The sequence below is a fragment of the Aphelocoma coerulescens genome, chromosome 1 (assembly GCF_041296385.1).
Source record: "Aphelocoma coerulescens isolate FSJ_1873_10779 chromosome 1, UR_Acoe_1.0, whole genome shotgun sequence".
In the NCBI taxonomy this organism is placed as follows: Eukaryota; Metazoa; Chordata; class Aves; order Passeriformes; family Corvidae; genus Aphelocoma; species Aphelocoma coerulescens.
Window position 1 is genome coordinate 85,258,860 of NC_091013.1, and position 288,358 is coordinate 85,547,217.

The window sequence follows — 288,358 nt, forward strand, 5'->3', positions numbered from 1 at the left end:
GTGATGAAAGAGAGTTCAGCGTCTTTGGCTGATAGACATTCCCTTTGTCAACACTAAATGCAAGTGAGAAACAATAATTCAGAGTTTTCTTAATTCATTTCTTTTAGACCTCTTGTGCTGTATTGGAATTTCCATTTTGATTCAGGATTACTCCTTGCTTTTTTATCTTTTTTGTTTATTATTATTTTAACTTTCTCTAAATAGCAAGTTCTCAAAAATGACAAATCTTATTTTCCTAACTTCCTTCTGGGGAAAAAAAAAAGAAAGTTCTGCTGATAACCCATCAAAAACTCGAATGAGATTTCTGTTAAACTTGAAGGCCTTGAGGAAGGGAACTATCTGTTATCTACTTTCTACCTGCTGTTGTCCTCACTTCTTAGTGATCCATAATCATTACTGATTTGTGTTTTCCCATCTTCTTATGTAGAAGGAAAAAAAATAATGATTCTGTCCTACTGAGAAGAAATTGTAAGTAGGGGACACGTGGTCTGTGACCTATGAATGTTTCAAACTGACGTGACTTACCAGTGCACTCCAAAGTGGTGTTTGCTTCTGCTTTTGGTCCACAGCTGTGCACCTCTATTGTTTCCCATGTACTAGAGCTGCAACTGAAGTTGGTCCAGCTTATCTGTGGAAAATTAACCTACTAACATGCAAATGAGCAAAAAAGATTTCTATGAAATCTCCTTGTTTATCTAAATCCTGAAAGGGATTATTTGATCTCACATGTGAAAGGAGACATAATACCCCAGTTGATGGCGTGGAGTGAGGAGAAAGGAGAGGAGAGGGTGACTGTCTCTTTGGCAATGACCTGAAGAGCCACTGGATTAGGTGCAATGTAAAATACCACAGATATCGGCTGGCTGAATCAAAACTCAATCACACTTCCTACAAATTCTATATCCACACTGTTAGGCTATTCCTGTGATTTGTTTTCATATGAGTTTTGGCTGGAGATGAAGGGTCTTTCAGCAATCAGAGTGTTTTCGGAAGACAGTATTGTTTGATTTCCCTGCACTACAATGACCTCTCCCTGAGTTCACCTGTCTCTCCATGCTCCTGCTGCTACAAGATGATGCTTTCCTGCCTTGTGGAGCAGTTGTAAAGACATTTTCAGTAAAGACTGGTGCTCTGACAGTTGGACATGGGTATGTGGGTCAGACACCCACATTTAACCTTCATTGTGACTTATTTGGCAGTATCAATGATCAGATTCAAATTTTAGGGCATTGCTTGCAAATCCCTAGCCCAAGATGCTACCTAATCTCAGGCTGATAATTTCCTTCCCACATACTTTTCTTCTGCACTTGGAGGTTGTTAAGCCTTTCCAGGGAGCAAGGCCACAACTAGCAGCCTCCTCTCCCTTGGCCTCATACAGTTGCCTGCTCATTTAAGCTGTCCTCTTTGTTGCAAGGTCTGTCTTGCACCATTCCTTGCCTTGCTTTTGTAGCTGCTCTGACTCACTCTAGCAGATCCTGAAGTAGTTTTTTGCTTCCTAAAAAAATACAATTGTGAATTAAGACAGTCTCTCACATCACAGATTCCAAGTGGGGTTTTTCTTTGTCTTCTGTATTCTCAAGGAGGACTCTTCTTCATCTGAGGATCACATATAATTTTCATACAAGTACTGGAGGTTGTGGTTCTCATCCCTGGGTCACCACTCAAAACCTGCACATCTGGACAGGGCCATCTGACCTGGGCTGTTACTGCCATCTTATTTTCTCCAATTTATAACTCTGTTCTTGACAGAAAAGAACCTTACCCACACTGACCCACTAGATGTTCAGGCCTTTTTTATTTCTCTCCCTATAGCTTCACCAGAGGCTGACTGAGTGTCTTTTAGTATTTAGACTTGCCCTTCCTTTTCTTGTGATGACGGGATGGTCCAAAGGTGTCCCTTTTACCTTCTGCCCTTGGCTGGCTGACTGTGCATGGGTCAACCACTATGATTACTCACAGTTTTCCTTATCTTCTTTCTCTGCTCTTATCCCTTCCTGGTGCTCTACTTCTACATCTGATGCAGTACATTTTGACCAAGGGGACCTGTGGCTGGGCAGTCAGCACGTCTTTTATACCTCAAAGATGAGACATAAAAAATATGGTCTTTCTGCGAGCAAGAAGGTGAAGAAAGTGCCAAGATTTCTTGGTTGTCATTCATACACTAACCATCAGTCTTTTTTGCTCTAAAATAATTCACAGCACATACATGATAAACATTTGTTAAACAAAATCTGGTTTGTCACATGGGCCATACATTGTCTAGCTTGTAGATAATAAATGTCAAAAATTGCAAAAAGCCAGATTGGAAAAATGCAGGTACAGTAGGTATTTATTTGTGTAACTTTCAGTGTATAATGAAATTAAATAATTTTGAATATGTAATTTTTCTAATCACCAAATATATTTACATAATCCCTTTTTCTCACAGTGATTATAGGATTTTTGTGGCAAGACTTACTTTGAAGCTGCATATTATTTATCTTCCCATTTGGTATCCCATTTTTCAACATAGATGGGTTTTATTTCTGATTTTCTCTTGCATGTGCAATCAATTCTTTTCCTAAGCAGCCCTGTTCGAAGCTGAGAGGTAGTCTGGGGATTTAGCCTTACTGTATGTACTAGAATTTTAAGCTTTATGCAAAATTATTTGCTATCAGGGCTGAATATCCCTGCATACCCCTAAAATAAATTGACAGTTTCTAAAACCTTCTGCAGTCAGGAGGATCTGACAGAGCAAAGAAACACAGTATAAATGGTTGGGTTATGTTCTCCTTCACTCCTGTGTTTGTAGTGTCAACACATTGTCTTTGAGCTCTTGAAGAGACTTGGGCAAATAATTTTTAGTGATTCAACCCATAAATTTTGCCTAATGTTATTGTTTGGAGGTAGATTGCAGAGCTCAGGTCTCTTCAATAAAGTGTTTATATACTCTGTAAAACTCTGCTTTCTGCCTTTGATAAAACTAATCCCAAATTTGGCACTGAGCATGAATTTAATGCACCAAACTATTTTTGTGGTAGGTCACCAGTCCCTGTCTGCAGAGTAGGCAGAAGCCCCTTATGGTGACTCTGACTAAATGAAGGCATAGCAGCATGTTAATGAGCATCCTGTATTTTGTCTGTGCAAAGATCCTGGAATGGCAGGGTGAGCACTGCATATTTCAACCTATGAGTCAAGAATGCAGCTTTAAAGGTATCTGCCAACTGGGAAAGCTTTTCTGGCTTTCTGCTAGCCTGTGCCTTTGCAGCATAAAGTGTTGTCTCTCTTAAAAATCTTAGTCTTCAGTATTGTAATAACTAGTAGCTGGGGGTACCCAGTAAGTTTTTGGTGAGTCTTTCCTTGACTTTTGGGCTCAATGTCATTATGAAGCGAGGAGTTTCACTGATGCACTTCAGCACCAAAGATGTCTAGAGGTCATGTTAACCAACTCCCCTGCTCAAACAGGGTCACCGAGAGTCAGCTGCCAACAACAGAAATGGTCATATAGCCCCAATAGCTCAGCTGTTGCCCCACACCACAGCATTAATGGGGCTCTAGTGTGAGCCACAGTTCCTTAAACACTTCCTACCTGATGATTTTCCCAGAAGTCACAAGAATGTATATTTACTTAGAAGAAAAAACACTTCTTGTTGCAGTATAATTTTTACTTTTAGGCTGGTTTTTTCTAACAACATCTGTAAATACATTGGAAGACAAACTAACCATGGCTCCTTCTCTATGTGAGTCTGGGCTTTTTCCTGCTCAAGTGTTAGATTTGTACTAATGACTTCCAATGGGATAGAAATAAACCATCTCTAGGCAATTGATATCACAAAACTCTGATTCTGATTTCATTTACATAGGTTTGCCCACATCATGGGAAGAATTCCAGTTTATCCCATGGTAACTTTAATCAGAATCTATCCTTCAGTATTTAATAAATTTTCATTTTGCAAAACTATTTCAACAATTAGTGTGAATGAAGAAGTCCTGAACTGGGATTTTTGATTGTCTGTCTATCTTGACCTTCATTTTTAAATTTATTTTTATTTTATTTCCCAGATAAAAGCAATGCTGAACTTCCAAGGGCATAAGTCTCCTTGTGTGTTTAGATGTCTGAAAAGCAAATGTAAGGGACTAGAGATCTCACAAGTTAGAATTTCTGCTTAAAATATATATAGTTTTAACTGGTTTTCAGCCTACATATAGGACAAATCTCAGTCTGAAGTCTCCTCCATCAGACCTGCTCCTGCTGTTACACTCTATTCTATTATGATTAATAATGTCTGAAATCTGAAACCAAGTCAGCTGCACTATAATAAACTTGGTATCAATTTTACAGGTCACAAATAACCATGTAATTCAATAACCCTCTATGTGTTCCAGACCAACGTGGGACCACATGCTTGTGGGGAGCAATGAATGGGTAATTTGATGAAGAATGAAGACCATATTCAGGGAAAAGACTCTGAAAGCTGAAAGCATTTTCTGCAGGAGAGCAGGAGTCAGAGTCAGGAAAGGAAGGCATGTTTCCCTGAGATGGTTACTTTTAATGCTATGAACTATCTCTGGACTTTTAAAAGTGTCTATGCATTTTGGAGTGTGTCCAAATGATGAATAATTCATCCTGAAGAGAAAGAATGTGAACAGTTAAAGAACATGACATCAGACTAGAAATGGTCAGTCAGAGAACTGGTGAGTCAGATTAAACAAAAAGTTTGCTTTGAAGGTGAGATTTGGGATCAATATAAGGTGATCTCACTCAATTGCAGTCAATACTGAAGTCAAAAACTACAGGAGATTGCGTTAAGAACTGGGACCATTCCCTGAAAGCCTCTGAAAATACTTAGAAGGAAAGGATTATGTGTTCCATATCTAGCTTGCAAAATGATATGGTTAAGTATGATTCTCAGCTTTCTTTTTTATTTAAGAAAATTAAATTTCTTTGGTCACAGGTGTACAGAAAACCTTGACAATGTGAACCAAGTGGACCCTACAAGTTTAGAATTCAGAAGACAAATTGTGCCCTTATTCTCATTTAAGCTTAATCTTATGGCTGCATAGCCTCCTGCATAGCTTTGCTACGTCTGCCTTCCATTTGTTCTGCTCTGTATACTAGCAAAAATTTGCATGAGAAAGATGTTCTTTTTTCACCTCTTAAGGATAAATTGTACCTGAAGGATACTCATGACCACAGCTGACATCTGTTAGTATGCACAGACCTTTCCTGTGTCCACCTTGTACTCGCAGTATCTAAATCCTGTCAGGACATAAGTTTCTGACACTGATAAAATGCACAATTATATAGCATCTGAGAAGATCAGTCACTAAAACCCAAAGCGGCAACTGATTCTCAGACATATTCTTGCCTGTCATATTTGTATGGCCTAACCAAGCAGCTTTTTAGATATATACAGTAGTTCACCTTTGTTAACAGAAAACCAAAACACAGTGAGGAGAAATGCAGGATTTTTTTTTTTTTTTGGTAGTTTAGGCAGCTTCTAAGCACAAGTATTTTGTTGTGTTTTTAGTAGCTTTGTTCCATTATGATCATTTTGGGCTTCTCAAACATTATGACATATATGCATATATTAAAAATATATTACACATATTTAAAAATATATATGCAGACCACATGAGGGTTGCTGCAATGTTACAAAAACACTAGTCAATCAGGTGATGAACCTCTCCAGATGGAACATTGGATCAGAACACTGCCATGTGAAAATTTTCTTTAAGGATTTGTGTGTCTAAGCTGCAGATGCAGAAAGAATTGCATTATAATTCCTCTTCTCTGAAACTTCAATATATGAAGATATTCACATTAATTTTTCTTTTTTTTTTTACCCGGATTAGTATTATTAAAAACATAAGTGTGTTAATATTAAATTTCAAGAGTTTAAAAATATGTTACTTCAGATTAAATATTTACTTTAAAAAATATTTAGTTTCTTTGGTTGTTTTTTTTATTTTAATATCTCAAAAATGCAATATAAATTTAGGAACAGAAAACTTCTTCTCTAAAACCTTAAATTAAAGCAGAACTTCTTCTTTGGTTAAGAATTTGTGTTTGGTTTAATTCCCTTTAGCTGAACTGTTTGATAAACTTAAAAATTTTTACATATTTCCTTTTTTTCCTGTTCCAGTTTTCGGTCACGAAAAAGTAAGCTAAAGTATCTCATTTAGCTGTAGGAAAACCTCCTTAAAATTGTAAAAAGGTTTGAGTTAAAAGGGACCTTAATTATCTTATAAATTCAATCCCTAATAGAATATAGAATATACTATATTATCCATGCCTTTCCCAAAGTCCTCGTTGACCGAGTCTCTAGTGAAAAAAATAAGGAACTTATTTAAGGAATCATATTTAAGTCCTTGTAATAATAGATGAAGGATGAGATTGTATTTTGCATACTGTGTACAGAGGAATTCAGACTAGCTCTTCCTGACCTGGAATCCAGCACTCTAGAAAGCATGCTGCTGAGCTATCAAAACAGTATTTTCCTGCCCATATTGTTCCTTGGCTCTGGCAGCATGATCATACCACTTCTGAAGAGGAGGTGTTAAGCAAGAAGCTTTGCTGTGGGAACATGTTCACACACATGGGCTGCTGCTGATAGCTTGAGGATCTCTGGATCACACTCCATAGCTCGGTGAAAAGGGAACCACAGAGCCTTTACAAGAAGCAAAGAAACTCAGCCAGCATCTTCCATCCCAAATATCTTTGACTTCAGTTCCAAACCTTAACGTCAAAATTTAATGCCCAATGTGAGCATTTCCTACTGGTGGCCGTGGTGTGCGTGTGTGTGATCTGAGTAATGAGGCATTTGTACAGCCAGCTGTAGCTCAGATTGTTTTACTGCCAATCCACTTCATGGTCGAAGGAGAGAAATGAGCATTCGTAGGTACAATTGAACTCATTCTGATGTAGACAGCTAGAACAGGTCAGAGAAACACATCCTAGGAATGTCTTCTGTAAAAACAAGAGAAACCCTGAATGTTAGGAATGGACCCTTACACTGGAGATGCCTAAATAGCTTGTCTTATGCCTGTGCAAATGCTGACTTCCTGAGCTGATGAACGACCTCATTCACTTCCTCTACTATTTCAGCAATATTTTCCAAAATGTCCCTCAGTTTTTTGTTCACTGCCATATGATTATATCTTTTTGTTTATAATTAATTCTGCATGAAGAGCTATTAGAACACTGTGCCTGCTTACTGAAGGTGAGTTTCCATAACACCCTAGTTGCTTGCCACCTGAGAGTTAGTCTGTGTTTTCCACAGAGGCTCTTTAAAAAAGATGATGAAAACCTGATTTATGCTTTGCATTCATAGCACTGGGCAGAGATGATTGTAACTGGCTCCCATCTTCCTTCCATTAATCATCAACAGATTGTCCAGAATATGCAGCTGCTCAGGTGCTGATCTGGATTCCTCCCAAGCAGCATAGCATGTTCAATAATATTTTCCTACACTGTGGCCCTTTGTTCTATCAATTTCTTGTATCTTCTTCACTTGTCTTTTGAATGCAGCTCAAATACTAATTTTCTGCCTTCTACTAGTGTTTTAATGTGTTGAGCACTTGTATCTTCAGTTTGTTTCAAAAGGTTCTTGCAGTGAAGCCTCTGCTACAAAAGCTTGGATGTTTGTTTGCAAACCTAGCTGAAAAGGTCACTTATCTGTGGAATGACACTTTCTTCTGACTGTTCTTTTTGGACTGAGGGCTGGTTCATTTGTACAGCTCCTTCCTATTCTGAAGTTGGAATTTCTCTTTTGACTCAAGAAAGCCTTAAGTATAGTCTCAAATATAGGATACTTATTTAAATAAATACACCAGAAGGTCTAATCAATATAAATGACCACTTGGGAAGGTTAAAGGCCTTCAAGATACATGTGGGAATGTGATTCAAGGCAGTCTGGAGTCTGCTTCTTGTTTCCTGATTTGCTGCTTAATCTTTCTCATCTGGTGTGAATCAGTCTAATTTCAGTACAGCCAATGTGAATCCACCATCTGGGATTCACACCTCTGAAAATATCCACAGAAACCCCATTGGTTAAATTCTTAGATGGATCAGAGAACACTTTTTAATCCTCATAAGACAGAAGACAACTATTCCTCTGGATTCAGTAGAAATTGGAAGTTAGTATACTCAAGGAAGTGTTATTCCTGCTGCTTTCCATGTCCCATTTCCATGTACGTTTTCATTTCCACATATATGTTCTCCTTCCAGCAAGATATGAGACACCATTTATACTTAAGATAAAACCAAGCAAAAACTGTATCCTGTGCCTCTGCCACTTATGCCTGGCGTCTTATCGAGGGAACTAAGAGAGAGAAGAGTACTGTGTGACTAAGTGATTTACTAGCATTTAAAGACTCTCAAAAGAGCCCATCTCTGGGGCCCCTAAAAAGGAAAACATGGGCCTGTTGGAGTGATTCCAGAGGAGGGCCACCAAGATGATCAGAAGTCTGAAGCATCTCTCCTGCAAAGACAGGCTGAGAGAGTTGGGGTTGTTCAGCCTGTAAGAGACAAGGCTCTGGAGACAGCTTATAGCAGCCTTCCATTCCCTAAAGGGGGCTATGAGAGAGCTGGAGAGGGACTTTTCACATGGGCATGTGGAAAGGAACATGCAAAAGGATAAGTGGGAATAGCTTTAAACTGAAAGAGGGTTAGTTTAGATTAGACATTAGGAAAAAAATCTTCATTGTGAGGGTGGTGAGGCACTGGAACAGGTTGTTCAGAGAAGTTGTGGCTGCCCCATCCCTGGAGGTATTCAAGTCCAAGCTGGATGGGGTTTTGAGCAACCTGGTCTAGTGGGTGGCATCCCTGTCCATGGCAGGGGACTTGGAACAAGATGATATTTAAGGTCCTTTCCAATCCAAATCATTCTATGATCCTATGAAAATGGGTTTTAAAAGCTTTTAACTATTAAAAAAAAAAAAGAAAAAGTAACCTTTAGATGCCTGTGTCAGTGTTCTGGGCTGAGGAAAGTTCCTTTTTTGCTGAGGCAGGTTGGCAACTCTACATGCATGTAGAAGTCAAGAAAAACATCTGAATCAATTCCAGAACAACTCGGAGCAGGAGCCAGCTGTAGTTTTGTTAGAAGAGGCCCTGCTGCTGGTGAACCTTTTTAAAAGGGGTAAAAGAACTTTCCTGTAGCTTTAGAACCAGGGACCTCAGATGAAGTGCCAAATAGGTAACTCCTCAAGGCTGATTCTTCTAAGACTACTATGTTGATGAGTCTCAGATATCCTCACCCAGCACTGCTTGAAAACACAGTGTTGCAATTTCCCCTGAGGATATGGCAGCATGTCATTACACTTGTTTGGCAGTAGAGCAGGAATTTAGAGAGCAGCTTGGGGACAGAAGTAGCACTTTTCTTTCCTGTTGACCTACACTTTGGTACACAAGCAAACATGAGTAACTGGAAAAGCACAGGAGCCTAGAGGCAACTGCCCTTCTGCCCCGTAGTTTTATAAAGGGTTAGCAGCCAAAGCAGAGAAATACAGAGGTACACAGCTGCAATTTCTTCCTCTGTATGTCCCAAGAAGAAGCTTTCTGGGCAGTCTTCATATGCCTAACATCCAGAAGTTGTCACCAACTGATCTCAAACCCTTCAGCACCAATTGCATGTCCCATTTTTCACCTGGAAAGTCTGAGACAAGAAGTGATGAATGTGAATGAACTGGTGGTGGAGACACTGTCAGCATACAGGGCTGTGAAGGCCCATACCACTTCTCCAGTACAGGCATGCAAATTGTTCTGTTTGCCAGGGCATGACTCAGTGCCAGTGAAATCAGCACTACATGCTTCCATTGGCTTCAGTGGTAGCAGATGATGTCCTTAATGGGTATGTGGATTATAAAAGAGTGAAAGGTACAGGCTTTGAGGGATGGTTTTATTCTGTTCTTTTCCAAAGACATTTATTTTATCAGAAAAGGGAAGAATTGGTGAGCTGGGTATTTTAAATACAGCTTTTAGCTTGTCATCAATATGTTTTAAAAGAGAGCTGTGAGTTGAAATTTTTATTCTTCTCTCCTCTAACCTCTTTTTCCTTTTTTTTTTTCTTTCCTTATAAAGAAAGTTGTAAAGCAGGCTTGAGTAGAGGTAGTTTGAGGGGGTTTTTTTCCTATATATATATTCTTGGTGTATATGGTTTTGACCATTATTTTTGATTACCTGTTCTGGCATAACCGAGATTTCCTGTATTATTTCTAATACTTCTTTTTCCTCCCTGGGGAAATTTCATGTCTGCTTTTAACATTTGTCCTTTATTTTTACTTTGTGAAAACTGAGGCAGGGAATTAACTTTGTGTCACTGCCATACCTATTTTTTAGTTAATAATATCTTACATTTACAATATCCTCCTCTGTAATCTCCTTGGATGACCTTCCTGCCCTAACACATTTCTATTGCTTCTATTGTCTCCTCACATTTTACTCTTTTCTCTACACTTTCTCATCTCTCCCTTCCATAATCCCCATTTTATCTCTCACATTTTTTTCCCTTTGTAACCTTGATTACTTTGTACAGAGCATTTTTCTTTCACATTGGCACACCTTTTCCTTTACAGTATATTTACTGGGTAGGTAGCATGCACATACACAACATTCCCTGAGGCAAACATGAATTTTACTTTAAATGCCTTCCAATTTCGCTCACTTGCCCCTTCCTTTCATGATTCTCTTTCACTTTTATCCAACAGTGTCAGTTCTAACAAAGCTTGCTCCACTGAAATTGAACACCCATACTTTTTCTTCTGTATGGAAGAATACTCCCTTGTTTACTCCCTTGTTATAAATGTAATTAGATTATTCCTCTATTTTCCCTGCTCCATGCCTTTGCCTGCTGTCTGGATCAACTAACGAAAAATACATTAATGAAAGTTTCTTTTTTTGACTCCATGCTTCTACATTACATATATTAAAAGAACCCACCTTACATTTTTGCTTTTTGTTCTCTCAAGAGTCTTTCTCTTTCCTTACCACCACGTTTTTCTCCTGCTTTGTCTGCTCTCTCCATGTGCCTTTTTTCCATTCTCCATTTCTACTCTGTTGTTCTGTTTGAGAGTTTTGCCACTGACTACAAAATAACTTGTGTTTGAACTCATATGCCTTTTCCCCTGTGTTCCTTAGATTGCTGCTAATGCTGAGAACCAAAGGTTGTAAGCCTGTGCCCTGTTGCTTGCAGTAAACCTGTTAGGGTCACAAGAAGAACAAAAAATCTCCTGTCTGCTCAGGAGAACCCTGGCTTACTTCTGCATGCTCCTCTCCATCCCACTCCTCACAATGAATCTAGGTGACCCCTGTGCATGACTGGTGTGAAGGGCTGTTAACTGTCTGGTGTATCCATAGGCAGTTTAAAACAGGTTTCTGTGTTGTGTTCCTATACTTAGAGTTGGCCACCTGGAGATATTTTTGACAAATTAAAAATAGACTGGGTAGAGCAAAAATTCTCTGATAGGTGTCTCATGGCTTTCTGCACCCACACCCCACCAATCTTAAAAATATATCTGGCTGGGTGTATTGCTTCTTTGGAGATTTCAGCAGGGTTCCTTTAGGGTGTTTCCAAAGGACATACTTACAGGACATGGTTTAGGTCATAAATAGCTGTACCAGGATGGATACCAGCATGTCCTACTTCAGTGCCTCTGTGCTAGAGAGGAGCAGAAAAAAGGACTGAGCCTTGCACTCATGGTCAAAGTAGGTTAGTCAGTGAGTAGCAAGGATCCGTCCTCCATGTAGGTGCCTCAGGAGAGAGTAGGCAGTTTATTCCACTGCTAGAGGAAAGCTGGTTAATTCAGATCTTTTCTGGACAGGGAATGTAGGGGCAGATTTTTATCTGAAACTGAATTAGAACACCTGGCATTAATTGCAGCTTAAGAGTGGTCATGAGAGAACACTCAAGCAGACTGCCTGGTAACTTTATATTTGTGATCAAAAAGGCAACATGGGAGCTTTGCTGACTGGATAGGCTGTCTTGACTTCACCTCTGGGTTGTCTGCACCTTCTCTTACATTACTGCAGGCTATTTATAAGCCTTTCTTACCACCCTGCCCAAATGAGAAAAGCCCTTTGTATCCCTAGTTTTCGGAAGGCTAAAACATTTGGCTGGCCTGCTTGTTCTAGTGCCAGCTCCCAGCCAGTGCTCCACCCTGCCCAGACAAAGGCACTTACCTGCTGTAGGGCTCTTCCTGGACTGGAAGAAGCTTATTGCCTCAAGCTAGTAAATATTGTATAGCACTACAGTAAATTGGCTCTCAAAGACAGCAGTTTGGCTCTCCCAGCACTCAACAAGTCAGCACCCTCTATGTATATAATTCTCTCCCTAGATATTTTCATTTACAAAATATTACATCTTGTCTTGCTTGCAAATCACGGATTTATTCTCACAGAGGTATCTAATCCTCAGTCTCCTGAAAGTTAATCCTGTAGTCTACCTTTTCCCCAAAAATACTCAAAAAAGAACATAAAACAAAATATAAAGACAGCCAGGATCACGTACCTTTTGAAACTTCAAATTAGTCCCATCTGTGGCATGGCTGAACACAGAAATGTAATATAAAACATTATACCCATACTTATCACTTGAAAGATTCGGGGGCTTAACAGAATCCTTTCTTTTCTTTATGTGAAGATTTAAAACTGTATTTATCTCAAATTAAAAAAAACCAAGCATACTAGTTTTTTTCAATTGGTTAGTAATACAGATGAAATATTAATAATAATAGAGTAAATGTATTGAAATTTTATTCAGATTTTCTAAACTATTTAATATTTCTGAGATGCAATTCAAAAGGAAGGGAACATAATAGCCTAGCAGGGTAAAAGTCTCCTCTTTTAGTTTTGATACCTCAATCAACAGTTCAGACCTAAGTCTGTTGTCAAGCCCATATTCACCAGATGCAGCTCTACTGCAATCAACTGAGTTTCATGATGTCATGCCAGAATGATATCAGCTTCTCACCGAGGTTCTGCTCTTCTTCAAGTCAGAGTAAAACTCAAGGAAAAACAAGGAAGCCAAAGGACTTACTTTAACTTTATACAAGCATTGGTAAGGAAAGAATCAGTCTGTATAATCAGTCAAAGTCATACAGTTCAAACCTTACCATTTGTTTTAAAGCGTTACATTTTTTCTGAGGTGAAGGAAGCTAGATTTGTGCTTCCTTGAAGGAAGAAGTCAAGACATTTTGCAATTAATTTTCATAGACCAACAAATCATACAAAACTGGGGGGGATGGGGGTGCTTGATGTTTGCTACAGACATTATTCAATTTTTCATGGGGTCTAAGTGTAGAAATGAGAGAATAAAATGTATAGGACTCTCACATTTCTTTGCTAATACTTAATGGCAAAAACAGATGGGAATTACTAGCTTTTTAGCTAGAAGGAATAATTTTTCTGAGTGCTGTGACTGTCTGCAGTAAGAGACATTTTGTAGGTTTTGTTCATTATCTGGTGTCAAGTGATTATTATTCTGGTACTAGGAGGTGAAGGGATAGGGTCCTTTGTTTCTAGGTTAGCGGATGTAAGGATCATTTATCTTTGGCTCCTGAAAGAAAAGTCTCTTTTAGTGAGTGTATGTTGTCTGGCACATATGACAGCCAGCTACTCAGATCAGCTCAGGGACAGAATTTCATCACAGTATTGGAAAGGTGTTTTCAGAAAAGTTTAGCTCACATTCCGGAACATGACTGCAAAATATTCTCAGGAAAGTGAAGAACATGGCATTGTCACAGCAAGGGCAGGGAGATTGCCCCTTGCATTTCCCTCTTTCTGGTTTGAGAAGCAGATTGTTTTAGATTTAATGCTTTCTCAATTTTCCAAACTACCTGCTTTGCCTGAAAGTATCCAAGCCTATGCTTGCACATACATATGTGTAGCTTTGCATTGAATCCCAAAAGGTCGAACTGTCTTATGTTTCCAGCACTGGCATCCTTGATGAGCTAATAGCAACTGAGATCTTGCCTGATTCATCACTTTTAGTCTGGGAAAGCTACTAAATACAGTGGAAAAATAAATGAATGAGGACATAGTTGTCCCAAGCGTTGCTTCCCTGCAGAGCACAAGCAGATTCCTGTCTTCTCTTTCCATCAAACACATATAATTTACACTGGAGTTTAGTGACACCTGAAATTATAAAGCAAATAAAAACAAGATTAAAAAGAAAAAAAGACAACAAGGGTTAAAAGGGATAGAAAGAGAAAAAAACCCCTTTTTCTATACCTAAGAAGCTAACTAGACAAAGGTAATTAAAAAAGAGCAGAAAAAGAGACAAAGAGCTAGACCATGACATCATTATTTATGTTGGTATAGCAGCTTGTTCAACAAATATTCTTTTCTTTTTGATGCAGAGCAATCTTCTTTTTATTTTCATTTTTACTGCTGTAGCACAAAAGAGGCCCCTTTATGGGCCAAGATTCACAAGTTCCTTTCACTGTGAATAATAAAAGATGATTGTTATTTTCTGAGGAGTCCCTTGTGATACAGGTATTTTCCTCACTATGTTGTGAGGCAAGGATAGAGAGCCAGAGCTTGCCCTGGGGGATGACTCACCATCACCATGTCCGAAAAATTCCTTCGCCCCACAATTCTGTGGAGAGGCACCCTGCTACTCCTTGGGCCTCCTGATCACCATGTGGGAAGAGTAGGTGTGTTTAATATCACCAGTCCTGGAGTACTGAGATGCCACTGTGATCAACATGAATTCACTCCCTTATTATGAGATAGAGAAGGTAAAAGCAAATTAAATTTTTTCATGCTAAACTACCAGGTGTAAGTAACTAGTTATTGTATTTGACAAATCAAACAGTACAAAGCTATAATTAGCTTTGGTTTTGATTTTCTATCTGAATGCTTTCCAGCTTCCCCAGCTGAGCTCTGGAAATCCTCAAATGGAGATCCCACAGCCTCTCTGGACAACCTGTTCCAATATTTGACAAATTTCACTGTGACTTGTATTGTCTTTATTCTTAGCTGATATTTCCCTTGCTGCAGCTTTGGATTCCTGCTTCTTCTTTTTTCACTGAGCATCTCTTGGCAGAGTCTGGCTATCTTATAACTCCTCCATGAGGTAGTTGAAGAGAGCAGTTAGGTATCTACCCAGCTTTCTCCTTTTCAGGCTGAACGAGGCCAGGTCCCTCAGCTGCTCCCTGAGCATCTCATGCTCTACCCATGAGATTTGTCCTACACTGGGAAAATTAATGAAATTTATAATTTGTAATTTATACTTTTTTTTCCCAGAATACTGGGGACTTAAAAATTGGGCACAGTACTCCAAACGAATTCAGAAATGCTAAAGAGATGAGAATATTCACTTCCCTTGACCTGGTGGCTATGATAATGTTAATGGCCAGGAGGTTGAGGGAGATGAATCTTCCCATCTACTCTGCTCCCATCACAAGACCCCGCCCAGAGTGCTGCATCCAGCTCTGGGGCCCCCAACATAAGAAGGATATGGGCCTGTTTGAATGAGTCCTGAAGAGGTCAAAAAGATGATCAAAGGGCTGGAGAACCCTTTCTGTGTAGACTGGCTGAGAGAGTTGGGGTTGTTTAGCATGGAGAAAAGACTCCAATGAGACCTCATTGAAGCTTTCTAGACTTAAAGGGTGATTATGAAAAAGAGTGAGAGTGACTTTTTATATATACAGACACAAAATGATAGGACAAGGGGGAATGGTTTTAAACTGAAAGAGGAGAGATTCAGATCAGGTGTTACTAAGAAATTCTGTACCCAAAAAATTGAGTAGTGAGTTACCAGTACAGGTTGCCCAGAGAAGTTGTGGATGACCCATCCCTGGAAGTGTTCAAGGACAGGTTGGATAGGATACTGTGCAACCTAGTCTAGAGGGTGGCATCCCTTCCCACAGCTGGAAGATTTGAAATTGATAATCTTTAAGGTCCCTTGCAACCCAAACCAATCTATAATTCTGTGATGATGAAGCCCATGGTGCTGTTGGGCTCCTTGGCTGCAAGAGCACAATGCTGACTCCTCCAATCACGTTTCAGTTCAGTGTAAATTCTTCTACCTCATATTCCTGATAACCAATTTTATTAGGAAAATGGCTCACCTCTTAATTCCTGTCATCTAAACCAGTAATTTTCTGACACAGCTTTCATAAAAAGAATATCATATCCATCTGAATTAATTCTCTTTCTACTAGTGTTCTGCAGGTTATGAACCAATACATGCTACATACAAGTTCATGAGCACATCTCTTCCTGGCAGACCAATCCACATGATATTTTACATAATTTCTGAGTATACATGAGATAATATACATATTTTTTCATATAATGCAATTTACATAAACACTTAAGTAAAAGCAAGAACTGTGTTTCATTAAGTAATTTATTACTTATGGAGTGGAGATTCAACAAGAGGAAAGATAAACATCACTGAGATACCATTTGTCCTATTTTAGATAACCCCTAAAGGGGCTTTTTGGGACTGGGAACTCTATGACAACACTCTAAAGAGATGCCATCTATCTGTAGGTAACTGCATGCAGAGGGAAAGGGAATAAGTTATTGTGGGACACATAGAAGCCTGGCATCCACGTCCTAGAGGCATAACTACTGTCAAATTTGGTATGGTAAGAGACTCTTAAGGAGAGTGGGAAGGAAGACAAAGAAGACATATGAAAACTGTTCCCAAGTATGATAGCACTTGAGGAACAGAATGAAGAAAGCAAAAATTGCTCGGTTATGGACATAGAAAGTTAGCAAAATGGAGGCAGAGGTTTAAATATGAAACAGAATGGTTTGTTTTCACAGTTTTGTCAAACCAATGTAACTTTGGTTTGATGTGACAGAGAAGAGGCAGGCAGGAAAGGGATTTAATAAGAGGTGTGTCCATGGCCAAAGTAGAAATTGCTTTGGTGGCAAGCCCAAGGTGGAAAGATCAAGGCAAGGTAATATGATTGGATGAAAGTTTGTATCAAAAGCTGATGGATAAAAGCTTGTGTTAGAGCATATATTAGTTATCTGCAGAGGTTGTGAAGGATTAGCCAGGGAGCAGCTGTCTGCATGTGGTGCCACAGCAGAGTCCCTCAGGCTCAGCCTCAGACCATTCCAAAGGTGCACCAGTCCACTCAAGAGCAGGGGAGGTTGCTCTAGATGGTACTCCACTGAGAAATATTTCTATAAATATTGATATAAGGAGGACAATCAAACCCATGGGGTGCTTTAAGATGACAGCATAAAATATTGAGAACATTAAAAAAAGAAAAGGCCAATTTAAGCTGACCATTTTCTTTAAGAAACTAGTTAGAACAGAGGTCTAACATGTCTTTGCATTAAAAAAAGAAGAAGGAAAGAGGAAAGAGCTTAACCCTCCAAAAAGATAATTGAAGGAGATTCCCTTTAAGTATTTTGATTCTGTGGAATCAAGAGTCAGGGGAGGAGTTGAACAGAGAGTAAACCACTTAGCTACTGGAAAGAACAGTGAGTTCTGATAAAGTTGTTGCAACAAATAAAGGAACTTGAAACAGCAATAATTTTAAAATTCATTAAGGAAGAAGAAAAGGAGAAATCGTAAGATTTAATAACCCTTTAAAAGAATAGCATAAAGCCTCCTTGGAATGCAAAAGATCTGAATGACCTTATTAAGGACAGACAAAAATAGGAATACCTGAACCCACAGAGAGTGGATGGAGTTGTATTACAAGATATACACCAAGAAACCAGAGGTTGTTAAATTAAAATAGGATGGAAAAATCACTTACTGCACAGTTTTTCAAATAAAGCACAAAATTTAAAACAGACAGCAACTTTAGAGGGGAAAGTATTTATTTTATGTTATAAGATATGCCAGAGATCCCAAAATATGCAAGGTCAGAAAGTAGTAACTGGAATGGTACATATTAAAAGCAGTATTTCTGGAACAAATCTCTTGAGAAGTGACTTGCATGGGTTTTGTCCAGCTGCTGGAAAAAGCTTATGAAGTAGTTGTTTCAAAAACATTACTATGCAGATGTTGGTGGTTTAGACCCATTGTGTGCTTCTCCTTCTGTCCTGATTTAGCCACAACTCCCACTAAAATTGATCAGTGAATGGATTACTTTCAGAATAACCCACTTACTTTAGTCCCTGGCTGAGCAGTTTTTTCATGCTTGCTTTCTCCCTTGTATGTGTTTTACAGGATAACATTATTCCCCAATGAGTTTTAAATTGGATTTCTCAGCTGAAGAAACTAAGTGCTCATTCACTTAAACAGTGATAGAACAGAAGATTTTTGGTGTCTCTGGGAGCTGAAGCTGAGAAAAATTACTGAGGTTAGAGAGTTTGTTGGGTTGTGTGATGTTTTGAGGTCTCCATGCAGTAGGTCACTAAAACTGCTTGCTGGTGTGATGAATTTGCTATCTGAGCCCTTCCAAGTACCAGGATCAATGTGCAATGGCTAGGCTGGATCAACCCATTCTACCCAGTGCAATCAGGAAGCATTTGAGGAACAGAAAATTTAACAGTAAGAAGGTTTTGGAGTGAGAATAGGTGGAAATGAATGTAATCATAACAATTCCAACTTAGAAATAAAGAGGGAGGGAAATGAAAATGCTGAATAATTTCATTTTGACATTTTTAAGTATCTAATATTAAGTGATATATTTTATCATGGAAACATGAGAATTTTACTTTCAACACACTTTTGAGAAAATCTGCCAATTCTTTGGTATCAAACCAATATTTTTGGCTTAAAAAGACTGAAATTCCTTTTAAAAGATAAGGAAAACAGAATAAAATGATTGACATTAAATCCCACGTGTAATTTAATTTTTTAAAAAAATAAAATTTATATTGAATTTCTCTTTTAATTGAAAAAAAGGAAAATTTTCGCAGCCCTACCCAAACTAGGGATTTTTATTCTCTTTGTATTTTCTTCCCTGTTGCTATGCTGGCCCCACTATCCAATTTTTACTGTGAAGTAGAAGAGGAAAAAGTTAAATATTCGAGTTAATTGTCAGTCAGTGTGTCAGGTTTGCCAATCCACTTGTAGGGACCCATCACCTCTGCAAACTTTAAAAACTACTGAAGCAAAGTATAAGAAATGCATGAAGAAAAGGACTGTATTTTGGAGAGGGCATGCCACATTGCAGACAGGAAAATGAGACACAGGGTAGCCCAAAGCTGACTCTTCTGTCAACAATTAGCACAATCCAGTTCTTTGTCTAGCAGAGTTGTTCACTGGATTATATTGTCCAGAGTATGAAAAAACAAACCCATTTTTTCTTTCCTTATTGGTTGGAAGGTTCTCTGCATATTTACAGAATGGCAATGGCATTTGTTGAGCTTCCCTAAGCACCTCCGTTTATTGGAGGCATTTTGGGGTTTAAAAAATACCCAGAGAAATAGAATTTTCTTTTCTCTTTCTCTAGAAAAAAAAGTCATCAGAAATAATGACATCGAAGCTGATTGTAGGTCTTGTCCTTTTTTCAGAGAAGTTGCTCTTGGTTTATGCCTCCAGGGGAAGATACTTCATTTAGCTTTGAAAGCAGGGCACAGTGCTCTGGAGAAGTAAATATATCCTGAGCCTTGGCACAGTCAACTGGCACAAAGAAGGCACACATTAATATATCTGGTCTTCTTCTGATTTTCAGGTGGCCGTGTACCATCCTGGGTGGGAGTTTGAATGGTCCAGGAGTTTGTGTTTAGCTGGCTGGGCATGATAGCTTCTTCCTTACAGGTCAGCACCAGCCTTTAACTGGCACCAAGGGAGAGATGCCAGAAGACTATAAAATGATGAGAGTCAAGGAATAGGCCAAAAGGGAATCATTATTTACTGTCTTTTCCAATGCAAGAACTAAGGAGATTTAAATGGAACTAGCAGATGTCATGTCTGGAAAATCAAAACAGTGTTACTTCACATAACTTGTGAAACTCAGAATATTGTATATGAAAAAGTATGTATGAGTTAAAAATGAAAAAGCCAAACACATGGGAGAAAATCCTCTGGGGAAAAAAAAATGAAAACAAGAAACCAAACCAAACCAAAACCCAAGACAAAACAGAAAAGAAGCTGCCATGAGAAGAAGATTTCTACAGGCTTGTAAATGCTGCAGGAATTTCTCATATCCTTCTGTGCTGTCCATTACTAGAGACAGCTACTGGGCTAATCCACTCTGTCTTGGTTTACAGATGTTCCTATAGCTTCATGGTCTTTGCTGATGGAAAGAATCCGACACTGAAAACTGTAGGAATACAGGCATGATAAAGAAATAAATACCATCCAAGGCAAACTCAAAATTAATATAAGAATGTTTTTCTCATGAGTGCATACTATGCATTCACTGTCAAAATAAGATATTGAGACAAAGAATTTCACAAGTTTCAGAAATAGTTTGGAGATTTACTTGGAGGACAAGAATAACCAGAACAAAATTTATGTTAAGTCTTGTTAGTCAGTGTCTAAAACAACCAAGTATAATTAGAGTGTGATATAAATGTGAACCAGATTATCCCATTTCATAAAATGTAAGTTGTTTAAAACCTTCTCTGAATATTCTGGTACTGGCCAGCACTGGTTAGAAGCTGGGAATGGGACTGGTGGGTTCAGTATTGTCAGTTCTTTGATCCTCTACGTATTTTTGTCACACAGTGTTGCACCCGAAAATATTGAATGGAAAGGAATTGAAATTAAAAGGAGCAGAGTGCGTTGAACTATAAACAACACAAAAAAATATGAACCCCTCCCCCCCAATAGTATCTGGTGGAGTTTTCAGTCATGTCTGTAGTCTCCCTCTGGTCTCTGTAGACCTACCTTAGTGGTTACACAAGTACCAGGCTGTACAGAAACCCTTCATCATCATCGACTCTCCAGGTTGGTTAAATCACACCAGCTGGGTGGGGCTCACCAGTGGTGCAGGATGAGGTGCAAGGACACCTTGGGAGATCCTTCACCAAACAGTTGCAGACTCTTTTTACATGTATGCTAGGAAAATGCTGGATTTCATTAAAAAAAAAAAAAAGTAAAAACAAACCAAACCCCAACTTTCAAAATGGCTTAAACAGGAAAATAAGGTTAAAGAACTGGCTTCTTAATGAAATATGTCAGATCTCTCCTCCATGACTTATTCAATAAGATATGAAACTGGCCATATTAAGTTTGTTTAAAGGTCCATCTAACCCACTCTCCTATCAGTTTAAGTGACCAGAATTGGATTCTCAGAGAAGGGTGTTTGAATATAGCCAGCATGTAGTAACACTGTCATAATGTCTTACTTGATAGATTCATGTTCCTTTTTTAAAAAAATAAATATTATCTTCCTTTTGTATAAGCAAAGGCTTAAAAAAAAAACAACAAAACCCAAAAAAATCCAACTATGGTTAAGCTGATCATAAGAATTTGCCTAGAAAATGCCTGTTGTGAAACATGACCTACTCTTTTTTAAACATTATTCTCTTTTTCTTTTTAATCTTTTCTTTTCTCTCTCTCTTTTTTTTTGGAACTGACCCAGTTTTTAAATCCTTGACAGATATCTGATGGTTTGTAAAAGAATCCATGCAGTGTATTGTAAATCAATTCAGGCCTTCTGTAACTGATGAGGATAGACAGCTCTACGTCAGTATCATCTCACCATTGAAGCAGTTAACCTGATACAGATCTTCCTAACGTGTGTTTTCTCATGTGTTAGCAATGAAATGAGAAATCCAAGCCTTTGATGATGGTTGACACTCTTTCGTTTCATATCTGTGCATCCCTTATTAAAAGCTTGAGGCCTCAGCCCTGCAACATGCTAGTGAGGAATTAAAGTGTATCCCTACTCAGCAAAGCACTGAAGTATGTATTTATGTATTCCTGAGGTCAGAGAAGGGTAAGTACGTGCTTAAATATTTGCCTCGTAGTGAATTACACATGATTTTAAAGTTAAATCTGTTCTTAGAACATATCCTGCTGGATGTGAATGAAGCTGTAGGTGAAATAGAATGAAAAAGATCGTTGCACACACTGCTCCCTCCTGTGGGCACCATTGTGCACCGATTCAGCAGGGCTTCTGTCTGTGGGTTGGGGAAATTATTTTGAGAATCAAACCCAGAAATGACAGGCTTCTGAAGTGCTGAAAAGTCCTATTTTGGTGTTTCTAGAGAAATGTTTTGATTTTTCACTTCAAAATGTCTTAGAAGAACAAAATCAAAACAGGAATGTTTTGATTAGCCCCCAAAGATTTTCTGAAATATTTTGTCACATGAAATTAGGTTTTTTTTTTCAATCCGCTTCTAATGAAAAGAAAAAAATATATAATTTTTTAATCTAAAGAAAAAAATTCCCTGATATCTCTGTTAAAGATGGCAGAGCATGGACTGAAGGAAAAAGATTATTTTCTTAGAAATATATTAATGTTTGAGGAGGACTATATTTTTCCAGTTACTTTTTCTGTGTGTGTTGTACTAGAGGAATTCCAGTATCTTAATTTTAATCTTCTATTTATTTTATTTGGTTAAATGAAATAAATATCTCCTTTCTGTCCTTACAACTAGTAATGGAAACAAAAAAAATTAGAAAATATTTTTCTTTAATTCAAATAAAATGTAGAAAAAAAGGAACCGTGTTAAAAGTGTAGCTGTGACATTTATAGACTACTAAAAGAAAACTACATAAAAATCTTAACTTTCTAAAAAGACTATAATGGCAAAAAAAAAAAAAAAAATCAATACAAATATTTCTAACCAACACACAAACATCCCAAAGGGAACTGAAGTTGTGCTTGGCTGTACTATTATTTTATAGTTGCAGGGGAAAAAATCTCTCCCTTGGAGGCCTTTAAACCTAAAGGAAACAGAAAAGGGGAAGATAAGAAACCTCTACAGAAGGAGGGAAACATTGATTGCTAAGTTTTTATTTTATTAATATGGTTATTAGGTACACATTATTGTATAATTGCCTCAGATTAGCTATCAAGTCCTGTCTGTGTTACAGTTTGTACAGTCTGATCTTGATTAAAGACAAAATGCTGTACAAGAGTATAAAAACTGATGTGTTTGCAGTACAATGGTTAAAATTTTTGTTCTAATAAATCCCTCTGAGCTTCCTCCGTGTTTTGGGGTTTTATTCAGACAGTCAGTTCTACCAAGTGGAACACTTATTTAAATACTTCCCATAAAAATTCACAGCTAAGTGAGCTAGAGAAAAATAATAAATGGTTATCACACACTGTCTATATAAACCTTCATTTCTGACAGGGCTTATTGGGAGGGCTAATCATAATTATATGATTCACATGGCTTAGTGGGTGCAGCATGTTCAGAAAGGTACAACAGAAAAATAAAGAACAGAAAGACAAATCCTATTTCACATAACAGTTTTTCTTATAACCACCTCTGAATTTAAAAATTTGCCAGATTAATATTTTCACGTTTTACAGACCTCAGAGAAGACTTTGATAGGTGTCTGGAGAAGATGCTGTGGGTCTTGTCCAGGGAGAAGATGTCCTGCCAAACTGTATAAAGATGAACCAGAGTGATTTCTTTGGGCCAAGTTCTTTATTCCACTGAGTTCAGTGGATTAAGGACACATTCTACTCGCTTATCTTCTGAGTTCTCTTCATAGCTATATGTGAGTTCTAATGATGAAAAATTCAGATTTGAGTAAAGACAGTATCATATTCACTAATAAACAAATCCAAAGAAAAGGGAAGAACCAACTCATTCTCATTTCTGTGAGAAATGTTCTGAGTCAGCTCAGACTGTATCTGTGTGTTGTAAAGCATGCAAGCTGAACATAACCACACTTGGAAGCAGATTTTTAGACCAAGTTCATGAGCCTGCCTTGCTTAGCATCACTCATATATCTGCATGTTTGCTACTCACACCAATGCAAGACAATACTGTTGAAACATTTTTTTATTATTTTCTTACTGTCAGAGCACATTATGGCTAATGTGCTGGAGATCATTTCCCATTGGTTCTTGAAAGCATTGTGAATCAGGGCTATAAAAAGCACTGATTAATAATCCTTAATCTTGTCTTATTCTTGGCATCATTCTTCTCTAATTCCCATCTTAAGCAGCTGACTTTGTTTTCACTGTGACACATTGGAGGGAAATGAAGTCCTCTTGTTGTATCTAAGGGCTAATATAGCAATGGAGTGTATGACAAAACATGGCATTTGGAATTGATTAAACACTGGAGAGAAGTCCACCTTGAACCAACGTCCAAAAATTCCATTCTTCCTAGAGATTAGACTGAACAAGAACTTGAAATCTCTAAAGATGTATGTGTTAGAGGGTTTATAATTGAAATTGATATAATTCAGACTAAACTCAGAAATGGTGAAAAAAGCTAATCTCAGCCATTATTTGGGGGCACAAAAAAATTGGATCAGCAGGCTGTTAGTTTTAGACATAGTAATCTCTTTGTTTCTTCTATAACACAAGCTAAAAACAAAATAAGAAGACTAAACTGGCCATAATGAAATGGGAGAATAATTTGGTTTATAGGATTTTTTCTTGTTTTCCTGAGGAGCTGTGAGAGGGGGAATCTAACATCTGAAAACTTGTTACAGATGCATAATTTTAGGAATCTCTTTCTGATGCACAACTCATAAACTACAAAAGAGAGAAGGATAAAAGGTTAAAGAGGTGCCCAAAGTCACAAAATTATAATAATTCCATGCAGAAGTCTATGTCTGGAAGTTATTTGCAGGTTTTTTCTTCACAAATCTAGCAAGAACTGGGTTGGGTCTTGTGTCCCACAAGCTAAATAATTTAAATAAGTAAATAATGATTGTCAGTTGTGGGAAGGAGGGATTAATACATCTTTCTAGATAGTGGAAGTCACAGTATTTGTGAAAAAAAGAAAAAAAGTTAACTTTTCTTAAGTTCTCTTCTCTATGAAGGGGTTAGATAAAACTATTTAAATCATTCCTAGAAAGCCATATCTGGACTTGATTCTCAAATTTCATGGACAATATAAAAAGAAATTTGGAAATCGCTCATGAAAGAGCAGAAAGAATCATTTGATATTTGGGAAGCTGCCTTCTAACATGCTTGAACTGTTGCTTACCCATGGGGGAATAAAAATTTTTTTCTTTTTGAATTCCATAGCTGCCTATATTAATTTGTAAGACTGAAGGTTCTTATATCAACAGAATGAGAAGATAATACAAAGCTGTAACAATGGAAAGTGAAGATAAATTCACACTAAAAATTCCAATAAATTTTTGTCACTAAGGATGATTAAGATGTGGTTAAATATCAATATGTTCAATTTCAGCATTTCAATTCTTTAACAATGATTTGTACACTTACTCAAAATCCACTGTACAGTAATTTCAGAGGAAAACTCTATGTCTTGAGATATGTGCAATCATCTTCTTTTGAGATTCTTACAGATTTTATAATCACCAAGTCTTAATTCTTAAGAACTGCATTTTCTGGTTATAAATATCACGACTAGAATGTGGTCTAAGAAATTATTATTTTATTGTGCCACTGGGATGGATCATAGGCACCAAAAGACTTTTCATTTGCATGCTGCATTTAGTACACTGTTCTGTTTTGCCAGACATTCAAAGAATTGCACTTTGACTTTGAACTTTATTAGCTCTATTACTGTATTTTCTGAGTCAGTCTTCTTGCTTTGTTTCAGCAATTTCCATTCCTTTCATCCATCTGAGAGATTTGTGGTGCAAACAAATCAATTTTCTGGGCTGTTGCTCAAGTTTTTACAGGGGGAGTTATCTGCACTTGAGGATTCTGAGAGTTGAGGAACACGAGGCACTAGTTTCTTCCATTTTTGGTGAAAAAAATTACTTTGTAGTGGTTTACTTTCCTGGTTATTTGAGGCTCTGCACTCAGTATAACTTTTGTCAATTAAGTGTTCATCAGTAGATTGACAAATACTGAACATAAATGGGGAAACAAACATTAAAGTTGCTACGGGAAAGAAGCTTTGGCTCAGTTCTCAATTCTGCTACGGTCTCCAGTGGTGAGTTTGTATTAAAACACTCTATTCAATTTGATTCACTTTACTCCTCCATAAAATGGGATTAGAAATATTTTCTGTAAATATTTTCCATGATTAACTTACAGTTAACGATGTCTGCTATAACTCCTGTTACTGCATAATTTGCTGAAAAATTCATAACAATGAATAAAAAAGCAGGAGAACAACACAGGGTTTGGATTCATCCAGGCACCCAAGCCTCTTTCCTAGTGATTATTTTCAGTTGACTGAAGGGCACTACTTTGTTGCACTTTGTAACAGCCGAGGAAAGTAGAGAATATTATTGTATTATTATCACACTTAGGAACCCTAGCCAAGGACTTCGTGCCAGTACTGTTAACTTACAAAATAAAGTGGTTCCTAGCTGACAGAAGTTAAAATCTCAGTGTAAGATGAGACATGAGAAAGAAAGAAATCTGATGAAACAATAAAGCAATTTAATTGATTTTATTGCCCACCCTTGTGAGGCGATTGATGCCCCATAGCACCATAAGAAGCAATCAGTGAAAGCAGCTTCGGTTTGAGATAGCTAAATGTAGGCATCTGCATGAAGGTGTCACCATAGCTGGGCATAGGGAGCATGTCCCAAATGGCCTCCAGCTGCCTCTTGTGGGTGTAGATGACCCTTAGAATGGGTACACCCATGGGACACAGCCCACCATTCTCTGTAGCTTGCAGAGGTTGGAAGCAACACATCGGTGTGAAAGAGATAATGAGGAGACAAAAGTCAGATCTAAAAGATCCAGTGCAGATTTCTGATGTGTTATTATAAATAGCATCTCTACTAATTCACAATACGTTTATGACCACTCAGAAATGCTTTTTTAGAATGTCAAACATGGAGCAAATGGAGAAATGATATCTTGTACAGAATACATGACTCACTTTGGAACTGCCAAAGAGGATTTCTTCCAGACTTTCTGCAAAGCATCAATTACCTCAGACAATTTGCTGCCAGGGGCAGTAACAACTATACCTCTGGATTTGTTAAGATAAAGGAAATATCTCATGCTGTCCACTGTTGTAATGTAATGGTCCTGTTAAATGTTGCAAAGTTTTCCTAGGAAAAAAACCAAAAAAGGCACAAAATGAAAAGAGAAATTGAGGGCCTTCTTTCTGTCGACCATTTTAGGATATATGTTTCAAAGAACCAGAAACAGCCTATTATTGAACTAAGATCCCAATAAAAAGAATTGAAGATATTTTTCATGAACTTCACTGAAGTGTCTCCCAGTTTTTAGCATCAAACTAGCAACAGAAGTGTTAAGAGTGGAGGTAGAAATTATTTTGCAATTGCTGGTATATAAAGTGTCTGTGAATCATCAAATGGGAATTATTTTTCTGCACTAGGATTCTGCTAGTTAGAGGTGGAAACAACTAGTGAAAATATATAAAGATGGTAAAGAATCATTAAAAAACTTTAATTTTCAATATTAAGATGTACTTTCAGTTCTTCAATACTTATATTTCTAAAAGATTTTTAGCTCAGTGAAAAAATAATAAAACTCTCAAGTACTGGGATCAGAACCTGCCTATCCTGATTTCTAACCTCTTCATTCATCATCCGAAAAAAAAAAAAAAATAAAAAAGTATGATGGAAATGAAGTCTAGCTTCATAGATTTCCCAAACAACAAGTTTGATCCTGTGGTGATCTGTGGTAAAGACAGTGTGGGGAAAGGAAGTTGCAACAAGAATGTGAGAGAAGCTAAAGGATCTGCATTTAGAAATTTGGTCATGCTATTTCTTGGCATAATGATTAAGTAGTAAAAAATCTGAAATAAAGACCTTAGTAACAATGTACTTAGTCCACACCACAGATGGAACAGGATTGTATAGATACTTTATTAGAGAGTGAAATGCAGCCAAAGCTGCACAAAAATCAGAAAAATGTGTTGAAAGCATCATTACTTCATGATGCTGCTTCCCATGCTTCTACCTTAAAATAGTTGCAAATTTTCTGAGCTCAATGAAACCTGAGTTACAGAAACTTTAAAATACATTTTTAAATAGTTCGTTTTGATCAGGGTTTACATGAAATACCAAGTGCCAAAGGCTGCATAATAAAAGATTTTGTATCCTTGAAAATCTAATAATTTCAGGTTAATCATAAAGGTTAATAATTTCAGTTATTTTTAAAAGCATCTAGGGAATATTTTGAATTAACAAAAGAGATATAGCTGGAAGTATGGTAAATAAAAATGACATTGCTGAGGTATTTTAATAAAAACCTTTCAAAATGCAGCTTATAAATTATCAAGTATGGCACTTTACCTGTATATCTTAATACATTAAGTGAATTTGGTGGTCACAGGACGGCTTTGATTTACAGAGTGGAAATCAGCATGGTCTGTGGCATAGTAAAATCTTCCATATTCTCATTCCAACACTTTAGGTCATGGTGTCCTGTGACTTGTAGACTCTCAGCTGATCCACACTGGTATCATGTTCCCATGCCCATGATTAATTGCATGGATGTTTGTTGCACACAGGAAGGTGAGATGGGCCCACATGCATGAACGTGTGTGAGCAGGGTCCTCACCACATGACACACATCGATTCCAATGTTGGAAGTTACATTTGGGGAAAAGGACGGAGAGAGAGAGAGAAGGGAACATGAAAGGCTTTGAGAAAAGGAAGAGGAAAGGGAACAGAAAAGGGGAAACTCTCCAGTAGCCAGGGAGGAGGAACAATGATAGATGCCCAAAATGAGTATTCTCAAGTAGGGGCTCTCTTCAGTGCAGGAAGAAAGAACAGCAATGACTGATGAGGATAAGAATGATGACACTTTCACCATGCTTTTTCCCTAGTATCATAAGACTTTTAATCAGGGATGGCTCAAGCTTCCTATTCCATGTTTCTGCCTGTGAAACTATTAGCCCTGGCTGGAGCAGGGTAACTGGGTACAGATGTTGCACATCCATTGGCTGCTAAGCCTCTAGCCAGGTAGCCATGGATATTACTTGTCAAATATATAACTGGCTATTATCTACTGTGCTGCTTTTCTTGTTTCTCTTTTGTGTAAACTGAAATCTGCCAAGCAAGAAGCAAAGGTAGATGTTTCTTATGCTAGCAGCTGTCGCTTCCCATGAGAACTTGTGAGAACACCAACATCAGGGTTTGGCAGGCACAGGGTTGTGAGGGCAATAGCACCTGACCTTAAGCAAGGGAAAAGCAAGGGGAAAGTGCCACAGAGAATTTGGATAACCACTGTTATGGCACCTTAGGTGAAAGGGTACAAAACTGCAAACTCTAGGCCCTGAGCACTGCTGATATTAAAGCACAAAGACATCTCTGCCACTGGGCTTCACTGCTGACCCAAGAATCCTACTTTTTCACCACCTTGTGTAACTCAAATAGTCAGCCAGATACTCCTCCAGGCCCTGGTTCATAAAGGTGCTTATACCTCAATTCAGTGTCAACACTGGAGAGCTCTCAGTCATTGCTCCTTATCCTGCAGGTGGAGGTGACAGGCCCAGTAGCTGAGATGTGATAGATGTTTGTAGGAACATGTTTGGTCTACTTCAGTACAAACATAAACTAGGTCAGCAAACCATCTTTGCCTGAGGAGGTGTGATTAGCAGCCCAGGGCAATGTTTTCCATCTGTCCCACCACAGTCCTCATGAGCTGGTCTGTCAGTCTCAGAGATGTAGCAGGAGAGAAGTAGAAGAAAGGGGAACTGAGCCGTTTTCAGAGTGCCTGCTGCAGGCAACTGTCCCTCTAGGGAATCCAAGGGAGATCTGACACTTTTCTATCAAACTCTCTCTCCCTGCCGTTACAGAGTTTAGAAAGAAGTAAGAACTACTGAATTTGGGAACGGGGAAGGGCCCTATGCTTAGATAGCTAGTGATCTTGTTAGCCCAAAATGATCAGATGATATTTGTTGCTTTTAGAGGTTAAACATTGTTGTAAAATTTGTGGTTAGATTTTTTGTTTATTTAGCTGGAATGCAGAACAGCTTTAATTAATCTAATGTTGTTCTAATATATTTTAACAACATGCATCTTAAGAAATGTATAAATAAACTTCCTGAAGAAACTAAGACTGGGGAATACTACCCCCTCCTAGTTTTAGGGAACTGATTCCTGAAAAGCTGCCTCAGCTGAAGAAATTTCTTCTAAACCCAGATTTTTTTCTTTACAGTTCATTATCCAACTTCATTCTTATGTGGCATCTAAAGAAAATAGAGAATGCCACTTAGACTGCATCTTCCTCCTGGAAGGTGTTCTGTTGAGGGATGACAGTGGGGAGAGCTGTCCACACAGGACCACGTGACACACTGAAGTCAGCTTTAATCTCCATGGGAAATCCAGTTTTACTGCTAGCTCATAAAAGGGGAGTGAAAGGCAAAAACCTGGCATTGTGTTGGGGGTCTAGGTGTAGAATACTTCAGGTACACTTCAGACATCTATAATGTTGGAGGGAAAACCAGGCTTCTGTAGGATCCAGAGGACGCTTTGTTTCAAGATTCCAGCAGAGACTGTAGGAAAATGTGCATCTCATTGCAAACTATAAAGAGAAGCTGGATGCCTTAAACACAGCATTAGAATTTGATCCGATGGCAAAGACACACTTTGAATAAACATCATTACATATTGGCCTTACTAGGTAAACTGTCAGCATATTTGTAGTGGTTTGGTCCAAAATACTCATTACTGTTTATCTTCTGTGAGATAAGAATTAGGAGAAATGCAAAGCAGGCACCAAACTTGAAAGAATATAAAGAAGTTTATTAACAGACCTAAAAGAAGGGAAAAAAATTATACCACCTTCAGAACTCTCCTCCTCCCCCCACCTTCCTCCCTTCTCCCACTGACAATGTAAAAAGACAACCCTTGAGATGTTCAGTCTGTTTACCACTTCCATAATAACCTTGTTCAGTCCATTTAGAAAGAGAAGTCTCTTCTTGCTCGTGCTATGAAAACATTATCACAATGAGACAGCTGCCCACTTCCAAATATTGTTCAGTCCATTTAGGAAGAGGAGTCTCTCTGCTAGTGATATGAGTCCCTTCCCCCGACTTGCAGCTTTTCCCACAACTGCTTTCGAGGCTCCATTCTTGAAGTTTTTTGGGGTACAATTTTAAGGTTGAGCCATTCAGAAACAAAAGCAGAGGCCCTTCTCCTTCCCTGGGAGCAAAGGGCCTCCCTCATCTTCATTGTTAGGACTATCTCTGAGAGCATCTCTACGTACTGAGGTTTTCTCCTTTCCCATTTGGAGCAAAAGTCCTCATCGCTTCCATCTCTCCCTGTCCAAACTTCTCATGAAATTACAGCTGCTTCAGCATCTGCCTATCTCAGTGCAGGTGCTTTTGGTTATGAGTTGAACACTCCACCCCCCATATCTTTATGAAATTACAACGGGATACTCTGATATATCATAGCTTCATAACAGAATTTCAGCTTTAAGCATCTCCTCTTTCTCTTCCCTCAGGTTTTCGGCTCTTCACAGCAATAAAAGGGTTAATCTCACCTGGGCCTTGCAGCTTTGCAGCTGGAATGTTGAATTTTTCTCATCGCAGTGGAGAGGGGGAGAGCTAAGCCTCTCCGGCTGTCCACGGCAAGGCAGTGGGGGGGGTTCCATGGCTGGAATGGGCCCATGGCTCCAGGATGGCCGTGGCCCGGCCCAGCCTGGCCCAAGCAGGGCCTGGCCGGGCCTGCTAGCCCCTGCATGGGGCCCGCAGCCACCTGTGCCAGCGCCGGAAACGAGAGAGGGCTTGGGGGGGGAGTTTGTCTATTCTTAAGTATGGATCACAGAGGCGGTCACAACTTTAAGTGGCTTAAAGAATTGTCCATATTCAAACTGGCCAGCTGATAGGTTCTATCTGGTCCCAGAGGAAGCTGTAAGCACCCCTTAGCAAGGATATCCCTTCCGGGACTATGCTTGCTAACCTATGACAACATTAGAAACTGAGATATGAAACATTAAGAAACTAAAGCACAGTAGGACCTGGGTGGCATTTTTAGTACATCAAGAATAGCATTTTTGCGTACAAACTATTTGAAAATTTCAGTTATTGAGATGTCCTCTGTGTGTTTGTTCATATGAGTTCTTCCCCAAATAAGCATAAGTGGGAAGATAGATTTTTTTCAGCACACAAAAAGAAAGCAAAAGCTGTGAAAAGAGTGTAATCCTAGCAGATTAGGCTCTGCATCCAGTCTGTATCATTGATTGCATTTTTTTTAAAATAATAGCTAAAATACTCATTTTACCTCATCTTTTGAAATTTTGTTTCTATTATTACACAGTAAATCACATACTTGAGAAAAAAAGTCATCTGAAACACAAAATAAAAATATTGAATAAAAAAATTACTAATAAACCAGATTGTTCTCAAAAGAAGATATTAATCAAAAAACAACCTCTCAACTGAATTTTTTCCATTTGACGAACAAGATTTCTTAGTGGAATAATAGAAACCACTCTGAAGTAGATTCTTCTATGAATGTCAAGTTCTGAGTCAAAGGGTAGTTGAAATATGCAAGAATACCATTATTTCTTTAAATTCCTGATAAAGATACAGCCATTTAGGAAACTTCCCTTTGCAACTTGCTGTGAAGTGGTGTATCATTTAAAACGTGTATGAAGGGCTAAGCAGAGAAAACTGATCATTTAAGGATTATTTTAATTTCTAGGTTGGCAATAGTCTCTTGTTACTTAAAGTGACAGGGTGAAGAAGATTAATTTCTTTATGCACTCCTTTGCTTGGATGACTCTTTAGGTATGAGCCAATGTCTATCATTATACCCTGTACCATCCTTTGGTAAGCGAAATTTGTGGCTCCAGCACTCAAACAGGCAAAAGGACTGCTTGCAAATGGGGAGATTCAGCTGCTTTAGGGTTCTGAATGTGCTTTAGAAATTAATGCTTTCAGGACTGAGCATAATCCAGACATTTCTGGGGCTAAACTAACCATAATTACCAGCTTTTACTGGGCTGCCATATTCACATCCACATATGGCATTGCACTGCGCAAAAGTGGGATACTCTGCTAAGTGTTTTGGGTTGTACTTTTCAGGTATTACCTGAAAAGAGACTCTTTTTCTTGCAGCTGTACATGACCAGGAAGCCTCATCTATTAGCCTGTTTCAGCCACAGAAACTAATGCTGAGAAAGTTCTTGCCTCATCCTAACATGCTGAGATGGTTGGATTAGGGTTTAAAACCTCAGCAGAACATTTCCTAGACATGAAACATGACATGTCCTCCTCAGAAATAGAAAGGACAGTAATAAAGCTGGAAGGGCTTAAATCTGTGATGCCAACAAATTTAAATGGTTCAGACATCATGCTTACCGGGTTTTTCCAGGTCCGAACAACCAAAAGCTTATGGGTCAGGATTGAAAGGGGGGCAGGGACAGGTGACATTATAGTGTGGGCCTGATAGAAGCTGCCGAACCAGGAAGACTGAGAGGATGAGGCCCTCTATGGACACATAGGAGCAGCCTCATAGTCACAAACCCTGCTTCCTCATGGGGGCCTTCCACCACCTCAATATTTGCTGGAGGGAAAACACAGCAGAGCACAGGTAATCCAGGAGGTTCCTGGAATGCATTGATGATCAAGTGGTGGTGGGGCCAACAAGAGAGGTGCTGTGATAGATCTTGTTCCATCATGCTATGCTGGACTTTATTCTCACCAACAAGGGTGGGGAATGTGAAGCTAAAGGGCAGTCTGGGCTACAGTGACTACAAAATCATGGAGATCCTTAGGACAGTGAGGAGAGTACACAGCAAACTGGCTGCCCTGGACTTCAGGAGAGTAGACTTTGACCTCTTCAGGGATTTGATTTGTAGAGTACTGGGGAACAAAGTCCTTAAATGACCTGATATGCAGTACCAGAATGACAAAAACTGAAAGTTGTTACTTTTCTTTAACAAGATGTTTCTTTTTTGTTTGCTTCACTGAATATTTGAAAGTGCCCAGGACTCATTTTCCACTGACTTGGCCAGAGGAAGACATCGATGTATTTTATCATGAAAGGTATCTTGGCACTCTATATACTCTGGGAGAGAGGAAACTCTGTGTATTGCATTACAATACAATAGATTGTCTCGTTTCTACAATGCTTACAGCACAGCACACACACCAAAATGTTTTGCTCAAAGAAAAGCTGGATCTAGGGTTGGGAGATCAGCCTCTGAAAATGGAGGTCATCCTGAACAGGAAGAATCATCTCAGCCCTGCTCAGCACTATTTTTCACCAAGGCACAAAACAGCGACAGCTTATCCTGGTCCTGCTGGCCACACTATTGCTGATCCAGGCCAGGATGCCATTGGCCTTCTTGGCAGCCATGGCACACGCTGGATCATGTTCAGCCACTGTTGACCAGCACCCCCAGGGCCTTTTCCACTGGGCAGCTTTCCAGACATTCTTCCCCCAGCCTGCAGCACTGCCTGGGGTTGTTGTGACCCAAGTCCAGGACCTGGCACTGGGCCTTTTTGAACCTCACTACTTGTTGATAATGAGTTGATCAACACAGGTGGTTTAAAAGTGTTCTAGGAGAAGGACAGAGAATTCCACATCAATTTGGCAGACATTCCCCAGAATTTAATGAAATTTTACTTATTAATACTGTACTTCTACAATTGCCTTAAATAGTTCAGCAGACTTCTGCTGCTGCTTCAGCTACTTCAGAGAAATCTTAGAGAAAAGTTAAATACCTGAGGGAATAGAAAGTTTTTGTTACATCCCATCATGAATTTCTTTGTTGTCATGGTAGCCAATAAAAGGAATATGCATCCATCAAAGAGAATGGGGAGGCTAAATAATTAAGCCTCTTTGGAAGGAAAAATTACTCATCAGCAAGTTTGCTATTTCACATTAAAAATGAGTGTTTGAAGTCACATTGAAGTGTTACTGTATTCCAGTAACTGATCTTACTGACAAACTCTCCAGAAAACAGGGAACAATTCGTAGCCCTCAATGGCAATTTGAGGCAAATATGGCAAATACTCGAGAAATTCTGCAGGGGAATAAGCTGAGATGCATGTGATGCTGCCTTGCAACCCAGGGAGACTGGTCTCTGTAGGTACAAAATTTTCTCACACTTAAGAAATAAAGATAATTCTATTTTTAACTCAGGGATTTTTCATCTGTGTTACACAAAGTATTAAGACTAATTTGCTATCACTGAACACTTGAACAATGCTTTTCTTACAGCTTTGGCTTCTTTTTGAAGTGCTCTGAGTGGCTCACTGGTGTCCAAAGAGCCCCTTTTGTTGGCTTTCCCTCTGTATCATCCTCCTCTAATGATAGAATGCATTAGATGAGCAACTCTTCTGCATTCTGATGGGAGGTATAATCCTTCAATCCACAATGTAGTAGTACTTCAAGCATCCATTTGAGAGTGATTGTGAATCATTTGCACAGAAATACTGGTAGGAATGACTACTGACAAGAAAGTGTTCATTCATGGATAGTAAATACTGTCCAAAAATGTGTTGCCTTGGCACAATTTTTCTCCCCACCTACCTGTTCACCTACCTCTGATTATAATGTATACTGTAAAGATTGTGAAATCCACTGTGGAAAAGAGAATGATGAAAAAATTTTTCTAAACTAAGCCAAATGCAGGAAGATGGCCATACCATGTATTAAAAATAGTCTGGTTTAAAGTGCAGAGTCATCCATGATCCATACTGAGATTCACATGGCAGTGATACAGAGATTTTCAATTTTCTCACAATGCTGAACTCCTCCAGTTGCTCTCAGTAACTTTGATTAAAGAGCTCACATGTGGTCTCCCTTATGTGATTCATTAATCAGTATTTAGGGTTATAGTTTTTGTGCAAAAATAAAGGGTTTATATGTTGTTCCACTGGAATTAAAGCATGCTCTTACCAAGCCATGATCAAATCTCTCTTGGGAGAGTCAGTAGCCCATTCTGGAGCTTTAACATCTGTTTTTTATCTTAGTGGCTTGTGGTGACACATCAACCAGGCAAGCTTTCCCCACATTTGCTGTGGACATCCACTCTTCCATGGATTCCTTGGAAAAGAATGTTACTCTGAGTACCCACATAACTGTTTATAAATACTTTACCAACCATTTAAATATGGGCAATTACAGTAGACAGAAAATTACTAACATGAAATTACCCCTTCTGCCTTCTGAAATAATTCCGGTTCTGGGTAAACCATTTTCTACGTTTTCATTTTTACTCTACTGATTTGATAATCCTTTGAAATGAAAGATTAACATCCTTGGAGGCTCAGCCATTGTTAAACACACTGTGTAAGGCTTCAGAGAAATGTGACCTTTATTGTTTTTCCCTCAACATCATTCTCTTCTCAAACATGCTTTTGTAACTGAGAGCACAGCCTGAAAGCTTTTAAAGTGATTTTTGAAATTTCAGTCGTCAGGCATTGTACAGTGTTCCCAGACTGCTCCAAGATCAAGTGCTAATTTCATCTGGATCCTTACATTTTAGCTATATTTCTAAGTTAATCATATTTTACAATTTTTAAACAGTATCTTTCGTACTCATTAGAATTTGTGGCGAACTGGCCCTCCTGTCTCATTCTCATGAGAACATGGTAGGGTGAATAATGATTTTTTTGTTTCTGATCCATGACCAAAAAAAAAATGTTTTGGATCAAACTCAAAATTTTCAATTGTCTAAAAAATAAAAGACTATTTAGAGTCTCAACAATTTGAGGTATTTCTAATTGTTATGACCTTATATGGAATCACTAAAAGAATAATCATCTTACAGAAACAAAGTGGGAGGATGGGGTTTTTCATCATTTTTTCCCCACTTTCTGAACAATTTAGTGCCTACAGGAAACATTCTCAATATTGTTTGTTGTTTGACTTCACTAAATTTTCAGTTGAAATGTCATCTGCATATTCTTCACAATTGTACTTGCCATTAAATTCCAGTGGCAGTGGAATTAGGGTGGTACTGGAGAGAGAAATTTTTTTAAATGTTCAAAACTACAATACATTGGACAAGCTGAAACTGAGCATTCAGTAGATTCCCAGAGCCAAGACATCTTGCTGTTGTGTACATTGTAAATGGCTATTAATTATTTGTTGTTGATCAGGGTTTTTCAGCAGTCTGGTTTTAAATTCATAAAAATTACCTTGTAACTTCTATTACACATTGAAATGTTATTAGAAGTTATATAAAACACAATTTAGCCCTTTCTTTTCTGTTACTTGAAGGCATATTTTCAAAACAGACTCAAATATATCATATGGCTTTGTCATTATTATAACTGGCGTTGCCTTTTTTAATAAATTAAAAGGAATGAAAATATTTTTTCGTTTCCCTTAGAAAAAAACGTGAGAAAAACTATTCTACAGTCCAAGCAGATGTATTTTTAAAGTTATCTTAATATCAAGGAAAAACAAATCTATGAAAATCATACTTCATCGAACTTTCCCCCAGCCTGAATTCCACTTAAATCTCTGAGCCTGGTATTTTCCCATTGGCTGCCTGCCTCTAAAAGCCCAGAGCCAACAAAGAGGTACCAAGACTTATGTGGAATTTAGGCTGAATGAAAGACTCCAGGGCTATGTGTTGGTCATAAATTAGAGTAAAAACAAAATTCAGTTGCTTTCTTCTGTTCATTTTGCATGGTAACACCTCAAGACTGTTGTGCTCCCTCAGCCACGCCTGGGGATTGAATCAAGGCTTTCAGTGTTCTGACTGCTATCCCCTACAAAACGAATGTCTCTGTTTTAAATGTCTTGTGGTTGTTTTTTTGTTGTTGTTGGGTTTTTGTTTAGTTTAGGCTGCACATTAGGTTTTCAAAATATCTCTATTTCAGGAATAGTAGACATTTGACAAATTTCAAAACTTCCTTCTGATTTGTGAAATTAACTATCCTCGTCCCCTACACAAGGCATATGATGCTTCATATCCTGAAAACTGTGTGAATTCCTAAATGTGCGGCAGGGGGTGGGAATTAGGAATCATTAACACAGGCTCTGGCAGACTGATTATCCTTATCCTGCTGAGAAGTGGGTGGAAGGGAGTCACAGCTGATGTTACTTGAGTCCTCAGAAGTTATATCATCTGTGCTTTGCTGTATATCATCCCATACCTTCCCATTAGCTCCCTTTTCTTGCCACCTAGACTTTCACGAGTTTTGTGGTTGAGGGAAGTGTGTTGACATACCATTGGAATGATATGTAGCAGGACAGTGGTGGAGTATGACAAGGTGTGCTGGCTTGTCCCTGACTGGAGACTAGGTGTCCACCAAAGCTGTTCTATCACTCTCTTCCTCAGCTGGACAGGGGACAAAAAATATAATGAAAGGCTTGTTGGTTGAGATAAGGACAGGGAGAGATCCCTCACCAGTTATTGCCATGGGCAAAGTAGATTTGACATGATAAAATTAGTTTATTACCAACTAAAACTAGAGTAGGATAATTAGAAAATAAAAACCAGACCTTAAAACACCTTCCCTCCACCCAGGCTCAACAGCATGTCCATCTTGGAGCCAACAGGCCTTGGCTCTGTTGGACATGGGGGAAACTTCCAGCAGCTTCTCACAGAAGCCACTGCAGGCCCTTTGCTAACAAAACTTTGCCATGCAAAACCAATAAACCAGGTAACTGAGAGGATGAAAATAAATGAGATAGAACTGGGATCCTATTTGGTATGAGAGGTGAAGGGCACATGTTAGGGTAGGAAAGGGGGGGAAATAGTGACTCCCTAATTGTATGTGAAGCCTGTCACAGAGGTGGGAAATGCTGCCATTTCCATCAAGACCAAGGACCACATCTTCCTTGCAGAGTGTTAGTGGTTGAATTTCTCAGAGCTAGCCTAGAAATTTTGAACAGTGGTTATTGTGAAAACAAACATTCAGGTATTGCATACCCCTGTGCATGTGGGTTGATGCAGGCATTTTATAAGTTTCAAAATAACACACAGATCACATATTTAGATTACTTCATATACCACTTTAGTAACTCCTCTGACTCTGTCAGTGATCTCTTAGCTTCCTACATTTTTTTTTCATTCTTTGGTTTCCTTTGTTCATTTTGGAGAAAATAAGAGCAACCATTCTTTTAGAAACAGGACTATGTCTTAAACAAAAATCCCTTCAAACTTTTTCCTACCAGAAAATACTCGGGGCAAAGAGTAACTGTTTCTTTCATATTTGGGAGCACTTTTTTTTATAATTACAGTTTAAGCAAATTATTAACTAGATGAAATCTTTATGATTCTGTATTTTTAATTTCAACTGCAATTTCCAGCCATTGCACCCACCATACACAGAACCTTGTCTAGGATTTTAAGAAGTACGGTAAAGGAGATATATTCCCTCAGGCCAGAGAATGATGAAATGTGGTAGCAAGCTTCACAGCTCCTATTATTAACAGTTCAAGGTCAGACAGAGCACCACCTTCCAAGCCTCTGTTATTTCATAGAAATATACAATTATTATGAAGAGAAGAATAATTTTCAGCTCAATTTCTTAATTTTTGCTGCCTGTGTAACCAGTTTACCATACAAATGTTAACAGGCAGATTCATTGGAAGATCTGACTGAACTGGAGATGGAGACTCCTTCAATTGAAGGGAGTATTGCTGTTCAATACAGGAAACGTGCTGCCAATTTCATTGTATGTAGCAGACAAATAGAGTACTTAAATGCCTGTTATTTTTCCCTGGAAAAACTATTTTAAAAGATCAGAGTCAAGCTTCATCTCTGACAAAATAAATCAGTCATCACCATTACTTCACACCGACCATCACTTCCTTTCTTCCTTCACTGTAATTTAAATGATGTTAGATATAGCAGAAATGAGCTCCCAGTCCTAGGCATCAGCATTCTGCAAATGATACAAAGCAATCTTTCACAGCACATCAGTTGGGAGTTCTCAGTCATACTCAGTCTCATTCCTGGTATCTGGTAAGCTCCCTAAAATGCATATTACTTAGTATAACTGACTTTCCCTAACACTAAGAGCATAAATTACATTTTCATAAACATTATTTTCATCATATCACAGTTTCTTACTAGTGAACCTAGAGGAGAATTATATGTATATTCTAGAAGACAAAACAGGCTCACCAATAAATATGAAAGGATGAAAATATGATTATTATTGCAAATGACACACAGAATCTCTATTAGCATTTGAGTTGATGAGATGGCACAGTACATGCAAATAAATTCAAAGACAATAAATAAACCAGTGAATTTTTTTAAATATATGAATAAGTGAACAGGAGCTGCAATTATTTACAGGGGGGAAGCATGAGGATGACAAGAAATATGCATTATAATTCCATACTTTTTACCTCTGACAGTAAAAGAGAGATTCTCTCCTACCATATTGGGCTTTGATCACAAATCACATTCATTGTCACATCTTGGTGCTAATAGAGACCCTCAGACTAAAAAAATGGTTGAACCATCATACCTTGGGGCAGATCACTATCAAGTTACAAGGCAGTATGTCTGAATATTGATCTTTAAGCATAAAGGAAAGAAAGGGGGAAAAAAGAAATGAAAACAGTGATGAAGTTGAGGCTTTTGAGCAACACAAAACCCCACGATTAGGCCTCTTTAAACTGTTCAACATGTGCTGGCCAGGCAGTAGCTGCAGGGGGTGCCTGGCTGTGAGAAGGGAGCAAGTAGAGGTTGTTTGTTTGGGATGGCATGGTTGGCTGGCTCCATCAGGCTTGCCTACACTGTCCTTGTCCTATAATTTGAATGCCAGGATCCCTGCAGATGGGCAGTCATTTCCAGTTTGTGAAGCATTCCCAGACCACACCATATTTCACCTTGGTGGTTATGTGGCATCTATGGCTTTGTGGCACAAGACCAGGTGAATTGTTCAACATGCAACTCCTGGAGGCAGCAGAGCTGCCCATCTCTGAAACACAAATCTGTTCAGGATAGAAGAAATACAACTGGAGAAGGACTGTAGCTGGTTTAATTTTAGACAAGGTCGTCAATCAGTGCGACATTAATTAATGTTGTATATATAATCACCTAGATGTATGCATGAATTTGCTGTCATTGGCTTCTCATTTGAGAGAGCATATTAGCTTAGAACATGGTTCTCCAACTGAAGTTTGTGAAAAATCACTTTAAGCATGTTAGTTGAATGCATGTATTATTTTAAGTGTTTTCAATTAGAAGTTTGATGCTAAAGTTGCACAGCCAACTGTGAGAAATGCATTTCACCATTGATATAAGGAGTCTGATAACTCTTGGCTTAAGTCCTTCCTCTATGTTTTTGAGTATCTTTTATCCTAATGTATAAGATTGGGCTGTACATGGTATGAGTTTCTCTTGGGTCAAGCTACTACTGCATCAGTGACAGGATAATAGTAGATGAAAACAGTCTATCAGTGAAGGATGGATTTAGACCTACACCCTGAATTATGATGCTACTGTAATTAATTTTAACTGCTGCTCTTATTTTCATAACCTTAACTTCCATTAGATTTTAGTTCAGGTTTTTAAAATGGTATGCATACACTTAGGGCATAAAGACATACACAAACCATAGTGGGGAGTCACACATTTTATCTAACCTTGTGGTCAGCGAGCTGCTGCCAGTGCAAACTCCTCTTTTTCTACCAGTTGACAGAAAAATTGAGTTAATCCTACAGCAGCTGCGTAACTTTGTCATACCTCACTGAAATGTAAGTGCTTGAACCTTAGAGATAGGGATGCTGCCCATTGGTATCTGTGCTTTACGTGCTGACTGAATAGATGCCTCCAATGAGCTCCAGAAAGATGATAAATTTTCCTAATCTACAAGACCAGTACCTCCCTCTGGAAACTGTAGAAAGAATACAGCCTATTAGTTGATCTTTCACCTGTGAGAGGAAATTCTAGATACCCAAGTGTCATATACTTTTTATTATTACTATTCATGGATGCTTTTATATTTCACAGACTTGGATTTGTACCTCAATTTCTAATCTGTTTCTCAACAGAACACCCTAGGTGCTGAGTTGTAGACAGCCCCTTTTCTAAGAAAAGATATCTGTATTAGACCTGTTAAAGTTTTGATTAAGAAATAAGGCAGAATCTTCTTTACTGGTACCCTGTTTACCCTAGTGCAATCCATGCTTAGAAAGGAAGGTGTTTCATTGCAGGAAATTTTTATGACGCAGTACAGAATGTGTGGCTTCCTATAAATGATACTTTATATGAAAACAAATAGGCAAACAAAACAAATTCAGGAACTTTAATGTTCACTGGCATAGTTTACAATATCCTGCATCCCGTAGAACAGATGGAGCCATTATTGCCTTTTTCCATGATGGAAGCTCTTTGCTGTCTTATTAATTACTCCATACTTCCTTTAATGGTTGGAATATCAATTATTGTACCACATATTTTGGGTTTTTTTTGTTTCTAAATGTATTCTACCATCAACAGTAGTCAAATTCTCATCTTGTGTTTATTTTCTCTGTTTCTTTCAAGAATTACAGAATAATGTTTGTAAGAGGAGAGTGTGGGAATATGACAAGATGCTCTGCTATTATATTTGTAAGGAAATCTTAAAAGACTATATAATTTTCAAGTGCTTGTGAAGCCAGTTTGATAGTAAGTGTCAGTTGTTTCACATGGGCTTTACGGTGTTCAGCAGACTATAAAGACTGGCTGCCTATAAAGACGGCATTAAATATATTGGCTAAATTCACCACCTTTCTCTCCTAATCAGACTGTGAACAAAGGTTTGTTTTGAATCCTGTTTATAAGCATGCATGAGTTTTATATAAGTATTATGTTAAGAACACTGAATACCTGGTGTTCGAATGGTAATTCTGGGATACTGTGGGCTTTGAAGATAAGGTTGGAGACCATGAATCTAATCTGATAGCTTTAGGCAAGCAATATACTGTTTCAAGAACAGGGAGTCATGCTTCAGTGCTCTGGGCCAGATGGCAATTGCCACGTTTGGAAGATTTCCTTCCTGCTTATTCTTCTATATTCCAAAGTAGATGGTATAAATGTATGAAATACTAAGGGTTTGCTTGTCAAGATAAACCAGTTTCTTCTAACCAGCTCATAATGGTAAAAAGTCATGTTCATGAAATGCTAGTCATTGAGTTAACCTTGAGATTGTTTCACAGTACTTTCTTGCTGGGGAGCACACCATATTTTACTCTGGATCTGCATCAACTCTTCCCATGAGTTGAATAGGGTCAAGCTTTGAGCTACATAGGAGTTGATGATTTGGTCAGATATAGTGAGGGACAGTAGCACTGAATAGTTAACTCTTAAATCTATGATCCCTGGACTTTTTCCCTTGTAGCTGCTTATGGATTCTGACTAAGGCTGGAAAGATAGCAGGTTGTTGCATGATTACAGGCAGGCAGTCATAGAATTGAGGTTTCTTACTGCTCTTATTAAATGTGTGTATTTTAGGAAAGGCTACTTTGGCACACTCCTTTGGAACCTGTGTACAGTGCTTTGTAACACCACTTATAGGTGAGACTGTAATATGCTGTGGCTCTCATGATTTGAAATGAAAGAGAAGTACAGAAAAAAAACAGAACATCTGTCTTCTATGTCTTCATAGAAGGACATAAAATAGTTTGAGTTGGAAGGGACCTTCAAACCCTATCAAGTCCAACCCCCTGCAATGACCAGGGATGTCTTCAACTAGATCAGGTTGCTCAGAGCCCCATCCAACGTGACCTTGAATGTTTCCAGGGATGCAGTATCTCCTGCCTCTCTGGGCAACCTGTTCTGTTCATATACATATGAGTGCCCATGACATTGCAGTTTCTGGGATTTGTTTTAAACTATTGATTATATCAAGGATATTAATTTGACTTGTATGTATTACTATCTGATCTTTGCCTAACTCCATACTATTTTGCTCATCAATGTAGCTACAGATTATGACTGCAGAACAGCTATAATCAGCTAGGTCAGGGTAAGTTTTCTTATATTTGGCAACAGTATTAAAGGGGAAAGTAAGCAGTATTTTCCCATGAAGCACCCCAGATTGTTATAATCAAAGCCCATTGTTTATGATGCTGGAATATATGGGCAATTTTCAAATCTATGGATTTTTTCATTGATATAACAAATTCGAGTTTTGCTTTCTACCAAAATTAATATCATCTCATATTCCCTTAAGGCATGAATTCATGGGTTTTTTTCTTGTCCTATTCCTTAAGCCAATGTTATTAACAAAATGCTAATCTGGGAATAGTGTTTGGTGGCTTTGGAACAGCTGTTTACTTGTCATTATGTTGCTAAGCATTTTTGTTAAGACCAAGTGCCTCACGGAGTAAATAATTACCTGAAGTGTTTTGAGCTTTTCTAAAAGAGTCATAAAATAGTACTATATAGTATAGTATACTATACCATTGCATGAACTAAACCCTCTTTCAAAGATCTGTCTCTTCCTCCTTTTTCTCTATAAACATCTGTGTCCTATATTTGCTGTAACTGATACTTTCTTGCCTGGTTATAGTTCCCTGATACAGTCAATTTGATTTAAACATTTACCACCACTGTTAGATCGTTAAAGTTAGAATTGCCTGTTATAAAATTTATAAAACTTAAACTGAAAACATAAAAATGAACAAAAATAAAACATGCGGTTTTAATAGTGTACATGGTGGAATAATTGCAAGTTGTGGGGCTAGATCAGGCTAGGGAAAAAAAAGATACATTCTGGTTGTACCTGCCTTCTATCTGTACATGTCAAATTTCTTTTTAATTGTTCATTAACTTGACTTCCTAATATCAGGAAAATAATATCATTACCTTAGCTTTACATTTAGATGAGACCCTTTTTAAATCTGAAGACCTGTCTGAAAACAGACTTCACAAACACTTATAACCCACTTCTAATAAGAACAACAGCAGTGGAGATTGTAGTGAAATTGCCAGGTTATCAATGTCATGTCCAGTCTGGCAGTAACAACAACAACAACAACAACAACAACAAAAACAACAACAATAATTAAAGACTTTAACTGCTTATGAAAACTGAAAATCTGTAGTTGAAGTCATCAGCTAGTGAAAATCAATGCTGCATTACTGGAGTTATTGTATGAGACTCTCAGCTACCAGAAAGTGATGCACCTCTGCTGACAGCAGTGCTTGATTAAGACCAGCTGGAAGTGCCAGCCATGGCAGGCCAGCTGGATATCTCACTTAAAACCTTTCTGCTTGGCTTGCACATACTGATAATATGCTGCAAATTGCTATTTTTCAGTTACTTTGTTTTACAACAACTGAAGTTCTTTGCTAGTGTCCTGAGCACTTGAGCTAAAGGAGATTATTCTCCCTTATCTCTGCTATTATGGAGGGCACAAACTGCAGAATAGCTCTGAATCAAGGGATACAAAACCCTTTTGCATGGTCATTTAGAACCCTAAGATTTCTTCATGACAATCTGGGTATTTTCACATCACTATCTGGGAACTGAACCTACTACTTACCCTTGTCTCTTGGTTGGCCTCTTTAGGACTGCTTCAGCAGCAAAGCATTATCTGGGTGCAGGAAAGATATCAAACTATTCCTTGTTCATGTCTAACCTGCTTGCAAGATGTTAATTAACAAAATAAATCCTAGCAGCCATTGACACCTCCCTTGGGTGACAGATGGCCAACCATTCCTACTCTGTTCTGGAGGTGATTCTTTCTGCTGCAGTAGTATTTGAATCAGGCAGCTTGCTAATTGGAGGGTCTGGGTGGGAATCATGGTCGGTGCAATGGACTCATGTGGTTTTCCCCAAGGATATTTGTAGCTGATGCAGCTGTGTCATCAGCCTCCACCATCTCACATTCCCGGTGTTTTAAGTCTCATTGTGGTGTTCACTGTATCTTTCCTCTCATCAGGGATCTTCTCCATTAGTGGAAAATGAAGGAGCAAAAATGTGAGACTAGTCAGAAGAGCATGTTTGAGAAATTTGAAGTGCACTGGCGCTGTTGTATGAAATTGAAATGTCCCTGGATAATGAAACCAAAGGCACTGCTCATTAACAAGTGAAGCCAATGAGTTCTTTTCTGTCTCAGATCTGGAGTTTGTCTCTCCTCCTCAGTTTACCTTTGTGCAATATCCAGCTTCTTGTGACGTAATCCAAAATGGTAGCTGTCAAAACTGTGTTTCCCACCAAATCTTATTTTATAGAACTGAGGAGACACCTCTATCATGAGAGGGCGGAAGAAGGCTGTGACAAGTATAAGGGATTGAACTTCAAAAGACACTTTTGGATTTAAGAGTATCTGCTCTCTGAACCAAAGTTGTATATTGTTATCATCTGCATTCAGACTGGTTTGTGAGCTTGCCTTATTTTATAGAGAGATGACATAAAATGTCAGCTTTACATATTTTATTTAAATGCATGATACAGGAAAAGCCTAAAAGAAGTACTTAATGCTTGGAAAAGTGAATATTTTACAGCTTTTAGAGAATATTATCCTTTTAAAAATAATATTTTCAGTATGTAACCAGAAATATATTCACTACTTTTTAAATAGTGTCTTTTTCCATAGTGATGTGTTTTGATCTTCAATTCAAGATTTAAAGTATTAGAAAAAGTCTAATGCTAAACAATAAGCGAAACCACATGACCACTTTAAAGGGCAGGCCATCTTTAAAACTTGCACCAATCTACAGAGCCAAGTTTGTCCGTATGTTCTTCCAGAATAATCTTTGCTGGGATTACTGGGAAATGCATTTTACGCAGAGAGCACAAAAGTCCATAGATTAATTAAAATGCTGGATTGTTGTTGTGCACCATCATCAACATTTCAGAACTGCTTGAAAAAATTAAAAATGCAGGACAAACCAATGGCACTTGTAAAAACTTACTGAAAAGTGGGGAATCTGTGAGGCAGGGTTGATATCCCAACTCACCTACAGAAGCTTCTAGATCAGTGATGAGGTTTAAAAGAGCATAACTCAAGTTAGCCGTTGGGATTTAGGTCGAATTAGCGGAGCTGTCAGTTAAGAATACAGAATATTTCTTGTCCTCTCTCCTCTGTAGGTTTCAGTCATGCTTTGGCTTTTAAATGTTCAAGTAAAAACAAGTTCCCTTGAGACAGGACCTTGGGCCAGGTGAGCCCATTGTGGTCCCTTCCAACATTGCTTTTCTGACCAGATTTTAATTTTATTTCGGGAAGTTTCCTAGGCTTTTTTTTTTGTTGTTGTTCTTAGTTTGTTTCAGTATCATGGATAAAGCACAGTACAGACCTTGCTGAAGAGAGAATGGTGTTCAAGATGTCTTATTGCCATAGCTCCAAGATGTGCTGATACAGAAAACTATAACAGCTGCAAGACCATGCTTCCTGTGCTAGATGGAAAGGGAAGTGTTGGGCAGAAGTACTTTAATATTTGCATGTTAATTTTACCTTAATTAATTACCTCAATTACCTGTTTCCTTATTCTCATAGGGAAAGATGGTGTTTGCATATGTAACTTAATTGGAAACTCATAAAAATGTGTAATTTCAGAAAAAAAAAACAGACATAAAATTTGACTTTCACATTTTATTGCCTGTTCTCCAAATGTGATTTACATAAGGACAAATTATAAAGAGTTGCAAAATAAATGCACAGTTTAACTTCCAGTTTTGTAAAGCTAACTACAGACATAAACAATGGCATAAGCAAATATGCAAAATCTTTGCTCTCCATTCCTAGATTTTTAAATCTAAGATAATCTGACAACAGCCTAGAGGTATATAATAACACTGAATACTGTGAAAATGTGATAATTAATGCCTCAGAATTCAGATTTACCTTTAAGTGTAAAACATAATTTGAATTCTCGAGCAAGCCAATGAAGAAAGGTGCTTGGAAAATGTTTATCTATGTGACTGTTTTAAGATACTGATATTATTAAAAATGTTAAACACAATGTTTTAGATATTTAAAGATAAAACATACCATGGAGACAAATTCCACATGAGATCAAATCGGAGCAGGTGGCAAAGCAGTATCTGGCCAGGCAAAGACTTCATGCTAAGAAAACTCTGAACCAGGTGGATTCCCAGAGGCTTTGTCCTGTCTGAGAAACGTGAAGCAACCAGTAGAAGGTGAAGATAATTTAGTCTTCTGTATTGAAAAATATCAATTTGGACAACAAAGAGAAAACCGCACAGAAGCTGACTAATCTCAGTGTGAATCCAGTTTCAAAATGTGCTTTCAAGTGAGTCAGCACATTTGAATAATGCTCCTATTCATGTGTCTCTTTGAAAAGGGATTTGAATTCAGTTCACATGCATATGTGACAAGTAAACAATTCAAAATCTCTGAAAAATAATATCCTGAGTTTCTTGATACAGATCTGTGAATCTATTACACAACAATAGATTATGTATGTCAAAACTGCATCATTCCTGGAATTTCAAATAAGGGCTGCTGAATTACGGTCAGTCTCTTCCAAATTTTGTTTTCAGTATTTCTTCCTCCTTATGTAGTGTAATGCACAGTCAGTGCCTGGATAAAAGACAATTTAAAAGTTTCAGTAAAAACCTGAAAGATTTAATTATGGAGTGAATTTTTTTAAAAAAAGGAAAAAAGCCACAGATGTTCCTCTAAAAATTCATAACTTTAAATTAGCATTTTCCACAAATAAAAGTGATTCATCTTCGGCTCCAGGTCTTCGACAAATTGTGTCATTTCTTACATGGTAATCAGTCACAACTTTAATTAGAAGTTGTCATTCACCCCTACATACCACATCTCTGGCAGAGATCAAGTACGATTTTGTACAGCTGCTATCCTGATTCTCCTGTCATCTTTGGCCTGACTTTGAATTGCTTCCTCTTTTTTCTCTCTTTTTTAGATAATCCTGCTTCTTCTTCTCACCCCCACTGAGCTGTCAAGAGTTTCAATGCTGTGATATGAAATCATTGCCTCTGTAAGACTGAAAAAAAAGCCCTGCTTGCACTGGATTCTGATCAAAGAGAATCATTTATAGGAGAGATGCAGCAGGAACTTCAGGGAAATTTTTTTTAGCAGCAGGACCATGTGAAATGGGAAAGACAAAGCGACAGACTCTCAAACCTTTTTGAAACCTATAACTACATGATTAAGGTTTCTATTGTATAATGTTTTTTTTTTGTTTTTTTTTTTTTTTTTTTTTTTTGTCTTTTGTTTTGTTTTGTTTTTTATTTCTTCTAACCTTGATGCCATGCTATTCAGTGCCACAGTGAAATGGGGTCAGACACGTTCATGTAGCTCCTGTGGAAACAGAACAGCCTGGAAAACTCAGGAATTACAGAACTGCCTTTTGTGAGAAAGGGAAGGGAAGGGAAGGGAAGGGAAGGGAAGGGAAGGGAAGGGAAGGGAAGGGAAGGGAAGGGAAGGGAAGGGAAGGGAAGGGAAGGGAAGGGAAGGGAAGGGAAGGGAAGGGAAGGGAAGGGAAGGGAAGGGAAGGGAAGGGAAGGGAAGGGAAGGGAAGGGAAGGGAAGGGAAGGGAAGGGAAGGGAAGGGAAGGGAAAGGAAGGGAAAGGAAGGGAAAGGAAGGGAAAGGAAGGGAAAGGAAGGGAAAGGAAGGGAAAGGAAGGGAAAGGAAGGGAAGGGAAGAAACTGGGAATATTTCACAGAAAGCAGGAAGTCCATGAGGAGAGAACACAGATTACCCTTTTGAGGATGTAATGGGAATAGGTGAGGACTTTTTGCACCACTTCCTATGTCTTTCACTCATACCACATCTGTGTTGTGAACCTTCCTGTTGCCATCCTTGTCATGACTATGGAACAAGGGAATGTTAATGCTGAGCTTGCAAAAAGCACCCTCCTGTTCTTCTGCCTCAGATTTTCTGTAGGTTATTTTGCTCAAGGGTGTTGGTGTCGCTGCTCCCTACAAATTGGTTGCAATTAACAGGACCACCCAGCCATTAAAATGAATAAATACTGTCAAAAATGGAAAAAAAAAAAATGCATTATTATATTTTTTGCACTCTCAACTCAATGTGCATTTTTAATAGATCTGTCTTGTGCTAAGGCTTGTAATAAATACAGAAAGTGGTTTACTGTGAACCTCTTCTTTAGCCAGGAATAAAAGAGGATGAAAAATAGAAATTCTAGGCAACTTCCTTCCAAATTTTACAAAACTGTTCTGACATTTTTGAGGATGCTGCAATATCCAAAATTCAAATGTGTTAACTCTGCTAAAAACAAAGAGATACTGAGCTCTATTTTTTTCCTCTTTTATTTAATCTTTTCTTGATGACTATACAATATCAGCTTGGCACATGCTGATACTCTGTCCTAATTTTTTAACTGGTTCTGATGGAATGGACACAGAAACATCAGAACTGAGGTCCTCATTGTTGCTTGTGGCTACTTTACCTTTCATTTACAAATCAAAACACAACTTAAGGCAGATACATGTTGCCCATCAAGCCCAAAGAACTGATCTCTTTCCAAGGCTTGAAGCACAGTATCCATCCACTTCTTCATTAAAGAAGAAATGTCTTCCACTTTCACAAAACATCTGTGAAGCCCTTTTTGGTTCATTTGGGCTGCTGTCTTCCTTGGGGCTGAACTGCCTCATGTTTGGCTGCAGTAAAGTTACTTTACATGCTTCTTGTCTGAGGCTGACGTAGGGAATGGTGCGTGGCTTTGATTTCCTATGGGGAAACAAAAACAAACAATCAACAAATATTTTTGTAAGCCTATTTTTGTAAGCTATGAAAACTGCTATCCGTGGGCCTGAGTTTCAGGAAGAAACCACTGAAATTCTTAGATCTTAACTCACTTCAACAATAATTCATGCAGTAAACATAGTGCTAGTAGATCTTTTCTTCCAGTACTTAGAGAAGTCATCTACTGCAGACTAACAGCAGGTGAGCCCACAGCTCTGATCTCTCACCTAAGTATCCAGGACAAGAGACTACAGAGAACTTTACGCCTGCACAATTTGAATGAGTGCATAGCCAGGATGGGAAGAAGCTGTAGCCTGCTGGTTGGATATGTAAAGAGGGGAAGTTTGTTATGTTTATGCATTTTTCTTTAGAAAGACCATTCCTGACTTAGAAATGACACAAGGAGCCAATGACCCAAGGAGGTGGTTACCTCAATTCTACCCATCTCCTATAATGTGTTGCTTGTGCTCTAAGTCACAAAACAACAGACTTTGATTTGCAGACCCCACAGGTGGCTGAGCTCCATGGGGAATGCCTCCGCAGCCACAACGTGGTGTCTCTCAGCTATTTTCCATGTCCCAACACTCATGACTTTACATCATGACTTCTGTAAATCCCAGGCTTGGAGGCAAACCTCCTTCCCCTCCCCATGCTTACAAAATAAATAGCTCAGCAAAGTGAGCTGCCTGTACTGGAGGTGGATGTTTATGCTGTGAGTCATTCCTAAGTTGGATATCACATCAAATGCAATGTGTAGGATCTGCCTCATCGATGTAGCACTTTATCTATCCCTAAAGGCATTCAAAGCCAGGTTGGACAGGGCTTTGAGCAACCTGGTCTAGTGGAATGTGTCCCTGCTCATGACAGAGAGAATGGAACTAGATGATATTTCAGGTCCTTTCTAACCCAAACCATTCTGTGAGTCTATGAGGATGTGAGCCTAGTTTATCATTAACATCTTTATTCCATTGATGTTACTGAATTATGTGTTTTGGGGGTCCTTTTTTATGCTGTCACCTGTCCTTTGGGAACATGGCTGAATTCAGCCTTTTAATTTCGCTTTGACCAAAGAACACACAAAATGCAGCAGTATCTTTCACTTTTCCTTAATCAATGTCCCTCTAAATATGTATGAACCTTCCAGTCCTATCAAAACAGATATAATATGCATGTTTTTTATCAGCAATAAATTATATTTTTTTTTGACTTTGATAGTAAAACAGAAGTCTTTACTAACACTTTGTAAAATTTACTATATGGCTTAACTTAGCATAAGAACCTGCTTCTATTTTCAAGTATTTTAATATATCAATGTTTGTATTTTCTAATGTTCAGATAGCTAAAATCTTTACAGAGATCAAACAAGAATTAGAGGCAAAACCAACATTTTCATGATGAATACCTGACCCAAAACAAGCTACTTGAAATGCAAGTAAAAAAAGTGAATATACTAATGAAAGCAAGATAAACAAAATCCTGTGGTAATATTTAATAAAACTAGTGCGTATAGGAAACTTTGAATATGATATGCAAACCAGGACTTTGGACTCTAGCCCTTGAAGATACATTTCAGCTCATTAGCTGAGTACATGTTTAATTTTAGGTATATGTAAACACGAATCTGAAATTAAATGTAAGTATGTGCATATTTTCCTTCATTGGGAACTAATTTCTGAACCAAGACCCAAGAAGATGACAAACTGCTACTATGTCTGCTCTCAACCTGGCAATTAAGTTTTTTTTGTGGGGGGTTGAATTCAGAGCTTTTTACAGGTGGTCAAAAATGGCTATCTCTTTGACTGTCATCTATATTTAATTCATCAAAATTGTGACTAGGAGCTTTTACAAGGTACTTCTTTTATTTTGCATGGTTACCTTTTTGTGTTTAATTAAACTGTTATGGACTCTCAGGTAAATATTTGTCTTGTGAGTATTATAATAAATTGGATTATTCACACAATCACAAGATTAGATATTCAGAGCCTTGTCTAAATATCTTCAAATGTCTGTCAATTTAAAAATTCAAGTTATTTTAATAAAATATGAGAAGATTGTCATAGAGCTTCTATACTTCATTTTTATTTTCAAAGTGTGTTTTATCTATATTGAGAATGCTAAAAATTCCTTACCTGTACTGCTGAGGCCCTGAACTGGACACCATAATAAAATTTTATCTGATTTAATTGTAGCCTCTCTGCCTTGTTATGCCTTGGCTGGAATACAAATTTTCCAGGGAAGAAACAGATGCATAATTTCGCAAAATGTCTCACACTTTAAGATACTATTCATTTCAAACTACTTTCATCATTTTGTAGTGCCATAAACAACCTGAATGCTAATGACTTGGATTTCAGTCGTTCCAAATCTCACAAGAAAAAAGAAGAAAAAGCCTGCTTTGAGTGTCCCTTTTAGAGAAGAATATCTGACAGTCATTGTACTTGGGTCTGACATCATATATTGCGCTATTTGATAAAATACATTAACAACAAGATTTCAGCATTATGAAAATATTCACAGAGTATATTGAATAGGTCCTAAAAGAGCTAAATAATCATGGCCTGAAATATCATTCTAGTAAAATATTGTACCTCCTGTTTTTCTCGAAATCCCTTAGAGTCTGAATCCGAGTTCCAGAGATGGAGAAGCAATCCATATATTACTCCATTCAGATTTCTGTTTTTCCCCAGTGAACTGCTTTTCAGGAATATGTTAAGTAACATGACAAAAACAAATACAAAAATGCATCAACGGTCCTCAGAGTAAAATGTCTACTATGGTTAAGATATTTCTAAAGGAAATTATGAGTCTTCATTACATTTTTCTTGTCTGTAAGAAAATAGCTATAATTTTAGAAACTTGTAGGGATGGTGATCAAACTCATAACTCTCATGTATTTGGGACACCCCCTTACACCCCCTCTTACCTGAAGGAGACATTTCCCACACTGACATTTTCTCCACATGGTTCTGTTCAATGGAGAGAGCTGGAATAGCAGCAGCACTGTATTCTCAAGAACAGACTTGCATTTGATGGCCACTTCAGAGCATTACATAATCATTCTGTCTCTTATGAGATCTTTTTGTGAGACTCTTTCACAGATCCTTTCCAGACACAGCCAGCTCCTGAGCAACTTTGAGCACGCTTGAAGATGTTGGACACAGTTACTTTCTGCTTCACAAAGAGAACTGTAGCTTTACACAATTTCTCATAATTTCCAACCCCCAGTGCTTCATCACTACTTGGCATGCCTACTAATTAACATGATTAATTAGTTTTGCTACACTTGTGACTAAAAATATTTTTTGCCTTGTCTTCTACTGGGTCTTACATATCTGCCTTTTAAAATATTCTCCATTTTTCCTATTAATATTTTTTCCCCTGAGAAAACAACAGGAAGAAAATGGGCTGTGGTGTGCCCCTGTGGGAGCTCTGAAAGCACGGGGCCTCAAATCCCCACCATCTTGTATCTGGCTTAGTACATTTTTCTTGAACCACTTTTTCCTTCCTGTTTTGGTAGGTGTGGCCGATGTCTACTACACTGGTGAAGCTAGAAACATGAAAATTAGTTGAATTCTGTGTAAAATTGACCTCTAATGTAGTTAAGAAGACTTTAAACAGTGTGTTCAGTCACAGGTAAATATTTTATGTGGAAAACATAGGGTGATGTATTTTGAAAATTATCATGCCTTCTGTGCTCTTAAAAAGATTTGTGAAGCTTCTTACCATGCAGCTAATATATTCCAACTTTTATTTTTCATCAAAGAAACTTGGTGAACCCAAAAATAGTCTCAAAGAAGAAAAAAAATATATACAGGAATCATAAGAAGATTAATCCAAGTACATAACTGAAGAACCACCCACTGACAACCGGCACAGAAATATAATATACTGCAAATGTTTTCACCAAGTTTTAATGTCTTTCATTACAGCATTATTGACTTTTATCAGTTTTACAACTTCACTCTAACTTTCAAATTCCCTCCTATTTTTTATATTTGTTTAGCCATGCTCTTATTCTCCAGATGAACTAGAAGAGTCTAACTAGTTGTCTTGTACATAGTTTTCACTTCTGCTTTTATTTCTTCTCTTTGAGAAGGTAATTTCTCCTCTGATTTATCCACTAAGCATCTACCCTATGCAATTAGCCTCAAGTTAATAATCTGTAGTAGCCAACTTATCATTTGTTCTGCAAGACAAAGAAATCAGGCTCTCTTCTAAGAATAATAATCTCCCTCAAATTCATGCAAGGGGATCACATTTAGTGCCAGTCCTTTTTGTATACAGAAAACTCAGTTTCTTTGCAGAGTAAAAATAAGAGGGCAGCCTGCATAATGCCTTTATTTCATCCCCCAAAGCTCATATTTGTGCTGTTATGGACTGCTAATATTCCTTAGCAGAAGAAATGAGAGGAAGTTCATCCAGGCCAAACCTGTGCTCTAAATTATGTTTTACATTTTAACATTGCACTGACACCTGTGCAAATAACTGTAGAAACAAATTATCACTTCCCACTTTGTTTCTGCTTTTTGCTTCACGGGAGTGGGGAGCATAGGGAGGGAGATGGCATTTCACACCTTTGGCACATGGAGGAAGATTCCTTCATTTAAATTTACATGCTTCCTCTGTAAATCCCTTCACCCTAGTGGGTCACCCCAGATTCCCTTTGCAATTCCAGAGAGACTGAGTCATTGCCAGGGAAATTCAGTTTAGCCTAAGGCAGATGTCTACAACAGATAAGATGAATCATGCTCTAAAAAAGCTTGGTTTTCCTTGTTGACAGAATGGGCAGCTGAGATTACAGGTTCAGATGTAGATATTTACAGTGTGAAGTCAGGCAGAATGAATCTAAGGCTAGAAACCTCCTCAAGGTGCTGTTGATGTCCAGCAGAGAAACTAATGTGAAATATGTTTTCATCTTATTAATTTAGTGTTTGAACTAAAGATCGTATGTTTTGGGAGGGTTTTTACTCTCGGTGCAGGGAAATTACTTCACTTCCACCTCAAGATCTTGCTGTTGGAAACTTCTATTATTTGTTTTGTGTATTTAAGCTGAAACCTGGTTTGGTCAAGATGTTTCTCACTGTATTTGCTCAGTAGCCATCTCCTGGCAGCAGCCTGTGAGTTCTGCTTTGCACCAGATAGGGACAAAGAAACATGTAATGGTTTACATGATTAAACCAAGGGTACAAAATCTGGAACTTTGTGGTGTATTCAGCACTTCATACATTATTGACATAATTTGTAAACCCACAAATACTTGCTGCATTCTTGCTTTTCATAGTTTTGCTTTGAAGGCTTGCACGACACAAGATGAGGGGATACTGTTCTTCTATCACTCGTTTTTAATTTTAGTTACATTGAAATACCAGGCAGCCATACTTGAAAATCCCTTTTTTTGCTATGTAGCCCTTAATTTAGATCCTTGTGGGTTTTTTGTTTTCTTTTAATATGTATAAATGAATCCTAGTGAAGACAGAGAGCCTTGCTAAATATTCTGCGTTTATGACAAAATTCTAATTTATACATCTCAAGCAAAATCCCATCGTGCAATCATTCCTGATGTGAGTAGGTGCAAAATTATTGTGTCAGTGAAGATATTTGCTCATAAATTACTGCAGTATAAAATACTGCTGCTTTTTGTTTATACTTGATAAAACGAAAATAGTTTCTGTACCCAGAAGTGTGTACATATACATTTTTTCTCTTTCTGTCAGGCTGGTAATCCCCGAGACACCAAGTCAGCAAGAAAATCATTCCAGTGACATTCATTAATTTTCAGGAAGTTGTCTGAACTAAATTGATAAAAACAGATTGTTATAGGTGAAATAAATTTTCCTTAAAGTTATTCCCCCTTTATTCTGAGATTCAGAATGGAAATAGTTGTTTGGGTTTATTATTACTATTATCAGATTTCACATTATCATGCAATTGTAAAAGACTTGTAATTATGATTGTTTTTCTATAGAGCAAATGAAATATAAGATTTGACAAGTATGTCCTGTCCTGTGATTATGAGTTCATTTCTGGATCTCAGAAAATGTCTCTGTGTGTTAGATAGACTTTCCATCGAAGCTGTCTACCAACCATCACTGACTCTTTGCTGCCAGATCTAAGAGAATCTCTGTTTTGTGCTGGGAGGTAATCCTTCATGTTAAATCAACTCATGCTGATTTGAAAAATTGCTGGGAAAAAAGCAGACAACTTCTAGGCAAGAAACTGTTCTTCGAGGTTCCATGTGACTCAAAACCTTTCTATTTCATTGCTTTTCCAACTGTATTAGTTGGTCTCATAAAAGCCTTGCTTCTTTTTTACAGATTTTGCTTTGCTCATGTATTTTGAATGTCAGTGCTGTGACAGCATGTGTGCTTCCCTCTCGGGGATATCTACGTGAGCTGGGGGCACAGGGCACAGAAAGGTAGCCAGACTCTGCAGGGGAATTTGTGTAGATTCAAAAATGCTGCTAGCGAGGATTTTCTTGCTATTTTCTAAGTCCGCGAGAGACTTTTCTCTCTCACAGAAGAGGTAGCAGGGAATGTAAACAACCCAGACACCTGCAACCTTGAAAAGTCTTGTTTATGGTATAGTAGAAAAATATTTTGGCAGTGGATGTTTTAGGATTTTGGCCAATCACCCCCAAGGGGTGGCTGATCCTTTGTCCAATTAGACTATGAAGAAAAAAGTCTATAAAAGAGTTTGTAAAATAATTAAATCAATCAATCTTGCTGCACAATTCCTGCCTGCTGGATCTTCTCTCCTCCTCCTCCCTATGGCTGCGGGACACAGTGATGTACCCTAGGGCCCAGGCCTGCAGTAATAAATTTATATCCTAAAGTGTCTTTCTGCAGTGGAGATGTTCCTGCTGGTGAAACCCCTGGTAGCTGGTTGGACCCATGCTACCCTGGGTAGCCAGATACATCCCTATTTTCCATCCCCCCATACTCCATCTCTTTCTCTCTGGCTTTTCTCTCCCCTCTTTAACACAATAACTGTATTACTAATTGCATGTCCCTATTTTAAAAGGGTGAGGGTGCATGTGTGTGCCATATTTCCAGCTGGGCCCACACATCTTTCTGGGAAGGATCTGAGTGCACTCAGAATCCTTTAGAGCTGAAGAGCCCAGTGACTTAGCTGAGAGCCTTGTTCTGCTACACTGTGTGAACAATAAATCTCTGACTCAGTGGGTTTCAACCTTTCTTTTTTTAGTGGTCCAAGTATTCTCAGAACAATAGCAAATGAAAAGAAAAAAACAAAGCAAAGAAAAAAAAGAGAGAGAGGTCTGGCCATTTAACTGGTAAAGTCTACTGTCAAAATTAGTGTGGTATTATATTGCCCTATTAATTTTGTTGAATTTTGATACCAAAATGCTTTTCTGAAGTGTGACTCTCCTTGGCATGAAAGGTTTTAATGATGGAGGAAACAAAGTTGTAAATGGAAAAACAGCAAAGATGCAGCTGGTCTTCAGATTAGAGGTACCTCGGGCAAACTCATCACCAGGTTCTGAAGGGAGGGACAGAATAGTGTCAGTTCTGTATCTTCAGCTTCATGGATCTCTAATTACACAGAACTTTAATTACCACAGAGGCCCTCTGTCTTCTGTTATGCCATTATTTTTTCAAAATACCCTTTTTACTTATATCAGTAATGGAGAGTGTAAACATGGCCCTGAGCCCAAAACCAACATGCAAACATATGATCAACAGGAACCTGCCCATGATGCTTCTGGCTTAATTAGCAGTGTTACCTGTGTGCTTCAGTTGTTATTATAAGGCTTTAGCTACTTTTGATTGCTGTATTAAATGCCTTGCCTGCCCCTCTCCCTAAGAAATATAAAAAAGAAAAGGAGGAGAAGGGAGGTATTTTTTAAAAATTACATTGTGTGAATTACTTATTTTTGATGCATGAAAGGCTGTCTCATGATGCTTCAGTGGAAATTACCTGTGCTGAAAATTTTCTGCCTGCATTCTGGCCTTTGCACTGGGCAAAAGATGTAATTTTTATGTATCTGGCTAAATTTAGATCAGGAAATGCACTCTTGAATTCCAGGCAAGGTGATAATATTTATTGGAGGATTTTTTTCAATTTCCTTCTTATATGTAAAGAGAATATTTGTTTTGTGTCTCTCAGCTCTGTGATCTCACTTCCCCACAAAGGAAAAAAAAAATCAAGATATATAAAACTCCTAACTCTTGTTCCATACCCACAGGACAATTTTAAAGATGTCAATGTACAATTTCTGATGTCTAGACATTACTTAGTTGTGTCAAGCTTAATTCTTTATAAAGTGTCAGTGAGACCTGCCAGACTGATCGTCTTAGAAGACAGAATCTTTCTCTTAGCTCCAGAGCACTAAATACTGGAAAAAGGAACATAATTTTCTCCACGCTTTTTCAAGACTTGATCTTGGTATGAACAATCTAGGATACAAAGAAAGGACTCCCACCTCAGCTTGAGCAGATCTCAGTAGGACCATGTCTTCTCCTGTTCCAGTTGGATATGTTTCCTATTTGAGTGTGCAAACAATACGCTGCAAGAATTATACATATGTAGGTGTGACATTAATTGCTAGTTCTCAATAACATGAGAGCTGTTCCTACTGTTTGTTCCTACTGCCTGATGATTTGGGGATGCATAGCAACATTTAGCATGAAATAGTCAGCAGAATTCAAAGTTTTTCTATGCAGACAGGACCAACTAGAGCCTGTGGACTCAAAAAAAAAAATTGTTTTGCAGCTTGGTACACTCCCCTGGGCCATCCAAACATAGCAAATGAAAACCTAGTGCCTGTTCCTTACCCTACTTCTCTGATGAGCTCATCTGTTCTGGGTCATCACATGGTTTCATTTCTGTGCCTTAGGCACCTGGGATCTCTGATTAATCTTTGGCAGAAACTGGAAGAAACTGGGTACACACTTCAATGCTTAATGGGTCTGCAAAACCTAACATCCCAGAGCTTGGCAGCTGCAAAAGAGAGCCATTGTTTCACAACCCTTTGAGATAAATATAAATGTTGACCTCTTAAACCTTAGCTCGGTTGTTAGATACCTGTTGGAATGAAACAAACTATAATAAAATATGGTTTTGTGTGTCTACAAAAATCATGAGGAGACAGAGACCATTTTATTTTTTATAAACTTCTTGAGGCTTTGTGCATCTTATTTTGAGACCATGTTTAAATCTATTCCTTTACTATTTGCAAGGTTTCCTATGTCTCCTCTGCTCTTCATCTAATGGAATCAAAGTCTCTTGCCAGATTTCTGACTCACTGAAAAGCCTTTCACACAGGCTGCCATGTAGTTAAGAACCTGCTTTGTGTAACTTTGAGAAGCTGCATTGTGTTTAGAACACTCTGTTTATTAGACAGTCTTGTACAAGTTAGGATCTAATCATCTGGATGACTTGTTGACACTAAGTTTGTGATGAAATTTGAGGTTTACTGTAGCCAAGTACTTTGCCATGCCAACAGTACAGGCTCCCACTCTTTATCTAATTTTTTTAAATCTGGGTTTCGCTGTCCAACAAAACAAACAGAGCTGATCTATGTATGTTATTTGAAATGGAAATTAACACTGTTCCTGGTTTCACAGCATGATCAAGACATAATTTAGTCATACTAACATTTTTATACTGCTTATCTAATCGGCTGTGCTTTCACTCTGGATTCTGGGCTGCAAATTTCAAGCATAATTCTCTAGGAATTTGCCTAGCAGCCAGAGCGAAATAAAGAGGTTTAACTCTGAAGTTTCCCTTCAGTCCTTTGTCACTAGTTGTTTGAGTTTGGATGAATTGCACAGTCCTCAGTCTTAATAAATGTCTAACTATCTTTGGAAGTGCTTCTTTTAGTTCCCACCATAAAGCAAGTTTCTTTTGAGTCATAGAAGCATTAATGCTCACTAGACTACTCAGTATTGTTTGCATTTCTTTCCTATTGTGTCCTTGTTTTAGTTCCAGTACTCAGAAAAAGGCTTTTCATTAAGTTTTCATGGCTCATGATGTGATGAACTTCAAATAATAAGAAGCATGAATTCAAAGAATCTTTATTTTATGTATATATAAATATAAACATTTTTTAAAAAACATTAACTACTTTTCTAGACCTTTCTAGCCTTATATACAATGCATCACAATTCAAACAATTCCTTTTTCTCACTACCTTAAGACTATCATGAACAATATGTGGGTCAATAAAAATGAAGCAAAAAACTTTTCTCAGAAAAAAACCCCTTATCTTTACATGTATTTCACCCTCAAGATGACAAAGACAGGTACTAATTTGATTCCGTCAAGACATTTTAATGCCATGGGACAATTCAACATATTTTTCTTTCCTAACAGAAAAATGAGGCAATAATAAGAAGTGAAGGTCATTGAATGTAAATCAGTTAATGAAAAAGCTTAAACAGATACTAATTTCAAAAAATGTTGCATATCTTGCAGGTAAGGGGGAACTCCACACATTTTCTTTCATTGAGAGCACAACATCAGGTACAGCAAACAGTCTGCTGATCTTCTCCTTAGGGTGGGATTTTAACTAGTGGAAACTGTATTTCTTAAAGAAGTTGTTCAGAAAGAGCAACTTCTGGCTGGTCACAGAAGACAGGATAAACCTGATGAGGGAAAAAAACACAGATTTTTAAATAAACATCAGATTTTTATGGAAAAAGAGAGTAATTCTAACACAGATTGCATTAATGAACAACTTTAACCTGATGGTTCTGAACAAAAGATGTTACTGTCATTCCCCCAAGGATTGTGCCTACCATGCATAAGGGGTGGTGCTTTTGACCTCATGGGAAAAAAAAACATCTAACAAACAAACAAACAAACTGATGCCCACAAAAGAGAATAGGAATGCAAGCAATGTTTTAGGTAGAATTTTACCTAAACATTGCCATCTTTTAAAGTAGCAATATCCAGACAAAGGGTCTCAAGGATTCAGAAAGATCTGTGCAGTGTGTTGCTACCAGGTAATTTTTTTTTTGTGGAAAGAGTTTATTCAGGTAACTTTATACACTTCAGCATGAAGAGCTTTGCTGTTATAATCATGCCCTCATTCTCCACATCTGTCTCATCACATCTAGATTATACTGACTGACTGCAACCGTATGGTTGCATCTCTTCCCGAAATAAAAATGGTTCCTTATATCAAAATCAAGGTAACATTATTTAGTTTTAGCAACTGTTGTTTCTGTCAGGATGGTGGTAATTGCATATGTACTGTGTTGAAACTGTGTATCTGGGTTTTTTTTGCCTTGAAACAGAGCTATGCTCTTATTGTCTGTGTGGTAAACAAAATGTAACAAGTCCAAAATAGTCACCTCATAACCTGAAATCCCTTATCATAAGTACAGTGTAAGGATAAGGCACAAGAAAAAAGTTATTTTCCAGGATCCTTATTTGTGACAAACTTTTTAAGTGTTTTTTTTTTTTTTTCCCTGCATATGAGTTATGAAGATCTCTGTTCACATTTCCATAAGAATGAGTTTCACAGAAGTGTGCTGGAATGTGTTCTGCTTTATCATGCACCTGAATTTTATTATTTTATTGGATCTCTCCAAATGATGTCATCCATGCTGCATATAATGTCGTGCACCCCTAAGACTTGTCAGATTAGATTTTATAGGAATTGGCCACTTCAGAAATAATCAGAGAAAAGTTACTAGGGCTAGATTCAGTTCTACTAAGTCAGATGGCCAAAGGGGAATAAATCAGCTCCTGATGGGCAGCTGACTGGCTTTTGTTTCTCTGCCACATCCCCAGGCCAAGCAGTCAATTCCCCTCTTTAGCCACTGCAATACTTTGGATCAAAAGGTTTTCATCCTGAATGAGGAATCTGACTTTTTGTCTGACCTGTGCAGATGACAGCTGAAGGCCAGTAAAAGGATTTTTGTGAATGCCAGTGCTCCTCTCTCCTCCTTTAGCAAAGGCTATTGCAAGCAAAGACCCATCTCTCACCCAGAATCTTCCTTGTTTTAGACTGGGCATCAAAAAAGGCAGGTCACTTACTACCTGCCATACTCTATCACTAGATGAATGGATAGTACTGAAGTTAAATGAGTACTGGCATTTGACACTACCAGTGTTAAAATGCAGTAATCTCAAGGGCTTGTTACAATCTGGTTTAGACCCAGGAATGCAAAGCAAGCTAAGACTCTGCATAAACTGGAAAGAACTTAGAAGGTTCAAAATATTCCCAGAAACGAGTTTAAAACCAAACGAGGTTAGATGTTGTTGCCAAAAATGGATGTATTTTATTTAATAGTAAAAGAGGCAAAGAGAAGGAAAGAGAAAAGAAAGAGAGAAAGAAAAAGAAGTGTGTGTGGGGGGTGAGGGAACAGGGAAAGGTGACAGGGGTTAGATAGAAGCACATCACCCATCCGAGGGCCACACGACGTCTCGTTGCTCCCCTCCATCTGGTCTGAGGGTCCCCTGTCACCACCGTGGCCACGCCACTACATGCTGCCACACGCCATGTCACGCCACCACACCACACGCCACCACACACTGAAGAGTGCAGAATCCCATGGATTAATGTACACTTCGGGCCAGGTGGGAATGCCCACGTGCCTCTCTTGCAGGGGCCAGCTTGACACTGTCCCTTGCAACACTGAGGGTCTTTTGCATCATCTCTGGGGCTCTGGTGCAGGGTCTGGGGACCCCTTTGAGGGGGGCCCCTGTGATGGGCCATGTCACCCCCTTCTGCTGTGGATAAGCTTCTGCACCCCCCTGGTGAGGATCCCTCAGCTGGGCTCCTCTGCACAGTGGAGGATGGGCAGTCACTGTGCCTCTGACCAGAGGTTTTTCCAAGATACCCAGAGCCTCTCCTCCCTCCACCCCTTGGTGCAAGAGTCTGTTCGAGCCTGGCAGCTGATAGCCCTGGGGCTATCTCCACTTCGGAGATGTTAAGCCCATGCTCAGTGAATGTCCCCAGCCCTGAGCTGTTACTTTATCTTATCTTCATCAGCGAGTGGTGTAAGGCCTCAGTCAGGGCCCCCTTCAGGGTGCGGTAGTCTTCTCTGCAGCTTTTGTAATACAGTTTAAAAGTCCTTTGAGAAAATGTTTAAGTCATAAAATATAATATTTCAGTCTCTGACAGGGCTATAGAAGGATTGGGAAATTATGAGATGATTTGGGTTGGAAGGGACCTTAAAGATCATCTAGTTTCAATCCCTTTGCCATGGGCAACCCACAGCTTCTCTGGGCAACTTATGCCAATGTCTCATCATGTTAAAAGAAACCATGGAGCTAATTAAAATACAAAGGTCATCCAAATCCACTACAAGGACAGTTGGCCAGAGAATGTTTAAAAGGTCCTAGGGAAAAAAATCCCTCTATTGTCTCACTACCTCTTTTGCCTCTCTGATTTCATGGCCTATTAACTCCAAGGTCAAGATGGTAGGAGGAGGTCAGGGTTGAGTACAACTCAGTGAGTGTTTCTGTCTGAGATCCTCCCTTTCCAGGTATTTATGTAGGTCTGAGACTCAACAAGAATTATGAGTTATCTCGCATTTAGGGAGTTTTAGGATTTTGACAGCTGCCTTTAAGGGGATTAATTGTAATTGGACTTTAATAAGGGCTGGGTGTCTAATTTGGGTAGAGGTGGAAAGGTTCTGCAGATTAACAAAATAGGCAGCTTAAGCATCTATGATATGAACATTCACTTGCCTGAATCTGGATGAATAGCACATGCTGATGTTGACTGAGGGCTGAGGATAGGCAGTATGAATCATGAATTGGTACTTAATCATTTAAAACCTCCAGGTGGCTAATTTATGGTAGATGAATTCAGGTTTCAGAGGGTAATCACATCACTTTATTTTAGGTATAAAAATTAGATGCTAAAGATAGAAAGCTGGTCTTTCTGTGTTCCTTCTATAGCCAACACGGAGACACTGGTCTTCTAGAAAATGAATCAAAGTTAGATTTTTACTCTGAACTCTAGAGAAGTCTGCTGGTCCTTGCTAATTTTAAATGACATGTGGATAATTTTTCCTCTATATACAGTGATTTTATGTCTATAGACTGTATAAAATCACTGTTTCCCCAGATTGAAAGACTTGAATATATATGAGTGCAACCTCAGGACTGAGATTCCAGAAGGCTGAAAATGAATCAATTCATTCAGAGGCTGGTCTGAATACGCATGATTACAATGTATAAATAAATAAATATTCTTTAAATTTTGGGATGCACTAGACACAGGGAAACTTTTGCTTAGTAAGCTCTTGAGAGATGAACAGAAGAGGAAATAGTTAGTAAAAGTCAAGAAAAATACATCAATTCATGGCTACAATGCAAACAAATTTGCTTTTCTGTCAGGTGCACAGACTAAAGCTGCCTACAGGCAGTTTTAATTGACAAGCACAGCATTCATGAAATAGATAAGCCATACAAATTCCGACCTTGCCTGTGTCAAACAGGGCAATATTAACATAAGGATTTCCTTCATCCATTTTATTATGATTTATACTGGAGGAAATGATGATGAAAAAATATTATGTGCCCATGTACTTGTTCAACATTCTGCATGTCCTTTACTGAGGGAAATATATGGCTGTTATAGCTCATGAAAGGAAAATAAAAATCCTTAGTTTTAGAGTTTGAGTAGCAGGGGAGTATAGGATTGCCTGACATAAAGAACAAATCTTTCACTAGGATTTTCACTTACACTGTCAAAAATCCAAATGGTAATGATAATTTATTCACACCTGTTGTTTGAGATTTTTGGGATGGAAACTGATTTCCTTCCCTCTGTCCTGGAGTCCAGTGTGTGACCCTTCTCTCCTAAGTGTCTCTGGTGGCATAAAGACCTAAAGCAGATTCTAAAACAATGTTTAGATCCTTTCTGAAATCAGCATCAGCATTCATGCTGGGCCACTGCCTAGACACAGAGCTAGGTATTTTATCCTGCCAGTGTGGCAGACACTTTTTGATAATTAGTATGTGCAAATTCCAATGACATTTGAAGACAGAAGAAGTAGGACTCAATTCTCTGACCACACATTAACCTGAAGTGGGGCTTTCATGATCAGTTGATTGGTTTATTTTTTATTTATTCGTTTAATCTGGATTCAGTTTCTTTTTGAAGACATGGCACAATGTGTAATGTATGAGATCAATTAATGAAAGGGTGACTGAGGTCTCACTATTTCTTTGATGAACTAAATTTAATATTTATATAAAGACATACAAAGAGACAGTGTGAAGCTAATATGAAATTTCTACTTCACATTATGACCATAATCTTGAGGTGATGATTCAACATGTGTGAAACTGATCTGAAGACTGCACACAATAAATCTATCAATATTGTGAAGACTCACTATTTTCTGGTTATGCCAGCGATTTTATGTGAATAATTACGATCTTGTGCATAGTTTATAGTTAAAGAAAAATAGCAACAACAGTTGTGACAGATGATGCAACTAAGGGCTGTGTATTTCCAGTTTTGTTCTTAGCTGTAGCTGCCTGATAAATCAGTCACAATACCAAAAGAACTACAGTAGTTTTTCATGTGACTTGCACCCCAAAGCAAGGGCACACATCTACAAAATTTAGACAACAACGATTTGATGATATTACTCATAAATATATATATATATAAACCAAAATAATTCATTTGGGAATCATGGCTACATCTTAGGCACTGATCTTCAAACTTAGACCTTCAAGCTATCAAAACTCCAGATGACTGAAGTCACTTAATTTTTTCAACCTTCCAAGGTGCAGTCATTAGCAGTCTCACAATATCTGTAATTGTCTTTTTATAGTTATAAAGCTTCAGCAATGGAAGGCGACAGCTTGTGCCACTTAAATGGAACCCTGCAGTGCTGTTTCCTGATAACGCAGAAGATTATGTATGGCACCTGCACAGCCCTGGGATTATGAAAGGCTGGATAAGAAAATGCAAGGAAAAGCTTGGGGAAAAGAGGATAATCTTTAGTCAGTTTGTGTCAGGAGTAACAGAAACCCTGCTGGAAAGAGCAGGATAGGACCTCAGGCAAGCTTACTCTTTACAGCTAATTTTATGTAGCACATCACAGTGTGATAACCTTGGTATGAGAACAAGCCCAGGGGTGAAGTGTTTCCTTCAGATTTGTTGAAGTCCTTGTGCTAATTAAGCTGTATGTAAACAACTCCACTGTGTGATAGCTCAGGTTTTCTTCCTCATCATTGTGCCTTCCTCTGACATGAAACATTTTTAATACCCCTTGCATCTTGGCTGCCCTGTCTTGAATATTGGGTCAGATCTTAGCTCTCCTGTTCTCTTTGAGCATCCCACTAGATTTCACTTCTGTTTTCCTATATGATATCACTCATTCCATCCCAACCACCCTGCAAGAGGCATAAACATGCATTTCTTCTTTGGCTCTGCTCAATGCTTTCCCCAGACACTTGTCTAGACCAGTACCTGAACATCATCTTCTAAGCCAAATATTCCAACAGCTTCTAAAATTTCTTCCTCTGCCTCTCTATCTTCTGTTCTGCCAATTACAAACTTAATTCTCTCCTTAAGGCAATTTATCATTTCTTGCTGCGGATTCTGTTGGTTTTTTTTTTTTTAATTTCTACTTCAGTTATATTTTCTATAAACCCAGAACTACATTATTTTCTTAACCTTAGCTTTGAAAGAACTTCTACCATGCAGCAACATATGTGTATTTATGTTCATATGTGAGGTCAGTCATTGTCATTGTTAAGACTTTGATTACAATTTAATTTTCAATGTTTAAATAAAAATTATCATAAACAGAAATGGAAAGGACTTAGGAACAAAATGTATGCATTATTTTCATTTAGCTGTTTTGTATTAAATAATTTATACTATATCATCTCATCTTTTCTGTTAAAATACTGAAAAATATGCCTTCTGCCTACTTTCTAAGTTCTTCAGTATCAACAATCTCTTGAATTCTGAAACATCGTAAAAAACAAAGAAAGAGATCTTTCTAACATCCAGAAGTAGTCCATGACTTCTTGTCTTGGATCTGGAATGCTACTCAGCTTTTCCAATTCAGTCTAACAGGGAATTTCTTTGGCCATGGTTTAAAAGCTAGGGATACTCAGATGCCTTCACACGCCTATTTCTAGAGTTTACTATTAACCATCTGTCTTTTTAGGCAGTTTTTTAGATGTGTCTTCTGAAATATCAAGGCCTGGATTTATCATATTTCATTTATATGGCTGATGAAGATGATGAACCTGTGAGAGCCATTGTTCTGTTTTCACTGTACAGTAATTTGAACAAGATGTTTGCATATTAAATAAACCAAATTCCATATATATGCTCAGAAAACAACTGAGGTCTTAGGAGGAATGATTCACCCTCTGAAGGTACCAAAGGCTTGTCATTCTCTATAGTGATGCCTATAGTGACTGATATTGGTACCAGTTACGAATGCCTGCGATACCTTAATCTTATGGTTTGCTTAGGTATTTAAAATTTGTGAGATGAATCTAAGCCTGTGCTGTTTCTAAAGAGTCATGTAAACATTGTATGCAGGCTTTTAACATTTGTATGTCCTGTTTTAGGGCTGATCCGTTGCTAATTATAGAAATCATAATCTCATGAAAAGTCTTGTTCAGGAGGGCCATTAGTAGCCAAAGAGGGAGTAAATTGAGAGCAGAGCAGAAATGAATGCAAGTGACAGTGTGATAGGAAAAAAACCCCAACTCTTGGAAGTCTCTGAGTAGGAATTCCAGAATAAGACAGAGAGAGACAAGCTTTCCAAAACAGGCAAGTCTTTAAATAGTCTTTTCATGCCTGACAATACAAATCTAAGTGGAAACTCTTAAACCTTTTTAATAACATCGATCAGATTATATTAGTCCAATATCATGTATTGATGACAGTTCTGCTCTACAAATTATCTTATAACTCAACCTCTCTTATTAATTTTCCTCACAACATGGCACTTTTATGAACAATTGCGTCTTTTTTTAGATCCATATATAAATTTGTCTAAGAGAAGGAAGCTAAGTTACTGACCGTTTCTTAATGTTTTTCCCAGCTGGAAATTGCTAGTGTATTTTCATGTCATGCAAATTTTTGATGAGAAAATATTATATTCTCATCTTCTGTTATACATTACATATTTCTTTTTATTTTTGGGGTTTTTTAAAGCAGGGAATATATTGCAATCAAAAGCACTAAATTCCTTTGCTAGGTAAGAGGTATATGCTAGAGAAAGCTATCAAAAAATCAAATCAAGTTTATAAAGTACTACAGAGATTATGTCCTTGTACTCTTGTAGGAGAAGAAATAAGAAATCAATTTTCTTTGCAATATTTATTTTTCAAATAACAATTCTAAAGCAGACTGGTAGTTTATGTGCAGAACCAGATCATTCTTTTCATATCAAGTAGAACAATTTTGTCAGACTCACTTTGCTGCTAACATGGATGTCATGCAGTTAAATACAAGCCGACAGAATGTACGACATAACTAGAGTAGATCTTATTCATAACGATCAATTTTTTTCCTCAAAAAAATAAAAGTTCTGTCTTTGGAGTGGTTTTGAACTGCCAAGGAAAGACAGTACCCTGAGAGAAGATATATTCCCTTAGACAGTTGGAGAGTTCTCAGTGGAAGTCATCAGTTAAATGGATACTACTCTCCACGTACATGTTTGTAGAGTCCTAATACTTCCCCAGCAGGCTTGGGGTTTAATGCCAACTCAGACCCACATGAGAGAGAAAGTGAGGAAACTCATGAGTTCAGACAAAGACAGTACATGATACCCCAAGGTATGAAATATCCTTTGGTCAGTTGGGGTCAGCTGTCCCAGTTGTGACTCCTCCCAACTCCTCATGCTCCCCCAGACCCCTCACCAGTCTGTCAGCATGAGAGGGCTTTGACACTCTGCAAAAGCCACTCAGCAAGGACAAAACCTTCTCTGTATTATCAACATCATTTTCATGATGTTGAAATCCAAAACACAGTCCCATCCTTGCTGCTGTGGAGAAAACTAAATCTGCCCCAACCAAAATCAGGACAGACATCTATGTTAAGTGCCACTAAAATGTATTAGAGAGAGAAAGTATAATTTTCTACATGGACAAAATACTTTTAATTCACAAAGTTTAATTTCTGAAATTATTTATTCTTTGTGTGTGTCACTTAAGCAACTGTAGAACATGGAGTGCAAAGGCCTTTTTGTGCCAAGAACTCTACCCATGCAGGCAGCTGAAACGGGTGTGCACACATGCACACTCAGGTGTACTGTTGCTAAATGATGGTGTCTGCAATGTTAACAAATGGAAGCAGCTGAAAACACCTTTTTCTTTTTTAAAATCACCAAGGTAACACCTCCCTTGAGAATAGGGAAGAACAGCGAAGAACTATAGTCACCCTAAGTGGCATAGTTAAGTAGCACAGAGACAAGGAGGTCAACACAGAATGGTCTCAATTCAGAGCCAACAAAAATTGCTATAATTCCTCAGCAAGGCACCTAATTGGAATCATGCACATTGACAGTTTTAACAATTTTACTTCATGCTCTGGAGCAATATAAAAACCACCTTGATTTTTTATCTGTCCCAAGTGCCCATGACAGCAAACACTAAATCCCAGAAATGGTCATTGATGCACATGAAGTCCCTATCACAAGTGACAGAGCCACCTCTTTCTGTGGGAACTATAGTTAGGGGTCTTGCCAAAGACATCTGGATCCAGACAGATTTACTGTGGGTACTTCCTAGTACCACCCACAAGTCTTTGTATCTGACATGGGAACAAACATGCAGCTGCTCAGTCTATCCTTTTATTAGATGGAGACGGACCCTACCCTTGCAACTACAAATGCAGGATTTGGGCACCCGAGCAAGTTAATTTGGCATTGGTAAATGTTCTGAAGGGAAAGCCAGTGGGAGCTGCTTAGGTTTCAGCAACTTTAAGGTCTGTCGTAGAATTTGTCAGAAGGTTAAAAGACTTTTCACATGAGTTGGAGCTAGTCTCAGCATTAAAAAAATAGTACCAGTCAGACTAAGTAAGATGATTCTTTTAAATGTTGTAATACCCGAGGTGAAAGGTTTGAAGCAGCTCTGTTCTTCCTCCTTTCCTTTTCCATCTGACAAGGAATATCTTCTGACTTGAGGGCCAGTGCATAAGGAGCACAAAACTAGCATGTGCCTGAAGATGTGAGGTGTGTTAACCACAAAGCTTGTACCATCCCTTGTTTACACAGTTATGCAAGGCTACAGACCACCTCTAGTCTGCTCAAATGCACATAGCTACAGAGACAGGGAAGCCTAGCTGAGAAGCCTTCAAGTTAGCTAAAACTAACTGCAGTTTACAAGTCAACATAGTCACAGGATAGAGAACTATAGCATATTACCAGTGAGTGCAGGAAAGAAGATGTGTAATTAGATATAATTGGTCTTTCCATATCTAATTGCTATTGACTGTGTTGCTAAAGCTTTAATCTTCTATCTTTATTTTCCTACCACCATCTCTTCTTTTTAATCTCATTTCCTTTATGGATGAAGAACCATTTAAACAGCATTTAAAGACTACAGACATCATTCTATTGATTGACTGACTGAATGAATACTTCTGCAGAAGCAGAGCAGGACGCCTGTGATTCTTTTCTAAGGAAAGCTCACCATTTCTTTCTGGTTAGTCAAAGCCTTGCAGCCTTCTCCTCCTCTCTAGAGACCCACAGCAGTAGGTTATATGGGACTGATGAGTGGGCAAAAACATATCAAAGAGTGCAGCTGTGGCTTGAGACTGAGAGCATTTAAGTTGGGGCAGAAATATATGCAGGGGAGGAGCTCATTTGGCTGTAAGCCTCTATAGTCTCTGGAAACAAACATGTAAATACCTGTTTCAAACTCTATTTATGGAAATACTTGTTTAAAAAGGGTAAATCAATCTAGTTCTATGAGAAGACCATCATTATGCAAATTGTCTCTCAGGGAGCTTAAAATAAGCAAGTTCCTTCTTTCAGGAGAAACATGACTGAACTGTCAAATATTACTTAGTAAGAGGATTATATTGGATTTCATTTTACTTAAGACTTTCATGGAGAACAATTTTTCTCTCTTCATTTTTAGCAAGCCACTTGCTTTTGTGATATTGGTTTGGATTCAACATTAGTCTTAATTGACATAGGTTTAGTTATTTCACTTGAGTCCTTTACCATAAACCTCCATATATTATATAATTATGTGTAAATAGAAGGATCCAGGCATGCTATAATCCATGTGCTGAGATGGAAGGCAGAAAAATAAATAGAGAAGCCTGTTTTGTGACTTTATGCCCATGAAATACATAGGTTGAAACAAAAGATTATGCAGCAGCAGACTTAACCTGATTGAAGTGTGTGATTAGTTTTCTGTTTCATTCTCTTTCTAATAATTTCCAAAATGTATCAGTATGCGATCCACAAAACAGACACTTGGAAAATCAATCAGTTGCAAGAAGCTGGGTGAATTTAATACTAAGAAAAAAGAAATATAAATAAGATCATGAGCACAAAAAGAAGAGAAATCAGGGGGAAGACGAACAGCTTCAGTCACATAATGCAATCTCATGAGGTGAGCTTTGTGCTATGGTCATTAACAGAGATCCTCAATTCTGATAAGATGTTACATCAGACCGTTGCAGAACCTAACCTTGGAAAAACTGTGCACATTGGACTTTTCTCAGGGTGTTTTAGAGCAAGACACCCACAAATATGTAATTCATTAATTTGCTTCTGCCATTTGGATCAATTACATTTAGAGCTGGCTGATGGATAAGGGGCAGGTACAGAAGGAGATGCAGTTAGATGGTCTGGAACACACCCAGGAGGGAAGCAGAATGGGTCTGAGGTAATAATTAATTTTTCCATGGGAAAATGTTTTTTGGCTACAGTGAGAGAGCACCCAGAAATTATAAAATACGTCATTACCTACTCTATTCCTTTATCTCTTCTGTGTTAGTACAAGAGCCTGCTGTATGTTTCACAGGGCTAAAGGGGATGAGAGAAGAAAAAAAGAACACCATCTGCTTGTGAAATCTATTTGCTTACCACAATAATACTGAGGTACCTGCTCAGGACATAATGGAAGTATTTAGTGTATTTCCTAACAGCAGCCACTTAGCTACAACTCAAGAACACAACTAAGTTAAAAAGAAGTTCTAAGAAATCAACTAGAGGAAAGTATTCAAGATTTATTTTGACTAATTCTGTAGCATCATGCTTTGCTTGTCTGACTTTTACTTCCCTGAACTTCAAAGAATTTCAAGCAGCATTAGAACAAATTCATCCCTGTTACTCAGCAATTTCACCCTTCATACATGTCTTTGAAAATCTGTGCTTCAGATCCAAAGAAATAGATGTTATGCAAATTAAAACAGTGTAATTCCTTTGGAATTGTCAGATGCATTCAGTTTAAACCATTGGGAGCTGCACAGAGAGAGAAGGGATAAAATTCCCATCCCTTTGATCCCAGGAGCACTACCCCCCTCTGCCCGAGCTAGAGAAATGCATGTGCAATGCATACCAACCCTGTGGCCCTGTCTACAAAGGCCCTGCTAATAGAGAGCACAGGCTGTGCAACTGGCACAGCCCTGCACTAATCTTCAGGCAGGTGGCTGTGTGAGGGGTGGAAATAAATGGCAAGGATGGACTAGGTGCACTGGAGGATAAGAACAGGGCAGAGGTGAGGCAGGGCAAGAGAATATATTGTTAGACCTTCATGTCATAGAAAAGAACCCAGCTTACATCTCTGCAGTGTCCAAGCAAGTGTTCTGCTTCTCCCTTTCAGTCAACTCCAGTTAACTGTAGCCAACCTGACAGGACAGGAGTGTGCTGGGTTCAGATATGCCTCTACTCTTTTGGGCGACAACTGTCTAACTCCAAGCTTAAGCCACAGTATGAGCTGGCCCAAGTGCATGATAGATGATCAGGGAGTTTGTCATAAAGAATGAGATCTAGCTTTAAGCTGACACAACATCAAAAACACATTACAGCCCTTAGAAGAAACAAATGCTTCTCAGTGCAGAGCAGACTCTATATAACTCATACTAAGAAGAGGTCAATCTTTTTCTCAGTTATATGGTTGTTCTTGATAATGCCTGACTTCAGTATTGAGGGATGCACCAGTGAACAGTTACATCGAGACTGATTTGCTTTTTAAGAGCAGTGTACACCTTGCTGGTACACTGGGCAATAAAGAAATGCAGACTTAGCCCCTGTCTGTAGCAGAGAAAGTCCCACACACCATTGGTTGTAAGAACGCCAATCTGCAAAACATGAATAACTGTTTGCTTGGAAGTCGGTATTTCTCAACTGGATTATGGACACTGGGAAATGTGACATAGAAAAAGACAGGCTAAGGCACTGACCTCCCTAGTGGCAATGCCCTGGTCATGCTCAAATACCTGTTAATAGACTAACAGCCAAGAATTTATTACTAGTATAATCAGAGCCTTAACAGTCTATTATGCAATGTAGCATTGTTAGTTCAGATGTAAATACTACACATAGAGAAAAAAATACAGAAAATGTTACAACTACAATGATAATAAAAACGAACAAACACAGTAATTTGTAATTGCTATACACACCCTTTTTCCTGGTGTTCTTTCTATTGTTCCTCCAAGTCCTAATTCAGTGGTTCCATTTGGGAGTGGGGTGAGGGAGTTGTCAGCACCTGTATTTTTTCACCAGGAGGAAATGTTTCATGTTTGTGCTTTTTCACTCCAATCCATTTTCGATTATTTTTATTTTTGTTAACATACTTTTATACTTGGTTCTTTTTACATTATTCCGTAATTCTGCGTCACATTTGAATTTACTATAGATGTTGCCTTTTACATGCACTAGTGTATTTCTCTATTTACTACCCCTAAGGACTATTTTTGGCCAACCCCAGGACTGTATTTTTTTAACAGATCATTTGTAGGGGTTTTTATAACCCTGGGGTATGCAGTGCCAGGCTGTGCCCCATCTATTATCCCATGTCTGCACTCCTCTGCACCATATCCTACATCTTTACTTCTCAAGATGTCCTCTTTCACACCAAGCCTGTATTTCTCTAAACAACATCTTTGATAATTGCTTCTTTCTGCTATCTGTATAAAACTATTGTCATACTTTATGAAGATAACAAAACAGAAAGAAATTAGCCACGGACACTCATAAATTAAACAAATTGCTGTCACAGCTAAACTAATAGAGTTGCAGGCTGGCCAGGTTCAGGCAGAGCAAGGCTGGTAGGCCTCACTATTGAGGCCTTGCAAACTCAGTAAAAAACCTATAACTCGTTACTAGCAATGGCAGTAGTGTATGATAAGACTACACAAACACACACCACACATGGTTTTCTCCAGAGTGATCTTAATACAGTCTACCAAAACCAGTCTGGAATACACAGACTCAGAGGTGGTAGCCCAAATCATTCCAGTTTCCAGTGATCCCATGATTTCCTTTGAGTGTAATTTCTGATCTCCCTTTCTACAGACCTGTTCCCAGCTCCTTTGAGCACCTGGATTTATGTAAGGAAATGTGTCAATAAGCCCTGCTCAGGATAAGTAGGACAACCTCTTTACAGAAGCCCAATACACACCAAATACCTAGGTGGGAAATCAAGCAACATCAGCCTACAGAGATTACAAATAATTGCTTTCAATACAGGAAATTACATAACAGCAGTATTTAAAGGCAGAACAGTCCAAGACAATGCAATGCAGATGGTTGGTGGCCTGCATTCCTTTCCATTCATGCTGGTAGTTGACAGTGTGCACGACAGTGACTTAATGGTATATTTATCACAAACAGCATTGTATAATGAATGAATACTTAATGAGCCTCCATTAAGCTTAGAAGTGCCCTGTTTTAAACCATTAGCTCATTACAGTAATAAGGTATTTTCTACTGCAGACGAGTTAAAGCAAACGCAGCAGTTCTTTGAAGCCAGATGACTGCTTAAGGCAAAATAAAAGAGAAAGCAGAATTATTAATTCAAAGAAATATAAACCAAATCTACTATACAGGGGGAAAAAAAACAGCTTTGAATTTTGGTGTTTTTTTCTTTTTCTTGGTAGCATTTTCTGGTTTGGAAAAAAGCTATTTATATTGGCAAGGTAAGAGCTTTGACTTTCACTACTGGGGGTGGAATAGACTGTCAGTCATGAATTGTCTGTTCCTGTAGTCACTTTGCCCTGCCTTTGGATTGGATTAGAATTAGCTAAAAATCATAGTATACAAGACTTTTAATAAGAAATTTTCCTTTATTTATCTTAAATTGCTTGGTCTCTTATTGCAGGCCTTTTAATACCTTAGTTTGGGAAGAAAACTTATTCCAGTGCCTAAGGCAATAGAAGCTGAGAGCTTGCAAAACATGTATAGTGTGATAGGGTTTAGAGTTATTTGAAGAATTATGTAAGAGAGATATTTAGATGCCTAAATAGAAAAAAATGGCCCAATGGCATCTTTAAAAGCACTTGAGTCATGTAAAGCTAAATGTGAGGCTGGATGTCCGCAGTATATCTGTTTCCCTAGCTGCATATCCATTTCCCTAGGTGCATATCCAAACAAAGCAATGAAAGATTTCTAGTCAAAAGAATTAGAAAATTATTACTGCAGGTGCTTTTATTGAACTTCTGATTTATCTACAGACTAATAACTGTAGGTCTAATCTAGAGTCCATAGAATTCAATGAAGTACTTTTTACTAATTCAATATACTTTATATCAGGTTTCTGTAATTATAGTAAGTTATCCTGAATGAGGAATTCATCTCAGAGAATTAAAATGTATTTGTAGATAATATGTGAGTAGAAAGTGGGAAAAATTTTAAATTATTTGCTATAAATTATTCACCCAATTATATTACATCTAGATAGATACAGGAATTACTCATTAATAATTATGTATTCCACATAAGCACTGGCAACATGATGAAACAGATTTATCATGAACGATCTGTCCATCAGTAGAAAGATTCATGTAAAGTACTTCAAAGACTCCCATTTGACTCCAAATCACCAGCTATTAAACAAAGAATGGCTGGGAGCTGCCACTGTTCGGAAGTAAGATCGGTGAGGGAAATGCTGTGTGGCAGGAGCAGTATTTTTAGTATATTTCTCTTCTCCTAGCTCCTGTTGTAGAGGCTATGTCAGTGTGGTTACTCTTTTAGGAAGCAGAATGGGAAGAGATGAATGGAGAATATGTAGGCATAGGACACTGCCTTCAGCTATTCTATTCTCATAATTTCCTATAGGGACATTTTAAACTTAATGATGTCACATATTAAATCCTTGTTGAAATTAATGAGTTTAATATTTCATCATTTCATCCATCTCTGTATCTTCAGTGTGAGCTTAGGACACTTGCAATTTCCCTCCATCTGGCTCGACCTCAGTTTGAAAAAAAAAAAGATTAGGAACAGTTATGTCCAACACATAAAATGAATTCCTACTAGATTTAAAAGAGAAAGCAATGAATTTTAAATTTAGGAGTGCCTGCTACCCTTTTTTTAATTTCATGCTTTGCTGTGCCTGCAGCCTGCTGTGTGTGCATGGCTGGGTGCAGAACACACCTCTGTGGCCTGGCTCAGTGTGCGTGCACAGGGCTATCCGTGCACTGATGCGCCACAGGAGATCACAGCGCTGTGCTTTCATGGCTCTGTGAGATGCTGCGGCCCTGTGTGTGCACACTGCTGTGCACATGTGTACACATGTCCCTCTGTGTGTATAGAATCATAGAATATCCTGACAGGGAAGGGTCCCACAGAGACCACTGACAAAGTCCAGCCCCTGACCCTCCCCAGAAGTCACACCTTGTGCCTGAAAGCATTATCCAAACGCTTCTTGATTTCTGTCAGCCTTGGTGCTGTGACCACTTCCCTGGGGAGCCTGTTCCAGTGCCCAGCCACCCTCTGGGTGTATGTGTTTTAAGGTGAAGGAAGAAATGGGCTTCTTGCTGTGGACATATGCCCAAAATACAAACATCCTGTTTGTCCTTTCCAAGCTAAATTGTGGTGCAGCTATTTCATTGTGGCTTAGCCCATTTAAGTGACCTAAAGAGTTATCTTTAAATGGACATGAGATAATTCAATCTTCATGCTGCATTAGTTCTCAGCAGAATTGCAAGAAAATTTCAGTTATAGGATTTAATAGTGTGGTAAGGAGGCAATTAGAGTGCATTGTATGGACTGTTTTATTGTAGTGATTTCACATAATACCATGAAAATAACTCCAAATCATCACCCCCAGGATTGTACAGCTTGTCACTGTCATTTTCAATCTTGGATAATGCCACCCCACAATGTGTGAGTGCATATCTGCAGAGATAAAAATAATTAAAATGGAAATTCAGAACTTTCAGTGTGGATATACAAAATGTGGCAGAGAAAAAAAAAAAAAAAAACAAAACAAAAACAACCAACCAAAAACTAAAAAAACCCATCATTCTGATATGGTTCCATTCTGCTCCATTTTCCTGCCTGTGTCATTTGACACAAGTGCATGTCAGTAGGTATTCACAGCCATGTCAGAAGCAAGGTTAATGAGCCAGGCAGAAAAAGTGTAATTCTCACAGCAGATCTGCAGGACATGAGGAAATTGGCTCTGTTAGCAGTGTTACTGAGCCTGCCATTCACACCAGATCCATGTTTCACTGTGAACAAATTTGGACCCTCAATGAGCTATGAACCAAATCTTTACCTTTATTAACAATCTGGATGAAGGAATCAAGTGTGCCCTCAGTCACTTTGCTGATGACATGAAGTTAGTCGGGAGTGTTGTTCTACTGGAGGGCTGGAAGGCTCTGCAGAGGGATCTGGACAGGCTGGATTGATGGGCCAAGGAAACTTGTGTGAGGTTCAACAAGGCCAAGTTCTGGATCCTGCCCTAGGGTGACAATAAATCCAGGCAGTGCTACAGGCTTGGCAAGAATGGCTAGAAAACTGTCTGGTGGAAAAGGATGTGGGGATGCTGGACAACAGCAGCTGAACATGATCCAGCGTGTGCCCAGGTGGCCAAGAAGGCCAATGCCATCCTGGCAATAGTGTGGCCAGCAGGACCAGGGCAGTGATTGTCCCCCTGTACTCAGAACTGCTGAAGTCACGCCTTGAATCCTGTGTTCAGTTTTGGGCCCCTCACTGCAAGAAGGACACTGAGGGACTGAAGCTTGTCCAGAGAAGGGCAATGGAGCTGGGGAAGGGTCTGGAGCATAAAACTGATGAGGAGTGGCAGAGGGAGCTGGGGTTGTCTAACCTGGAATAAAGGAGCCTAATGGGGACCTTCTCACTCTCCACAGCAACTTGAAAGGAGTTTGTAACAAGGTGGGGGTTCATCTCTTTCCTGAGTAACAAGCAACAGAACAAGAGGAAATGGCCTCAAGTTGTGCCAGGGTAGATTTAGATTGGATATTAGAAAGAATTTCTTCATGGTAAGCGTTGTCAAAATTGGAAGAGGCTGCTCAGGGAAGTGGTTGAGTAGCCCTTCCTGGAGGGATTTAAAAGATGTGTAGATGTGGCATTTAGGAACATGATTTAGTGGTGGACCTGGCTGTGCTGGGTTAACAGTTGGACCTGATGACCTTGAAGGTCTTTTTGAACAGAAGTGATTCTGTGATTCTATGATTCTAAACTTATTTTATGCAGAGAGACACTGCCAATAGATTCACAGACTCATCATATGCTTAAAGCTGGGCAGTGTCCACACCTTTTCAGGATTAATGAGTTAGTTCATTAACATCTCGATGCTACAAGCAGGGAACTGTGCCTTAGTTCAGCTTCATACCAGTTTCAGAATAACAGAGCTGCAATGTTCATTGGAGTTTTTAGCTGCTGCTTGGAATACTGAGGATGAAAATAGGGAAGGACACAGAAGTGGTTCTCAGAAGTGGTGTTAAGTAAATACCATGCTACTGGCATTTACTGCCTCCTCAGACTGCAAAGACTGTCCTGGGAAGAGATGGCATCACTTTTTTCCATTCCTCCATGTTTTCTTGTCCTGCAGTGTCTCACCTGTGTGGAGAAGGAAAACAGCTTTTAGTTAACAGTTGCTTTCTTCCCTCTGAGGGATCTGGCAGTGAGGGCAGTCCACACAGGAGACTAATGAGACTTCTCATGGACCATTACTCCCAGAGCGGGCATGTGGAAGGACTCACAGCTGAGCCTGTAATTAATAAAGTAGAAGGCTGATGCTGACTGGCAAGGTATAAGGAATCGTTTCTGGGAAAGGAGCAGAAGGCCTGTGGTTGGATCCAACACAGTGCTGGAGCAATGCTGCTGCTGCTCACTAATGGGTAACGATTGCAGCTGGAGGAGCTGCTGGGAACAGTGCTCCTCATCTGCTGCTGCACATCTGCTCAGCTGGGTGGCCTCAGACCTTGTTCCCAAGGCTCTCACAACTACCAGGAAGTGAAGCTTTGTCTCCTGAAAACTGTGAGGCAAGACACATGTTTGTTCCTGTTGCTCTGCTTACCAAGGACACTGGAAAGGTAAGAATGATCTGACAGCTGTTACTAACAAAAAAGACATGGAAAGGAGACAAGAAAAAGTAAATGATAGGCACGAGTGATCAATACTCATCACTGAGTGTGTACTATTGGTGAACAGTGGGTCTCAGCTTGTTCTCAGCTGCAAACCTCTGTACTGCCCAGACTGCTGTCTTGTACAGAGATGACCTGGAACAAACTGCAAAGCACCAGCCCTGAAATCACCTGGGAAGATGAGTGTGCTCAGTTTCCTGATACAGTTGACAGCTTTTGTTTGGACCTTGTGTTGTTTGACACAAGACTAGTTGGTAAGAAAGAGGTGGCAGTGACTTTCCCAAACTCAGCATCAGAATGTAATTCCCTGAACTTTAATTCCACCAAAGCAAGAATAACCAACAAGGATAGGCAGAAATCACGGATCTGGAGCATCCTAGAAAGCTTGGGTTCCATGGTGATCACCTCTCATTGAGCAGAGTGCCCCAACACTGGGGCTGTTGGTTGTCCCTTCCAGATATGGAAACCACTGATAAGGAAAGGTCCGATTTCTTCAGATTCACTGAACAGCAGCATTGCAGGAAGATCAGCTCCCACACTACCCCGATGATAGGAATGGTTTTGCATTAAACAAAAACCTTGAAGGCTTGTATGACAAAATCAAACTCTTTATGACTGATTTCTTCTACCTTATTATTTACTGGCTGTACACAGCAATGAAGTTCACATTATGCAGAGGCATATCTGCAAGTGTATGAATTCTGGGAGAACAGCTGAGCTTCATTTCACTGGAAATTAGCTCAGTGACTCACAGAAGTGCTGAAAGAAATGAAAGTCTGTAGCCACCACAGAGCCTTCTCTACTCTTTTGATTAAATCTCTGCTGCCTACAAGAAAAAGAATTTGCAGGTAAACCTAAAAAGTAAGTTTCTGAGAAATGAAACTGTATTTCTTCTCATTCTTACGCTAGGAATAAAGATTTTGTGTTTGGGTTGTTCAATGCTTGAGCAGGAGCATGTATCCGGCAGTGTGTGTACGTTGCCACCAAGACCCTCACAAGGATAGAAGGAGATTAACAATGGAGTTGACAAAAAAGAACAAAAAAGAGTGTGTAGTTCTGAATACAACAGGAAATAAAATGCTGTTTTTACTTTTTCTTTGAGGATAAAACTTCAATTTAAGGAGAATAACACTCTCAGCTTCCCTTCACCTCTGCATGTAATTTATGGAAAGAGCTAGACCTGCAATGGAGGGCAGGGATAAAAGGGAAACCCCAACTTTGCTACAGATGAGAAGATTATTAAAAATGTGTAACTCCCATCTTAATTACAAATGACATAATCTGCATGTTGCTTAATTCTACTGGTGACTTGCTTTAAGCAGTACCTGCACAATGGCTGAATTGTCTTTGGAAGGTCATTCTGTGTTTGCATAAAATCTCAGCTGTGACATAAATTATTAAAGTCAGAAATTTCTGTTTCTGTTACCATCTCTTAGAGGCTTCTTTTTGATTAAAACCCATTATATTGCCCAAGAAAAATTCAGCTGCACCAAAGAAACTGCAATAAATGAGTTTTAAGTTAAACAGGGTTCACTTCCTGAGAGTGCAGAGAAACTGAAAGAATCTTTATAGGGCAGGGAAAGTAATTCTTGGCTTTTAGGACTATCTGGGTGAATCAGCACTGCTGACATCAGACTTGGATCAGAGCAGGGTAGGAATTGCTTCACAGGAGAGTTGTCAGCTAAAAAAAAAAACAAACTGAAAAAAGACAAATATAATGTCAACACAGAAGATCCTTGTTGAGTGTAATTGATCAAACATAGTGGTTACTGTGCCTTCATCTCCTAATTATCAGTTAATTTGTTTTTGTTCTTACTAGGTGCAGATCAGTTGTATGAAGTGTGGCCCCTCTCACGATGACAGCTGGGTTTTCCATTTCCTTACAACACAACAGATTTGAGTAACTTGGTATTACAGAGTGCTTTGCACCCCTCCACAATCATGAAAAATATTTTATTAGATTGTAAATGAAGTTGTCTTGTTCTCTGAGGTTATTTTCTACAGCAGTTTCATTTCTTCTGTCTTTTTTTCTTATTTTGTTTTTATTGGATGCTAAAGGCAAAAATGTAAAACAGCATCAGTAAAAGGAACTAAAAAAACCCAAAAAGCTTTAATGTACTTGGAGAGAGGAATTAAATTGTACTCCCAACCCTTCAGTCTAATAGCTTATACAATATGAAATGGAACAGGGTAAGTTCTTTTACTATTTCAGCTTCCAGCAGTGTAGTTATAGGTAAAGATGTTTCATGCTTCCCATTATAAATACTCATTTACACAGCTTTAAAAAATGTCACAAAAATTCACTCTTGATTGAAACTTACTCAATGAGGTCATAACCTAAGAACAGTTTCAGAGAATTGTTGGGTGAAATTGGGTTGATGGAGAGTCAGGTAGCTCATTTAAGCACACTGAGTTACCTGGGAATATAATACCAAGAATTTTATCGATGTTCAAAATACTGAGGTGTAGAAAGATAACCTGCTGTGGCTGATGGAATCAGCACGATCACAGGGCTCATCTGAGCCAATTAAAGCATCAGTAATGCATTGTCAATAGGTCACATCAAATGCACCAGTAATTTTTAGGACACTGGCTAAGAAATGCCTAAAGTATATATAGAAGGAGGGAGGGATGACAAAGAGGTGGAAATGAGCAGTCAGTGAGTGTGACTGCTTGTCTCAACTAGCTCTTTTTTCCAAGACATCTTTGTCTTTCAGGCTGGAGCCTATCTACACACCTTTTCCTGACACCACTATTTTTCCTAGAGTGTTGTTGTTTTTTTTTTTTTGTTTTTTGGTTTTTTTTTTTTTTTTTTTTGTTTTGTTTTTTTTTTAGTTAGCTGGAGGAGTAGCATCATGGGCAAATCTCATCTAAGGATCTTCACCTGCTTCCACTTCAAGAAAATTGTGCTGCAAAACAGAATCATGGTACTATATAAATACACACACACACATATATATACACAGATGTACACAATATGTACACATACACAAATATATATACTTATATAATGGGAATTTTTCTGTCTCATTAAAATCTTTTTAGAATGGTAGATTTCACCCTCAAAACCAGAATTGCTGAAGCTCCACCTCTCCCACTCATCCCCTTTGTCAAAATCCCTAAAATTGTGATGCAAGACACAAGTGACCCACAACCTATCTCTGCTCTCATTCAGGGACATTTTTGCCTTGTACCTTGGTAAGGTAGGTCTCTATCTAACTATTGGGTTCTGGCATCAGTTCTTTGTCTCAGGAAATACTTATTTGATTGTACATTGTGCAGCAGGTAAAGAGAAGAGACTGAGGATATATATCATGATTAAGTGATTAAGGAACTAAATTAGGGCACAGCAGGATCAAGTAAAATCATGATGAAGTAGAAACTCCTAAGGAACTAGTGCAGTTTCTGTGCTTCCTTGCTTTTGCACTCTGGGTTTACAGGCATGCAGTAGGTCTCTTCCTTGTAGCTTGATGGTTTAGATGCTAAGCCCAGTAGGGCCTTAAGAACTAAAGCACATTTTGTTTTTTCAGTGATTTTCCATAAGTCACTAGTATAGCACATACAGAGGCCAGTGACCATTGGTTACACCTGCCTGGTTCTGTGGTCAAAGCAGATCAGAGATATTTCTTTCAAAATTATCTGACTTAAGAATCTGAGTTCCATTTTCACAAAGGCTTTAGCACACAGTAGCTGAAAGAAGGGATTTTTTAGGGCTTCAGTGACAAATACCTACATCCCCTTGCTTTTATTTGGAATTTGACATCCATATGCACCACTTAGTCATCTGTCTTTACCATGGTGAAATGTCTGATTATGTTTCATCTGAGTTCTGAAAATTACCACTAACAGCTGCATAGTACCTGCAAAGTGGACTGGACTTCAGCTGATTCCCACTCTTTGCAGTTGCTGTGGGAAGAGGTTGCATCCAGACAGCCCCCACTATTTGGATGACTTACAGCAACATGAAGTACAATGCTATTAACACAGATGAAATATTCTGAGAGAATAAACCCGAGAAAAAGATGCAAAATTAAGGTCTTCATTTGCTAGTACGATTTCACATATCCTGAGGAAGAATTAAGTCCTGGCTTAATAAACTCTGCTGGCTTTGCTTCAGGATTTCTTTGCCCATATCAGCTTTTTTATTTTTTCTTTCGTCATTTAGTTGATAAAATTACAAGTGAAAATATCACCATGGGGGTTATGGAAAAGAAAAAGAATACTCAGTGACTGATGTCTTCTTGCATTCAGTAGTTTCAGTGAAGCCCTCCACATCTTATTTATTTTTCCAGGCAAGGTCATTTTCTCTAAATTATAGACACAAATAGCAACTTTAAAATTCCTCCTTTCCAATAATACCCACTCACTTCTTACATGAAAATGAAGTACACCAGCCTGTAAAGAGCACAGACTGTAAAAATAATTGCATTCATTTTCATTAAAATGGCCAGTCATTTGCTGCAAAAGTACAATTTGTGGTGGCAGAAGAAAGTAATTTTTAAAATAAGATATTCATCCAACTATTCATAATATGATTTAATCAGTAGATTGTATGCAGACTTTAAATATAAAATGTCCAAAATCATCATAGTGAATTATTAACACTTGATATCTTTGGGAAGGGAGAATTACACTCCTTATTTGCAATGCTGGGAGAAAGGGAAAGAGGAAAAGACAGGTTATATCAACCAATGTGCCACATTTTTCATTCTTTAAAAAGTTTTTCATCTTCCTGCTGAGCTTGGATGATGACATCCTAAAAACCATAATATTTAATTCTCACAAGTTCCTCTGCAAGCTAGGACCTTAAAACTTATCAGCTTTTAATAAAGCATCATATTTTGGTGCTTTTGAAGATGTCACTTGAACATAGTTGTTATTCTAATCGACAGCACATATGCTTTCCAGAAGCTTGGCCAAGGCCTACCAAATTTCATACATATTGCATTAAAGCATATTTTCTGCCCTGTGGTTCCCTCATTTGTTCTTATAGCCCTTAGTCTGCAAAAACACATGCTTTCCTTCCCTGTATTGGACAAATTTGCTAGAGGCTACTCATTCAATCCCATTGGCTTGTGAGATGAAAAATTCATGTATGATGTATTTACCCCTTTTCAAAATCTGGCGCTTTTTATGTGTGTGAGGGAAGATTACCTGAAGCATATTTGGCAGTTTTGCAGAGTTCTCATACATACTACCTGTATATGTAAGCAATTTTCTAACAACATATGGTGGGCAGAAGGAAACCTTTAGAAGTACTTTGTTTTTCACTCTAGATGATTTTAATAGCCTGTAGAGATCTACAGATTTTTTAGGAAAATATGTAGCAGACTATATATAACCTTATTAAACAAAAAGCAGTGCCAAACAGCCATAACATATTGTTGCTATATTTTTGTATGGTGTCTGGTATTTCCAGTCTGTAATTCTCAGGATTAGAAGTTTATAATATGTCTTGTTCACTGAGATTCTTAGTTCATTGGGAGAAAAAAACATTGCAAGTTTAATTCTGTGCTTGTTTAAAAATAGCACAAATAATCAGAAGCTATTATAATATGTGACAAGAAAGTACATCAATTGTTTTTACTAATCTTTTATACCTCAAAGCGTGTCCCTTACACAAAGAAATCCTTTCATTCCTGTGGATCTGATTCTCCAGGGCATGAAACCCATTTTAACCTGAGGTAATTTTATGTCTTTTAATAGTATTATACTTCAATAACACTGGTGTGGTGAGGTAGAGAATTAGTGTTGTTTCTATAGGGTAGCTTACAACCCTTCCTGCAAAACCGGCAAAGGAGTCCTCTGACTCAACCCTGTTTCTATTGCTTGTGTTCTGCTGTCAGAGTCAGGTGCAGGAAATCATGCAGGAAACCTGCTCCACTCCTACTCTGAGATGGCATCTCTGGCCTCTCATTTGCTCTCTTTGGCCCCTCCTGAGCACAGAGGTCACACAATCACTTAGCTCTTGACTCAGTGGTGGTTGATGGCAGCTGCTTGGGGCACAGACATAGCATGACTGCCAGCACCTGAACACTCCTTCATGCTCTGCATGTCCTTGAGAAACACTCTCCAAGGCAAAGGATTGTCACCAAACCTCCTCGGTTCCCATGGCCTTTTCTGGCAGTAGTCAGCAAAGAAATAATGAGCACAGTCTACAATGCACAGTCCTCCCGCCTTCAGCAGCCTGTGCCGCTCTCCACAGTCTCATTTATTGGTGCCAATGAAATGCATTTAATAAATAATAAGAGAATAGCAGTGTTTTGCCATTATTTTTGCATTACTTAGAAGAGGATTATTTGTGGCAGAGAATAAAAAAGCAAAGGATAGGCAGTGCAGTGAGTTTTTGTGTCAGACCATAGGTTTCCTGAATTAAAAAACATCGCTGAAGGACACCAGAAATGAAGTGATGTCATTGAATATAGCAGTACCTTCCTTCTATGGAAATTCTCCAGAATCAATATTGTATGTAATTCTGCTAAATCAGATATACAAGCAACATCCTAATCTCCTAAATACAGATTATAATTAAGTTTCTTCTGAGCTTTCATGAATTTGCAATCAAAAGACAGCATTGATTTATATGACATAGAAAAATGACAAAGACCCCATATAGACAAAATGGCAAGACACCCTGAGAGTAGCCTAGACAATTGCTCAGTTTCTTAGTGCTGGGAACCTAGTATTTGATTTGAATTAGTAAAATGTTCAAAACAGTTCTGTATGTTATCACAGAGTGGAGCTGTGTGAAATTATTTATGCTGGCACATCTGGTAGTTCCTAACAGCTACAAAAATACAGCTCTTTGGGTTAGATTTACTTACATTTTATATCAGCCTGGAAGCCAAAAATAGCACTATTAACTTAAGTGGTGGTGATTTTACTCATATGAAATGAATGATTTAAGAAGTTAAATCAATTTGGGAATTTTTTGTTTTAAAAAGCGCTCATAATTTAGGCAGGTTTTTTTTTACTATTATTTATGAAAGATTTTTCTTATACTGTGCTTCAAAAAAATCCCTCAGGTGTGTTCAGGTAATGGTTATGTTTGTGAAAGGTGCTTATCCTCATGAAAGAACAGAAAGACTTATGATGAGATCTTAAATTTCCAACTTGCATCCTAAATTTCATTCTCATTTTTGTTACGAGAAGTTTGATTCTGGCATTCAAAGTTATTTCTAAGTAACAGTGAAGACTACAGTTTGCATGGTTTGCAAATCCACTTTTTAAAGTGAACAGAGTTTCTGCTTTCCCTAGGTGCAGAAAGGTACAGTTAAACTATTTAAAACTTTAGGACAACCTCTTCAGCCACATTTGCTTGTATCTGTGTCATACCTATGTATTTGCACACAGGTTTTCTCCTGAAGACTGTGTGACTCTTCCTCCTCCTGCTGTTCATTCTCCAGAAACATTTTCAGAGAAAGATCTTATCATCTTTTGAGGTTTTATTTTATGGATTTGATCAAACAAAACTCTTTCATTCTTCCACTTCTTGACCACTTCAGAAGGTGTTTTCTGCTTCTTTTTCCGTTTGAATTAATTTGATCTGAACATCAGAGACTGGGATGGCACTGGAGGAGGTCTCCATTTCTTGAGGTATTTTAAGAATAAACTCTTTTCTCTACATGGAAAGACCCTTGGTGTTTTATTGTCATCCTACAAACCATTTGTCATAAAATCATTTAACACAACCACCTTCTCCTTTTCCTCAGCTATTTTCAGCTGATAATCACCCCATTGACAGTAATATACAGAAGTTTCCTCCTTATGTTGTTTGTGTTCCTACTTTTTCTAGTCTTGGAGTTTCCCTGCATCTTTTGATGTGACATTCTGACATCTCTATGTATTAGTAATACACTATGAAACTGAGTCATGAGCAAATTTCATTAGCAGCAAACTTTCCATTTAGTTGAATGGCTATTTCTTTTAATATGCCTTGAGAAGATGATCATATCCCGGATTTGGACAATTTTCTCTTCTTCTTGATATCTAGGATATAACCTTTTTTTATGATGACTCCTTTATTTTTCTATCTTTTGTATGTACCTCTCTTACTTTCTAGCATCTTTTTTGACTGAATAGTTGTCCATTTAGGAGTGAAGTCCCTTCCAATGAGATTTCCCCTTGTTAGGGGATTTCCCTGCTAGGGTCAAATTTGTGACAGTACAGTCCTTTGGCCATGAAAAACATTCAGAAGTCATTGCCTTCCAGAAACCTAGTCCTCTTTCTGTTCAATTCTCAGCTAGTTTCAAAAGCAGGGTCCTCCACTGCAGTTGTTATTTGTTCATTTCTTCAGGTAACTTTAAACAACCATGATTCTGGAAAAAAAAAAAAAAACAAACCAAAAACAAAAAGAAAAAAGAGGCTATTATAGTATCCTCGTTTCCATTCAAAACTCTGTCTAAAGCAGTAGTATTCTGTGCATTTCTCTTGTGATTCCCTGGGACACACTTTTGACTGCCATCTCCAGAAATGGTAGCACAGTCATTGCCATAATGTCTGATCTCCTGGCAGACCAAAAAAAAAAAAAAAAAAAGACTTCCTAATGATGTTTTTCTCTACTGTTTGCATTCCAAATAACACAAAGGAGATCTCTGACCTTGTCCAAACCCAAGCCTGTAGGAGCTCAAGTTCTTCCCTTTTGTTTCACAGCAGCAATAGACAAATCACTAAAAATTTCTGTTGAAAAGGGGGATAATCCTTTTTCCTAATCAGTTCAGGAGCCTGACTACAATCTTGCTCTGAAAAGATTAACTACAGAATGTAAGTACTCTGCTACACCTCTGCTTATATTAATATTTGTTTCCTTTCAGGCACCTAGGCTCACAGTTCTCCTCTATCCATTACAGTAGCAGCTACACTTGTCTATTTTCCCTAGTATCAAGTGTGGAAACACCTCATCTCCCAATTTTCGTTTCTTACTCCTACTCTAAAGCTTCTTTGATGGGTCTCAATGGCCTTACCCAGACATTTCTCTACTGTAATATGCAGCTGAAGCATGTTCTTTCTATTAATAGTTCTATAAAGTTGAATATCCCTGAACTGTCATCATTTAATCAACTAATTAGTCATCTTTCCATCTTCATTATCTTTTCCTCTCACTTTGTCAATGACCTGAAAAACATTATGTTGATGATCAACTGTTCCTTATCACTGCCATCATTTTCTGTGGACTGGCACAGTGATCCTTGAGATAGGATGCTTCTCAATACGAGAGATTTATGAGAAATTGAAGAAATCGAACTGCCAAAGTATCTGGAGTGTGTATGGGAAATTTCAGACGAAAATATTGAGAATGGTTGCAGATCATGATAGTAAAACACCCAAAGTGAAATTTACAGTGTATTACAGATATGATAGAGAGATTGCAAAAAGGTTGGCTAGAAAATATTGCTAGAATAAGCAAGACCTTTTCTGAAATGTTCTAAATGTGGTCTGAAAAAAACCCTGTTATGGTTTCCTGCTTTCCAGTCGGAAATAAAGGTCTGCAAAGGTGGCGGTATAAAAGACAAGAAAGGCTTTGAAACTATTGTTACTTCTAACAAAATGCTCATGTTTGTAAGATAACCACTGCATTTTACAATTGAGAAATACACTCAGGCAAACTTGTTTTTCCCATCTCAGCAAACATTTTCTCCATTTTCAGTAGTAATCAACAAAGTCTGAAAAATCAAAATCGAAATCTCCATTTGTGCAATAATAAATGTCTCCTGTCATTTAGAGATACACAGAATGATCATATATATATTTTTTTTAATTCAGTATAAAAAACTTTTTTATTATGTCTTTGATGGTATATAAAATATCACATCATTACATGATCAATTTTGTTAGCATTGTGCTATAAAATTCAATAAACTGCTGCTGAGATTGATTAATAACCAAAACAAAGATGAAATATTGAATTAGTCTCAAAATCCTTTGTTTATACAGAAACAACAGATTAGTCCTACCATGTGCTATAAACTAAGAGGTAATGAAAGAAACAAAGGAAGCTGGGCTGGATTCTACTTTCAGTTCTACAAAGTAGGATGTGAAGACCTCTATTGTCTACACAGAGAGAATGGAAAGAGATAGGCTCTTTGAAAAGGTAATTTATGCACCCTTTCATAAACACCTGCCATTTAGACAAATCATCCTGTGGAGATGCCTATCTCCCTCATTGATTTGAGAATGTAGCTAAGTCAAATGAGACACACACTTCTGGATGAAGATGGTAGGACGCTGAAGTGCCCCCTTCACTTCAAGCCTGTGAGTGAACTACCACCCCACTGAGATCAGGAGACTTCTGTGGCAAATGACCATCACCTAAGTCTTATGAGGAGTGGCTGAGGGTACTAGGGTTGTTCCGTCTGGAGAAGAGAAGGCTCAGGGGAGACCTTATTGTCCTCTACTACTATGTGAAAGGAGTTTGTAGCGAGGCAGGGATCAGCCTCTTCTGCCAGGCAGCTAGTAATAGGACAAGGGGAAAATGGCCTCAAGTTGAGCCAGGGGAGGCTCAGGTTGGGTATCAGAAAATTTCCTCATTGAAAGAATGTTAAAGCACTGGAACAGTCTCCATCCCTGGAAGTGTTCAAAAAACTGCGTGGACAAGGCAATGGACAATGGGGTTTAGTGGGTGTGGTGGTATTCAGTCAAAGGTTAGATTTGACTTGGAGGTCTTTTCCAACCTTAATGATTCTATGATCACTATTCTTGCATCTTCTTCAAGACAGAACTTTATTACTGTATGCAAATGTTACTTAAAATATCAAATAATCTTTCCCCCTCAGTCATCCTGGTGCGTTTTTTATACTGACTTATTTCAGTGAAAATTTCATAAGGTACTGCAGAAGCTGCTGTTCCGCCCCAAGGAGTCTCATGTAGCCTGACAACTATAGCTCCTGTCTCGAATATTCAGAGATCAGTAAATATTCAAGATGCTTGAGAAAGGAGTACAGTGAAAACATGATTATGCCCATTCTTTTTTCCTCTCTGAAACTATTCTTGTGCACAAGTTCTTACGCACAAATTCTTATTCCTCATGACTTTCTAGTCTACTCATTCCCTCTGAACTGGAAGGTGGATCCAAACCAGAGGTCAAAATTGTCTCATGTTTGGTCAATATTATACAGATGCATAAGGATAAAGGCAGTCCCAAGGATTTGTTCTTTTACATGGTTTGCTCATGGTTATCATGGCTGCAGATTTTACAAGGTAGATGCTAAAAGCATGCATGAAAGGAGGCCTGAGGAGGGAATAAGCATGAATTGAGTGTTCCTTTTCCAAACCTTTACTGTGTAATCTCAATCAGTTAAACACAGCAAATTAATTGAACCACTGCACAGAACATGACCAAGCACCCATATTTTTCATTAGAATCCTAGTGGAAGTATGTACTGTGAGGCAGAGAGATTCTTGAAATTAAGCATCCAACACACACTTCAAACACACACCACCCCCCCACTCCCTGCATCATTGTCATGTTATACTCAGCATATTTATTAAAGGTCATGAGAGCCCTTCAAAATGTACAGAATAAAGATCATGGAATTCATATCTTCAAAACCTTCTGAGATTAATAACTGGAAGAAAATAAGTGAAAATATTAACAGCTGATTGAATCAAGTTAATTGGGGGGGGGGGGCAGTTCTGCATTTTACTGTTTTACCTAGTATTGGCCAAAGGCCAATCTCCAGTGCAGATATGCTGGATCTGAATAAAACCAGACCTGAAAAAATATGAAGTCTAGAATAAATCAAATTCTATGGAAGTTTTGACATAGCAGATTCACATCAAAGATTTATTCTGGTATTGCTCCCATGAAATCCATCATTGTACTGCACCTGGAAATATTATATTGTCTAGAAAAGTCACTGGAAAATTCACAGGTTCCCAGTTGTATATTAGTGTATATACTAGGATAACCTTATTTCTGTGAACCTACAGTTCTTTATGAAGATGACTGATCAACAACATGTAAAAGATTTCTGTGGACTTTACTGTAATTCTCTGTTGCAGTGCCGAAACTGCAGGAAAAAAATGACTGCTTGTTAAGGTGTGTAGAAAGCCATGTTTGAAAAGGATGAATGCATATAAGACACTGAAAGAGCAGACTTGGATTTGACAACAGGTGAACATCTTACATTTGGGATACTGCCCCTCATCAGCAGAACTCCTCTGCTTCTGCACTTCTTGAAAGGCAATGAACACAACTTCTGCAAGCAAGAGGGGAGGGTTGAAACAGGAGGTTATTGTATAATGGCAACTTAAATTTGGTCACCAAATCCTCCATCATTTCTACCCTTTATCATTCCTGTGGTGACAAGAGGTCTATCTGCTAAAGCTGTGTGCTGGATTTTGTCCAAGTGACTTCCACTGAACTAAAAAACTTCTGTGTTCTGCTTTGGCAACCCAGTGCCCAAAGAACAGTCTGGTAATGGACAAGCAACCTGGACTTTCTAGGGGTTGTGGAGGTTATTTAATCATATAGCATAAAAATAGATGTACCAATCTGAGTACATAGTTATGTGGGAAGCGGCACAATACTGTTTGAATTGCAATTTTCCTGTGATTGCTTGCTTGGAGCATTAATAAGAAATAGCATCCTACAAAATTATCTCCTAGAAGGGCTGAGTGGTGTAGCAGAGTACTCACATTCTGTAGTTAATCTTCTCAGAGCAAAAACTATCAGTAAATATCACGCTCTTCAGAGATCTTTAGTGGTATTTTTTAACTATTTCACAATTGTCCCATTTTTGGGTTCTCTGTTGCAGGTGCAGCAAAAAGAGAGAATAAAAGCCTCTTTCTGAGTTTGGTTGAACCAGAAGCCAGAATAGATGCTCACCCAAAATCAAGGTAGAAGTTGCTCAAAGAGGGCTAATAAGTGTGTGAATCAGATTTAACTTTTGTTGAGATTAGCATTACTTTTATTCTGCTTTTTCAAGATACCAGATTCTGAAGTACATTTTGTTTCTTGACTCTGCTCTTGGAAATCGCTCCCCCAGCACCTCTTCAGTAGACAGTTCAGGTAAGTGCTACAAAATTTCAGGCACTTTCATCTTGTCCAGGCTGATGTTACCTCTCTGCTTTGCCTTCTTATAAACTGGTATTTCTTATACTTCTTTCTGTTCAAGCCAAAGCTCTGCTGAAACTAGGGGGGGAAACAGTGAGGCATGGTTTTGGAATACCTATTTCTGTTCTCAATAGAGGAGCTCAGAATTCAAGTTACTAATTGTATCTTTAGAGAAGAGTCTAACCAATTATGCATATTTCACTGTGGTGAGGCAATATCCTTTTGTGTGGGAAGCCTCAGAGGCCAAGACTGTAGGGGTTTTATCTTTTCTTTCCAGTAACTCAGAAGAATAAAGAATCAAAACTGAGTGCTTTATCTAATTGTAACTCAGATAGTGAATTCAATTTAATGTCATCTGGTAAAGGCCAACTATTTCCCTAACTAGGGATATGGAGCCTGAGGGAGCAATGGAAGTGAGATGAAAATGTATAGTCAATCAAAATGCATATTAGCAAAGTTTGAATCTATTTTTATAAAAGTATTGTAAATTTTAAATGGCTGGATTATAGTAGTTTTTCTTTTCTTGATCTACTTAATATATATTCAGGTGCCAGAACCTTCAGCTGTTCCATTTCAATAAAGACGTGTCCTGGTTTTCCTGTTCTGTTTGTTCTATCCTTTTTTTTTTGGTGGACAATGAGCTCACTGTTCTTTTCTTCACATATGCATTGGTGCATATGGGTGCAAATGAATGAGGTTGCTCAAAACCATCCCTGTGTGCTTCTGTTTATACAAAGAATGTGTGCCCAACTGCAGAAGCATTCCTTTATCTTCCAGTCTTGGTTCCTCAACCCTTCAGTAGTTTTCAGTTTTAATGCACCATATTTCAAGGAGTCCAAGATGTACATGACCTTTTTCCACAAATCAATGTTTCTATTTTTCCTAGCTATTTGTCATGGGTTAGCAAGCATAGTCCCAGAAGTGATTTTCTTGTGAAGAGGTGTTTACAGCTTTCTCTATGACCTGACAGAACCTATCAACTGGCTAGTTTGAATATTGACAATATTGATATTTTTTTAAGCCACTTATAATTGTGACCGCCTCTGTGGTCCACATTTAAGAATGGACAAACCCCAGGAAAGCTCTCTCTTGCTTCTGGCCTTGGGACAGGTAACTGGGCTGGGCCTGTTCAGCCTAGTGGGGGGGGATGGGACCTGCTTGGTCTGGGCTGGGTCCGGGCCAGGCCCTGCTCAGCCGAGGCTGGGCCGGGACACAGCCATCATGGAGCCGTGCAGCCCTGTTCCACCTGCGGCTCCCCCACATCCCTGTTACGTGCAGACGGTGCAGCCCAGCTCCACCTCCCCCCCGCCCCCCGGGGTGTGGCTGAAGATTCAGCTGAAGCTGCCCTGCTGTCCAGCAAAGATCATGTGACCAACAGCAATGAGTGAATTCCAGCTGCAAGGCCTGGGTGAGATTAACCCTTTTCGTGCTGTGAGTTTCCTCCAGAACAGATGAAGCCTGCAGACATTAAGTAAAGAAAGAAGTGCTGAAACCCTTAGGGAGGAGAAAGAGGAGATGCTTAAAGCTGAAATTCCGTTGTAAAGCTAAGGTGGTGATGGACTATGATGTATCAGAGTACCCGTTGTAATTTCATGAAAGCATGGGGGTGGAGCGTTCAAACTGTACTTGGGAGCAAAAGTACCTGTGCTGGAATAAGCAAATGCTGAAGCAGGTGTATTTTGATGAGAAGTTTGAACAAGGAGAGATGGAAGTGATGAGGACTCTTGCTCCAACTGGAAGGAGAAGACCTCTATTCCTAGAGATGCTCCCAGAGATTGTCCTAGAGATGAAGATGATGAGGACCCTTTTTGCTCCCAGGGAAGGTGGAGGGCCTCTATTCCTAGAGATGAAGATGCTCCCAGAGATGGGTGAAGACAACTTTTGTTTGTGAACAGCTCGACCTTAAAAAGGTACCCCAGTAGCTCAAGACAACCCTCGAAAGCAGTTGTGGGAAAAGCTGCAAGTCGGGGGAAGGGACTCCTACATGATGCAAGCAGAGAACCAACCCAGGCCGCCAGCTCGCTGTGATACCGAAGCCATGAGAGAACTTCTTGTGGGGGATGTCTCCACAGCATGAGCAAGAGAGACTCCTCTCCCCCTAAGTGAACTGAACAAGGTTATTATAAAATGGTAAACAGACTGAACATCTCAAGGATTACCTTTTTACCGTGGGAGAAGGGGGAAAGGTGGGGGGAGGAAAAGTGTTCTGAAGGTGTGGTATGATTTTTTTTTCCCTTCCTTTTAGATCTGTTAATAAACTTCTTTATATTCTTTTAAGTTTTGTGCCTGTTTTGCTTTCTCCTAATTCTTATCTCACAGAAAGTAAATAAGTAAGTGATAATTTGAACAGAACCACTACACTATTGTTTTATTTCAGCTGGATCCACTCCCCCAAATCTCTTCCTACCACTGAAGCTTAATAGCTTCACAAAAAGTTTCTTCCCTGGAAGAAATATGACCCTGGCAAATAATGATGAATTCCCTATAAATTGATGTATCATACCAGCTAGAAGCTGTGCACAGTCAGGATTCTCCTGGATGCACATACTTGGAGGCACAGCTTGGCAAGGAGAATTGAAATATTAAGGTGACTTAAGTGACCAAGTATTCTGGGACTGGTGGCATGGTCAGCCACTGTCTCAAGTCTGTAGTCAAACTAGCCTTGTACCTAAACATTCAGTGTTTAAATCAGTGTTTAAATCCCAGAGACATTTCAGAGAAATAATCATTGAGTTATTGGCAGGGATTGTTAGTCTAAGCCTTTTTAGGATACACTGCTTATTTTCCTTACAGGCCAAACTCACACATTGCTCAAACAGTGTGAAATTCTCTACAAGAGTTGGCACAAGTATGAACCTCCTGTTTTACAAAATAGCTAGCAGTTGAGAGCACTAAATCCCTTATCTGAAGAAATTTGAACCAACATTTCCAGCTTCTGCTCATTTGAGCTTTCTGATTTTTAAAGTGCCGCATAAATATGTGAAGCTCTAGGAAATTAATTAAGTCATGAGCTTCCTGAGCATCCACCTTCTGAACTTAGGCTAGACTTTTCTTAGTCTTATTCAGGATGCAACTCTTTGCCTTCTCTTTGCTTTTGTCAACTACTTTAGCTGCACTGTACAGATAACATTTTCAGTTCTGCAACAAAAAATTGATATGTTCAAAATAAAATAAAGCTAGACCTCTTTTTAAATGTAATAGGGAAAAGACAGATATTTTTCTGGATTTTCAGAAAAATCAGGTTTGATTGTAAACCTGTAGTTTTCAGAAATTCTCAGCCATGAAAGCATTATCTTGCTTCAGGAGAAATACTATTGATGTTCATGCCTCTTTGGTCCAATATTTTCCCTCTCCTGCCCTCACTCAATGTCTTCTTTAACTTAGGTGTCAGAAGTCAGTTAGTCACCCTTTGCTTCTGTAGCAAGCAAGCTCCTCTGGATGGCATTCACCTAATCTTTAAACAGGCATATATAGTAAACCAGAAAACAGCCCTCTCCTGTCTGTGTCTTCAGTGAAGTATGCATCCAGCTCAGCATTTTGCCACTTTGTGATGAATCATATTGTGCCAAACTTTTCAGCGTGTTTGCCACAGTTCATTAGAGTTAGAAGGGGCTGTCTGCTCAGCATCATGGGTATGTCTGGGGAACTGCTGTGCTGTGAGACTTACACAATGCTGAAAAATCCCTGCTCTGAAAAGTATCTGCTCATCAAAGGTGGAAGATATGGGGCATACTATAGGGATATTATGGACATAGAAATTTGCATCCTCTTGCTCCAAAGAACATCACATCAATGCTGCTGTGAGGGTTCTTCGGGGTCTCTTTCCCTGATGGAAAATGCTTCCGAAGCAGACATGTGAATATCATCCTGTCTCATCTCTTCTAAGATGCTCATGCTTAAGGAAGTATTTTTCTTCTGCCTAATTAAACAGCATCATGATTGCTGTGACTATAACTGTCTTTAAAATAACCATGTTTATGTTCTTACCTTTATTTGCACCTTCCAAGTCACATCTATTCACGATATAAATGTCCGAATTTGTATTTCAGTGTTGCCAACTTTTATAGGCTCATGTCTTCCTAAACTAGCAATGTAATTATAACTGTCTAGCTGCTGGTATTTATTATTAATATGAATATAATGAAGTGGGTGATTAAGCAGTCACTGGTTACTCCTGTAATCACCAGACCAGCCCCCTAAGGAAACTGGGTTCAATAACATGTCACTGGAATGATAAAATCTTAATGAGTCATCAACGAGATGCAGAATTGTGAGGCTCAGCAGAGTTCAAGTCCTGTTTATCATAAAAATGAAAGGAGATGAGGCTGGGAGAGGAGGAGAAATAACACAAAATGGAGGGATAGATACTCAATTAGTGTGATTTGCATTACCTCTATTGGATATCTGACAAATAAAACCTGCTGCAGATCTGCCCTTCATCATTAACACAGTAGTTGCAAAACCTTTGTTTTGATATAGAGTTTTATTTCCACACACTCAGCTGCTGCCTGACACCTGCATTAATTCAGAACATGTCAGAGATGGGACCACCTCCTCCCCATCTGCCCCCTATGCTCACCTCCCCATCTTCCTTTCACAAAGAGTATCTGTGATAGGAAATGATTTACAGAAAAGAGTTTCCAAACCCTCTGGCATCTTGGATCTGCTTATAAAAGCTTGCCCTGATTAATTCAAAATTCTTCTTGTTCTAATAATCCTCTCATTTCAAAGCATCTTTGTAGTTCCTTCACTATCTTTTGTTGGCATGCAAACGAGCAACCTCAGGTATGGATGTTTAACTTTTTTTGTTCTCCCTTTTTTCAAATTCTTATAGGTCTGGAGAGATGTGATATAGCCTGATTTTTTCTTCCCTCAATGTATTCTTCATGTTATTAATAATTCATATTCTTGAGAAGGGAGGTAAAAAACCAAATTACTCACAGCCCTGTTAGACATAAAGAAGTGACAATGCTTCCACAAGAAAGACTGCAGGTCAAGTTCAGACTTGGGAAAAGCAGCAGCAACTCTATTGAACTACTTCCAGATTATTCATAACATCATGGCGATATGTCAACTGCTCAATAATGTATCCTACTCCAACCTTCAATTAACCTTTTTATTCTTAAGCATTTAGCTTGGTAAGTCACGCAAATTAATTTACTGAGAAGCTGATAAACACTGAGTCAAAAGAATCAGGAGCTGGATGATTAGGTGTTTAGTTATATGGTTTATTATTTATTTAAACTGAATTCTGATGAATTATTGAAGCTTTAACATTAGTAATTTTTTTTTCTTTTTATCAAAGTATGTTTTTTCTAAGTGCAAAGATGATTTTCTAAGAGCCCCATATGACATGATCTAAGGCACACACATTTGCTTCAGTAATCTGATATTTCAGTACTTTGTGCCCTTGAGGCACAATTATATGCAAGGAATTGATGCAAAAATAAAAATAAACATAAAAATAAAAAGATAAATTCAAATACATAAATCTAGAAGTTTAATACCTTCTCAGACATATTCCTCTGTCCAAAGCATCAACAGACCAGATATCATGACACAGGACCTACATGAGAGACACATTTTTCTGCAAGTAGGTACAGCAGAATCTCTGCACTGGCACTATACACCTGTGTTTAAACATGTTTCTTGCTCCCTCATAGTCAAATGACCATATTTATATCAGCTGACACACAGTGACCGTGCGTGCCTGAGGGCTCTGCCCTTGCAGCAGGGGAAGGTATTTCAGCTTAACTAATGGGAGAAGCCAATCTGCATGAAAACTTCACAGAAATGGGCAGGTAACCAGCTCCCCCTTTGTAGGCAGGGACAGAGAGAAGTTAATAACAGTAGAACTTCAGATTTAACCAAATGGAACTCTTCTCCCTAAAACTGATGTATGTCTCCATACTGCCAAAAAAAGCAAATGGCATCTGATGACAATGGCAAACACTAATTTATGGCAGAGAACAAACATTCCATCATTTAGTTCAGCTCAATTAGAGCTTTCTTTTTATTTTAAGTGACAAAAAGCTTTAGTTTTTGTATTTCAAACCTGGCAGCTGAAAGCAGTAAGAAACCTACTTGATTCATGGTGGTAGACAGTAGATTTTACAGATCCAAAGTGTCAGGGTGAACTGACAGATTCCTCTCTTTGTTTCCCATCTTCCAGTTATTCCCCATATCTCAGGATACACATGATCTTGGAAAATAGTACATGCATAATATACTTTTGCACGTATAGTTTTTCCAATGAGTGTGGGAAACTATCTGCCCTAGGATTTATGAATAAAGATGAGTGCCTGTGCAATTTCCTTTTATAAAATGTAAGTCTACTAAAAAAGTGGGAAAAGTGAGTAGTTACTGTTCGCTATGAATATTGTTGATCAGTGTCATGAATTATGCATGTATCCCTCCTGGGTCCAGTGTCCTCTGGCATTTCTTAAGCAGTAGCTCAATATTTTCTACCACTCTGATAAATCATTCAATAGAGAAAGGGTAAGTCCTGATTCTTGAGCCACTGTTCAGAGGCACTGACTGATGTGGTTTGTCAAACAGCTTAGTTTTACATTCCACAGCTGAAAGTCTGACATCCAAGTCTTTATAGTCCACCAAGGTCACAGGGACACAAGAGTTGTGAAGTGTGCTTTCAGCTTCTTGGATGATGGGAAATGGCTTGAAATCCAGCAGGAAAATTTCTCCTTCTGTAGAGGCACAGGTTTTTCTGATGTTTTTCATCATTTTCTTTACAGAGATATGAGATAAAAATGGTGTCCCAACGAGACAGTATTTCTTTCTTTAAGGAGAATTAGAGGTCAGATATTTCTATAATGTTCACAATATCTACGATAAAAACTGTTCAGTGAAAATAACCCGGGGCTTTCTTTTCAGAACTGAATCTATTCTGTACATCTCTTCCATGTATGTCATGAAAATGACTGTGTAGAAATGATGAAGGAACTCTGTTGTTGACAGATTACAGGTTAACTAAATAATGCTTTAAAGAAAAATAGTGTGGTTTCATTTCAAAATGAGTGGTTGCAACCCAACCCTGAGAACTAATAGTTTATTCCCACTGCTGTACACTACAACTTCCATTAAGTTCCCAAAGCTGTGAAGTAACAAAATAACCATGCTAAATACATCTTTTACTCTTAAATTAATTTTTCTCCTTGGTCAGCAATATCATGGAGCAGATCCTAATGGAAACCATGCTAAGGCACATGGAAAAGAAGGAGGTGATTTGTGACAGCCAATATGGCTTCACGAAGAGCAAATTTGCCTGACAAATTGGTTGCCTTCTACAGTGGGGTTGCAGCATGTTGGATGAGGGAAGAGCAACTGATGTCATCTGCCTGTACTTGTGCAAAGCATTTGATACTGTTCAGTGTGACCTCCTCATCTCTAAGCTGGAAAGACATAGACTTGACAGAAGGACCACTCAGAGGATGAGGAATTGGCTGCAGGTTGCACAGAAAGAGCTGTGGTCAATGACCCAGTGTCTGAGTGGAGAGCAGTGACAAGTGGTGTTTCTCAGGGATTGGTATTTGGACTGGCGCTGCTTCATATCTTTGTTGGTGACATGGACTGAGGGATAGAGTGCACTCTTAGAGAGTTTGTGGATGATACACAGTTCTGTGGTGCATCCAACAGGTTGGAGGGAAGGACCAGAACAGACTTGAGAGGGGAGCCCATGTGAACCTCATGAAGTGCAAAAAGGCCAAGTGCAAGGTCCTGCATCTCGATTGGAGCAATCACAAGCACAAGTACAGAATGGGCAATGAGTGGATTGAAAGCAACCCTGTGGAGAAGGACTTGAGGGTACTGGTGGATTAAATACTGATGCAGTGAGCACTTGTAGTCCATAAAGTCAGCTGTGTCCTGGGCTGCATCCAAAGCAGCTTGGCCAGCAGGGTAAAGGAGGGGATTCTGCCCCCTCTGCTCTGTTCTCATGAGACCACACCTTGCAGTGCTGTGTCCAGCCCTGCTGTCCCCAGCACAGAAAGGACAAGGACCTCCTGGAGAGAATCAAGAGGAGGGACACAAAAATGATCAGAGGACATGAACACCTCTCCTATGAAGACAGGCTGAGAGAGTTCAACCTGGAGAGAAGAAGGCTCCAAGGTGAACTTATAGCAGCCTTTCATTACCTAAAGGGGCTACAAGAGAGCTGGAGAGGGACTTCTGACAAGGGCATGTATTGATAGGACAAGGGGGAGGGGCTTTAAACTGAAAGAAGGCAGCTTCAGATTAGATGCTAGGAGTAAATTCTTTACTGTGGGTGTGGTGAGGCACTGTCACAGGTTGCCCAGAGAGGCTTGTGTGCCCCATCCCTGGAGGTGTTCAAGGCCAGGGGGGATGGGTCTTTGAGCAACCTGGTCCAGTGGAAGGTGTAACCAGATCAACTTTAAAGTCCTTTCCAACCCAAAGCATTCTATGATTGTACAATTTTATGACACTGAAAACCTTTATGCTCTGTATTTTATTTGAGATTAGTTTACTACAGAGAGATAATTGTAGGATAATTTGTAGGATATTCAAAACTCACAATTCAAATGCATAATCATGAGCATTTGTGGTGGATAGAAATGGAAGTTTCACCTTTTTACCCGCAGGGACCAAAGATGAGTCCTGTGTCCTGTATCTCTATCCAACGGAATGCCACAAAGAACATTTGACAGATATGGTTAAGACATTCATGAAAACTCTCTGAAAAATACATCTGACTAATATAAAAGCTTTATTTCAAGGTCTCAAAGAGCATAAAACACATTCTGTACTTCAAAAAATTCATGCAGATGGAGGAAAAAAATTCAAACCCATGACTAAATGTCGGGACTAAAATCTTGCTTCTTGGAGCATTCTGATAAATACAAATAGATCCAAGGATGCTGCAAGAGGACAAAATTAGCAAACAGAAATTATAATTTATGGCTGCAAATCATGTGGAATATGTGTCAACTCTCTCTTGCCTAAAAGAATGGAAATAAGGAATGAGGGAAAAGACTTCCTGGATTTTTTATGTTGGAAGCATAATAGATGAGAAGTTCAATCTCTCCAAAAGGCCATCACTCCATTTCCAACACCTTGCATGAAAGGTACTAGATTTACTTCAAGAAAGCAAGAACTTCCACACTGCCTATCTAAAAGCAGAGCAGTCCTGCAAGAATCATGTATCACATGCATTTGACAAACCATTCTATGTCACTGCTACTGATATCTTTGTTACACCTTTGTCTTGGTGCTTATTTCCTATTTTTATATCCAGCTGGGCAAGGAGCTTGACATGCTCACACCTTCTCAATATATTACATGGCTGCTTGTTAGTACTCAGTAGGGAGCTGATCATAAAGAATCCCAATTCTATTCTTGGCTCTCTGAGAGACGCATGCTGTGTGCTGCCTGGGGAACTGAACAGTCCAAACTGATGTAGTTATCCTAAAAAGCAAGACAGAAAAGGAAATAAATTGGGGTCTGACATACTGGCATGTTGGCTCTGAATCCTTGGTCTGACCCTGCAAACTCTCTTTTATACTATCTTAAATTTGCAAGCTTCCTTCTAAACTGCCATTCATGTTAGGTTTATGACCTTATATAGTAATAACAGCAGAAAAATAGATGGGAATTTTAACAGCAGTTAGGACTGAGATTTGTTTTCTTCTTTTCTATTTCTGGAGGATATAGGAGTATTTGCTGAAAGTCTCTCTTTTCCTCTTGGACTTTTGTCTTTCTTTACTTGTTTGTCTGTCTGACATGAAATTTGTCCTCAGAATTGGATGGTATCATTCACACAGTAACAGAGGTGTCATGAAATTAAAGTCTCATGTATGTGTGTTGTTTTAGAATACATTTTCCTCTGTATCTGAGTGGTGCTGAAAACTCTCGTAACAGTTATTACCAGAATCTGTTACCCTAGGACTGAACAGAAAAAAGGCAATGAGGCCCCAGAACATTTATTTCCCTTCCAAAAGGATACAAAGAGAAACAGTCCAGGGGAAAGCTTGTCAAAAGACCATTATTATCTTCTTTTTCTTCCCTTGTCCATTTCTCAAGTCACTTTAACACATTTTGTTCACGCTCAAAGTTTTTAAACAGGAGACTTGGGCTTTGTTGTCACACGAAGTCTCAAAGACAGAGCTGTAGTTAAACTGAGTTCTGCAGTGCTACCAGACATGACACAGAGCTGTAGCACTGCACCAGTGCACAGATCATTGCTGCTCACACAAAAGGATGGCAGGGCTGGAGATAAGTCTAGTTCACAGGTCAGCAGTGGGTCTTCACAGCATTGAGAAGGTGCCCTACCCACAGAACAAGTAAACCACCAGAGCTGTATTCAAGTCAGTTTTGTGACAGGTTGATGCAGAAGGTAGTTAACATGTGGATGTAATGTCACTAAAACAGTAATATCACTAAAACAAGGGATGAAGTATGTCCAGAAAAAGGCATCAAATTGATGAAGGTTGATTTAATGTCTATATGAACTCCTCTGCTCTTAATATATGAACTGCTTAGCAGAAACACTTGATGGTTTCCTAGTTTATTTCAGTGTATCTAGTAAAGAGATTTTGAAAAGATCCCACAGGAGTGATGGATTAGTTACATTTCTTTTGCCATCTAAGACCACATGTTTGTTTAAGATAATCATCTATCAGCAGGGAAGAGACAGAGGAACAGATAGATACTCCTATCCCATCTAGGATACTTACACTACCCAAGAACTCTTTGCTCGGTTTTGATTTATTTAATCCATTGTATAATATAATTTCATAACTGAAAAAAATAGCCTTGACTTTCCATGGAAGGATATTAGCCAGCACTTTTGTGTTCATCCGTAGCTTTTTGCTGAGGTTGGAGGGAAGAACATCCATTCCTTATTACCATCCACTATTTTAAATCTCCTATGCTACCTCTTCAGAGCAAAAGCAGGTAATAGCCCATGACTTGACTGATAGACAATTAGACCAACAATGAGAGTGAAATTTACCATTGAAAAAAAATTTTCCTCTTGAAAATAGATTTCTCTATTTTCTCTGTCAAAGCACTTATTTGTGTAATAAATAAAAATAAATACCACTTACTTTCAGAGCAAACGTAACCCTATATGATATTTTTACTGATACTCAACTTCAAGTAAAATTTATACTTAGTAAAAAATAATTTGAAACAGGATATTAAGTCAAAAAGTATTTGTAAAAGCACAATCAAAAAAGAGTGTTTAATGATACTATCCCAGGTGTCAGAGCAAGCAACCAGTGAATCATATTCTCAGTTTATTCTTTCTATGTAGTAGACACACAGCAACACTAAGATGGGCACCTTGCAATTCAGGTATGGGGCCAAGGCTTCCCCTGTCACCTTCTGGATCTTTTGTCAATATATGTCTCTACATTGAGAATTCATAAAATTATTTACTGTTTATGAGACATTTTCTAAACAATACACATCACAAAGTCCCACAGAATGAAAGAAAGAAATGGTGATAGATTAAATAGTCAGAGGACTGTTGCATAGTATGAGAAAGCACTGGAAGAGTGAGACGAAGGCATTGATTTAGCTACTTGGAGACATGTAGCAGAGGAAAAAAAGAGGACATTGAGTAGATCAGGTATACTGCTGGGGTTAGGAAACCAGCCTGCAAAGGTAGAGAAGGAACCTCCTGTGATTTGGACTTGCATGAGAAAGGCAGTAAAAACACACCTAGAGAAGCAGTTTTGAGTTCTAATTGTGCTTTGAGCACAAATGCACAGAAAAAAACCACTGCCACTTCCTGAGTAATTGGGCTGTTTGGAGGTTTTCTGAAATAAGAGTTGAGGAGATATCCCAAACCATTTAGAGGGGTAGTATCCATGAAAAAGGGGAACACAGTGTTTTTGAAATGTCCTCTTCAAGTCATCATCTGACAGTCTCTTCAGTCAAACCGGGAGTTTGATATTCATATACAGTAAAATGGCACCACGTGCTTTGCTTGTTTCAGAGCCTTGAAACACGGGGTGAATTGCTGCTGCTGAGAGATGGGCACCTGTGTAGTTACTCCCGAGGAAGAAGAAATGAGGAAAGAGAAGAAGGCATCTTTCATCTAAAATCAGTTGCTCTCTCTTTTCATGACAACTTGTTCAGGTAGCAAAATGAACAGCAAGGCTACCTATCCTCAGAGAGCTGTAACTCTCTCAGTCCCTTTTCTTTTCTTCCTACCTTCTGTGGGACAACCAGTTCTAAGGAGAATTGAACCAGCCCTGCTTAATCTAAAACATCCCTTCCTTAGCTCCCTTATTTAGATGCAATGCTAACACATCTTTCTCTTCCCTCTCCTGCTTTGCAGGAAACCCTGAGCACTCTTGCTAATTAAATACTCTGCAGGAAACATGCAGAGAAGAAACAGACTGGAGCAACAGGCTAGCACAGCTTGAAAGCCACCAGCTTGCTGGATGTGTGCATCAGCAGTTTGAGCAGCCTGCTCCTCGTCTAAGTGAGGGTGACCCATGCAAGAGGCTTGCAGGATGATGCTCCATGTGCTGTGTGGGATGTGGGGGAAACTGCCTGAACTCAATTTGGAAACTTGTATAAACTAAGAATCAATATTATTCTCTTTTCTTCCCTTCCCTTTCTTTTTTCCCAAATGCCACTTTCACCACGGCTTTCTGAAGCGGACAGTAAGTGTCCAGACATTCTAGGAAAGATACATGCGTATTCAGATCTTTTGGGTCATGATCACATGAAGGGTTATAAAAAACCCATTAGCAAAAACTAGTTTGTAGACACAAAAATGCTGCTAGCGAGGATTTTCTTGCTATTTTCTAAGTCCGTGAGAGACTTTTCTCTCTCACAGAAGAGGTAGCAGGGAATGTAAACAACCCAGACACCTGCAACCTTGAAAAGTCTTGTTTATGGTATAGTAGAAAAATATTTTGACAATGGATGTTTTAGGATTTTAGCCAATCACCCCCAAGGGGTGGCTGGTCCTTTGTCCAATTAGACTATGAAGAAAAAAGTCTATAAAAGAGTTTGTAAAATAATTAAATCAATCAATCTTGCTGCACAATTCCTGCCTGCTGGATCTTCTCTCCTCCTCCTCCCTACGGCTGCGGGACACGGTGATGTACCCTAGGGCCCAGGGCTGCGGTAATACTAGTTCACAAAATTCTGGTTTTCATCTGACTAAGGTTTTAGTTTAAAATACCTTAATGCTGTAACTCATCATTTGTTCATTAAACAAGCCCAGATTTGGGAAAAAAATCTTAATTTCACTCCATCTTACACATTTCAGCAAACAGATAAATGGGTTTGATGTCAAACTACACTCAAAGGGGTTTATGTATCTGAAATCCTTGAATCATGACCGAATTGGAAACTTGTTTTCTACCTTACTCTAAAATGAAATAATGTCTTAACTGATTGTGTAGACTCAGATGGAAAGATCATATTTTTAAATTTATGTTACTTTCCTTTTAATCATGTGTCCTTCTCTCTCCCTTTATCAACCTTGATTTGTCTTTTTTTTCTTACTTGGACTGTGAACTTCAGAAATCAGAAATCAGAACTGTTGTTAAAATCAGTATGCCTCCAGACAATATTTTGAATAGTTATAGTATTGCTGAAATACTCATACCTTTCAGTCTCAAAAGGGCACCATGTCTGTTGCTTCTCTGAAAAGGAGCCTGTGCACCTCATTAGGAAATTTGTCATAAAATTACTGATAATTGTTTGGCAGTGCTTCAGAGTGTCACATCACTCACACAACACACATCCTTAGCACATTCTTGCTTAGCACTGAAATGGAACCTCACTATCTTCAATATTTCCCTGCAGGGCTGTGCTACATTAGTGCTACATACAGCAGATGCACTGTTAATATTTGATGCATGGTTGGGTGCAGGCAGGCTTTCACCATGGAATTTCTTCCCTCCAGGAATTTCATTACTCCAGTGGGGAAACACTTCTATCTAAAATTTCTCCTCCTCTGTCACAGAACACACACAGCTACTGTGCAGCCACCTATGCCCCCAAACACCCTGAGCCCAGGGTTTGTCACCCTTACCGCTGTTATGATCCAGTTTTAAGGTTCTTAGAAATGCTTCTGCCCAAATTAAGGTGCAAACCAGACCATATGCCAGTGACAATAGTAAGGGTTTTATTTGATGGTAAATATGAGAGAGAGAGAGAGAGAGAGAGAAAGAAAGAAAGGAAGAAAGAAGTAGAAGATAGGTGGGGGGGCAGAAAGAGTGACAGGGACAGAATAAGGAAAATATCACCACTCCATGGATCCCAATGATGTTGGTTGATCCTCTCCAGCTGGACTCTCAGTGGTGAAGGTCCCCCAGAAGGCACAGAGTCCCATGGGTGTACATGCTCAGGCTGGGTGGGCATATCCAGCCATGTCCCCCTGGGGTGGGGGTCAGTCTCTCACAGCAGACTCTGGGTCTGTTGCACCACGTGCAGCCCTCTGGGGCCAAGCCTCTCACGGGAATGTCCCTTGGATGTGCCCTGTGGGGTTGGGGGTTCCACAGCTGGGCCAGTTTGTGTAATCACAGGATGGGTGCTCACTGCCTCTCACCAGAGGTTGCACCATGCACCCAAAACCTCCTCCTCCCCCTCGGTTGGGGGGAATCTGTGCAAACCTGGCTTCTGTGAGCTGTGCTCTCCCCCCACCCCAAACTCACCCGGGGATAGTTGCAGCTGGTGGCTTTGGCCTTTTGTGGATGCAAACCTTTCCCTCAGTCTGAGATGATTAAACAATGGTTTCCCTTTATCTAATCAATAGTTTAACTTTCAGTTCAAAGTCCCACTCTTCAGGGAAGCTTCTTCAGTTGTAGCTTCTTAATAATGAGCAAAACTTTATATGAATGTTTGAGGCATGAACTATTTTCAGTCTCTGACAACTCCCTTCTGTGCTACTGCTGTTATCAACAGTTCAATACAATAGAGATTATCTATTTCTGCATGAGGAGTTATTTAAGCCTTGAAGAAAATTATTCAGATGGTACTTTTATTAGGAAGTGTTGAAACAGGACTTCTTTACATGTTCAAACAGCTGAAATATTTAACCCAAATCAGTCTTTCCTGTGAGTACATGAAGTTTCAATGATTTATCAAAAAACCCCAAACGAACAAGGAAAGCACTGAAAATTTGCTGAGAAAGTTCCAGCTCTAGACCTAAACACAGATTTTAATGGCAAAATCAGTGAATTAGGCCCCACACTGCAGTTCCCTGAAGGTCTGACAGGCACTTCTAGAGCAAAATAAGGAATGATACAGGAGGAAGTTATTTTCTTCTTATAATTATCTTTCAGGCTGACACATTATATATTTGGGTGTTTTGATATTTGGATGAATATCAATAATTAATACATCTTCTTTTAAATGCATCTTAGGTGAGTGCTCTCATTTTGTTGTTCTGGTACAAAAATTGCATCCTTGGGAGATAAAATTGGGAACCCTTAAGGCAGCAACTCTCATCTGCATGTGACAATTACTTGTGTTATGTCCCTGTGTATGCATTTCAAGCTTAAATTGATTGAAAAAATGGACAATGAGTTGGCTTGACAGGGAAGTACCCTCTTGCAGAGCAATCTGTGGCACAGGACCATGCCATTATCATCCACCTGTCACATGTGGCAGCTTCTCCTTGGAGCACTCACACTGCGGAAAAATTATCAGCTGAGCCAGCTCTGGCAACTTCCACTGGCTGCTCGAGATCAACCAAAACCATGGTTGAAAGAGGTTAATGAGGATTTTTGTGAAGCCTGTCTTTGAGCTATCTGAGCACAACTTTCTGACTGCTCAGACAGAGGAGGGTATCTGTCTGAGAGTTAATGCACATATATTTGTTTGGGGATAAGCTTTGAAATCTCTTTCAATTTCTCTTTTCTCACTGGATTTAGCCTCTGAAGGGCATCTTCTCAGCATGGCACAACCTTGGCAGAGCCCTTTCCTGTAGAAGCTGTGTAATTTAGCCAAATCTTTTTCATCAGTAGCCTCATACCACAGTTGGAAACGTCATGAGCCAGCAAAAGCAGGTGTCTGTCAATATGCATCCAGGGTTTCACCAGGATAACTAAAAGGGTTTTAGGCTGCAGGGCTTCTTCTATGCCTCTCACTGATGTGGCTTCCTGGTTTTGCTCTTAGACCTCTCTGTGGTGACCATGCAGGTGCTGACGGATTGGGCAGCGGATCTTGGCAGGGAAAGACTACAGGATCTTCCTACCACCCCCAAGGCTGCCTGCAGGATCCCTCTTCCAGCTTGTGCCTCAGCTGTTCCTGCAGCAGCTGCTGAGCTGCTATATGGTTTGCAGCACAGCATGCACAGAAAACTCTCAATCAGTTCTGTGAATTATGATGATTTAAGTTACAGCATGAAATGGCTGAACTTATTCTATTGTAAGGATGGATGGGGAGTCAGGCTCCTTCAAGAGAGGGACAAGACCACCAATTTTCAGAGTAAGCATCTGAGATGTAGATGCTTAATTCATATGGGCACATTTGAACCTTTTAACCTGCATACCCACATCTCCTCCCAGTAGAGAGAATGGATTTCAATAGAACTAAAAAACAGCCTGTGTAAGAGAAGCACCCAATTGATTTTTGTGCATTTGCCTGCTTAAATACAAAGGATTTCTGATAAATGTTTGAAATCAATGCACCAGCAAGAACCCAGCAGCCTTTGTATCAATGCAGCTGTGAAGCCCTGAGACAGCATGGAAGCAGGCTGACCTCTCCCTCCTTTTGAGCTGGTCCTTGCATGTGCAATAGCTGCCCTGATGCTATTCAGCTCTGCACTGACATTTTTTTCCCAAGATGTGTCAGTTACATGAACAGAGAAATTCAGCAAAATGAGGGCAAGTGTAACCTGTACTTAGCATTGTCAATGCAGGGGGGGAAAAAAGGATGGTAAAAATCCATATTCCAACACAGAGCAACACAAGTAGACAGCTGATCTATAGCTGCCATGTGGTTATCATACTGATTAGACAAATAGCATGTCCACAGCACTAATACACCCTTAGCTGAAAACATCAGGAGAGATCCAAAGCTTCAGCCTAGAATAAAGTCTTATGTATTGTGATAGACAGAACAAGGACAAGCTGCTACAGACTCGTCTACATCTTAATCAAGCTCTGAATTAAGGCTTCGTCTTATTACTGTAGTCATCTATTTGTAATTTCAGCAGAGAAGGGAAAGCCACAGAGAGATTTGCAATAACCTCTCTCTTGTTCCTCAAGAGCAAAAGTACTTCCAGCAACACCGAGGCTTTTATACAGGTTTGTTTGCTGTGCACATTTGCCAAACAAATGGGTTTGGAAGCTGGTGGAATCTGGGTCAGCTGAGATGCTGTGATCCTTGAAGTGGCTTGTTTGTGCAAATATCTAATATCTGCATTCTCAAAAGTCAGCCACATTTTCTCATTTATATTCTCTTATATTTCCCTTTTTTTTTTTTAACAACATTTATTTCTGCCTTCCTCTGGAGGTTTCTTAAGAGGGAGGCAAAAGTATTTTATTCTCCCAAAAAAAAAAAATACATTGGAAAATTCAATAGTGCTTCATGTCTCTTGCCAAGCACAGTAATTACACAAGCTACAGCAAATATTTAAAGAAAAAGAAATACTTTTTTTCTCATTGCAGTCTTCATTGATGATAATAAAAGAGTGAGACAATATTAAAGAGCTTGAAATGAGAAATGTGTATGGAGAAATTGAAAAATGAATTAGCACACAATTGTCTTCCCACTGGATATCTCCTTTATTTAAAGGAAATCTTCCATTTTGGAGGGAAGGTTTTTAGGAATAATTATGGATTAAAGCTGGTTTATTATTTTTATCTTGTTATCTAAAAAAAAACCCACCCTGAAATAGGCTGGTGGAATTGATGGAATGGCTTGGTTTTCTTTGTTAGGATTAATTCCCAAGGAACAGAAATATGTTTAATGTATTGCTCTTTTAATGACTTCTCTAAAAATGTTTCCCAGACAACAGCAGAAATTTATCCAGCATTTTGGAAAGTGAGAACACAAATTGTTCATACTGAGGATAGTTTTGTATATTTTTTTATTCTTTGGTAAGATATTGTCTTATTTCCCCTCAAAGAATACCCCTTTGCTGGATAACCATGCAATGAAAGTTATATTTATTATTCCCTTAAGGCATTAGGTCAGAAAAAAAGCTTAAACCCAGAGCACTCCCTGACCCATCCCTGCATTTCCAGACCTCTGCCTGTCTCTGAGTTGCCACTGACTGAATTATCCACCCTCCCCTTAGAGGCTGACCTTAAATCCTGTCCTTATCTGCGCAGGAAAAGGCTGGGACCTGCTGCAAGGGTCAGTGGGACACACGGAGGCAGGAAAGGCTGCTGTCATTCCCTGTCCTACAGCTGTCCCCACAGGTGACAGTCATTGTACAGTCATTTCTGCTGGAGTCCTTTCAATCATCCTAAGGCCTTGAAGGTAAATAAGTTTTCATTCAAGTAAAGTCCTCAAGTGAGGGCAATAGATACATAGATGCTGCCATATCCATTTTCCTCTCTACCTCACTGGTAGTGAGTTTTCAAGGTTGGTGAGGCAGAATTCTGCTTATTTGAGCTGGCAGATTAGCTGGAGGGGAAAGGCAGGGGTGTGCTAGTCCTTTTTGCAATGTATAGGGACTGTGTGAGTCCTCTGAACATCCACCTTCTCTTTTAGCATCATCACTGCTTCACTGACCTCAGTTAATGTGCTCCCTAACTGGCATAGATGTTAAAAAATTTTATCTAATTTTTTTTTAATTTCATTCTTTTCCTCATTTTATATCATTACTCATGGTTTAACCACCTTAGTTATTTTCCCCCATTCTTTCATATTACTTCTTCTAAATATATTTTCTTTTTGGAAGTTATCATAACCCTTCACTGTGATTTTCTCTGAGCAGCATTAAAATTCCAATAAAAAAGGATAATCAGAGACTGCCTGTCTCAGTGCAATTTACCTCTACCTAAAAATGGCCTTATTTAATCTCTGGTAATATGCCCTTTATTCTGTTTTGGTATGGAACTTCTAAAATGGAAAATATGAGTTCCACAAATGAAGGTTTTGTGCTTTTTTAAACTTTTTGGTGTGCCAATTTAAAGATATTCAACAAATCCAACCTGGGGCAGTGCAGTGTTAAATCTGAATGAAGAAAACTGTGACAATTAATAAAAAGAGATACATAATAGAGTTCTGCTCCTTGAGGAGCTATCACATGTCAGCTGAGCATCGGTACAGGCAGGAGGCTGCCCAGCTCTATCAACAGGTGGGACCACTTATGCAAACCTCAGTGAAGAGAGATCTTCATTTCAGGACTCTCAGGTACCAGATTATTTCTCTTCAGGACACTGTAAGTCTCTACTAGACATCAGGCTCTGCCTCAGGAGGCAGAGGTGTCTCTGTCGGCCATAGAGTCCCCTCCTGCAGGTAACACAGCCAGCTGAGGATGAATGTAGTTGCCAAACCTATCAGGGACTTTTCTCCCTTCCACTAGATTTCTGTCTGACAGTACCAAACTAGGTAATGTCAATAGTTGCCTTTTTGTTGTATATGTCCCAATATTCAGAAGTTTCATGCATAGTGATAGGACAAGGGGGAACAGTTTTAAACTAAAAAAAGCAGAGATTTAGATTACACGTAGGGAAGAAATTCTTTACTGTGAGGGTGATGAGGCACTGGCACAGGTTGCCCAGAGAAGCTGTGGATGCCCCATCCCTGGAAGTGTTCAGGGCCAGGTTGGATGGGGCCCTAAGCAACCTGGTCTATTGGAAGGTGTCCCTGCCCATGGCAGGGGGATTGGAACTGGATGATCTTTAAGATCCCTTCCAACCCAAACCATTCTATGATTCTGTGCTCACATGGATAAATGAATTAACCTGAGTTTGGCCAAAAAGCTATCATTTATGTCAGTGAAATTTCTATATGTAGCTAAAGATTTTTGTTTGCCATTCCATCAAGGCAGTTTCTGGGGCTAGTGGCATAACATACCACAACACAAATAACCCTGAATGGGGTTTATCTTTCTCTGGAAATAAAATATTTTTTGTCTTCCTGCAAATTGCAAAACTCGAAAACGGTGTCTTCGCTCCCTGTCTGGATATTGCCCATCAAGAACAATTATAGTTTTAAATTTGGACACAGAAATACTCACAAGATTGTAATTATCAGTTTCTTAGTTCATCAATTGCTGCTTTTCCTTTTTTTTTTTTTTTTTTCTTTTTCAAGTCTTCAGAAACTGATAAAGGTGTTTCATTATTGTTTCTTTTCCACCAAAGTTTTGCGGAGGTCATAGCAGATGAAAACATTCTTTAACTAATATTTCTTTTGCAACAGCACAATGCAAAACATGGGAAGCTCTGTCTTTTTTTCTGAGGGTGGAGCTGAGATTTGTAGGATGGAATTTCTTGTCCACTGTCTCCATTGTCCCAATACCCCATCTCACATCATATACAAGTACTATCTTCCATTCAGGGTATTCAAGGGTTGTGTTTCAGTCTCTGTTTTCTTCCTCAGTACAGGATTCAGCACATCAGGAAAAACATCAGTGGGAGCAGGATGCTGCCACTAAAAACCTCTGCTCAATTTGCTTTGCCAGCTCTTTCTTTCCTTCCCTACAAGGCATGAGTGCCACAGGATGAGTGCACACATTGGCTGTTTGCATGGTCCTTGGCCACATCCAGGCTGGGTCAAGGCACCATACCACCGGACCAAAAGCAAGGAGTGCAGGCACTCTGATGGGTATCAGTGGGAATGAGAGGGGAATCAGGACAGACATGCTGGGTGGCTCCCAGGTGCCATTGGATTAATCTCTGTACTATTGATCACTGATCGCCAGGCTGCATCATCCTTCTTCCTCTTCTCACCCTTGAAGGAAAATCATTCAGAGGAGACTTATTAAGGCCAAAGAAAATGTATGTTGACTCAAGGAGAGGCAACACAGAATAATTGCTCATGACTTGCCATTTTAAATGCTTCTTACTCTGTTTTTAATGCTCCTTCATTTGAGGGAAAAGTTGTTATAAAGTGGTTGCATGTGACAGTAATTGGAACTGCGTATAGTGTTCATTAAGGCCTAAACAAGGATGAAGAGGGTGATCATCAGGACATATATAATTGATGGTGGTGTTTTAAGTATTATAAAGCAATTCTAATTAGAAAACATCCCAGGTCTTCTATCAATCATCCTTCTCTCATTCACCTTTTCTGTTTGGATCCCCACACGCATTACTCACACAGCCTGAAGCAGGTCCCTTGCTGCCTCCCCTGCGCAGTCCCAGTGGTAGTTATCGGGAATACGCCTCGTGAGGAAGGAAACTGCAGCACTAAATGCAGCACAGACTGGAAAAATATCTTGGTTCTGCAAGGCTCATGACACACACTCATCATTTGAATAACTAATGCATGTGGTTCTACTACATTTGCCCATTAATGAATGGGAAAAATGCATTTCAAAAACAACGTTTTCCAATTATATCTCAGGTTACTGTTGGGAATGGGGTTTTAGCTAGCTTTTGAGGTATGACCTTAGTGTGTGTTGGTGTGCATAAGAATAAGCAGACTTGCAAGGAATTCAGAAAGTTCTCATTCTCTTTTGCTACAAAATAAAAAAAAAAGAAAATTCAGTTTTAGGAGAGAAAAGTCATAAAAAGGGAATTTTCATGATTTTTGTTTCCACAATGAAAGCAAAATAGTTTATGCTTGAAACATTTTAAAGCTGATGTTTTAATCAAAATACAAAATTCTGTAATAAAAAATGGAAAGAGGACATTCCTTATTTTCATAACAAATGTTTTATTATCACTTTATTAACAACTTTTAGATATTTATAAGAAACAACCCTAAAGCAAGCAGGCATAATAAAAAAAATTATTGAGAGTTTTGATTACATTTTTCTGTCTAGCTGTGCTTCTGTCATCCTCTGCTAACAAGCAACTAGAGCTGCCTGAGAAACAATACAAGCTTTGAGAAAAGGCCTGAGAGCAGCCCGGCATTTCAGCATGGCTGTTAAGCAGTCACTGAGCATCAGGGGATCTCAGCAGATCCAGAGCCTGCTGAAGGATATGAAAAACTTCCCCAATAATTACATCTGGCTTTGATCAAAAGGCAATGCTAGAAAAGTGGTAAAATTGTATAACGATGTTTAAAAAAGATAAGAAAAAGCGTAAAAACCAGATTTGTCAAAGTAGTCACTCTTCAAGAGTTTCCATAATCCATCATTAAATAATTCACATTTTGGCACTGAAGTTTCATTATAAAAGAAGACCTAACAAATAAAAGTTTTCTATGATGATTGTCACAAAAGAAAAGATTGATGTTACTATAATCAAAATAAAAATATTTACCTTACAGTCAGCTTAGCCACAGACCAAACTTGCTGGTGGAGGTCTGATTCCTGATTTCCTTACTCAGCCCTGTGTTTCCAGATGCACCTCTTTCCTAAGAAATTTACATGATACACTGTAATTGTGTTACCGCCCACTGCAAAAGATGAAGGAAACCCACGTTTTTATTAATAAATCCCTTGGGGTGGATTAGAGGGAAACGACATGGAATGATCATCTTTGTACATGTTATACATGTAGGGTTTGTTGTAGAGCAGTTTGGTTGTACAGGCAAACAGGTATGTAACTGTTTTGGTTGTTGTTATCCATAGTAATATAACAATATGAAAGAATAAAAATATCACTTAAGAAAAGAAAGGGAAGGAAAGAATAAGAGCAGAAAGATCTCACCACCCATAGGCCTTGCAATGAGACTTGGTTTTGCAGCAAAGAGTCAGTACCTGCCTCACAGGATTTTCCTCTTCCCCTTATCTTGTTCAAAACCCAGCTGAGGTGGGGTGTGCTCACCCTCTGCACCTAGGCAGTTATTTGCAGCCTGCCCCTTGAATGTTTGAGCCATCCCAGTCTCTCTTCCCGTATGGCTTGTGGATACATTCTTCTCCCTAGACCTGGGACAGCTAGGCAATAATATCCCCTTTATTGTATCTCAAGTTCCTGTCACAGTCCAGATTCCAGTTTGTAGGCATATTTGGGGAGGGGTGGGCTTCGCTGGTCACAGATGAACAGTTGCTTCTTTGCAGTTTGCTGCAGGGGGCCAAAGTCCTCCAATGATTTTAGAAATGTCTAAGTCATTAACCATTTCAGTCTCTCACAGGATGCCACTGGATTTCAGATGTACAATGGGACAACAGCTGAGTCTGCATGTCAGAATGCGACCATGAGGCATCCATACTGAATCACCTATGAAGTACCACTGTGCTAGAGGAGCTAGAATTTTAATTTTTAAATAATTAAGATGAAAACATCACAGTTTCATTCAAATAATGTGAACACACGGCTTTGTCTTTTCAAAAATCAGAAACTCCTGATAGGCAGTCTTTTGTTCAGATGAGAAGTTTTTAAAACAGACAGTCGTGAAAAAGGTTCTGTGTACTTTCTTGTTGAAATGAAAATAAAAATTATTGTGGGTTCAATATTGTATTTTTTATTATTATTAGTTTATTTATGATAATGATCATAGCAACATGGGACTGGAATGAAGTTCCATGGAGTGTGGTGGCTTGCTCTTTTAGTCAGTACATGAGATGATCCCTGTAATTCAAATCCTCAGCCATCCCAGTTATTTTCTCTTACTCCTCTTAGAAGTGCTTTACTGCAGTAAATCCCATCACGTTCCCTCTGAGGGGAGCAGACCCCCTGGGAACCGTATACATAAGTCATGAAAACTCTTGAAGCTAGTGGTACATGGGGCTAAGGTAGATAAAATTTACGCCCAGTGACCTCTAGCTCCAAACTGAAAGAGCAGGATTTCTTCTCTTCACAGCTCAAACCACTGCCTATACAGTGTTTGGTGGAAATTGAGAATGCAACCTAGACTTTGCTGTCTGAGGGTGACACCTTAACCCTTTTGGCATTGCATGTCTTTCACTGAAGGATGACTGCTATTCTATTTCCCTTAAAGAATGAGAAATTGAACCCTTTTTAGTGTTTTGGGAACCTTTACTGAATAGATATGGAGTTCATTACTCTGACTGTGCTATAGTGAGATAGCTGATGATACCTTCCTTCCCCTAACATTCAATGGCATTCCAGTATTATTATGGGAAGCCATAATCCTGGCAGTGTGGAAATGTTTGATGAGACATCAGGGTCCAGTAATGCATTTTCCAGATATCCTTATTGCTCTCTTTCTGTCTTTGTTTCTCCTGTTTTATTTTCAGCATCTAAAGAAAGGGGAATGAGGCTTTAAGAATACTGTGTATGACACGCTTTGCTTAGAGGAGCTTACAGAGAGATATAAAGTCTCTAAACTGAGAGGTGCTGCTATCCTGCCCCAGGCTGCCCTTCAGAAATGGGGGAATGGTATAGCACGAGGACTGCTTTAATCCCAAACTGCAGCTCTGCAGCAGTGCTGTCTCAAAATGAGCTCTCCAGTCTCTAAGACAGGATCTGTTTTCAGTCAAGCTTGATAACAATTGAATAATCAAAACTAATCACTATGGTTACTGTTTGGTTACCAGAGTGTTCTGCACACATCTGCCTCTGTCCCCTCCTATGGGACAGGGTACCATGTTCCATCACCACGGGGTGAAAGTGACTGTGATGTAACTTCCCCATATCTGAAGGCAGAAAACAACCCATGATAAAAGCTGTAGGTAAACTGAAGGCTTGATTAGAGACTTCCTAAGCTGAAATATGTGATCAGACCCTTGGGTGTTTAATAGCTACTGATGGATCTGCTCTTTGAATTAGATTAATTGTCTGATGCTGTGCAGTGGTATCTTGTGGGTATCTTCATTCTGCAGCAGTGAAGTTGGTTATTTCCTGGTTATTACCTTTACATGCCACCTTCTCAATGAGAGGGCAGGAAACTGCTTGTCTTCACTTTCTAAGTTGGAAGAAATTCCAGAATTGGCAACAATGAAGAACAGGGAGTGAGAGACCTCAGAAACTGCTGCTGTATCCATACCAGGTTGAGTGCTCCTCACATAAAATTGCATTTTAAACACTCCTTATTTCTGAATGCTTTGAGGAAAGCTGAACTTAAGCTCAGTAGCATAAGATTGGAGATAAGTTTTGAGTTTCAAGATAATTGTCTATGAAATAATGACTTACAGGACAGTGCTTCATTACTAATGGGCAATAAGATATTCTAGGATATTTGTGAGACCAAATCCATTCATATTCTGTAAATGTCATGTTTCCCTCTGACTGAAAGGGATTTTCTCAAATCCAAATAGCTTCCAGTCTAAACAAAAGCTGGGATGGGGGATCTGGGGGAAGCCACATGTGAACAAGGATTAAACACAAAAGGAATAATTAAACACATACAGCCTCAGTCACCAAGGTGAGTAGCTCTGGTGCCAGCACAAGTGTTCTAGAGTGCTCTACCATGGTGCATGGGGGTGGTTCCTGAACCAGGGAACTCCACCTCATAGGGAGCCAAGGTCTGCCAGGAGCCTGTAGCTCACACAGCAGTGACCCATGGGACCTGGCCGGGGCAAGAATCAGTGGCAGCCAAGGCTCCTGCTCCTATAAAGCAAGCTCATGGGGAGCAGTGGCAACCTGGATCACTGCCAACAGAGTGGGCAAACAGGCCATGGCAGTTCCTGCAGGAAGGGCACTGAAGCCTTCACAGCTCCACCAGGGAGCTATGGGATCCGCTCGGCAGAAATGGTTGCACTTGATAATCTTAGGAGTCTTTTCCACTCTAAAAGATGCTAAGATTCTGTAATTTACTCCTTTCACATTCTTAAAAAAAAAAAAAAAATTTGATTAGTTTCATATTTTGTATGCTCAATTCACTTAGTATCTCTTTTTTTTTTTTAAAGGTAACTTCATGAAGAAATAGGAATTATTGTTATATGCTTTCAATAAGCAGTAATCACTGAGCTTACTGAGCCCCAACACTAGAATTTGCAAATCAGCCTGTATCTTACACAGTGGTGAACTTGGATGTGGGAGGAAAAATGACACCTGATTATTTAACAAATTTTCTGCTTTTTCGTCAATCTACCTAGAATTTTAAAATGCTGGTCCATGGAGACATCATGTGGAAGATGGCAGATGAAGGAGAGGGAAGGAAAAGTAGTTTGGTTGTTAGATGACACAGATGAATCAAATCCTGGCCAAGGTTTAAAATCAATATTATAACTGAATTTATTATAATTACTTAAATTTCTTTTCTGTTGTTTTTTGTTTATTGGATTTTTTTTTAAGCTCTTTCCTTCCATATATTTAAGCACTTCTTTGGTGTGTGGAGACTGACTTCTGATTCAAAGACCAGTGGCAAAGGCAGACTAGTGGCAAAGGTTCTGGGCAAATCAAACAACTTTTTTTTCTTTTTTTTTTTTCCTTTTTAATTTAATTTCATGGACACCCATGAGTAATTTTCTATTTACCTAACTGTCGCAGTCCAGCGCCTTAATTGTGTCTCCCCTGATGGGGGAGGCTTTTTAGAGTCTTTGCCAGGAGTCAGAGACGAACAAGACTTTTAGCCTTCTCTTTCTTCTGTAGTTGTTTATTAAGTCTTATCAGAGAAATATAAGCCACTGTCTTGACCCAGACATAGCATGAAGTAGAGAATGCAAGAAAGCCGAATTATCAAGATTGCACAGTCTTTTAAAGGTAAATCACCCAATGAAAACTTAAAATGAAAGATATTTTCACTTTTCTTCCAATATCTAGTAAATTGGTCACGTAGACAGGAACTGTGGAATTCTTTATCCAATTATCCCAAACTACTTCTACTGCAGAATATGGAGTAGTAGAAGAAGAAGGGGACGGTCTGGAGAACAACAACAATCCTCCATTTTGATGTTTTTTACTTATCTACTTACTATATTAACAAACCCAAATCCTCTAAATTTTTCACCCTGTGACAATCTTACACAGTATTCTTTCACCTAGTTCACACCAGTGTAGATTCTAACTCTTCCCAGAGGGTCGGCAATTTTCTCCAAGAACGAAGGTCAAAAACAGCATTGTCCAGGGGGGTAGAACCCTTCAAAACAGGCAGAGAAATGTTCTCTGCATTCTGGGTTCCCACACCTAACCAGCTCATGTTTCGGGGTGCTAATTAGTGAGTTTAATAAAACACTTAATTCTCCTTTCTGAAAGATAAATTGTATTTCAGAGTCAGGGAAAGTAAAAATATTAGGGCAGTGGAATGAGACCTGCTATTTTTAAAATTCTAGACTTGAATCCACTTGAATATACCTCAAGACCAATTCTTGCATATTCTACTGCGATATCACTTTAGGCAACAGGTGGGTTATATTTACGTATGTGTATAGACATCTTAATTTTCTTGACAGAAAATGATGCTTCCAATATTTATTACCCCATGGCTCATTTTGAAGATAGTAGTTTCTGTGTGAGCACAGTTAACATCACTGCTTTTGAAAAATCCACTGTGAGTGTTAGTTTTGTTATTTCAGGGAATATGAATTTTAAATACGAGTTCTTTAGATTCTCTGACCTTGGTTAAGTTTGGACCTCCAAAGAATGGCAACAAAGCTCGTGAAGGGAAGAACAAATCACATGCTGAGTGTCTGAGGGAGCTGAAGTTGTTTAGTCTTGAGAAACTGGAGCTCAGGGGTGACCTTATCACTCCCTACAGCTGCCTGAAAGGAGGGTGTAGCCAGGTGGGGTTTGGCCTCTTCTCCCGAGTAGCAAGTAGTAGCACAAAAGTAAATTGTCAAAAGTTGCTCCAGGGGACGTTCAGGTTGGAAAAATTTCTTCACTGAAAGATTGGTTAAACATTGGAGTAGTTTGCGTGGGGAAGTGGTTTAATGGCCATCCCTGGAGTATTTAAACAATTGGTAGATGTGGCACTCAAGGACATTGGTTTAGTGGTGGACTTGGTAGTGCTGGGTTAACAGCTGGACTCAATGACCTTAGAGGTTTTGTTCAAATACCCTAAAATATTCTATGATTCTATAATACACATCTGGATATCTTTTAATTCAAATGAGAAATCTAAACTACCTAAACTCAATTTTCTTTGCTTTTCTGCATGCTTTGTCTGCCTCCTGAAGGACAGAGTACAGCATTTCAAGATCCACGTAGTATCAGTTCGTCACTTAAAATTATTTTCATCACATTTGCTGATTGCAAAAATCTGAGTAGCTTAATAGAATGAGTTTTAATGAGCTTACCTCAATTTGGCAAAGACATGTCTGTGGACAACATTTCTGCATCTATATTTTTCATGAAATTGTAAAGAAATGTGGGGGTTTTTTAGCCACCTGTTAAAATTTCTTTAATTAAAATTGTACAAGCTGTTTTGCGTTAAAATCATAAAGGATAGGAAAAAGTAATGAAGACATCCAAAAGCTCTGTTAAAATATGCACACTAAACTTTGCCTGGTGCTAGTGGTCACAACTTTGTTATTATGTATGCAAATAGCATTCAATCAATGCATAATGAGGTATTTTTGTGATCAGTTACTTAGTCATAGTTCATTGTTTTGATCTGTTGCACAGTGCCATGAGCAATGAATTAAACTTCACTGTAAGAAAAGCCAGTGTAGGCCAAATTACAGTGTTGCCTTCTCTCCACAGACACGTTTTTCAGCTAATAAAATACAGTCACATTAAAGGAAGGAAAATTATAGAACAAAAATGATGGAAGAAATTTCCTCTTCCTTCCTACTTATCACAGATTTTTCTTCAATAGATCAAATTGATTAGAGGTTAAGATATATTGCTTTTGCATTGGCATCAAAACAACTGGAAGGTTTACCTTCAGAGCCTGCCAGAGCCCATTTTTATATTCTCCATAATCTCTACTTCAATAGGCCATAAATAAAAAAGTTCATTCATTACAAGCTCTCAGGTTAGAAACTGCCAGCTTTCTCCCATATGATGCTTAACATGTTTGGGAAGAATGTTTGAACCATCCGCACAGGCGCTTTATTACTGAGTTTCAGGTTCTTCCTTATTTTTTTCTTTGTTGTGTAACCTACAAAATACCTCCAAACAGGACAAGAATTGGTCCTCAGGTACCCCAAGCCTTACCATTTGCAACAGTGGTCTTGTTGTAATTTCCTTCTCCTGGGTACCTTCTCTTATCTCCGTTTCTTATCTGGTCCAATCTTTGTTTCCCCATACTTTTGGAAGGGGCTTTTAAGTTTGTAGAGAACTTGAAGAAATAGTTTGCAACTATGACAGTTTGAATGAGATTCATCTAAGCAGGCATGTACTCCTGCTGTGGAAACATCAGTATCCAATGCAGTCACTTGAGCTACACTTGCACTACCTACTAATAAACGCCTTTGGGGTTTATAAGCCAAGAATATATGTTTTGGAATCAATTAAATTTGCAATTAACTATGGTATTTAGTAGTGCAGACATTCACTGGAAAGGAACTATGAGTTTCAGGGTCAACAAGTGCAGTTTCCACTATCACAGGAGATGACTCTTATCCTTGGCTTTCTTATCCTGGATTTCTATAGGTGTTACTACCCTTTAGTATCCATCAGATTTAGCTCTGTGACTGAGTCCTAATGACTGCCTAGGATGCCTTGTTCCATAATGTACAGGCTGAGTCAGAGCACCTTAAGTTAGATGTGGCCCTGGATTTACTCTGCAACATCTCCTTTCCATATTCCACCTACTTAGTCTAAGTAGTAACAATATTTTAGCAGATCCTTGGTTTCAAGCTGTTGTCCAACATGGCAACATTTTACAGTTATCTCAAAAATTCTTTGTGCCAGACTATTTTCTTTTTTAAAGCTACATTTTTCATGTAATTAAAGTAAAAGAATAAAATTACCTAAACCTCTGAGCTTTTCCTGTATAAGACTGGACTTCTCACCATAGGGTCTGAGAACCTCAGTGGGATTGAGTGTAAGACACATTAAGAAAGTTCAGACAAAGTTACTGTCTGGAGGAATCATTTCTGACCATCACTAGTAGGTGAAGCAAGAGAATCCACCACTCCTAACTTTAGAGACTAAAATGATTTAGGATTGTGTGAATTCATCAAGAGATTGTCTATCCAGGAAATAGGAAATTCCCTAGGATAGCTGGATCTTTGTGGCTGACGAGACCTCTAAAAATGCATAACATCTTCCACTGACTAAGAGATGAGGTCCTAAATTAGGCAATTCTGTTCAGCACCTGAACTGAGGCAGCATAAATCTGGTCAAGGATGCAAGCATCATAAATACTTTAAAGTTATTTAATTTTTAATTCAGCAAATTCAGGCCTGACATATGGAGTTACAAGGGAAGTCTTTCTTCCCTTTAGAAGGTACACTTATTTCTGGAATGTTAAGTACCATATTTTTCAGAAGGCTCCCCCTTCATTATTGCTCCCTGATTACGTTAATTTATAATTATAATAATGCAATTTTCCTATTAACAGCTCTTTTGATAATAACATCCGTACCAGATGCTGCTTTATCTTCTTCCTGCTTTGTGGAGCTTTCCACAAAGGTGCTCTAGCACCTTCTATAGATTGCAGATACATTCTTCTGTAACCTGAATGTTAAGCAGGAAACCTTTAAAAACTGTTCTTCTCACTAGAATTAACATCAATTCCACAAACAATTCTTTCCAGTTCAGTCAAACTGATACTTCTTAAATACATTAAGTTTTCCTTTTAAGGCTTTTTGCAAGATTCTCTCCTTGTTATTCAGCATCACAGTAAGGCTGATAGTCTTCACACACAAAATGACTTGTCAGGGTTCCTTTCTCCTGCAAGGTTTATTTTCTCCCGGAATGCTGTTCTTTCAATTTTGTCTAAACCAAACCTAGGCTGCATTAATAATTTCTGCCTCAAAAGGCATCAAGTGAGATCTTCCAGAAGCACTTCTCAAAACAGAAACAACTTAATCTTTGGGGTTTTTTTCCTTTTCTTATCATTCCCACTGGGACAGAGGGAATGATGTATCCAAAAATAGACTATAGTCTGATTTTCAGTGTAAATATTTTACCATGATGGAGAAAGTAGCAGCCTCTACTATTCAGAAAGCCAGGAGTCCTTATTTTACATCCTGGCTTGCCAGTAACTTTCAAGTGATTTGTTTCATCATCAGCTACATGTCCTTCATCCCTTTTCCCACTCTCATGTTATTTTTCTGGGCTTCCTAGCTGCCAGTGTAACACAAATAAAGTTATGTGACCAGACTGTAAGTGCCTTCATTTCAATACAGGTCATTCAGAAATGTTGTACTTTACTCCAATTGCAATTTGGGGATGTAAATTCCTCATGCAGTCAAACATTCAAGAGGTGGCTTCATTCTCTGGAGGAGTTTGAAGCTGTTGTTTTGTTTCTCATTAGCAGCAGACAGATTACATTTATTTTAGAAGCTGAATTTCTGCCATTCCATTACTCTACATCTCTCCCTGGATCTGGCTCCAGAAATCTTAGTAAGATCCAAGTACCTGCTGTTGTGTTTATAGATACTAACAGAATCTGGAGTATACACAGTGATAAACACCAGGTGAAAATTAAACCAAAACACATATCCTTAAGGATTCTTCATTATAAAATGTAATATCTTTTTAGCTAAATTAACCACATAAAGCACACTCCTTCAGCTCAATTTTATTTCAGAGAGGAATTGTGAAAAGATTGGTTTGCTAGCATGTGGATATCAAACCAGCTTCGAATTGTAATGAACAAAAAGTAAAGCAGCCTTGCTGAGAAAAGTCACTGGACTGCAGAGCCAGGGCTTTAGATGAACAGTGCATAATTTTAGAAAGCAGCAGTCTTCCCTCCTTGCTGGAATCAGGCAAGAAAGTTGTTACTGCAACTTGCACTGCCAGCTACTGGCATGTTGCACCCTGGAAAGCACGTTTTCCCATTTCATAGAGCCTGCCGTGAGAATTCCCTGTTCCTTTAGTACTATTAAGCAATGCTCTGTTGCTCTTGGTCATGGCAAAGTGATTTCTAGGAGAAAAGGAAGGAAAATCTGTAATTACATATGTCCACTGTGTAATTTCACAGTATTTTTCCTTACCTAAGTATAACAGCTAGAGACCAAGTGATAAATCACAGTGGACTCAGATGTTAAGAAATGTGTGGTGCCATTGAAACCCTAGAAACATGATGTCAGCTCATTTTGCCCAATCTTTTTTTTTTTAAACCTCTCAGTGGGGATTTTCATGGAGGCAGAACAGTCAGGACATCCAAATAAGGTGTTCATTTGAGTCTTTCATTTTGAAATTACTGCCTCGGCTTGCCTTTGTTTTATTATTTGAGGTTATCATGTATTGCAGTAAAAGGTAATTTTCAGAGTCCCTATCAAAAGAAAAAATCCCTTCAGTTTTGTTGACAGGAAATATTTCAAAACAGAAGGAAAAGAATCCTGGATCTTTTTTTTTTTTTTTTTTCCTTGGAGAACTTTCAAATGTGTTCCAGTTCGGAAGAAAGCCAAGTATCAAAATCCTAAAATTCTTTGGAAAGTCCAAGAGGCATTGTCTGAAATTGCTATGCTGCTACTCAGGTCTGCATTCCCTCAGCCAGCACAGCCTCAGCATCTAGAAATAGTCTCTGGGTCTAAGATATCTGGTATTAGCCATGCCATTGATTTCCTTGGTGAGTGAGACTAGTCATTTGCTCTCACTCTATTTCACTGTCCTTATCTACAGAAGGGGAATAAATGATACTGACCTTCTTTGTTAAGTGTTTTGAAAAGTTTTGAGGAGAAGGGCATGGCATTCATCTGCTCTCAGCCTCTCCAGAGATTTTGCAGCACAAGTGGAATGCATTCAAAGGGCCTCAGTCAGGAGCAAGGTTTGCCAAAGCAGAGCAAGCTGTCTGGAAAACAGAAACTGAAGAGAATAATAAGAGCACATCAAAAAATAGTAGATGATCCTAAGTAGAAAAGACTTCAAGATGTCCACAGAAATTTTAAAAGTTTCAGAGAAGGTTTTCAAAGGCATCCTAGGAAATCTACTTACATTTAGAAAGGTGAATATCATAAGAAAAGTGAAACAGAAAACCCAAGTATCTGAAAGACCTATACCAGGATAAGACTGTTACAGCCTGGAACTCTTTCTCTGGCATTCAGGGTGAAAAGCTTTGACCCAAACAACACCCGGTCCTTTTTGCTGAATAGGAAGCTGCTAGTCTCTTCTAACTCTGCGTTTCATACAGGCTGTGCTAGCTGAGGGGCTGTATATCAATCCTCTTACAAGGACCATCAAATTGTCCTGCATGCTAAAGGTTTCTCCTTGCCCAGGTGAGAATACTAATGAGCATCTGAAAATTCCTAATGATAAAAGCAATAGCAATAATAGCAATAACAGTAGCAGTAGTAACCTTGAGCCCCGTGAGAGGCAAATTAAATATTACAAATGAAGTATTATTTTCATGACATAACAAAAAAAAAAAAAAAAAAGAGTTCTCCACAGCAGATATACTCCCTATACCAAATAACTACCCTGGCACCCTTAAGCAATAAAGAGGATTTACTGCTAGTTCTTGTAATACAGGCACTAGGAAGGTCCCACCAAAATTGTTAGAAAACATGCTAAAACCAAATCAGAACTCACTTCCTCACACCACCAATAACAGAATTAAATGTGAAACTCATTGCCACAGGATGCTATGGAAATAAGAGGTAATAAAGAGGGTTTAAAAAGTACAGGGATCTTCCTGAAGGATGAGTCCAGCAGGGACTAGTAAATAGGATCATCCAAAAATAGCCTTCAGCTCAGAGAGTCAGCAAATCTCCAAAGAATTTCATTCTCCATTTTAACGTAATGTCTTAATAATCCATTATGGTCTGATTCATATCAGGCTATTTGCATGTTGAATCTGATCCAGTACCTGAGCTGTCGCTCAAACTTAACATGAATATAAGTTTGGGCTACTTTTTTTATTTTAGACCTCATGAAGCAGTATGATCAACAACAAAAGAGAAAAGCTGACTGAAAAAGGCCCTGGAGTTGCTCACGGTAGACACTGGCACAGTGTGTTATGTTGTGCAGTACCTATGAATAGCTTCTTATTTTTAGAGTCACAGTAAGGTGCAGTAAAGTGCAGTGCCATCTCTGAAATTTAATGAACCCAGCATTCCAGGAAATGAAAGTAAAAAGGTAGACCTTAAAAATGTACCTTGAAAGACGGCTCAGGCAATTCATCTTTTCTATTAGGGAAATCACCTTTGTTCTTAGGTTACTACAGATATATCCACAATATCATGCTACGTAACATATTCTCTTAAAGAGTGACATATCCTCACATAGCTACAGGGAGTTGATATTTAATCTTTGGGGGAAAAAAAGAGTAACTCTGAGGGAGCACAATTGGTTTTGCCTGGAGGTTAAGGGAACAAGGCAGAGTTCTTCAAGTGTGTGACCTCTGGATGAGGAAGGTTATGGATCTTTTTTTTTTTTTTTTTTTTGGACAGGGGGTGGGTTCTCTACTACTTTACGGTGCTCCTTCTTGGCAGAAACTCTGCTTAAATTTCACAACTGCTCTCTGGCCTTCCTTTTGTCCCTTCCTTGCACATCTTTCTTACCCCGCCCTGGAGGAGGTTGGGTAACAGTAATGTCCCTTCATTTAAAGTTAGGGCTCATGAACCTAGCTTACTCAAGTCTTAGCATCAACTACAAGCTGACCCAGGTGCTAATGTCACCCAGTGCCCAGCCACCAGCTCCTGGGTGTGTGCCAGCCATGGTACACGTGGCTGTACTGTATATTTAAATGGGTTTCCTAGCTTCATTATTCTCTTCAAGTAAATTTGCAGTGCTTCCATGCAACTACAGGCATAGGGATGACAATCTGGTCCCAGTTCTGAAGAATATCTGGGTTTGAATATTTGAACCCCATGGAGGTCTACAAAGAACAGGGAAGAGTTTTTGGTTAGTTGGGTTGGTTTTCTGACTGCTCCTTTAGGAGGAGGTACCTTAGCCTTCCTCAGGCCGAGGGAATTTCACACCAATATATGTCAGGTTTTAGTGTGCTGTAGGATAGACATTAGTCCTTCTGTTATTCGGACTCACTCCCTCAAATGACATAGTTTGCTCATTTTCATCCTCATCCCCACTCACCTGCAGTCCTGAAGGAGACAAGATCAGTAATAAAATAAACCAGCTTTAATAAGCAAGATTCATGGTCAGATTGTTACCTGCAAAACTGCAAACGTTACAATCAATAGAATGTAACCACAATCTTCAAGTAAATTTAACAGTTGAATATTTTTCCACTTGCTTAGTTTTTATTAGATTTTATTACCTTTGAATTCCTAAGTTTTTATTATGAATCCATTATGCAACTGCAGAAGTATTCTGCTTTCAGGCTTCCACAGCCTTCTGAACATTTGTCTTAGCACTGGACTCAGTTACATCAGCTGGGCTTGTTTTATTTTTTTTTTAAGGCAAATGAGGTATTGAATCATGTGAACACCATAAACTGTCTTATGGTGGGGTTTTTTGGTTTGGTTTTTCTTGCTTGTGGTTGTTTTTTGTTTGGTTTTTTTTTACCGATCCCTATAGGTAGAGTTAAAAAAAGTACCATGTTGAGTACATGTAAGAACACATTCCACTCTTTCAATGCTCAGACTATGTTTATAAAGCATTCTATGCCTTTATAATATTTTACATGTTTCTTCAATTAAAATTACTGTTCAGCTATTTTGCTAAGCAAGTGTGGAGTGCATGCATGTTATATCAACAGTGCAGAGACAGATTTAGTAACACAACTTTGTCTATAGACTTCCTCCATCCTACACACTAACTCTTCATTTTAGAGCCTTTAGCATTACAGGTGATTTATGCCAACCTCATGATTGCAGAAACCTAGAGTTAAAAGGATGGACAAGACCATCAGTAATCCATCAATTACTAAGGAATCGATTCACATCATTTGCAATTATCTCACCATGGGCTATTTAACTGTAGCTTTTCATCAGCAAGTCTGCCCTTTTGGTCTGTGTCCTCTCCAGCTCAATTTCTGGCTTGTCATGCAAGCTTCCAAGTCAGATCCCAGCTGCCACACAGGAAGCAACAAGTCACCTGAATTCCAAGGCTGATGCTAAATCAATAAGAGCAGTAAACCAGTACTTGGAAATTATTTTCCTGGAAAGGGACATTTCTCCCCTGTCACCGCCTCTTTCGTATAGTAGCAGTTTCACAGATGAACACCAGAGATGCCCATTGAGGTCAAACATTCTCCTGTGGGAAGATGTCCTAATATAAAAAGAACAATGAATTAACCTACCCTTTTTTTATTCTATAAAGTACAACTGAAAAAAAATAAATTTTCTTCAGCGCTTAAACAAAATGTAACTGCTTTAAAGCTTGTCTAAACTTGCAGCTTGGCTTAAAGATGTCTGTCACCAGAAGGACAGTCTCTGTGCCTTTTTCACGTCTTAAATTCAGCCAAAGAAACACAAAACCACTCAGAATTGTCCATGAATGATAACCAGTTCTGAAAGCCTTGTAGGCCAGAGAGATTCGAGTGAATTTGGAAGCACTTCCCTGAACTGAACTTCCACAGAATTCTCCTTGGAAAGAATGACAGGTTAGTGGGATAATTTCTTTTTTTTAAAAAGTGGAAAGTTGAAATTCTTGTACATGCTTACAAATCAGGTGTGAGAAACTATTATTTGGAGAGATCCTGCATCCAGAAAGCTAAAAGTTACCTGCAAGTATTATTTCCACCAATTGAACAACCCCTGACTATCCACATCATCTTAGAGCAAGTGGAATATGCTATTGCTTTAGTGTAGTCTGACTGCTATCAAGGAGACAAAGTCAATCACACTCACTCTTTACTCAGAGACGTAAGATAGGGGTGATTTCTGCACAGCAATAGGGCTACCTCGAAGCTCCTTTCAAGGTGCTGTATTCCACAGTGGTTTCAACCACTTGTCAGTCACAGTCAGGAATATCGAGTCCTTAAACTTTCAGAGATCAAGGGTATTGCCTGAACCAAAGCCATGTATTCAGTGAACTCTTAAAGAAAGCTTTCTCTGCTCAAAGTTAAAAAGGAGATGAAAAGCATTACTCAAGGTCATTCTGAAGCAAAAGGTTGATGCTAAAGAGAGTGACCATGACTCGTGGCCATAAGACCACACTCTCTTCTTGGGTCACAGGTTTCCCAGTGCTATCAAGTGAGGGACCTCTGCATTACATGCTGCAAAACATTCCTGCTGTGGATACTCCTGTGATTATAAAACTGTTTTGTTATATTCACACAATAAATCTCCCTCCATGTAGGAAAAGATAATATGTTGTTTGGTAAACACAATTCTACGGCTAACATCGAGGTTGTTGGGGTTTTTTGGCTCACCTGTCTCTACCTTCAAACCTCCTCAAGTGACAACAGCAAAGACACTCTTGGAACATAATGCTCTATTCAGGGACTTCAGTCTCTTCAGCTCAGCAAAGAGAAGGTGGTGAGCAGCTAAAGTCTCTTAGACTCTACATGGAGAAGTGTGGCAATAGGGACCTCTTCAGCTTAGCAGGAAGAGATACAATACTCTAGTACTTAAAAGGTGTGAAATAAACAAATTTAGACTTAGAAATAAGGTCCAGAACTTTATTTCCAATGCTATTTAACTGGAGAAAAACTCCTTGTATTCTAGGGACTTTCCTAACCAAAAAATGGATGCTATTTTAAAACGTACAATAGTATTTCAGACAGATAAACTATTTAAAAATAAGTCAAAGATAAACTACATGCATGTCATAAAAAATGCTATGTTTCTACAAAATATAAAATTTATACAAAATATTACATTTGAAGTGTCTCATTTTAAAATCTAGGAACTACTGGAAATAATAAGGATTTACATCAAGAGATAGTGGCCTAAGGAGGAATGGTGATAATGCATCTACTTCAGGGGCCAAACAAATTCAGCAGAACACTTGAATGGTGCCTTATTACAAATCCATGAGGAAGAATTTAAAACTGTCTCTAGGATCTGGCTGAGGTGAGAATCCATTGCACTGTGAAAAAATCTAAGATTGTGTGGGCCTGGTGCTGCCCACACTGTGGCTGTGCCTGCTGTGGTGTTGAAAAGCATCATAACCAGACAAGACCCCTGCAAGGGGCTCTCTGAGGTGAGTGTCTGGCCACGTCATGCTTGTACTTACATGGCATCTTTTACCTGGTATTGGCATGCTGGGCTGAGCAGGCAGCTGTCTTCTCTGATATATCTCCTGCCCTGACCAAAAAAAATTCATATTCCTGGCCAAGCAACAGTGATTTTACTCTTAGTGATGCTCCTGCTTGGATACAAGGAGGTTCTGCACCAGCTTCTCAAATCAGAATTCAGCAGCATCCCTCCTGCTCCTCTGCTCTCACTTTCACTGTATGATGTTTTGGCCAACCCAGTGCAGTTCATCCCTTCTTTGCCCAGAGCTCTTTATACCTCTCACATCTGCACAAGGACAGATAGCTTCAACAGAACCTGAGACAGATCTTAACACTTGTATTATGTTGTTCTTATCCCTGATAAAAGGGTGCACCCAAGGAGTTACACTCCCTTCATCTGCCTGTGTCACTCCTATGGCACCCCAGGGCTTTCAGAAAGAGAATGACATGTAAATCAAACAGTTGCCATTGATAACAAGTAAAATCTAATCTAACCAAATCTGGCCTAATCTAGTGTAACTGCTATTATATATTAATGTGTGGTTTAATAAATGCAGTTATATCTATAACATTATAGTTCTGTAGTACTCTATACTGTGTTGCAATATAATTATAGATCCATTGCACCAGGAAGTCTTTTGATTTGAGAAAGAAAAAAGAGATTAGAGTTGAATAAATTATAGATTAGAAGGGAAATAACAAATGGACTGCAATGGCTCAGAGAGCATGGGAATTTGAATTTTTATAAGGATTTATTATGTTTACTGTATCTGCATTAGTAAAAACTGCAACTGCCTGAGCAAAACTTTTTTCAGCTGACATAGCACACAGCATTTATTTTTCTCTTTTTCCTAAAGAAAAGAGAGGCTTTTTTATGAATTAGTGTACTGAAATACTAAGTTTTATATTATCTATAAACTAAGGTAGTAAAAAAAGTCACATCATTTTAACCTTGGAATCCAAAAAGGAATGTGGTGGATGTGTAAAAATTTAATGCTCTCCCGTGTCTGGTTAAGTGGTCAGTGCTGATGAGTGGGAGTTTTAATTTGTCTCACAGCAGTATATTTTCTTGTCATTTTCTTCCCAAGGGTTCTCTGAAGTTTGGGCTGCATTTCCAAAGCAACTAAGCCAAGAAACCAGTCTGCTGGTGAGGAGATGAGGAGATCCTTACTGAAGCTTTTCTGGTAATTTGAAGGTCAGCAAAATATTAAGCTCTTCTCCCATATCAGAGGTGTTTTCATTGTGCTATGTGTCTTGCAACCAAGTTGTTTCAGTCTAAAGAAGAAAAAAAAAAGGCATTTATGCGTGGTAGTTGGAACGTGCTACATTTCTCCCTCAGATCCCAGACCTGGAGTTGTTCAGGTGCATATGGTACCTGTCTAAATAAAGCTGGTGTCATGAGTTGCAGTTGTATGATAAGCATATAAGACGATAATGACCTTACTCTACAAAGACTTATGGCTTTTACAGTATCTCACTTGGCTGCTGTGTTCTGGAAAAACAAAATATAAATAATTCATCACTAAACTACGCTAAAATACATTTTGATGCAAGCTCCTGCTTCAGCCAGTGACAGTTCTGGATGAAAAGCTGAACTGGTCTGAACAAACCCAAAAATTTCCCTTCTTTTTATCTTCTTGTCTTAGATCAAAGCAAATGAAAAGCAAACACAGGCTCTCTGGTTGAATGGAGTAAACAAGGCAGTTTCATAAGCATGGGTTTTCAAAAAAGTTATGCAGATATTTTACTCTTTTAACTGTTTACTAATATGTAAATCCAAGTCAAATGTAACTGAATGGGTTGGTTTGGATATTGAGGTATTTGCTATTTTTCAAAAATGTTTATTCTCCTCTGAGTTCTTCCCTGTGCTTGTGTAAAATATTGTCTTTTCTTCTCTCTGACAATCCTGACAACAAAAGATGATGCAGTAAAAGTCTATGGACTACGTGTTTGTGTGGTTGTGTGTAGTGCTTGCAAATCCTATGGGATAAGAGCTGCCACATAAACGTAAAGATAAATCACAGTCTTCTTTGAACTGATGACCCTTTGTTGCTGTCTTTTTTGACAGGCTAAGCAGCATGAATAGCAATTCTCAGAATAAAATGCCACAATAAATCCTGTTCCTTGCTAATTTTTCAAAATCTAGGCTATCTTCATGTATTTAAGGACTTAGTGTTGAGTATTTTCTTCAAAGTGAAAAATAAATAAAAGGCAAAGTTTAGGCTAGAATAAAATTTCAAAGCAGCTCTAAACTTGTGGGTTTGATTTGCAGTTTCAGAAATGAAATATGTACCTCTGACTGTAGCTCTTGCTGAAAGTCAAGAAAATTGTGCTACTTTTTATCTTTTTATTTCTTAGACCTACCATTTTTCTCTCTTTTTCTTTTTTTCTTCCCTGCTGGATGTTTTCCATAAGCCAAAAGTCCATTACCCACAGAAAAGGCTCTGCTGATTTCTTTGAAACTTTGTGCACTCTCAAACATTGCCTTAAATATTGTGTATTGTCAGTGTCTGGGCTTAAATTTCTAACCCAATGCTTTACCTGAGATACGTAAGCCAGGTTGTCTTGGGGTGACGTTATGATGTGTATCCCATATCGCTGCCTATGCCCAAAATTAATTTTTGTGCCTTTCTGTGCCTCTAAACTGAGCCTGAGAGGGGGAAGGAAAAAACTGAGCAAAACTTTTTCAGGGCAGTTTGCAGCTTGTTCAAGGTCACACAGAGATAGCAGGTTTTTTTTTCAGCTGCGGGAGGAGAGCGAGGAAGCACCCGGCTTGCTGCTTTCCAGTCAGCTTTTGACCAGTTGTTTCAGCTTCTTGTTCTCCGGAGAGAGAGAGACTGAGAGTTGGACTTTGTTTTTCCTTCTCTGGAATTCCGGATTTTCTCCCTTTTATACTGGACTGTTTTTTTCAACCTCAGAGCACATCGGGAGGACTTTCCACCGGGCACAGAGGGCCTGGCCCTGGCCCAAGCCCCAGCGCCGAGGAGACCAAAGGGAGGACTCTTAACACTTTCCCAGGTTTTTTTTTCCTCCACAGTGAAACATTTTATTATTTAGCCTTATTTTCCTTTTCCCGTGTGTTTGGTAAATAAATAGTTTTATCTTCTTCACTTTCCTTCGAGGAAAATTTATTTTTTCCCGAACCTGGGGGGGAAGGGGTAGCTGTGCCTTCTCTCAGAGGATATATTTCTAAATTTGGCCAAACCGGAACAAATTTAGTGGCGCCCAACTGCGTGGCTCGAAGGAAAGTGAAAAAACGGTGCTAATTACATTTTGGTTTGAATTTGCTTATTCTGTGTTGGGGTAAAGTAATCACCATGGTGGTTGAGTTCATAATGTCTCTCTGGCTTGATGTACTCATGTCTTTTTGGTCCTTAGGCTTCATTGAGGTACTGGTTTTTTTTTTGGTCCCTAGGGTTGTTTGCCTATCCACAACTTGCTCAAATCTTGTCCCTGATATGTAAATTTTACAGAGCAGGGAGACGAATCAGGATTTCTATCTTGCTGTGCTCGGTGATAATGATTTATAAGAAGTTGACAGAGGTACGGGCAGCTGTTCGGAGTGTGTATGATAAGTGGTTTCTCCGTCCTAACCCCAGTCCTAGCTTCAGTAGCCTGTTTTGGGAATTTATTAGTAATTGCACCCAGATTGTTAGAGGAGGAGGAGACGAGGTTTCCCTTCCCTTTAAATTTGATAGGTTATCTTTTGAGAATGTTCAGTTTCCCCTGGATGTTAAAGACATCATCTTCGTGGTATTGTATCTCCTAAGCTTCCTCCATATGTCTCGCAGCTTGTCTAGAATGAGAGCTCAGATTTCCAGGGTGACTGCTGAGACACCTGACCCAGAGGTGGAACATCCTGAGTGGTGTGGGGAATGGGAGGATATGGGCCAAATCTTGAAGAAATTCTCTGACTCAATGGTTTGCAAGTTTCCCCCTGAACAAGTTCAGAAACCAGCTGAGGTGGCGAAATATCTGAAAGAGAAATATAATGACAATTCCAATGAGAACAAGCTCCTTGCAATATGTTGGGCTTTGGCATATGCCTATCGCACACTGCAGCATGTAATGGTAGAGAGACAGGAAGATAAATCAGCAAAGCCTGCAGATACCCCAGTCACTCAGGCTGCAGATAAACCAGACAGCAAGCCCAAACCAGATGGAGAGTCTAAGCCACTGACAGTGGCTCCTGTCACAAGGAAGAAGCACACCACCAAAACTGATCGCCCAGTGAAAGATGATGATGATGCAGGGGAAGGGACCTCAAAAGATGCAGGGGAAGGAGCCTCAAAACCACCATCTGACTCAGGCACAGAAACCATTACTGAGTCCATGTCCATAAAGGACCTTCACAGCCTAAGAAAGGATTACACCCGACGGTCCGACGAATCCATAATAAGTTGGATGGTCCGTATTTGGGATGCGGCAGGTGATGATGTGATGCTGGACGGTGCTGAAGCGAGGCATTTGGGATCCCTGTCACATGATCCAGTGATCGACCAAGCGATGAAAAGGGGGGCTGATTCTACCAGTGTCTGGAGACGAGTTTTAACAGGCGTGGCTGAAAGATATATGTGTGGAGATGATCTCTACATGCAGCAAACCCCATGGAAGACCATAGAGCAAGGGATCCAACGCCTGAGAGAACTAGGGGTGGTAGAGGTTGTCTTTGCAAATGACCCAGGATTGAGGAGTCCAGACCGGGCCAGAGTTATTCCATACATGTGGCGAAAACTCATACACCTTGGGCCACCAGAATACGCTTCTGCTTTAGCAATAATGAAACCGGACTACGGTGCGAATGAGACTGTGAAGGATATGGCAGTGAAGCTCCGAGCATATGCAGACTCTGTGCATGGCCCAACACATGCAAGAATCGCAGCTGTGGAAACACGTATGCAGAAAATGGAAGATAAGATGGAGAAGAATCACCAGGAGATTAAAGAGTGCCTTCTCCGCGGACGTTCCCCAGAGAGAAGGCACATCCCACGAAGTGAGCTGTGGAATTTCCTGTGTGACAGTGGGGAAAACATGAGGAAGTGGGGTGGACAACCCACTTCTGCTCTGGCAGCACGAGTGAGTGAATTGAAGGAGCGCAAGTCTCAGAAAGGAGGATCTACCAAAAAGGAAGTAGCTCCAGTTGCCTGTAGCCAAACTGCTGGAAATGATGGAAAAGATGATGGCATGTCCAATTCCCATGAAGGAACCTCTAAGATACAGGCCCAGGGAAAGAAGGATAACCAGGCATAGAGGGGCCCTGCCTCTAGCCAGGTAGAGGTCAGGGAAAACCGCGTTTTTTGGACTGTGTGGATTCGTTGGCCTGGTACATCAGAACCACAAAAATATGATGCCTTGGTTGACACTGGTGCGCAGTGTACAATAATTCCATCGCAGCATGTGGGGGTAGAATCTGTTTCTATTTCTGGTGTAACAGGTGGATCACAAAATTTGACCTTGGTGGAAGCTGAGGTGAGCCTGACTGGAACTGAGTGGAAGAAGCATCTCATTGTGACTGGCCCAGAGGCCCCGTGCATTTTGGGCATAGACTTCCTCCGGAACGGGTATTTTAGAGACCCAAAGGGACTCAAGTGGGCTTTTGGAATAGCTGCTGTGGAGACAGAGGGCAGTAAGCAATTGAACACTTTGCCTGGGCTATCAGAAAACCCGTCTGCAGTCGGCCTTCTGAAGGTGGAAGAACAAAAAGTACCAATTGCTACCTCGACAGTGCATCGCCGACAGTACCGGACAACTCGAGATGCTGTGATTCCCATCCACAAGATGATCCGTGAGCTGGAGAGCCAAGGGGTGGTCAGCAAGACCCACTCACCCTTCAATAGTCCCATTTGGCCTGTGCGCAAATCTGAAGGAGAATGGAGATTGACTGTGGACTATCGTGCCTTGAATGAAGTGACTCCACCACTGAGCGCTGCTGTGCCGGACATGTTGGAGCTCCAGTATGAGCTAGAGTCCAAAGCAGCAAAGTGGTATGCTACTATTGACATTGCCAATGCATTTTTCTCCATTCCTCTGGCAGCAGAGTGCAGGCCTCAGTTTGCTTTCACCTGGAGGGGTGTGCAGTATACCTGGAACCGACTGCCCCAGGGGTGGAAGCACAGTCCCACCATCTGCCATGGACTAATCCAGATTGCACTAGAAAAGGGTGAGGCTCCAGAACATTTGCAGTACATTGATGACATCATTGTGTGGGGGAACACTGCAGCAGAAGTGTTTGATAAAGGAGAGAAAGTTATCCAGATTCTCCTGGAAGCTGGTTTCGCCATCAAGAAGAGCAAAGTCAAGGGGCCTGCCCGAGAGATCCAGTTCCTGGGAGTGAAGTGGCAAGATGGACGGCGTCAGATTCCCGCTGAGGTCATCAATAAGATCACTGCAATGTCTCCACCAACCAACAAGAAGGAAACACAAGCTTTCCTAGGTGCCATAGGCTTTTGGAGGATGCACATTCCTGAGTACAGCCAGATTGTGAGCCCTCTCTACCTGGTTACCCGCAAGAAGAACGATTTCCATTGGGGCCCCGAACAGCAACAAGCTTTTGCCCAAATCAAGCAGGAAATCGCTCACGCCGTAGCCCTTGGCCCAGTCAGGACAGGACCCGAAGTGAAGAACGTGCTCTACTCTGCAGCCGGGAACAATGGCCTGTCCTGGAGCCTTTGGCAGAAGGTGTCTGGTGAGACTCGAGGTCGACCACTGGGATTTTGGAGCCGAAACTACAGAGGGTCTGAAGCCAATTACACTCCAACAGAGAAGGAAATCTTGGCAGCCTATGAAGGAATCAAAGCCGCCTCAGAGGTAATTGGCACTGAGGCACAACTCCTCCTGGCACCCCGACTACCAGTGCTGGGGTGGATGTTCAAAGCAGAGGTTCCCTCTACCCACCACGCCACCAATGCCACATGGAGCAAATGGATTGCTCTCATCACACAGCGTGCCTGTATCGGAAAATTGAATCGCCCTGGGATTTTGGAAATAATCACAAACTGGCCAGAAGGTGAAAACTTTGGTCTCGCTGATGAAGAAGAACAAGTGACACGTGCTGAAGAAGCTCCACCGTACAACCAACTGCCATCAGAAGACACACGCTACGCTCTTTTCACCGACGGTTCTTGTCGCATCGTAGGGATGAAACGAAAGTGGAAAGCAGCCGTATGGAGTCCCACACGACGGGTTGCTGAAGCTACTGAAGGAGAAGGTGGATCAAGCCAACTCGCTGAACTCAAAGCTGTTCAACTAGCCCTGGACATTGCTGAAAGGGAGAAGTGGCCAAAGCTCTACCTCTACACTGATTCATGGATGGTAGCCAATGCTCTGTGGGGATGGTTAGAAAAGTGGGAAAAAGCTAATTGGCAACGTAGGGGAAAACCAATCTGGGCTGCTGAAGAGTGGAAAAACATTGCTGCCCGAGTAAGAAAGCTGGTTGTGAAAGTCCGCCATGTAGATGCTCATGTCCCCAAGAGTAGGGCTAATGAAGAACACCAAAACAACAGGCAGGTAGATCAGGCTGCAAAGATAGAAGTGTCACAGGTAGACTTGGACTGGAAACGCAAGGGAGAGTTGTTCCTAGCTCGATGGGCCCATGATGCCTCAGGCCATCAGGGCAGAGATGCCACCTATAAGTGGGCACGAGATCGAGGGGTGGATCTGACCATGGACAGTATCTCCCAGGTCATCCATGACTGTGAGACATGCGCTGCGATCAAGCAGGCCAAGCGGGTGAAGCCCCTGTGGTATGGTGGGCGGTGGTCCAAATATAAGTATGGGGAGGCCTGGCAGATTGATTACATCACACTGCCTCAAACCCGCCAAGGCAAGCGCCATGTGCTCACAATGGTAGAAGCCACCACAGGATGGTTGGAGACCTACCCTGTGCCTCACGCTACGGCCCGGAACACCATCCTGGGCCTCGAAAAGCAAGTCCTTTGGAGGCATGGTACCCCTGAGAGAATTGAATCTGACAATGGGACTCATTTTAAGAACAGCCTTATTAACACCTGGGCTAGAGAACATGGCATTGAGTGGGTGTACCACATCCCTTACCATGCACCAGCTGCAGGCAAAGTGGAACGGTGCAATGGATTGTTGAAAACCACTTTGAAGGCACTAGGTGGGGGAACTTTCAAAAATTGGGAACAGCATCTAGCAAAGGCCACCTGGTTAGTTAACACCCGAGGTTCCACCAATAGAGCTGGTCCAGCCCAATCTGAATCCCTGAATACAACAGATGGAGATAAGGTCCCAGTAGTGCATGTCAGAGGTCTGTTAGGAAAGCCTGTGTGGATAAATTCTGCCTCGAGTGCAGACAAACCCACCCGTGGGGTGGTCTTTGCTCAGGGACCTGGTTGCACATGGTGGGTAATGCAGAAAGACGGAACAACACGTTGTGTACCACAGGGAGATCTGATTGTTGTGTGAAATGCTTGTATACCCCTGCTTGCTGATTGTCACTGTCACTGTTCGTATATAGCTGTGTATATATATATATGTATTAATGTGTGTGTAGAATTAGAATATCTTAGTTTGGGCATTGAGCCAACAATATGGGATAAGGGGTGGAATGTCTTGGGGTGACGTTATGATGTGTATCCCATATCGCTGCCTATGCCCAAAATTAATTTTTGTGCCTTTCTGTGCCTCTAAACTGAGCCTGAGAGGGGGAAGGAAAAAACTGAGCAAAACTTTTTCAGGGCAGTTTGCAGCTTGTTCAAGGTCACACAGAGATAGCAGGTTTTTTTTTCAGCTGCGGGAGGAGAGCGAGGAAGCACCCGGCTTGCTGCTTTCCAGTCAGCTTTTGACCAGTTGTTTCAGCTTCTTGTTCTCCGGAGAGAGAGAGACTGAGAGTTGGACTTTGTTTTTCCTTCTCTGGAATTCCGGATTTTCTCCCTTTTATACTGGACTGTTTTTTTCAACCTCAGAGCACATCGGGAGGACTTTCCACCGGGCACAGAGGGCCTGGCCCTGGCCCAAGCCCCAGCGCCGAGGAGACCAAAGGGAGGACTCTTAACACTTTCCCAGGTTTTTTTTTCCTCCACAGTGAAACATTTTATTATTTAGCCTTATTTTCCTTTTCCCGTGTGTTTGGTAAATAAATAGTTTTATCTTCTTCACTTTCCTTCGAGGAAAATTTATTTTTTCCCGAACCTGGGGGGGAAGGGGTAGCTGTGCCTTCTCTCAGAGGATATATTTCTAAATTTGGCCAAACCGGAACACAGGTCTTGCTTGTCTACGAAATGTCATAGCATTTTATCAAAATACTAAATAAATTTTCACATCTAACAGCTACGCATGCAAAGAATCTGTTACCATGCTGCTTTCATTAAGAAAGAGATACAAATTAGTAGTTCCTATAAGTTTACTGATCCTTGCTTTTAAACTTGTCTTTTCACCAACAAAAATAACATTTACATTACAATTGTCTGAATTTGAAACATGCATTATTTGGAATTTTGGACACCATCAAACCTCAGAGATGTCAGTGCAACGTTAAAGCAACTGCAATGAACTGGCTCTGATAATACCTGCAATAGCAATCTTAGGGTTTGCAAATTCAGAAGTCTTGTTAAGGTCATGTTGAAAAGGAAGGTGCCTCTAATCTGCTCAGGAGTTGGTCAAATTGTTGCAAAAAGTGGCACTGTTTTTATTATAGTCTGTGAGCTGATTCACTATATTTCTTTCTGACTTCCTCCTTTTTGGCCCATGGTTTACTGGACCTGAACCAGCGACTCCCACTGGTTGAGAACACAGAGAGCGCCCTAAACTCATTAGAGGCATGGAAATTTGCCATCCTCATTGTGTACCACTAGCTTGGCAAGCTGATATGATGACACATGCTATTCCCAGCATAATCCATCTAGTTGTCTTTCTCCAAAGGGAAACATCACTTTTATTAGAGGCCAAAAGTGATAGATGACACTGGGATTACAGGACCTTCTGTCTTCATTGCCAGAAAAAACCTAAGCAGTGCCATGAGTTGAAGTGTTTCTCAAGTAAGTGACTGTCACCATGGCTATGCATAAATGTCAATATCCACTTTTAGCTTTTGACCTTTTCATTCAAACTTCTAATTCTAATAACAAAAATCCTGAGCATTTAGAAGGGAATATGACTCCTATTGAAGAACAAACATTGTTGCATAGGACAACTAATATCTAAGGACTCATGATTCATCAAAGAACTGGGTTTTGTGTCTTTTGATGCTCTGTTCTGAAGAAGGAAATGCAGTGAATAGAATATGTATTTATTGCAACTTGGTAAAGAGAATGAAAATTCAGGCTGGCCTAAAAGAAAATTTAATAGTGACTCAGAAATGATGTATTTTAGAGGAAACAGTATTGCTTCAGGGGCGTCTTGCATGTTGCACCTCTTCATCCAGTAATGTTAAGGAAAGCTCAGAAAAACTTTGCTAAAAGCAGAGGGATTAACTCAATAGTCATTGCATCATCTGAAAGAGATTGAATTAGCTTGTGAAGCAGATGATATTATTGCCTTTTAAAATGTAAAATTCTGGCATTGACATAAGAGCACACAGAACTGGTCTTGTCTCTCTGTCACCAGGCAGGAGATGGACTGTGCAACTCAAAGGACCAAGTCCATAACAATGTACCATGTCCCAAATTCCATGAATTCTGCAGCTTAGATTTGCAGCTTTTTGCACATTATAACCACTCATCTTTCCATAAGTGGCGTCTATCTTGTTTTTGGTGTCTCAGCTAGATGAGAATTACTTCCTGCTCCTATGAGTTTCCTTAAGAAGAAAGAGAAGACAAAAGGAATATTATTTTTAAAATTCTTTCTGTGAACTTTCTTGCCAGTGTGGCTTTTGAGCATTTATTTCAATTGAATTATTCTTGGAAGCCATGAACAGAAGCCATCTCACCACAATGCTGATGTCTGAATCTGAGCCAGCCTGTGCCCAGGGTGGGCACCTTCAGGGAGCATGTCAACTCATCTGTCAATTTTAGACATTGACTATAGCATAAGACTACTCACGTCCTAATATACTCATTTCCTTCTTTGGGTTCTGAAGAGAATTTTTTGGGTTCTGAAAAGAACCCAAGATATACAGAAAGTGTGTGTGTGTGCATCTGATTTGAAAAAAAGTCCTGTGCTGTGAACACATCAAAGTATAATGGTTCTTGGGTTTAGGATGATATGACAGAATGTGTTGTCTAAACAGTTTATATCCTTTGGTTGCTTTTTTCTTTTTTTTCCCCTTCTTCTCCTTTTTTAAAAAAAATATTTCTGTAATTTAAACAAGAATCTCATTTTCCCACAGAAATTTTCACATTTTTGTGAGACTCAAAATTAAAATATTTTAACCAGTAACTAAAAGAAAGTCAAAATCAGAGGTTTTTTTCTCACCTGTATTTCTGTTTCTTACAGATCCATACTAACTATAGCCTCTACATGACATTACTAGTTCTTTCTTAAGGGCAGAAGAGAAGACAACATCGAAGTCTTCCCTGAAAAGGCAATGGAAACTCATCTCTAAGAATTTGTTCCTTAAGCATTTTGTTCAAGGTAACTCAAACTCCTGAAACAAGTTCTAAGAGTTAATTTTGGATTTTACAGTTGGTGAACATGTAAAGTAGCTGTGAGAATGCAAAGATCTATTGATCTTTGCATTCCTACTGTGCTCAGATATCCTTCAGGCACTCATACAGAAAGATCAGCACTGGTTTTTAATTGTATGTCAGTTTCACATGATGTGTCTGAATCCTGTGTCTTGTATAAACGGAGCTCTTGACTTGATTTCCCCACTGTGCTCCTTACTGTGCACTAAGAGAAGAGCTTCATCTGCCTCAGCAAAACTCCTGTTCTGTTTAACATGGTATGGGGGCACTCAAAACACAACTGGGAGCTTTGAAAGTTTTGTGCTGAGGCTGCCACCACCTGCATGGCACCAAGGTCTCACCTCGAGAATAACTACTGAGTGTCTAGCACTTCTATTTGCAGTAGGAAGGAAATCAATCCTGATGCACCTAGGGCATAAATATTTAACACTTTTTATCTTATCTCTTAAAAGTATTTTTAATTAAAAACTGTGACATTTTTCTTTTTCCTCCTTGTAGAAACCTGGAGAGGGCAGGAGTTACGATAATGCAGTGTAAAAACCTTATCTTTGGCATTTTTAGAACAGCATCATACATTGCTTGCTAATTGCAGCAGAATATTTTTAGAGCATCTTAAATTTGTTCTTCTTTCTTAATATTCCCCAAAGAAATATAACAGATGAAAAGGTAAAAACCAAGTTGTACTTCTAGATGAAGAGTCCTTTAACTCTTCCATAGATCTGTTAGCATTAAAGGTCAAGACCTTTCCTTTTTTTAAAGCAGTATGCAATCTGCTGATCTTGTCTAAGCAGCAGTCAAAATGATTTTGTAAATGGTATCAGATTTTAATTTTTAACGAGGCTTCAAACTGCTGCCATAATTTTTTTTCATATTTATACCAGCAGGCAATTCTATAACTGAGACGGGTTTTATTAAACTTGTTCTGTGTTTAACAAAACAAAAAGCAACTGAAAATAACAGCAAAAACTCCATCTCCTTCAATGCCGGATGCTAACAGATTATTTTTCTTCCAAGAAATGATTGTGTAAAAATGAAAGAGAAATGGGATTATGTGAAAACCCCTGTTTATATGTGTTAGGGGTTTTTGTTGCCGTATGAACACACTTTAAACTGTAAAATCCTAAGGAATAATCAGGGATCTATTTTTGCCTCACTCTGTTCCTATCTCATTGATAGGAAAGCCAATTGTAGATCAAATTGGCTTTGTATAACTTTTTGATAGATAAAGCATGTCTTTGGAGCTATTCTTCCAGGTAATATCTGAATTTTCAAGGATCCATATGCCTTCTGTTGGCAGCAGGTGTTTCAAAAAGAAGTTTATGAACACATTTTTGGGCTGCTTTGCAATGCAGACTCAGGGGACTTCAGGCTACAAACCAGTGTGTGAAATACTCTTCCTTTTTGTTATTTCCTTTTTGCTGTAATGCAGCATGACTTCACCAAATGAGGTCTTTATATCTATATTGATCTTGAAATAGCTCGTATAGGAAGTTGATTATTCAATCACAATAAAAACCTATGTATTTGATTACTTTGCTATGGTTTTTTTCCTTACTTTTCTTTCCATGCAGAAGTAACTTTTTTTTTCCACAAACTTCCTCAATATTTTTATAGATATTCTAAACTCCTTTCCCCTCCCCCTACATCTTCTTGTCTCTGTTATCCTCCCTTTGATTTTAAATTTTTAACTAGAATACAAATGCTTCTTCTACTGCTGAAATGCATTATTAAAAAAAAAAAAAAAGGCATCTGTTCCAATTACCTTCCTATTCACAGGGCTGTGATTGACTTGAAACACTTTCCCCAGAGAAAAAGATGCCTTGATTTCAGGATTGAAACTCCGTTGCTTGTGATAGAAATACTTGCAAAAGAACCTCAGTGTTTAAATCTGACAATTTCTGCGAATGCTTTATTCATAACCTGAGGTTCCTTCCTCATTGTAAGGCAGAAATGTGGTACACAGAGCTTTTTCAAATATAGGCAACAAGAATTAGGGCAAAACACTGCTGCAGAACAACACAGCAGGAACCACAAAACAGTAGCACAGACAGATACAAAATACCCTTGTTTAATTATAAGGCATCCACTGCAGTCTGATAAATTATTACTGCTCGTTATTGTTGCTTTATAACATATCCAAGTGGATTCCAAAATTCCAGGAATAGAACTAGGTCTTCTCATGACAAAGGCTGTAAAGATGTGTAATAAATGTTTATCTAATCTTCAAAACCTCCTAAAGGCAATCAATCCCATGTACTACAAACAGTTATCTATTACAAAACTCCTTTTGTTGAGCTCTGGAGATGCTTGATCTTCTCCATCAACTTTGCAGAGAATCCCTTTGACTAGGTTGCAAACACTTTTATAATTAAAATTAGGTGAGATGAGTCCCACATGAAATAAATGCAGATAAATGGGCCATATTTAAATCAAAATATTATGTGCCTAATTAAGCTATAAAATCTATGATGGAGTTTACTATCAAAACAGTGCTGAATAATTCAAGTCATCTACTCTCCCAGTGGAGGCAAGAGAAGTGCTACAACTGGAAAGTGTGTGGCAGATGCTTATGAATCGGGACCAGTGTTAAATGTGTTCTCTCAGTGTCACACAGAAGGCCAGAAATACTTCATTAGTACAAGAATCTTAGGATGCTGAATGGAGTTTTCAGTCATTCAGCATTTTCAAGCTGAAGAAGGGTGGTCAAAAAGGCTAAATCCAGCCTCACATCTCCTTTAATCTCCCGCTATAGTCAATGGAATGAAACAGGATCCTCCAGAGACTGTTACTAAGGTGTTGATTTAGGTGCCTGCTCTAAATTGGCCTCTCCATCAACTGCAGTAGAGGTTTGCAACAGATTAGTCTCACTCAGCTAAAGTCAACCTTTTGCATACCTGTTGTGCAAAAGGCAGGATAAAGCCTTCATCTCAGACAGGAAGCTGTGTAATAGTGTCATCATTTTGTTTGATATTAAAGGTGCCTACAGTTCTCCTAGATCTCCACTCATTTTTCACGAGGAATATGCATCTTGGTATAGCTGCTATGGTTGTTCAGCACATGTACTTTTACAGGTAAAATGCCCTGAGTCTAGCCCATGTTGGTGACTGTACTTTTTGCAGTCTAATGATAACATTGACCTCCCCCTGTAGAGCATTCTGGACAATATAAATTCTGCCCACCTCCCATAAGCAGAAAAACATTATTTTACTGCCTTGGCTTCAGGAGATGCACAAGGATGTAAACAGCAGTACTTTGGCAATGACAATAATGCAGTTAACACAAGAGAAGAAAAAAATGCCATCCAGGGGGACGTGGAAAAACTCAAGAAATAGGTCCTTGAGAACCTCATAATGTGCAGCAGGTCCAGTTAGAAGGTGCTGCACCTGGGTCAGAGCAATCTGAGACATGAGGGAGTAGAATACATTGAAAGCCCTGTGGGGAAGGACTTGGAGGTTGTCACGGATGACAAGCTGAACATGAACCAAAGGTGTGTGCTCACAGCCTAGAAAGCGAGCCTCATCTTGGGCTGCATCCAAAAGCAGCGTGGCCAGCCGGGCGAGGGAGGTGATTCTGCCCCTCTGCTCTGCTCTCGTGAGACACCACCTGGAGTGTTGCGTCCATCTCCGCGTTTTTCCTCAGCACAAGGAAAATGTGGACCTGTTGAAGTGTGTCCAGAGCATGATCAGAATACAGAACTTGTGCTGCTGTATTCACCCACTGTTTTATTTACCCACTGTTTTTCTTATTCCACATTGTTCCCCCCCCTCCCACCCCCCCTCCTTTTCCTTGCCCTTAGCCCTGGCCACTCCCTCGGGCTCTCCCTATTTGTTCCTGTACCCCAACTCTGCCCGTGTACAGCCCCTGCGATCTGACAAACCTCCCCCCGGCTCCCGGACCACGATGTCTCTGCCTCTGGGAACCGGCTGGTCAACATGTAACAATAAAAGTTCCTCTGAGGTGCACATGGAGGGACCTTTCTCGCCTCCTGTACTGTCACCGTGCTGCGGAGCCGCCAGCTAGCGGGAGCAGGGACGCGGGGCCGTCCGGAAGGGCTGCGGGAGAGCGGAGCTGCCGCTCTATCCTGAGCAGCCTCGCAGCGCTTTCCGAGAAGGCTGCGGCTTGCTCAACCAAACCAAGCAATGCAAGAACTCAATGAGATCTTGCAGTACTTAAAGGATTGTAAAAAAGAGGCAGCGTGATGCTTTAAATGAGCAGATAGATAGTGACAGGTAAAAGGGGGATGGTTTTAAACGAAAAGAGCAGAGATTTAGATTTGATGCTAGGAGTAAATTCTTTACTGTGAGGGTAGTGAGGCACTGGAACAGGTTACCCAGAGAAGTTTTAGATGTTCTGTCCCTGGAAGTGTTCAAGACCATGATGGATGGGGGTCTGAACAACCTGATCGATTGGGTGGCATCCCTGCCCATGGCCGAGGGGTTGGAATGAAATGATAATTAAGGTCACTTCCAACCCAAGCCATTCTTTGACTCCATAAAAAAATGTACTTTTGTTTACAAGGTTAGCTTATATGAGAAGGAGATGCTGCTGAAGATGCAGCTTTCAACATTATTTATAGGCAGTTTGGAGTTCAATGAATGACATCTGAAGGAATGATGAATAATTTTTCTTTTTAAAAATGCTTCTATGAGAAAGCAAAGCTGAACCCTACATATGACCTACATGAACCCCGGATTTTTTTTTTTTTTTTTAATTTTTTTTTTTTCATGCAGGTCAGCTGGAAAGAAATTTCTTCTCTCTGCCACCTCTGATTTCCCTGTCAGCATTCAAGGTCCAGGACCATTGGATGGTATCAAGCTATGTAGTCCAAATGACATATAAATGGCCCTGCTTCAGTCTTTCTCAGTTTAGAATTGCTATTCCAGTTTGGAAATATAACAGCTAAGCATCTCCATATTACAACGTATTGCAAATTTACAGACTACAGTTAGAAATCTTTCTGAAATTGCTTTTCTCAATGAACTCAGGCTGTTCCTTTGAATGACTTACTGGTAGCTCCAACCTTAATGAGGAGGGGAGCTTGATCACTTCTAATCACTTTTGCCCAATGAGGATTTTTCCACTTCAGCCCATACAAGGGCTACCAGCATTGCTAGAGGAAGAAGAGAATCAATTTCTACCCTTCTACACAGGGAAGCTACATAAGATAAAGGAATTGATGGGAATCTGGCTATGGATCTTGTAGCTTGCCAGCATGCATGTTCAGCTGAGGCAGAGGGAAGAAAGATCTACTCTAGAGGACTTACTGGTCAAAATTTTTGCTACTTATCAGCTTGCACCCAACTCTGAGCTTCAGGTAACATTTCTAAATATTGCTCATTAATCCAGCAGGATTGATGCCACAGAGTGCTCACCATCAGTGGTGAGTATAAATTACTGCAGGATCGTTATGCTAAAAGTGCACTAAATAGCAAAATTAAATGGTCAAAGCCAGAAAATGGTGCCAAGGCTGTATTTCTGTATGAAACTTAAACTGAATGCTTACATGAATGTTCATTGTAAAGCCACTGTTAGTGACATATTCATCTACCCTTTAACACAAAGACAATAGCTTATCACTTTGCTTTTTCTACAACTTTCACTTTCTATATATAGCATCTTGAAATTGTGCACACTGTTTCTCTACCTTACTGACAAGCTAATTTGACTGAACCAGAAGCTTCCATAAATAACAACTGTAACTAGGTTACCACACTATGGCCCATTTATCCTCTTTAGCACAGCAGTCCAATAAGCAAGAAGAACTCAAGAATTTCCTTACTCTTTCTAAACATGCACAGTTGCTGATCTTTTTTAAAAGGGCAGGAACTGGAAGAAGGAAATAAAGGAATTGAGCAATGAAAACTATGTCATTTAGAACATTAAAAAACTTCAAGAATCCTAATTTATCTCTGATTCTTCTACAGCTTACTAATCATCCTTTTTTTTCAATAGTTTCAGGAGATGATAACAGAAATTAAAGATCAAATTTTGAAATTTCCCTTTTCCCTTGGGAGTTTTGTACTAGGCCCAGAGCTATTCTAAAATACACATGTAGCTATTCTAAAAAATTCTGTTAGTATCTTCCTTCATGCTCAAATAACCTTTTCTGCAATAGTGTTCTTGCATTTTGCAGCTGGTGATATCAGAAAGTTTAACTAACTTTAGGAGAATTGCATCTTCTCTTCTCTGATTCTCAGTAAGACCAAACCTCTGAAACAGAGAGCAAAAGTGAATTAAATGAAATGAGGAGAGACCTGATCCCTTTTGTGAAAACAAAAATGAATCTAAACTTCAATGCCCATGTATTTTGTACTGTAAGATTGAAACCCGTAATCTGAATTTAGACATCTAAATCTGCTTGTCCTTCTATAATCGTGCAATCACTGGGAATATAGAAGCAAATTTAGCATACAGTCTGTCTGCTTCACACAGAGATGTTAGAAGCAGATTAATCATGCCCTCAAAATAGCTATTTCTTTTCAGTGATTTGTAAAGAAAGCCTAAAGGGGCTATGGAGGATGGAGATACCTACATTCATCCTCTGCGTGTCATTCTTGATTCCATCCAACATAACAAACGATTTTAGAAGAACAGGATCAATCTTTTGAAGGAAATCAAATTAGGGTACTGTACAACATCCGTCTCCTCCCAAGAATGCAATTCTTAGAAGATGTTAAAACTCATATCCAAACTTTCAGATAACATGAATACTTCCTTTTTGCATCAGGTCTTTCTAAATTTCTTCTTCATAGATAGAGAAGGGACCTTAAAGATCCTCCCTTGGAAGGGATGTTAAAGATCCTCTAGTTCTAACCCCACTGCCATGAGCAAAGACATCTTCCACTAGACAAGGTTGCTCAGAGCTCCATCCAGCCTGCCCTTGAACACTTCCAGGGATGGAGCATCCACAATTTCTCTGGGAAACCTGTGCCAGTGCCTCACCACCTTCACAGTAAAGAATTTTATCCTAACATCAAATCTAAATCTCCTTCAGTTTGAAGCCATTCTCCCTTGTCCTATCAGTACATGCTGTTGCAAAAAGTTTATCTTTCTTGTAGGCTTCCTTCAGGTATTGGAAGGCCACACAATTAGGTTACCCCTGAACAATCCCAAATCTCTCAGTGTTTCCTAAGTGGAGAGGTGCTCCATCCATCTAGTCATCTTGGTGGCCTCTCAACTCACTCCAACAGGTCAATGTCCTTCTGTGCTGAGGACCCCAGAGCTGGATGCAGTATCCAGGTGGGGTCTTACAAGGACACAGTAGAAGGGCAGATTCACCTTCCTCATAGCAGAATCACTGCTTTTGAGTTCAATCTAAGTATCTGCGTGAATCTTCTCCCTAACACATGCCATGGAATTATACCCACTAATTCCTGTAATGATCCAGGCAATTTCTGCTTGACCTGAAACATATGTCCTAGAAAAACTCAAATCCTTTACTTGGGTCAGAGGTTTCAAGTGATGGAAAATACATTCTAGGCATGTTGTCCTGACCTCTTGTCACTAAACTTGTACAGTGCATTTCTAGTTTAATTTTGTTGAGCTTCAACTTTCAGTCACCGAATTGTTCCATCTACTTGTCTGGCAGATTAAAGAGCCTTGCACTGTTAGAAGTTGTCTCTCTGTGTAGATATTTATAAATGTGGTCAAGTTACCTCTTAACCTCTTTTTCTCAAATTATTTTTACAACATTAAAGAAGAAAAAAAAAGAAAGGAAAGATGAAAGAAAGTAATATTTAGCAAGTAGGGGCATCTGGACATGTTCTGCTGAAAATCAATGCTACAGTTGAGTGGACCTGAACAAGGAGCATGTCTATTAATGATTTGCAGGGTATGGTTTCCAGGAAATTCTGTGAACATCAAATGATCATCCTACTGGTTTTGTTGATGCTAGTTGAGTGAGTATCACCTGCCCTCTACTGAGGGCAAGGTTACTGCTGGCTGAATCGAATGCAGAGCAGCAGCTGCAGCTTTTCTTGCCAAAGGAAAGGTGCAATCTGCATTGATTTTTAAAGATAAAGGACTAACAGTGGGATTAACACAGTCCACTTTCTCTTTTATTTTAAAACCTAAATTTTAGCACCTCTTCTAAGTAATTTAAGGATTATTGTCTTTCTTGCTTTATGATTACTCTGGGTCAAAAATGTTTCACTTCCTTTTTTAAAATGGCAGCATAGTAAGAAATCAGGCTTTCTCTGACACTGATTAAAAAATATTGCTTGGAGGCAAGCATCCCAGGAAGATGGTAGCACTTTTAACTTATTGCAGTAAACATTCTTCTAATTAATTCAGTTAAAGAAGTTCGTCACTACTGGAACTGCAATACACGTCTGGTTATGCCAGCCTATCTGCTGTTAGGAACGGTCCTAATCGTTTGTGGCAGCCACAATTCGGCTCAGCTTGCCCTGAATAGGAGATCACTCAAAACTCAGGTTAGTTCTGAGCCATTTTCCATCCTGATCAGCATTTCTCATGGACCTGCTGTCAGCACAGCCCTCTGATTCCCAGGAACTTGCTGCTTTTTTGAAGTGGCCTGAACTGATTCAAAACAAATGAGCTTGGGAAGAGTGTAAACGTAGTTATTTATGTATTATCTATTTCACTGCTCATGGTAAAGCTACTACAGGCTCCCATCTCAAACAGAGCACATCCTAGACCATGTTAGTCAGAGATATCTAATTTAAAGTGCCTGTTGTACTGGTCATTCCCTCTGATACAGGTCTTCCTCTAAGTGTCTTGCAGCCATTTGGAAAGAGCTCTACATTTATTTTAAGTGTGTAAACAGCTAAACCAACAAAAAACAAATGGGGCCAAATTATAAATATGGTGAAATTTATGAGCTGGACATAGTGATAAAGGATTTTGGAGCGATACCCAAAAGCAACTAGGATATAGCAGAGAATTTCCACATGGACAGGACGGGCAGATCTTTTCTGTCCACATGGAAACAGCCAGATATGGGCAAGTTCCTATCCAAAGCTATTAGTGTGCTGTCTTGTCTCCCAGATTTCTGCCTCTTCCCAACTCTAATCTGTCCTTTCTATTTCACACAAAAAATTTGTGCATAATTTCTTGCCCAAAGCCCACGTTTGTACATTCATTTTCTCTAAGAAAAGATGTTTTTCTGTGTTATAGACTAAGATCTAAAATCATATTGATACCTGCAGTGCTGTTCTCACCAATTTAAAAAAGTGGTGTGTCATTTTCGTGTTATAGTGAGCAGAATAGCAATGAGCAAGAATTGAAAAATGTTGTTGACGAAATTCCATATGCTTCAAGATCCCCTGAGATTCACAGAGCAGATGTGAGCAGAAATGGGAAGCACTCTGAATTTCTCCCCACCAGACTTTTACCTTAGAACAAGTAGCCAAAACTTTTGAAACTTTCCAGTCTCTTGGGATGCTTTTGTTCTTGATGTCACATAGAAATGCCAGGGAATGGAAAAAGACTAAAGATGACTGGAAAATGAAATTTTCTTCCCTGAAAAATTATTTATTACTTGGGTCACACGGGGAGTTTTCAAGAAATAAAATGAGCTTCTGAAAATCAGGAGCAAATCTTTCCTGAAAGAAAATATTCACAGGATTTCTGCTTTCTGGGAATTAAGAGGTAATTTTCCAGTGTATCCTGTCTGTCTGAATCTGCTAACTCTCTACCTGAAGCTCCAGGGAGCAGATGTCTGAGGAGGCAAGGGAGACAAACTGATGAGAAATATTAGGCTGCATCAGCTCCCAGTTGTTCATCTAATGGAATCCAGCCCTAACCTTTCCAGCATGCGAAAAAGTATGAAGACAGGCTTCTGCTTGCACTATTGTTTTACCACAGAAACATCTTTTTTTCTCATTGGAAGTAAACTTTTAAGTATGTTAGGTCCAAATGCAGGAAGTAGGGATCATTTAAAACTGAGGCTGTTGTGGTCTACACAGAAACCTGTTAGTGCAGGTTTATACAGCTGCACAAGTTACTGCTTATAAAACTAAGCAGCCTTTCAAATGCTCATGGGATAAGCTTGGAGCAAATATGCAGGAGAACAGTCATTTTCACACACAAAACTTTGCTTTTATCCAGAGGTTCTGGATTTGTGCTACCACAAGACAAGAAAAGACCGATAGCACCCTGGACATACAATGGGTTTGAGGCTTGTCTGTGCTAATTCTTTGTTATCTACAAATGAATTAACCAGTTCCCCAGACAGGGCCTGAACACTGAGCAGGGCCTGCTCATATTAGTTTATATCTCTGTCAGTGACTTTTTGTGACTTGGAGTGTGTGATTCAGTGGAAAAAGACAGTCATTTTCCATGTCACTTTTAGGTGGTTTTCTATATGAATGAATACATGGATCTGCACCCATGTATTTAACTGCATTCCCATACATATCTTTGTGCATATTCACATATCTTTGTGCATATGCAAATATTCTTTGTATAAAAGCTTGTGAAAGGTCAAGATGATCAAATATTTCACTCTTCCCATGTTACATTCAGAGTGTGAAAGTAATCACTTTAAAAAAAAGTAGGGGAAACAGACAGAATGAAGTAATTCCTCCTCTCTCTCCTTTGTCTTACATCTGGCCTTCTCAATGTCTGTTACCCAGCTCCTGCAGCTCTCTGTGTGACCAGGGGAGCTGGAAGGAAACACAGGAATAATGCAACATTTGAGCAGCCCATCTGGGTTAGGAAATGTGGGAAATATGCTGTACCCACAAGAATTGCTCATGATGCTAGAGTGAGTTGGACCCATACTCTCACAGGATACATGCTTGTATTAGCAAGGCTTTTGCGGAGTAGTTCATAGATTATGGGTAGAAACTGCAAATTACCTCACTCCCCACTTGCAAGTTAAAAGTAAGATTCATCCTTGCTCTTAACCTGCCTACTGCCTCCATGCAAATCCCTTTTCACTTGGGCTTTGTGAATGAGAGTAGTGTTGGGCACTGTAAGCCTCTACTCTGATGTCTTTCTGCACAAACCCTGTGAGATCAGGAAACCTCAAAAATATTAAGTCTATTATGAAGCTTATATATCAGTTTTTCATAAGCCACTGAACTGGATAAAGACTGTTCTGTGGAAGGCTGAGTTTTACTCTCCAAGTGATAATATAATTTATTTTTTTCTTTCAGATACCAAGCAATTTTCCAATCTGCTGTTTGGACTTCAAGCACAGTTTTTCTAATACACCATCTAGCATGCAGCGAACAAGAGAGATTTCTCTATTTGGTGCCCTTGAGATAATCTCCACTTTTATAATTTATTTCTTTGTCCACAAAATCCAGGCTATCAGTACTATAAATGATGAAAAATGCAATTTTTCACCTCTGCTACCTGTTAAAATGCTGAGTGCACCATTCACCAAGGTGCTTCATTTATGTAACTATGCTAATTTTCTTCTATCATCCTCCTCTTCATCTTGAAATGCAAAAAGCTAAATTCATTAAGGGGCTTTAATTTTGCTGGCTGGCACAAATTATAGAAATGTAGTAAATTTATCTCCAGTAAAACTTGCAAAGGTGGAGTTTGAATGAAAAATGCTCTTCCGAAAAAATATTCATGGGGTTTTAGCACAGGTTGCATAATTCCATTCCTGCTCCCAAAGAATAATGACAAAACTACTGGCACTATCTTACTCCGATTAGTTGTTTCCCTTTGCCTCAGCCTCCCTGGGGCAAATACAGCTCTATCTTTCTAAAGATAAACAGTGTCATTCAGTCGTCAATGTTTTCAGGTGGACTGCAAGCCAATATTCCCTTTGAATCATTGTGTGATGAATAAACAGGGATTTGGAGTTGATAAAAGCTTGAACTCGGGGATTGCAGCTCCATCTATAGTCCCCAGTCCAGGGTGGCTGTGGCTCCCAGGAGCTGGCATCTCTCAGGGGAGGATCATTACATGTTTGCCTAGGTTTTAGGTACTGAAAAGACAGGTATGGAGGGCTGAGGTGTTTGCTGCCCTCCCCTTCTGGAGTTATTGAAAGGTGTTTGCACTGAGCTTCTCTGGAGCACTGCATCTCAGTTAGGGCAAGATGAAATCACTTATTGCTTTATATCAGCGTTCCAAGCTGTACACAGAACAGCTCAGGAGCAGCTCCATAGATTTATTCTATGACACACCGATAAGACAGCTTCAGACATTTCAATTTAATGAATTATTATCCTTATACAGTTCTCCTAAGCATCCATTGCTGACCGCTGTCTGAGACAAGATATAGCTAGAAAATTTGTTTAACCCAGTATGAAAACTCTGAATACTCTGATCTCACAAAAAGTTGATCTGAAATCCTTCAGTAGTTTTGCATGAGAATGGAACAGTAGAATCTGATGCCAGTTTTGTCTATTTAAAATTGTTTAACTTTTAGATGCCCTAACAACCATACTATTGTGCTGGCGTTTAAATGCTGGAAACCTTATTTAATATGTCCTGCCAAGTATGAGGGCTAAAATCAGACAACTGAAGCCTAATTCAGGTAATGAAATTGTGTTCTAAAAATAAAAAATAAATCAATAGAAAGGGAAAGTATTGCATTTCTCTGATTATTTTCTTCCAGACAGTGAAAGAGAAGAGCAATTTCAAAGCCAATGTGGATTTCTCAGGCTCATGTGGCTATTATGTTTTAACCTGCTGCTACTAGAATTTTGGAAGCATGTCAGATTTTTCCTCAGTATTCTTCACTGGCAAAGTTGAAGTCAAATCACTGATTTCAAAAAATCAAACTAAGACTAATGTTACTTTTTTCAAGCAATGACTATCTCATTCTAAATAAGTTATAAAATATACTACAGTAATTGTCCATATCTCTTTGAGTTGTAGAGGTGACAATACAGAGGTTTTAACTATTTGTACAGACAGTAAAATCTTTGCCCCACTCTGGTAAAGGACACAACCCTATCAATTTAATATCACTTACACAGAAGAACTCTCCAAGAGAGGTTTTCAACGAAAGCTAAAGCTGCAAACTCTTTCAAAAGCAAGTATGTCAGGGACTCCTTGTTTCAGTGACTTGCTGCTGAACATAGTTATTTGTTGGGGGGAGAGGGGTAAAGACAAGGAGGCAAAGCCTCCTGGTTCATGAAAGGATTCCTTCTAAAGGAAATACCCACAGAAATGGGAGCAGTAAAGATCTGCCTGTTCAGTGACCACATTAACATTGACTCTCTTAAAATTACAAGAATTTTAATGATCAGGATAGGATCTGTTCAGAGCTTATACATGAACTGAGAATTTGACATTTTGCTAACATAATATCAGGATTTCCAGTATGAATAAATCTGACAAAAACCCCATGGTCTATCCTGTATCAGACTGCCTGCTATGCCTAAGTCCTGCATGTATCACAGGCACAGGGAATATGAACAATCCCAGAAGTATTGGATTTGCCTATGGAACACCTGCATGTGTATGTTTTGTGCAAGGTACTGCTTTTTCCTGACGTTTAATTCTTCAGGCCATGGAATAGAACCAAAACATTAATCTACTGACCTCGGCATTCTTTACATTTAGAAAAAAATGTATCACAGGATTATGTATGTTGGAAAGAACCTTTAAGATTATTAACTCAGCTGTTAACCTAACACAGCCAAATCCACCATTAAACATTTTCCTAAGTGCTTCATCCACACAGGTCTCAAATTCATCCAGGGATGGTGACTCAACTGCTTCCCTGTGCAGTCTGTTCCAGTGCTTGAAAACCTTTTCAGTGAAGAAATGTGAATAATAGTAGCATCGTTTTTCTCTGTTGTACTACCAATTTCCAAGTAGTGGCATGGCTCTATCTGAACCCTAACAAGATCACAGAGGTCAGGGAACCCTTCCAGCATCCATTGCAAGGGAAGGGAAGAGATCCCATTTACCTCCACTGCAGGATCAGGATAGATGACACTTGAGCTGAGGTTAACTAAAACTATAAATCTGGTCAGAGGATGAATCTCAGAGGGAGATACAAAGCAAGGTAGATTAGTCACAGGAGACCAGGACATTTTGTTTAAAGTTATGTTATTGAAGTAGTAAATAAAAGCTGTTATCTGATGGTCCTGGTAGTGTGTGTGAAACCAATCAGTTTCCCCACACTGAACACTCTCATAAACATTTATGGCCAATAAGCCATGGCTTTGGTGAACAAGACAGTGCAGCTCTCATCACATCAGATCATCTTTTCTGGAAAACATCTGGGATGTAGAGAGATCTTTTTTTGTTGATACCATACTGAACCTTCAGACAAAGGCCACTGGCAGTATTTCTGGCCAAATCTCTTTGGTGGAACTTCTTCTTCCCATCTAAGAATTTTTGACAAAAAATGCACCCTTGTATTAGTGGGAAATTTATTTTCATTTATTGAAATATGTCCAAAAATTCTAAGAGAATATGGTATAGTTTACTTGGAGGAACCTAATTTATGTTTTCGCAGTAAGCCAAATTACTGTGACACCCTGCTGCTATTTTTTACAATCAGGGCCTCATTTTTATCAGAGAAAAATGCTCTTTGCCAAAATTAGACTCTGCACTCTCTGCACTGCTCAGTTGCATTGCAAACGAGGAAAGAGGCAGATATATGAGGCTAATGCCTTCTCCACCAGTTACCCACTCTGAAAATTGGTTTGACTACTTGAAACCTGCTCAAGTGCACAGAGAAATGCCAGTGCACTCAGGGTGAGTGAGATGGGCAGCATTGCAGCAGCTATTGAAATGCAGAGCATGAAATGTTCCTGATGTAGGAACAGCATTTGGCTAGGGGTTCTGACATCTCCTGGACTCTCTCCCCCCATCACCTTTGGACTCTGGAGCTCAGCAACAAAATTCTTTGCAGATCACTTAGGATACTGAGCCACTCTCACTTGGTTCTGCTTCCTGGAAGGGTATTCCAGTATTTTTCTCTGTTCTCATTTCTGAAGGGATGTAGAACAAAATTGGACCCCTCATTCATACATACAACTATAAATTACAAGGGCTGTAGCAAAACAAGTGTGAAGATGTCATGACTAGCAAGGGCAGATACACCAGACAGAGGGTCACTAAGGTGATACTGAGCCAGTATTTCTCTCTGCACTGTCAGTTCCCTCACACAACATGAAATTACTTCTTCCAGAGTAGATAGGATCAGCTGTCCTCTCTCTTTGGGCTCTTTAAACATTTCTATTTGCATTCCCTCTGGACACATAAGTCAAAATAGATCATCACAAGTTTGCAAGCTAGATGCTTGGAAGATTGTCACACATCTGTGCTAAATTCCCTAAGAACAGAACTGACAAGATATCTGTTAGAAATCATTATCTGTAAGCCAAGGAAGAGATTTCTGTATAGTTCTGAGTGGAGGCTTAGGGCAGTGTATCAGACTACAGGGAAACTAAGAATTTTGGAGAACTCTGCTTTTAATCTGATTCCGGGGAATTATAGTTTGACATTGCTTTGTCTTTTTATTCTCACAAAGGCCCTTTTTTCCTTTGTCACAGTGAGGTCTTTCTACTGTTCACATTAGAGACTTTACATGAGCCTTCATAATTGTTTCTTATAAAATACATTGATTTCTATCATCTTGTTTAATGACGTGGTACATTGTTTATAAGATAATGCAATGAACCCACATTGAACTCATTCTATTATCCCATAAGTAATGCAATAAACTGCTTAACAGGGCAATTAAATCAAGCGATTTCAGGTTAATGTTATTAGACAGTGTTCAAGAACATGCAACTTTTGTTTTGAGGATTGCCTTTCCTCTTAAATATTGGAAAATGTACTTTGCTAATGTTTTTGTTTGTATTCCCTAAGGTACTAATCATATTATTCATTGCTCAAGACCAGAAATATTATAGCAGCTTTCCAAACAGAGGAGAGAGTTAGTGTAGCCTCTAGTAACTTGCAGCAGAGCAATGGATCTAATAACCTTGGAGAACTCCCCAGGGTGTTATGCAGTAGTGTTCAAAGCTTAGGGGAAAAAAAAGACATTTCATTATACAGACAGTAGAAAATCAAATACATGAACAAAATGTAAAGGTTAAATACATTATGTGTTGAAAAAAAAAATCAGGCCACCCAAACCACCTATCATATTTGATTTTAATTTTTGAAATGGACCCTAATGATTCTTTTTTAGAATCACTTTTTTTACATATACCTTTTTTTGGCCCACCCAAAATTGTAATTCAAATAATCTGCGCCACACAGAATTACATTAAGACCAGTTCCAGTGAAATTAAATCTCTATTGTGTATCTTGAGTCTGCTCTAATGATTACTGCTCCACTGAGTACGTAATTTAAAGTCTCTTGTTAATAGATGAGGTGCTGAACACCAACAGCTAGCTCTTCCAGACTTCACAGCTGAAGAGCTATCTTGCTTACAGCTGTAGAAATCTACTTCCAATTCCACTTTCATGGAACAACACTGACATCTAACAGCAGGAATAATCCTAATTAAATATTATTCTATCATTTCAAAAGGGGTCTCTTAGCTGATATTTTTCTTTCTTAAGGTTTTCAGAAAGAGTTGAGTATTCCAAAATTAAGAGCAACTGTGGACTTCTTCCTAGATTCAGATTTTCAAAATATGGCTAAAAAAGACCTGGATAAGCAAACAGGTAAAAAAAAACCCAAAAAACCAAAAACAACAAAGCAAAACAATTGTTAAATCCATTATGCTCTTAAAAACAATATTTTGAACTCAAATTAATAAATAACAAAATTATGATAAAATAGTAAATATTGGAATTGTCTGCCCTTTAGGCTGAACACTCTCAGCTCACTCAGCCTTTTCTCATAGGAAGGTTGTTCTAGTCCCTCAGTCATCTTGATGGCTCTGCACTGGAATGTCTCTAGAATGTTCAAATCTCTTTTGTACTGGGAAACACCACAGATGTGGTGGCCTCAGCAGTGCTGAATAGAGGGAGGATCCCCTCCTTCAATCAGCTGGCAATACTTCTGGGCCTAAAGCAGCTCAGGATTCTATTCACCTTCTTTCTGGCAAGGACCCACTGCTGGCTCATGTGATGTTTTACTTGGTGTCCACCAGGACAAACTGCTTTTCAGGTGGGTGATCTCTAGCACGCATTGGTGACCAGGGTTGTTCCTCCCCAGGTGCAAGACTTGTTGGTGCTTCTCCTTGTTGCACCTCATGAGGTTCCTGTCAGCCCATACCTCCAGCCTCTGATGGTCCCTCTGGATGGCCACTCCTCCTAGCTTTTTGTCATCAGCAAACTTGCAGAAGTGAGTTTGTGCCATCACCCAGATCATAAACGAAGGTGTTAAAAGGGACTGGACTCAGTACGGACCCCGGTGTATACTGCCAGCTACTAGCCTCCAACTAGACTTTGTGCTATTCATCACCACTCTCTGGGTGGTTTTCAGTCCACCTCAGTGTCTGTTTGACCAGCCCATTCATGAACATCTTGTCTGTGAGGATTGTATGGGAGGCAGGGTCAGAGGCCTTCCTGAAGTCCAGGTAGAGGCCCACTGCCATCCATTCATCTACCAGGCCAGCCATATCACACAAGTTTATCAAGTTGGTCAAGCATGAATTCCCCTTGATGAATGAATGCTGATGGCTCCTGATGATTTTCTTGTTCCCCTTGTGCATGGAAATGGTTTTTCAGCCTTCACCTTCCCAAGGATAGAGGTGATGCTGACTATGCTATGGTTTCCCGGGTCCTTCTTCTTGCCTTTTTTTTAAAGATAAGAGTGATACTTACTTTTGTCTAGACTTCAAGCATTTCTCTCAGTCACCACAACTGATCAAAGGTTGTCAAGAGTGACTTTGCAGTGACATCTGACAGCTCTCTCAACACTCATGGGTACATCCTATCAGAGTCTATGAATTTATGTATGTCCAAGTTGCTTAAGCATTCTGTAACCTATTCTTTTCCACTGATCAATTTCCTCACTCCATCCTTTACCTCTGGTCTTTGGGACCTGAGACTCCTGGGGTGTGCCACTGCTTGTAAAACCCAAGACAAAGAAGGTGCTCAGCCATGTCCTGTCTAACAGGTCCCTCCTCTTGTTGAGCAGTAGGCCCACATTTTTCTTATTCTTCCTTTTGCCAGCTATGTACTCATGGAAGGTCTTCTTGTCTTTGACATCCCTGGCTACACACAGTTCCAAATTGGCTTTAGCTTGCCTAAGTTTGTCCCTGGATGACCAGATAATGTTTCTGTATCCTTCCAGGTTACCTGCCCTTGCTTCCACCCTGTGTATGCCTCTACCCTGTATAGGCTTTCACAACTTCATGTTGAACTCTTTTTGAATTCCATCCCATAATCTTTTACAAAGGTGACCTGATTTTTCAACAGTGCTGAGCACTCAACACCTTCTATCCATAGACTTGAGAAATTAGGGTGATGCAGCACTTATGAGGAAAAACTCTTAAGTCCTAAACCATTGTTCAGCCTCTGTTAAGAAAATTAGGAATTCAAATTTTTTCTTTTCTTTTTTGTTAACGTAATCTTAAACTGAATTTCTTTAAGTGCAAATGACAACTTCTCCCATCCGTATCAGGTGAATGTTTGCTGCTTTTGAGTCCAACTGTGGCTACTTTAATTATTTGTCTCAGGTGCATATTTTGTGGTTTCTATTTCTATATCACTGTGTAAACTGTTTGCAAAAAATTATTCACATCCAAGCATCTAATCAGTTCTTCATAAATCTTTGCTATATGGTTCTCATAAATACCTTTCAACCTGCTGCATGGATATTTTATGAACACCAAGAATTCTTCACATTTATACACATTTTTAACAAGTGCTGAACAGACATTAATTAAACAGGACAGAATTTTCAGAACTGTCTAAAGAAGTTAAATCCTGGGCTCCCCTTGAAATCAGCCAGAGTAAGCATTTAAACTCCTTGTGGGAGTGTAGAAATCTCATTTGCAATCATAATGTTCTCAGTGATGGTAACTAGCATTCATCCTTTAAGACACGAACTGCTTGAAATACACAACTAAGTAAATGCCCCAGGACTGCAGATTCACTAAGGGGCATTGTTAGCTTGGAAGGCTTCCATCTAGCTGCAAGCATGACAGCCAGGTTACATGTGCTGCTTGAACATTCACGTCCGTCAGGAGATGCAGGAAGTTGTTTGACTGGCTGAGATGAACCTCACTGGGATATTGTGATCTGCTTCTCATCTCAGAAAAAGATAAAGAGAAGGCACATCTTGGGGGCCATGTGAATTTTCTAGACCTTAATTCAGAAAAATAGGTCTCCTGCAAACAAGTGACTGAAATCAAAAGAAAATTGAGGTTAGACAAAGAGGTTAGAAATTCCACACAAAGCAAAGCATGTCAGGTTCACCTAACAGCACAATGTATTTTTCATTTGTTTTTGTTTAGCACTGTTCCTGAACATTCTGAAAAATATTTTTTGACTCAGCTGTACATACATAGTATTTCCACGCTTCAATTTTTCCTTTTACCAAACCTGAAAAATGTTATTTCCCTCTGCTTTATTTGGCATAAAACTAATCTACACCAGAAGGGCTGACTTTATTATTAAAGATTGCTTAAAAATTACAGCTTCTTTTTAATATATGGACTACATTCCATTGAATCCAATCTGTTACTTTTCCTCCATATTTTTTTTCTTTTTTGAGATATCTATCTCTAGCATAATTAACTAGCTAGTTCAAAAATGTAATTTATATCAGTTAAATGGGTCTGAATTACATTGTGCTTAGAGAGGAAAAGTGAAATGGGAAATGCAAATTTGAGTTCATGTAAGTTTTTAAAAAGTGAGAACTAATCCTCCAGGGACTCAGTATTTGACAAAAAAATTATATGAATGATGTATGCTCAGAAAAAGCAATGCTGATAAGGAGCCAAATCCTGATAGTTCTCAAGTGTGTGAACAGAGTGAGCCTGATTTTTATTTATTCTCTCACTCCACTTCACACAAGGATGGAGGGAGAACTGGAAAGGTGACTCTAAACCATTTTTTTTGCTCCTTACCTTTCAGGCCTACATATGAGAGATTCACATGGAAGCAGCATCTGCCCAGCTATCATTTCCATAACACATTTTCTGATTCTTCAATGTCTCTTACTGAATCTCTGATTTTGGACACAACTGTGTGTTCCATGCACTAAGGTAATACAGGGCCCCCACATGGCCACGGTCCCGGTCAGATCCCCATGCTGGAATCCCACCCTCCAGACACCTCTCTTGAGCTATGTATGACAGAGATATTCTTCATCCAGAGCCTGACACTCAGGGTTTGTCACTCTGTTTTAAGGCTCCTATGAGTCATAGAAATGAACTTTATGCAGTTAAAGGTGAGGTTCAACCACACTAATGTCATTATAAACAGGTGGCAACGAGTGGAAGCTATATTAGATCACTATTTCAAGAAAATGCTACAGAAAATCAACAAGGCTCTAAAAAAATTCCTGCTGGGATCTGGACAAAGTTTTCATCCCTCCATATTCAATATGGACTGGAAGAGAATTCAAAATATTCAGAAAGAACCTAGCTGCAAGATAAATACAGCTTGCCTTGGTCAGTACAGAAAAATAGAAGCTCAGAGCATTTTGATTGCTTTCCTCCCATAAATAAATCATGGAAGTAAAAGAGGATTTTTTTATGCTAAATGAAAGTTGTCCACATGACTGGAACCAACTTTTGCCAAAAATTGTGAAGATGTGTAGCGTGAATAATTTATAAGAAACTTTTCAGAAGAAGACATGAAAGCAAAAGCTCACTCTCCACCAGTTTGCAGAAAAGGAATATGTGACATAGCAGCAGCCCATTGCCAGGAAATGAGACAAGTTGACCCAAAAGATCTGTTCTCATCTGTCACTAAATTTAAGAAAATTTTAAGGCACCTTTCTTTGCATTTTTGTTTTTTGAGGAAGGCAGCTGAGTGTATCATCTGGAGCTGTTTCCTCCTAGTTCTACAAAGCATGCTGTATTTATGTGCTTTGAAAGTCAAAGGTTCTTTGCTATCACATAAAATAGGAACATCTCACAAATTGTCAGTGCTGGGATTTGCATATATTATTACCATACTTCCTAATTATTTCTGGTTCTATTTGCATAATGAAAAATGGAATAGTTTCTTCTCAATAACAATAAATATAAAAATGTGCCTGTCACTCCTCCATAGGGAAGGAACTTTAATTGTTTTGATCTAAAGCCTAAAAGTTAAAAATTCAGAAAAAGCTAAATAAAAAATAGGATGAAAAACCAAACAAGATCCTCTTCAGAGACATCCAGGATTTATACGGAAATAAATTTATCATTACCAATATTTTTACCTCTACTTTACTGACAGATAAGTCAGTATATCTTCTCAGGTGAAGTGTCTAAATGACCAAAGAAGCATCTTGGTGATCTTGCAGGAAAGTAGATGCTTCAGTGCCATTTGCTTTTGTTTTACTATTAATGGGGCATGTCTTAGCTGAAATGGTTGTGAAGATTTGTGCATTGTGGTGACACTTTATCCTAGCTTCACTTAGAGAGAAGAAACATTTTATTGATCACATATCTGTCTTTTGTTAGAGGCCATCAGCCAGAACATCAGGCACACTCACTTGCTTTAGTGGCGGGAAATTAATTTGTTGGTGTTTGGTAGAGATCAGAATAAAAAATTAACAATTATATAAAATCTCCAGATATATTTGATCGTTTTTCATGCTTAGCACCTAAAAATATGGAATGGATAGATTCGTGCTTGCAGTACCGTGGTGGGAGCCACAGACTGTGAGCTCAGTTCCCATCCCAGGCAGAGGATTTTTACACGATACAGAGTAAATCACTCCAGGAATAGTTAAAGAGTCACAGCACATTGTCATGCTATGTGTAGAAGAGACAGCTCTGAACAATGTGTCTGGACCAATTCCATGCAAAGGCAGTAGGCTGAGTGGAGAAAGAACAGCCAAGACAGTCTACTTCAATCAGTTAATCAGAACTCTCAGGGAATCTGTGCAGCCCAAATGGACTGCTTTACTAATATCACTGTGCACCTTCCAAATATTGGAGCTAGGGACAAAGCATGATAAACTGCAGAGAAGGGGATCCTTATGTTTTTATGGCTTGCCATCTGCAACCTCCTTCACAGGATAGTTTTGCAGGTGTCCACAAGTTGCACAATGATTGAGTAACATGATAGAAAAAGTTAATTTAAATAGACAGAAATGCTGAACCACAGGATTCCAAAACACACAGAAGTCTCTGAACATGAACTACTGTCCATTATCATCTGTCTTTCAGTACCACCTGTACAAAAAATTGCTTCCCCTTCGAAACAAAAAGTTTGACAAGATAGCTGACTTCAGGAGATAGTTCAGCAGGAATATGAAGCCACCCACTGGGGGAAAGAAAATCTTTTGAAACATCTGAAAAAGGTGGTAATAGGAAGGGGAATGACCAAAATCCTGCAATCTCCAGTAAGCAGATGTGAAATCTGCCATTGACACAATCCTGGTATGAGCAGAAGAGTAGTGCTAGGGGTAACAAAGGCAGGAGATCTTCCTGAAGATTATTGGCAAATAGATTTTCTGAGTTACCACTTAAAGAAGGATACAGGTATGTATTGGTGTTGGTTGACACCTTCCGAGGATGGCCTGAATCTTAGCCTTGTCACACTAACACACAAAAGAGGTGGTGAAAGTTTTGCTCAATCACATGATTAAATCATGAGCTGCTTCTCTGTGAAAATCTATAATTTTCTGGAAGTCAGAGGCTCAAAGATTGCCATTACCCCTGTGTGATAGTCCAGATTAAGGACAGGTGTAGAAATTTGACTAAATTTCTCCTCAGTTCTGTAGAGAAAGGTGTATTTAAAAGGGGCTGTAGCCAGACTGTACCATATTGTGATTTCTTTAGGTCTTCTAGCTAAGCAGATGAGAAACAAGAATACAAATAGAGACAGAGAGCAGAAGGAAATTAAACATATAAGAGTAAGATTTATAGTTAAAAAGGAAATTTGAGGAGAGAGAGAGAGAGCATAAAACAGAAACCCTGAACAATCTAGTCTCAAAACCAGAAGTGATAGACAGCAAAATCACTCTACCAATTAAAAAAATTAGAATTTCCATGCAATGTGCTTTTCCTGAAACAAATGTTGCTTGTTTAGTGCAAGGCCTCCCGATAAACAGAAATAACAAATAATAATAATAATAATAATAATAATAATAATAATAATAATAAATAATAGTAGTAATTGTATAAGTAATAGTGCTAACATACTTATCTGTTGAGTATTATTCTACTCATGTATACTAAAGAGTAAACTCAAAGAAAAAAAATGCTAAAATAGGTATTCTACTGAAAAAAACCATAATGTGATAGAATATAAATATTTTCTAATTAATTTATATACCAATAGGACCCGTACATCTATTATGTAAAATTAAGCATCATTTTTCAATCCTAAAGAGGATTTTTAGATTTTTAAAAGAAATTCCTTTAAGAGAAGTTGAGAACACTCAAATATAACTTTTAAAAATGTAATGCCTGTTTTTCATTCATTGTTACTATGGGGGAGCACATTTGTTTGAAATGTCTCTCTTGCACGTACAAATCAATAGAAGAATCCCAGAGTCAAGTATTAACCTGGTATAAGTTGCTATGCACAATAATCATAGTTTGCATCAGCCAAGGAATCATCCCATGGTTTGGTTTTAATTAGCAAAGAAAATGTTGAATTTTTATTTAAAGCATAACTGCTCTCTTTGGATTCTTTTGTCCAGACAAGACAGCTTGGAGCATCATAATATGCTTTCTCATGAAATTTTTAATGCTTCCTTTCACTTTAAGTGTGGTCAGGAACAAATATTGAGAAAAGTGGAGGGATTTTTTTAGATTGACAATTTCAATTGCAACCAAGGCTGCAGAGGAGGAGAAGAAAAACATAACTCTGGAGAAATTGCCTACCTGGCAATCTAACAATCAAGTACAGATGTATTTTAGTTTTCTTCTGTAAAATGAGTGTCCTTTACATAAAAACCAGTAAGACAATAAATTCAAATGCCCTTTTTCCAGTCACACATATACTACTTATAGAAAGCAATACATAGGAAAATACTAGAATCAACCTAGAACAGAACTTCACTGTGAAGTGTTTGGTAAAATATGGTATATATTGTATCTTATATATACAGTGTACATGTATAAAATGTACATGCATATAGTATCTCTGACCCCTTGACAAAGCTCCCCAGTAATTGTCCTCATTGCATTTAGATAGTGCAATAATAGAGCAACATCATTTAACCCATTTTCCAGGTAGCAAAACTGAAGACAGGCTGGGAAAAGCAATTTATCACACTTGTTGAATTGTTAGAATTTAAGTGCTCAGTGTCCTGATGTGTTACAGTGTTCTCCAGAGAGGGTCACACCCTGGTCTGAGGACTGATCAGACAAGCCCAAAAGGGATTGAAGAGGGCAGGGATTTTTTTGTAGCACTTTTCTCTCAGGTAGATAGGACTGTGCTTCTTGCAACAGATGTAGGGGTCACTTCCTAAGAGAGAACTTCTGTTTTGCTGAGAGCGGAGCACAGCTCTACTCTCTTTAAAAACACAGGAGTCAGAGGTGACCATAGCATCCCTCTCTAATGTAGCAGCCAACAGTCAGAGAATGTCTTCTGAAAATAGAAAATTTAGGCTTAAGACTGGTGAAACCATCACCCAGGAGAGCACCAGAAATCTTGATCTATGGGCCAGGTCATTGCTCTGGAGACTCTTTCTGTGATTCAGTCAGTAACACTTAATGTACAGTGACAAACTCGAGACAAAAGCCCAATGTCTATCCCATGAGTGGCTTACCCAAGGGTTAGGGAGTCATGTATCCACCTGAGATCCTTTGGTGTCGCTCAGGGTACACAGAGGGACATTAGAAGTGGAGTCCTACAGAGTTCAGTTGCTAAAATCAGTAGGCAGCTGAATAGGCTTTCCAAGATTGAAATTTGGAACATAAAGAGCTGAAAATTTATTGGAAGCCTTATTTCTGGCACTTAAATTGTGGTTTGAATCTGACCTTTTGTTTAACAGGTGTGACATCGTTCATCTCTGCACTTTGTTCTAACTGTCAGGAGGAGTTAATTGCAATCCATATGCTAAAGTTCACTTCTACAGAACCAAAATCTAATTATAACCCTGAAATTCACGTCATCTCATTTTCAGAGAATAGAGGTCTTATAGATCCAATGAAAGAGGAACATATACTCAGCAAATCCCTTTTCCCATGATGGTTAGGAATGGAAGATAGCTCTGCTGTATGTATTGATTTGAGGATTTCCTGAAGTTTCTCTAACACTGAGTTTCATCTAGTGTGAATGTTATAATAAAATGGGGTCTTTTGGAATGACAGACTTGATATCTGTTAATTTTCATTCCAGGCTCGTGTGAATAAAACCTTTTAGCTGCTGCTGCTCCAAGTGACTCAAATGACAGTAAAACACCTACAGACAGATCTTCACCACAGGGTTTGATGCAGCCTCGTGGTGGCACCTATTAATACCATGCACTTCTCCAGCACCTTTTCTTCAATGACTTCAAAGCACAGCTGGCTCTGACCAGGCCTGTGAGATTAGTGAGGGATTTACATAGGAGACCCTTCTCAAGATGTAAGCACATGCTGGGAACAGCGCTGAACATAAAAGAACAATACAACATCACACAACTGTTTGCAACAAGGTTTAAAAAGAATAGGTTATCCTTTTGAATCCTGCTCGAGTCTACTGGGAGAATGCGTGCAACTCAGCCTTTGAGCCTTCCCATGAAAGGCAAGGGATTTGTACTCCCCAAGGTAAATTAGTATAATGCCCTCAAATTCCAGTTATTTCAGTGAAACAGTAGCAGCAGACCAGCTGTTTTCCTCAGATCTAAATGAAGGCTGGTTTTTTTTTCACAATTAAATGATACAGGTGCAGTTGAGGGAAGAGGATGACCTGTAAATGCTTTATTGTTGTTATTGATTCATGAGCCAGGAAGATGATATTTTGGCTTTTAGCTTCCACAGTGGCAGTGGTTAGAAAAATGATCATTTTGCTTGTCTTTTGACCATATCTGACATAACATCAATAAGACAAAGTAAGCAGGGCACCCTGCAGTGCTGTTCTTTTCTCTGCAGACTCACTTTTCAGAACACACATTTTCAAAAGGCTTTGTTTTCTCATTCATATGGATCAGCCGTAGCATCTCAAACTACAAACAGTGCCTTGTATTTTCCCAGTAAATGTAGGAAAACAGAATCACGATCATGAAAATCTGTATGGACTTGTTTTGGTTTCATTGAATTACATTTAAACACTTATCTTAAAATTTAAAAAGTTGTACTCCTTATGGCTGAATAACTGCCCAACCTCTTGGGACATCAGACCAGAGGAGCTGATTTCAATGGCTAACACTTGACCTGAAAAACTGGAAAAAATTCAAAACTCCTCTGAGGAACACTCAGAAGCAGAAATTAAATGGGACATTCCTTTATCCCAGTGTGATGTCACAGAAAAAATGCTTTCCACCTGCAGACTCACTCCACTGTGTGGTTTCATCCAATATTTGTGACTTCTCAACAGTGGTCTGGTCTGCATACATTTGCAAAAGGCATAAAGTTATTCCAGAAAGTCTATGACCATGATTGCCCCAAAAGAGGACAGATCAACAAGCATATCGGCCTGTGACATCTTATTAATGAAATTTAATGCTTTGAATTCTATCCACCTTTTCCTCCACAATCATCGGAGGACTCAGCAGGACCTATTCCCTATTGAACTTAAGAGTAGAGCAACACTGACCTTGGCGGACTTGCACGGAGTCACATAATCAAAATTTTGGCTCACTGTCTGTGGCAAATTTTATTGCCCAAAGAGAAGGAAAAATTTCTTTCCACTTGTGAACACACTACACATGAAGTAATGATCTTCATTTCATAGCATGGCCTGTATTATTGTCAGCAGCTTTAACCATCACAGAACAATCAAAAGTACCACAAAAGAAAATCAAAAGCATTCATCTTCAAATTAAAAAAAAAAAAAAAAAAAGAATGTGGGATCACTTCATTCTTTTAAGTCATCAGAGAGGAAAAATAGTAGTAGAAATGATTTGAAACAAACCCAACCTCGTGACAGCAAAGTATTACTTTGTGTAATACCAAAAGATTGTGACCCGTAATAACAGACAAAATAGACAAAGTTTTTCATATGTATATTTTATTCTTGTGGGATTTTCTGAAGAAAATTACTGTGAATAACTTGGCAAGTGTGCTGAAACAGAATAAAATCTGTAAAGCCAAAAAAAAGTCATCTACACTAAAGGGCATTAAGGAATAGTATACATCTGTAGTCCTTAATCTGAATGTAGTCACCCAACACTAGGAAAAACATACCTGAAATTACAAAATCACCACAGGGAAAAATAAAGGGCAATAGAGAGAGCATGAATAGAGGTGTCCCAAAGGTTGGAATCGCTTGGCTGCATAAGAAGAAATTAGGAGACTTATTGAGAAAATTATGAAAGATATGGTGCACAGGGAAAATCATGGTTAAATTAAATTGGAAGTGAGTTTAGAATGAAAAAAGAGATATACATCTGTATGCAATCCATATTCAGCAATTTGGGTTTTATCGTTGAAGGGGGTATTTGATTTAAATACTGTGGCAGAAATTCTAAAGGGTTGGATAATTTTATGATCACTAATAACATTTGTCATTATGTATGTTGCCATTATGATAAGGATAATCAACTCTCATGCTATAGGGCATAAAGTTATCACCAGTGGGACATGGGAATTTTTTTTCCTAGCTATTAGGTGTCCATTTAGATTTTTCTTGTTCGCTTTTACTAGTCAGTTTAGTGAAATATCCTCCAACCCACACAGGTCAATTCTTGCTGCTCTGAAGAGACCTTATATAGGCTGTGCAGGGGTGATTTTTATCCTGCTAGGCTGAAAACCCTCCTTTTGGAGGGGAGGGAATTTCTTATACTGCAAAACAAAAATGAATATAGGACTGTCATCAAAATTAATTAATAGCCAATACCTTGTCTGTATGCATTAATTTAGCAGATTAAATGGATCTCGGGGTCTGAATGAGGCTATTTGAATCTGAATGAGGAGGGGGGCTATTCATAGACAATATTGATCAGTTCATGTTCCTCCAGGAGAATCATCTTAATTGGGCAGGAGAAATTTGTCTTGAATCAATATCTTGCTGGCAATAAGAGTTTGATGGTGGAAAGATAATTTGAACTGAAAAAACTTAAGAGATTATATTTGATAGCATGATTGATAGCAGTACCTCAGAGACAGTGAAGAAGCAAAAACATGGAAATCAAGAAGAGGTGCTGTTAAATGCTTTACTACCCTTTCTGAACCTCTCCCACTGTATAATACATTCCGTTTCACTTCAAGACCTTGCTTTATCCCTGATGAATCAGTGTAACCAGTGCTTATGAGAATTCTGACCTCAGCATTCTTTGAAAATTAGGCTAATGTGAAACTTGTCAAAATTTTGAAATTTTCTGTAAGTTTTTTGTACTTGTAGATGAAAGTCTCTTTATTTTTGAAGTTTTTAATTTGAGAAGAAAGTAATTGCTTTCCAAAAATTCAAATTTTTCAAGTGCTTAGATCTAAAGTATAGATTAAGGTGAATTTATAAGAACAAAAGACTACTTTACATTCCCTTTTTAAATGTGTTTATGATAACTGAAACTAATTTAAATTAATTTTTACAAGAACAAGAAAAAAGTCTGACTACAGATACTCAGATTTGCCTTCAACAAAAAATAAACTGTTCTTTTCTCTACTCCACTGAATATTCCATAGCTGAAGCAGTAAAAACTCTCTGCACAGGTCTTGCTTCTGACAGTTCTGTTATGCATCTGTTGAAGGATTAAATTCAACTCCAGGTTCAAGTGATAAGTAAGCAGAACCTGGAATATATATATCTTATCCCTCATTATATTACAGATAGACTTGGTAGCCTGGAGACCAACATTTGATAGGACACATTTGGTTTGTGATTATTTCATCTTTAGATGAATACAGAAATAATAATTTGTGCATTTAACATGCTTCCATTTTGCAGGGGAAATTTGGTTTGTTTGCCTACGTGCAGCATAGCCAGCTCAATCTTCAGTTATCTTATGGCTGTCCCTATAGGTCCTGTGTCATCCCAAGCAACCCCATGGGGCTGCCAAGGGGAGCCCACAGATTCCCAAATCATACCAGAGACCCAATGCAGAGAGAGAGAGTAATGGCTCCATGTCCAGTATATTTTTTATTAATTAAATTGGTTATTAGTCCTAAGACAGCTTCTACATCCACAAAGCCTACAGTACTGGAGTGGAAAAGTAGATGTGCCCCTTGCAAGCAGCCCTGCAAGAGACACTCTTTCAATATGGATGGAGGAAGGACATAAGGGCCTTGAATAAACATTTACTTATGGAAAATAATAAAAGCTAGCACAAATCCAAGGTTAACTGAAACATATAATTAAACTTCACATTTATTTTAATAAAATACAATATTGACTTTGCTCTTTAAAGTAGATTAGGTTGTTGACTTTACAGCAGTACAATAAACAAGCACTAAGCTTTTTACTAGCAGAACAGAAAATTAAAGCTGGTTACGACAAGACAAATGAAATGAGTTTATTCAGGACTGTATAAATCATCAATAAGAATTCTTAATCACTTGCCTCCAAAAAAGCTAGATTATTTGATCTACAACAAAACTGGGGCTGTGTCAGCAAGTTGGATGCAAATCAAACAACATTCAGACATCTCAAAAATTCTGAAAGTATATGTCTGGAATACAGATGAAGACCAGAAATTCAGTGAGGCCTTCTTAGGGTAGTAAAAACATAAAGAAGAGCCCTTTTTTTACACTGAGATGTGGTTATTGAAATTAGTCTCTCAACAGCATGGTGTATCACAGATGAAACACCATCCCTGGTTTTCTAACCTTATTTTCAATGTGTGCTTTTACAAAGACTTCTCTTTGTTTGATGCATGCATTTTATACACACTAAAAGCTATACAAAGATAAGCTGTTCATGTTGATGCTTAATCATATTGTATTACCTTTCACTAAAGAGCCACACAGTTCCCAAAAAAGTTCCATGTAATTTAAGGCTTGCAAGGCACAATAGCACACTTTGATTCATGAGTTTTATATGCAAAGTCTAATTGTAATGTTTGTGATCAATAAAGATGTTCACTCTGGCATGCAGTAAATTTGTCAACTATTAATAGTTTACTATCTGTTTACCTAAATCATAGTCTACTCCTGCCTCAATAAAATGCTTGTTCCTGATCTTTTCATACCATATAAATAAGTATTAAAAGCAAAATAAAAATAACTATAAGTAATAAGAAGTTTATAACTCCAAAATCTATAATGCAGAATTCAGATATGGCAAGAATTACACGTTTACCTGAACATGGATCTGGTGAAAGTTGTTCATAATTCATTATAACAGCTGAGAAGCCCATCTGTTTGGAGAATGGTCAGTCCTATTTTTTTTACAATGTAAGGATTTATTTTGAAAGTACCAAGCTTAAACTCTTGCTTAAAGCTTTTTTATTTCAGAATGCATTTTAACATTTGCTCGTGGCTTACTGATAAAAAAACCAATAAGCTCTAGAAGGAGGAAAAATTTTGAAGATATTGTACTGCCATAGTCTTCCTCTTATGACCACTCCTTTGAATCTGAATAGGTTACAAATGAAGGACACATGGAGGGGATTAAAGCTTCACAGACTTCTCTTGCTTATTCGCCCCTTTCCATGTTACTATGGAAGAGCTGCATATAAAGCAGAAGTTTGGCCAGATGATCTCGTTACTACAATATACAGAAGATTTTGGTCAAGTGTTGGATAAAGAATAAAGCATGGAGGTAACATGGAAGATCAAACATAACTAAAAGAAGATTGTGTAGGGTTAGACTGCTAGACTATTTTGCTTCTAAAAAATAAAATAACAGAGTATCTCTGAAGATTTGTACTTTGGTGAATCCTTTGATTCAATACAGCAGGAAAAATTATATTAGCAGGAGAAGATAGAAATTGTAAAGTTAGAGAAGAGGTGAAAGTGCAAATAACAATTTGTTGTGTAAATTAAAATTGGTTGTCCATGAAAGAGGAACTGTTAATCTAGAAGAAGATTATCAGTAGAGTTCACCACAGTTTAGACTCAAGCCCTCCTTAAAATTATCATCATTGAGCAAAATACAAAAGCGTGGATGTAATAATCGCTCAGAGTTGGAAGACATCTTTTGTTCAGAGAAAAAGCATAATATCTCACAGAAAGAAATCCTGGATGCTTCAAAGAAGTGAACTAATCATAACTTTCCCTGTGAGCTGAAGGGTCATCACATAAGGCAAACAACACAGCGGGGAGAGTGAATTGCTGGCGTGATGTTACCACTCAAACAGAGAGGGCATCCAGGGGTGCATCACCTGGAGAAGTGCCTCTAGAGAAAGAATGTTTATACCATTGTAAAAGTGCTTGCTGAGAGCTCACCCAGCATCCAAGAAAATGCAATTACTTTTGACCATGTGGGATCACGGCTAATAAATTCATTGAAAGTAGTGAGACCTCCTCATGACAGGAGATTAAAGAAGCTCATTTTGTTCACCTTAGAAGACAAAAAGCTGGCCAAGGTGCAAATATCAGTGAAGAGAGAGACTCATCAGTTCATGAGAAAGCAGACATAAACAGGTTATGAATATATTTATGCCTGAAAACAGAATGATGCTAAGCATCATGTTCTGGGACAGTCTACTGGCAGAGCAATGGGGACACAGGACTTCAGAAAGGTAAACAGGGCTCCTGCCCAGAGATCATATTCTGTGTCTGCTTACCACATCATGGAGGTGGTGTTGATTCAGGAGAGCTTTTTGTATGTTCTTGGCTATAAAAAAAAGCTGAGGAAAGCCTTGTCAGGATAAGTGTCAGCCATCAAGGAACTACAGTGGTAGGAGGTAAACTGGGAGGGGCTAATTTATTCCCCCATTAAAACAAAAAAACAATCAAATAAACCTAGGGATTTTCTTAGCTAAGTCTTGGGAATAAAGCAGAAGAATTGAACACACAGAGTGGACAATGGAATCTAGACTTGCTTATCCATGTATTTCATTCTCTTTGCCGAGTACAATTTCAAGACTAAATTTAGGCTTCTCTGGGACCAAGGCTTTTGTGACATTTAAGATTGTAAGGTGTCCCTCTGAAGAGATACCCATTCAGTCTAACTCACTATGCAGTCTTATCGTTTAGCTTCTGGCTTGAAAGGGCTTAGTTTAGAGTTCAGGTACTGATTTAAAAGACAGAAAATCTGTAGAAACATTCCTATTAAAACTAAAAAAAAAAAGAAACAACTTAGCTCAATGACTTTGCTGGAATTAATTGTTCAAAGAAATAAATTCAGAGAAACTGCATGGTTTAGTTCTTGAAATAAACAGTAGTCCAATCCCTTGGAAAATATTTTTAGTGGTGTAGCAGATCCTATACACAAAAGGTTAGAGAATATATTTAAAGGCAAAAAAAGTCCCGGACAACCTACTGTGAGTGAAATATAACTCCATCATTCAGTACTGCTGTTTTCTTAAAATGTTGTTGGTCTGATGTGGAGACTGACATCAAAATGCAAGTCAAAATATGTAGGAGTTTCAAACATGTGTTAGATATTGTTTTAGGCTGATTTCTTTTGACATCCAGCTGTGTTTGTGTTTGGGAGCAGTGCTTGAAATCAAGGGTCATCTCTGCAGGCAACTATGCTGGGAAAAATTAACTGGCGCAGTAAATGGAAAGGGTTTGAGTGAAATACCATTCACAGCTGAATGGGAATACTTCATACTGGTTACAACAGTGGGGAAGGTTTTCATAATATAAAAGTATTTCTTAACAGAATATGTGACAAAGATACTGTTTTCCTTAGGATATTAATGAGTAATAATTTCACATGCTTCCCTCACTCTCCCATTTCAACAAAATCCAGATACACCAGGGTACTGGCTGAGAAGAATTACTCTAAAAATATTAATTTCTTCCCCTTAAGCCCCCAGTGCTCCAATGGCTCATCAGCTTGATTCTTCTCACTGTTTCTAGAATTGATCAGATCCTAGGAATTTAGATAATTACTTGGACCATAAAAGACTAGATTTTGTATAGAGTGCAGATATGAATAAAAAAACTCAATTAGCAGAGTACAATTCAAAACCCTAAACAGATCAAAGAATGTGCAAACTGATGGGAATTGACTGTTTGCAGCTGTCGTGTGTGAAGAAGGGGGTTATGGTGGGTTTGCTTTCTGTGTGTTGCAATGAACAGGAAAATACATTTCTTATGTCATGCTTACATTAGGAAGTCACACCGTACTTTCCTTGTTGGGATTTAGGTAACAACAAACCAGAAGGCATTCGTTTTCACACATCTGGTGTGGCAATAATACAGCAGGTCACACCCACGCCCTGTTTCCTTTCAATGCCTGCTTCCTGAAGAGCCTGCAACTGAAGTTTTTTTAGAAATGCACAAAATCATACTGAGATGATGGGAGGGAGAACCTGGTACATGTAGCAGTCCCTTAGTCATTGAAGACTGATGGGATACTGAGATCTGCACTTATAGTTCTCTTTATTGTTGGATATTAGTAACTACAATTAGAATTATTTATACACCTGCATATAAATTTCCATCCCTTCTCTGCTTTCTGTGCAAGCCACAGTATAGTGAGGGTGAGATGTATTTGAGAGTCATCCTGGAACCCTTTTTAACCCCAAAGTGAGTAATAGGTTCCTTAGTTACAAAGTTAGTAAAGGCGTCTGCTCCTCTTAAGCACATAGACCAGGGTATAGCAAACTGTTCTGCAGAATTGTCTTTTTCCCCATTGATTAACATTAGTTTAGATGATAAGTGAAGGCATAGATCCTTGCACTCTAAATATCTACACTTGCTCAGATGAATCTCATTTTCTTTGACAATTAAGTTTGTCTACTACATAAATGTTTGCATAGCACCAGTATATTAAAAATGGGTGAATGGTAGCTCTGATCCCTCTGCCCAGCCACTTATAGCTGTTTATTGAAACACAGAAATTCTGCTTGAGAATGGGACTCCCTGAGAATTAGGACAGCTCTCTGACTTCAGCAGTAACCAGCTCCAGGTGCTTCTGGGAAACAAGCAAAACAATCAAGAAGCTGACAATGGAAAAAGATGAACAAAGGATTTCGTAATTACAGTTTGACTTAATTTCACCTTGAAATTGTAGCTTCTCCCAGGTTCAAAAGCTTGTTAATTAGTTCTAAAAAAAATCTTATATGTGAATATTCCTTCTTGCCCTATAAATGTGCATTTCATCTTGTACTCTAGGTAAATGCAAAGCTTTTGTAACAGCTTGCTACTACCACTCCTTGGGTATTTCACATGGAAATGAACATATCTAGCCCATGTCTACTATACTGGCCACATGGTAGTATACATATTTTTATAGAAACAATGCAAATAACAGTTGTCACTGTACCAGTTTTTGGCAGATGAAGCTTAATTGAGCAAGATGCTAAGCAAATTGATTTCATCACAGAAATTCATTCACACAAGTTCTTAAATCAGTGATTTCCACCCTTTGTCATTTGCAGTGTTTTCAGAAATGCCACCTCTGGGACAAATACTAAATAGCATTGTCTTGGGGAGACTTTATGATGTTGTATCCCATATCGCTGTTCTATGCCCAGAAATTAATTTTGTGCCTTTCTATGCTTTTAAATTGAGCCTGAGAGGGGGGATAGGAAACCGAGGGAACTTTCAAAGCAGTTTACAGTTTGTTTTCAAGGACACAAATAAAACTCTCTCTGCGTTCAGCAGTGGCAGGAGCGGGAGGAAGCACCCTGCTTGCTTGTTTTCCAGCCAGCTTTCGGCTTTCTTTTTCTCTGGAGAGAGACAGAGTTGAACTTTTGTTTTCCTGGGACTCCAATTTTTCCCTTCTTCTCTGCTGGACTGTTTCAACATCAGAATACATTGGGAGGAATTTCCACCGAGGCCTTGGCCCTGGAGGTGGGCCCACCACCCCGTCCCAGCTCCAAGGAGGGGGAGAGAGAGATCTGTGGAAGAACTCTGAAATTTTCCCAGGTTTCTCTCAGCAGAGTGAGAGGTTTTATTATTTAGTATTATTATTCTTTTTCCTGTCTGTTTGTTAAATAAATAGTTTTTTATCTCTTTCACTTTCCTTCGAGGAAAATTTATTTTTTCCCGAACCTGGTGGGGGAGGGATGGTTGTAATCTGCCTTCTCTCAGAGGATATATTTCCAAATTTGCCCAAACTGGCACACATTTATGGTCTCACATTTCTTTGCTGTTCTCTGAAGTTGCTTTAGAAGTCACCGGTTTCCAAAAGTGTCATGTAGCACAGGCTGAAAGTCATTGTCTTAAATGAGGTAATCCTGTTTACCTAACCACAGAGTTATATGTTTAAGTAGGACAGCTCTTCTAGTGCAAAGCATTCAGACCATTTAGATATGTGTGTACAGTGTCAGATACAATAAACCCCCACTGTGTTTAGCGTGTATAGGAATTTCTACAAATCTGTCATTTCTTCTGTATAATATTTTACAATTAAATAAGTACAATCTCTGGTTCATGTATTTAATCTTTTTCTCCATGTCAGCATTGGAAAAAAGTCTAAACCACCAGTACAACATTTCCAGAGAAGAAATAGGAGTGAGATTTAAATGTATTTTGTCTTTTTTTTTTTAAATCTGAGGTGGCTGATGCCTGTTGTCTGTGGAGTTTTCCTACTCATTCCCATGTCAATTGAATTTCATTTACTGATTGCTAAGGAAGAATCTGGAGGATTTAATTTATTATATCCATTTTAATTAACCCTCCTTATTCAATGCTAAGTTCACACTGCTACAGTGCATAAACAATTTAACATGTCCTCAATCTATCTAGATTTTTATGGCTATGGAATACTGGGAAACTCCATAGCTTGGTGGCTACACTAAAACAGTGTCAGTTTTTATTCTTCATGCTCTCAGCTGAAGGTCTGTGTATGGAGGGAAGGATACAACAGAAACATATCTGAAAAACTGCTCATTTTGTTCAAAACAAACAACAAGTGGGGGATTTTGAAAGTGCTCAGTGTTGGCCTAAAACATTTTCAGTTCTACAGAAATGAGTGGTAAAACTCTTGCTGAGTTCAACAATGCATGGTTTTAAAAACACCACCATTGGCTTTCTTTATAATAAGACAGAGTTACAGCTAATCCACAGCACATGCAGTCTCCCAGGTTCATGGCTTTTTCAAAATCATTTTGCAATACAAAGGCCAAAAGCATGGCTACATCCCAAGGAAACATAATTTTTCTTTCTATATTTAGAGGTAGTCATGCTGTTTTTTTTAACTGCTTCATAATAGGACTGTACAGCTCTAGTTTTGGCCTCCATGTTTCCCAAAAGTCTCTGCATTATAGTCATTATACGTCTCTAGCAGGCAGCCTTATTAAACTTGTTTCTCTCTGTTTCTATCCCACTGCTTCTGCCAAGTGCTTCACACACAGTTTTTCATGCTGTAGAGCACCTGGTTAAAATGATCCTATCTTCACTTTTTCATCTACTTAGCCAAATTTTTTGGATAAAGAAACAAAATTTCATAGCTTTTGCCCCCAGAGACATTAGACATAATGTACCAGAGTATACCATTTTCCATTTAGAGCATTGATGCTAGAATATCAATGGATAGGAGTCAAAAGGTGAAAACCTGTGACTTCATTCATTAGCTTATTTACATCTATAAATGCTTGGCTTCAGCTGCTAATCTTTGGCTGTGTATGTGATATTTGGGAAAGAAAAAGTAACTTCAGCGTCTCACCCTTGATATAATTCACGTCAGTTATACATAGATCCTTTAGAAGTTCAACAACTTTTAGATTTATATAATTTTCAAGTGAAAAAGAAACAATTGTTTACATTTAGTCACATTTAACTATGTTTTCAAAATAGAAATATTAGTAGAAATAAAGAAAAACTGAATTTCTCTCCACTCTGAATTGGTAAACCAGTATCCTGTCCTGACAGAGAAGCACAGCACGCTTAGTGTCAAGGGGCTTGAAATTTCTGATAAACAAACCTAACATGCACTTAAATATAAAGATTAGCTTGAATATAAGGAGAATCATGACTTTGGAATGCCAAATATGAAGTGCTATGCAGGGGACAATTCTCTCAAAAAGTTTCAATGTAGGTGTTTCAAATCATCCTAGAGAAACAGACTTTTGACTCTGAGGAGACCAAACATCCTGAGGTTAGAGGTAGTACTTCAAAGGCATTTTTAGCTTTGTTCTGTGTAGGGAAGCATCCATTACTGTCTGGACTCATCCATAAGACTGCTGGACCCAGTTGCTATAGTCAGCCAACGCAGTTGCTGTGCAAGACCTGCCACCTCACAAAAAGAGCAGCTTTATGTAGAGATGACAACACTCATCTGCCCTGTGCAAAATCGGCTGAGGGAGTTAAACCAACCCTGTCAATGAGTTGACAGTAAGAAATATGCAGAAAAACTGCCTTCTCTCAAGAGTTTTAGTTTGTCTAAGTAGGCACATTTTCACTGGGAAACTTCAGACATTTCTTGGGTCACTCTTTGCTGATGCAGAATCTTTAAAAATCCTTGCAAGCAGAAGAGAGATTTGAGCATCCTTTGACTTATGAAGATGTTGGTAAGGGCCTTTGACAAGTGGGAGGCTCAGCAGAGGGCACATACAAGACACTGCACCTGTAGGCAAGCCATGTAGGCAGACACCTCTCTTGACATTGTCTAGGTTTCAGCACTTTCAAGATGTTTTTTAAAGGTTTTACGTGCTTATCAGAGTCATCAAGCATCAAATTCTTCTTGGATCTTTGCCTTTCAGAGGAGAGTCTCAATGTATTTGCACTAAGGGGAAATTTTTTGATCATTTATATCAGCAGACAAATTAGCATTAATCTGAGATAAAGTTCCAGGGGACACAAAACAGAATGCAGTTTTCACATGTATTAAATAGTCAGAAAATTCCTATGGTGGTTACCTCACCTGATGAACTATTTTAAAACATCACACATCTTGTTCTCATTAAGGCCATATTGTGCATAAATCGACATGGAACTAAGATAAGGCATGACCCCCTTCTCCCCACTTCCACAGAATGGACAGGGTGTGGAGGGTTTTAAGAAGCAGAATAATTTATTTTAATTAATGTATATTAACTAAAATATTATTATTATTAAATTATTTTAAAGCATATTTATTTCATAATTAACCTTTAAGAACATCCAGTGTACTTTCAGTATGCTTCTGTCTGCACAGCTGGGTGCCTCAACAATTTTGAAATGTGGCACTTTTGGAACTTTTACCTCAAGAAGAATCTGAAATACAAGCACTGATTCTATTGGTAATTTAAAACTGATGCTGGCCAATGTTTATTCTCAGCTTATTCCCTTAATATGGCACTTACCTTATCTTTTGTGATAAATTCTCTCTTACAAACTTTACTGCAAATGGATTCACTTAATGATCTCACTTCCATCAATTTTGCTTCCATTAAGGATAATTTGAGAGAAAATGTCCACTACAGAAAACAGCAGCAACAACAACAACAAAAAGGATATTTGTTACTTCTAAATATGGCAGAGTCCCATCTCTTTGACTTCCTTTTCTCTGTGATGATCCTGCAACAACAGTGCTTTAAGACAACACTAGAGTGATGTGACTTTGGTCTCATCAACTCAGATGTCTTTGCAATTACAGCTACAAAAACAGTGATGGGCCGAGGAACATTTCCTTCATCATGTTTGAAACAGTGGGCTGCTGGCTTGCAGCACATAGCCAACGTTGCTATGGTTTTGGATGGCCAAGGCTGTGAATTACCATGAATTCATCCCAGTGGAATAATCAGGGAGACAAAATAATCTGTGTCATCATGGCCAAAAGTTTTGGTCACTTTTGAAATATCCAGAGTTTGATATTGCCCTAAAACAACCCCCAGGAAGCACACTAATGTCCCTGAGGTTGCTAAAGGCCTAGAGTTGGAAACAACAAGTATTTATGGCCCATTGTGATGGCAGATCTGAAAAATATTGGTGTGATAGCATTGTATTAGGCATCCTGCAGAGATTTCTCACATAATTCTCCCAAGTTCTCAGTGTATTTGTCTTTGGCAAACAGTTTTGGTTCAAGAACTTTTTTAATTCTCCAGGCAATAAATTTACCCCTTTTGTGAAATTTTCCTAATATTCTGTGAAGTTAGCACTAGAATGAGCAATGAACTGTGTATTCAGGCTCAATAACTGTGTCATGGAAAATTAAAGTTATGAGTACCTTTACAGAGATTAATTTTATCTCAGTGGCTTCCCATAAAAACCTGAGGGGAGGAGTCAGATTTTCAAGTATTATGGCTCAATTTCTTCCCTCTGCAACACAAAAGGGAGGAAGGAATCATGACTGATCTCAGATGGGACAGGCCATCCTAAGCACTTTTTAAAACCCCAGCTCTTGACCAGTATTCAGTTTCCAACTTTGCCTATTGTCAGAACCCAAGCAGAACTTGCTGTTTATCTGGTCACTCCAAAGAGATTTTGCTATGTTGGCATCACACTATGCAGTTCTGGTTATCTCATTCCAGGACAGAATAAATACACTACAACTTAAAACCGAAAAATTAAAAGAGGAATTATTAAATTATAAACTCTTTAATTAGAATTGTGAAGGTAACTAGGGAGTGGTTGTTTATTTCCTTGAGTACAAGAAGAGAACCATCCAAAGAAGTGGTGAGACAACATATTTAAATAAAATAGGATTTTTTTTCTTCATGAAGTGCAATTAAAATGTCAGTAGCACTGCCACGGGATATTGTGACAGCCAAAACAAAATTAATTGACAATTTCTCATGAAAGAATTCCAAGCATGGTGTTTTTAAAAATTAAATAATGAGTCTTTATGAGGACAGGTAGAATTTACTGGAGCAGGATCATCCCCTGCCTACTATGTTTTTGTATTTTTTCCTATTGTAACCACAGTGAGACAATCTTAATACACCTATTATCAGAAAAAAAAAAAATACAATCCAGATGAGTCTTTGTTCTGACCCAATATGACTCCTTTGTGTGATTATGGCACATGAAGCTTTTCCTATTTCTGCTTACAAAAGCCATCTTTAATATCCCGTGGTTTCTCAGATGCAGATAGAGAAAAGCAACAGAATTGCTTTTAAACTGCTTTGAATACCCTTGTGAGGTAGAAATACAAGTCCTTTTTGAGAAACAAGCTTAACTGTTAGTGACATGTAGATCAATGCCTGCATTATTTATAATGTTCATTTCCTCACTGCAAGTATCAACCTTGAATTTGAACTCATAGGTTCTTCTCTTCTAGAATTCCTATGTATTCTTCTCTTTGAAGTTTTTCAGGCTAACAAAAATCTCTGCAAGTTTGTTTTTATTTTCTCCCAGACTGTCATAAATTGGTGAAAACATGAGAAGATATTTTACAATAAAAACCTAGGGCATAGGTTAGGCAGGGTTTGCTTTTTAGTCACCTTATTTTCCACTTTTCAGAAAGTGTGACTTTGCTGTAAAGGTTGTCGCTCCCCAGTGACACACACACGCCGACAAGTGGGCTACAGGAGCCCGGTTCTGTCCTTTGAGCTGAAGAGAAACATGACCATAATTGAGAGCTCTTCATTTAGCCCCAGAAAAGACAGTGTCAAATAAGCCAAAAATCATTCAGACTCCTGCACTTATGGACAGTATGTTGTGTCCATGCAAGTCTGGGAAAATGCCCCACAATTTCTTTTACTTTTTAAGTATTTGAGCTTGTAATGTTTTTATAATTATGCAGCCTGGAAGTTGATTTCTTCTCCCAGTATTTGTGATCCTAATTAAGCCTCACATTTTTTATTAACTCTGCATCCTATTTTGTATGGGGAAGCAAGCTCTGGAGACACTGTTCTGTTGTGTTGTGACACCCAAGGCTTTGCATCTCTCTAATTACTGAGGCCTGCTTGTGCTCCATTAGGATACTGTCCTGTTTAATCCTCTCTTGCTTTTACAGTCTGGGAATGGTTTCTTTTCCTAGTATTTGAAGTTCAAATTAAGTCTCATGTTTATTAGTAAGCGCATCATTTCATAGGAGAAACACAAGCCCTCTGAGAAAGATCAGAGAGTGCTGTGCCACTTAGGGATTCCCGCAGCACGGAGGGGGTCGGGGCAGGCAGCAACAGCACAGGCAGAACTAGCTTTATAGGGAACAAACAAACAAAACCCCTCACATCTTCAAATGATATTCAAAGGCCACAAAAAAAGCCTGAAGCTTAGGAAGGTGCTATCAGTTACCTTTGATAAGGGTTCAGAAAAACTAGGGAGGTCTGAATGTAAGCTATCCGTAAACCAAATAATCATGGCTTTGTGGCCTGGGCACCAGAAGAAAAGACGACAGGGACAGTAGGGTGAGTGGCAATGACTATGAAACTGAGGAAAAGCTTTTTATCCTGTTTTGTTCTGTCCAGGAAAGTATCACCCCCTCTTGCCACTGTGACCACTGACATGTACTTGTGCAAAGCCCTCAAGACATGTCATTTCAAGGTGTACAAATCAGGACAGCTGCTCTGACAGCCCTGCCTTATAGATACCCTGCTCTCATGCCTCTGTCCATTATAAGTTTTAACCAAGACTGATGTAACAGCCTCAAAAGAAGCAGTACTGTGAAGTGGTGAACATGAGCTTCTATTGGCAGCCCAACCTCTATTGCTGGTTCTGCCATGGGCTTGCTTTATGTCACGTATAGAATTACATGAATGGTTTCTTATCCAAAATTCTCTTGCTGCTTTTCTCTCTAATTCCTTTTCCCTGATGTTTTATCATGTTCTAATCAACATCACTCTGCTGCTGACTCTGTATCTGTCTCTGATATACAGCTGACTCTGTATCTGTTTGCAGCTCAAAGACATCAGCTTAAATGTAATAATGAGATGTGACAGCAAAAGCAGCACAATTTCTGTGAGGAGTCTTCACCCTGCAGTGGTTTCAGTTTTTTTTTAACTCACAAGAATATCATCCTCAGCCCTGTGAACTCCTGCTTGCTTTGCAGATCTGGACTCACTTATCTGTAATGAAACTGGAACAAATGGGGAAAAATTTTCTTCTGCCACATGAATAAAAGGACAGCAGTCCTAAGAGGTTGCAGCCATCTGCAATCTGGATTGGTAGAGATTCAGACAATCTTGTGATGGCTCCAAAACTGAATTGCTTCAATTTTCAATAAAGATAATGGAACAGTAATGGTCTTGAATACAGGGAACAAAGGGAGGATGACCAGTGATGCTATGGAAATAATAAATAACCGTGTAGAAGAAACACTTAAAAAATGCAATGCTATCCCAGTCTTGAAGGACCAGATATCCCACATCTGGCCCAGTGTTACAAGTCTAGCAGCAGGGAGTTTTAACTAGACTTGTGAAGCCTGAGGAACATTTTTATGACTGGAACAAAGCAGGTATAGCTCATGTAGTGTGTGGATGAATGCTGAACTGCTGAGCTAAGGGCTGCAAGGCTCTTAAATACCAGCAAACAAAAAGCAGTTAAATGAAGGAAAGTGATAAATAAGGAAAATGGGACAGTTTAGCAAACATTGTCAGTGCCAGACTAGTATGAGAGCTCTCCTTGATAAGATAACTGATCTTATAAACAAAAGATCTAATCTACCTGGAGTTCAGTAAATCATTTAATGTAGTCCCACATGGGACCTTATTAGTTAGGCTAGATAAAATGGGAATCAGTACCAGAACTAGAAGGTGGAGAATAGCTAGAATAAAGACAAGCGAATTGGTTGTTTCAAGAGGGAATTGCCAGTCTGCAGGAAGGCTCCCAGTGGACTCCCACACACATTGCTTTTGGAATCAACTGCACAGGTGAAATTTGCTGATGCTACAAACCTAATTATCACAGAGTCTGTCTGAATCAGCTTTTTACAGCAAAAAGACAGCTTGCCCTGTCCTCAGTCCAGGCTGATGGGTGTAAGCCACATCTGATTCAAAGCTGTATAACCAAATATCTGCAGGTCTGATATACTAAATGAGGAACCCATGAGCAGAACCCCAAGACATTTGCAAAGGATCTAGTTCTCATTGTTGGGTTAGACTGTGGTTAGATCAAGTCCATAAAGGGTTATTCTTTTTTATACTCCAAAAGAATAACCAAGATGCAGGACATAAAGAGGAAGACGGACTGTAGATTAGAGTAAACGAGGCAGGGCACAAGGAACCTGAGGTCTAGAAAAATAACATTTTTCCAGATGTTCATTGTTATCAGGAGGAAATGTGAAATAGAAAAACCTAGGTACATTAATTCCAGGATGAAAGTGATCCACAAATGTACTACACCAAGGAAAACACCCTCCTAATTTCAAACACAGCTATGTTATTTTGGAATGCTCTAGTAAGACTGCATTTCATACTTTAACAGAATTACAGAATAAATTAGGTTGGAAGGGACCACAGTGGGGTCATCTGGTCAAACTTCCCTTCACAAGCAGGGTCATCCTAGAGAACATGGGACAGGATTGTGTCCAGATGGTTCTTGAGTATCTCCAGTGAGAGAGACTCCAGAACTTCTCTGGGCAATCTATTCCAGTGCTCGGTCACCCACAGTGTAAAGAAGCTCTTCCTTGTGTTCACGTGGAACTTCTTGGGCATCAGTTTCTGCCTGTTGCCTCGTGTCCTATTGCTTGGCACCACTGAGAAGAGCCTGGCTCCATCCTCTTGGCACCCTCCATTCTGATACTGATTGATGAGGTCCTTTCTCAGTCATCTATCCTTGAGGCTGAACAGGTCCAGCTCCCTCAGCCTTTCCTTGTAAGGTAGATGCTCCAGTCCTGTAATAATCTTTGTTGCTCACTGCTGGACCTGCCCAAAGAACTCCATGTCTCTCTTGTGCTGAGGAGTACAGAACTGGACACATCACTGCAAATACAGATAGAGATATCCATCACCTTTACAGGGATTGAGGTGAGTCTGACTGGATGGTAGTTCCCTATGTTCAACCACATTCACAGGGACAAGAAAGGTGAGCAGAGAATGCTGCAGATGACAATATGAGCACCACAGATCCTTCCTTCTGGGACAATTTTTTTTTTTTTTAATTGTTTCACTACATACACGTCTGTGTCTTTATTCCTCATTTGCTTACTGTGAATGCTGTTACAGTGGGATTCTGTATCATGGGTGGAGCTGCACTTTGCTTCCTTCTGGCTAGTACTAACTGATAACGTGAGCTTTTTTTCTTTGTTTCAGGACAAAGTCACAAGAGTCAATTTAGGCCATAACAGTAAGAGAAAAGTGTTCATTGAATTAAATGCTGATCTCAGCAGGGAGGAGGTAAATGGGTTCCATGCGGTAATTTAAAAATCTGTTCCTTATTGTTTCTCAGCTGTTAGCTGTTGCCTTCCAACTGGGCCTGTGCTTGACTGTGTACTAATTGGACCCAACAAGTATTGGTAAGAAGGGTCAAAGAGCCAAAGTCTTGGTTTGGATCTTGGCCTATGATACAGGGAAGTCATGCTCTGCTCAGCACCTGGAAAATGAAATGCTTATATAAAACAGAGGACAAGGTTAACACAAGAACAAATTGTTTTAATCTGCTCATAAATACATTTTGGCTGGAATTATTTCTGAAATACTTCTCCTCATCATAGCAGTGGGATTCTGGAAAATCCAATTTTGGAAAGCATTGCATGATACCCCATCCAGTCAACATCAGAGAACAGGCTCAGCAGTTGTGGGCACCCCTTCAAGTTCTTTGTTCTTACCTTCGAGAGAATTGATAATAAAACTCTGTAGTAATCCATAACTTAGGTCATAATATACGGCCCAGAAAAAAAGGTGCTTGACTTTTGATTCCCAGGTGGAGTTTGCAGAATTGGCATTTACAACAACCATCTGATCTCATTAGATATAGAAGCCATCCAGAGATGATAAATGTGGAATCCCATAGCACCATTTTTGCAGTTACTTTTTAAGAGCTGAACAGTATGTAATGCCAAGGTGAATAAAAAGGTTCTGCTTGAAATATTTCTGTCCTCATGTGTTGACTTAAGGAAAGGTGTGCAGGTGATACAGGCTTCCCCCAGACCATGAGTCAGGCAGACCTAGTGTTATCTTGTTAGTAGGTATAAGGACACAAAGGGTGAATTAGAAGATGGAATTTAGAAGAGGTAATGGGCTTAAGGCTCAGCTGTGTAGCAGCCAGTGGCAGGATGACACCGTGTATACGTACAGATTCCAGAAAGCACTTGGTGCACATTAACTACTCTGCAAACTCATATGATCCAACATGTTTGTTCAGCCAGCTTCTTTCTGTCTGCCAGGTGGGTTTGTCTGTAGTCTCTGATTTCTCTACAACAATCTGGTTTTGTGCATGTGTTTCCTCTTAAAAATATGGCTTCAAGAAAGTTATTTTCTCATTAGATTTTCAGAAGACAAAATGCTGATACAAAACAGCTTTCAACATTTTCACTCATCACTTACAAAAGTAAGCATAGGAAAGGTGAGCAGATAAGATTTACTGTGCCACTTTAATTTGTATTTAATAAATACCACTCATAAAAGATAATGCTCACATTACTATAATATAATAATTGATTGAATGAGATGGTGAAATAAGAAGGGCCATTAATTACGATCACAGTAAAATTTTACATTAGTACTCCTCTTGAATTTATGGAAGAAGGGAATAGCTGCGCTGTGCACTCTTGGAAATCAGAGAGAGGTGCTTGGTTTTGAGCTGTGTTGGGACCAGAGGCTGAACTACACAGTTGATTCCTATTGTGTTTCTTGCTGGCTGAGGCAGGATTTTTCATGAACAATTGCCACTGATTTGTTCTGGTTTTTTAAAGTCATTTACTTCATTTCAGTGAGCAATAGGTAACACTGTTAAAATAAATGGATGCCACCAGACATATAAATGGTGCCTTGGCTAATGAGCCCTCTGTGTCTCACAGAACTAAGATATCTTTTATCATCTCAGTTACTAATGTAGACACAAGTGAAGAGCTGCAATATAAGCTACAGCAACCAGGAGAACAAGTGGGTAGACATATTATTTTCAGCTTGTTCTTTGAGGTGAAACTAGGGGTATATAAAATATGAAATGAAAATAAAATTGGTGGTGTTATATATTCATGCTTATATACAAAAATATATGTGTATATGTATATATATATGTAAAGCATCGTCTGGAAACTACAGACTTTTATCAAGTCAAATATCTTCTTATATATATTTCAAGATCTGACTGAATCATTAGATCATCTGTTTAGCCTTCAGGATATCAAAGGACACATCATTTCAATCTGTTCTCCTTTACTGAATCCAAGAAGTTAATTTTGCATATCAGTCCAAAAGATTTCCAGCCAATATCAATAGCAGGTGAAACTCTTTGCAATGGTTTTAAAATTTGTGTTGATGCATTCTTATTGATCTTCTCTTCTACATTCCCTCTCTCTGTCACAAGATCAGTAATTTTCTCCTATGGAGTCAATTGGTCCCATAAGAGAGATGGGGGATCATCTAAGAGATGCCAGGGATAAATCCCTCTGAACTAAACAAATGAAACAATACCAGAAGGGAAGGTAATCCTGGGGATCAGAGCAACCAAAAAGCATCCTGAAAGGCACTTGCAATGGATCTTCTTGGGATCAGGCACTCAAGAGTGGACTCTAGGAAACAAGAAGAAAAGGGGTATGCTGAAGGCTTCCCTGAACTGAAAGATATGGAAAAAAGATGGGAAATTTCATATAGGGTGACAATTAAGGTATACTGAATCTGGATGACAGCTAATAGGGTGGAGGAGCCCTTAAAAAGCCTGGAAAACCTTTGAGACTGGATGAAAATTTATGTGGACATGCAGTGCCCTTTAGCCAAAAGAGCTGTCTGAAGGTGAAACATAGTCAGAAGATTCTGAGCAACATCTTATCCAGTGAAAGTTAATCATGCTCCAAAGGGAAATGGCATAGAGAAACAATGCTTGTATTCATTGCTTAATGTGAGAGGGAAGGTTGAGTGAAACAACACACATCCTCTTAACAACGCAAGGTAATTCTTCACTGTGTTTCTTAATTATATACCATAAATGTTAGTCACAGTTCAAGTTACCTGCAGTTAACTGTAATCCACCTGCATAAACCCAGCATAAATTAGCCAGTTTGTACAGGTTGATGTTAAATTTTCTTCAGAATAGAGTACATCTGATTGCCAGTGGAGATGCGGGGAAACATCTGTAATCTTATTCCATAAATCTCACTTTCCTATCCTGGAGCACTCTTAACCACACTTCTTAACACAAGATCTGAATCAATACAAATTTTTGTCCTTGTCTGTCTGTTGAATCTTCTAAATCCTCTTTGCTTGTTCTGGGTAAAAAGAATTCCTCTTGAGGCAATGGCAGTTCTCTGCTTGTGAAAATGACAGACTATTAGAAATGCAATCCATTCTGTGGCAAGGGAACAGGACTTTTATTCTAGATTTCCTTACGAATGAATATATTAGAAAATGTCATTATCAGCAGGCTGTTTATGACCAGAAATATTTTCTATACCTTAGTGCTCCTTATATCTTTAGATTAGACACTTGTAAAATAGGCTATTATGTGTAATAAAAAGCATTTAATGAAACTTTCATTTGGAGGACATTGAATTCAACAGACTTAACTTTGACACTGAAAAATTTCTCACAGGAGATGATTTGCATGGAAACCACTGGGGTCTCATTTTAGTTCCTGTAATACACCAGAACAGTGATTTTATCATTTCAAAGTCATTTATAAGAGCCCGGAGCTACATGACACAATGGCAATGCGTAGGATTGCAGCAGTACATCATCTGCATAAGTGGCATAACTTTCACTGCTGTGATAATCATTTACAGAGCCTATATCATACATATAAACATGTTTCAATCAGGAAAAAAAAAAAAAAGAAAAAGGTCTGATTGATCAATTATTTTCCAAAATGTCTTATCATTATGTAGCACATGTTTGTCTACATTAAAAAAAGGACTGAAAGGTATAATCAGTATGGTTAACTGATTAGGTTATCATTTTCCTACCTTTTAGTAGACCAGATTATATACTACAATTTTTCACAGTTATGTACAACAGAGAAGTAAGAAATAAATACAATTTACAAAGAAATTTATGCCAGGTAATCCTCTTCACTGCAAGAAAACACTCTAATTAATACTCTAGAATGAACACATTATGGATCTTGGACAGACTCTGGATTCAAATCTTTATTTGAAAACTGTTAAATGATAGTCAAACAGACCCACCTAGTTAAGAGTCACAAGCGTGCAAACAAAAAGGGCACGAAAGGAAATCAATGCAAATGTAGAGCCTCCAAAGTAGAAGGATCAATGCCCTCTGATGTTAGTACCACAGAGTTAGATTTATTAAGCACCTAGACATCTGAGAAAGAATTTATATAAATACTTATCCCCTCTATAATAAGGATTTATATTTGAAGTTCATCTTTGCAAAAGTCTATTATACTAGGCAGCCTCTTTACTTAAAAATGCTCCCTCCAGCAGTGACATTTCTTGTATAAATCACTCCCTAACTGCTACAGAAACTGAAATGGGATTTTAAGCTCCTGATGGCAATTCTTCAAAAACATCCAAATTATTTTGTTAAGGACAATTTAGGTGAAATTTTTTAAAGTTATTTGAGGACCTAAATGTTACTGATTTCATGGGAGCCAAGAGCCTCCTGTTGGTAGTCCATGGACTTTTCTTTCTGCACTGGGACAATGAGACATCTTCCCAGCAAAACCAGAGCTCTTTTGGTTGGTTGGAGACCACAGCAGTGGGCAACAGAAGCAGGACAGGCCATAAGTCACTTCTCCTGGTGGACCCACTCTTTCAGCATTTTCCTAGCAAAGTGGGCTGCTTCACAGATTCTTATTTCAGGCCCTTCTGCATGCAGCATGTATGCACAATGCCACTGCATGAAGAAACTCAGGGAAGTGGTTTGTTAGGTAGTATTCTCAGTACCCAGGCAAATACAAAAACACCAGTTTTCAAAAGAAATTTGAACAGTTGCAGAATTGCACTGTAGTCCAAAATGATCTGTGGGGACCAGAGAATAACCCAGTTCTCCTAATGGTTTCCCTCAAGCTAAATCCTTCACTGGCAGGGCAACTTCATATCACAGGGTTTAAGTACAGCTTTGATTTGTGCTGACTGAGATAAATAAATAGGAAGACTGAGATAAACAAATAAGAGCCAGCCCACATTCCCAGCCTATGATGAAAACAAGCCCAGTCACACAACATGTATAAAGCCAAGCACCAGGCACCAGAGATGTGGCCTGGGCTGTTTTGAGAAGAGACAGCAGAGGGAAGAAGAGAGATTGTTCCAACTATTTTGATTTCCCATCATTAACTCCACAGTTAAGTTCTCTCTATTGCATTTATATACTTTCAAAGGTACATCACTTTTAATGTATTAATTCTTCCTAGTATCTGAGTCTCCCAAGTACTCATGCGTGTCTCAGTGCTCTTAAATAGTGGCTATAATCAGAACAACTGTGGTTTTAACAGTTCTGGTTTCACTACCTTAAGGTAGTAAAAATCATTGAAAGGATTTTTCAAAATTGTTATGCTGCCTTGGTGCATGAACACACGTGTGAGCAGGTTTGCCACTTACAACAGCCTCTGCTTGAAAGAGGCAACACAGAGAAGGGAATGATTTGTTTGCAGTGCTATCAGGGGAATGTTCCCCCTCTACCCATGTGTGTAATCTGCTTGCTCTAGCTGTCAGTCATTTTTCCTATGCACCACTCCACAGTATTTACACGGAATGAAATCCTGCTTTTTGAACCTGTTATTGTCAGTCACTGCCTGTGCAAACTGACTTCAGGGCTTTTTTTTTTTTGAGATTTCAGGCCTCTGCTGTTTTTTACTAGAAACTAGTGCCTCATTTGATGTAGCACAAACTTATCATCACAGCTTCTCTTAAGTATTTTCATAAGAGATACTTCCTGTTTAGTAGTAGCCCAACAGCCGTTTGGCAACTGTGCAAAGTATGCATGGCATACCGGGGAGTCAGAGTATTTCTAATTGTGTTTTTATCTTGACTAGGACACAGGAAGAACTGGCACCATAGGAACCCCTGACTCTGTGGGGAAAGAACAGCTCGTTCTCAGACCCACATCCGCCTGCAAAGCTTAGCTTGAGACACTAATGCGTGTTTAAGCATTAACACTGCTTATGTTATTATTGTGTTATTCAGCAGCTGTAACAACCTTTGGGGATACCTTGCAGTGCTTGCTGAGACAAAGTTGTTTGTGAAGCCAAATTGCATTGTGCCTGAATAAGACCCAAATTTGGACAGATACTTACATTCTTGTAATTACTTAGTTTTCGCCTTGAGTGCCCATGCCATGAGGTTCCGTACTTATATTAAAGATGCTTCATTTTGTCAAAGTGAAGGGTGTTCAGCCTGCTGAATGTTTTGCTTAAGAAGGGATTTACTTTCTCTCGCCTTTCCTGGTTCCCTGCAGTTTCCCCCTGCTGATGGATGATCTTTCCCTAGCGACCCTAGAGAAGGTATTTTTCCCCAAGTGTGAAATTGATTCCAGCTGACAACAGAGTGTGTCAATCACTTCCCACTTTTGTCATCTTCAAAGACTCCTCTTCCCCTTATTTAAATTGTATTTTCATAATAGAAAATTGCTTTCAGATGACTTAATGAATTCCTCCACTCTATTAAAGGCTGAAAGCAGATGAAATACTGCAGCGTTCAGATCAAGTGCATTTTTATAGGGAAGCTTTAGCAGGAGCTTCAGCAACAACAGCAACAAATTTTCTGCATCAAGACATGCCCACTAAAGGAGTAAATCAGAGTGGTAGAAATGGCATTTTCCACTAGCATCACTGCCAGAAAACAAGTCCTAAATTGTATTTGGACCTTATGGATATACTTGTGAAGCTCCTGAATTGCTGGAGCTGCCATCAATTTCCAAACAACTAATGTGATCCATTGATCAACTGAGATTTGCATTCTTTCTTGTTGATATAGTGCTGTATCTTCCATTGTGATATCTCTTTAGAACAATAAGGATGACTCTGGAAAGCATAAATGTTGATGGCAAAATATACTGAGTAATCTCTATTGGCTATCCACAGTTAATCTTACGATACTAAGTAGAGAGAGACATAAACTGTTTTCTTATAATGATACCCCTGATCACTGGGGCTTAAAATGCAGACTTGCTCAACAAAGTAGTAGTTGATAAATACAGCTGAACTATTAAACCATCTGAAGCTATGCTTTGAGACACTGTAGTGCAAATATATGCTGATATTTATGCATCATTTATTCATGCAGTTTATTTAAAAGCAGCTTAATTTTTAAGGCCTTTTTTGTACAGAAGTGTGAACTAGAGTTTCTTTATATTCTAAATAAATAGTGGTACCTCTATTTGGAAATCAGGCTTTTTAAAATCCTAATACTGTTTCTTTTGATGATTTGGGATTTTTTTTAAACCAGCTGGCTGGTGAGTTGGTATGGTGGGCTTCAACACATGATTAAAAGCCAGTATCTCCTGGATTAGAATGAGTCAGACTGATTTACCAGGCCCACTTATCTATGTACTCATTCAAATGCAAATCTAGAATAACTCCTCTAAGACAATGAAGTTGCCTCAGTTTTGTCCTGGTATGCATGATGTCAGAAACAGGACTACTGTGCTTGCATGCATAAATCCCTTTGCCCTCTTACTCACCTGGACTTTCATCTCAGTTTCACATTTTTTGGTAGTAGTAGCAATAGTATGGACAGACTATTTGCAGTTCAGTCCCTTTGCACAATAGACCTTAACAGTGCAAAAAGCTCCATAAAGGGAGAGGGGAAAATGAAGTGTGTAGGTGAACAGGTAAGGCGTAATATGTAAGGCCTAACGAGGACATAATTTTGTACAGAAGTCTCCACTTGAAGTTATCTTACAATCCCCTGATTCAACAGAATTATATCGTGGTTTGTAACCTACACTTTGGTAAATGTAGCTTTAAACACCATGGCCTTCCCAATACATACCTCTGGTTTAAATTATCTGAGCTGAAATCACAGTCAGGCACAACACACAAGCTCTGAGAAACAGGCAACAGTAGTAGTTATTTATTTCATGAATAATGATGTGATAAAAATAGTCTAGGTGCTGCAATACAAAGAAACTCAGTAGTACATGCAATGGGTTTTGGAAAAAAAAAAGTGATTAATTTTTCATATAATGTAATGCATATCTGAGCCAGGGCACCCCTAGCATATGACATGATATGTGTGAATGATTTGTAGACCGAACTGACGCTGATGAGTGATGACACATTGGCTTTGTATTATTGCCTAGTTTATTGCAGAAAAGGTCTAACAGGGAAAAAAACCTTGTCCTTTTCTATTAGCTTTTTCTTAAATATCACAATTGATATGTCTTAGAGGTATAGCACAAATCTCACAGCTGAGAAACTAGCGGCTCCAGGCCATCTTTCAGAACATGACTTCTAAGTTGCACAGTAGTATAATTCAAGGCTATCCTGCAATACCCTCCACATCAAAACATATTTTTAAGAGAATGTTAGAGCTGACTGCATTGACAGAATCCTTTTCTTTCCTGCTCAGTCTAGAACTTGTAGCATTAGCAACACTTGAGATAAGGGATGATATCTTATCATAGATATGGCTTACACAGCTCCTGATGAGGTTTGTATTGCAAGTGCTTCTGTGAAGGAAAACTGAATTTTGATTTCATGTTTGTGAGCAAAGCCATAGGGTGTTCCGGCTTTCCCATGCAAGATATGCCATAATTGTATGAACAAGAACTTTTCCTGCATGTTAAATCCCTTCCCTGACAAGAGTTTCACAGCTCAAAGGCTAGTCCTGATTATATTTTTCTCATAAATAGCACTGATTGTTTTCGAATGCAGACTTCGGAACCTATTAAGACCCACATGTAGAATCATATACGTTGAAAAAGGCCTCTAAGATCATCATGTCCAACTGTTAAACTGGCTCTGCCAAGGCCATCACTAAACCATGTCTCTAAGAACCACATCTACATCCTTTAAATACCTACATAGATGGCAAATCAATCACTTTCCTGAGCAGCCTGTTCCAGTGCTTGACAGTGGACATAATTGACACTATTTATGTGAACAATTTTTTTCCTGATATCCAATCTAAACCTCCCCAGGCACAATGTGAAGCCATTTCTGCTTATTCTGTCTCTTGTTACTCAGAAAAGAGACCGACCCCCATCTGGCTACAACCTCCTTTCAGGCAGTTGTAGAGAGCGATAAGGTCACCCTAAGCCTCCTTTTCCTCAGGATAAACAACCCCAGCTCCCTCTGCCACTCCTCTTCAGTTTTATGCTCCAGCCCCTTCCCCAGCTCGGTTGCCCTTCTCTGGACATGCTCCGGCACCTCAATGTCTTTCTTGTAGTGAGGGGCCCAAAACTGAACACAGGATTGGAGGTGTGGCCTCACCTACAGGGGGACAGTCACTGCCCTGGTCCTGCTGGCCACACTATTGCTGATCCAGGCCAGGATGCCATTGGCCTTCTTGGCCACTTGGGCACACGCTGGATCATGTTCAGCTGCCCATTGACCAGTACCCCCAGGGCCTTTTCTACCAGGCAGCTTTCCAGACACTCTGTCCAATGCCTGTAGTGATACATGGGGTGTTATGACACAAGTGCAGGATCCAGCACTTGGCCTTGTTGAGCTTCTTACAGTTGGCCTCAGCCCATCAATCCAGCCTGTCCAGATCCCTCTGCAGAGCCTTCCAGCCCTCCAGAAGATCAACACTCCTGCCCAACTCAGTGTTGCCTTTGAACTTAATGAGAGTGACCTTCTGAGAAGCTCCTTTTATTGCTCTGATGAATGGATATTTTACTTGCCTGGCACAATGTTAGCAGAGAGCCCCATTCAGCAGCACACCTGGTGTGTGCTGTACTGCAAAGTAAACACCTGAGGTAGGAATAATTTCTGCTAATTTCAATCCTCCAGATGTGGTGTCCTGAACTACACACCTTCATTTACTGAGAAGTGACAGATACATTTTGATATTTTAGGGCTTTACATTTAAGGGTATGATTGTATGAGATGTGATGAGCAGACCATTTCTGCAGAAAGTACAGAATATCATAGAATAATCATAAAAGGGTTTGGGTTGGAAAGGACTTAAAAGACCAGGTAGTTCCAAACCCCTGCTATGGTCAGAGACACTTTCCATTAGACCAGGTTGCTCAGAGCCCCATCCAGCCTGGGCTTGAACACTTCCACAGATGGGGCATCCACAACTTCTCTTGGCAACCTGTTCCAGTATCTCACCACGCTCACAGTGAAGTTTCTTCCTCATATTCAATCTAAACCTGCCCTCTTTCAGTTTAAAGCCATTCCCTCATCTGTGATCACTACATTTCCTTGTGAAAAGTCCTCTCCAGCTCTCTTGTAATCCTCTTGTAATAACCTAAAGGTATTATAAGGTCTCCTGGAGCCTTCTCTTCTCCAGGGTGAACAGCCCCAATTCTCTCAGCCTTTCCTCATGGGAGGTAATGCTCCCCTTGCTTTCCATTCTCATCCCAGGCACATATTTGTGTCTTTTTCCTTGCAGAGTTTTTGTACTTAAATGGATTTTTATTTTTTCACTAAATCAGAAATGAATGGCGAGTACTGGATCTGCTACTGAGATGTTTGGTTGGGGAGGAAATAAGATTAGCTGTTAAAACAGGTTCAACTCCCTGTGAATTCAGTGTCTTTAAGTACTTATCTTAGCCAGGATGAATTATCCACTGGAAGGACTTGCCACTCTCAACAGGCTCTGAATCCAACTTACGCTGAGTCATTGCTAACACAAAGAAGGCTACATCGGGGTTAGCCAAATCCCCTAGTATTTCACTAGCACATAACAGTACTAGTCATGCACGCTAGTGTGTGCATGGATCTTGTTCCAAAGCAAGAGAATCATGGGGGTTTTCTTCGTTTCATTGTGTTCTTACCAGTTTTTCAGATGCCAATTGTGTTGGGAAACAGAAAAGATGAGAGAAAATGCTAATCAGGCATTTTACAACAGGATCTGGTAGATACTGCTCCTGGCCTTGCATATATTGTCACTGCAGAAATAATTTTCCATATCTTGAGTATTCTGTGCCCAAAACTGTGATACTAAAAAGTTATTTTCAAGAAGGGAAACCCTTGAGTTGCGAAGCAAGGAAATCAAGTGGTATGAAATGACATGTTATTGGGGCTGTGCTGTTAAGATGAAATGGACTGTGCACATTTTGATCTTTTAACTGTAAATTGTTGCTTGAGAAAAGTAGTCTTGTTTGCAAGGCTATTTGGAAAAAATGTCTGTAAGCATTTTTGTAAGTCATGCTCCATGTTGAAGCTTCAACACAACTCTAATAAACCACTGAATTTAACAGCATCCCTGAAAAAAAAAAAAAAGAAATATTGAAGACACTTCCTCTTCAATTCATATATAATTTTCATTATCATCGGAGCTGTGGAATTGATTTGGGGGGTCTCATGTTCTCCTTCACCAAAAGTATTATTTTGAATTAAAGAAAATTCGAAGTTAAATAATACTGTGAAAATGAAAGCTAATTATAATATTTTCTATATTCTTTGTTTCAAAATAGATAATGCTTAACTCACTTCCCAAGTTCTTGGAAGACTTTTATTCCACAGAAGAGCTAAATAGTGCAAAATAGAGCTTCTCTAGAAGTTTCATTTTATTTAAAGACCTCCTTCTGGCACCAGAAAAAGAAATTTATATAGGCATGGATAGTCACTTGCTACAGACATGAATATGAAGCTAGAAAGGGCAAGAAAGATTATGATGAGAAAAAGCTTTTGAAATAAATGAATGTGGAAAACTGGGGCAGTCACAAGTCATGGATTTTCTTTTGGATTAATGTCCATTGCTTTGTATATTATAAAATATTACTTGCACCTTTCGAGAAGAACAATTATAATATGAGTCACAATGGATGTACCTTAATTGGAGAAATATAGATTGGGGTTTTTTTCTAGTCAGAAGCTTAAGGGAGCTTGGGATGCTATAAGGAAATATTTATTAATATCATTAAAGCTTTTCATAATCACTTCTAGATGACTAAAAGCCTCTGGGTGGAATGAAATTTGGGGTCTTCCCACCACATAGGAAATGACATTGTGATTAACATTAACACTTATTACCCATATTTTATCCTGAGCCAATGTCTAGTTCAGGTACCTTGAATATGAAAATAAATCAGTCCCATACAAGGGAAGTTTCTTCCTAACCCCGAAGTAATTACTGGTAGCTATAATTTTAAAATCATATCACTTTACACATTTATCCCACAATTACCAGAGAAACCTTATGGATTTACATGACTTATTAAATTTCATTAGATCTTTTTCACTAATCTTTTCTTGGCTGTTACTTTATTTCACTTATATTCTGTATTGCATGTACTCCTTCGTGGATGTTGAAAGGAAATGGGAGAAGTTTTCAATGTGTCCAACAACTTTCAAACTACAAAGCTTTGAGGCAGCTTTCATCTACTGCCAGAATATAAATGGTGATGTCTATTAATGGCATATTTATGTTGAAATATATATATACACCAACACTATAAAGTACATACTATACTATGTGTATATGTAGCATCATTTTTAAAGAAAATTAACCTGGAAGTGAAAGGTTCATGACTGAAAATTTTGTATTTATTACAATTTATTCCTTATATGTGGAAAATAAAGCCACTGAACTGATAAAGTTATTTGAATCATTGTCTTTTCCTAAATGAAGAAATAATGGTAAAACAATGGAAAATAATTATCCATGATGCAATAAAATCTCATTGACTTTTAATCTGCATCCTTTCTTCCAATAAATGTATTCCACTTTCTAAATCAGCAGAATAAAAGAGGACATATCTTAACTGCTATCTAATTTTAAGGCTATGCTTAGATGAAGATAACATTGTTTTAGTATCCTTGTATGCATCATCAGCAAACTCCCAATAAAGGCCTCTAGGCATCTGGAGACAGATTTTCTTCTCATTTACATTGCAGCAAACACCATTCATGAAAATTAATTGAAAGGAGAATTTAGCCCACTGAGCATAAATCCAGTTTATGAAAGGCTGTTAAACCTGACAATATGAATTTACTTCAGGATGAAATTCATTAGATGTTATTTCAACCTGATATGGACTATATATAAATTAGGTTTTATCTCTTTGTGTTTTATTGCTTATTTTAGAAAATTTACCTTTAATATGAATAGCTACTCTAAAACCTAAGGTCCTGTCTGTATTCTATCTCACTCTGGAAAAGGATATGCTGCAAAGTTTAAGAAAAAGCAAGAAGTGGTATAAATGCTCATTCATTCTCTGAGAATATGGTATTAAATGCAAAACTATTCCAATCTACTCAGCATAAAATCTTGTACTAAATCACTTTATCTTTGAATGCACTTGCTTGCAGGTTGCATGCATTGTATCTAGCTTTAGTCCAGGACTGTAACTTCTATGCAGCTAAGCTTTAGACTCCCTTCCTTTGAAAGAGAGAGAGGGACAGGTATTCCTAGAGGTGCCAGCTGATCTTGCCATAAACATGTTGGGTTTTTTAGCAGGGGCTGCACTGCTTTGTAGAAGTGCCTGTTTCTCTCTACTGCTTGCCTAGACAGCTGATTTAGACCTAACTAAATTCAAGTGAGATTAATCCAACTAACCCTGGCATCTAGGAGCTTCAGGAAGACTATGAATCCTCTGTCTATTAATTTTATCACCGTCTGAAATCACTGACTTAACCCAAAGCTGGTATGTTTGTATGTTTGTTTGTTTTCCTTATATTCAATTAATTTGCCACTGATAATAGGCAGAACACAAGAACTGATAGAAAAGTGTATGAAAGGGGATTTATATGTCTGTAATTCATGCCACTGAAAGCACACTAGAGGCTCAAGAGCTTCTTTTAAGAACAGATGCAATTGTATAAGTGTAATTGACCATGCATTTACCCATGTTTAATAAAATTTGGACATGCACAGAATAGCACATTTGACTGAATGTACGTGGTGGAGTAATTACACTGAAGAGAGTAATTGTAAGTCAGAATTGGAAAGCAATGAATACAGAACATTTAATTATAAGGTAAGCAAACACATAAAAGCCTGCCGAGAATATGAAGGTGAACATTGGGATTCAGCAGGACAATAAAACTGATAATAGAAAATGTAGAGGATGCACAAGTTTTTGACAGTGCAAGAGAAGGACTTTTAGCAACAAAAACTCTTGGGTTCAAAACTGTGCATCAGATGAATGTTGGAAAGTAAAAAAAGAAAGGCCCAGCGGCGCTGGCGGGGGGAGAAAGTTGCAGTCCAAAACCAATGTGGTTGATAAGAGCAAAACTCCGTTTATTAGCAATCCAAAGGCACTTATATAGTATAACAGCTTGTTAACCCCTAAGTGGCTTAAAGCTTATCAAAGCACATTTCTACTTCTACCTAACTGGACTTACATTGGCAAGCTTTTACTAGTTATGTTATGATTAAAAGAATTCAGTGTTCACCCTCCTTCTCTCCCAGTTAGCACAGCTTATCAGGACAGCTGCATCATTTCAAAACTCCCTCTTTGTTCCCAGCCCTGCTTGTTTTCTTCACATAAGTTTTTTCTCACACACAGGCCTTTTGCTTCCAGGCCTATTGCTTGTACAGTTCTTCTATAGATCCCATAATTCTATCAATGATCCATGCCCCAGATCCTTTAATAATTGCAACAGATGAACCCATGGATAAATTATGTATTCGTCATTTATTCACAGTCTTGCTAATTAAAAACCTGGTCTCTGAAATTACTGAAAAATGGAATCATTTTCTGTTTGCCACTTAGTCAAATGATATAGTTTTCAAGATAGCGCTGATCTGGTTTGTCATGTTTGTATTTTTCTTGGTCGATACTCACCCAGTCTTAATTCCAGGAATCCTGAAACTGAGTCACTCCTTCTTCATGCTTAACACTATGGACAACTTTTGTTCCCTCTCATGCACCAGCAGACAAGAAGTCTAGATGCCTGTGTCTGTAGAGAGCATGAATGCCAGGAACTTTTTATTGCCTTAAGTTATGCTCTGCTCTCCCTAACAGTTTTCATTTATGAATCTGAATTATAGCCTTTTCCCATTTTAAGGCCAAGTAAAAAAAGTTAAAGAGATGAAGGAGGAAGGGTAAAGCTACAGCTGCAGGTGATGGGTCTGCTGGGAAATAAGAATAACTTACCCAGAAAGAAAAAGCTGAGAAAGACTGGTAAGACACAAGGAAAGAAAATTTCTGTGGATTAAGTACTAAATGAGATCACGGTTCAGCCACAACCTTACTTTTGGGATAATCTTTAAATTGTCTCTCTCTTCTGCCCTACTAACCCAAGATAAATCTGTCTGCAATTATCTATTTAATACTTCCCAGAAACTTTATTTTTTCTCTGCTGTTCATACCAAAATTCGGCTTATGCAGAACTAAGTTTTAAACCTCAGGTTTGCTGCTATTAGGTCCAAAATATTACTGGTAAGTTAATTTTTTTATTATTATTTTGTTAGTAGTATAAAGGATTGGGGAAAAATAAAAAAAAAGAGGAAGAAAGCTATTCATCAACAAAGTCAGTTTTCCAAGAGGCTCCATGATCTCCTTTAGTTTTCAGAGATCTTGGATCATGAAAATCTATAGGTCCTCTAAATGACAGCAGATGGGCCTGGACAGGGTCACATCCAGGAAAACTATGGGAATTGTGTGGTTATAGGAAAATGGATTTCAGTTGCAAAGTGGCACCTAATCAATCTTCTCAGTTCTTAAATAGCCACGAAATCACTGAAGTCTTTAATCTTTCCTGAATAATCCAAACTCAAAAAAACTCAATAGACATTCCTCACAGATTTAGATTGTTCCCAATGACAATTTTCTCCTGAAATATCTTTCACACAAAATGTAAGGCTAAATCACATATTCTCCTTTTTAAGACATGGGACAACTCATCAGACCTCAGCCCTAGTCCCCAATTCCGCCACTGTCAAACTGTGAATCTTCATCACCTCATGTCTCTGAACCTCTTTTGCATTTTCATTAGTTTGTCTTCTCTATATACTGTGTGAAGGCTGATTGTAACAGTGACCTACTGAAAACGCCGTATGCATGTAGACAATGTTCTCTAGTGGGCACCTCTGTGTAACATAATGAAATAATGAAAAGTGTTCCTCAGCTCTCTTGTTTCTGGGAGCTGTTGAGTACTCATTTTCGGCCCAAATTTCCCTGTGAACCTTGGTTTAAGGGGGATAGAGTAATTAATTCCTTAGTCACATATAAATGTTCTTTATTCAAACAAGGACATCTGGGTGCATTTTTCAGAACTGGCCTCTATCGACGACATTGTAAACAATATTCTGTGCAAGTTAAACCAGTTGTCTTCAGATTAATCCTGTTTGGGTTATGTTTCATTATGAAGTCGTTTCTTGCAGAAATAAAAAGGTATTTCTCCTGTTGCAAATACCAGGCTGGAGAAAACAGGCTCTTTGAATCAAGTCAATGGTGAAATGTCTAATTTTTTCCTAAGGATAAAAACCATCAAATAAGTTTCTTTCTCCTAGTAATTAATTTAATTATTATTGCAAAATGTTTAGTCAGATTTATGAAATTGTATACTTTGCAAGGAGGTTTAATAGTTTAAGAGTTACTTTCTGGAAGTTATTGTAAATACAGAGTCAATAACATTCATGGTCATATAAACAATATTGATTTCAGCCTCTCACTGTGGTAAACTATTCTAAACCTCCTTTTTTTTTTTTTTTTTTTCAATACAGTGACATAATAACTCTTAAGACTTCCATAAAAGCAAATAGAAGTTAAACATAACTCTACTTAAAAAATGAATGCCATTATACATACTTAGCAGTCTGGAGCATAATGTTTGGATATTGTGAGAGGAATAAGCACTGGGAAAGGAACTATGTAATTTAGAGGATAATTATGGAATGAGGACACATATTTTTTTAAACATACCTATTCTGATCCTGGATTGCCTCTGTGATTCCTTCACAGCCAGAGAAGTAGTAGAGGGCAAAAGACACAATACACAATTAATTTTCAGTAATCTCTTTGTAGGATTATCTAGATTGCAGACAGTTACTTACAGATGTTACGGTGCAGACACATCACAACTGGATAATTATAGGTGTTACTGTCTCAAGGACAGTGGTTAACCCTGGCTAAGTTTGTGGATAGTCGGGGGGGATTGGCAAAACTGACCTGTTACATGTTTAGCACAGGTCACAGATCAGATGAAAACCTGATGTGTTTTTCTGAGCACAAGGTGGGAGGGGCAGAAACCTGGATATCCATACTACCCTTGCAAGACCTCAGGGATTTTTTTTTCTTCTGCCCTGTGGTAGTCACATAATCCTGTGAAAGTAATGCAATTTCATCTAACTCCACATCTGATGGAATGGTTTGAATAACAGCTAAGAGTTAGAGCTTGACATGTCAGAACTGACATTGTAGGACCATCACAGACAAAATTGCTGTGAATATGTATGGGCAGTGGGACAGGCAGGAGAGGGGAGGCTGTCAGTTCTTGAAAAATTACAATCCAAGTGTAGGCAAGTTAGTTTATTAAGAAACTCAGTGTATGGTTGTCTCTTGTATAGCTCAGAAGGAGAGGATGGGAGCTGTGTTTTCCAAGAGTCAACAATCCACGTCTGCATAATATTCCTTTGACAACCAATAACTTTGAGATTTAGAATTAGAGATAGGAAAATGAGTACCACTTTCTGGTCACTTCGGAAGTGTCATCATAAGTCCAGCTCATAAAAACTCAAAATATTTGGTATTGATTTTATACTCACCTGTAAGTGGTATTAAACATAAAGAAGAGTTTACTTGCCAACATGCTCCGGGTTTGTTGTTTTTCTTGGCTACTGTGCAGCCCATCAGACTAGACTGCAGATTGATTTCTGCTGAGGTCCATAATTTATATAAGCTTTTTCAATAGGTATTGGACACCTGTCTGTGGCTAATAGTAGAGTTAAATCTTATAAGAAAAGGAACTGGGTTGCCAATTTAGGCCTGAATCCGATATTTCCAGCAAAGAACAGACTGAGCTTTGTTTCGTAAAAGTGCAGGCCTTGCAAAAGTAGCTGGAGTTAGAACTTTTAAGGGTCAGTGTTTGAGTAAGACTTTAAAGAAGAAATAATGAAGGGTTGAATCTATTGCATTTAGAATCTAGGTTAAAAATACCCATACCCAAGCAAAAAATAAACCTGGAATAAGGGCTTTTTTCTTAGGATTTGGGAATAAAGATTGAAGATGAGTGTATTTGCATAGGTGAAACTAATTTCATAGGCCTTGACATTGTCTGATAGATCAGAAATCTAATATGCTGAAGTCCAACAGATTCTAAAACAGTCTAATGCTGGGAGCATTGCTTCACTGAAGTTTTAAGCTACAGCTACATGGTGAATGGGGAAATTGGCATGGTGGTAAAACTTTATCCACACAGGGCAAACAACCCTTTATTTGAAAGTTGTATTTTGAATTGCCACAAGAAGCCTGTTCATATTTTGAGCTAATTGCAGTGTCCTGAATCTCAAAAAGTCCAGCTCAATGAAGCTGAGCAGAATTGACTGCAATAGTTTTTAAGTATTTTTTGAAGAAATCCTCTGAAATCAGGGTGGTTCCTCTCAGTCTGAAACCTGGGTCATGCTTAGTGTATTGTCAAAGACTACGTATATCAGGCCATGCAAAACTATCAGAACATTGTTTACACGACAGTGGCTGCTAGTTCTATTTTTTAAGCCACAGCATGAATTTCTTTTACTTCCAGGGATACTTTAATTCCCCCATCCATTTTCTATATCTCCAAACTGAAGTATGCTGCAAAGAAAAAACACAAAGCATACCAGCACCACTAATCACAGTGGAGACAAGGAGAAAACAAGAAACTGATACGTTCAGAAAGTAAAAGTAATCTGACATTGTCATGTGTTGGTTGTTACAAAAATTCTAACATTTATCACATCTCATGCCACTGTATTTCATCTGGATTCAAAGAAAAGCCTCTGTGCAGGAACTGAAGGTGGCATGTCTCAAGCTCATTTCCACTGAACAACTGAAATGTTGATGTACGCTGCTGCAGCCTGAGCGTATATCCTGAATTTATATTCAGATCTCTGACAGAAGACATTTTGTATATCCAGTCACGTGCCATGGTAAGGCTTCGTACATTCAAAGATTACTCGTGTGGCATCCTTATGGAAAATTCATTTCTGCAAGGGGATAAAGATTAAAAATAAAGACGTGCAAAGATAACTTAAAAAATCACTTGCTAATTTTCAAATTCCTGACTCTGTATTTCTGAACATTATCTCACCTATTGAATATTTTCCAATTTACACTGTAAAGGCAGCTGTACTGGCTCATATCAAAGTTCATCAACAGTGCCAATAAAGGATAACTATCTCCATAAATCAGTGTGTAAAGGAGGGATGGTGGAATGGGCCATGGGATTGCCATGGGATTGCCTTACTTCTCTCTTACACACATGTGCACTGAGTTTGCTAGGCTACAGTCCATTCTAATGCTGCTCCAAAGTCTCTTGACTGATGTTCTCACTGTGCTTTGCCCCAACCTTTTATACAAAGCTCTGTTTAACCTCTGGCACTCCTCAGCCCACCCTTCTTGACCTTACTCAAGCCAGACGTCCATTGCACCAGGAAAAGGAAGACAGGCATTTGGTACATTTCTGTTCTTCTGTCTTGACATATTGCCAGGCAGAACACGAACAGGGAGCTTTTACCACCTTCTTGGATGCCTTTGGAAACAAGGAGATGGTGTCATGTTGTCTAACTCTTTGTCTTCACAAACTATGGGGGTTTGTTTACGCTTTTGAGCCTATGATCTTCATCACCATCATTTACTGATCCTCAAAACTATTTTGTTTTGCCCAGATTCTTTTAAGTAGACCCTTTTTTTTTGTTTTGTTAGGCAGAAGCTGATGCCTTTCCAGAAGAAATTAACCAGATGGAGCCATGACCCTAAATCAGTGCGCAGAGATCTGCAAGAAAACAGTGTGTTGCTGATTGCTTCTCTAATACTATTACATCTTCCAACTATTTTCAGCTCAGGGGAGTCTCTGAACTGGCTGTTATCTTGCATACTTTAGAGTCTTTTGAGAATTTCAGTGCCATGTGCTTGTCTAGTTGGATCTTCAACCAATGTCAATTTTGGCTGTACACAGCATTCTTTTATAGGAAGGCCCACGATGATAGCACATGTTCTGTGTAAAACCACTGCTTTTGTTGTTTGTGTGAAAACGACTTCTACTCTCATTATTTGGCAATCAATAGTTCTTGTCTTAAAAAGAATGACAAATAATTGAGTCCTACCTATGCCTTCCATGCTACTCATAATTTTATAGAAACTTATCATATCTCCTCTGAAATCTTTTGCTTTGAGGACAAAGAAATCCTCACCTAATCAGCTGCTTCCTGTAGAAAAGCCTTCAATATCTTTTAACCCTTGTTATCTGTTTCTCAGCTCTTTCCTATTCCCTTTTAAGAATAAGGAGAAAAGCACAACACCCGATGTTCCAAGGGCTTGCAAAACAAACTTGAGCTATCTGTACCAAGAACTAGCATCTTGTTCTGTCTTTGTGACCTGAAGTGGAAGAAAGAGATCATCTCACACGGAAACTACTTTTTGTCTCAATTTTTTACTTTTTCCTACCTTTTATTTTACACCATGGACAAACCTGCCATAGAAGCAGTGACAGACCTCAAAAAGATTGGGACAAAAAGCCCAGAAGTTTAAGAGGAAGTCAAGTTGAAAACCCACATGTATAAACTGCATCAGTTATGACCTCAAAAGCTTGAGAAATACAATATTGCAGGAAACCCCTCCCACACACACACATGAAAAATTCTCTGGGTTTTACATGTGGAAATTAAATGGATGCAACTGCTATCATCAAAATGAAGTGCAAGTGGACAAAATATGTGTGAAGACAAAAGGGAAAACCTCACCAGTGTTGATTTGTGAGTTTATAGTTTGACATTAAAATTGCTTGAGCATTCTTCTTAAGGTAAAGAGGAATAAAATCTCAAAGGCACCTATGGTCCATTAGCAGTAAGCTAAAAATAGTCCAAGGAACTAGGCACACAAACAGACATATTTTGCAGGTAAAGAAGTAATGAAAGCTACTCAGAAGTTAACTTTCTGGTCAGAAAATATTTTCAGCCATTTGAGTGAATAAGTAATTGTTTCTCAATTACTGCATTAGGAGTCATCTGTTTCTTCACATTCCCATATATGCAGCTTCCACAGTAATGTACAAGTTGGAGGGAGAGATTTTCTGCAGAATTCGAAACATCATTTGGTTTTGACCCTTGTGAGTATGTCAGACACTCTGAATATATACTGTAAGCCTTTAACCTAAGAAAACTTATCCTCTTTTACTGATGATACGAACACATGGTATCTAGCATGACAACCCTGTCATGCAAGAATTAACAGATTTAACAATATGCATATAATCCCCTTAACTACTGTAATTATTCATATGTGCAAACTAATGTATGAGTAAACACATGTGCAGAGTGAAGACAGCTGTCATTTATTTTTTTTAATTTCAGAGTCATAGCCCAAATACTGGGAACAGAGATTTCAGAAGCTCAATTTTTACATTATGATTTGTTCTATATTTTCATAGTCTGGAAAGATATAAAGCAAATATTTTAGTTTGGGAGGGAGAGCTGAAATCCATCTGTGACTGGGAAATATAATTGCACTGCCTTACCATCAGAGTAACATCCCCAGAGTCTGTTGTTGGAACGGAGAGCAGAGTCGAGCTGATGGCACTTGAAGTACCCAGAATGACAAACACCACTTGCTTAATAGCTCTACTGCCCATTCACTTATGAGTAATGCTGAAGTAAAGCCTAATTCTCACTTCCAACCTCTCCAGCAAATATGCTCTTTGCTCAGTATCTGACCTGTAAAGATATGAATCTCTCTTGCCAGTTTTTTTATCATGCCAGATTTCCTGCCACAATCTCTATCCCACATCCTGCCTCATGAAAATGAAACAGAAAAGATGCAGAAGCAAATGTGATGTTTGGGTCTCACGTGAAACAGGACTAAGAATCGCTAAGATATAGAATTTCCACTACCAGGAGTTATGTTAAGCTCTTGAATGGGATATGTAACTTTTCACAACAGGTTTGTATGCCCCTGATGGAAGTGATGAACTATTCACTCAACTCTAGCAGTGATGTATCCCAGTGTACACCCAGAACATAACCACAGAGTTAGTTGTGTAAAAGCCATGAAGCTAAGTGAAACCTCAGACATGTGGAATGCAAATCGCTCACCTCTGATGAGCACTGTATTCACTTGATTGATTTTAAATGGCTGTGTAAGTGTTCTCATACATGTTGAACCTGCATAAAAAAATTAAATAACTCCCAGTGGAATTTTTCTGGTATTACACTCTGAAATTGAACTTAACTTGAACAACAGAGTTTAAATACCTTGGGATGTAGTTCATCATAGCATTATTTTAATTTTAATTCAGAATCATAAAAATGTGGGTGACAGTAATTTTAAAAAGTGTCTCATCTAGGGTATAAGCCTAATTCATTACTCCCAGTATTATTCCAATGATTTCCATCAGATATAAAACTGGTATGGTGTTTTCAAGTCACGTAATTTTTGATTTTAGATTTCTGAAAAAAATGCATAACCAAGCCACCATTTTGAATCTCTTGCCAGAACAGATATTTTTCAACACACCTTTTCTAAAAACCTTGGAAAGAGGAATGCCTTGAACTTTCTCCACTCTTTGTCACTCTTTTTATTTGCTTTATCTCAGTGTCTGGATTTGAACATTATGGTCTTAAATAGAAGATTACTGCCACTTTCTCCCTATTTCTAATCTGATGTGTCTATGTGTGATTGAGCTCACTAAGCCTACTGAATCTTTGGTCTTTCTACTGTTACTGAACTTGGTCAAAATACCTCTTGGTACACTGCATCACTAGAAAGTAGCTCATCTCCACTTGATCTAAAGTTTATTCCAATTTAAGCAGAACTTGTCATTCTGTTGCTTATTTAAGCAACAAATTGATTTTTTTTTTGTAATTTCATTTAACTTTTATGCTTCAATTCTTATTCTCTAGAACACAAATGAAACTGAGCTTTATAAATCAAAAGTCAATATGACCAAGAAAAGTTCAGTAGTTACCAAAAAAAATCTGTGATTTGATGCCTGTAAAATTAGAAGCTTGGAAAGAACAAGTTAAATCAAAGGCATTTCCTGTACACAGAAACGCAGGAGTGTCTGGGCTTCCCTCTCTCACTTCCACTCACTTCCCTCATTGCTATGTCAAGACCTTAATTCAAACCCAGCAGAGCTGATGACAGACTGGCCACACATGGTACTTTCTTCAGCTTTTAACATATAAATCACTTTGTCTTGGTCCCTAAAATCATCCAAACATTTTCACCATATTGTATCAACTAATACTAAAGGAGAGGGGAAAACAAAACAAAATAAACAAAGCAAAACAAAGCAAAACAAAACCAAACAAAAAACAAAACAGGAGGGAGGTTACAAGTGAGTTAGAATATTTTAAACCAGATTGTAATTCCTGTCTCAGATTTTCTAACTTTTCCAACCTGAGCAAAAAATGGTCGTAAGGCTCTCAGCCTTGCCTCTGAGCCTACCTCTCTCAAAGCTGACGGTATACAAAGAACTTTCTGCTGTGACCCTACATGAAAAGCAGAATAGGGAGGTCAGTGTGTGAGTGAGTGCAATTTTAAAAGCTTGCAGAGGAGAACATTAATTGAATTTCTAGTCAAAAGCTCATCATTTAACAAGCATTAAACTCAAAGTAAGAATTGCCAGCTGCAGGAAGAACTTAACCCAGTGGTATTCTCTCTCTTGGACAATTAAAGTTTTCCCTCTTCAGCCATCTCTCAAGAAGCTGGCACTGCCTGATTCTGATGCAGGAATTGGATTTCCTGCATTACTTACCTAACTTTCTGACATGGCTTTAGGAATACAGTCTAATGTACCTCATTATTTCCTTGAGCTACCAACTGAAATATTGATAAGTAAATGACAGTCCCTGCCACTAATCACAGAATAACATTGATCATTTAGAAAGTGTTTAAATTAGTTGAGACACTATTTAAGACTCTCTGTATATACAGAACACATTGTTTGAAGTATGGAGACTTGTTTGCTTGTTATTTTTTAAATAAATAAATTAAATAAAAAGTAATAAAAAACCAACCAAACAGTGTTGTTGAACCTCAGAGCATTGTTAGATTGACTTAGGAGGTTTTGAGATCATGACTTAATAAAAGACTTTGCATGTTACATGCAGCCTTTAATTTAGGAATTTTTAATGGCAACAGATGAGCCATTTTGCCCCTACTGTATTAGTGGCATCCAAGGACCATCCCCACTTTGATAAAGAAGAAGCAAATAATCCCTCTCTCTTCAGCTGGGAGAGAAGAATAAATGTTTCAAGAATTTAGGACTGGAAAGAACCAGAAAGAAAATTTATGACAATAAGAGGTTTCTGAATGTGACTTTATTCAACACTGCAACAGGACTACAACAGCTTGTGTCACTTTATGTGTTGTGAGAAGTGTCACCTGCCCTGTAGCTGCTACCTCAGAGCAGTACAGGACTGACACAAGTGCTGCCCTGTACTGTTTGCTCTGTCTAGAGGTCTTGGACTTTCCACAAGGTCACAAATGGCACTGGCTGCTTTTCTGTTAGGAAATAAACAGTCTCAGTACAGAATAATTCAAGTGCCTAAAGTTAGTTGCTTAGCACACGTTAGATATCTTGGAGTGGCTGGCCTGATCCCAAGAGTTCTCCTGTGTTGCATATGGCAGCTCTATGGTGTAGAGGAATTGGGTGCAGTGTGGGGGAAGATGTTTTCATTTTTGTCTTTGTTTCTCACTACCCTAGTCCATTTAACTTCGCAATAAATTAAATTATTTTTCCTTAAGTCTAGTCTGCTTTGCCTTTGATGGTAATTGGCAAGGGATGTCCCTGTCTTTATCTCAGCCCATGAGCTTTTTCATCTTATTTCCTGCTTCTGCTCTGTTGTGGAGGAGGAGTGAAATCTGTCTGAGTGGAGGTATGGGAGCCAGCCAAGGTCAGCCCACCGGAGAGGAGGCTGCCTGCCTCGACAGTGAGACCACTTTCCAGCTGTCAGGAGTGTGACAGGGCTCTGCAGAGCTGGTTTATGTTGTTGATCTGAACCACAGAGCCTTGGGGCTGCTGAAAGGGTGATACTGCTGTGGGAGCAACAGGGCCTGAAGTGTCTGTTCTGGTGCACTGGTCTGACACAGCAATAGAGGAGTTTGCTTATGAAGTACAGAGTAAAGCTGGAAGAGGTGCTCCACATGTGCAGAGCTCACCAAGTTGGAACACTAGCCCCATCCCTAAAGTCTTCCCATATTCTTTTATCTGACTCCAGATACATTTTCACTGAAGAAAACCTGAGGAAAATTACAAATGCTTGTAATGGCTGGATTATCTGTCTATCTCAATCACATGGATGATGGTCTACAGTCTCAGGAATATTTAAGCCTCTTTGAAAGCATTTCTGATGTCTTCATGAGCAGAAATGCACACACTATTAGTGAAATTATTGTCTGGCTTGTCTCCTTTTATGATCCCACTACAACAGGATTTGTAGGTGCTGAAAGTGCCTGAATATTGGGCTTTTTTCCCCAATGGTCTACTTACTTGTGGAATTTACATGTTTCATCACTGCTATGACTCTATTAATTGCTGAAACAAAACTCATGGAGAAATTTCATTGCCTCTGCTGGTGGACTGGCATCATACTCAAATAGCATTTGATTTTTTAAATGTTTATTAAACAATAATTGGGCTTTTTAAAGCGTATCTTATTTGCGGCAACCCATCTCCTTGCTATATATGCACAACAGAACAAACTCCCCAGGGCAGGGAGACAGTATCAAGTCAGCCCTTTCTGCAATGCTGCAGTGAGCATGGAAAGCCACTACTGAACTTATGAAGAACAAATAGGTATTTTGTTTTTTAAGGCAAGAAAGATATTGTTGTGTTCACAGGTCATGTGTGCAAATTGATCCTACCACATACTCTAAGACAGATGTTTTCAGTGACCTTGGGTAAATTTCTTAAATATGTATTTCTAAGTGTGTAGACACTTCATGACGCACATAGACACTGAACTTAACCTCAAAAATAACATTTCATCTTCATCTGCCTCCTTAGGCTTCTAAATGGCTTTTAAAATCTGATCTTCATGTTTTGTGCTGCTATTCACCATCTGGTAAATGATGATAAACACTTTTCTCCCACTTTTTGGGTTGATAAGCCTATAATCAAATAAAATCTCCTGTTTTGTATTCAAGGTTTATCTGAGACAAGTGGATAAATTCTGCATGATGCAAACTGATGCTCGTCTTCTCCCTTTACTTGCCTTCACCTTAAACTACATTGGTGTTTTTTAGGAACTTGTCTTTTACTGTCTCTTTGTTCAGTGACAGTTCAGCAGTCTGAATTGGGGCTTCAGGAATCTGCAAATTAATCATAGAATTATGGTGACAGAATTAATTCATGTATATCCTGTGTGCAGGGATGGGAAATTCTATAATTTCTTAGTGTGGGTAATAATAACTATAGTACTAGCAATGAAACTGATTTCTTCAGAATAAGTGACATTGGTGGATTCCTGAATTTGCAGTGCTTGAACATGGTCTTTCAGCAGATTCAGTGCACCAGAGCACAGGATTTTCATTTTCTTAAGGAAGCATAGAAGGAATTTTTCCTTCTTTTGGGAATGTTTGATATAGAATTCTCTCACACAGATATAACTGGAGTGTCATTGTCACAAAATCATAGAACAACAGAATGGTTAAGTTGGAAGGGACCTTAAAAGATCATCTAGTTACAATCCCCATGCCATGGGTAAAGACACTCTTGACTAGACCAGGTTGCTCAGAGCGTCATTGAACTTGGGAATTAAAAGAAAAGAAATATATCCTTAGCTGAAATAGTACAAAGACCAGTATGGCATACACCTAACACAGCACTGTGCTATGATAAGGGTCTTTAAGTTCCATATAAATTTGCATCCAGGTTAGGATCCTCATACAGAAGTTGCTGGAAATGACAACTCACCACTCTGTTTTACAGTAAATTACGCCCATTTTGTGCGGGTCAGAACACCTGACAAGGCAATGACAACTTTTGTGCAACGCGACAAAGAACCAGGCTGACAGTATCAAAATATTTCCGCAGGTTGGTCCCTAGTGTGGCTGAACTGTGAGCAGAGTGTGACTGGAAAGAATCAAAGATCATGTCTGCAATAAGGATAGATGAGAAGATCCCCAAGGAAGTGCCCCAGACCAGCTCCAACAAACGCGGCTTGGCTGCACACCGCCTCGTTAGTGAAGTTAAGAAGCAGACCTAGTTGTTTTAAGCCCTGTCCCTGGCTAATGTTTCTAGAAACTGAGATTTTTGTGGTACAATGCAAAATCCCTTTCTGCAGTGTCACATCAAATAGCGTGGAGAGATCAAGAGATGGTGTTTTACAGCATTTGTAAGGAATGGAGCAAGATGCTATGTAAGCTGTGAATTCAGCAGGAAATTTCTATCCTGGGTACAGTATTGAGGGTTGTCTGGGGTTTAATTTCATCCTATTTGGAATAAATGCAAGCATTTTTAAGGATTCCTGAAAAAGTCTGCTTTAGCAAGAACTGACAGCTTAATCTTTAGGTTGCTAACTTGAAGGGGCAGCCAGAGAGAGATCATCTGTGATTTTCTTAATGGAAAATGGAAAATTAGGATAATATTTTTAAAGCCTGGAAAGCTTCTCTGACAGCTTCTACCTTCCAATAATTTCTCACTTCTCTAGGACTTCAGAGAAGTCCTAAGAATAATTCCACTTGTTCAGAAAGACAGAACTTTCATTCTAAATATAAGCAAAACTTTTAATGAAATCAGAATGACAAAGGCAGGAGAATTTATATTTTCTTACTTTTTGAATCACATTGACTATTTATTTTAAAGGAACCTTGTCACTGATAAGCCCCACAAAAGGTAACAGGAAGACAAAAATATATTAAGTGTTCTTAATGTTCATAACTAGTTTTATTCTCATACAGTTCAACTTTGCCTTGAAGTTGGTAGGGCTACATGTTAGAACTATCGGGGAAAACTATACTGATTTTGCAAACATCATTGGAGACCTCAGTAGAAAAGTGCTACAACTTCTAAATTTTTAAATGGCATAAACCACTCTCCATGGCCTGTGAGAAAAAGCTGAGAAAGTTGTGGTTGTTCAGCCTGGAGAAGAGAAGGTTCTAGGGAAACCTTATTATGGCCTTTCAGTTCTTAAAGGGGGCCTACAGGAGAGCTGGAAAGGGATTTTTAACAAGGGCATGTTGCCAAAGGATAAGGGGTAATGGTCATAAACTGAATTGAGGGTCAATTTAGAATAGCTGCAAAGAATAAATTTTTTAACAGTGAGAGTGGTGAAACACTGGCACAAGTTTCCCAGGGATGTGGCGGATGCCCGGTCCCTGGAAACATTTAAGGTCAGGTTGGAAAGGACTCAGAGCCCCCTGATCTAGTTGAAGATGTCCCTGCTCACTGCAGGGGGGCAGATGGGCCAGATGACCTTTAAAGGTCACTTCCAAACCAAACTATTCTGTGATTTTATGATTCTATGAAGATACTGTAAGTACTTCAATGAATTCCTCTACGTCTTGGTTTGGGGTGTTTTTTTTTTTTTTTTAAATTTAGGATTCCTAATCCTAAATCCTGGATTTCCTCACATGTATAATTCATCTTCAGTTTACAGACTGTATGGAAAAAAAACCCCAAGTTGTCCATCTGACAGATCAAACAACTAAACCAACGTTCTACTTTTTCATGTGGTATCAGTGGTTACTTTCAAGAGAAAAGTATACACCACAAAAACTATCCTGTTTGAGAAACGAGGCTTGAAAACATTCACTGCCAATTTTTCAGTTAAAGCTGCTAACTTTATTAACTTGATAGAATTATCATGGACATAAAACTGGAGAAAAGATAAAAAAACCTGAGCTACAAGTGTAATTAAGGCAATGTTGCTGTTGTAAGATCTGAATATACATTTACAGCTTGAAAATGAACTTTCATATCACTTCTAAGTCAGAGTTTCTAAGCACTTGTGTGAGTTCCCATGTATCTCACAATAAGAGAGCTCAGAGAGCAATTTCTCAGATGTATAAATCTATGTGAACTGAATGTCTATTTCTTATCAAGTTTTGGTGTCTTTTTTGGGGGGTAGGCGGTGAGTGTTGACATGTATATTAAAAATGAAGAGTGAAAAATCACTGGTAAGGAATGTTATCAAATCCATTGGTAAGGACTTTCTACCAAAGATGGCAAATGAAATTTTTTATCAGAAAGTTTAGATAAATAAATTTACATAGTAGCATAGCAAACTCCTTTTTTTTGGTTGTTTTCTTAATTTTAAAACCATGCTAAATAGAGATTTAACTATGTTTTCCTCCTTTTTAAATCTGTTTTTTTATACCATTTCATATAAAGTACCCAATATTTTCCTACTAGTATTTGATAGCTTCCTCAAAGATTCTTTTACTGCTCTTAATAACACTGTTCAGTAGTGAGTTAGACGGTCTTGACTATTCAAAGGAAAAAATTTCTGAAAGTTTACCCAAACCACTGAAAAGTGAAACTTTAGTCTTTCATTAAAAGCTGTACAAAACCAAGACTTTTTGTTTGTTTATTTTTAGTACATATGGACTGAACAAGTATGGTTCTCTGCTGTTTTGGGACACTTAGTGATCTGGCTGGCATAGCACAAATACTTGGGAAGCCACGAACAATCCAAGTCCATGCTCTGTCTGCAGGAAACAGTAGAGGAAAAGACATCGTTCCAGAGTGTTCCAACACCATATGGCAAATAGCATTTTCTGCTGGTATGCAGCACATTTTAACTCCAAGGATTTTGCAATTATATTCAACTAATTAGCATAATTTATTTTTTTACCAAGCTGTCTTTCCTCTTAAAAGGAAAGGAAATTCAATCTCCACCCACTGTGACTACTGTTTTTATTAGGTGTGTAACTGTTGGAAGAGGAAAAGGGATTTTAAGGGCTACCTAGTAAATACATGCACAAAATTTATCAAGAGAGGAGACGGAGAAAGACTGCCAAGCAAACTTTTATTTAAATTCTCAGTTTCTGACAGATACAGATTTGCTTTTAGGGTCATCAGAGAGCTAAGTATACATACTTAAATAGAAAACCTCCTCAAAGAGTCAGCGTATGAATGTAACTGTTAGCAGCCCCCCTTCCCATCCACTGCTGTTGACAACATCTAAGGTCAGCATTGTGTATGTGAATATGTTTGATGTCAACTGCTCTTCAGGTGCACCTTTCAGTTTTTTTCTCTTGTGAAAGAAAATAAAAACTGGCAAGAGAAACTCCTTTTCCTCAAAAGTATCAAGGAGCAAACAACTCTCCTGGCTCTCATGTTCTCCTTGTCAGAGTGATATATCAGGCATTTCAGTTGTATTCATGAGCCTAATGTTGGTCTGCTCTTGCCATTTCAAGCCATGTTATTAAAAAAAAGGTTTATCATTGGAATGAATCTTATTGTGGGATACTGTGTACCATCTTCCTGGACTTGCTAAGATGAAGGTAAGAAAAGGCAATAAAGTGATGGGAGAAGGACCTCCACCAAGGTAGGATGTAAGTATAGACTTTATGTCCCACACAAGTCTCAAATTCCTAGATCTGAACAGATTTTAAGTGAGGAAAAGAATTCTGCAGCAGTTGTACAGGACTGCATACCAGGTATGTTGAGGACTGTGTAATGCTGCTTTTGTAGAGAAGGCAGAAAACTTTCCAACCCCTTGCTCATAGGAGCATGGATCTATTTTTCCCACTTTCTAATTGTCTTCAGCAAGGTAAAGAATGGGACTGTTATATCTGTTTTTGCAGAATAAATACAGAATCTGGAATGTTAAACTTCCTTGGCAATTACATTCAGTTTTGTTCTCTTATTCCTGTTTATTATTATTTCTCACATACGAAATCCCATGTGGCTCCTATTTTCAGAACAAATAAGATTTTAGTGATGATGTCTCCAGTTTGGGTAACCCTCCAAAAAGGACACTGCCAAGGTCATAGACCCATTTTGTCTCACCCAACTAAGGCACTTTGAAGTCAGATATTTGCTGATAAGATCGGTATCCTGGGTTCTCTTTACAGTCAAGGCAAAAAAATAGCCAGCTCCAGAGGACAATTCATCTGCATTATATTAGAAACTTATTTTAGGAAGAAAACAATCATACTCTGAAATTGTCTACTTCTGTTCATTGAATTTACAGCTACAGTGATAAGCTCCAACATAAAAGTCTAACTACTTGAGTATGTTTACATAATGTCCTCTATGTCAGGGATCAGTAATGCTTATCCAGACTACTGAGTCCTTTGTGCTATATAAGGCTGCCTTAAAAATGCCTGTTTTCCCTAGATCTTTCTGCATTCTCTGGGAACTAGAGAGAATGCTATATAATACAGATAATTAAGGAACAAGAATGATTGAGCCAAATTAATGAGGTACTTTTACCTGTGGCTAGAACTGAGACATTGATGCAGCAGGATCTTGGGAACATATCAGGAGGATTGAAGACTTCTAAAACCCAGGACTGAAGGTTTCATGCACGTCATTGAACAGTGGTTTCTTCTCACTGTCTGACCTATGTAACACAGGTGACAACAACCATCCGTGTGACAGGTGGTGAGATCAGCACACAGTCCCCCTCAGAGGACTTTTGCTGGGATACAGCAGTTGACTATACTGCTTCAAGGACCAGAGCAGTGTTTCATCAAACTGCATTGGCCCACGACAACAAACTTACATAAGAGTTCGGGTGAAGGTTTATGCCAATTGTAAATGTGCTCAAGAATGAGCACAGTGAGGACTGTGCTTAAAAACTGAAGAGCCTGAATTCCCAGCTTGCACAACTCTCAAACACCAAGTCACTGAGGAAGGAAAAGGGAACCTAGGGTCATGTGGTAAAAGTAGAGTCAGATTTTTCTGCTGTTCAAATACACCTGCATATGTATTAATACCAATTTTCAAGTGAATTGTAAGAGTTCCTGTACTTCAGTCTAATGACAATCTCCCCTCTGCCATGAGCTACAGAGTGCTTTGGGCATCAGCCTGTCATGTAGCCCTGCCAGGAGAGAAGTGCTCCTTGGGGGATAATGGTATCATTTGGATAATGGACACTGGAAGTGATTTCGTATGCTTACTTAGCATGCTGGGTACTGAAAAAGGAGTCTGCACATAGCTTGCTTAAACTATTTAGCTGTCTTCATTTGACTCCTTAAAATCTCCACAGACTGGCCTAAATCATAATCCCATTATGGTTGGGGGCAAAACGTCCGTGGATCTCACTCTCTCCTTTTCAATTTCACTCTCCATCACTCTTTCTCAGTCTTACCCCTGTCAGCACTTCTCATGGAAACAGAGCTGAAAGCAGCAGGATCTTTCTCCCCTATTTCACCACTTGATGCGATGCACAGATGGCTTTTCCTTTCACTCCCTCCCTCCTCCTCACACAATTCCAACAGAGTAGTAGGAGGAGGGCTATATGCAGCCTGCATGTTGCAACACTTAAGATGGACTAAGGACGGTCACAGTACCTAAGTTTAAAATGAGCAATTCAGATTTTTTGCTGTGCTGGGACTATCAGGCCTCAATTCCCTGTAGCATCACAGGAAAGAAACAGTCACAGTGGTTAACTTATGCCGCTCTTGCTGGTGGTCTAAATATTTCTCCTACCTTGCTCCACAGGCAGTATGGGATGCCAGTCCTTAATAGCCAGAGGTTGTAATTGCTTATTTGTCTTCTGAATTTAGACACTGTAATTGGAGTTTCATTTCATATAGAAGCCAGAATAGGCAGCCAGACCCCAGCCTTAAATCACAGTCTGAGCTGTTCATTGCTCTCATGAGGTTATTAGATGCCATAGCAGATGGCCTGAGGTACCAGAGGAGGAATTCCAATTATACCCTCAGGGCATCTGATAAAACTGACCTCTCATACATTTCATGAGACCCTCACATTAGAGTGTGTAACCTCAGGACTGTTTCAGACATATCTGCACACAATTCATTTTTTTCAATGCAGTTTTGCCTTGAATCACATTGGGCAGATAACAATGTTCCCTCAAATAATAGTAATCTTGTTTCCACTCCAAGCTGACAAAATTTGCTTTCACTTAAATAAAACCAAGAATTAAAACCAAAAAAATAATATAGAAATAGTGAATCCAGTATGTGGAAATAGTAAATAGTCTACTTTCATCAGATGTAGAGCTAGTGGGGCTGAGAAAGAAAGAGAGAGGCCATCAGTGCTGGCCAGAATGGTGCATTCACCATATGCTACTGCTGAATATCCAAGCTACCCTTAATATTAGGCAGGGGGGTTAGCCATGACTGGGTCCAGCAGTGTGACAGCTGACATGACTTCTTCAGTCTTGCTTGTGTGTCTCTTGAGACATCTATTTCCTTAGAGAGTTGTGCTGCCCTTCATGCTATAAACTTTGTGTGTATTTAAAAGCTTACTTTAACAAAGGGGACAGATAGCTGCTAATTCCTCTGTAAGGAGTGGGTAACTGCTGACTAATATTGAAGCCATTCCCCAGGTCTTCCAGTTTTGGTGTAGCTGTGATGGCCTTTACATACAATGGAATATTACATTGGAATATGGTTCCTTCTTTGCCTGACACAATAGACTCCTCAGGACAATAATTTTCAAACTGTTACCTGAGCTTTCTTAGCATGCAACAAACTTGAGTAAAACCATCTCCAAAAAGGTTAGTACTGCTCTCTGATCCCTAATACTCAAGAAGAAACTTTAACAGGATAGAAGATACATCAAAACATATGCAGTGCTTTGTCTACGGTCACTTAAGTGCAATCCATTAAAAAATCTTTGAAAAATACCCATTTTCTTGTAATATTTCTGGCAAACAGTTTCTAGTAAATGATCAATATGTTGGTGTTTTCAATTGTTAAGACTTTACCTCTAGATTAAATTACTCAAGGAATGGTTTAAACCTGCATAACTCAGTGATAAGCACCATGTAAGAGATCAGAGGAAAGAGGCAAAGAGACAGATATTTTCATCCTGAAAAAAAGCCATGGCTCTTGAATGAAGCAAATATTACACAGAGAACCAAATAGTGCTTGGTTAAGAACACCCTTTTTTTTACTGCTGGAATGACTGACCTCAACAAAATTATTTGGATTTGGTCTCAATGGTTTCACAGTTCCTCAGTGCTGAGTTGGAAGCTGATTGAAGCACACAGAAAAGTATATATCAAGCAAATAATTAGTCTAACTGGGGAATAGATTTTACATGGTTGATTCCTCAGGCAAACCACCAAGAAGCTTTATGGTGGTTTTAAGTAACAGCTGCATGGAGGGACTATCAGTTTAAACAGGGGCTACTATTAACCTTAACTAGTAAGATCTTGAGCTCAGCTGACTGTTGTGTTCAGAGTACATTTGAATAGTCAGGCCATGTTTGATATAGTTTCACCTTTCTGCTTCCTTCTTATCCAATATCTTGACTCTGACACTGGCCAATGCAGGCTGCTTAGAGAAAGAGGCAAATAACCTAACAAAAAGCTGTTGTAGACAATGGGTGAGTTTATGATACACACAGCTCTGGCATCACCAGTGTTCTTCTCCTCAACATATCCACTGCTGGCAGTGTGGCTTCTCAGGCTGTGTGTACCAGGAGATCAGGACTTCTTGACAGAGCCCCGTTTCCAAACCTGTATACACATTCTTTTCTATTGTTTGCTTGAGATGTGGGAGAGCTGCAGGGGTGGTAAGTTGGACCAACAAGGACATAGGCATACATCAGATTCTGCTGACCTTTGGACCTACAAGGATGAGAAGCAGCAGCAAAGAAACAAGATAGGCAACCTGAAACAGCAATATATTAAACTATATTTGTAAAATTTTCCAGAGCACTTCTGTCCACACCTTAAGACAAACATGATATGACTCAACAGAGTTTCTGAAAGATTATTTTCTTTTTATTTAGTAGAGTAAATCTGAGGAACAAGCCAAAACCAGTCAAACTTACAATTGCTATCAAATCCAACTTTTGGGCTCAGGTCAAGGTCTGGATTTTTCTTCTTCTGCCTTTCATAGGTTTGTTTGAAGTCCAGCTAGCCCACTACTATCACAAAAACTCTTCCCTTCTCGCATCCAAAAGGAACATCCTTTGTAATCTAGGCTTCCCTATGTCTTTGGGAGCCTACTCTACTCCTCTACTTTCTAAACCTCTGGGCCAATAGCTAGATTCATTATACCTGGGGGTTTGCCATGCAACAGACCCTTGCCTCCTGCAGACATCTGGAACATGTTGGCTCTACACAGTTTTAATAAGCCACATTAAAATGTATCAAAGATGCCCATAACAAAATACAGTCATTATGATTAATTACTCTAGATATCCTCTCAGGGCAATTAGATCAGGATGACTACTGCACAAACATATTCAGGATGATTCCAATACCAGGGACAAGACAGTAAGCTACTTGCAATCCTGGCACAAATAAATACTATAAATCAAGTAGGCACATGCTAGAAGGCTCTTTAAAAAAACAGAGCTGCATAAAGGCATTTCTTGTAGAATCACTGCTCATAGTAGCAATCAGAATTCCCTCATGACTTCTTAAGGTGTTAAAATTTTTCACTTTACAGTTTATCTCAATTGTTAAAGTTAAGAATTATACCACAATTCCATGAGCTGATTTTAACAAAAAGATGTCTTTCCCTTTGGGCAGAGCCCCAAAACATCATATATATTCTTAGAATGTAGAAGTCTTTGCTCCCAAGACTGAATAATTTTTGCTATATTTACAACCAAAACCCCTCCAACTGTCCTGAGATAGCAACATATATGGCTTACTGAGAATCAAGTTTATGAATAAAAAAGGATTAAGCTGGCTGGCTCCCAGGATTATTAACTAAAATATGGTTGCTTATCTTTAACTGTAAAGTAGCAGTGTATCCCACCATGGCCCATTTCCAGAAGCTATAAACATTTTTCCTACTACATTTGCAGTACAGTTTTCAGGCATCTATTGATAGTTGAAATTCAAAAATATCATTAATTTTCCAGTTAATGTGTTCAACCTCCTCCACATGAAGAGTGCTTAAATAAAATAAAATCAGTGGAATGACTGGAATGACTAGTCAAGATCTCAGATGAATGTCATTTACTGCTAATATTCTGGCAGTAAAACTGGACTGCAATTATTAAGATCTCTAGCTAGAAACAACAAATACTTTGAATTTTGTATGCCTTTATCATTTTCAGGGGTTTTATATACACAAAAAACCCATGTGGTGATCTGCCAGATCTATCAAAGTTATATGCATATTAACTCTGGAAAGTGGAGTCAGTATATCCTTAACTGTAATCTATTTATCTATGTAGAACTGCATATACACATACCAAAGCAAAAAGGTAATACTTTCCACTTACAGACAAAAATTTTCCTGTCTATTTTCATGGAGTGGAACAGAGCTTGGCAGAACAACTTTTCACTTTATTTTGCTTCAAAATACTTTAGTTGTGCAGAAGGTTTTACAAATAAAGATTCATCCACAGGTTTTTCCATCTCTCCAATGACATTTTGTCCTGATTAATGAAGAAATTAAATATCTTCCTAAGGGGTACATACAGGGCCAATCACACACTTTGAAAGCAGATCTTGCAGCTCTTTTGGCTCATAATGAGGACTAAAGTCAGTAACTGATGAGTGTTGATGAGAAAATACTCTGCTGACATGATATATTCTTCCTCCTTAGTCCGACTGGGTGCACCTAAACTTTCTAAATGTAGCCCTCAGGATTTCATGTGAGAATTGTACTTCACTCACAGTTGTTAATTCATTGAATCACGGAATGATGTAGAACAGAAAGGTCCTGTGAAGGTCCTCTAGTATGACCCCTGCCCTAACCAGGGCCATCAGTGATTGCACTGCTCAGAGCTTTATCCAGTTGAGCTTTGACAGTGTCTAAGGATGGAGAGTCCAAAAGTGTTTTAGTCGACCCACTTCAAGGGTTTCTGGGTTTTTTTTAAAGCCCAATGAGACATTATATATGTCTTATTATAACTTTTGTCTGTTGCACCTCATCCACTCTACCTGCAAGCACTTTAGTTTTAACTTCCTACAGTTACCAAATAAATCTGGTCTGGATCAAAAGAACCCTGAACTGTTGTACATGGTACCTGTATTAGAGATTAAACTGGTGTACTGTAAAGGGCTTTGTTTGGACAGAGTCAGGACGTGACATGAGGTAAAGCATGCCCTAAGATGTTTACTGTAAACACTACCTCACTTATTATAGAATCATAGAATCATGAAGGTTGGAAAAGACTTCCAAGATCATCAAGTCCAACCATCGACCAAACACAACCATGCCCACTAAACCACACTGCAAATTGAAATGTCACATTGCAACTTGCTACTGTATTCTAGCAGCAAGACTGGAAAAGCCAGTGCAGCCCATTTGAAGTAGTTGATTTTCCAAAGTATAAGCATGTACAGACACAAAACTGACTGAAAAATCAGACTTAAGCATTCTCAGAAAAAAAAAAAAAATGTTTGGTCATACGCATTTTTATTAACAGTAATTGCATCTCCACTGCAGCAGCAGATGCTGGCATAGGATTACTAAGACACAGACAGTGTTGTACAGCCTCAACAGGACTGGAGACAAACTCACTAAGAAACACATCAAGTGACTTGTCCAGACTTACAGTTGGAAACATTTCTTTCAGTTAAGAGCCAGTTCTTCAGGACGTTCCTATAGTTGTGGGAACAGCTTAAGGGAGCTGATGATGATGAGGAGGAATGGTGACGTTTTCACCTAATACTTATCCTCAAAGATAAGAAGATAAGAAAAGGGCTCAGCATTTCCCAGTGGACAGCTCTGCAACATTGCACAAGATTTCAGCAGGGTATTATTGAAGTTGAGTTAATGGGATGAGGATGCTGGATCCTCAGACAGGAAGGAGGTCTGTGCATCCTAGGAGACCACACACAAAGCCTGCATAAGTGTGTACAGAAAAATGACATTGCTAATGAATCCCGCAGACAGGAGGAGTTTTAAGACTGCAATATGAAACAATTAATGGAGAAGGCAGGTCTGAAAATACACTAAAGAATAACCTCACAAAATGGAGTCTTACAGTGTCTAACAGGCTCTAATGACAGCTGAGACTTAGGATGTGTTACTGCCTTCAGGAATCACCACCTTTCCTGGATGAAAGGACTGGTTTTAGCTCTGTGCTAATTGCAGGATATCATCTCACTACAGAGTGAAGGCGATTATCTCCAAACATAGAATAAGTTGACTAACCCCAGATAATCAACAAGACATTATCTTTCTTTGCCAGGCAACTAATTAAACAGGTTCAAGCTGCAATAATGTATGTACATAATTTCCACAGCGTTGTAGTTACAAAAATTAATGTCAGGTACCAAAAGGAGCAGGAATAAGGGATGGATTGTTGAAAGATAATTAGGTAATTATTACCTAAATATCTAGAAAAGTATATGTGTTTGCACTGTAAAAATGCTCAGTTACAGATTATCTATTTCTCCCACAAATTTTTGTCATCTCTCTTTTGTTTCTCTGACTTGCTCTATGTCATTGTGCAATACTTGGACCCCACACCTTTCACCAAGTCAGGAATACTAAGTCAGTGGGTGCTTTACCAAATGAATTTCAAATTTTTTTCATACATTTGCAAGCAAATGAGGGAATGTAAAGTTTGGGGTTTAGTGTGTTTATATCGAAATTTGCTACTCAAAATACCCCAGCATCCTGGAATGCATTGTCAGGATTCCTCAGTATAGTACAGTGGATACATCCATCCTTAAAAGGAGAATGAAGCTAAAGAATGAACAAATATCAAAAATTACTAAAATACACATTCAAAGGCACCCTGGGTTATACAAATCATTCTTTCATCGTTGGATTGAATGGCTTCTGTTGTAGTTGCTAGGTTTAGTTTAGCAGGCTGCAGCTTTCCTGAGAGCTCAGCAGGGCTGCTTAGGGCAGAGCGACCATGGTCTCCCTCCCGCAGTCCATTTCAGACGGCCCCGCGATTCTTGCTCCGGCAGCTCGCAGCCCTACAACCAGTGATGGTAAAGGAGGCAGAGAAGGGTTTAAGAAAACTTTTAATCACATCCCGCCCCAGCGACCCTCAGAGGCAGAGAGACCTCGAGATCCGGGCACAGGGAGCTTTTCTCAGGGGCTCAGGGGCGGTCCCTGGGCAGGGTTGGGGTACAGGAACCAATAGGGAGAGCCTGAGAGAGTGGCCCGGGCTAGGGGCAGGGGAGAGCTGGAGGGGGGATATGGGATCAGAAAAGCAGTGGGGTAGACAGATTACCACAGGCTTCTTGAAGGAATAGGGCATCTCTGATCTGTATTTAAAATGAGCCAGGGGCAGGGAAGGTTTTGACCCCGCTTTATAGTCCCTGATTGTACTTGTTTCAGAAACCATCACTTCCTTTTGTCCTCTCTAATTTTGAACTAATACCTGGCAAACAGGCAGCTCTTCAAAGAACAGTGATCCACAGTAATGATGAAGACATTTGAAACACAGACATACAGTTTTGTAGAATTATCAGTTCCACTTTTCCCATACTACACATAGTCATAGTCATAGTCATAGTCATAGTCATAGTCATAGTCATAGTCATGTTCAGAAACCCATCTCTGCAGTACCTTGGAAAGGAAGTAAAGATTTTTCTATGTGATTTTTCTATGTGACTTTTCTATGTGTAGGTTCTCTCTCTTATTCAGAAAGGTGATTGTGGAATTCAGTGTGCTCAGCAGAAGCCAGTCACTATTTCAGGCTCTCTTCTGCAAACCACCATTCATCAGCTTTAAGGGTTACATTGCAAATGCCTCACACCGATAACTGGACAGCCGGCTTGCCAACATCTGCCTGAGGAGTTGCTGACTTGAGACAAAAAAAAAAAAATCAGCTTTTAAATTGTTTCTATAAGTACAGGAGTTCCCATATTAAAGTGGCCTGGTGCTAAAGTTTCAGACTATGTGATGGAAAGTTCTGGAAGCTTGTTGTGACCATCCTCAATCTTCCCAACGATGCAATTTTCCTACTCTTACTATTTTGCTCCAGGAGTTGCAAGGTGTACCAACACCCTGTGAACACTTTGTTCTCATTCTTTCCACTCAAAAATCTTTCCACATTTCAGAAACAGCTCAGTGTCTCTCAAAGAGCCTAGTCTGATGCATAGGACTTTTCCTGTGAATGACACTGTAAATGCAGGCAAGAAGGGTGCCAGGTGTAAGATCCTAGGAAAACAGTAATGTTCTGGAATAGGCGTGAGCATATGCTGAAGGCATAGGTGTACATACAGAACCATTTTCCCAGTTTAAATCAATATCGCTCCATCACCTTTGATGGAATTGTGTGAGTCTCTCAGCAGAAAGCAAATATCTTTCATTTTAGTACAAAAGCATCATCATCTTTTATATGTCTTGGAGTCTGCAAGTGGAACTGAGGACATTAAAGGGATGATTGTGCCCAAGCAAATCAACAATCAGTATCGAAAATGCATTTTTTACAGTAATTATTGCCAGAGCATTAACAACTTAATTTCTCATTTTCCCCTCACTATGTTAAGTCTTTAAGTTCTCAGTTCACTTGAATAAAATAATTATATTTGGAAAATTTTTGTTTGATGCTTCATCTTGATGCACAGAAGTAGTTTCTCATTTTGTGGTTTTGCCAATTAAATAAATATAATGCCAATACTGATAAAAGTAATGAGTGAACATGTTTAACCCTTACTTCAAGCTGAGGCTCAAAACTATTTGAATACCTGTGTGTTTTTTCAGCATTGCAAAAGTGGATTTGGGGCAGAAGTTACCAAGCCCAGAAAAACTAATCCAAATGCCCTTCTCAGAGGCTGGTTGCCAACCTTCAACTTTTATTACAGGATAGTTTGGCTGCATAACTGTTAAAAAGTTAAGAGATCTAATTTTTTATAAAAGCAGAGTAGTTTTTCTCCTCATACTGTAAAATTGCTGACCCATTATTGAGCATATTTTCAGCAATAAGGCTGCTCTTGGACAGAGCCTTGAAAATTTCACCTTCCAAAAGTTTTGGAATAGAAGCTATTACACAATCTGAGCTATAACAAGCATCATTATTCCCTCTAAAGCTGCATCTTAACTAATTCTGTTGTGGACAGTAGGAGTTAGGTACTGTTAGGCCCTGTAAGCAAGGAGATTTAGAAAGAGGAAGGGGAACTAGCTACCACTTTATGTCCCAAATCCACAAAGGCTATGTGGTACTCATCCATCAGTGTAGTTGCTGGGAAGTAGATGCCTAAATTATTTTGAGTCAGATGTACTTAAATACAAAGTCCCCCATAATCCTCAAGGTCTCTACATTTCTCTAAGTCTAAAAAGTGCCCAGTTGAAAGAAGAATTCAAAACCAGATGTGTCTTATTAGCTTTTTGTCAAGAAATTATAAATTCTGTAGTGGATGTTTCTTGATATTCCTTGCTAAAGGTACTGTGAATTGTCTATGTATGCAGAGCAGAGGACATGAAGAAGGATATGAAGTTTTCCACACCCCAGAAGAGTAAGCAAACCACTAGGCCACTGGGTTTTAAGAGGAGTCAGAGGGAAGGAAATAATTTGGTTTGAGAACCAAAGTGCAGAAATTAAGTTTCCAATGTATCAAAAACTCCTAAAGCCAGTGAGAGATTCGGTGAGGAAGAATACAAGATCACTGCAATGCTAGGAATTAGTCACTCTTCTGATTGTAACTGTCTTTAGACAATTTACTAATTTCATATCTTCTCTGTCAGCACAGTTTTTGAACAAAAGCATGGAAGAAATTTCTGCTGACAATGAGAAAGACAGCTCAGCCAGTCCTGATCAGAAGCTAGCCTAGGGCTTGGGGTACTCACCCAATACAGAGCAAGGTATGCTTTGGTATTTCAAAACATTTCTGAAGCAGAGGGGAAACTCCAATCCTTCTCCAGTTAGAAATAATGGAAAACATATGTAAAATGAACCCTTTCTCAAACCATAGTAAGCTTTTCTTTGCATTTAAAGTGATAAAATTATTTAAGACTGAACTTTATTATTCTATTCTATTTTCTTCTCTTTACACCCCCAACATCACATTCTCAATCCATCAGTACCTGATCATCATTGCAGCAAGCCTCTTGTTATATCCCAAGCTGTACTTCTGGGAAAGTCATGCTATTTTTCTCCAGGTCACTGGTTCCTTTTCAAATTTAAATCCTGTGTCAAATTTCCTCTCTCTTCATTTCCTCTCTCTCATTCCTGTCCTCATATGCCCTCCCCTTATATTGAGACAGAATACAGACATTTGTATTCAGAATTACTTAACTGGTTATTGACTGTTGTGGAAACACTGAAGCTTTGTGATTAATTGATCACACCATGTATACCACACTGGCAAGTTCTCTTGTGCCACACAGAACCAGGATTTCTGTTTTCATCACTTAAAACATTGATAAATAAAACCAGAACCACTCAGTGCTCCTGTTTAACTTATCCACAGACGTTATTTCGAATACTCTGTGTTTCACATGCATCAGACAATGTTTCAAGAGATATTTGATATTCTTCAGCCTTGTTCTTCCCTGACAATCATGTATTGTACCAGGACACAAAGCTATCAGCAATTTAAGGAGTTCTATGGCAATAGTGTGGCAATCCTATTTAAAAAAAAAAAAAAAAAAAAAAAAAAGGATTCTTCCAAAGAAATGGTGCTTGAAGCATTCAGCATCTTGTCTGTGTGTAACCATTCATGGTTGGTGCTCCTTGTCCCAAAAAACTGGCGTGCCCCTGTGTGTGCAGGCATCGCGCCATCCTCAAGTATAGGCAGCCAAGACATCATCTATGAACATCAAACGTTTTCTGAGATCATAGTTCACAGCCAAGAATATTTCAATGGTTAGCTTCTTTGTCGGTGTAGGCAAGGAGAAAAGCAAGCCAAGGAGAGGCAAGCTCCCTCAAAAAGTCACCCATCCTGAAAATGGCAAAAACTTACAGTCCAAAGCAATCAAAATGAGTCTCCCCCAAGAATATCCTGTATTCAGATACAAAATCTGCATACAATGAATTGAACAAGAGTCTCACTGTAGCAAACTTTTTGGAATTCAGCAAATTTGCTGCTAAATTGCAATAGGACCGTCCAAGACACTTAGCTCAGAGGTCATCAGCTCGGAGGACACCCAGCTGAACATCAACACCAGCTTTAGTTAAAAGAGAACCAGCAATGTAGGACGAAGCCTTTGGAGAAGTCTGGAATTTTCAGTACTTTCAATTGTATTTACTTGTACAAGCCTATTTTATAGATATCCACAGTTTTTGGTAAACATGGTTGTTACCCCATTAGACTTGTAACAATTTACAGAGGAGCTCTGCTTCTCTCATGTGGGGAATCAGGAAAGGAAGAAAGAGATATGGTTTGAGCATCATACTAAACAAGATAATTTGTGTCTTCATGATTTAAAGAGCTTTGCTGAATCAGCACTTGAATGTATATGATCAGTATCACTGCTCACAGGAGTACTGTAAAGATGTGAAAAGATGGGATGCATGCTGAATGTATACTGAGTGGCAAAGAGGAACAAGAAGTATGAAAGGAGGAGTTTTATTCAGTGATGACATTAGCTGGTTTAAGCCGGACTGTTGCAGACAAACCTCTGAGGTGGAGTGTGTATTGTGCACCAATTCCTGAAATCCTCATTTTGTGTTGTTTTAGGTAATACATAGCTATGCCAGGAAACATTATTGTTCTTTTGAGTCTGTTTTGTCCATTCCATGGCTCCTGGTATGACATGTGAATTGCTCTCAGAATGCTTTTTGGGTATGTGTGGAAAGAATTAAAAAAACCCTACCAGGCTACTCATCTTACCTTTGACAATTAAAAACAAAATTCAGTTTAAACATCCCAAATACCAGGTTTATATACAGTATTTTCTCTTTTGTTGTTTAAAATTAATTTAAAATTTACTGTAAATGCATTTTGTTTGTATTTTGTAATCAAGCATTTCAAATCACTTCAAAGAAAATTGAAGAGTACAGAAGTGATCTCTCCCACATTCCTAAAGCATGCCAACAGAAAAGCAATCATGCTGTAGTGGTTGAATATGCTCACTCTTATCCCACCCAATCAGATATTAGGCCCACTCTACTGCATAGACAAGTCACAACTATGACCTGCAGCCTGCATTATTTCAGTTCATGATATTACAAAATAAAATCACCTATTATCAAAATTTCCTATTAGCTAAACCACAGTTCTTTGCCTTAGCAACAGCAATCAGTTTGGAATAAAATACTGCCCTTGTTTCAATTGGGATACAGTTAATTTTCTTCCTAGTAACTGATACAGTGCTGTGTTTCAGATTTAAGATGAGAATAATGTTGATAATTCACCAATGTTTTAGTTGTTGCTGAGCAGTGCTTCTTCTAAGTCAAGGACTTTTCAGCTGCTCACGCCAACCCACCAGTGAGAAGGCTGGAAAGGCAAAAGAAGCTGTGAGGGAAAACAGCCAGGGCAGCTGACCCCAACTGGCCACAGGGATATTCCATAATATATAGTTTCATGCTCAGGTTGTAAGCCAGGGGTAAACCTTGCTGGGGGCAGCTGCTCAAAAGCTGGTTAATCATCGGTCAGCAGGTGGTGAGCAACTGCATTGTGCATCACTTGTTTTGTATATTTTTATTATTATTACTATCATAATTATTGTTGTTGTTATTACTGTTTCCCTTTCCTGTCCTATTAAACTGCCTTTATCTCAACACATGGATTTTAGTTGTTTTTTTTTCCTTCTACTTTTCTCCCCTACCCCACCTTGGGGGTGTGAGTGAGCAGCTGCGCAGTGTTTTGCTACCTTCCAGGATAAACCACAGCAAGTACATTGCTGATTTACCCTTCTGCACCAATTTCTAAGTTTTCAGAGATCTGGGTGTGACTTGTAATTCAACGTCTTCCTTAGCTACACACCCATGATCATGTTCCAATGTTCCCATGTTCCAATGAAACACTGTGAATGACTAACAGCAGCAAAAGACTTAAAACCATTTTCTTGTGGAGGACTTCTTAAGTAGAAAACAATGTTTGTGTCCCTCTATTTTTCTAAGAAAATTTAAATGGAGCATCTCAACCAAATCAAACCCTTACATTTGGGCATTTTATGATAAATATTAATGAAGTTGTATTTATAGTATTTTGTAATTTGTACTACATTTTGCATTCACCTGTCAGTGAGCAGCTAGCAGTATTCTTTAGGGATCAGTACTGGAATCTTCAATGTTTAATGCCTTCATTAGTGACCTGGATGATGGGACAGAATATACTCCCAGTAAATTTGTGTTTGATACCAAACTGAAGAGAGCACCAGGACAGGGCTGCTACTGCTAAGAACCTGGACAGCCTAGAGAAATGGAATAGGAGGAACCTCGTGATGTTCAAACAGAGAAAAGTGAAAGGTCCTGCATCCAGGAAGGAATATGCTGGTGCAATATTATAGACTGGGATCCAGCCTTCTGGGAAGGAACTCCACAGAGCTTCTCCACATAGAGGTCCTGGTGGATACCAAGCTGAATGCGGGCCAGCAGTGCACCATCACACAGAGCAAGCCAATAGCCTCTAAGAGGTCCAGGTGAGTGATCTTCTATTCATTACCTGGGCATCTGAAGCAGTGTGCTCAGTTCCAGACTTCCCAGTACCATAAAAACTGTGGTATTATTGGAGCAAGAACAGCCGTCACTCCCTGCCACCAAGCTAGACAGGAGTCTGGAGCACACAACACCCAAGAACAAGCTAAGATTGATGTGCTTGCTCAGCCCAGAGAGAAGACAGCTCAGGAAATCATGATGAATTCCAGTTAGATACTAGGAAAAATATTTTTCATAAAAATGGTCAAATACTAGAATCCTTGGAGGCATTCCAGCTGAATGGGACATGGTCCCTGACAACCTCATCTAATTAGACCTCCTTTGGACAGGAGATTGGACTAGACATCCTCCAGAGCTTCCCTTCCAACCTAAAATATTCTGTGATTCTTTGATAAAATCTCTTGTTTACAGCAGTTACCTTCTTTGCCTGGGTACTGACTCCTTGTTTAAATTTAGGCCTGGTGACACATACCATGTAAACCTTTTGAAGACTAAGCAGAGAGGAGGCAAGTGAAGTTTAACAGAAATCAACACTGGTAGAAATGAAAGCTGTACTATTCCAGGTCAATACTCAAACTGTATTTCAACAACTACTTTGAAAAGTAGAGAAATAAGCAGATACGGCACTTTATTCATTAAATAGCTTACAATTACTGTTTAAAAAAAAAAAACCAAACAAACCTGTGATTCTGTATCTACTTTGATGGCAGTATCAAGAGTGAAAAGGGGTTTTATAAAGTTGTATTTGTGTGCTTTAAAAATAAATTTTAGAAGGACAGGAAAAGACCAAAATACTCAAAGTAAATGTTCAAAAGACAAACAAGGTTCTGCAATTTTGAAGACTGATCTTTAAAAAAATACATCTTTTTGTTCTTGATATTTAACTGAAAATGGAGAATGAGGCATCAAGTACTAAATTAGCTTGGGTGGGTTTTTTCTTGTTTTTCAGAGATTTTTATTACGTGAACATGGGGTGTGCCCTTTTAATCAGGTGTAGGACTTGTCTCATATCTTGTCTCCTATAGTAGCAGCAGATACATGAGAAAAAATTAAACTTTGGTAGAATAAAGCACCTTCATGTTAGATAGCATATTCCCCTCGTATTAGTGATTGGCTTTAGCCTTGTAGTCTAGAATGTTAATTATGTTAGCTGTACTGTTAATTAGAACAACACTGTATGTTAGTGCAACCCTAGTACACCCCTTCTTCTATAGTGGAGATGTGTAATTTCCTGTGGCAATGAGTTCTTCAGGCTAATTGTACATTTTGTAGATAATTATAATTGTAGAAAATTTTGCATTTCATCAGCTTTGACTGTTCTCCATTTTTATTTTATTAGATGCCCTCTTGTTCAAATATTTGAGACAGTCAGAGGAACAGCTCTTAAATTTACTTAAACAAGTGAATGCTCGTTCCCATAGTTTTTGCAACCTCTTTTTTGTTCTTCCATTTTACACAAGATATTCACACAATGTCTGCCTGATTCACCCCTGGCAACAATACCTGAACTCCATCAGCCTGGGGTTCACTTTCTGAGTCAATCAGATATAATGCAGGTCTAATTCAGAAGTTATAGGTCTATTGCATAACCTGACCTAACGTGTCTTGCAAGCTAATTAGCAAAGTCTGCAACGAATGGGCAGACACAGCCCCAACTGATGAAATCTTAGAAGCTGCAGAACTAAATTAGACTGAGTCCATTCACATTTATAACAGCAGTCCAAGTTCAGAGTCAGGGTAGCCCTCCCTTAAAAACTCCCCAACACCAAATTCTGTACGCAAATTAACTTAATTAATATGACATCTTTTAGAAAAAACTCACACCTGTTGGGAAATTCAGATTACCAGAGAAGTCCTGCAACTGTGTAAAAAATTTTTCCTCCTAAATTATTTCTGGTTGACATGACCCTTAATATTTAAGAAAGCAAAATATATGTATTTGCTTTCCATGGCAAACATTATTTTTTAATGAAAGAAACCCACATGTGGTCACTTGAAATTTTATTTATTTAGAAATTTATTTAGAAATACTGCTGCTGGATCCCTTTGGAGCTGTAAGGGAGATTCCACCCCCTTCATCTCTCAGGCAACCCTTTCCAAGCAGCCTGTCAAAGCTGTTGATCGAGGTCATGATGTTGCAGTTCAGAAGTGAAAAAACATGGATTACACTGATATCTCTATTTGGTCAGCAATTGTCCTCACTACCACTTTAGGACACTGCTCCTCTAAAAATAAAACTAATATATTTGTGTACTATTAAAATAAAAACATAATATAAATATATCGGTTACATATTTATATGCTAAAACCAACTAAGATAAAGGCAATAGTGACAAAAGTCTAGTATTGACATCTTCAGAACTCCAGATTAGGATATGAGCCTTGATATGAGCTTCCTGCTATGGTTACTAAAGCATTTATCTGAAGAACATGGAAGCACAAATTCCTTGGTCATTGCAAGGCAGCATCTCCATAGGCCATTCTAAAATCAGGTCAATGCTTTGCAGAAAATCTGTGATAACTCAATTCTCAACAAGACTTTTTCTTAGAAATATGCCTAAGAGTTTATACAAAAATAAAAAAACCCCATCATTTAATGTGACAAACTGTAGAAGCAGATACCTTACACTGACTCCTGTGTATTACCAAGGCAAGGATTTTGATAAACTGAAGAGCAGCCATGTTACTATTATAATCAGCAGATGATTATTTAGCCCGTTTGAGTGGAAATAGCTGACACTACACTGAGCACAGCTAAACTACACTGACCAATGAATACAAAAGGCAGAATGAGTCATACAGTCCCTGTGTGTGCTAAAGGCTGAGAAACCGGGTTAGTAGTGTAGTTTATTTCCCCACAATCTGACTGAAGACTAGATAGATCATGCAGGAACAGAAGGCAGAATATTACTTCTCCTGATTTAGGGCAATTTTTATTACAATCTAGCCTACAGTGAAGAACAATCTGTGAAAAATAGATGTCTATCATCCTATTTTACTAGCAATTTTTACTAGTAATTTTTTTTTTAGACCGATACATCACCAGGAAAGACAAGACTATTTTATACCTGTTAGAAGGCTGAAAACTGAAAGATTAAAGCATTTGAACAACGTAGCTAAGAGAAGAAGTGCTAGGGAGGAGTCAAGAATAAAGGTCTGCGTGGCAGCGTGGCACAAACATGTGAAACACCAGTAGGCTGTTTAGCCAATTGTTCCCATGGGCCACAGTTTCTGGGAAGAAGGGTTTTCATTCTACCAAGTTCCTGTGGAAGAGGAACTGTTGTCTTGCACAAGGGCAGCTGCTCCCAGGTCTCAGTACCCACATTTCATGGACTGCACTTACACCACATGGTGGAATGGCCAATTCCCAGTGGTTACCACACACCATGCATTTCCTATGATTTGAAAGTTTTCCAGAGCAATGTGATTTTTCCATCAGTTGTTTCAGCCTTATCTTGAGGACCATAGCAGCCAAAGATTACAATGGAGATAACAGCATTATTTGCAAGGACGCAGGAAAGGAATCTCTGTTCTTCCCAGGAGGAAAATAAAACTTGTTTAAGCTATTAGACAAGGATATGAAAGTTCCTGGGATGCCATCATGGCTCTGCAGATACCATTATGAGCTAATTCATTTACAGACAGAATATCCACCAGGGCTTTCTATTGACCTGGAAAGGCCATGGGATGCAGAGCAGTGAAGAAAAAAGCTCCTGGGGCTCTCACAGATGCCTCTAACAGCAGCAAATCAGCCTTCCACATTCAGTGGTTTAAGTTAATCTCTCTCTGGTGCACGTTGTGGTGGGTCAGCTGCACACCCATGACTGATTATCACATTTCAGCTGGGGAAGGGTGTCCTTTCAAACTACTCTTTTGTTAATCTGATTATACTCTTCCATTTTTCCTGTATTCAACAAAATCACATTAGAACACATCCAAGGCAAAAAGTCTGCTTTTGTCAGTGGTTAGAGAGTCAAGCACTGAGATTCAGTTTTTAAGGTGATACATTTTTTAATGCTGGTAATACAAACTGGAATTACGCATGTTAAGGTAATTAAATCTCATGCTTCCAGGAAAAATGTCTCTGTCCTACTGATAGTCCTGGATATATGATTTATTGAACAGATGTATCTGTATCAAACACTGCTGAGCACAGAGCAGTGGCTTGATGAATCTATTATGTCCCCTGAAGGGGAAATCACCACTCTTCTGGTTTGTGCTACTCACAAGCTACATTAGCATAACAGATCAGACAGAGCAGAAGGCAACTACTGCTTTGGGAATAGAAGGCCAGGATCACATCCAAACTACAAGGCTTATTAGTGGAACAAGCAAACATCAAATCAGCATCTGCCGGGCCTGATGGGATTCACTATGGGATGCAAAACTGGGAGTCAACATATTCCTTGGCACAGATCAAAAACTCACTAAAATCAGAGATGTCACCAAAAGACCAGAGGAAATCTAAGTGTGGTGCCAATGTTAAAGTATGGGGAGATGAGAGTAATAGACCAGAAAATTTGGCTTCTGTAGCCGTAAACATGTTGGAATGAATCTTTCAATAGAGATAAGGTGGTTATTAAACCAAATCCAAAGGGGCAAAATGATACAGTGGCAACAGCTTAATGTTTGCCATGTCAGTAACAAAGGAACAGCTATGACCCTCTGTTTTCATTTTGCTCCATGGAGTTGGCTAGAGATGCTGACTTTGTATTGGTCTTTGCCATAAATACCAAAGAAGAGCACAGGAACAATGATTTTCAGAACAGAGGAGACACAATAATAGAAAAACAGCACATTCTGGAGGGGTTATGTTAAATAATAAATAACATGTAGGTATCACATATGCACATGTATATAACACATACATATATGTGCATATAATATGTAAATACTAAGTAATATGCATTATTTATCATAGAAAATATCAGACTGAAGTATCTAAACAACTGGAGGACACAGATGGAATTCAGCACAGAAAGCAAGAGACATGGACAGAGCTGACAGGAATAAAACTATAAGGCAATAAAAGAGCCTTTTTTAGCTTTTTCCTTTTTACTTATCCTTTTCTACATACTAGAAAGCAAAATTGGAACCTACAGTATCAATGAATGCACTCCTCTCTTACAGTAAATATTGCTCATGAGCTTTAAGGATTTTCTGTATCACAATGGACAGAATTATCAGGGGGCCACTGAATCAACCAGTATTCATTTATGTCCTCCATTCTTCTGACAATTATTATTAAAGGGGAGACACTGGGAGAAATATATGTACTGAGACCTGATTGCAAATGGAACAAGCAAGTTTTATTACATTACATGGGTACATTACTAATAGGAATCCATACTTGCAGAGAAATTAACTGAGCTAGTGAGTGAATCAGCATCAATCTTCTCCATTCTGCAATATTAATACAAATTACAAAAGGCTCACGCTAGAGATCACTTTCAGAGACAGCAATAGATATTGCCCTGCTTAAATGGATGTTCCAGGCAAACAGACTATTTTAATCATGGTGTATACTTCTGCCTCTTTGAAAAACTCAGTGTAAACCTTGAGGGCATCCTTGTCACTAGAACATATGGCTTATGGTTTTGCATCCCCATCTTCTAAAAACACACCATGAGAGGTCCTTTTTGGTTTCAAGCATTCATTTCTTATTTTTACTGGAAAGGAATAAGGATGCATTATTTTCTTATGTATAATTTTATCCAGCAGCTGGATCCAACTGCTTCATAGATGTTTGCACCACACAAGGTAATGCCAGTAAGAGATACCTAACTAAAGGATGAATAAATTTACCAATAAATACTAGATAGAAGCAGAGGGCTTGAGAGTGTTTCTGCTAGCAGCAGATATAGGTATAAAAGCATTTAAGGAAAGAGGTAAGTCAAGATGCAAGAGAGTTTCTGCTAAAGAGTTTTTTCAGGATATTAAAGATATTCCCAACTTTTCCTTATAAAATACTTGAGGACATTACGGGAATGCAGCCGATTTGTTGTCACAAAAGGCAGGCATCTACCTGTTTCAGAAGCTCAGCTCCAAACTGAATGTATCTCAAGCAAAGTTACGCAAGATAACATATGATAAATGTACAGGAAACAGAAAAAGTCAAATTTAAGAGAAATTGGACTAGCTTCCATATCTTTGAATTTGCAGTGATATTCAACACTGAGACCTTTCTCAACTTACATAATATCTTTTGAGAGGATAAATCTCTCTGGATGTTTTCCCTTTTCATAATGCCAGAGCAGGCAAAAAGATTTTCCCTTCTGATTCTGGGGCGGGGTGGGGGGGGGCGGGATTTGAGCTGCTAGGAAGAAGACTTGAAACCACATACATTTCACATTTACTGTTTAGAAAAGACTTATGCCCAAGCATGAATCTTCAGATCCTGATGAAATTTTGTCCAAGGAAGTTTTTTTTTCCTAGAAAATGTTGGTCAGTCCTTTCTGATCCTGAAGGATCATTCATGTTTTAGGGTTGCGGGGATGACCTAACAGGAAAGTATCTAAAAAATTATAATCTTAGGTAACATCTAGGTCATGCCAGTGTAATGAGGCAGAGATATTAACCTCCAGAATACAAATGCTTTTTTCCTGCTTTATGTTTGTCTTTTATAATCCCTTGAAAATTCCCAGTGATTTGCATCAGTTACTTCTGTAGATTGGTATTTTTTAATACTCCTTACATTCATGCAACTATAAGCCTAGAAGATTTTTTAGGATGTGCTTAAGTTAGAGATTCTTAGAAAAGGAAAAAGGGGGGAGAATGTGGACAGAGGAATTCTAGTTACTCAGACTCGTTCTTCTCCTTGGGATGAAACATCATTTCATGACCACTATGCTGGGTGGTCAGCCACCCATTTGACCTGATCTGAAGAGGGACTATGAATTGAGAACAGGTTGAAATTAATTCCTGGTTAACTTAATGTATTATCTTTATGTGATTATTGCACATTGTTGGATAGCTAACACATGTCGGTGGTTTGACACTGGCCTGACACCAGGCACGCACGAGAATCACTCGATCACCCTCCCCTGCCACAGCTGGGCAGAGGAGACAAAGGAAAAAAAATTAATGAACTCTTCATGAGTGAGATAAGGACCAGGAGAAACAGGCTCAACTTAAAGTTACAAAATGAATTTATTACTAACAGAATCAGAGGAGGATAATGAGAAATAAAATAAGCCCTTAAAAACACCTTATCCCCCCCAGCCCCTTCTTCCTTCCCACCAACAGCGCAGGGAGACAGGGCACAGGGGTTTTTGGGTCAGTTCATCACCGAGATTTCCTTCCACTGCTCCAGGAGAGGAGTCCTTCCCCTGTGAGACCGTGGGGTCCCTCCCCCTCCCACGGGAGACAGTTCTCCTGAACTTCCCCAGCGTGGGCTCGCTCTCAGGAGCAGCAGCCCCACCGCCCTGCTGCAGTCTGAGCCCCTCCCACGGGCACACGGCCCTCCCAAAACTGCTGCGCTGGGGCTCTCTCTTCCACAGGGTGCAGCCCTCCAAGGACAGGCTGCTCCAGCCTGGAAGCAGGGCCCCTCTCTCTCCACCGGGTCTCCCACTGGATCACAGCCTCCTCCAGGCATCCACCTGCTCCCGTGTGCGCACCTCCCCCAGGGGCTGCGGGTGGATCTCTGCATCCCCCGTGGATCCCCACGGGCTGTGGGTGGATCTCTGCATCCCCCATGGACCCGTGGGCTGCAGGGGCACAGCTGCTTCACCATGGGCTGCACCACGGCCTGCAGAGGAACCTCAGCTGCAGTGCCTGGAGCACCTCCTGCCCCTCCTTCTCCATTGACCTTGGTGTCACCATGTTGTTTTCCCTCACATGTTCCCACCTCGTTCTCTGACTAGAATCCAAAATCTTGTGACTTTGTTTTGAATTTCTTCTTAAATATGTCATCACAGAGGTGTTACCAACCTCCCTCATTGGCCCGATTTTGGCCACCAGCATGTCCATCTTTCAGAGCCATCAGAGATTGGCACTGATGGACATGGTGGAAGTTTCCAGGATCTTCTCACAGGAGCCACCTCTGTGGCTCCCCTGCTACCAAAAACCAGGCCGTGCAAAATCAATACAACACATTACCTGGAAATGAATATTTATTGCTATGGGATTGCCATTAGTGTCTTATTGTAAGTTGAATTGAAGCTTGGAGGTTTTTGCAGGGAAGCTTTTATTGTTTAAATCAAAACTGTCATTGTTGGCACCTGTAAAGGTTTTGAACTACACTAACCTAGTGAATTCAAACCTTTGAACTACTACAAGTCTGCAGCAACCATGAGGGAAGAATCTTCATTTAGGAAAAACATAGAGAACACGAAGACAGATTAGCACACCTATAAAGGTAATCAAAACGTAATCAAAACTACGACAGCAGAACATCTTTTAAAAATTGTAGCTAGTTTTAAACATCATTTAGCAGAACACTGGCATGGCTGGGTAAGAAAAAAAGTATAAATCAGACCTGCCTGGAGGGATTTCAAACAACATGTTTCTTCCCTTATATTTGCAGGCTATTAAAAACATCCATGCTGACTTGAGCAGCTTCTATTATCTGTCCCAGCCCTTACCCAGTCCATTGCATGTGTCATGGCAAGGAAGGGAGACAAAAAAATTTAGCTCATTTTCTTTTAAGAAAAGAGGCTTGCATGATCACATTACTATTTTCTTTCATTGCTATGCCCTTCTCTAGTCACATTCTAGTGTGTTGTTTAAATGTGGCAAAAGGTGTTTAAAATAATTAAATTCATGTACTTTTTTGACTTTTAAGTGCACAGATGAATGGAAGTTTCACATCTCCACAAAGCACAGGTCGATGCACACATGGGAAAACACTACCAAATACAAATTATGGGTTGCTTCAGACATAACTCACAAATGGCAAATTCAAGGACAATCAAGATTCATTAGCTCTGATTCCCCTAGAATTGCTTCTTTATTGCTTCTCTTTTTAATAGGTACTTATTTTTACAAATACTAAGGTGTACTGGATATCACAAGACTGACTGAAGCCTGTTGGAGACACTCTGAGTGTGTCCATTGGCTCCAAAGGTTTTCGGACAAAGCCCTAACACAGCAGGAGATGACAGATTTCAGAGATGTATCTTTGTGATATATGCAGTTTGTTTCTGCTACTGCTCTCTTATTGTTAACATCACAGAAGATTTATATACCACACTGGCAGTCAATAGAAATGGCAATCAAAAGGTAATGATGTATTTCCCAGGAGCTGGAATGTGGAGCTTTCACACTGTCTACCTTCAGGGTTTCTAACTTAACTGTTCAGTCTTGCTGAGTTTTATATTCCCCCATTGTTAAAGATCATTGTTGCCCTCTCCAGAGAGAATACTAATACAAACCCCTCTATGAACTAACCCTTCAGATGGATTTCTTGCTCTTCATAGTGCACATGAAAGTTAGACAGCATTTAAAAATAGTGTGAACTTAGCCTTGGAGAAGCTGGCATAGCTCCTGAAGATGATGTGAAAGAACAGCCTCCATAACTTACCCTTGTGTGGCCTCCCTTAGTAAGCTTTTAGGACTCAGGCAAGTTGGTTTTTGACACTCCATCTTTTTATGTGCTTGCCACTGGGTATTTAGCATGGACACAAATATTACAATCATCCATAAATCCACTCCTCTGCTTCCTACAGCCAACTCTAAGTTTTGGCTCACTGAGCTCCTGACATAGAGTATTCACAGCCAAACTAAGTGCTTTTACTCCTTTTCTTCTACCAGCTGGCAATCCATATATTTACTGAAGTCCAAAAAGCTCTCTAACATTTTGACAAGTCCCATGTTAGCATATGTCTTCATGATATCCATCAAAAAGACATGGCCATCAGTTACAAGAAATGAAGATTTAGGCAACCCAGGATCCTGATCATCAGTTCTCACAGTACTCTATCATCAGTGCTGCCATGATTCCCTACATCTGTTATACAGGGTAAAACAGAAATGAAGGGCTGCTAACTTTTGTTTCCACCGTTTAAATCCAAGGCAGATAACAGAAGTTCATCACTACTTTTTCGTCTCATAACTATTGCTGGACTTCCACTGTGGAAGAGACCATCCAGGTTTCCTTCCACTAATGGCCTGTAAGACTGACACTACCCAGTCTCCTAGAGATAAGGACACTTTTCTAGTATTGAAAAGCCTAAACCTTCCTCTTTATAATTCAGACTTCTTACCATTTCTTCTTGTAAGGATGTAGGAACAAAACCGTCATCAGAAATCAATGGACAACACCTACTGAAGTCACTGGTAGCTGTACAGGTGAAAAACTCCTGAAATTTTTTAAGTGGTCTTGTTCTCCTACGTAGGAGAAGGTAAAATATTATACTGCTTGCACACTGGATTTGCTACTTTTTTATATCCCTGCCAGTGAGGCTAGGACTGGGTCAGTGATGGGTGATGGTGGAACTGAGAAGATGGAATCAAATGCCTGTTACTTATGTCAGTGATTCTAGCTGAGGCTAGTCCTGCTGGAAATAAAACTCCACTTGTACAGGATTGATATATTTTGCCCTCAGGTATATAGCCATAGGCTATACTTCAGCTTCCCTGTGTGGATAAATTACAAAATAGGTAGGAAATGGTCTGGAGAGGTTACCTAGTCAAGTCCTAAGTCCCATCAGAACTATTTACACTTGTGTTACCTGTTCCTAATAACTTCTGTTGATAAAAATCCCTCAAATTCCCTACATAATATATTCCCTGTGCCTCTTTTACTAGCTCTTACCTACAAAATTCATGGCATAAGTCTTAACAGTTCTATATAAAGGAACAAAGACTTCTCACATGACCAGGGTCATATGTCAAATAAAATAAGAATGCAGTCATCTGCCACTTTGACCTGTGGGTAACCATCAAGGTTCTGAGTAATCTGTACTCTGACCAAAGCCAGAAGCTCTTAGGAGTTTTATACTTTGCAAAACTTGTTTTCCAGAGAAATAAAATAAAACCATTTGGCATGGCTCAGCTAAGGACTGTGTTTACACTGCCTGTAAACAGCCAGCAAGGAAGCAGAATCCTGACAGATTACTGTGGCATTCCTTGCAGCACCAGCCAAAATCACAGAATCACAGAGAACTGAGGTAAGAACAGATCCCTGAAGGTCATCTCATCCAACACCCCCTGTCTAGAGTAAGGTCAAGCAGAGCAAGTTGCTCAGGGCCATGTACATTTGGGTTTTGAATATCACCAGGGTGGGGAACTACTCAATATCTGCAGGCAATCTGCTCCAGTCTTCAATCATGTTTACAGTAAAAATGTTTTTTTCTTATTTTGGCAACATCTTAGAAATAGGATAAGCAATTGCTCTGAATTATTAACGGGATTGGTTATAAAAATGTCTATAAAAATAAGCTAAAATAAAGGAATATTTCTGCCAGTATATTAGTGGGATAAATCACAGCTAAAAACCAAGTCAGAGCTGCAGGGTATCAGTAAACTCAGATTTATGTACTATCCGAAGCAAACAGCCTGGAAATCTATGGAAAAATAATGCTCTAATACACATGCTGACCCCAGAGAAGTCTCCTTCTGCTACTCTCAAAACCTTGTTCATGGGCAAAGAGTAACACACCTAAAGGCAAAATTTTATTCTTAATATAAATGAAGTCTTAACAGTCTAATTCAAGAATCATTATTACTCTAGATATAATTTACAGCAAAGAATAAAGAACACATAGTAATCCAGTTAGAGACTTCAGTAATGACAATATTACTATTTAAACTGTAACAAATACACTTAGTTTTTTTTCCCCTGAAGAAAAAAGATGCCTCTTCTCCAAGGAAATTAGTGACAGGACAAGAGGACATAGCCTGAAGTTGCACCAGGGAAGGTTCAGGTTGGACATCAGGAAGAATTTCTTCATGAAAGAGTTGTCAAGCACTGGAATGGACTGTCCATGTGGAGTCCCTATCCCTGGAGGTATTCAAGAAATGATTGGACATGGCACTCAGTGCCAGGTTCTATTTGATGAGGTGGTGATCAGTCAGAGGTTGCAGCTGATGATCTCAGAGGTCTTTTCCATTCTAAATGACTCTGTTATTCTGTGATTCTTTATTTTACAAAATTTTGCATTTTTACATGTTAGATACTATTTCTTTTTACTTTTTCTTATCCCTAAAGTCTGTTTTTTTCAGTCATAGGTCTGAGTTTCATTAACTACCATCATTGAGTTGCTTATAGTTTCAGCCTGTGCCCATTTCTCATAATCCCATGCCTGTACTTCTCTGCACCACATACATTGTCTCCACTTCTCAAGGCCTGTGTTTCTCTACAAAACATCATTGTGTTAAGGTCATAAGTATTTCACTTCACATGACATATTTATTTACATTTTGTTCCTGCTATCTACCTAAAAGTCAGGGGATATCATACAAAGATAAGGAAGTGATGCAATTTAGCCGTTTACACCTGGTCAATAAAAGGAATTGATGTCAAGGCTAAGTGAAGTCAAAGATGAAGGCAGGTCAAACAAAGTTCACACAGAGGAAGCCTGACAAGCCCCCCTCTGAGAACTTGAAAACTCAGTAGATACCCTGTGTCTGTGAGTAGCAGTGATGCATTACAGAGCTAGATAGGCACACTTGGGAGGGGATGACTGTGCTTCTGAGGTGAAAGCACATCAGCTTCAGAGTTCTAGAAGGCCCTCTTCAGATTTCATGCCAGGGCAAGTTATCTTTATCTACCTCTTTATCTTGCCCAAGGTGCTAGTAATGGAGGTTTCTGACATTTCAGCTCTGATATCTTTAAAACTCATTCACACAGGTTTGAAGTACAATCCTAAACCACCACCCATTCACACTTGTAGATTACTCTATAGTTACATGCATTTTGAGAAATAACACACTGCATCTGTCTGGTCTGTCTGGGCTAAATCTCTCTTGATCCAGATGGCTTTGCCATGGAATAATGAGAGGTAAAACCTGCATTTTTAGGTGTTTTTTCATTAAGATTGGATGGTATTTCAATAGATAAGAACAAAATATCCTCCTGTGACAGTATGAAATTTGTGTGGTTATGTCAGAGTGCATAATAACAAGAGTACTAGTCTGCATGAGGACACACAGACACACAACTCCACAAAGCTCAGTGGCATTATAACCCTTGACTTAATTCCATCTTCCTGGGGAAGTACTAGCAGCATGCTCTGAGATTAACTCATAAAAACAATATAAAATGTCTTAACATGATCATGGGTAGATTTTTTCCTTTGTGATTGACTCCTCACTGGAAGACCCTCAACTGTTAGGATGAAAGGTGATCTGTAAAGGCTACCCCTCAAAAAAAAAAAAAAACCAAAAAAAAAAAACCAAACACCAAAACCAACCAACCAAGCAACCAAAAAAACCCCAGAAACAGGTAATACATATTTTTTTAAATTTACAAATTCCTATTCCCTGTGAATACTGTTTAAAGAATATAAAAGATATATTTCTTCAGAAGGAGAATAGCTTCAGAATACTGGTATGTATACCAGGCTCTCTAATTAGTTAGCATTCAGATTACAGAAATGTTTTTATAACACTGTAAGAGAAAAGTTTCCCCATAATAACATGCCAGAATAATAAAATATGGCCAAAGCATCTTGCAAAGGCATGATTTTCCATCTGAAAATGCTGACTCTATGCAATAAAAACATTTAAAAATCATACAGTAATTTTCCTAATTTTCACACTTTGATAAAATTAAAAAGTTTTGAGTTGTATCATTCTGACATTGAAGATTTATTACAGAACATATTATGGAAGTTAAAACAATGTAGATGAGTATAAATGAAATATCTTCTGAAGTGATCTGTAAGAAAAAAACAAAACCAAAACAACAGCTCTTAATTTGAGATGAAATAAAATCGTAAAAATCACATAAATTACTGTGGGACAGAATTTTTGTTTTCAAGCTCGTACTAAGTGTTCTGTTAGTTTGTCACATCATGTTTGAATCTTGGACAGTTAGAATAGGTAAAGTAAATCCAAATGTTCTCATAATAGTATTAGTATTGGTCTGAAAGTATATTACTTTCCCCAGATACCTAATTTCCTCAGAATAATAATTACTCTTTCAAAGAGATGAAACTCCTTCTTCAGTTACTAACTGCAACCTCCAAAGATATTTCAATTTTTCTCAACCAACATTAATTTAAAAAGACAGATTTGCAGTGATTTTCGGAGACTGATTAAAACCAACAACAATAATAAGAGATGGGAAACTTTTTGGTTTAGATATGACAAGAAATTCTCCATTAGAGCTGTTCATTATCTTGGTTTGGTCCCTAGTGAATTTCTAACCTGTCAGAGGAATCTATGGAATAGGGAAATTCCTCTAGGTTTTTCAAAACTATCTTTAAATAAAATATGTATTAAAAGTTTTTGAATAAAAAGGTTGGTCTTCTAACAAGAAAGCCTATTTCTGTTACTGAGTACTGAGACAAAGATGGTGATTCTGGATCCTGTGTGACTTGTGACCACACTGTCAGCTTTTTATAAGGTATCCTGTACTGAAAATCTGCAATGGTACTGTTTATGTACTAAGAATGGGATTTTCAAAGGTAACTCACTTGCCTGAATCCCACTGAAATCAAAAGGGCCTCCAAGTACATATTTTCAAGTACTTCTCTGCACTATGGGTGGCATTCAGTCCATCTGACCTCACCCACTCTGAGAAGTAACGATACCTCTTGTATTCAGTGCAGCCAGTGGATCAGGAGGCCTCCTAACCCAGGTGTTTAAGATTCATTGATATGAGAGCTTAGACACCTTGCAGTTTTATGGGAAATTGGCTTAGAGCTGAATATCCACACTTTCAAATGAAAAATCTGTAAGCAAGCCTAAACTGTAAGCAAGTAAAAGTACATTTTGATTGGTTGTTTTAAACAATAAATTATGAACTTTATGAAATTAGAAATTATTACAGCTGCTATAGGCATTGTGATATTTGAGTATGGTCTAACAGCACTATTTGCATTTCAAAAAGGTGCTTTTTCACAGACACTGAAGCAGGTGATATGCATCTCTCTGCCTTTTGCTATCCTGCAAGTATCTACGTGGTACAAGGAGACACACGTGCACATTTGATCTGAGAATTGAGGTCCAAGTCCATTGTCAATAGCAAAATAAAGGCTCAAAGTTACATCTTTAAAGACCATATTTTTGATGTTTATATTGCAGTGTAATAAGAATAAGCAATGGATAAGAATAGTAATAATGTAATAAGAATATTGCAATGTAATGAGAATAAGCCACATGGAATAAAAGCATAATGCATAATAAAAACTACAACTTAACTGCTATAAATGGTGGAATAACTGACATAGCTAAAAATATTAATACAGAAAATTACCTCTCAAGAGGAATAAACCATGAAAATATGAAGAGTTTTTCTTTATAAAAGATATATATACTTGTTCTGTGTTCAGCAGATAAAGAGAATAGACTGACTGAAAGGGTCTGAATAATGATGAGAAGAGAAATTTAATCATCTGAATGTATCCCACAGTTTGCCTTTCAATATACTTTAGAGTACAAGTCAGAAAGACCAAGAAAGGTTTAGTCAGACTCTACAGAACAATTATCAGAAGCTGGCACTAATAGAGATGCCAGCTTATACAGCAGAACACAGACTATCTAGTTCTTGAAATAAACTGGAGACGGGAAGTTGAGGAAATGGTCTTCTACAGTGTATTACAAAACCAGGGAATTTATGATGTGAGAGATGGAGGAAGGGAAAGGTGGAACTGACCATTGAAAAACAGCATTCTTGCCTCAGGAAACAAAAGAAGGAGAATAAAGACCTCAAAAAAAATAGCAAACTGAAATAGTTTGTGGAAGATAAGTCAGAGTCTACAGCTGTAGAACTAAAGCCACAGACATTTAAGTTAGGTGTCACTGAAGGCAGATGGTGTCCTGGGTGGGGCATCAGGCACAGCATGGCCAGCCAGGCAAGGGAGGGGATTGTCCCATTCTGCTCTGCACTGGGGCAGCCTCACCTCGAGTGCTGGGGGCACTTGTGGGTGCTACAACAGAAGACATTACAGAACATCCAAAAGAGGGCAACAACGATGGTGAGGGGCCTTGAGGGGAAGCCGTATGAGAAGTAACTGAGGGCACTTGGTCTGTTCAGCCTGGAGAAGAGGAAACTGAGGGGAGACATCATCACAGTCTGCAGCTTCCTCGTGAGGGGAAGAGGAGGGGCAGACACTGATCTGTTCTCTCTGGTGACCAGCAATAGGACACCAGGGAATGGCCTGAAACTGTGTCGGGGGAGGTTTAGGTTGGATATCAAGTAAAGGTTCTTCACCCAGAGGGTGGCTGGGCACTGGAACAGGCTCCCCAGGGAAGTGGTCACAGCCCCAGCCTGACAGAGCTCAAGAAGCATTTGGACACTGTTCTCAGGCACACGGTGTGACTCTTGGGGATGTCCTGTGCAGGGCCAGGAGTTGGATTTTGGGTGCCTTTTAACTCAGAATATTCTATGATTCTGAAATATTTTTGACCGTAAGGTTATGTAAACATGAGGACAGATCACCTAGGGAGATTTTAGTCCCTCTGTCACTGGAGATTTTCAAAAGCAGCTCAGAGGATCATCTGTCAGGAAAGACAGAGATATGGCTGATCCTTCCTCTGGAGTGGCCATGCCAGTCTTCCTAAATTCTCTCCCTTTGATTTCTTTGATTTTTATGATCTGTGTTAATTAGCTTCCCAAATCCTTCTTTGCCCTCTTTTTGCTGTGTTCTCCTTAGGGAATATATGTCACATGAAATAAAAATGTATTCCTTTGCTGGAGCCTCATTTGCTCTAAATTCAGCAGTTACAAAATCAATACCAGTTAGACAGCAATGAAACCTTTTTGCCTTCCTTTCTCCAATCAACTCTGTTTAAAGAAAAAGGAGGGCTATTACACTACATATAAAATATTGATCTGAAAGATACTAAAAGAAAGAAAGCATAAGAAAAGCTGAGATTTCTGTTTTGGAAAAGTCTAGCAAGACTGTTTTTTATTTTGTTATATAACAGTCCTGTTTATTGTCATTTTATTTTACATTTGGAATATGGATGAGCAACCCTCAAATGATTCCCCATAAAGCAATATGGGAAATATTTAAAATGCACAGCAAGCTGCTAGGCCATGTCTCTTTGCAAACACCCAGCTCTCAGTCCGCAATCCATTTCCCTCAGTTTCAGCAACTCTCACTAGAACTGGGATTTAGGTCACCAGTGCCATTCCAGTCAGGGGGTGATTTTATTTGATCAGGAGGAAAAGCTGATAAGCAGAACTGTCAAATGCATCCTGGCAAGCCTAGCAGTATTGGTGGCAGGCAGTCCCACCTAGCAGAAACCAAGGTATTCAGTGGGGCAATTCCCTCCCACAAAACTCTGTGTTTTCAAATGTATTATTGTACATAAATGTCTTCAATTAGCTAAAACAAGGTTTAAAATGCATTTTATTTAGTTCTGAAAATAGACATAGTCAATGACTGTTTGACATCTTAATTTTATGTGCTTGGCCCTGGAGTGGAATTTAATATTACACAAAAACTTGGAATGATGTTAGAATAATTATTGGAGAGATTCCAAATACCCTGAAAAACTGCCCTACTCAATAAACTACATAGTCATATTCAGTACTGTTTGTTTCACCACGGCAATGCATCTTGAATTTTTCTCTGAAAAGCAATGAGAAGAGGGACTGAATCCTCCTCCTGATTTCTCTCCAACTCCTACACACACTTGCATAGGTAAGGAGTGATGGCAAGTAGGAAGCTTCTGCTTCAAACTGCTCTTATTTTAAAGGAATCAAAACCTCCTTTTCAATTGACTTTTAGATTACAACAGCAAACATCATTCCTATTACTGAGTCCCTTTCAGCTCTGTGGCTCATACATGTGCATGCACAAACGCACGGCTAGCTTCAGTATCCAGTCGGTGGCAAAAGAGGCAGGAAGAGTCTCTGTGTGCGTTCCAACAGGAGCACTTATGGCTTCTATACTGTCGAAGGTTACAGAGGCCAAGGCGAGAGCAATGCTGAACTCAGAGGTTTCATCTGGGGGTGGGGAAAAGGCGGGACTGGGGAACGGGGACCAATGGGGAACTCTGGGGGAATGACGAGGGGTAGAGGCTGCCAGCCAGCCGGGGGAGCTAAACTGGGATAGATTAACAAAACAGAACGATCATCCTGGGACAAGCCTTTCTGGTCACCCTAACCTTGACCGATAAGTCTCTGGCACCAGAGAGTGTCTTACCAAGAGCTCTCTCTGTCCCTTGTGCCACAGGCCAATTGGCCACCACACATTCCTCCATTAATGGAGACTGTTCTTACAGAAGTGTGCCAGCCTTGCTGTTCCTGAGAAAACCCCTCATGTGAGGCAGGCACAGGAGTATCTGCTCTCGGGATCACAGTCAAGCTTACGCATGACAGAGAGGCCAAGGTGCTGTGCTACTGTCTGAGGTACATCAAAGTTAAAAAACTGAGGCAGCTTCTGGGGGTGCTCACATTAAGAACTGGGTGGCAACATAGTGGTAGGTTTTGGGATTGAATTCTATTTCAAACCTACTTCAGGACTGGACACAGATCCTTAACCTGTAATCAGGACAGGACAGATAACATCCAACACACAAATCTTGACTTTTCTGGCTTCTGGTCAATTGAAATCCTTATCTACAGGAGTCAATTTATGCTTTGGAGAGATGAAATAACAGTTGTAGATGTCACGTGTTTGGGAAAAGTCTACACTGTTTTGTGGGCATAGATGGGACCAGTTCTCTTCAACATCTTCATTGACGACTTGGATACGGGATTTGAAGGGATACTAAGCAAGTTTGCAGATGATAAAAAAGGAGGAGTTACTGACTCCCTCGAAGGCAGGGAGGCCCTGCAGAGGAACCTTGATAAATTGAATGACTGGGCAATCACCAACCATACGAAGTTTAACAAGGCAAAATGCCCAGTTCTGCACCTGGGATGGGGCAATTGTAGATGGACGTACAAACTAGGGAGCAAGAGATTAGAAAGCAATGCCACAGAAAGGGACCTGGGGGCCCTGGTCAATGGCAAGCTAAACATGAGTCAGCAGTGCCCCAGCAGCCAGGAGGGCCAGGTGTATCCTGGGGTGCCTCAGGCACAGCATCGCCAGCCGGGCAAAGGAGGGGATTGTCCCGCTGGGCTCTGCACTGGGGCGGCCTCACCTCGAGTGCTGGGGGCAGCTTGGGGTGCCTCAATAGAAGAAAGGCATTAAACTACTAGGAAGCATCCAAAGGAGGGCCACAAGGATGGCACAGCCACATGAGGAGCAGCTGAGAGCACTCGATCTGTCCAGCCTGGAGGAGACTGAGGGGAGATGTGGGAGACATCCTCACAGTCTGCAACTTCCTGATGAGGGGAAGAGGAGGGGCAGGCACTGATCTCTTCTCTCTGGTGACCAGTGACAGGACCTGAGGGAGTGGCCTGAAGGTGTGTCAGGGCAGGTTTAGGTTGGATATCAGGAAAGGATCTTCCCCCAGAGGGTGGTTGGGCATTGGAACAGGCTCCCCAGGGCATTGGTCATAGTACCACCCTGACAGAGTTCAAGAAGCATTTGGACAATGCTCTCAGGCAGAGTGTGACTCTTGGGGATGGTCCTGTGCAGGGCCAGGAGCTGGATTTTGATGCACCTTATGGGTCCCTTCCAACTCAGAATATTCTGTGATTCTATGAATTCACAGCTTCACTAATTCAGTTTTTCTATTGGCTTTAATGGAGTGATTAAACCTTGGGCTTACTTTTAGAGGAGTGACTTAGTTTCTTCCTCTCTAATAAGAAGAGTGCTACTTCAAAATCTCTATGCTAAACAGAGATCTTGGCATGGTAGATCATAATAAATGTTTAGTTTCTAATCCTACAAAGACATATAATATGCTTAAATATAAGAATGTCAAGCACTACAGAGGTGCTTCTCAGTTTGGACTGAGTTTTCCACTCTCTTCCATGCTGCTGGTGTTTTGAAACCTTCAAATAATCTGGTGTTTTGAAACCTTCATTATTCAGTTTGCTCTTTTTAAATTATGAACAGAATTTGTGAACTTCATAGCCACGTTATCAGGGTAACTAAATTTCATTTCAGTATAAACTTGTACTGAGATCTTGGCCTGCAAATCATCATACAAGAAAGAGTTGTCAGAGTTGTAAATATTAAAGTACATGGCCAGACTTTTAGAGATGATTGGCATTAGCACTGGAAACATGAGGCCACCAGAAATTCTCTTCATCCGAAAAATACATTAAAATTTTAGGTCTTTGATTACCCTTCCTTGCACATGGATTTGTATTTCTATATGGAGACAGTCAGATATAGTGCTTATGCATGTTCACAATCTTGAAGATTTTTTTTAAGACTTACAGAGATGTGTGTCTGAACACTGGTGAGCAGCATTGAGTCTTGGTGGAAAATCAGCTTAATTTTCTTCTTCATCTGTTTTCATTTTCCCATTTTCGCTTGAGAGATTCATCCCACATCTTATTATAACTTTGTGGCAATTTATTGTAAAGTTTTGGTAGATTTTCCTAGTAGGATTTAGTTATTGCAAGTTGTAAACTGATATTTTTACATCCACATTGTGACATTGACTTTTATAAAACCATCTAAATTACTGTTGCTTTGAAACTAAGCTGGAAAAAATATACTACAATACCAGACTTTAGTTCTGGTTGAGGAAATTGTTTGACAGAGACAGAATGATTCTATTGTCTAGGGACTAAGTCCTCACCTGAGAGGAAAATCACCTCCTTCTTGTAAAAGTAATTTAATAGAAGTGACTGGCAGACAGCCCTCTGCCCCCTCCACTCTCAGTGTTGTATGCTGTCTCTCAGCTGAGAACTTGTGGAGCACATCTTTCTCTTAAAGATTAACACATCTTTAAATATTTCATGTATAATGGCACAGCCTCCATGGGAAAGACTGAAAGCTATCCCATCAATTCACTGATAAGCTGGATGTCAAGGCAATCCCCAAGGAAGTAAAAGTTTGGACATCTCCAAGCAAATTCAGAAATGGAATCTGTATCTGCCACATCCTGTAGAAAAACCCCAAGCTGCCAAGTATCAGATAAAAAAGGGGCTGCACATCTGCTGCTGCTTTTATTTCGGACCAAACCCAGCAATTATGGTTTGGAAATTCCTTACTGATGCCTCCTGCAGACAGCCTGGAGGAATGCTGCACTGCTGAGCTAAATACAAGTTGTATAAATCACATCACAATAGATTAAAACACCTACAGTTTTTAAAAATATCTAGGCACATAAAGGTGAAGATAGACATGTCTGTGGGATCTTCACAGGTCCCTAAATGCCTAAATATGATTTGGAGATTGCATAATTAGGAGTTTTGCATTTTGTGTATTTGAAAATCTCACTGGGATTTACATATTTCACCCCAAAAGTCTCGCTTTTAACTGACCTTTCAGCAAGCAGGGTGGTTCTTTCCCTCTTCACTCCTGTTTTATACTGTTAGCAGTGTTGTTTGCTTCATTTGTGCCAGAGCACAGCAAAGAAGAGTCATGCCCAAGGAATGTCTCTTTGGATGCACACTCAGCTTCTGCTGTCAGTTTGGGATGAATGCCAGCAGCCCTGGTGTCACTGAGATCTCTCAAACCTCACTCTGTGCACAGTTGCTGCTCGATACTTATATAATCAACTCTTGATTCACCAGCTGATGCCATAAAGATTTTTGCCTTTTCTTTTATACCCCTGTTATACCTTTTTACAACTTCTGTATTCCTAGTGCTTTTTGCCTACATTCTTGGACTTGTTTGTTAAGCTAAGAGACTAAACATTTTAGAAGCTTCGTAGCCAGGGATCAGTGTGCCCCAGACCCCAAGGTCCTCTCCAGAACACATTCTGTAAACCAAGATAGAACCATCCAGGGGAAGGTTCCTTGGGGAGGGAGGGGCTCACTTGAGCCTCTCATTGGGGAATCTTTGATCGATATGCTAATTAGTAAAACCTATAATGTTATACCCAATGTTGGGGAGGGGGTCAGGACAGACAGACAAAGACAGATAGAGACTCGGCAGGGAGCATCTCGATGCATATGACCTGGACGTGTACACCTAAGGATCCTTAAAATAAATACCAAGGTAAAATCCCTTTTCCCCTTCTAACCGTGTGTGACTCTTGATTTTAAGACCAGGAAAAGGCATCAAGCTAGTAAATAGACAAAATATACATACATATCTACTGAGACAGAGTAACCCAAGAGGCTCAGCTTCTCTGCAGACCCTTTAATATTAAAAGCACCCAAGATATGCAGTTATGCAGTGATCCATTTGGGAATGTACACGTGCTAAGATATATAGATCTAATATTTCATTTTGGAGAAATGGTTTATTTCCAGCAGTAAATATGATGTTTGTGAAATGAGAATAGGCTATTTCAAACTGTTATAAGACCACTGAATAATTGAATTATTACTCATCAGGGGGCAGTGTAATTTGTTACCTGTGTGATTCCAACACTCTGAATCAAAGTAATTACATTCATGGTGTCATTTAGTGAAATAATGCCATGAAGGTCTCTATGAAGAGAAAGACAATTGCTGAAAGGATTTTGTTGAAATAATAGCACCAATTCAATTGGTCTTCTTTCTTCATTCATTTATTATACAGCTAAATAGCTCATTCAGCTCTGCTTTGTTAGAGTAATAAATATAAGCTTTGCAAATAGTATCTATGAAGGAAAAAAAAGCACAGCTTCTAAGGGGAAAGTACCAAATAGGCCTTTTTAGGATCACAAATGTGCAAATGGCAAATGGTAGAATAAAATTACTTGGAAAAAAAAAGAGAAGAAAGAACACAAAAGCAGATTTTAATATCCTTTGAAAGTTCAGTGATAAGATTCCACTAGAGGTTTGTCTGGTGTAAAGAACTGGTGGGAGATATCTGAAGATGGTTTCAAACCACAGAGCAATCACTTCTAAATCTCATGAACTAGGCTTCAGAAAACTATGAAACTGGTATTAAAAAAAAAAAAAAGCAAGGAGTCATTTTAAACAGTAAGTATTTTGGAGTTGTTACGTTATGTTTGTCTACAAACTGTAAGTATGCAAGCATTCATGTATGAGAGTATGAAGTGGTTTCTATTGTGCTACTTCATCCACATCTTACACCGAAATGCATTTATTGCCAAGACTTTTCCGTGACGTGGGACAATCCCGCACGCACTCTTTTGAGAAAACAAAGAGAAAGAGCTGAAAGCAATGATGGAAGCTGAATGCATAGCTTACAACCACTTTTTCGTAAGATTTACTTTTGCTTTTTCTTGAAAATTATTTATACATTGTTGAGCATGACCACAACCATCTTTGACTTTCTTTAGGCATTTGGCTCCAGTGTGACTTAGAGAAGCACATGCAAGAGCCAAAAAAAATGGGTGTTACAGAGTGGTGACCTGAAGCACCTTTTTTCAGATACCTAAATCAGTCTTAAAAAAAGAGGTTACTCCCCACTACAGCAAATTACTGATGATGGCCATGATGATTCTGGTGAGGTTTTTTTGATATTCCACAACATGTTCATGCACTCTATGAACACAGGTGGTGAACTTTTAAAGCTGTAATTGGGTTTTCCTAGGTAGATTCAACACTGACCTGGAAACCATTGACTACCTACAGTTCTGAGGTTATTTCCAGTGGATTTCACCAGCACAATATTAATAATCACAACAAATGGCACTAATGATCAGGTGTGAGAGAAGAACAGGAGAATATGCTTGTTCCTTGTGAAGCCAGCACAGAGCCAGTGTATGGAAAGGGTGGAACAGCAATTAGTGAAGAGTTTCCTCCACTGATATGAACTCAGTATGAATTGTCAGCATTTTCTTGAAGCTGATCTGACAGTATGACCTTGTTTTAAGCTAAACAGCTATCTGCTTGAAGCTATTTAGGTGTTGTGAAGCTTTGTGGTATACTTGATAATACTTCAGAACCATTAGGATATGAAAACACTTCAGGCAGGCCACTTTTTTCTGTGAACCCCTGCTTACCTCTGTGAGGTCTAATATTTTTATTTACCCTAAGCTGTACTGTCTGTTCTGCTGACACCTGTGCTGGTACCAGAGACATCCCAGAACTGACCGGTTCAGACAGTGGGAGAGGTCTTCTCAGTGTCTGAGAGGGGTCTGTGTCTGGTTAACAAAAGACATGTGCCAGTTCCAATAAGCCCTTGAGCACCTCAGTTCTGTAGTGTTTTTAATTCCTAGCCAAAGGCTGAGACTCTGATAACTGGAAAAATTTTGCCCTAAAAATAGATTTCTTCACATTGTTGGATTCATGTAGCATTTTATACAATTACAGCCCTTGGAAAATTTATGTTCCGCAGATCTGGGTAATAAATCCTACACTCTGCAGTACTAGCGTGGCTGTGTTAAAAGCCCTTACTGCTGAGTCTAACATTTATTATTGGGGAAAAAGGTGGAAAACAAATCCACACTTCTGAAAGTGTTCCATAGTACCACAGTGTTTTAGCAAATTCTGAACTGCTATTTTCATCCATGGATTTATCATGGGGATTTATCATGGTGCCTACACACAGAAATAGCAGGCCTGTATGCACATATTTTTTGGAATTATAAACAAAATGGTGATCTTTTTTAATAGGAACACAGTCTTCTGATGTGTGTAATCATTTGAGGAAGCGGTCTTTCAGTTGAGTAATTTAAAAACAAGAGTGGTTTTTGCTGAGGGAATGTTTTCAGTCCCTTTTGAAAATCTGTCTCATATTCTCTTGAGGTGATCTTCAGGAGCGTGACAGTGCAGTTCCACATTAGGGTATCTCAAGACATAATTTTATCCTGAGATATACCTATAAGGCAAAACCAGCATAAAAGATGTTTGCCTTTCCCTGGTTGCCTGTTCCTTGTATTCTGATGGAGATACACTCTAATACAGATCAGTGAAATGATCTATTTTGGAAAGCAAACATCTTCCACTAGTTTTGTACAAAAAAAAAAATCTATTAACACTCAGTTTATCCTAAATCGAGAAGATTATCAGGCCCTTTTTCTTCACTTATCATTACAGGGATTTGCAGTTTTCTCCTGGTCTCACTGTGAGACGTCACAGACAACTGTATCCATGGCACAGAGCAGTTCTGCAAAGTGCACACAGCCTCCTTCCAGCAAGGCTGGCACTAGCAGGCACACAGAACCATGGTCATAGGATGGTTATGGTTGGGAGGCACCTCTGAAGCTCTTTTAGTGTCACCCTCTGCAGTGAGCAGGGACATCTCCAGCTACATCAGATTGCTCAGAGCCACTCCAACCTGATCTTGAACATTCTTGAAGCAGCCTTAAGACTTGCAAAGGAAAGCCCTGAGGCAGGTTGAAGACTAGCAAAAAGTATTGTCCACACCAAGGTATACATTTTCCAAAGTCTTTCTTTTTTCTTCTTTTTTCCTTTGGAAATGCAGGTGCTGGCAATCTGGGCAAGCTTCCAAGACATGTAATTACATTCTATCACGTTACATTCTCCTTGCAACTGATATTTACAGTCGTGACACAGTAAGAGACCATGGACAGTCTTGCAAGTAGACAGCAGCAGTACTATATTATTTAAGGCTGGAACACTGGAATTAAAATGTTAGCATGCATGTGTGCTATATGAAAAAGAAAAGGCATTTATATAGGGAACAGAGAGAAGAGCTGAAAAGAAAAGAAATCAATCAAATAGGGAGGAAATGTGACAGAGGTAGTAAGGCAAAAATTACAGCCTTTCAGTGTTCTTATTAAGGAGGGCACAGGATGGGCTCAGAGTCCCTGGCCTGATTGGCATCCCCTGTGAGTTTATGGCAGATGGCGAAGCTCCCCTCAGGAAATGCTGTGTGCAGAAGTTCTGAGGAGTTATCACTGGGAACGGCTGTCAGGTGCCATGGTTTAACAACTACAACATCCAAAGCACAAGGTCATCTCCACCTCTTCAGCCTGGTTAATGAAAGCACTTAGGTTCCTGGAGAAAGGCACATTCTGAAAACATCTTCATTTACCTCCAGGGCTGTGTGAGTAAAAGCTCTGAAATCAGAAGCCCTCTCCCCAGCATGGATTGCCTGTGCTCCATGTGGCATCCTGGCATTCACATGCTAATGACTCAGGAAAATGGTGCTTTCTGAACAAAAACTGGTTGAGAGAAGTCCTTGTTTGAACATAAATCCCTGATTGCTTCCAAGCAAATGGAAAGCTTGTAGTTAAATATGTAGTAAATGTGGGTTATTTCTAAATATCCACAGCTCTCTGATTGAAGGAAAATCATCTGCCAGAGACAGCAGCTGCTTCTAGTGTTCTGACCTCCTTCCTTCCTTCCTTCCTTCCTTCCTTCCTTCCTTCCTTCCTTCCTTCCTTCCTTCCTTCCTTCCTTCCTTCCTTCCTTCCTTCCTTCCTTCCTTCCTTCCTTCCTTCCTTCCTTCCTTCCTTCCTTCCTTCCTTCCTTCCTTCCTTCCTTCCTTCCTTCCTTCCTTCCTTCCTTCCTTCCTTCCTTCCTTCCTTCCTTCCTTCCTTCCTTCCTTCCTTCCTTCCTTCCTCTCTTGCTTTCTTTTCTTTCTTACTTGCTCTCTCTTTCTTTCTTTCTTTCTCTTCCTTCCTGCCTTCCTTTCTTTTTCTCCCCTCCCTCTTTTCCTTTTCCTTAGGTTCTTACTGGAGAGTTTCTAACACTCAAATCCTCCTAGATTAAAATATCATTCCCCCTTGAGCTAAATAAGCATCCTTGGCTGCGCAGTTCTACTGAGTCCAGTGGGCCTGTGCCAGTTTTATGGTCTTTGGGGAATTGACTTGTTCACTTGGGCCTAGACTCAATACATGCATGTTACAGGTTGGGGAGCACAGGGTCTGTGCTTGAGGGGGAGAAACTTCTGCACTTCTTTCATAAATAACTGAGTTTTACACATCTTACAGGCTTGACATCTTCTGAGCTTTGTTTTTCTGGTGGCTGCAAGATCTAGCTTCATTGTCAGGAGAAGTTTGGAAAGAAAAGGGAGAGGAAGAAGATCCCTAGTTAATCAGTTATGGTAAGGACTTGATCTGCTCAGCCGTCTATGCATTTTAGGAGAGGAATGAATATAAAAACCAATAAGATTCCAGACATAAAAATCAAACAGTTTTGTTAGTATAAAAATGTGCAGCCTGTGCACACTTGTTGCCTGTTTGTTCTGTCAAGTTTGATCTATGACAGAACATTAATTGAGAGTTTGGATCATCCTGGAAGCACAGTGGTAGAGTATGGTGTTGAATTTGCCCCCTTAAATCCATCGATACTGGGAACTTCACTAAGCTGGACTTTAGACTGTATTCACACAATAACTGGCAACTGCTCTACTTCAGCATGAGTTCCTGCTCATCAGCTCACCCTCAGCCACTGACCATGATCACAACCCCAAAGCGAGTGCAATTGCATCATGGAAGCTGACACGCTTTGCTTGGTCTTTGGAGCGAATGCCTAGAAGGTAAAAGGCAATAATTCAATTTCTTGACATCTATCTGCTGAGAACAGCAGTGTAAGACTATGCTTTTAAAAAGGCACTAAATGTGTTAGGTTTTCAGTTCTCACTTGGATTTGGATGATGTGATTTTTAAGGGCGTCCAGAAAATCTCAGGAAAAAAGACACCAGGAAGAATCCTAACTCTTAACTTTAAAACCATGTTTCCAGTTTTGAGGAGACACACAGAGCTTTTAGTATATGAGGTCTGAACTATCTTATAAGAGCCAAAAACCTTTCTAAGATGCTATTTAATACAGATTCGGTCTTATTTAACCCTCCTCTGGACACTGCTCCTATAGTCTGCATATATATTTGGCTTTAAGGTATGACAATAAAGCAGGCTAAAAATGTAGAGCTGTTAATCAGAAACATAGTTTATTTGATGCAGTATTTATTAGCTCATTTAAAATGGCTGTTTGAGCTGGTGTGTGTTGTTATTTTGATAGGATAGAATGCCTTGAATTTAATGAAGTTAGCTGTATTTGAAATCACTGATAATAAATGCCTTTCACTTCAGTCGGGTTGGGTTTTCAAAAGGATTTATGAAATGTTAGACCAATAATGTCAGATCATTGCTTTTGTGGAAGATGACCTGTACATGTGACCATCCCAGCTGCCCTCATCTGAATCCTTTGGGAAGATAGGGTTTCATGACATGGAAATGAATTGAGCCTAGCAGTCTTGTATGCTGTATGTACTGCACGTCCCTGGGCCCACATTCAAATTCCATGTTGGAATGACCTCTGGGTGAATAACAGCACCTTGTCCCCAGTGTAATATTGTTGTGTGTGGGCTACCAGGGAAGAATAACTCATGCCAGCCAGCTCCGTGGTGTGGAGTCAGGAACTGCTGAACCACAGAGTGTATCTGCTCTGCAGTGCAAACACTCACTGGCCTGGGTTAGAAACACCCTGACTCTGTGGGCTGGCACTCCTGCTCCTGAGGGTTGGTCTTTTGAGCTGCTGACCGTCTCCAAGGAGCTCTTTATGGGCCTGGGGAAACTGAAGAGATTCAGTGGCTTTTACAGACTTACATGTGGCCATTCCTGGCTAAACCCAACACTGGATGTAGCTGCCTCTCCTACGTGGCTGTGCCGCAGGTAAGACACCTGCACTGCTGCTGCTCAGAGGTTTCCTAAAATGAATGTATGCATTTTTTATAGATTCCTTAATGTGAAATGTCACATTCCTGGCAGAGAAAGCATATAGTCTTTTGAAGTGTTTGTAAAAAATGTAGGAATGATAACTTTTTTTTCTTCTTCAGGTTCCCCTATATCTGTGACTAAGTGGTGGGGTATTTGCAAAATTTAGAGAGGGATCAGAAACATGGCACTGTATTTGAGGTTCATTTGTAGAAGGTAAAGTAGCATATGTTATGAGTCAGTTAATCTCTTTAGGGCTTTATCCAGCACAAATTAGGCTCTGTGGTCACCGAGTCACAGCAGGCTGTGGGCTGCTGTAGCCTTGGAGCTTTATTCCGATTCAGCTGCCAAGAAATGAACTGCTCTGTGGGTGCACAAATTGGCTTATGCTCTGTGAACTCCAGCCAAGCGTGAGCAGTTTCAGAGGCTTCTCTTTCTCTGTGCACAGCCACATGATTTCATTCTCCCCACCTCTCCAACAACCTTGATGCTAAGATGCAGCCTCTAGAAAATAAGGAAGGTGCTAATTCAGCCTCATTAGAAATCAGTAAAGGTTGTGAAATAGTTTTAAAATATGTGGAAGCCCTCATTGCTTTGGCTGTTACAAATGCCCACTGCAGGGATTAGCTCTGTGCTGCTGCTGAAAGCAGGAATTGTCTTTTTTTTCTGTTTGCTTTGGTTTTGCTAGTTTTTTTTGCATTTTGTTTCTTCACTAGTTGCCATCAGTCTATAGCTGGAGATACTGCAAAGCCAATAAAAATAAAATTACTTAGGTTTCCTAAGTGGAAAAAAAGGAACTGGAAGGCATAGTTTTAATTGCAACTAATATCTTAAGGAGGCTTGACAAATCTCAGTCTTAATTCACTTAACAGAGATACTGACCAAATCATAGGGAAGTCACAAGTTCTCTCATAAAGGTGTCAGGATGTCTGGCCCTACATGCAACTTCCTTCCCTACTTAATCCTTGACCTTGGTAAAGAACTCACCATATCTGCACTATATATTGCCCATAATAAATGAGGCTATAACTAGTTGCCTGTGTCACAGCAGTAGTGTTGAGATAAATGAGTACTTACTCTTTGCACAAACTCCATCAAAAATCAATTTATTGTTACCATATTTGTTTTTGCCATGTTATTTATTTATTTATGCCACTCATATGAATTAATGAGTCGCAAAAACATTGCTTAGTTATTTTCACTTCTACTCTTAGCGATTCTTTTAAGTGATCATTCCTGGAGAAGGGGTTAATTTTGATACATTTAAGTATAAAATATGTGGGATGTGCACAAATGTGACATCCTGAACACTCAAGACATTACTTGAATATCCGTGACAAGAAGCTGTTGCCACTGATGCTTGGCCAGGAAACATTGCCAGAGGAGGCCAGACACAGGGCTAAATGCCACCTTGTAAAAACACTGAGAACTCCCCATTTCTGTGGAGCAGGAGCAGGAGCAGGAGGGCATGTGGAGCAGGACTCCAAGAAACAGTTGGGCTGCCTATTGACATGTTATTTCAGCTGAGCACCCACAGCCCTGCCTTTCCCTGCTACAGAAAAGTGCCTAAAGCTGTGATGCTGCATGCCTTGGACTCCTGTATCCCAGCTCAGGTTCAAGAAAATCTCCTGCTTCAGGCTATTTGGGATTCAAAATCTGAGTGGATTTTTGTGCAAAGTAACCTGAGAGATCTGATCTGGCAGGTGTGCTGAGATCACACTCACATTTGCTGGCAGCCCTGACTTCAGCATGAAGCATGGCAACCACTGTACTTGAGCTCAAAAACACAGCCAGACGATAAAGTGCCATTTCAAGCTATTTAGCTCATGGCATCTTAAAAACCTGTCAAATTTAGGTTCAGAATGAACACCCAGTAAGATTTAGAGCTGGTAAAATCTATGATTGTACTTATCAGGTAGAGCAAGGCACAAGGAGGCTTCTTGTGCCTCTTGCCTGCTTCCCTGCCTGGCTCAAATATTTTGTATTCACTCAGGATTGTAACACAGCTGCCACAAGTCCACTTCTCATCAATAGCACTGACTGCAAATTTTACAGTGCAGAATAAATATAAATATAGCATGAAGTCTTTCTTAACTCTCCTTATTATCTAAATTATGGGTCAGGTATGCAGCAGCCTAAAACAGTGTGTTGTTAAGGGATGTTGAACCTCATGATCCAAAACAGAAATCCAGTAGCTTGCTTATGGATACCCATTTGTAATTTGCCAAATGCATTTTATCTGTGAGTAATTTTTCAATTATTCTGCTCTGTACCCAATAGCAGTTGCAAAAATATACTTGGACTTGAATGTATGCAGATGTTTAAGGGGGTTGCTATATTAGGGCATGTGGGACTGACCCTCACACATCCATGTCACATAACTGGTAGAAATACTTCATCTGGTCCTGGTAATCCTTCATTATATTCTTCATTTACAGAAGCTGCAACCTACAGAGGGTTGCCTCAAAAGTACTCAGGTACCTGTAGCAAGTCAAACTAGCTTGGGACAATCTCTAAAATGTTATTTTCTGTCATCTCTGCTGGGGTTTTCTGCTCTTATTGAGGAGTGCTGGTCTGTATAAGACACAAATAGAGACAGTTTTCCAAGAGATTTGCCAAATGTTTGTCACATTAAAATTGTCATAAACCCATGCTTTTATTATTATTTTTATGACTAGGTCCCATAAAGGCAACAATTAATTGAGTTTCTACAGAAATCTCTGAATGTTAGGAAATGTAGAACTTTCAGCACAGAAAGTCCTTGGGAGACAAATTCTTGAAGGACTGGACCCTCCAGATGGAGCTTATCGTCTCCTTTTTATATATATGTTTTATGCAGCACCTCTACTTCTGCTTTAAAATAAGAGCAACCAAAAGGAAGGTTTCCAGCCTTTCCACTGGATCTGGCAAACTTCAGATCCATCACATGTATATTTGTTCAGCATCTGATGTTGTATAGACCCTGCAATTAATACAGCCACAAGAGTATGTAAACATAAACACAAATTCATTGGGACAAAACATTAAAGGGCCAAGTAATTTATGAATATTGCTTTTAAATGTACATTAATCACTGTCCAAGGGGAAAAAAAAAACCAAACCAAAAACATTCATGGAGACCTATTTGCTTTGCAGTTAAATCAAATTTAGGATAGGGCAAAATGCTTCTTAGCAATTAAATTCTCCTTTAATTCTTACAGATTTGATAGCGAGATCAGTAGATTCAGTAGATCAGTAAATTCCAAGACAGAATTCCAAGTGTGCATGAACAACAGTACATGACAGCATGACTCAACAGTACAAGCAGCAGGTATGGACAAGATCACTAGAAAGAGACTTTCACTGCAGAGCAATGCTGTCAGCTGTCCTGTCTGTGAAGGTGACAAACCAGGAGGAGCTGCTGGACTACCCCTGGAATTAATGTCTTGAGTGCATTGTGATTTCACAGCCCTGACATACAGCTAAACCACAGTTATAACCAAAGAGCAAATTTCATTTTCCTACATAGAACTCACATCCCACAGCTCCTGACACAGAGTTGTTCCAGATGGTGCTAAGCTGGACGCCTGCAGAAAGTTTTTGTAGTATTAAGGCAGACTCCAGTTCCTCCATGGGTCTGTTTCACCGAAGCTTGGCTACTCAGAGGTGTTGTAATGCAACAGTGAACATGGCATGCTGCTCTGGGTCTCCTTTCCTTTTGAATAATAATCCAAAAGCCAGGAAAGCATATTCTGTTTTTCACTGATCAGCATATAACTTTGTTGAAAGTGGGTCAGACCATCATGCAAATATATGAGGATCAGCCCATCACTGTGGAAAGAAAAGCCTGGGGAACAGAAACAGACTTAAGGATGACTTCATATTCCTTGAGGCTTTCATAGGGGAAGAGAAAAAGCAAAAAAGAAGCAGTGTTTGTAGTTTTGGGTCCTGGTTTGCATAGTGTCTGAGATCCCCATTCAATACCACTGATGTTCTAGAAATTAGGCCAGAAATCATGCTGTTCCTGCTGTGATGGGAGTGACAGGTGCCTACTCAGATGACAACTGAAATGCTCTCTCTGCGCTGGCAGGGCAAAGCCCTGGGCTTTTCATCCTGAATGTTTTTTTTACCAAAGCAACAGATTTGGGTTTGGTTACATCTTTTATGAACGCTTTTTCAATAAATTAATCAGAAGCTTCAGGGGATTTAAGGCTTTTAAAAACAGATCAATTCTTTTGCAATTCCCTTCTCAGAGCTTCAAAACTGGATTTCTTCCCATTCAGTTTTTCATATTTCCATTTTGCAAAATTGAAGGTCCGTGAGCCAATGCAGAGTCCGTACTCCCCTTGATTGGAATTTGCCTCACAGCCACTGTCCATGGGGTCCAATGAGTGAGTGCTCCATGTAACTTGCCCAATTCAAAGATCTGTGTCTTTGATTCACAGTCACCATAATCATGTATGTCTGAAACAAAATTCCTCCAGCTCGTTAAAAAGCTCCAAACACCATCTTGTCTCAAATTGCCTCTCTAAGTTTGGACAGGGTGAATAATCAGCAGAGCTCCTGCAGTGCCTTTGGAGACTCTCTGCACCTGGGGAGCTGCATACTTTTTCCAAATTCCCCTTTGGACCAGTCTGGCTACTCTCGATAGCTATAGTGAATTGCACACATTGCTTTGAAGCTTCCTGGCATTGTTTGGGAAGCCAGTTCCTAGTTAGTAACTTTCTTATATTCAGAAATAAAGAGCATGGAAATCACCAATAAGCTCAGGCTCTGGAGGACTTCAAAAGACTTAATTCTGGATAAAGAGGGTTCGGGCAGAGCCTGGAACTGCAGCTAGGAGTATCCCCTCTGTTACACGAAAATAGGAGGAGAGGGTATATGCAGTTTGTTTCAAGCACTTCCCTTGTTAGCCAATATGGTAGTACCCTTTTGTAAGAAGAGACACAAAGGAGAGAACAGAAGTCCCTACAACCCCACAAAACCATCCCACACACCACATATTGCATCATTTTTAAGGATTCTCCATAAAACAGGTGCACAAAAGGCAGGCTATTTGTGGTCTTTTGCTGTTTGCACAGTAAAAAATCAAGGCAAAGGAGACACAAGGGCATAGTCATAGCTCATAACTTTTTACAACAAATACACAAACGTACCATTCCTAGCAATATACTTTCAATCTCTCTTGTCTTATTTCTAGTTATTTCTATAATATATATAGTGCCATGTGCACCATTAGAGGTCTCGCAAGCACTTTGAAGTTCTACTGATGAGATACCTGACATGGACACAAAAGAGATGCCAATATTTCTTCAGTGTGGTCTTGACTCAGACAGGTGTCTTGGCAGAGTCCTAGCAGTAAGACACAGGGTTTCTGAACCTGAGAATCCCTGTTAATATTAATGAAAGCATACAAGACCTTGCAGTGATGTAGAAAACAACTGAGAGAGCAGAGCAGTGTTTGGGGTGAAGACAACAGCATAAAGAAGAATTGAAAACTGAACCTACTGGTCCTGAGCAATGTCAAGTCTCCTGGTGCTGAGGCTGCCTTGGAAACGCTGATGTTTGACTGTTTCAAGTTTGGTTTTTCTTTTGATTAAAAAAAAAAAAAAAAAAAAAAGCTTGTTTTTTTTCTTTCTTTTTCTAGCTAGCATAAGACCTTAGCAGTCTTTAGCAGGAAATCTCTCAAGACTCAAAATCAATACAAGCTGAAAAGGGTAATCGTGGTAAAGGCTTTTCTTTTGGAATCCCTTGGCCAGAGACAAACTTTGCATTTGCCAAGAATATATATACTCCAAGTAAAAGCATGCATATGCAGTAGGGAAAAGGAAAAGGACAGTCCGGCTGATGTGGGTTGACAGCAGATCTGTGGCTTTTCAGTCTGGCAGCCCACAAAAAATTTCTAAGGGATCTGCAAAGGGTAAGAAATAAAAGGCTTTTGTCAGTAGGCTAGAATATGGTACACAGAGGTCTACACTTCCACAGAAAAACTTGTAAGAGTTTGAAACTGAAAGAAGTTGAAAGCCACAGGAGTGGAGAAGCATGTGAAAGAGAGACAGAATGGCTGATAAGTTATAAAATTGTTAATATCCAAAAGCCTTAGAGAGAAACTAGTGTAAATACACACTTTCTGAAAGATGACTTCCCGTCAGAATCACAGAATCATGGAATATCCTGAGCTGGAAGGGACCCACAAGGAACAGCAAGCTCAGGACTAAGGAAAAAAATGAGTAACAACTCAGAGATTCATCTGAAACCTGTATTTTACTGGCACCTCATGTCAACACTTACTATAAAAATAAACTAAAATATAGACAGTCAATGGGGTTATATCTGCAAACAAGGGATTACAGTAGCTGCTATTTACTACAGCATTGGTTAAATACTGTTCTTTCACCCACAGGGGAAGAAATTACATTTTTTGATGGAAGATGGTACCTGGTGGCCATGGTTGCTGATGGTCAAGACAAGCAAGAGAGGACCTTGGCTGAACTGGTGTCTGTAGGCTGAGAGTCTGGCCCCAAAGGCAGCAAGACTGCAAGGACAGAATCACAGAATCACAGACTGGGTAAGGTTGGAAGGGACCACTGGAGGACATGTAGTCCAACCTCCTTGCTCAAGCAGGGTCCCCTAGAGCAGATTACTCAGATTTGTGTCCAGATGGCTTTTGAATGTCTCTAGGAAAGGAGGTTCCACAGCCTCTCTGGGCAGACTGTTCCAGTAGCTCAGTCACCTGCACAGTACCTCATGTTTGGGTAGAACATGAAACACAGAGGAGCAAGACAAAAGAAGTGGTGAACCAAAGAAAAACACTTTTGTGCCGGCAGCCCTGAAAAAGGGACAAAGTTAAAGGCATTTGAGGCACTGGATTTTTAAACTGTGTTCAAGAGCTGCCTCTAGGGGTTTCTGCCAGGTTCAGGGAAGCATAACTTTGTGAATATTCATTGTAAATAAGGAGGACAGCACCAAAAAAAGCTGTCTGTTTTCTGTCATCAGTTTCTCCTCATAATAGAAACCCGGCCAGTCCCCAAACACTAATGGCTCGGGCCAGGGGGTAGTGATCGAAGAAATTACTCTAGCAAAAGCCATATAGTTTGTAGAGATTAAGCAAGTGATCCAGGCCTAGGAGGAGAACCATCTTTAAAGCTGATTGCTGTAAATCCCACTGCCTTCAGCAGAAATTAGAGGTGCACTTAACAGCCAAGTTCTACTATAATTATTAGAATCATCATGCACAACACTTTCTGACCAAAGCTGAAAATATATTTTCAAAAAAATTCAGTAGAGTTATGGACAATTAACCACATTTGTAAAATCCAGATAACAGGCAACCAGCTAAACATCAAGAGAGGTGGAGTTTTCTGAATAAATAACTATTTTTTTTACAAATCATCAGTCTGCTTCTGATTTACAGACAGATAAGTATGGAATGCATAGTGATCTCTAACAGATGGGAAGAGTGAATTCTTTATACTGTGAATATTAATCAGTTCATTATTTTGTTATTTCTACATCTCCTGCTTTCTGCTCATCTCTACTGGAGTGGTTAAATGCAATTTCAATATTAAAAACCATCATCCTAGCTTGTGAGCCATCTAGGGTTAATTACAATGAGTTCTTTTTGCCAGTCTCAGTTTTCACTCTGGGCATACCATACCTGCACACAATAATGAGGCGCTGGTGACCTGGATGGCCAGAACAGCCCTACAGAATTAGAGGTGCTGTACCATAAAGGAATGACATCTGAGTAAACAAGGCTCTAGCATGTCCACTTGAAGCCCAATTATTTTTCTGCCATGTAGGAAAACCTACACAGCTCCATTTGTTATGAAAGAATGACACAACACAGCTACATGAATGGGGAACTTCATACAAAGCTCTTTTTCTTCTGTGCGCGCACACTTTCATGTTCGCTTTTACAGGTTCTCTGAACAAATATAGCCCATTAAAAAGCTCCCATTTACAAGCAACACTGCTTGGATAATATTTGTAAAAGTACCTGAGGGACTGGGAAACCAAACACTGAAGATTCCAATGCCTGTCACTTCAGAAAGTTTTCAACTAAATTTTCAAAACATCAGAGTCTCAGAGCCACTTGAATGGCTTTGGCTATGAATGGGATTTGGGCTTTGAAATCATAGAATCATAGAATCAAATTTAGGTTGGAAAAGATCTTTAATATCATTGAGTTCACCAGTTAATCCAGTACTGCCAAGTTACCACCAAACCATGTCCCCAAGTGCCACATCTACCCTTCTTTTTAATCCTTCCAGGGAAGGTGACCCAACCAATTCCCTAGGCAGCTTTTTCCAATGCTTGACAATTCTTTCCATGAAGAATTTTTTCCTAATATTGAATCTAATGAGGAAAGTGGCTCAGTGAGCACTTCTGCCAGCTCCCTCAGTACCCAAATCTTGAGCTTCTTGCATATTCACTAACAGAGAGTCTTTTCACCCCATCAGAGAGAATACCTGAGGAATGGAGGAGGAAATCAAACCCAAATCCAAATTTCCTGCACTTTAAGTATTTCTTGCATTAATACTGTAAATATTTTTTGCATTAATAGTGGTTAATACTAGCTATTAAAGGGGATTGATAATAAAAGCACTGCAAAGAATGGACTCACCTTCTGATTTTCCTTTCCTTTGTAGACCAGTTCTTGTTCTTCTTATTCTTTTTGCAATTTTCCAGAGAAATGCCATACCGGAAGAACTGACAGAATCATCAAGTGGAATGATTAATGTAGCAAGTAGGCTTTTGGTCTGCATATGATGCATAGGGACAGCTTTATCATGAGGAGTAATAATAAAATCCTATGTCTGGTGGTATCTGGGATGTCTGATATGAACTATAGCCACTGCAGAAATTCACTCCAACTGACTTTCTGCATTTTGAATGTCTTTCAAAACTGTGCCTTCTCAAACTGGAAGGGACTTACTGTGATTTCCTAATTTACATGGCAAAGAGACTTTATTCATCTGTAGTGTCAAAGGTAATTGTTGGACTAATGAGATTTTATATTAGACGTTTATCCAGCTAAATAAACAGACCAGACTCAGCTTGTGATAATGGCCAAGAGATTAACTTGAAATGTGCAAAAGAAAAAGTGAAATCAGGGAAAAGTATTTCTTGCTGCAATATGCAGACAAACTGCAAAATTGAAAAAGGCACAAGCTCTTCCATCATGTGGTGTCAGTCATAGAGCTCAGGACAGGCTGGATCCCTGAAGGATACAAAAATAGCTTTCAACCAATTCAAACTAATGAAGTAATTGAAAGCAAGCACTGATTGTCATCTTTGATGTGGATCAGCCTGGAGAGTGGGGAATATGTTTCTCTCATAGGGGAGATGGAAGCCTTCACATGTGGCAAGAACAAGGAAATACGGTATGGAAACCCCAGCCTTGTGCAGGAAGGCAAGCAGTGAGTGAATGAAGTGTCTGCCCTTCCCTTCACCCGCCCCAGCTTGATTCACTCCAACATTACCCTGCTCTCCTCTTGCTCTCCATTCCACTCCACATGGTTCATAGTGATTGCTTCTCCTAATCCTTGCCACACCAGTTTCCATCCAAGCTTCCCACCCCAATCCCAGCCATCAGACTTCAAGCACATTCAGTTCTCAGCTCCCTGCTCCTTCTCCTGCACCAGGCTCCTTGTCCAGTCAATCCCAGTTCCCTCCCAAAAGTTGGATCCTTTTCCAAGACATGCCTATCTCACCTCCAGTGAACTAGTGACCTGCTCCGTGCCCTCTAATTCCAATCCATACCATCTAGGTCATGTTTTCACTCATTCTCCATAGTATCTTTGCCCAGGCTCAGTAATTCTGCCCCCTCTCTGTTCACTGTCCATATCACAATCCAGGTCTGCTGGAAGCTGCTGACCTGAGGGCTGCTAAGGTACAAGGCCATTAGAAAGAGTTCAGGAGGAACTCACTATTTTCTTACCTAGTACTCTCTACACTCTGTCCCCAAGCAGCCAGGCAAAGTCTTATTGATGAAAAGTATCAGATATTCTTAGCAAAATAAAAACATGAAACAACAACAAGTTGTGGGTCCCATCTCCATTACTGAAATATTTCCACCCTTGCTGGATGCTTTAAAGCCCTGATTCTTAGGCAGAAGAAGTTCAAATAAATAAGACCCTTTAGCAAAATTATTTGGACATAAACTGCCACCTTAAGTTTGCTCACTGGAGCTTGGGGACAGAGATATTAATGCAAGAGACAGTCTTTTTGAGAAAAACAGCCAAATAAGACTGGGAAAACCCTCCAGAGAATCTCTGAGAGCAACAGAGGTTTTCCTGAAGGGAAACAGAATTTAAAGACTGAAGGGGAATAATGTACTATACTGAACCATGAAAACACTAGGGAAAATGAAGGGACACTCACTGTATCCAAATCCTCCATAAATTTTGACCTATTGCTGACACAAGAGATATCAGCAAGGAAGCTGGGAAAAGCATTGAGGGGATAGTATGAAATAAAAGGTGCTTGGTCTTGGCATGAATTTTCCTTTCTCATAAGATATTTTGCCAGCTCCCTTGCAATGCTCCCTTTCTCCTTCCCTTGGTTTGCATAATCTCCTTCTAGGGATTGTAGTAGAGCCTGTATTGCCCTTTTGGTTCTTAAGGAATCATTATTTTACTTTTTCTTTATCGAGTTTTCTTCCTTAAGGGGACTTTTTCCCTAAGCCCAACAATACAATAAACCCAGAAAATTCAGTGATCAGTGCCAAGGCAACATGTTAAAGACATCAAAATATACTATATTATGGAAATCTACATTTAGGGCTTGTGCAGAAACTTAGCCTAGGGAAATGCTACAGAAAAAAAATGCTGTGGCATTTTATTGTTGGTGGTCTCAGCTTAGACTAAAGACAGAATTAATATGACTATCTATCATTCCCCTTCCCATATACAGGTCCTTGGCTAAACAGAAATGTTTCAAAAGGAGTGATGGCTCAGAATAAATCCAGCTTCTACTTGTGGGGCCAAACATGGCCCCATTGCTCCTGTCAGTGGAAGATGTAGCTTCCATTTGACAGCCATTCCAACATGATACAAGGATTCCTCCTATTTCTCCATTATGGGAGAAGCTGAGTTTATGTGAAAATATGTATTTCTTTGGGGAATGAACCAACATAATCCCGGTGAGTTTGCATGTGAACCTTCCTGGTTCCTTGCACTATGCCGGAGGACATTTACATAAATATGACAAGCAATGCAACAGTTGGTTTAAGACTGCATGCTGTGTTTCTCAGTTCACCAAAGGTCATATCCTTTGGCAGGGATAAATTCCTGAAGCTTTTCCTCAAGAGCTCAGAATGCCAAACAATAGAAAATTAACAAGGTAACTTTCCCCAGGTGACAGGTGAAGTTACACTCCTTCTCCCTTCCAAACTCATACATTAAATGTGCAAGCATGCTGTGAAATAAACACAGAGTAGCTTAAAGAACATCCACATAATAATGAACTTAACGTTGCATGAGTTGATATGTTCAGCATTTGTTTTGAAAATTGCTTGCATTTAGTCCTTTTGCCCTTGTTTGGTGAAATTGACAATCCATGCTCAGAAAGGATCCAGAACCCAAACAGAGGAAATGCCAAAGGCCTGCAGTGACACAGAACAGAGCATGTGGATGTCAGCAGTGCACTCTGGGCTTCTACTGATGCCCAGGAATTTCCTATCCTGTGATTACAGGTCAGACATTCCACATTACAGTACCCCAATGGTCTCCCAGAAAGTCCATGTCCTTCTCACAACTGGGGTTATGCAAATCTCCATCAGGAAGAGTAAATTCCAACCTGAAGAAAGACAGCAGCTGTTGGAGGGAAACTGAGGCATGGAGGGTAAAATTACCTATGAAGTTGCAGTAGATCAAAAGTCTAACTTTAAAGCTGAGTCTTGTAATTTTTAGCCTGGTGCTGTACCCAGAGCCCCATCTTTCTGCTGTGCTTATACTACCAGATCCTGTTCAGAAGCTCAGTGAAAATGAATAAAAAAACTATTGACTCAGTAGTCTTCTCACCTTGCTCTCTAGCTCAAGAAATAAGCATCCCTGTTTACTTAGAAATATCTACAAAAGACATCAAAAATTCCCCATTAATTTTATACTCATTAACTTCTCATACATGCTTGACTAATTTGTGTGTGTCAGGAGAATGCTGCCATTAGTGAAGTTGACACTTTTCACTCGGATCAGAGTGGTATGGATCTACTGGGCAACCGGCTGGGCCTGCACAGAGACTTGTTAATATTTATTCACTGTGTTAGCAAATGCATTTCTGAGAGCAGGAAAATAATGCTAGTGTGTTTTCCCCTTTTTCCCATTCCTTCCTTACATTTACCTGACTCCCCTGCATTTTTGGTTTTTTTGAGGAAATATAAAATTCTTAGATTCTGGCGCTGTTCATTGAAGAAATGACAAATTCCCCCGTATCAGCAATTAAACTGGAGCCATGAAAACAAGCTCAGAGATTTTTCCTCCATTCTTTCAGGCAAGAGAAAGTTCATGCCCACAGGTTTGCTGCAGAGAAGCTCAGCAAACTCATTAATACTCCAGGAGCAGGTAATCAATCCCTTCAGGTCAAAGAGGAGAGGTAATGGTATCAAGGCTTAAACAGCAACCCTTCAGCAGTTCATCTGGTGTTGGCTTCAGATTATGGAAATTCATCCCTGAGGCTGAAGGCTGGGTTTTGTGTATTCTCTCCCCATTTCACATAATCCTAGACTGTGGCTGGGGCATTTTTTTTTTCTTTTCTTAAAGGAAAAGGCTTCATAAAATGCGAAGAGGCAGAATAATACTCCCTCTGGAAGTAAATGGATGTCCTACTACAAAAAAACCTAACCTCTGAAGTGCATAAAATACATAAAATGCCTACATAAAATGAGAGCATAAATTCAGGGCAGAAATGTTATGAAAGGTAAGAACGGTGCAAGGCACTTTACGCCCTTTTCCGTACCTGTAGGCCTGTGGCCCTTGGAAGCACAACATATTTACACCTGGAAACCAAAAGAGTGGATAATTAGTGAGTGAAATATCATTTTCTCTTATCTTACTGCTGTAGCTGCCCTGTTGCCATCCTTAGCACCCACAATAACTTCTCAAGCCTCAGCTCTATTCATCAGCTATGAGCACCCCCAACAAAACACTTCCAGCTTAAATAAGAGAGCTATTCTTCGTACACAAGGCACTAATTTTGGTAAAGGGGAGGATCCCATAAGAAATGCCTGGTTTCATAATGTGCACTGCTTAGTAGAGGCAATTTATTTTCAGCACTACCTGCATTCTTTCTTTAACAATAGCTCTAGTTTAAGGCCTGTTTACTGACTTGCAGTATTCTGTTTGGTAGTGCAAGAAAGGACAGAATAAATTACAGGATGTCAAGAATTCAGGGAAAAGTGTGCACTGTAGAAGCACACGGTTTCTTCCCAAATAGCGTGGGCCTTTCAGATGGTGCCAGACAGAATGAGAGACCCGCACAGAAATCCTCTGAAAGCCTGGTTCAAGCGCTGCAGGAGGGAAGCAGGTCATGCAGTGCCACGGGAGGCCAGGAGAAGGGCTGGGGGTGAAGCAGAGGGCGGTGGGTGCAGAGCTTGAGGCAGCCTTTCAAGCAGCAGCATGGAGTGAGCACTGAGCTCTGCTGCAGCCCCAGGCCTTTGCGGGGCTGGACGGCTGCCCATGATGCTGCTCCGTTTCTCCAGTGAGCACCCTGCCTGCTGGGATCCGTGCAGCTCAGTCCCAGCTATCAGGCCAGAGGGAGCAACTGCTTAGCTGCTTTCCACATAAAGTCTTATCCTTTGTGCAGCAAGAGCTACACCCTGGATCAACAAGACAGTGCAGCTGAAATAAGTATTGTTTGCCAAATGAACTGAACTTGTTGGTCTCAGACCACTCCTGGGTGCAGAGAACTGCACAGCCAGGGCAAAGGCATTAATTTCCCTGTAATTTTCAGTTTTTAAACAACTGGGCAGCAATTAAATTAATTTTTGTAGGAAATATCTCTTAAAAACTGATCTCGTATGCCCCTGGGCTCTGTGGCAGTAGTGGTAGTGTATGAGTAAATAAAGGGAGTAAAAAGGTTAAATTAATTCAACAAGCAGATGCTCTAATCCAAACGGAGGCCAGTTTTGCTAGAAAAGCTATCTCTGAGGTCCACAAGTGCTCCCACAATGGCAGCAGAGCAAACGAGAAACAACTAGGGTTTAATTTTACCATCAGATTTGCTAATCTGACACAGATCTGTTATTTGCAGTTATTGCTGAATTACACTGCTGTAGCACAAAGCACAATCAGACTGGAAGATCAAGTATCAAGTATCAATGCCTTAAGATTTCTTTTTCTTTTCATTTTTTCCCCTATCTTTTTGATATCTATTAAAGATTTCACAATGTAGAACTTGGGCAATAAATTGAATCTTAGATTAAAATATGCAATAGTAGAACAGTGTTAATCTCAGTTTACTAGCTCACATGGAAACTAAATCCCATATCATCCCTTCCAAAAATGATTCAAGCAGATTAAATCTGACAGGACAGCATGGGGTAATTTGTGCTGTGGTAGCATGCAGTGTACTAGTTTTCAGATAATTTCTCATTTCCAGGGCGTTTGAACATTTAGCTTTGAAACTCTGACACATAAAAGGAGAAAAAAAATTGAGGAAAACTGTTTTCTCTCTTTCCTTCTCACCTTTTAGTTCACTTTTGAAGAAGCAAAGGGACATGAAGATGGATTGCCATCTATTGGTGTGACCAGGAAATTCCATGAGTGAAAATACAACTCGAGTACCTGATTTCTAAAAACCTAGAGATACTCAGTTTCTATACATAGCACTTGCTTAAGCATATTAGATGCTGTCTACCATGTACCTACAGCAAATTAAATTACCTATTTAGACAAAACCAGATTTCCCTCTTTTTCTCCTTTTTCTCCTCCAAACAATATACCTGGATTCTCCAGTCAGGTCAGTTTTGAATGCAGTCAATAGGTACCAGGGATTGTCTTTGTATTCTGCTATTATTTATAGAGGCCCTACAAGCTATATCCTAGCTCTGAAAATCAAATTAGAAAGAATTAAAAACCAAATGTCTTGTTTATAATAGCTCATTTTAGCAGAAGAATTTTAGGTAACATGGGAAGACACAAGAGATTACCTTCTTTGCAGAAAAAACTCAGAGAAAGAAAAAAGTGGAAAAAGAAAATTAATTTAAGGATTTCGAGGCATAAAGACATTTCCTGATAGGCAGGAAGAGGAGAGATTATATGAGAGAAAAGGACCAGGAAGGAAGCAGAAAGAGAACATGGGAGAAGAGATGAGACCAAACATGAATATTTCATAGTTTTAGCCAGCTGGCCCCTCTACCCACCTTTCCAATCACGGAGTAAGTATTTTGTAGCTAATCTTTAAGTTTCATTGACTCTCAAAGCCAAGAGCAGACAAGCTGCCTCATGGATGATGCTACCTCGGGTGCATGTCACCACAGACAGCTGGATATTGTTCTCTCCATTCACCACTTGAGAGGTTCACATGGCATTTTTCAATTTCATTCACAATAGCACTGATTATGGATATAACACTGTTTATTATGATCCAGATACTTTTGCTTAAAGGCAATTATTTCACAAAAGCAGAACTAAAGGAATGACAGCCACCAGCAAAGAGAATGATGATGATCTCTTCCCCCTTCACAGCTGGGTCCTGAGCAGGACATGCGGTCTGGTATTTAGACTCTATCCATCTGTGCCCCCACAGAAATGGTTCTTAGCACAGATTGGAGTTTTATTTCAGGCTATGATTTCCCTTTTCTATTGCTCCAAAAATTCATTTTATAATAGTTAAAAGAGGTATGTCTTTTCTTCCTTTCCTCCCTCATAAAAGGAATGTGTCAGCACTGGTTTAATCATCCAGCCTTACACTGACATTTTCTATACTTCTTCTATCCATAAGCCTCCATCTGCCTTTATATTAAGTTTCTGCCCTCCTCCTAAGCAGCCATGACACCTTGCACAGTCTTCTCTTCTTCCATTGACACAGAGCATTTCTCCAATCAGCATGGCTAATGTGTGGGAGTTGGAGGGCATTTCCCTAACACCCTGGGAAATTACTCTGAAACAAGGATTCACTCTGCAAACCCTATTATTCAAACTACAGACTAAAAAACTTTTATTTTCCCTGTGATCTTAGCAAGGAGAGCATGAAATGAGAAGATGGGAGGTAGCTGTTTTCTCTTCCTGAGGGTTGCTGCCACCAGCACTGAGTTGAACATGCAGAGGAAGGCTGGAGTGCTACAACCCAGCAGCACATCCCTGTTCCCTGAGCTCTGGGCTATCACACTGGCTGGTACAAGCCAGCATATCCCCTTTGCTTCCAACAACACCACTTCTGGGCATCAAACTTCTCTCCAAAAGAAACTAAATTAAAACAGCATGCCCATGTTTGAGAAAGAGACTTTCCATGAGTTATTCTCACTGTCAGTAGAAGGTTAAAAGTGGCTAGAGTTAGTGCATAAGCAGACTACCAGGATGCTGCGCAATAAAGCATCTCAGAGATATTTACCAAGCAGATTGGTTGATGTTAATGCCTGTGAGATCAGCGTGGGAATGGCCTTTGAGATACATAATGAACAATATTATCAGAGTTTAAGTGCAGAGAATATTAGATTGCACTTCGGACCAACAAAGGGAGAGATTGTCTTCTTTACTATTAAGAAACCAATTTATAGTGTTATGAGGTTCTGTGTCTCTGTTTACCAGGAAACAACACATAGCTCTGATGTTTATTTATTGTGTAAACATTTCTCAGTTACTTGTTCCCCCCGAAAAAGCAGTTGGTGGTACTATTATTGTATGGGAAGCCTTCGTTACACTACAACGTTTTCTCACTTTGGTACTGGGAAATGAAATGCCGAGCTAAACCCCATTACAAGGAAAAAGCATAATAATTACTAACTAAACCATACAACCAGTTTTCTAAAGCAAGAGAGTTTAATATTAAGAGGAGGAAAAGTCCACCTCGGGGTTCTGTTTTGGTCAACTAATTTGCAAGTGAAAAGGCACTGCAGACCACTTTCAACCCATCTAATAGAGGTGCTGAACTTTGTCATCATTAACTACTGAGGTGCCAAAGCTCAAAAAAAATCATGCAGCGCCCTAACAGGGGGTTAACCCATGTTATTGTCCACAACTCCCAGATCTTGGCTCCATATACAGTGAAGACAGAAAAGTACTCCCAGGGCTATTGGAAGCCACGCGGGACGAGGAGCCCGGATCCCCGGCGGGGGGAGCGAGAAAGAGAATCCAAACCAATATGGTTGATAAATGAACTCCGATTTATTAGCAGTCTAAAGGCACTTATATAGTATACCAGCTTGTTAGCTCCTAAGTGGCTTAAAGCTTATCAAGACACATTTCTATTTCTACATAATAGGACTTACATTGGCAAGTTTCCACAGTCTTGTTATGATAAAAGAATTTTGTGCTCACCTCCCCTGATTCACTCCCGGACAGCACACCTGCAAGTTCTTTACTCCCTGAATTTTCTCAGGCTGATTGTTTACCTTCACACAGGGACTTTCCCATGGAAAGTGTCTCTCACACACACAAGCCTAAAAACTTCCAGCCCTATTGCTTTCACAGTTCTTTTATTGATCCCAATAATTCTATTCCCCAACACAGGGCCTTTGAGGTAAAACACCCAATGCAAGATTTATCTTGCAACAGATTGCTTAGGCTATGTGGAAAGAGGCAAAGTACAGCCCCAAGATACTTTGCTGATATTTGGCAATAAAAAATTCTTGTAATAACCACTGTGAAAATCCCTGTGAAAGAAGAAGTGTGTGGTAAACACAGGCCCTGTCTCTTGCTATTGACACCAAGTTGTTAGAAGTACAAAACCACTGATTTGAATGAAAGAGAACCACATTTATGCACTGGACTTAAGACTGCTTCCATCTCATATCATCTAATGCCTTTCTGTACATCACTCATTCGGGTTAATTCATATATGGAAATACATTTTCTTCAAGAGTCTACTTTCTTGAGCTTTCAGGAGTCTTGACAATAACTTTGAATCATACCACATCTGACAGCAGGGAAAGTCTGCTCATTAACATTATGGAATAACTATCTTCAAGCACTCAAAAGAAATTGTTAAAAAACTCTTAATGGGTGTATGTCCTGGGTTGCAGTGTATTCTATTACCATCCTCATGAGCTGTTGAAATCAGGTGGGGCAGTGTTTCCTTGCCTCCTCCCCCCAGACTATCTTTCTGTTAATGGCCCATCATTGTCCTGCTGCATGACTCAGAGATAACTCCCTCCAGACTATCTTCTGTTAATGAGCCTAATCAACACTTGGCCTCATGACTCATTACCCCATTGTGAGATGCTCCACCCAGAGGGAGGAACCAAGCATCTCATCTTGGATATAATCTGGGACTCTGAGCACCAGAGACACTGGCTCCACTGGATTTCCAGAGGACAGGAGCTACACAGCCACCACTGGACTTTCTGAGGAAGAGCAGACCCTTTTACTACAGGATCACTGCTTCAGAGGACTGCAGCCACCATTCTACCAGACTGCTACCACCACCCTGCCTAACAGGGACTCAGGTTGTATCTTGACTCTGTCAAGATACAGAACAAGTGTTTTCTTTTACTTTTTTTTCCTTTTCTTTAATTTCCATTAAATTGTTATTCTGACTTAGTGCCTCCCACTGGTTTGTTTTCAAACTAGTACAGTGTAATAATAGGCTACTGGAAATATGCAAGCTGAATGTTGTAAACAGGTGAATTCTGAAACTCTGGAGTCCTGGGAGCTAAGTCTATAAGTTTCTGTGATAGCACAGGATGAATCACACTCCAACTGTAGAAGGAGCCTATGATGATTCATTCAGATTTGGTCTTCATAGTTGCTTCAGTTAGGACAAGGAAATTACCCCATTTTCACCCCTACCATTCAATTACTTCCACAGATTCAGGGTTTTGTGAGACATCGCCAAGTAAGAGCTCCACTGCTATCTTTTAAATGCCTGTTCATACTTTAAAATGTTCACTTTAATGATGCTGGTAAAATTTGTTACTCTATGAATACAGCTAGGAGAAGACCTTCAGCTATTTAAGTCATGGTAGTAGCATGTACACAGCTTATATAAGCTATTTGCAGAAAGAAGAATTTCCCCTCCTCCACCCCTGCATATTTTCCCAGCATTTCTGATATAAAATGTGCAGCACAACAGCAAATAAGAATTTTATTTCTACATATTGGACCGTGCGAAACTAAGAATGTAATGAAGGCAAAGATCCAGAAAAGTCCTAATAAAGCACCACCACGTGGATATTTATTCCATTCTCTATCAATATTCACTGTTATCTAATTAAGAATGATAGATTTTTGGAAGGGAGATTGTCACGCAACTTCAACAAGATATGTCTTGAAGTCAAGCAAGGTTTGTCTTTGGTATGAATTACATGTTCTGCCTGAAAATACTGGATATGTTCTGCCTGTTTCATTCTGGGACAGTATCCATCACATATAAAATTCACATTTCATTAAGTATTGCACTATCCCTAACGTGCATTTCAGAGTTTTGGTTGTGGATGGAAGACATTTTAAGATTAATAATATTGATTCCATAGACTACAGATTTGGCAAAGGTTATTTCAAAAGTCAGGGCTTGATCTTGCAGCCAGCTTCTATTGACCCATTGGCTCTAACGCACTGTGTACTTAAGGAGAGCAAGGTCTGATCATCTGTGTGCAAAGTTTCAGCATGGACTACAGGAGGGGGATCATTACAATAAGCAATATGAAAGCACAGCACTAGTGACATGAGAGTATTGACATAATGTAACAGAACCTGAAATCAGCATTCTCCAGCACAGCTAGAGCCATAGTTTTCAAATTTGTAATCATGCTGAACAGGGGCCTAAACCCGCACCAAAACAAGTACGTCAATTTTCGTGCAAATTAGAACAAGAGAGTCAACATGATGGGAAGCATTATTGAGAATGCTAGTTCGAGGACTTCCTTCTTCCCAATTTTTGTTTCTCATTTTTTTGTCAAGGCTTCCACACAGGAGATGTAGCAAGTTCTTCTGTAAAGAGAGACCAATGAAAAATGCCAGTAGACCTTCCTGACAAGGAAGTTAAACCATGTTTTCTCATCTACATACAGAGACATGTTACTCATTTGGGTCATGCGAGGAGCAGAGCCTTGGCATATTCTCATCCTTTTACCGAAAGGCTGTTAAGTCATCATCAAACCTCTATCATGCAGTGGTACTAGTAGCTCTTCCCACAATCAGCTTCCCCCAGTAACTGAGTAGTCCTTGCTGGGCTTCCCTCTCAAATACACTGTTCCCACTGCCACCAACAAAGGGCATCGCACTTGAACACCTGTTCTGTTGTCCACTGTCACTTCATAGGTGTTGCTTCTGCAGCAGAGTTCTGGGACTCAGCCTGCTTCCAGGAGCTTTGTCTTAGGGATAAATTTAACTCTTCTTGCATGTTTTCTCTCAATTTCAAATGGCACAATCCATTTCCATGGTACAATAACTCCTTTTGCTGTCAACTCTTATTTTGACAGAGCACTTGTTTCTGATCCTGTCTCTTCTTTATCTACTTTGACAGAACCTGTTAGAGCAGAGGAAAGGCTCAAGGACTAATTCTAGTTCTGTGAAATATTCTGTTTTTGCGTTGCTGTGCAACTGATTATTATTTAGCATCTACAGTTGTAAGCCAGTAAATATTAACCAACATTCCTGATCCTACATGCTTTTTCAAAGAACTCAAGTCTTTCCTGTAGGCAAGCTCTTTGAACATCACAAGTTATTGTGTCTTTTGTACAAAGAAATTAACATTAAAAAATATAAGAAATAAAAAAAGAAAAAATCAGGCTTGGTTTGCTAATGTGGGTTGCAGTCAGAAACTGGAAAATGCTTCAGAACTTGCAAGGCAGCATTGGACACTACATTTGTGATCATCTTCACTGAATTCTGCTGATATGATTCCACTGAGCTTTTAATACCAGTTTGTTATTTCTTAACATCTGGATCCGATTTAATAGCAATTACACACGTTGAAAAGAGCTTGGGGTTTGGGGCTTTGAGAGGGCAGGAAAGGTGGCTTTTAGTAGATGAATGAGCCTTGAGTCATTCAAAGGGAATCCCATTCAGGACAAATTATATACTTTTTCCTTTACCTTACTGAAATACAGCTCAAAAAAAACCCCATCCAATATCTTAGTCCAAGAATTTCAAAACCAGATGGAGCAGGGTTCAAATGCCTAAACTTGAGCATGTAGCACTATTTTGGATCCACTGGGATATTCAAACATCAGTATGGAGCTGTCAGCCATGTCATCGGGAGGACCCATGCCACTCTGGCTGGATTCAAGTATTCCAGAGGGAGCACTGAAAATTAGCAGCCACATTTGTAACCCTTGGCCATAACAGTTGAACAGGAGTTGGACAGACATTGCAACATACAAGAAGTGATAGAGAGAGTCATTGGTCATCTGGAAAAGTTGAAATCTGAGCCTTTAAACTAGCAAGAGCAGCAGTAGGTCGAAGCCATGGAAAATAAAAAATATTAAAGATACAGCAGCTTCAACGCAATTGCCTTGGATGGTTGTGTTGGGTGCTGATCTTTACGTACCAGAGTAAAGAGGAGCTAAGCAGGTTATCAACTCAATTATCAGTAAGAAGAAAATGGAATACAAAATGCTGTCATGTGCAGGAGATATTTGATTGGCTTTTGTCATGTGCCAGGAGAAAAACTGTGATTCCAGATCAAATTCTCCCCTTGTATAAAAATGAATTTTGTCGCCACTCACTAAAAGGAAATGCATTCAATTACATCCCAAGAGAAGTCAATCCCTCCATTCTATGCACAAAGAAAAGATACTTTAATTCGAATTCTTTATATTCCACAGTATTTCCATCACTGATTTGATTCGTTGGGGGGCAGCAAGCAAATTTTATTTTGTGTGTCAATAATATGTGGTGTCAATAATAGTTGTGGGGCCATTATTACAGAAAGTAGACATATGGGGTGGTAGTTACTAACTAAATGTAGATTTCCATATTTGAACTAGTCTCTATAGGCTTCCTTCATAATCGGGAAGAGTGGGGGGAAACATATTTAGCTGTTAATTTTCTTATGCTAAAGTAGGCATCTAAAATAGGCCAAAAAAATGCACCTTAGTTAGAAGTGTCCATTTCTCTTCAACAGTAACATGGGACTTTGGGTATCTCAGAAGTACATGTCAGCCCTGCAGATGTCTATAGTTAGATGAGATTAATTCAGTCCCAAGGATAAGAAGATATGCAGATTATGTTAACACCTCTTAACAGCAATTACCCGTATTATGAGGTATACTCAGCTGTGGATTAAATGAAAAACAAGCTTAATGTTCCTTTGCCTTCAAGCCCATAATAGTCCTGCTACTGCAACATTCCTTCTCGTGGGAAGTAATACACCAGTGATGATATACTGCTATTTAATATGACAATTTATGACACGAGTTGGATATCAGTTCTGTAATGCCCCTATTAACGTATTTTTCAGCATCACAGTTCATCATGAATGTCTACATTAAATATTAGGAGAACAGCATCTGTCTTGTGCAGAGAATTGCAGTAGAGGTGCTTAAATTGGTATAGATAAAAATGTACAGGTGTGGAAGCAGCACAAAGAATTACATGGCAGGAGGAGGGCTAGAAGCAAATGATACATTGATGTCACTTAGATCAGGAGGTCATCAAGATCCCAGCATATCTCTCTGTTTCTTCTCAGGATACCCAAACTGGGAAAGAAAAGACAGTGTGTAAATCCTGAATGCTCACACGTGGAACAGGATGCAGAGACTAATCTCCAGTTTATATGGGGAAGAAAAAAGGCATATCCAAAATCACCAACCTAAGCCGAACCCAAAAGACATGAAGAGAACTTGGCCTATTTCTCTTGTCCCCTGGGTCATAGAATATAGAATCATTAAGGTTGGAAAATACCTCTAAGAAGCCAGTAAGCCAGCACTGCCAAGTCCACCAATAAACCATGTCTATAAGCACCACATCTACAGTCTTTTTTGAACACTTTCAGAGACGGTGACTCCAGCACTTCCCAGGGCAGCCTGTTGCCACGCTTTCAGTGAAGAAATTTTTCCTAATGTTGAATCTAAACCTCCCCTGGCACAACTCGAGGCCATTTCTGTTTGTCCTGTTGTTTGTTGCCTGAGGGAGTGACATACAACTGTGTCCCTGGGGCAGCACTGGGAATTTCGGTCTGCCTGCCTGCACCTCAGCATCTTGGTGCTGCAAGGGAAGAGCGACTATTTCAACATACATGATTTGGTGTTGCACGTGCCTGTGGAAATGTGTGGATTAATGAATGAAATCAGCTCTGTTTTAAAATACAGTCACCCTCCCCTCTCTAAGATATGCTGAGATCTCTGATGCTGTTGCTACAATGCTGCAGTATTGTTTCTGACAAAGTACCTCTCTGTCTCTGTCAAAAAACAGCTCCTCATCAGCCTAGATCCTCCGTTTTCTTTCATGTCAGTAAATATCTGAGGGCAGGAAATATTTGACACTACTGTAACACTAAAGACTTCGAGTATTACACCAGATTTTTGGAGGCACAGTTAAGAAGAAATTCCAGTACTCTTCAACTGTTAATTTCAGACCAGCAGCATGACTAAACTCACAATTACATTATTTCACCTGGATGAAACCAAAGAGAAAAATGGACAGTGACAAACCCTATCCTAGAAAGCACTGAATTATGGGAGACAGGGCAGTTTACAACTGATTATGTTCCACAGCTTTGTGAATGAACAGGTTGAAATCTGGCACTTACCTATAAAAAAGAAAAATTAATGACTGGGTAAATTATTAATTCAAAAGAAAAAGAGCCAAGCCCTTTGCTGGCATAAACTACCACAGCTCTATTGATTTCAAACAAGAGCTTATTTGCATCAGATGAACATCCAAGCCATATTTTATAACATGCTCAACTTTGATTAATTGTTATTCCAGTCCTAAAAAGAATTTTTCATTCCTCAATTATTTTCACACTATACATAAAAAGAAAACAAAAAGCCCTGCCACTGAATACACCAATAAATATTCTTTACCTGTAAGACAATTAATAATTCTTTTCATAATTTGAAGAACATTAGACTTGATGTTCACAGCTGACTTGTCTTGAAAAGTGAGCAACTACATCTCCTACACTCATTTGGGTGGACTTAACAATGTTGTCTGTGTTCAATTTTCTGTTTTTCTTTTCACAAATGTGTTAGGTCATCAGGAACACCTCCTGAACAGAAATCCCCAGAAGGACACTTTAAATGTCTGGACAAAACTGGATGTGGTTTTGTATGTAACTGTTGTAGAGGTGGCTGTATGAAGCCATCTGAAAAAACTCATATCCTCATTGTTCAGAACTACAGAAGTATTATTCATGCAGCAGTCTGGGCTTCCATTCTTCTGCCTTTAATTTACATATCATTACAATTCTTCCTTAGAAATAAAAACCCCCGCATTATTCTGCGTCCTGTGCTCCCATGTGATACAGACCAGGTTTTTCCTTGATCTGCCAATGATTTTATGGTTCATTCCCTTTCCTTCTGTATTATTATACCAGCAACATACTGGATGTTTAGGAAAATCATGTCTGTAGGCTGTAGTCTCCAGATGTGTGAGACAGGGCAAAAGGAAGGGGAAGGGAGAGAAAAAAGCAGGAAGTAAGTAAATGAAAATTGAGAGGGAGAAAGGGGCAAGGGAGGGAGGAAGGAAGGAAAATGAGGAGCTACGCCATGGCTACAGGAATCAACACATCAGATTGCTTTGGGAAATGAGTGAATTCTTGAGGTCCAAGCACAAGTCATGAGGTGTTTTCTTCAGTCAGATCTCCTCTGTGGATGCACTTATGCATAACAACCTGTTTACATCTAAATTTTTTTTCTCTGATAAATCTGCCTTACTTGTGTTTATTTAACAGCTGATTTTTTTCAGTGTCTTCATACTGAATACACCAATATATTTCATCTCATTCAACCATGGTGTAATACCTGATGGGGGTAAATACTTAACCTCTCCTTAATTTAAAGACTATTTAGAATTATGTCATGAACCTGGTCTGTGCTGTCAAGTGTCATGATCTTCTCTGACTTCATATGCCAAGCAGCCTTGGACTAAATTTATACTTAGATGGGAGACCTTCTGAAGAATATATCTATTAAAATTTAAAAAAAAAAAAAACAAAACCCACACAGTAGTTTTGGTAGCTCAGAACACACGGTTCTGTGAGTAGGCATTCTGAACCTTTACAGAGAGGCGTAATAGAATTTGCTATATAAATTATAAAGGATTATAAAAGGTTATATGATTTTAAAGCACATTGGAAGATTCTTTAATAGGGAGTCTATATACTGCTATATTTTATGGTCCTGACCCTTTCACAGTGACAAATCATGATTGATTAAAATGGTCACATAAAAGGGTATTTACTTCAGCAAACTACTTATAAAATACGCTGTGGTTCCTAAATCAGGCTCTATTGTCAACCATAAACATCTATAGACGTTTGTAAACTTGATTCTGCCATTTGAAGATATGACCAGAAAATATTCTATAGTGTATTCTAGTGTGTATTATGGGAGCAACTGTTTGATCCCAACTGTTAAAGAAATGAAAATATATTCTTTCTTGAGGCTGTTCAAATCTAATATAATAACAACTATGGAAGGAAGATCAGTAAACACTGATTTACTCCTGTGGGTTATTAATATTTTCTCATACATCGCCATTCTTTTTCATAGGGTCATAGGGAAATTCAGGTTGGAAGGAAGCTCAGGAGGCCTCTAGTCCAGTCTTCTGCCCGAAGAAAGGCCACATCTGAGGTCACACCACGTTATGTGGGGCTTTATCCAGTCTGGTCTTGGAAACCTTCAGACACAGAAGCTGCAAAATGCCTCTGTGCAGGTTGTCAATCTCCTGTTTCCATGTATTCCCACTGTCCCTCATCCTCCAACCATGCATCACTTCCTTAGCTAAGGCTTTCCTTTGGTTTGTGTGTGGTCATAGCTATATTTTAGTTCCTAAACTGGATTTATATTGGTGTACCTTAGTACCTGTAGAAAGACCTGGTGATACTAATGAGATTATGCCCAAGTGCAAAGGCATCCATACCTAGGACAGGACTGCAGACTCTGCAGACCTTCTATGTAAGCAAAGGAGAATAAACATCAAGTTAAAAAAATATTTCATAGAATTCCAACTTGCCTTTTAAACAAACACATTTTCTGTAGATCTCACTTGTTAAGCAACACTAAACTCAAACACCAAAATCAATTTTAAAAAATCCCAAAAACCCCCAACAACAACAAAAAAATCAAAACAAACCCATAACATCCCTTCCATTAGACGCATATATAATTTAAGAAGCCTAATTTAACAAACCTGGGTGTGTAAAAGAAACTGGAACAGTAGATATATTTAAAACAGCCTAAGTCAAATCCTGAGAAGCTTTATATAATGCAGTAATGATCTACCTAGAATTATAAGAAATTTTCGATTCAGTATGCCAACTTATCCCACATATTTAAGGACAGAAACAGGCAAATAAATGAAGACAAGATTTGAGACTGTGACTTAAAAAATAGAGAAAACGGGAGTCTAATATATGCTGTCAGATAAAAGGAGCCTGAAGGGAGATGATAACACAGTTTAAATACCCTGAAGGAAGCAATATCAAGGAATGAAGAGAGTTATTCACACTATGTAGTAGAGCTAAACCAATTTGTGTTTAACAGGACCTGCAAATTAAAAAAAAAAAAAACAAACCTACTTCAGCAAGACAATATGAACATTTCAGGGGAACAGTACTGCATAACTAACTAGGACTCCAGCAGGGAGACTGCCACGCTCTTCAACTTTCTTAAAACCTTTGTTCCCCTGCTGGTTAGCCACGTAGACCCTGGTGCTGCAGCTATCCCATCTCGCAGTGGGGTGCCCACCCTTCACCCATGGTAATCCCCTTGGCTGGCTGGAGCTCCGTGCTCACCTTTACCCACAAGCACAGGGTCAATCACTGCCCACACAGCTCTCACCTGTACCAGACACCATGAGAGCCAGCCTGTTTCTGGGAAGGCTACTTCAAAAGCATGAAGACTGGGAAGCATCTCCGTGTGAAGACTGGCCCACAGCCTCAGAGTGGTCACTGGTGG